We start from the raw sequence: 243793 nt of genomic DNA on the forward strand, positions 1-243793 counted from the left end.
GGAGTGTTTCCTTCCTCTCCAGAGTCCCTCTCGAGAAATTTTGCTTGGGTAAGTATGACGTGAGGTTTTGAGTTTTTGTTGTTGTTGTTGTTGTTTTGAGACTGAGTCTCACTCTGTCACCCAGGCTGGGTGTAGTGAAGCGATCTCAGCTCACTGCAACCTCCACCTCCCCGGTTCAAGCGATTCTCCTGCCTCAGCCTCCCGAGTAGCTGGGACTACGGGCGCCCACCACCAAGCCCGGCTAATTTTTGTATTTTTAGTAGAGACGGGGTTTCACAATATTGGCCAGGCTGGTCTTGAACTCCTGACCTCGTGATCCGCCCGCCTCGGCCTCCCAAAGTGCTAGGATTACAGGCATGAGCCACCGCGCCCGATCGGGTATCAATACTTTTAAGAAGGCTCTTGGGAAAGGCCTAGAATAAGCGGCAGCGGGGCCCATTCCTACTCGAACTCCACAATGTCCCGAAGGTATTAAAAGTTGAAGGGAGAGAGGAACGAAGCAGAGATCAGGGCCTCCCTCTCCTCCCGGCTACCTGCGTCTCGGACAGGCTGAGGGCGGTGGCCAGCTCCACTCGCTCTGGCGTGGACAGGTAGCGCTGGATCTCGAACCTCTTCTCCAAGCCCGAGAGCTGCGAGTCTGAGAAAACCGTGCGGGCTTTGCGGCGGCGGCAGTGCTTCCCCGGCAGCTCCGCGTGCTGGGGCTGCGGGAACAGCGCTGGGACGGGCATCCCTGCAGAGAGAAGAGCAACCAAGTGGGCAGAGCCGGGGTCGCTGGAGAGCAATTTCCGCTCGGCTCCCCACCCCTCCTCTAGTCCCCAGTGCCTCCCTCCGCCGCTCGCCTCTGCCAGTCTCTTGCTCGGCCCAAAGCCCCTCAAGCCTTTCAGAAATCCAGGACAGAGGGGGCAAAAAAGAAAAAAAAGGAAAGAAAGCCGCAAGAATAGAACTTGGAGATTTTTATCTGGAAAGCCATCTAGAAATACAAACAACAAACAGTAAATAAAACAGAAAAGAAAATCGGAAAAGAGATCCGGAGGCCGTTTAAAAATGTCTTCTTGGAGAGACTTCCGTAGTCTCTGAGTCTTCAGTTGCGCCTGGCGAAGTTTTTTTGCAAAAAACACTTCCTGTCCCCAATCCCCACTATATCCTCCCAGAAGCCTGATGACACTCAGTGCTGTTCAGGGGCTGGTAGATGCGTGGAATAATCTTGCCTCCAAACCTCAGTGAAAAACACCTTTCTGTTTCCCAAGCCACCCCCATATCCCTGCAGCCAAAGGGAGCCAAGCAAAACTGCCTTATCCAGAGAAGCCCCAGACGGGAACAGAGGAACATTTCCCACCTCTCGCGTCTCCTCGTCTGTTTCGGGGCCGGGCTGGGTACCTCACTATCTAATCTGGTCCTCTTTCTTTTTCTCATTCTTTCCCTCTGACTCCAAGCCCAGCGAAGCAGAAGAGTTGCGGCGCTTTTCCCTGGCCAAGTCCGCGGAACTTGTCTTTCCTGACCCTTCGCAGATTTGACTCTGTCTGAGACGCACCAAGCAGACAGAAGCTGCCACAAGCAACATCGGCCAATCCCAGGGAAAATAAACAAACATAATAACAAGTAGTGCTGGTACCGCGGGCTTTGGCCACTGCCGTATCGGCGGACCACCGGCACAGCCGAGAATAGACTGTCACAGGCTGGTGGTGAAGCCAGTGCACAGCTGTGGACGTGGAAGCAGGCTTTAACACTGCCTCTCCACCCAAGTGCCCCGGAGTCTGGGTTTACCACCTTACAAACACTTTTGGCTTTGTTCTGGATTCTAGCCCACAAACTGCCTCCTGTCTTACCCCCAGCCCCTGCACTGACCATGGTTGCTTCCACCTTGGAGGCATGAATCTGGGTTCAACGAATTATTCTATTCTGGCTGGATTGAAAACGCCAGAGAAAACACCATGGATGTGGCCTTTCCGAGGGAGACAGAAAAAAATCTGGGCATTTCCCCCACATCCTCCTGTCCCAAACAGACTTTGATAGTGCCTGCTTTTTGCCAGGCCAGAGAAATAAAAATACTTTAGCACCCAGCTCCAGCAATGCTGGCAGCTGGGGCAGAGGAGGGCATCCCAGACTAAGACTGTGAGTTAAATGCTAGATGTTGAGGGTGAGGAGGGTTAAAGAGCTGTATTTCCCTAGGCCCTTTTTTCCCCTCACCCTTTCTAATCCAGGCTAGCTCAAACCGTTCTCAGAGAATCCCAAACCTTCATTCACTTTTATGCTCCCAGCAGTATCTGCAAATGCTGTGTCTGAAAAAGAGAGCTGGTCTGGCCAGAGTTCTTCAAGCTTCTGTGCAGGAAAAGTTGTGTCTATGGGATGAGATGGTCAAGGGTCTCCCTCTGAGAGGGGAAAGGCAGAGAATCAGGATTGAGAGATAGACCAAAGTGGCCAGGAAGATCACGAGCAAAGAGACTGAGCACTGCCCACCAAGACTGTCAAGCCCAAAAGGCTGCCTTTTGACCAGGCACACATCCTCCACTATAAAGAGTGTGGAGGAATCACGAATCAACCCCGTGGGGCCAGCTTCGCAGGCCGTCAGCCATATCCCCAGCCTTCCACTGTCACTTAGAGAAGGAGGCCACCAAGCTAGGCAGAGCCTGTCTGGCCTTTCCATGGCTCCGTCATAGGCTTAGGGTCTGTGCTAGAAGGGCTGCTCTCTCACTACCCATACCTTGAGGCCTCTGTTACTTACCCGAGGTGGTGAGGAAATAAGGGTGGTGGTGGTCTCCCTTATGCAGAGGGTGATGGGCGTGAGGAGCCAAGAGGGTGGGTGTGGGCATGAGGGGGTAGCCATAGTCTAGCAGAGGCACCCGAGAGGCCAGAGAACTGGCGAAATGGTCTGGGGCCATCTCCCTCAGCGGCTTGGGCTTGTGCAGCAAGATGTCCTCGATGAAGAAGGATGTGGGCCTCTGAGAAGACGCCGGATGTAGAGGAGAGGTGAAGTTGAGATTCATCTTGAGCGGAGCACCTGCCACAGGGCAAGGGCCGGGACGAAGTGGACGACGCAGGCAGCGTCGCTGCAAGCCTGCTCGAAAGTCGTCAACCACCCTTAGAGGCTTGAATCTTCGCTGCTCTCTCCCGGGCCTTGGCTACCTCCGGCGCTGGAGAGGTAAGAAGACAAGCTCCTGGGTAGGTTGGGTCTGTGGATCGGAAAATTGGCAGCTTGGAGAGGGGAGCCGGGAGCCGGGAGAGCCAATGGCAAGGCTGCCAGAGGCAGAGGGGCGGGTGTGGGGGCTCGGGGCGGGGCGGGGAGCTGTCCGCGGTGCTGAATAACACCGGCCAAGCCTGGGAACAACAGAGCCCACAGGGTTCTTGTTCTTACCAGGTTTCTCGACCTCAATTTCTGCCCCTACACTGCAGGGGCTGCTTTGTTCCCAGTCGTTTTTTTAAAAGAAAGCTAAAAGGGAAAAGTCTCCGTGGTCCGGCAAACTCCTCTTTACAGAGAAGGCACTAAAAAGGCCCCAAATCAATAGGGATAAAGCACTTATTTAGGCATTTCGGCCTGGGTGTTAAGAGTTTCCATAATTTTGGTGGCAAAAGGAGAAGGGAGGAAGTGAGGAGAAAGGGCATCTGATACTTCAAATTGCTAGGTTCTACTTAAGTTTATGGCTGAGGGATTACTGGATTATTAAAGTAAAGAAAGAAAATGATGATGGTCATCAAAACAGTCTTTGCCTCAGTTATAGGCAGTGGGCAGGAGGAGGGTTATGTCTACATTAGTCAAGTTATTTGGTCTGTGTAAATATGTCCAGAGCCATCTCTTAGTGCCATCCTCCATGTCCCCTCAAATTTTCTTTACTTTCTCCTCATTTCACTCACACAGTTTGCTATTTCTGCTGTTACTTTTTTCATCCCTAGCCCCCCAAAATAATTGTACTAGGTTTTTGTTTCCCATTCCTTTTCCCAGCCTCTTTCCTTTCATTTCCATCCCTTCCATCTTTTGCTTTTTTTCTGTTTGTCTTTTTCTAATCTGTCACATTCATTTCCCTGGAGTCAATTTGCTAAAATTAGGGTGATCATCTACAACACAGCAGGGGTAATTTCAGCTCGCATCTCCGAAAATTGCTCTAATTATTGATGTTAAACTCAGGGAAATTAAAAGAAGCCACTTCCCTCCCATCTCCCCATTTTTAAGCTCTAATTTATTGAAATCTAGTCATCATCACAATTCCAATCACTACTGCTAATAGTAAAAGTGTTTTAATAGAGACTGAGTCCTCACAACCCATGCTATTAGATAATTAGAGGAGGTGTTAGAAAGCCAAGTGCTAATCCTAGGGCACATGGGTAGGATTTCATCTGACCTAGCAGGTAGAACAAACTAATTACCAAAATCAATTAGGCCCCAAACTACAGTGCACCAGGAAGTGGGAGCGTTCTATTACATAGGGATGAAGAGATTGAGAGGAAGGAGGAAGGGATGTTGGCAAGACTTTAAAATAAGATCTTGGCAAGTAGGTATCTAAATGAAATCAGAATGCTTTGACCTGAAGTCCAAAATGTGATTTAAAAAAAATCATAATAGTAGTAAGAACTGAAGAGACCTGAAACAGTGGCTCACATCTGTAGTCCTAGCACATCCGTAGTCCTAGCACTTTGAGAGGCCAAGGCGGGAGGAGTGCTTGAACCCAGGAGTTCGAAACCACCCTGGGCAATATAGTGAGGCCCCATCTCTATTAAAAAGAAAGGAAAAGAACTGAAGACCTGAAAGCAGGTGGCTGTGGAGAGGAAGACAATAGACTTTCCAGAGTCCTTCCCTACTACTAACTCTGGCCCATCCTCCTCAGGGCTGGAGAGAGACGGAGTAGACTGGTGAGGAGGAGCCGAGGCTGTCGGTCCACATAGGTCTGTATGTGGACCACGTCCACCCTCGCTTCCATTGTGAGCTTACAGCATCGGGAGAGTGGAAATCAAGCCGTTTTGTCTCCCCGCTCTACAGGCCAAGTGGCTGTCGAGGGCTGAACGAGTGTACAGTCAGAGTGTGGCCTGTGCCTGCGCGCTTCCTACACTCCAGCCCCACACAGAGCGCAGATTTGCCCCCAGCCTTGGGGGCGGGATTTCAGTTTCATTCTGGGGAAGGGACCACCTTCTGCCGCAGAAGTGATTATTGAATGTCCCTTTGAGAGCAGGGGCAGTAAAAACGTCTTCCAGTGACGGTTACCTTTGAGCCAAGGCACTACAAACCCTCCGTCAGAACTTACACACCTCTCAAGAGTGTTTGTGGGACTGGGGAGGGACGGGGTGGGGAGGCGGTGTAGACCGCCTCCTCCATCCTTATCCTCCCCTTGTTTCGTAAGCCTTGGACTCAGCGTCCTGCTTTCCCCCCAAAGCTAAGGCAGTCTCCCCAAGCACTGCTCTCAGGCGAAGAAGCCGGGGACGATGAGGGGCGGGGCGGCTCCTGGTGACCCCTTTTCTAGCCCGGCTCCCGGAGGGACCAGCCAGCCCGAAGCCGGTGCTGCTGCCGGAGAGGGACTCGGGGCCCAGCCGCCCCGCCTCTGCCGGGACCCCAGGAGGAATCTAAGCAAGGAGAGACGGCGGGAGGAAACAGACTCGCTTCAGGAAGGGGCAGGACCTCCAGGACCGAAGGCGTTTTCTTTTCCTTTCCCTTTCAGCGGCACTGAGAAACAAAGCTCTGTGGCTGAGAGGACACCGCGGGCGGCCAGGACAGGAGGAGGCCCCGGGCGCTGGGGGAGGGGGAATAGGGTCTGCGAAGTGAAGGGGTTTCTCAGGGCCGCCGCCTTCTCCTCCTTCTCCGGGGGTGCCCAAAGGAAGAGCCTCAGGGACTCGCCGCAGGCGGGCTGCGGGTTCTGGTGCCCGTGCACAGGGGCGGGCTGTGCGGGCGCGTCTGGTCCTCCAAAGGTTTCTGATCCTGTCTGGGCCCCGCAGTCCCTTAAAGCTGTGTCCCAAATCCTCCGGGAGATAGCGAGGCCTGGGAAGCCGTAAAGTTTCTCTGTGGTGTGGGGCTCCTGAGCAGAAACGCGTGGAGGATTGCCGGGGTTGCAGAAACTTTGGCTGGAGGCGGTGGCAAGCCCGCCTTACTTCCGCGGCGGGATTAGGGAGGCCCCTCTGAGATTCAATGTTCGTATTCAATCTGGTATCTTCTTGTGGCAGGAAACGCGCACCAAAGCCAGCGGCATCACCTTCCTGCCTCCTGGAACGCTAACTCCCACCCCACCCACCAGCCACAGGCCCCAGGGCTGCCCAGGAAGGGGGTACATTTTTAGGCATTTTTAGACAGCTTGTAAAGGTTGTCTGGGGCAGGAGACGGGCAGAGAAACAATTTTCTCTTTAAAAGCAGAGATGTTACATTGTCTGGTTTATCTATAAAGTCTACACCGGTGCTGTCCAATAAAAATCTAATGCAAGCCACGCCGGTAATTTTAAATTTTCTACTAGTCACATTTTTTAAAAAGCAGGAAGTCACATTTTAAAAGTAGGAGAAAACAGGTGAAATACTAAGGTGTTTTACTGAACCCCAGCATATCAAAAATATGATTTAACATGCAATCAATATAAATATTATTAATGATATTTTTGCATTCCTTTTTCATACTAAATCTTCTAAATCCAGTGTGTATTTTACACTTTCCATACATCTCAGATTAGTCATATTTCAGGTGCTTAATAGCCACATATGGCTGGTGGCTGCTGTGACCTTTAGTCAGTTGCCGTAGTCCCTGTTTTCCTCTCAAATGTCCATAGATACACGGGGAAAACGGAAATCAGTCGCTGAAGCCAGCCTAGCACACTCTCCAGGCTTGCCCTTCATCCATTCATTATATTAGATTATTCTAAGTATTCATTGAGCACCTACTATATGCCAGGCTCCTTGCCACACACCTTCCCAAGCTCTCCCTAAGTCTTAGGCGATTAAGTAAATGCACCTAAATTATATTTACTTTTGGTTCTTATTGACTAGAATCTGTCACCCAGGCCAGCAGCCTGTATCTCTCTGCAAAGCTGACACATAAAGCCCAGATCCTGCACAGTGCCCAGAGTAAAGAAATAAAGATCAAATGAAACCACCTCCCCAAAAGTACTGCTGTTTGTAGTTTCAGCTGAAGAATTATTAAAGAAAAAAAAAACATGCTTTTCAGAGAGCTAATAATTAAACAGTCCCTCTCTCTTTCATGTCAGCCTCAGCTAAAATGGTTATCTGAGCTGGGACTTAGTTTCCCGAAAAGATAACTCTATTGATGATCAAAGGAAGAGACTGGTTCCATTAGCTAAGTTGCCTATACCGTGGCCTTCAAAATAAAGGGAGAAATGTATTTTAGAAGTATCTGAGTAACACACTTTACTCATAACATTTTGTATTATATTGCTTGCTGTGCGTTGCAACTTACCTTCTATCTGAGTACTTTATTTTAAGCACTACCAAAGTGGATGACATGTCTACAAAAAGAAAGGGACTTGCCGGCTGCTTCTGACAAATGCATCTTCAAAAATAATGTGTTTGCAGTGGAAATGAAGGTGTGAACCCACATGAGAACAACATGCTTAAGGATGTGGTATTCAAATCACAGTGTTCTTAATATAAGGAGGACTAAATCCATCCAATTTGCTCCTTTAGGATGTGTCAGTCTATAGGGTCAAAAACTCATTTTATTTTTCTTGAAGTTCTCTATTCTGCCTTTGATAGCTCAATTCAAAACATGTTTCATGAAGTGATAACGAGAAAAGAAGTCCTTTGAAGTATGAGAAAATCTATGTTGTTTTTTTAATCCTCGAAAAGATATGTGGTGGAATAAGAATGCTCTTTCGTTAGTCTTTTGCTAGTATTCCACCAGTTTCTCCACTGGATCTCGAAAGAATAGCCAAATATATTACTGGGAAGAAAATCCAGTAAGGTAACAAATATGCCTTTTGAATATTCTTTTCTTCTATTCTATACCATTCAAATTCTATGAACAGATTTAAAATAAAGTTAGACACAATAAACTTCAAACAATTATACCAAATTAATATGCATATTTTGAAAATAAAAGGACATGAGAGCTATTACCATCATATGTTGAGAGTGTCTGGTGTTAGAGATTATAAGACCCTTTCAAATTGTGTCATGAGGTAAGAAGATGAGCTTCTAAACATTTCTCAAAAGGACTTGGTGTGTGGAGCGGAATATTAGGTATATTTTTGTTAAATATTTAGTAGTGCTAAATATTATGTATATTTTACTGTTTTGTTTGAAGATATTTTCATGAAGCCAATTGATTTTTATCTTCTAACTCACATTGATAATGCAGTCAAGTTATGAACAAAAAAATGGAAGGTACAAATATTGTCACTCTAAAGGGATCATAATGTATTTGTCTTACAATGACCAAATGATAAAAAACCTTAAAAGGAAACAGAGGCTGGGCACGGTAGCTCACACCTGTAATCCCAGCACTTTGGGAGGCCAAGGCAGGTGGACCACCAGATCTGGGGATCAGCCAACATAGTGAAACCTGATCTCTACTAAAAATACAAAAATAAGCTGGGCATGGTGGTGTGTCCCTGTAATCCCAGCTACTCAGGAAGCTGAGGCCGGGGAATTGCTGGAACCAGGGAGTTGGAAGCTGCAGCGAGCCGAGATGGCTCCATTGCACTCCAGCCTGGTGACAGAGCGAGACTCTGTCTCAAAAAAGAAAAAAAAAAAGGAAACAGAAGGAAAAAAATAATTTAAAAAAATTAAAATAGAAAAGAGCATTCCGTGTATAAAATAAAAGCTTAGAATAAAAGAAAACATTGATAAAATTAACTACATTAATTTTTTTAAAATTCTGTATGGCAAAAATTATTTTAAGCAAACTAAATAAGAGAATAAACTGGGAGAAAGTATTTGCAGTGCATTAAAAAACACAAGGGTAATTTGTTATATATAAAAAGTTTCTACAAATCAACAAGATAAAAACTGAAGGACATGATTTTAAATGGGCAAAGGATAAGAAGAAACAGTTCACAAAAAAGAAACTATAAGTGACTCTTTAATATTTGAAAAACTGCAAATAATAAAATGAACACAAATTTAACTTCACTGAGAAAACATCTTTCATCTATAGAATTAAAAAACCAAAAAATCTAATTACCCACTCTGTAAATCTGTGGAGAAAGAATAACTCTCACATATTGATTCAAAGAATATAAATTTGCACAACCTCTATGGAGAACAATTTGATAATGTTTATGAAAATTACAAATGCACATTTAAATTTAGGCAACATATATACTTTGCACATCACAGCTAAATTATACACATTCAAAAGAGGAGCTCTCAGATACATTAAGCAAAAAAAGCAGAATACAGAAAGGTAATATTTCTGAAGAGGGAGAAAATAATACACATTTGATTGTGTTTGCATACCTCTGGAAGGAAACATAAGAAACTCACAACATTAGTTATCTCTAGAGCCTAAAGTGCTGGACACTTGATGAGAAGGAAATTTCTTTCCCCTGTATACCCTTTTGAATACAAGTCATGTAAATGTAATATTTATTTGTAAATAAATAATATTAAATTTTTTAACATTGAAACACGATGGGAAAAAGAATGATTTTGCTTTGATATAAAAACATCCAAATCAAATTCACTAAATTTTAAAATTGACTTTAGCTTTTCTCCATAAGTTACTGAACCCAAATTGTACATAGTTCTGTTTGACATTTGCCTGTGAGGGACATCAAACTTTTATTTCTCAGTAAAGATTATGCAACTGTTTACCTTTTTTTTTTTTTTTTTTTTTTTTTTGAGACCGAGTCTGTCTCTGTTGCGCAGGCTGGAGTGTAGTGGCATGATGTCAGCTCACTGCAACCTCTGCCTCCCAGGTTCAAGCGGTTCTTATGTCTCAGCCTCCTGAGTAGCTGGGACTACAGGCATGTGCCACCACACCAACTAATTTTTGTATTTTTAGTAGAGATGGGGTTTCTTTATGTTGGCCAGGCTGGTCTCGAACTCCTGACCTCAGGTGATCCACCCACCTCAGGCTCCCAAAGTGCTGGGATTACAGGAGTGAGCCTACCTAAAGAAAAATCTTTAAAGAATGCTGCTCGGCACAGTGGCTCATGCCTGTAATCCCAGCACTTTGGGATGCTGAGGCAGGCAGATAATGAAGTGAGGAGTTTGAGACCATCCTGATCAACATGGTGAAATCCTGTCTGTACTAAAAATACAAAAATTAGCCGGATGTGGTGGTGCTTGCCTGTAATCCCAACTACTCAGGAGGCTGAGACAGGAGAATCGCTTGAAACAGGGAGGCAGAGGTTGCAGTGGGCCAAGATCGCACCACTGCCCTCCAGCCTGGGTGACAGAGCTAGACTCTGTCTCAAAAAAAAAAGAAAAAACAATGCTTTTCACTATTATGATGAGGCTTTTTAAATGAGGTAGAGTTCTTGCACTTATATTATACATCAAATATTTTGCTCTGCCTTCTTATTTGAGTATCATCAGTTTTCTATTTTTACAGATAAGGAAGTAGGGGAGTCACTTAGGTAGAGTTGTGAGCTTGAGATTACACAGTTTGTATGCCAAGATTTGAACTCAGGTTCATCTGACCTCAGAGTTCATATTTTGTTCATTCCACATATCATTTTTTAAAAAAATAAACAAATAAAGCAAGAACCGAGTTTGCTTATTTCTCCTCTTGAAAGCAACTTGAAACTACAGCTTTGGATTCAAGAGGCCAGTCTCCCAATTCTTATTCTTCTCATTGGATGGTTTTGTAAACTCATATCATGACTTGCACTAACTAGAACCTAAATACCAGAAAGGTTGTTTTTAAGTTTCACATTGAAATGTGTGTGTGTGTGGCTGTGTATGTGTGTATGTGTGTGTGTGTACATATATTTGGAATAGGTGTGTGCATGTATATGTGCATATATATATATATATATATATATAAAATATGTGTGTACATACATATACATACCAAAGTCAAAACCTCAAGACATCCTTTCTACTCACACAGATACACACATGTGTCTACTATCTATCTATCTAACTATCTATCTTTTACCATCTTTACATCAATGTGATGAGGGTGGTATATATTACCAGTGGTGAATAGAACCAAGTCTGGAGTCAGAGCTAAGTTAGAGATCTGGCTCCATCACCATGATATACTAGCTATCTGACCTTGAAAATGTTAACCTTTCTAAGCCCTGTTGTCCTCATTTATAAAATGAATATAATAACGTTTCTTATCTCTTAAGATAGTTTTGAGAAGTAATTGAGGTAACATATGTAAAGCATTTTGCTCAGCACCTGGTACACAGCCAATGCTCAAGAAGTAGCACTGCTGCTGTTGCTGCTGCTGCTGGTGCTGATAGTGGTGATGATGGTAGTAGTGGTGATGGTAGTGATGGTAGTGATGGTATGGTGATGGTGGTGGTGGTGGTGATGGTTTTGGCCATGATGGTGGTGGTGGTGATGGTAGTGATGGTATGGTGATGGTGATGGTGATGGTGATGGTGATGGTGGTGGTGATGGTGATGGTGATGGTGGTGGTGATGGTGGTGGTGGTGGTGATGGTTTTGGCCATGATGGTGGTGGTGGTGATGGTAGTGATGGTGATGGTGATGTTGGTGGTGGGGATTGTTTTGGCTGTGATGGTGGTAGTAGTGGTGGTGGTGGTGATGGTAGTGATGGTGGTGGTGGTGATGGTTTTGGCCGTGATGGTGGTTGTAGTGGTGGTGGTCGTGATGGTAGCCTGACTAATCAATAAAAAAAGCCAAATGATCAATACTGAAACTCTAGAGCTACCATGGACATGAATGATTAATGAATCTAACATAATGTTGCTATATATAATTCTTGAAAGAGTCACGGAAAGAGAAAAAGTACTGAGAAGGAGGTGATAAGCAATAAGGAGTGTTTCCTGTAGGAGTGAGGAATCTCTATTTAACTCTAGAAGATACCTTAAAGATGACTTTAAACATCTTCCTAGTCCGGGCAAGGTGGTGACTCAAACCTGTAATCCCAGCACTTTGGGTGGCTGAGGCCAAAAGTTCAAGACCAACCTGTCCAACATGGCAAAACCCCATCTCTACTAAAAATACACAAAAGCCAGGCATAGTGGTTTACACCTGTATTCCCAGCACGTTGAGAGGCCATTGTGAATGGATCCCCTGAGGTCACGAATTCGAGACCAGCCTGGCCAACATGATAAAACCCTCCTCTACTAAAAATACAAAAAAATTAGCCAGGCATGGTGATGCATGCCTGTAGTCCCCAGCTACTCAGGAGTCTGAGGCAGAAGAATCTCTTGATCTCTGGAAGTGGATGTTGCAGTGAGCTGAGATCACACCACTGCACTCCAGCTTAGGTGACAAAGTGAGACTCTGTCTCAAAAAAATAAAAATTAGCCAGGCATGGTGGTGGGCACCTGTAATCCCAGCTACTTGGGTAAGGCAAAAGAATTTCTTGAACCTGGGAGGCAGAGTCTGCAGTGAGCCGAGATTGTGTCATTGCACTCCAGCCTGGTGACTAATGAAACTCCATCTCAAAAAAAAAACAAAGAAAAACAAACAAACAAACAAAAAACATCTTCCTATAAGATGACTGCAATTTTTGTGTTTCTACTTTTCCTCTGCCAGAGGTAGAAAACATTAGGAAGTCTGTTTTCTTCTGGGTATGTGAGAGACAGGAAACTAATCGGGCAAAGACCATTTATTAAGTGTCAACCATACACTAAGCTCTCCACGAAGTGGTTTGGAGACATAAGGTGGAGAAGTACAGGGAACAAGGAAACACAGGAAAAGTAGAAGCCTTGCATTACCTCTGAATACACACACAACCCTAAATACACGCAGCCAGAAATGCAAAACAAAGAAATAAACAAACAAAGGGCTTCTCTGTGCATTTAACTCAATCAGTAAAATAATTCATCATTAAAGTGATACAGACTCAGTTGTCTTTGTAATTCAGGTAAGAAATAATAATGGGAGATGGTGAATCCAAGAGCTCTATGCTTTATGTACTCATATCTGCAAACGTTCATTGAACATGTACTTTTGTAAAAAAGTGAGTATGCATTTGGAGTTTTTTTCTCACGAGTGTATATTTTGCTTCCACATTTAGGTCAATGGTTTAATTTTATCTACTGTTTTAATATTTTCCAATACACAATATTGAACTCTCCAAAAATTGACACATAAATACATCTGTGATTGACTGTAGTAGTATTTGACGGTCTCAGGTAAAAGAATAATTTAGTGTTGGTTGCCAGATCTTTCTCCGTTGGCTTGAAAGTGAGCAGCTCCTTGGGATAGTGTGGCAATACCCTATGTTGCTATTGCTTTTTTAATACCATGTGGTTTCATGGAGTAAAGAAGAAACAATGGGCTGGCAAATTCAGGAAAAGCTCTTCAAAACTGAACTAAAATATGACTTCCATTTTGCATTCTGGAGTATTAACCTTTCAAAGCTCAATTTTTACTAGTTGCTTTCATGTGTCTTCTTCCTGCAAAGAACTTCCCTATCACCTTTCCTTCTGCGTAGATAACTTCCATCCAAATCTAGGTCCACCTTATTCCCTTCTTCCTTGGAAAATGACTCCCACCCACAGTACTTAATCATCATAGCATTAGCAAATGTACAACTCACTGGGTTTTTGGTGTAGGCTAAATACTGTATTGATATGTTTTCTCTTTTTATAACCATGTTCTGTTTTCCCAATTAGGATGTGTATTATTGTTTCTATGGGTAATAGATTCAAATAATTCAAAATTCAAAAGTTATAAAAAGTTATGAAGTGATATATCTTCCCCTTTCCCCCTCTTCCAGACCCAATTCAACTTCTGGAGACAACCATTGTTATCATTTTCTTGGCATCTTTCTGGAGATATTATAAGCATATTTTAAGCAGATCACGAGGGAGGCAGCTGTATGTGTGTAAGTGTATATTCCTCACGCATATGCACATTCTTTCTACCTCTTTTTACATAAAGGATAACATACTGCATAGTCTTTTGCACATTTTTTTCTTAACAACTTGTAAAAAATAGATGAATCATGATCTATTAACTAGTTCCCATTTGACAATAAGAAGATATTTAGAATGTTTCTAATATGTTGCTATTACAAACAATGCTGTAATAACTCATCATACACACAATTCATTTTGGAAATGGACAAGTATATCAGTAGGAATTCTTCGAAGATTAATTGCTGAATCAAATTTGTAATTTTGATAGACTTTGCCAAACTGTTCTCTACAGAGGTAATGTACATGTATATTCCTATCTGTGGCATATTAGAGTCCCAGATAATTCTCATGCAAATGATTTAAGAACACTCTTGTTTTTCTAGATCACTTAACACTTGTGAGCCTTAGTTATTATTTGCAAAATGGGAATGTCATCTACCTCAGAGGCCTATTGTGGGGACTATTTTGTGATGAAAATATGCAGAAAAGCTGTAAAAACTGTCCAACAAGATGAGAATGTTAATTATTATTAAGAATAATAGCTTCAGCTGGGCTCAGTGGCTCACGCCTGTAATCCTAGCACTTTGGGAGGCCAAGGCGGGCAGATCACTTGAGGTCAGGAGTTCAAGACCAGCCTGGCCGATGTTGTGAAACCCCGTCTCTAATAAAAATACAAAAATTAGCCAGGCATGGTGGCATACGCTTGTAATCCCAGCTACTTGGGAGGCTGAGGCAGGAGAATCGCTTGAACCCAGGAGGTAGAGGATACAGTGAGCCAAGGTCATGCCATTGCACTCCAATCTGGGTGACAGGAGCAAAACTCCATCTCAAAAAGAAAAAAAAAAGAATAATAGCTTCTAGCACTTACTCGCAATGGGCATTATATTAGGTGCTTTAATTACGTTCTCCTTAATCCACACTGCAAAGTAACCGTAGTTAGTTCAGTTTTGCATTTCAGAAAACTAAAGCTCAGAGAGGAGACTTACAAGGCTACATAGCTGGCAAGTGGCAGAAAAGATATTCAAATACAGGCTTGCACAGGTCCAGAGACTGGGCTCTTTCTACAGACCTACATTTTGACTAATAATTTATGTAAACTACTATTATTGCTTTAATTTTAATATATTTTTATTCATGTTATCTATCAAGTATAATGAGCAAGTAATGTCTTCATGCAGGATATGGAACTACAGCTGGACCATCAAGAACTGCTAGAATATGGGCAGGTGAAATGGAAGTTGATAAAACTGTTCCAGCTAAGAATAGCATACACAAGCGCTTAGAGGTGGGATAGAACATGGTGTATTTGTAGAATACTGAGATTGGATTAAGTAGAGTGGATACTTTGAAAAGTATTTGGAAGTGTGCTCAGGATCTTATTAATGAGTATTTTGAAAAATAGTTAGAAGACTATTCTTAATATTGAGGACAATAAAGTGGGGGTAGAGGCCAATGAAGGTTTTTTTCTTGGGTAGAGCTGTAGCCATGAATGATAGTTTTAGGAAATTTTATCTGAGTCTGTATGCATTAGGAATTAGAGGAAAGTCACTGGAAAATCCAGAAAGTAAATTGCTGGGGTTTCCAGATATAAGTCTATTCAACAATTCAGTCAACAACCAACCATTCATTCATTAATTCAACAAATATTTATTAGTCACTTTCTATGGATGTCAGCCATAGCAGTATTAGCTGAGAATATATAAATACAACATGGTCTCTGCTTTTAAGGCTTTTAAACCTCATGATAATGGCACGATCTTAAGTGCCATCAATCTCTTTGTTTCTCTTTTGCCATTCCCTTTGATTCTTTCTTCACTAGCCAGAGGGATCATTCAAAAACGAAAATCTGATTATATCAATCCAAGTTTAAAATCCTTTGGTAGTATGTTATGTACACTTTACAACAATAATTTGTGAAAGCCTTTAGCAGTTTCCCAGTGCTCTAAACTCTTTCACATGTCATTCTCTCGTATCTTTGAGTCTTATTTAGTATATGCTTCCCCCCTTCCAGGAATATTTACTGTTCTAGCTACCTCTCACTTAACACCGGCTTATTTTTACACAGTTTTCAGCTAAAACATCACTTCTAAAAAGGAAAAATAAAATCACTTTTTCCGGGAAGCCTTTCTTGAGGCCCCCAGGTCAGCTAGGTGCCATTCCTCTGTGCTACCACACACTTCTGATATCTTCATGCTTTTTTCACTGTACTGTAATTACCTCTTTAGACTGCAAACTCTATGTAAGGCGGACCAAGTGTATCTCAGGCATCTCGTGCAACATCTGGCACATGGCAAAGTTTCAATAAATACTGACTGAGTGAATGAGAGAATAAATAAATAAATGCACAGGTGAAATAGTCACTCAAATGATTCAGCCTAGAACATTTTACTTTGCTTGGGAAAGAAGCAAGTGTTTTCCATCATTTATAAAATGACATGAAGGCTAATCAATCTTTGGTCACCTTTCCAATTCAACATCAAATGGGGCAGAAATCCTAGGCGGCAATGGAGTTGGAATGGCTAGTTATCAGATAACAAGCTGTGGGGAGGGTGGTTGCTATGACAACTTTTAAGCTTATTAAACACCAAAAGGCTACAGTGCACAGGAAACACTCAGGTTCAAGTGGGTTGAAGATCTGCAGGATTCACCTCTCTGGTTTATACAGTTATTTGTGTTTTTTTGTTTTTTTTTAAAGAATCCTAGAAATGCCAAAGCTGGTAGCGTCTTGGAGACTTTTTCTTTTTGTTTTCCTTCGGGTACAAGTAGGTTCCAGAAAAGGCAAGGGATTTTTCCAAAGTCGCTCAGGAAATTAGGAACAAAGCTGAAGTTAGAAAACCCAAGTCTCCCCATATCCAGTGAAACGTTAGCATTTCTTGATTTCTAAACGTGCTGGACCCTTTCACAAATGTATCAACTGAAAGTAGGTTTGCAGGCCGGGTGTGGTGGCTCATGCCTGTAATCCTAGCACTTGGGGAGGCCAAGGTGGGCAGATCACTTGAGGTCAGGAGTTTGAGACCAGCATGGCCAATATGGTGAAACCCTGTCTCTACTGAAATACAAAAATTAGCTGGGCTTGGTGGCAGACTCCTGTAATCCCAGCTACTTGGGAGGCTGAGGCAGGAGAATCACTTGAATCCAGGAGGTAGAGGTTGCAGTGAGCTAAGATTACACCACTGAACTCCAGCCTAGGTGACAGAGTGACTCTATCTCCAAAAAAAAGAAAGAAAGAAAGTAGGTTTGCAGAGTTTCTCATTATGTTAGATTTTTAAATTTAGTCACTGAATACTTGCATTCATTCATTCACCCTTCAACCAGTGTTTACCGAATATTACTATATATCTTGCACTACCAGATGCTGCAGATAGAGAGCTCTCTAATGCAGGATCCCTGATTCTCATTTGATTTGGGCTGTGAAATGGAGGAAACTCAAGTTTTTCTTGGTGCCAAACGATCACCCTACAGATCACTTGTTGTTTATAAAAAATGAAGTATAACTTTCATATGGAGCAACCAGGCTGTCCCCACTTGAACCCAGTGATGGATGTTGGCATCACAAATGGTGAGACAACTAAACATTATCTGTGCTCCCTACTGTCATACTAACTGAAGTACTTGTAAAGTATTGGTACCAAAATGTTTACTCTGAATCCAGTCAGGTTAAGACCTAACTTCAAGTTACAGAAAAGAAAAAAGATAGAAGAGCAAGCTAAACTACACTGCATGGAAACTGTCAGACAAATCCAAAGGGTCTGACAGTCTATGGGGGCAATTCCCCACTTCCCTCAGTGAGGAAATGTCAATAGGAAAATTTTATTGTATTCATTTAATTAATATTTATTTATTTGAGACTAAGTCTCACTCTATTGTCCAGTCTAGAATGCAGTGGTGTGACATTGGCTCACCGCAACCTCCGCCTCCTAGGTTCAAGTGATTCTTCTGCCTCAGACTCCCTGGAATTATAGGAATGTGCCACCACTCCCATATAGCTGGGATTACAGAGTGTGCCATCTACCGGCCTCAGTCTCCCAGAGTGTTGACAGGTATGAGCCACCGTGCCCAGCCTAGGAAAATTTTAAAAAACTAAGTGGGCCAGGAGATCCAAAATTATGAAGCGGGCAGATCACCTGAGGTCAGGAGTTTGAGACCAGCCTGACCAACATGGAGAAACCCCGTCTCCACTAAAAACACAAAATTATCTGGGCATGGTGGTGCATACCTGTAATTCCAGCTACTCAGGAGTCTGAGGCAGGAGAATCATTTGAACCCGGGAGGCAGAGGTTGCAGTGAGCTGGTATCGTTCCATTGCACTCCAGCCTGGGCAACAAGAACAAAACTCCATCTCAAAGAAAAAATTAAGTGATGACTAAAGACTTAGACAAATTAAACACTGTTCGTGGTCCTTGATTGGATCCTGTTTTGAACAGACCAACAATAAAAGATGCTTTTGAGAAATGGGTAAATTTGAATATGGACTGGGTATTAAATGGTGTTCAGGAATCATTGTTAATTTTGTTAGATGTGATAGTAACATTGTGGTTATCTAGAGGAAATGTCCAAAAATGTAGGTGTGGCAGGGTGCAGTGGCTCATGCCTGTAATCATCGCACTTTAGGTGGCCAAGGTGGGAAAATCACTTGAGCTCAGGAGTTCGAGAACAGTATGGGTAACACAGGGAGACCTTGTCTCTACGAAACATTAAACAAATTAGCCAGGCATGGTAGCAGACGCCTGTAGTCCCAGCTACTCAGGAGGCTAAGGTGGGAGGATTGCTTCAGCCCAAAATGTTGAGGCTGTAGTGAGTGAAGATCATACTCACTGCACTCCAGCCTTCACTTTGTCTCAAAACTAAATAAATGAATTAATAAATTAATTAAAAAGAGGTGCATTTTTAAGTAATTAAGGTGAAAGCTCTTGAAATCAGAATTTACTGTAAGTAAACCTCAGTGGGGAAAAGATAAATATGACAAAAGGTTAATAATAACAATCCAATTTTGGTGATAGATAGGTGGGGGTTCCTTGTACTATTTTCTTTGTTTTTCTATTTGTTGGAAATTCCCAACCATGCAAATTAAAAGAAAAAGGGGGAGTGAAAATACCACTCAACCTAAAAAGAAAGTTGAACAATGATGGCAAAAGTGAGTGTAAAATCAGCATCCTGCGTCCAGAAAGTAACACAGACCAAAAGCTTTCTAGAAGTCTAGAGAAAAAAAGATCTCTTGGCCTGAGGTGCGCAAAGAACAGTTTATGGAAAAGGTGACACTCAGATGAATAGAATGGCAATGTGCATTGGCAGAGCCAGGTGCTGGTAACTATAGAATCATCAAGACAGTTGCCAATTTAAAAACTTACTCCCTGGCCAGGCATGGTGGCTCATGCCTGTAATCCCAGCACTTTGGGAGGCCGAGGCAGGTGGATCACCTGAGGTCAGGAGTTCAAGACCAGCCTGGCCAACATAGTGAAACCCCATCTCTATTAAAAATACAAAAAAATAGCCAGGTATGGTGGCGCATGATGCTACTCAGGAGGCTGAGGCAGGAGGATCACTTGAACCTGGGAGGTGGAGGTTGCAATAAGCCGAGATCACACCACTGCACTCCAGCCTAGGCGATAGAGTGAGACTCCATCTCAAAACAAAACAAAACAAAAACTCCCCTCCCACTGTGGGCTGCAGGAGGGAACCAGGCAAATCTAACCCTCAGAGATACCAGGCCTCATTGCTTAATTTGATATTAAGTCCACTTGCTATTGGTCTGTGGGTGAACCCTGAGCCTGACCTCCTGCTGTGCACCACCATAAGCTCTCTGCCAAATAAAGCAAAGCTAATTACAAACACAAAGGGATGCTCATTTGCAAAGAAATGACCTCCAGCTACTTGTTGCACCAGTCAGAGGCCAGCTCAGTCCAACCCAATTAGCACTTTCCCAAGAGATTCCTTTGACCCTGCTCCCACCACCACAGCAAGCTGTAGTTCCAGCTCCAGCAAAACTACCCAGAAGCCTTTGAAAGGCAGTCTCAAGCGCAATGTTGACCATTTTACCTAACCTTACCCCTTACGAACAAATTCAGTGAGTCTACATCCAACAAAACAACAGCCAAATGGATGAGGTTGCCATTTATAAGCTCTGACTAATGCAGCTCCTGATTTCCCTTCCAAATTAAATGCCTTTCGCTTAGTACATTTTCAAGAGACGTTACTCGTCTGCTCGATTAATGAGTTTGCTGTGAAAGCGTACTTTGGAAGCTATTTGAAACAAAAGCACCTTAACGTGACTGAGGCTTTGCTTCCCGTTCTCTTTCCATCTCAGCCTCTCTTCCTCCCTCTCCCTCCCCAGGGCAAATGCATCACTGATGTAAGGGTGGGGAAGCTGGAGTCGCCACGGGTTCTCTTCTGTGTCACTACACTACATTAGGAATAAAACCTTCCACTTAAACACTTAAATGAAAACATCAAGAAACTAATTTACTATTTGCAATCACATGACTTAAAACGAAGCTGCCTTAATTTCCTTCCCATTTTGCTTCAAATTCAATGTGAGCGCACCCTAGATTGGTCTATGAAAAGGCTGTCTTCGAATCACAACACTTAAGGCCTCTTTCATTTTCTTTTTGATTAAATAATTGAAATTCCTGTCAGGGCCTGCACTTTACTGACGCACAGATTTGCTGTGTGAGGATAAAGACCACTTTTTGTTTGCTGCCTGGGTCTTAAAAGCCAGCGGGCTTTACTTCATTGAGGGCCTGATCAAAATGGACCCATGCTATTCACCCATTTTGCAGAAATTTCCTGCATCCATTAAGTGATTGTTTGAAGACAAATCACAAAAAGCATATCCTCTCATTTAGCCGTCCTTGTTTACCCAGAGGCTCCTGCCTGCTGAAAGGGGCCCAGTGACTCCAATGCCAACTTCATCCATTAGGCAAACAAAACTGAAGACTCACATGTACATACACAAAATACACAAATAATGGAAAGAATTACCGTAGCAAGTCACAGAAAATTTGATTTGCTTCAACCAAAAACCTGAGGACAACCCGAGCCCATCCCATGACGGGCCATGGGAAGAGAAGTCCAGGTAGATGTCATGATCCTGTATCCCCATGGGCCTCTAAGCTCCTGGCCATCAAGGTAAGTGGATCTTAAAGGAAACACGGAGAGGTCTTCACTTCGATGAGAGGCTGAACTCTCCCTTCTCCAGCCCCATCATGGGATAAGGAGTGGTTGAATTGGGTAGCTGCAGGTATTTATGTGGCTCTGCCCTTTGACACTGGTCTCTAACACCTGTACGGTCTTAGAATGCGTGTCTGTGTTTGAATGCAAATCACGTGTTCTCCTTAATGAAGCTTATCATCAGACACTCCAGAATATATCTCCCAACTCTTCGGAGCTGTGTGCCCTTGGGCATATTCTCTGTGGCCTCTCAGAGCCTCTGTCTCATCTGTAAAACGGGGTCATAAATAAATAGCCCCTGCCATTTCACAGGATGGCTGGGAGCTTTGAATGAGACAATGTGTGGAAAGCGGTTAGGGCAACATCTGGCCCACGGTAAGTGCTTAATGAAAATTAGGCAATACTGCTGCTATGCGCTCATGTGTCTTTACGTGCGCATCTCCATGTGGACCACGTTCACATTCCCTCAAGTAGTGCACTTACAGAGGATGATCTTGGCCACATTCTCCCCATTGGAAAACAAAAACCTGCCTGCTACAGGAGAGCCTATATTGTATATAACACATGTGTGCATACACATGATAATATTCTAGCAAAAAAGGGGCTTAAAAGGTATCTGGCCCAACCTCTACCCAAAGTGGGCCTCCCATCAAAGACATGTAAGGCGGTTTAATGTCTTCCTCACAGGACGCCTCAGTTTACTTCCGTGTAACCTCTACTGTGATTTCTTATTCAGATCTCTGAACTCATGAAAGAAAGTTCACTGCCACAGAAAAGACTTTCCAATATTAAGAAAATAAAACAGTTGGGTGTAGTGGCTCACACCTGTAATCCCAGCACTATGGGAGGCCAAGGTAGGTGGATCACAAGGTCAGGAGTTCGAGATCAGCCTGGCCAACGTGGTGAAACCCCATCTCTACTACAAATACAAAAATTAGGCAGGTGTGGTGGCTCACACCAGGAGGCTGAGGCAGGAGAATGGCTTGAACCCAGGACGCAAAGGTTGCATTGAGCTGAGATCACACCACTGCATTCCAGTCTGGGCAACAGAGTAAGACTCTGTCTCAAAAAAGCAAAACAAACAAACGAACAAACAAAAGTATGATATGTTTGGATCTGTGTCCCTGCACAAATCTCATGTCAAAGTGTAATCCCTAATGTTGTAGGTGGGTCCCAGTGGGAGGTAGATTTCTCATGGACAGTTTAGCACCATCCCCCTTGGTACTGGCATTGCAATAGTGAGTTCTCCTGAGATCTGGTCACTTAAAAGTAGGTAGCACCTCCTCCCTCCATAACCTTGCTCCTGCTCCTGACATGTAAGACACCTGCTCCCCGTTTGCCTTCCGCCACGACTGGAAGCTTCCTGTGGCCTTCTAGAAGCAGAAACCGCTATGCCTCCTGTGCAGCCTGCAGAACTATGAGCCATTAAACCTCATTTCTTTGTAAATTACCCAGTCTCAGGTATTTCTTTATAGCAATGTAAGAACAGGCTAACACAGAGTTCATGCCTTCAGTGCCAAACAGAAAAATGTTGGCATCAGCCACTGTTTTTATTATCACTTCTTCTTTGTAGTAGCAATAGCGATTGAGGTAGAATTCCATCATGAATGAAGAAAATGGAATTCATTATCAAGGTCAGATTTGCGAATGTACTACAGCCAGCCACAGGAGGTGAGTTAGGAAGGTCATGTTTAAGAGCTGGCATTTAGATGAAAGAGCCAGACTCTGGAAGAAGGAAGAGGAGAACTCCCTAATGGCAGTCACCAGCAATGATGAAAACACACCCCTGCTTGCAGGCCAAGGGAGAGACATGATGTCTTTTTTTTTTTTTTAATTTAAGATGGAGTCTTGCTCTGTCACCCAGGCTGGAGTGCAATGGCTCCATCTCAGCTCACTGCAACATCTGCCTCCCAGGGTCAAGCAATTCTCCCACCTCAGCTGCCCGAGTATGAGACAAGGATCCTGGCCTTCTCATTTCTACATTCAGGATCTTGGTGGCCGGGAGAGCTAATAGAACATTCTTCTAGCCTTGACTTTCAACTCCTACCGGAGCTGCTCCTGCCTTGCTCTGACCTCTTTTTTTTTTTTTTTTTTAAAGGCAGAGTCTTGCTCTGTCACCCAGGCTGGAGTGCAGTGGTGCAATCTCAGCTCACTGCAACCTCCCACTCCCAGGTTCAAGCGATTCTCCTGCCTCAGCCTCCCATGTAGCTGGGATTACAGGCACCCACTTCTACACCTGGCTAATTTTTGTATTTTTATTAGAGATGGGGTTTTTTTTTGGCCAGGCAGGTCTCGAATTGCTGACTTCAGGTGATCCGTCCACCTTGGCCTCCCAAAGTGCTGGGATTACAGGCATGAGCCACCGTGTCCTGATGCTCTTACCTCTTTCTTGAGCTCTTTCTCTGGTATAATCTATCAGTATTTGAACATTTTATTTTCATTTCTAAGCCTGCTGGACAGCCAGGAAGGAAGAGATATTAGCCATGCAAACTTGTTACCCTGAACTATCAGGGACACATACTTTGGGCAAAATAGGAAGGATGATTTTGAAGAGTTGGAACTCAAATAATTTAGGGGGAAATCCAAGCAAGGTGGCTCTTGCAAGGCCACGGAGAATATACTTCTGGTATTTACTACCCTGAACAGACGTGACTCTGAGTTGTCCAATGAACAGATCCATGGATAGAAGCAGAAGAGCTGGTTTTGGTCCTCAAGACATTGCTGCCTTCCCAGGTGACCTCCTGCAGCTCAGTTTCTCTCTGTGTGAAATCAACTTAGCCTCCGAGGCCTGCTACAATGATTGGCAGATCAAAGAGTGTTTGGGAACATGTCCAGGATTACCAGCAAGGTGGAGAAAAAGCAGGCAAAGCAAGGTGATTTAGAAAATGCCACTTTACCTGTTGAACCAAAGAGCCAGAAGTTGAACTCCCAGAAATCCGACTCAGATTAACCCATGGTGCACAGTAAATATTACAATTCATTTCTCATGTAAGCCATGAACTCTTGTCCCTAGGAGAATTCAGATTGCATCTAGATTTTGTTCTGATTTCCTTCCATCTGTGAGAACTTCATTGTTCTGTCCCTGGAAATGAGCTAGATACAGAGTTCCCAAATGCTGGTCTATGGGACCAATGCTGACACATGACAAGGTTTTATTCATTAAAGAAGAACAATAAGGACACTGTAAAGAATCTTTGAGAGTTGAATTCATTTCATTTATTCTTTTATTCTGAAATGATATCATTGGAATGTAAGCTCCAAGAGGGGAAGGACGTTGATGATATTCTTGTTCTCTGTTTTCCAATTCCCAGGAGAATACCTGTATATAAGAAGCACTCAATCAATATTTGTTGAATAAATGAAGGAAAATTTATTTTCTTTCTATATTCTTGGGGTTAAAATATCCTTTCTTTAATGAAACAGTATTGATAGTAAGTGGTAGGAGGTTTTGAAAACATTTTTTTCTATGGAAAAATAAAAGTATATAGTTATTTTTGAAAGGTTATTGATCTTTAATGTCTAAGTTTGAGAGTTTCTAGACCAGATGATCCATTAAGGACCATTTCATCTTATGATCCATCAGACATAGAGTGGGACACATTCAAAGCCCTTTAGTTAAATGACAGCAGGCCACATGTGGCCTCCCAGCACTTTGGGAAGCTGAGGCAGACAGATCACTTGCAGTCAGGAGTTTGGGACCAGCCTGGGCAACATGGAGAAACCCTGTCTCTACTGAAAATACAAAAATTAGCTGGGCATGCTGGTGCACACCTGTAGTTACAGCTATTTGGGAGGCTGAGGCAGGAGAATCACTTGAACCCAGGAGGCGAAGGTAGGAGGGAGCTGAGATCTGGCCACTGTGCTCAGTCCAGGCAACAGAGTGAAGCTGTCTCAAAAAAAAAAAAAAAAAATGTTTCCCCTCTGAGGTCTTAGAAGCAGAAAGCTGAGTTAAGATATTGGAAAACACATATTAGCCATGTAACCTTGGGCAAGTCATGAAAGCCTATTTTTCTTCTGTAAGATGGGAATAATGCTACCTCAAACTATTACAGGGGTTTCAAATAAGACAGCAATATATGAAAGCACGTGAGGTCTGGAAGACAGTGTATGATACAGATCCTTTTTTTTTCCTTTCTTGACCATCAAACTTACACCGTTTATATTTTTCCAGCACTGTGAATGAAGGGCTTTGTAAGTTGTCCCCATGGCCTGGCTGCCTGATGATTTTCTCAACCTTCTCCAGAAAAGACTGCCCTCTTTATAGGCTGGTAATTGGATCCAAAAATCCCATTAAAGACAAAAGAGCAAAATTTGCTTTTAAATTACCAACATGAGGGGAAACTGGAGCAAATCCTAACACAATGAGTTGAGAAAATTAAGTGTCTTTGTTTTAAAAAAGCTAAATATATTTCATTTAAAAGATTGTTCTTTATTATATGTCTTTGGTATTAAAGCTTTTTATTCTGCTACTAAATAATACTGATGGTAGATGATAATTGTTGCTTTTTTTTTCTTCAGACAGAGTCTCGCTCTCTTGCCCAGGCTGGAGTGCAGTGGTGTGGTCTTGGTTCACTGCAACCTCCATCTCCTGGGTTCAAGTGATTCTCCTGCCTCAGCCTTCCGAGTAGCTGGGATTACAGATGCCTGCCACCACGCCTGGCTACATTTTTGTATTTATATTAGAGACGGGGTTTCACTATGTTGGCCAGGCTGGTCTTGAACTCCTGACCTCGTGATCTGCCCACCTTGGCCTCCCAAAGTGCTGGGATTACAGGCATGAGCCACTGCGCCTGGCCTTCATTTTTTTAGAGGCAAGGCCTCACTCTGTTGCCCAGGCTGGAGTGCAGAGGCACGATCATGGCTAAGTTCAGCCTCCCACTCCTGGACTCAGGTAATCCTCTTGCCTCAGTCTCCAAGTAGTTGGGACCACAGGTACATACCACCACACCTCACTAACATGTATATGTGTGTGTATGTGTGTGTGTGTGTGTGTACGTATGTATCTATTTATTTTTTGTAAAGACAATTGTCCAGGCTGATGATGGTTTTGTTTTTTTTTTTTTCTTTTTTGAGACGGAGTCTTACTCTGTTACCCAGGCTGGAGTGAAGTGTTGCATTCTTAGCTCACTGCAAGCTCTGCCTCCCAGGTTCAAGTGATCCTCCTGTCTCCGCCTCCCAAGTAGCTGGGATTACAAGCATGCATCACCACATCCGGCTAATTTTTGTATTTTTAGTAGAAATGGGGTTTTCTCCATGTTGGCCAGGCTGGTCTTGAACTCCTGACTTCAAGTGATCTGCCTGCCTCAGCCTCCCAAAGTGCTGGGATTATAGGCATGAGCCACCATGCCCAGCCAATTGTTTATTTTTAAAGTCTGAAATTAATAAAATTTAAGGTTTCCACAAAAAACCCTGAAACCTACACTACTGTTTGGAATTGACTCAAGACAACTTGATTATATAGAAATACTGTATTCTTTTTTCTTTCTCAAAATTTTTTTTAATCTTTGGATTCTTTTTGATAGCTATTGGTAACCTACAAGAGTGAAGACAGAAAAGGAATGAACTCCTCCATAAGTTCATTGTCCGGTTGTGTATTTACAGGGAAAGAGGCACAGCCTAAAGTCAGCCACACACATAGACATTAGCAATTAGTTCTGCGAGCTCAGTGAAGTTGAAGCTCTGTCCTTTGCCAGGGTTTCTAGACCTTGGCACTATTGACATTTTGGAATGGACCATTTTTGTTGCTGTGAGGCCTGTCATGTGCATTGTGGGATGTTTAGCAGTATCTCCAGCTTCTACCCACTACATACTCACACACATACATGCTTATAATTGTGACAACCAAAAATATCTCCGGACCATTGCAAAAGCCCCCCAGGAAGGGTTGGTGGGGAGAGCAAAATTGTCCCCAGTTGAGAACTGCTAACTTGCAAGTATCTTGCAAGCAAGGTTCACTGGCAGTGACTTCAGATCCTTTCTTATTTAGAGCCAGCCAACCAAATCCTGTATAAACTTCCTAAAACATGACCAGGCCAAATTCTAGGTCTAGGGCACTATTCTGAAGGGTTAGGCCGCTAGGCATGCTGACAGCAAATTCCCTGTTCATTCATGAGTGCCTTGTCAATGTTTGTAACCAATCCATATATCTTGAACACCACTCATTTCCCCGGTAAAAAAAAATCCTTTCTAACACCAATTGTGCACATTAACAAGACTCTGGTATTAATAGGAAATAAAGATTATTGAAGTGCCTGGTAGTAGCCACTTCAAGGGTATGGACTTTTGATTAGAGACACTCAAATGCTGACTAACCCATCCTGAAGTGTGAGAGATATACCACACTGTTCATACAAAAGTAATTTTAAATAAAGGCACTATAGTAGCTTAAAATAGCAGCTAATTAGATATCCCAAATCTTTATGCTCTTATTATTATTATAGAGTTGCTATTGATCCATGAAATCCAAGCAGCTGAAAACCATTACCCTGGCCGGGTGCGGTAGCTCACACCTATAATCTCAGCACTTTAGGAGGCCGAGGTGGGTCAATCCCTTGAGGTCAGGAGTTTGAGACCAGCCTGGCCAACATGGCAAAACCCCATCTCTGCTAAAGATACAAAAAGTAGCCTGGCATGGTGGCATGCCTGTAATCCCAGATACTCAGGAGGCTGAGTCAAGAGAATTGCTTGAACCTGGGAGGCAGAGGTTGCAGTGAGCCGAGATCGTCCCACTGCACTCCAGTCTGGGTGACAGAGCAATACTCTGTCCCAAAAACAGACAAACAAAAACAAAAAACAAAAACCATTGCTCTGCATCGAAATGGTTATTTGTGAAAGGCTGTTCAGGTAGGAATGAGTCTCTCCAAAGGAACCCTTGCGCTCAGACTGATCCTGCATGTGATTTGTAGCCAAATTTTAATGAAAACCAAGGTCCCTAGCCACTTTTCCCAACTGACAGTGAGGCTGGTTTAGAACAGAAGTCAACCTGGAGTCCATCTTGAGGGTGAATTGCATGATTGCCAACCAGAGTTTGTTTCTCAGTGAGTTTGTGTGTATAAGAATGCACAAGTTGCAATTAATTCCCAGCGAAGTCACTCCTCAAGTTAATTAGAAATGCAAAGTGTGAGTCTAAATGTTATGAGATTATAAAATGGCTTAATAATGGGAACAATGAGATTGAATCATATGCATTCTGGCCATGTAAATATTTCATAACAGTGCCAATCTGATTTCATTTGCCTAATCATGCCATTGATATGCAGCCGCCAGCCTGCAAATAGAAAGGCTGAATTGCAGCAGATCACCCTTCTAATGTCATAATTATTAATATTGGAGGGAAATGGAGCTCCTACACTCCGACGGAAGCTGCTAGGCCTTTTGAATTGAGATGGGGATGGCACTACTGGGGAAAGAGGAGGAAGGTGATACACCAGTCCCAACATCCCCATTCTGCTTGTTGGCCAGAAGTATTTAGGTAATTAGGCAGCTCAACAAATTAAAGCGATGAGAATACTGCAGAGAAGAGTTGCAGGGCATCAATTCCCCAGTCCTCAATCAAAATCATAATGAAACACACAGACACACACCGATACAGACACACACACACACACACACACACACACACTCTGAAAAAAAGAAAAAGAAGAGATGTTTTGTGGCAATGAAGGATTCTGTGCCTAAGGGCTCAGCTCGTTGCTGGATGGTGTTGTGGGGCCAAGTAGGGCAGCAGCTTCTTGCTTCTGACTCCTGTTTGCTCAGCATGTTTCATAGAGTATTTCATGTACAGATCCCTTTTATTTGCATAGAATGTGACTTTTCCATTGACACTTGAGAACTGTTTTCCTTTCCTTTCCAATAGTACCACTTTGAAACATTTCTTCTCTCCTTAACTCATTTCCACACGTGTGTCTTGCCTCTCTACTCTGGGCATATAGGGAATACTCTCTATAACCTCCCTGCATTTAGTATAATGTCATAAATTCGGTGACTTGACTGATTCCACTGGCAGTAGCACCAACTCCTCTAGGTAGCACCGTGAGGGAAAGGCTGGCCCTGAACTTGGCTGTGTCAGCTTGGGCAAGTCACCTAACCCCTCGGAGTCCCACTTTTTCCATTTGTAAATGGGGATTATAATGCCTATCTCACAGTTATGCTGTGGAGGGTTTTTTTTAATGTGACCTCACTATTGATTGAGTTACATGTTGCCTTGTTTCAAAAGAGGATCTGGAGCAACAAGACAGCAATGTAATAAAATGTTAAATATGATGCAAATGTTTAAAATGCACATTTTATTTCTTTTTTTTTTTTTCTTGAGACTGAGCCTTGCTCTGTCACCAGGCTGGAGTGCAATGGCACTATCTTGGCTCACTGCAACCTCTGCCTCCAGGTTCAAGTGATTCTCCTGCCTCAGCCTCCCAAGTAGCTGAGATTACAGGCGCCTGCCACCACACTCAGCTAATTTTTTTATTTTTCATAGAGACAGGGTTTCACTTTCACCATGTTGGCCAGGCTGGTCTCGAATTTCTCACCTCAAGTGATCCGCCTGCCTGGGCCTCCCAAAGTGCTGAGATTACAGGCATGAGCCACTGCACCCGGCCCAAAGTGCACATCTTCAACCATGAGTTTCTGTGCTTCCTTTTGCTCCAGTCTTTGCCTAGCAAAGGGGTTATCACCTGGAAACAAACACTAGTAGAGTTTCCCTTTAAAGAATAATCTTGGGCCAGGCACGGTGGCTCATGCCTATAATCCCAGCACTTTGGGAGATGGAGGCGGGTGGATCATGAGGCCAGGAGTTCGAGACCGGCCTGACCAACATGGTGAAAGGAGAATCGCTTGAACCTGGGAGGCAAAGTTTGCAGAGAGCCAAGATCGTGCCACTGCACTCCAGCCTGAGTGAAAGAGGGAAACTCTGCGTCAAAAAAAAAAAAAAAAAAATTAACCAGGTATGATAGTGGGTGCCTGTAGCCCCAGCTCTTCAGGAGACTGAGGTGGGAGGAGATGGCCTAAGCCCAGGGAGGCTGAGGCTGCAGCGAGCTGTGATCACCCCACTGAATTGCAGCCTGGGCGACAGGCTGGAATTGCCCCCGCCGCAAAAAAAATAATCTTTATCTCCAGAACTTCTTGTCTATAAAATTGATCATTATTGGACAGGATTATATTTTATTTAAGCAGCACATTTCTGTATGCTTTAAAGAAATTGGCCCAGTAACTTCTCTAAACTTTGTATCCTTATTTGTAAACTAGGGATTAATGTGAAGATTAAGATAACATTTATAAAACATTTAGTATACTATCCGACTCACAGAAAGCTGTCTCTAGGTTGTTTATTAGTAGTTCTATTATTTCTTTAAATTTATTTTATTAGTATTATTAACATATTATATAGTAGGCTGAGCATGGTGGCTCATGCATATAGTCCCAGCACTTTGGTAGGCCGAGGTGGTAGGATTGCTTAAGTCCAGGAGTTCAAGACCAGCTGGAGCAACACAGTGAGACCTCATCTCTACAAAAAAAAAAATTTAATTAATTAAAATGTAAAAAATATATATTCCATAGTAAACAATACTATTATATCATTACTAATATGTATATACTATTATTATTATTATTACTATTTTTGAGACAGAGTTTCGCTCTTGTTACCCAGGCTGGAGTGCAATGGCGTGATCTCAGCTCACTGCAACCTCTGCCTCCTGGGTTCAGGCAATTCTCCTGCCTCAGCCTCCTGAGCAGCTGGGATTACAGGCATGCACCACCATGCCCAGCTAATTTTTTGTATTTTTAGTAGAGACGGGGTTTCACCATGTTGACCAGGATGGTCTCGATCTCTTGACCTCATGATCCACCCACCTCAGCCTCCCAAAGTGCTGGGATGACAGGCGTGAGCCACCGCGCCCTGCTATGTATATGTTATTATTAATTACAAAATGAGAAATGGAGATATAAAGGTAAATTCCAGAAAACTCAGAAAGTTAGAGATATTGCCACAAATAGAACTGTTGATTAGCTCCTTGCTGTCACATTATACACAGAATTATAGACTGTTATTATATGTCCACAGCATCCAGAACTGTGAAATGTGTACTGTAGAAATAATAATTGTTGACACTTTTACGTTACCAAATATGCACAAGGCACTATTCTAAGCACTTTAGAGATAACTCATTTAATTCCTATAACAGCTTTAATGAAGTGGGTTCTATCATCATTCCCATATTGCAGATGAAGAAACTGAGGCAGAGGAAGGCATATAACCTGTCCAAAGCTAGAGAGCCAATAAACAGCAAAACTGGAATCAAAATCATATTGTCTGTCTCCGGAGTCTGTCCATGCCCTTACAGTGTGACTGCTACTTCCTACTGTCAAGAAATGCACAAGAGGCCAGGTGTGGTGGTTCACACTTGTAATCTCAGCACTTTGGGAGGCCAAGACAGGTGGATCAATTGAGGCCAGGAGTTCAAGACCAGCCTGGCCATTATAGGGAAGCCCCATCTCTACTAAAAATACAAAAATTAGCAGGGTGTAGTAGTGTGTGCCTGTGGTCCCAGCTACTCGGAAGGCTGAAGTGGGAGGATCACCTGAGCCCAGGAGGCAGAGGTTGCAGTGAGCCACGATATCATACCACTGCACTCCAGCCTGGGTGACAGAGTGAGAACCTGTTTTTTCTTTTTTTTTTTTTTTTTTAAAAAAAAAAAGGTATAAAAGGAAAAGGAAAAAATTTACAGGAAAAAAGAAATTCTGGGTCCACTGCCATTGCTCTTCTGCCTTGTAGTGATGAAGCCAGAGGGGTCTTGCCTGGTCAGCACAGTATTATCCAACATTCTGAAAACTTTTAGGGAAAACATATATGCCATAGGTTAAGGCAGACTAAACCACTCACTGCTGGATTATACCTCCATCATTTGTTTGTTTTACCTGCCTGGCACCCCCTCCGAGGACATTGGAATGGACAACCCTAAGCTCTAAGAAATGGAATCTGACATTTGGATTTGAACCCAAGCAGTTTCACTCCAGCGATGGAGGGTGTCAGCCTTCGCCAGTGGGGTTAGAATGAGAAGAAGCTGTCACTTGAGAGAAAAATTTCATCTTTGTCTTCATTGAAGGTGAACTCCAAGGCTGCAGAGATTGGCAGAGGCCACAGCAGGAGAAGCCTGAGTGCTTTCCTTGGGTGTTTGGACTTTGGGTTTCAGACAGTTTGCCCCTAAAGGCAGACATTAACTAGCCTTAACTTATCTCGATATTTACAAGTATTTCCCCATTAGGTCACAGCTCCCTGAAGTCTGCTTCTCTTTCCTCTGCAGCAGGGGAACACTCCCTCCCTGATGCACATCATGGCTTTCCCCCAAATAACTAGATCACAAAGAAAGAAGCTTGCTGGTTTCTCAGCAGGAGTTTTTTTTTTGTTTTTTCTCTGCAGCAGCAGCTGAACTTGAGTCTTTGTTTCAATGTTGCAACTGATAATTTAGCTCCTTAAATATAGCCAATGGGCTGGCTTAGGAGATGAGCGGTTATGAGCCTGGGAAAGGCATGTCAAGGCCCAAATCTTGATTTCCCTTTCTCTTTTTTAATTAATTAATTAATTTTTTTTGAGACAGAGTGGCCTCTTGTGGCCCAGGCTGGAGTGCGGTGTGTAATCTCAGCTCACTGCAACCTCCACGTCCCAGGTTCAAGCAATTCTCCTGCCTCAGCTTGCCAAGTAGCTGGGATTACAGGCATGTGCCACCACGACCGGCTAATTTTTTATATTTAGTATAGATGGAGTTTCAATGTGTTGGTCAGGCTGGTCTCAAACTCCTGACCTCAGGTGATCCACCCGTCTCAGCCTCCCAAAGTGCTGGGATTACAGGCGTGAGCCACCGCCCTGGCCTTGGTTTCTCTTTCTATCTAGTTGTGTCACCTTAGGCAAGTCCTTACCCTCTTAGTGCATCTATTTTTCCTCATTTTTTTATTTTTTAGTATCTTTATTTTTAAATGTTTTCCCTCATTTTTAAATGGGAACTAACAGGAGAGTTGTGATAATTCTGTTAATCCCTATATAGCATTTACTATAGTGCCTGGTACATATTATAATAAGTATTCAAGAAGGATTCATTTGTATCGCTTTTCATTACGCGTAAATCAACCGCTCAGTGTCTAGGCAGTTCCTCCATCATTGACCTCTGATCCCTTTGGCCAGTCACCCTCTCTCTCTTCCTCTGGGCTGGAGACAAAGGAAGACAGAGCCCCCTCCTGCCCTCCCTCCTTTTCTCTTCTCTCTTGGGGCCACAATGAACAAATGATAACAGCACAGGTTTGACTCAATTAGGACAAAACCCCAAAGCAGATGATGCTTGTGTGCAGAAGACAGAGTAAAAGAATTGGCTCCAGAAGGCTTGGGACCTGCTTGTAGAGGATGCTAATTGGTTTCTTGCTGGTAATTTTTCACCCCTAAGTGAACAAGAAAGAGGGTATCTCAGAGGCTCATCTGCCTTGCAGGTTCATTGCAGGCAAATGAATATCTGTGTCCAGGGAGAGATGGAGATTGTCTTCTCCAAAGAGAACATAATCTCATTTGTCCCAAACAAAGATTTCATTCCTGGCAGTTCTGCAGAGGGGGAAGGGGATAAAGGTCACTTCCAAAATTGCATGGGAGCTCTGCCTCTTACACACTCTCAGTAAGTCCAAGGGTCGTGGAGCTTGGGTAGATTTAATCCTCATTTTCTCACTGAGCAGTCTGGGGAGAGGAATGGGGATGAAACGTTAACTGTGGAAACTGTGAAAAGAGCTCCGTTCTCAGTGGGAGGGAGAGGTTGAACAATGGAAGGGTAACTGTAAGAATGGCTCCCCTTTAGAACTCTTTCTGTCCCTTGTGGATGCATCTATTATTGCAGTGTCCTATATGCATCCAATTGTGTCCTTGAGGAGAAAGGCTTTATATAAAATTAGCAAACACAAATCGCTTACTACATGCCAGGCATTGTTCTCTTTGCTTTCCCTATATTAACTCATTTAATCCTTACAGCAACCTTGTAAGAGAGGTGTGTTATTATTCCCATTTCGTGGTTGATGAAATCAAAAGGCAGAGGTCACATGTAGATGGAGGTAGAAAGCCTGACAGAGTCCCACACCTCTGCTTGTCTATCTCAAACCCTAATGCAGTATGGGCTTAATGCATTTTATTGAACTAAGTGCGAAAAAAGTGACGATGCTGATGCTGTGAGCCTATAAAATACTATGTGCACCAAGAATACTTATTAAAGAAATGACTTACCAGAGGCTCTGCCACGAAGGTGACGTGTAAAGCAATCCTACAGCACAGCAAAAGCTGCCACCCACCGGGAGGTAACTCTAGGAATGGGGTGGTAACCATAGAGAGATGCTGCCTCTTGTACTTGTCACTGCAAATCTCTCGCTGAACTTTTAATTTGGCTCCATTACTTCGGGCACTTGACTTTCTTCTAACATCATGACCTCTTTTCCATTCTTCTTGTTATCACCTCTATTCAATGACTGGTTACTTCTTCCTCTCATGATGAATTAATGACCCTGGTCCCATCTCTCTGAACTGTAAGCCACCATATACATTGCTGCTAGATTAACCTTTCTGGCCAAGCACAGTGGCTCATGCCTGTAATCCCAACACTTTGGGAGGCCGAGGTAAGAGGATCATCTGAGGTTGGGAGTTTCCAGACCAGCCTGACCAACACGGAGAAACCCCATCTCTGCTAAAAATAAAAAATTAGCTGGGCATGGTGGCGCATGTCTATAATCCCAGCTACTTGGGAGGCTGAGGCAGGAGAATCACTGGAACCTGAGAGGCAGAGGTTGGGGTGAACCGAGATTGCGCCATTGCACTCCAGCCTGGGCCACAAGAGTGAAACTCCATCTCAGAAAAGAAAAAAAATCTTTCCAAAACACAATTCCATACAGTAAAGATCTTTCTATACAGTAAAGATTCTGCATCACCCACTGCCTTTCAGATTCAAAGTTCTTCGTCTCATTCCTCTGTCTCCCTCTGATCCGTGCACGCTGACCACTTCCTCCTCACAAGCACACTTTTGCACATTTACATCTTATCTCAGAGTGGTCAAACCCGATGTCCCTGGCTCTAGGTGTCTCTGGTGAAAGAGACTAAAAGGAGAAAGACAGACAGACCTAGCAGTCACACTTCTGCACTTCACTCAGAGTAGCAAGAACTCGGGCAAGTTATTCAATCTCTTCTAGTCTTAGCTTCCTCATCTGTAGAAGAATAATCCTATCTATCATGCAGAATTGTTAAGACTAAGATTAGAGATGATTTATTTGGTCAACAAGCATTTGTTGAGCACCTACTATGTGGCAGGTCTTGTCAGCCCTAGAGATGTTGAACAGACATGGAGCTGGCCTTCTAATGAAGGTGGAAGAGAGACATGAAACAAATAAGCAAGTATTTATAAAGTGCTCAGAGCATGTCGGACACATAGTTCTCTCAATAAACGATTTTTTTTTTCAGATATTGCAAAAGGCCTAATAATAGATGTATATTTATCTACCCAAGATAGTGCTGAACAGAAGTGTTTAGTGTCTTTGGATTCAACTGGAATACTCAGAAAGTTCCATGAAAGAAGAGGCAGTATTAGGCCAGGTGTGGTGGTTCACGCCTGTAATCCCACCACTTTGGGAGGCCGATGCAAGTGGATCACAAGGTCAGGAGTCGAAGACCAACCTGGCCAAGGTGGTGAAACCCCATTTCTACTAAAAATACAAAAAAATTAGCCAGGTGTGGTGGTGGGTGCCTGTAATCTCAGCTACTCGGGAGGCTGAGGCAGAAAATTGCTTGAACCCGGGAGGCGAAGGTTGCAGTGAACCGAGATCGCACCACGGCACTCCGGCCTGGGTGACAGAGCAAGACTCCATCTCAAAGAAAAAAGAAAAGAAAAGAGAAAGCAAGAGAAAAGAAAAGAAAGAAGAGATAGTATCTATCGATGTATTTTAGTTACTGGCACAGCACCATACAGACAGCAAGTACTAAATACTTGTTTGTTGAATAAATGTTGGCTAATGCATGACAATCAGGACCTTTAATCAACAGTTTTATTGCCTTTAATTATAAATAGGTAAATAGATTACTTAAGACATCTTGGTCGGGTATGGTGGCTCATACCTATAATCCCACCAGTTTGGGAGGCTGAGGCAGATGGATCACCTGAGGTCAAGAGTTTGAGACCAGCCTAACCAATGTGGTGAAACCCCGTCTCTACTAAAAATACAAAAATTAGCCGGGCGTCGTGGTGGGCAGCTTTAATCCCAGCTACTTGGGAGGCTGAGGCAGGAGAATCGCTTGAACCTGGGAGATACAGGTTGCAGTGAGCCGAGATCATGCCACTGCACTCCAGCCTCGGTGGCAGAGTGAGATTTGCCACAAAAGAAAAGAAAAGAAAAAGGTTCCAAACCCCATATGTCATTCACCACCTGATGGCTGGGGCCAAGAGTCTACATGGTTCACGTGTAGGTTTGGTTCAAGGCCTGCTCCCCTACTCACTAGCAGTGCAGTTTGAGGTAAGGCTCCTAAATTTAGATTCTATTTCCCATCTTTAAAATGCAGATGGTGGAGATAGTATACTCCTCTTAAGGACTTTGTGAGGATCAAATATGAGAATACATATAAACTGCTTAGGATAGTGCCTGCTACACAGTAAATGTCAATAAATATTAGAATTAATGGTATAGCCACCACAGCGTCATCCCGTTGCCAAAGGTTTTGTCCATTTGTTCACACCAAGGGAAAGATAACCTATTGATTATGGTCTGCCATTTACCCCACAGTGAGGATGAGTCTTCAATTCCACCCTATTAGAGGCAGGAACCTGAAAGCAAAGATGACTAAGACGTGATTCCTCTCTTCCAAGAACATTCGATCTGGTTCCTAATGGCTGATAATGGTACAAGAATTTGCAGTTTACAAAGCACTTTCTCATATACCATTCTGAGCATCTTCACAGCTCTGTAAGAAAAGATGTTATTGGCCCAGTTTGGAATTGAGGAAACGGGCTTGCTTAAGGTAAGTGCCTCACAAAGGTCACACAGCTAGTGAGTGGCAAGGTCAGGATCAGAACGTGTGTCCTGTTCACAAGGCCATTCCTGTGGGACCCACGAGAATGGATTTTGATAGGCGGGAGGGGACCAAGGGCCTGGGATTCCTGAGGGAGCTCAGAGAGTAGAAGAAGGAGAAAGCTGAGTGCAAGTAACCACTTCCTCCTCCTCTGTCCCACCAGCAGTGGAAGGCAAATGATGGTTATCAGCAAAATGTTGGGGGGCCGGGGGGGGGGGCGGGGAGAGCTCCCTGAGGAGAGGTCTTGTCTGCAGGAGTCTCCTTTGATTATTGGCCTCTCCCCAACCCCCCCACGCTGTTTCCCCACTGCCCCAGTTTTATCAAAGGGCAATTAAGCCCCCTTTTCTCAACTGTCTAAAGGAGGCTACATTTGTCACTCAGGTCTTTCATTTTCAGGTCTGCCTTCTTCTCCTTTTCTTTTTCTTTTTTTTTTGAGATAGAGTCTTGCTCTGTCTCCCAGGCTGGAGTGTGGTGGCCCGATCGATCTCAGCTCACTGCAACCTCCACCTCCCTGGTTCAAGCGATTCTCCTGTCTCAGCCTCCCAAGTAGCTGGGACTACAGGCACATGCCACCACACCTGGCTAACTTTTTGTATTTTTAGTAGAGACGGGGTTTCACTGTTGTTAGCTGGGATGGTCTCGATCTCCTGACCTCATGATCCACCTGCCTCTGCCTCTGCCTCCCAAAGTGCTGGGATTAGAGGCATGAGCCACCACACCTGGTCTTTTTTTTTTTTTTTTTTTTAAGCAATGAATGAGTCCTCCTCTAATTAGAGTTTTACAGTCACCTGTAATAAGGCCCAGTTAGTGCTTTAGAGTAGGATACTTTTAACCTATTTCACCTTGTAATTAGGGACATCCACCCAGGTGTACATGCCCAGGAAGCAGACACAGATAAAGGGAGAGGGTAGGGACTGGGTCAAAGGCACATATGGATATGTGTACACACAAGCACACACAAACACACAGGACTGCATGCTTGTTGGGTCCATGCGTGGGGATGTCTGTAAGTGCAGCAGATGCACTATTGCCCTTGTACAAATGCTGGAGCCATGTGGTTGTAAGGAGAGCATTTGGCTGTATGTTCAAGTATGCTTGGGAACAGAGGTGGGTGTGGAGGGAGTTCTAGCTGCATGTGAATGTGTTAGGGAGGGGAATAGGCAAGCTGAAAATACATGGCACATGGTTCCAAACTCAAAAGGTACAAAAAACTATACAGTGAAAAGAGCTCTCCCTCCTCCCCATCCCCAGTCATCCAAATCTCTTCTCTAAAGCAATTTTGGAATGGGTGCAGTTGCTCACCCCTGTAACCCAACACTTTGGGAGGCCGAGGTGGGCAGATCACGTAAGGTTAGGAGTTCAAGACCAGCCTGGCCAACACGGTGAAACCCTGTTTCTGCTAAAAATACAAAGCTTAGCCAGGCATGGTCGCACATGCCTGTAGTTCTAGCTACTTGGGAGGCTGAGGCAGGAGAGTCGCTTGAACCCCGGAGGCAGAGGTTGCAGTGAGCCGAGATTGCACCACTGTACTCCAGCCTGGGCAACAGAGGGAGACTCCATCTCAAAAAAAAAAAAAAACCGGCAATCTCAGGTAACAAGAAAAACAAAGGCAATCTTTATTACCAGAAATATTTGAAATACAGTTTTCCTAACAGAGTGATAGCCAACTGTATACCTTGTTCTAAACCTTGCTCTTTTCGTTTAAAAAGAGATCTGTTGTTGGCCGGGCGCGGTGGCTCATGCCTATAATCCCAGCACTTTGGTGGGTCATGAGGTCAAGAGATCGAGACCATCCTGGTTAACATGGTGAAACACCGTCTCTACTAAAAATACAAAAAATTAGCTGGGCATGGTGGCGTGCGCCTGTAATCCCAGCTACTCAGGAGGCTGAGGCAGGAGAATTGCTTGAACCCAGGAGGCGGAGGTTGCGGTGAGCTGAGATCGTGCCATTGTACTCCAGCCTGGGTAACAAGAGTGAAGCTCCATCTCCAAAATCAATCAATCAATCTGTTGTCTGTTATTAACAGGCTTGGTCCATGTTCCATGATCTGTCTATACAGAGCTTCTTTCTATCTTTTTAATGCCTATATCGTGTTTTGTGTTCGTATCACTGTTGCTTAATTTACAATACTCTTGTGAAGTAAAAATGTTTTTTCCCATTTTAGGAAAGATATTTTTCTCTCTCTCTCTCTTTTTTCTTTTTTTTTTTTTTTGAGACAGAGTCTCACTCTGTCACCCAGGCTGGAGTGCAGTGGTGCGATCTCAGCTCACTGAAACCTCTGCCTCCTGGGTTCAAGCGATTCTCCCGCCTCAGCCTCTTGAGTAGCTGTGATTACAGGCACGCGCCACCACACCTGCTTAATTTACCTGGCTAATTTTTGTTTCTTTTTTAAGTAGAGACAGGGTTTCACCATGTTAGCCAGGCTGGTCTTGAACTCCTGACCTCAGGTGATCCACCCACCTCGGCCTCCCAAAGTGTTGGGATACAGGCATGAGCCACTGCACCCAGTCTTCTCTCATTTTCATGCCAGGTAAACTTAAGCATGTTCAGAGCACCTCAGGCAAGTCTACACCCTGAGAACCCAGGCAGGAATTCCAGGAATTCCTCCTTAGAGCAGGAGGGAAAGACAGTTAGGTGAAGGAGCTGCCTTAGTGAGGATGGGGCTGCAGGTGTGGTTAGAATTCTGGGACACCAGACATCAGAGATGCCTGAAATTTCCTTGCTGGCTATAATGCCCTACAGTGGCCAATCAGTCTGTAAACACTTACTGAGCACTTATTAGTGATCTCTTGCTTCATAACAACTTACTCCAAACTTAGGGACCCACAAGGACAATAATCAGTTTTTATCTCTAATGACGTATGTGAGTCAGGAATTCCCAAGCAGCTTGGTTGGGTGTTTCTGGCTCAGATCTCAGGAAGTGGTGGTCAACATGTCAGCCAGTGCTGCAGTCATCTGAAGGCTTGACTGGGGACAGAAGATCCATGTTTTCAAGGTGGCTCACTCACATGGCTGGCAAGTTGATGCTGGCTTGCAGCTGGCGCCTCTGTTCCTCTCCCTGTACATCTCTCCACAGAGCTGCTTGAATGTCTGTATTTGTTTTGAAATTGCTACATAGAAAATTACCACAAACTTAATAGTTTAAAACAGCACCCATTTATTATGTTACAGTTCTGTAGGTCAAAAGTCCAGGCAGGCTCAACTGGTCTCTCTGCTTCCAAGGTCAAAATCAAGGTGTCAGCTCGTCTGGGTTCTTACTGGGAGGCTCTAGGGAAGTTTATGCTTCCAAACCCACTGGGGTTGTTGCCAGAATTGTTCCTTGCAGTTATATAGGACTGAGGTCTCCATTTACTGGCAAGCTGTTAGCTGAGGGCTGCTCTCAGCTTCCAGAGTCCACACTCAGGCTTAGGGGCTCCCTCTATTCTTAAATCAGCAACAGAGCATCAGGTCATTCTTGAGCTTCGAATCTCTCTGACTTCCTCTTCTGCCCTCAACTGAAGAAAACTCTCAGCTTTTAAAGGGCCCATAGAATTAGATTGGGCCCACTCAATCTTCCTATTGTAACATCAACTGATTAGTAAACTTAATTACATCTGCAAAATCTTTCTTGCCACGCAACATAAGATAGTGATTCAAGGCTGAGCATGGTGGCTTACACTTGTAATCCCATCACATTGGGAGGCCGAGGTGGGCAGATCACTTGAGGTCAGGAGTTGAAGATCAGCCTGGTCGAGATGGCAAAACTCCATCTTTATTAAAAATATAACAACAACAAAAAATTAGCTGGGCGTGGTGGCACATACCTATAGTCCCAGCTATTTGGGAGGCTGAGGTAGGGGAATCACTTGAACCTGGGAGGTGGAGGTTGCACTGAACCAATATCATGCCACTGCATTCTAGTCTGGGTGACAGAGAGAGACTCTGTCTCAAAAAAAAAAAAAAAAAAGTGATTGGAACATATTGGAGTGCAAAGATATAGGGGTCAGCAGAGTATGAGATTTCCAGTTGTTCTGCATCTTCACTAACACTTGTTATATCTTCTTTTCTAGTTCTTACTATTCTGCCTGGCCATTTAATACCATTAATTCAGCAAACAGGTATTGAGTCTTTACAACTTTGTACTAAGTGCCCAAAATCATGTAAACATGAATCAAGTAGGACGGGCGTCGTGGCTCACGCCTGTAATCCAAGCACTTTGGAGGTCAAGGCAGGCGGATCACCTGAGGTTGAGAGTACAAGACCAGCCTGACCAACATGGTGAAACCCCGTCTTTAAAAAAAAAAAAAAAGAAAGAGGGTCTTGCCGTGTCACCCAGGCTGTGGGGGCATTATCATGGCTCACTGCAGCCTCAACTTCCTAAACTAAGTGATCCTCTCTCCTCAGCCTCCTGAGTAGTTGAGTATAGGTGTGCACACCTTCATGTCCAGCTAATTAAAAAAAAACATGAAGCAAGTAGGTACTCAATAAATATTTGTAGAGCATGCATTTTGTAATTGTAGTTTAGTCAGTACAAGATCCTGTTGTACTAAACCCCTCTTCAGCCTCTTCATGAATTTATGGTCTCCGCTTGGCATCTGAGGGATTTGTGTTTGAGAGCATGGAGCTCAATCCATTTGTTTTACACATAAGAAAACTAAAGCTAAAAAAAAAAAAACTAAATAACTTAAGAAAGTACTGAGAGTCGGCGGTGGAGTTTCTACCTGAATTTCAGCCTCTTAATGTCCTGTCTGAACTTCTTTGGCAGAAGCCCATAGACCAAGGACCACAGTCACTCTTAGATAAACTCACTTTGGTTGTCAACCAACATGTGTTTGTTTTTCCTTGAGAGAAGTTTTAAAAAGGAAGATGGAAGGAGTTCAAGATTCTTAGGCAAAGAAGAGGACAGAGGCCGAAATGTGCTTCCTTTTCTTCATTTTGCTTGGATTTAAATGGCAGGAAATTTTTTTTTAAGACCGGGGTTCACCATGTTGGTCAGGCTGGTCTTGAACTCCCGACCTCAGGTGATCTGCCGGCCTTGGCCTCCAAAGTGCTTGGAATACAGGCGTGAGCCACCACGCCCGGCCAGGATATGTCTTAACTAAAATTAAAAGGTAACTAGAATATCTCTTCCCATCTCATGAATACGTTGCGTTCTAAAGTCAACTGAACCCAAGCTGCTGACTTTTAAAACAGGGCCACAGGAGACTCTGAAGTGCCACCTGGTGGCTATATTCAGCACAAGCGCAAAGGAAAAGGGATTGCGGTGGAGATGTTTGGTCCAGGTAGGGCTGATAGCATAGAAAACTCCCCAGTGACAAAAGTGGTATTAAAAGTAACAAGGTTTTATCTGACCTGCACCCAAAGCAATGGGAAGTTCAGTGGGGGTGGGTTAGATTGAAGCTGGGACTTTTAAAGCACTTGTGAGAATTTCTTCCCATAGGATCAAGGAAACAGGTGATACAGCAACAGATAAGGACATCCGGAGAAAGGGGTAAGGTAGGAAGAGATGAGGGTTCTAATCTTCCTACAGGCTCCAGAGTACTTAGCCTGGGATGTTTCTCCAACCTTCAAGGTGTCTGCAAGAGAGAGAGACAGTTCCACATAGACGGCGTTTTTCTATACATATATATATTTGAGACACAGTCTTACTCTTTCGCCCAGGCTGGAATGCAGTGGCTCGGTCTCGGCTCACTGCAACCTCCACCTCCCAAGTTCAAGCAATTCTCCTGCCTCAGCCTCCCAAGTAGCTGGGAGGCTAAATTGACTTTAGTAAATTTGTTTTTCACAGGCTATAAATTAGAAATTCTAAAACTGTTTTATATGTAGTGTTGAACAAATAAGTAAATATATTGTGAATAATAAGCACCAATTTTTTTGTTTTTGAGACAGAGGAGAGGGAGTCTTGCTCTGTCACCAGGCTGGAGTGCAGCGGTGCAATCTCAGCTCACTGCAACCTCCACTTCCCAGGTTCAAGTGATTCTCCTGCCTCAGCCTCTCCAGTACCTGGGATTACAGGCATGCACTTCCACACCCGGCTAATTTTTGTATTTTTTGTAGAGACAGGGTTTCTCCATGTTGGCCAGGATGGTCTCAATCTCCTGACCTCATAATCTGCACAACTTGGCCTCCCAGAGTGGTGGGATTATAGGCATGGACCACCGTACCCGGCAGCACCAAATTTTTTACTTTCTCCTTCAGAGAAAGGAATTAAACAAAAGAAGGGAAATAATAGAACGAACCCTAACTGCTGGAATGGAACTGAGATATCAATATAAAGTCATAGTTTTTTTTTTTCTTTAGACGGAGTCTCATTCTGTTGCCCAGGCTGGAGTGCAGTGGCCCAATCTCGGCTCACCACGACCTCCACCTCCCGAGTTCAAGCAATTCTCGTGCCTCAGCCTCCCAAGTAGTTAGGACTACAGGTGTGCGCTACCATGCCAGCCAAATTTTGTATTTTTAGTAGAGATGGGGTTTCAATATGTTGGCCAGGCTGGTCTTGAACTCCTGACCTTGTGATCCACCCACATCAGCCACCCAAAGTCATGGGATCACAGGTGTGAGCCACCGTACCCGGCACAGTCATAGCTGTTAACAGAGAGAGAAATAAAGATGTGTGTAAGTGTATACATACATGTATTTCCTCACCCTGCCCACTGAGTGAGGAAACAATGACACCCCAGTAGCAGTAAGCATCTAGTGCCCAGACCTTTCTAAATACTATTCTCCAGTAAAAAGAAACCCAGTTTGCTTAAAGAGATAGCTGATTACATGGCTGGGGTAGGGAAGAACAGAATGAACACAGGGCATCTTGTGGAGCTAGTATCTAAGGAAGTGCTCAAAAAATGATGGACACATATCGAAATGATACAAGCCAACTTGGTAGGGCTCCTAGATCTGGGACAATTTGAACAGCAAAAACTTTTAAAAGATAATAATAAATGCTATCTCACAGATTAAAACCAATATTCATGAGTCCATACTTATTTAAATAAAAATTGAATAAACAAATAAATGAGGAAGAAAGGAAAGTTCTTTCTTCCTCATTTATTTGTTTGAAAAGCACTCCAATTAATAAATGCAGAAGGAGTGATGCAAATAGCAAGTCACTAATTGCAAAGATCACAGTAAAAATTGCTTCAAGAAAGTATCAATAGATGCTAAAATTCATGGATGAAATTATTACCAGAAACATGATATTTATATAGTCTCTAAGTATTTTTCTATAAGATGCTTATTAATTACAGTGAGAAAAGATATAACTTCACAATGTAGAAACGTGGCATATATAGCCTTAACCAAATGATTAAAGTTCATTGTGTACCTCCTGATACAATGCACTGAGGAGGACATGGCATCCCTTATGTGGTATCCTTACCAAAAATGCATAACCTGAATTTGATGGCAAGGAACGCAGACATACCCAAATGGAGAAATATTCTACAAAATAACTGACAGTTGCTCTTCAAAGGTATCAAGGTTGGGGAAGATAAAGAAAAACTGAGACATTGTCCTGGCTTAAAACAGGCTTATAAATAAAGGCAGTCTGTAATCCTGATTTGGATCATGGATTATAAAAAGGACAGTATTGAAACAGATAACAATAAATAAATGAGATAGTAATAAATTAGGTAGTAATGTTAACTTCCCAATTTTATCCTTGTACTGTTGTTATATGTTAACATTTGGAGAAGTTAGGTAAAGAGGATATAAAAATTCTTTGCACTACTTTTTTTTTTTTAAGATGGGGTTTCACCATGTTGGCCAGGCTGGTCTCGAACTCCTGACCTCAAGTGATCCGCCCACCTTGGCCTCCCAAAGTGCTGGGATTACAGGCATGAGCCACCACTCTGGCCTGTATTATTTTTCTAAGTCTTACATAATTTACAATAAAAAGTTTTTTAAAACTGTGCAAGAATTCTGAATCATTCACTGTGTATAAGGCACTTTACCAGAATATAAGTTCTCAAGAAATATGTATCCTGGCCAGGCGTGGTAGCTCACACCTGTAATCCCAGCACTTTGGGAGACCAAGACAGGTAGATCACCTGAGGTCAGAAGTTTGAGACCAGCCTGACCAATGTGTTGAAACCCTGTCACTACTAAAAATGCAAAAATTAGCTGGGTGTGGTGGTGGGCACCTGTAATCCCAGCTACTTGGGAGGCTGAGGCAGGAGAATCACTTGAACCCAGGAGACAGAGGTTGCGGTGAGCCGAGATCATGGTATTTGACTCCAGCCTGGGTGACAGAGTGAGACTCCATCTTAAAAAAAAAAAAAAAGAAAAGAAATATGTATCCTGTACATTAGAGAACTTTTAACACAATATCAAGTTATTAATCAGAGCATTGTCCTTCTACAAGCTAAAAATCTAGTAACTTTCTTCTTGTATGTCTCACGTATCTCTATCTTAATTAATTGATTGATTTGTTCGTTCATTGATTTTTTTAAATTAAAAGACTATGGGCTAGGCCTCATGCTGGGAACACAATAACAAATAAGCCATACATAATTCCCATCTTCCATGAACTGAAAGTCACATGGAGATATAATTAAAAGTGCCATGACCTGTTAAGCAATTTCAGGCAGCAGAACATGGCAGTTAGCACAAATTCCAGAGCCATATTGTCTGGGTTCAAATCCGGGCTCCACCACCAGCTGTGTGACTTTGGGAAAGTTACTTAACCTCTCTATGCCTCAATTTTCTCATCTGTACAGTAAGAATAACAATAGTATCTACATCATATGGCTGTTGTGAAAGTAAGGAGTTAATTTTGTAAAGTTGCACTTAGAATGGTGCCTGGTGAATCAGGTGAGCTCAGGAGTTTGAGACCAGCCTGGACAACATGGTGAAACCATGTCTCTACGATAAAAGAAAAAAAAATTAGCCGGTCAGGGTGGTGTGTACTATGGTTCCAGCTACCTGGGAGGCTAAGGTTGGAAGACCAATTGAGCCTGAGAGGTCAAGGCTGCAGTGAGCCATGATAACACCACTGCACTCCAGACTGGGTGGCAGAGTAAGACTCTGTCTCAAAAAAAAAAAAAAAAAAAAAAAAAAAAAAAGGGCTGGGTGCAATGGCTCACGCCTGTAATCCCAGCACTTTGGGAGGCCAAGGCGGTGGATCACCTGAGGTTGGGAGTTTGAGACCAGCCTGACCAACATGGAGAAACCCTGTCTCTACTGAAAATACAAAATTAGCCAGGCGTGGTGGCACATACCTATAATCCTGGCTACTCGGGAGACTGAGGCAGGAGATTTGCTTGAGCTCGGAAAGCAGAGGTTGCAGTGAACCAAGATCGCGCCACTGCACTCCAGCCTTTGTGAGAGAGCGAGGCTCTGTCTTCAGGGAAAAAAAAAAAAAAAGTGCCTGGCACGAAGTAAGTCTAGAAAATGAATGAGTACACAACAGTTGGGCGGGGTGGAGGGGGAATCTACTGGGTGAAGAAAGGGAGTATTTAAGAAAAAATGTTCCAGAGGAAGTGGCATGTAAGCTGCGACCCAAAAGGCAGAATAATCAGGCTTTGCAAAGGCCCAGAACTGAGACAGGGCAAAGAAATTTGCAAAACTGAAAGAGTAAGTGGCCCAAGTGATGAGTGGTGAGAAATGACATTAGAGATAAGTAGGGACCAGATCATACACAGCCTTTTCAGTGGAGTGAAAGAGTCTAGACTTCATCTTAAAGGCTGTGGGAAGCCATGGTAAGATTGAGGCAGGAGGAGCATCTCAACTGGCCCTTTAGAAAGATTTCTAGGCCAGGTGCAGTGGCTCATGCCTGGCACCCCAGCACTTTGGGAGGTCAAGGCGGGTGGATGTCAGGAGTTCAAGACCAGCCTGGTCAACATGGCGAAACCCTGGCTCTACTAAAAATACAAAATTAGCCAGGTGTGGCAGCACACACCTGTAGTCCCAGCTACTCGGGAGAAGGAGAATCGCTTGTACCTGGGAGGCAGAGATTGCAGTGAGCTGAGATCGTGCCACTGCACTCCAGCCTGGGCGATGGAGGGAGACTCCCTCTCAAAAACTAAAAAAAAAAGAAAGATTTCTAAGGCAGCCAAGTGGGGATTTATAGAGGAGATTCATAGTGCCACTGAAGCCAGAAGAGGCAAAAGGCTTTTGTGGTGATCAAAGAGATGGCGATGTGCTGGACGAAGAGAAGGAGACAGTTCAGAAAGATCCTTAGAAGTTTGAAGCCTTTTGCTTTCCACGAAGATGTGAAAACTATGAGAAATTTTCCACAGCTTTATCGAGATGTTAGGCACGTACCATACAATTCGCCCTTTAAAGCATACAATTAGGCCGGGTGCGGTGGCTCACGCCTATAATCCCAGCACTTTGGGAGGCCGAGGTGGGTGGATCACGAGGTCAAGAGATTGAGACCATCCTGGTCAACAAGGTGAAACCCCCTCTCTACTAAAAATACAAAAATTAGCTGGGCATGGGGGCGCGTGCCTGTAATCCCAGCTACTCAGGAGGCTGCGGCAGGAGAATCGCTTGAACCCAGAAGGCGGAGGTTGCAGTGAGCCGAGATCGTGCCATTGCACTCCAGTCTGGGTAACAACAGCGAAACTCCATCTCAAAAAAATAAATAAATAAAGCATACATTGAATAGCTTTTAATATATCCACAGTTGAGCATCTATTGCCCCAATAGATTTTAGAACATTTTTGTCAACCAAAACAAAATCCTATAGCCATTAGTAGTCAGTCCATATTTCTCCCCAAACTTGCTCCCCCAAGCCCTAGGCAACCACCAGTCTACTTTCTATTTCTATAGATTTCCCTATAGACATTTCATATAAATAGAATCACACAATATTATATGATCTTTTGTGACTGGCTTCTTTGAGGTTCTTCTATGTTGCAGCATGTATCAGTACTTCATTCCTCTATGGCTGAATAATGTTCCATTGTATAGACACACCACATTTTATTCATCCATTCAATAGTTGATGGACATTCGGAGTGTTGATACTTTTTGGCTATTATGAAGAATACCGCTATGAACATTCATGTACACATTTTTGTATGTACATGAATGCTTTCATTTCTCTTGGTATATAGAGTGGAATTTCTAGGTCATGTGGTAACACTATGTTTAACTTTTTGAGGAATCACAAAGTGACTGCACTATTTTACATTCCTACCAGTGGTGTATAAGGGGTTCGAATTTTTAATATCTCTCCTAACACGTATTATTACTAGTGTTTTTTATTATGGCCATCCTGATTGGTGTGTAATGGTATTTCATTGTTGTTTTGGGTTGCAATTCCCTTATGGCCAATGAGGTTAACGTCTTTTCATATGCTTATTTTGGAGCTCCCCTCCCAGGTTCAAGCTATACTCCTGCCTCAGCCTCCTGAGTAGCTGGGATTACAGGCACACACCACCACACCTAGCTAGTTTTTCTATTTTTAGTAGAGACAGGGTTTCACCATGTTGGCCAGGCTGGTCTCAAACTCCTGACCCAGGTGATCCACTCACCCTGGCCTCCCAAAGTGCTGGGATTATAGGTGTGAGCCTCTGGGCCCAGTCTATGATGACTATTATGAAGGCCTGAAGTAGATAGAGCAACTGATAATTACTGTGCAGCTACTCTGTGTCAAGAGCTTTCATAAATGTCCTGTCATTTATTATCTTCAATCACCTGTGTCTACAGCACTTCCCTGATGAACCAGTTTAAATCAGTCAAAACGGAAATTATACTTCATTCTAAACGAATAACAAACCTCTTTCAAAGACTCACAAAACATTGTTTTCGTAACGTATTCTAGAGTTTTGCCAAGATCAATTTCAAGAATACTGGTCTGTACTTTCCAGAATTTGCTTCTCCCCTCTCATATGTACCTGTCTTTTATTTTCTGGCATTAATTTTTTTTTTTTTTGAGATGGAGTCTTCTCTCTGTCCCCCAGGCTGGAGTGCAATGGCAAGATCTCAACTCACTGCAACATCCACCTCCTGGGTTCAATCAATTCTCCTGCCTCAGCCTCCCAAGTAGCTGGGATTACAGGCACCTGCCACCATACCCAGCTAATTTTCATGTTTTTAGTAGCGATGGGGTTTCGCAGTGTTGGCCAGGCTGGTCTTGAACTCCTGACCTCAGGTGGTCTGCCCACCTCAGCCTCCCAAAGTGCTGGGATTACAGGCGTGAACCACCGCACCGACCATCTGGTACTAATTTTGCCCACAGTTTTTCAGCTAGAACTAATGCTATTCCCATGATCGAGTGAATTTGAGTTTACAGTTTCAGAAATACACACGACCTAGAATAAATGTCTCTGTGTCTTTCTTTCTGTATTTCCAGCTCTCTATTATTTCCTATAACATCAGCTCAGAGGACACAAATGTCACTTCATAGACAACTTTTACAGAGGCTCCTCAACCTCTCCTTCCTAACATTAAGCACAGCTCAAAACAAAACCAAGAGAAACTGGGCAAATTTTGTTACTGGGCAAATTTTATCCACTGCCCATTTTTCCATTTCCTGAGGCTCACTGGTATTTAAATATGGTCAACTCTGATTACCTTTAGGCATATGGGTGCAGGCCTAATTTTCTGAACTTGTTTTCAGCACAATAGGGCATTCTCATTTCAAACAAAAAACCCCATCATGCTTTCTTCACCTGCTCAAAGATGCAGCCTCACCATCCCCATCTCCCTAAAAGCTTTCTGCAGCCCACTAAAAATATCCAATGTTGACAGATGCAAGCTATCAATACAGAGACTCAAGATCCCAGGGTGAGAAGTGGCCAGAGGCGAAGTCTTGATGAACAGCTCAAATTGGCTCTTACTCCACAGGTGACACCTAGTTTATCTGGGTAATTGTAAAGGGCATTTTACAGCAAATCAATTAAATGAAAATCTTTTAAACCCTTTTTAAATGGGGGGAGGAAGGGGAGGGTGGAGAGGGCCAACCTTTGTAAGCTAACAGGTGATTTTAATTGGAACCAGCAGCGTTATATCATGTTTTTGACCCATTCGGTAAAGGCAGAAAAAGAAATCAATAAATTTCCATCAGCATTTGCCCTCCTGGAGTCGTATAAGTAGAATGGAGACACGAACCCCGGTTAATGGCTTCATCAAGCACCTCACTGATTCTCTAACAGAATTAAATAGGTTGCAGGTCTCTCCCCATTGTCCTCTGCATTGAGATTCAAAATGCCCCAGTCTGCTGGGTGCTCCTAGGTGACACATGAGGTACCATCCTCCGCATTACAAGCACAACTTACCACCCAGGCCCAACCATGACAGACCTCCTAAAGCAGTCCTTTCTCACAGACAGAAATCCACGCACTGACCGTTTATTAAAAGCAAAACACAGGAGCTCCAAGTTTTACTCCTGGAAATAGATCTATGGAGAATCCACAGGGCCTAACAGTTGGGCAGCTTGACTTCAATCACATATTAGTTGTGTAACCTTGGGTAAATGACTTAACCTTTCTAATCTGCCATTCCCTCATCTTTATACGGGGGAATAATGATGCCAATCCTCACTGGCTTGTTTTGAGATTAAATGTTGTTGTGTGTCAATATCCTTAAAGGTACATGCAAAGATTTGAATAGACAGTTTACAGCAGAAAAAAAAAATTAAAATGGCATCCAACACATGAGAAGATACACTACCTCCCTCATAATAAGAGCAATGCAAAATAAAACCACACTGAGATGCTACTTTTCATCCGTCACTGGCAAAAATCCCATGGCTTGAGAGTATATCCTATTGATAAAGAGATGGGAAAGCAGACACTTATTCATTGTTGAGGACTCAAAACAGGACCACCTGATTAGAATGCAATTTGTAAATATCTCAAAAAATTATATGTGCATTTACCCACTGAGCCAGAAATCTAGGAATCTATCCCAAGATACAGGAGCAAAAACTCAAAATTACTTATACACATGGTAAATCTCATAGTATAAGTTATCATACCTTATACCATAAGTTTATATCTTATATAAATCACGTGGTAGCATTATTTATAATTGCAAATGTATGGAAATAATTCAAATGTCTATTAACACCTAGTTGAATAAAGTATGGTTACATGGATGCAATAACATACTCTGGAGCAATCCTTTTGTAGTTCATGAGCATGATGATTGGGTGTTCATACGCTTGTGTGAAATGTGCCACCCTTGAACCTTGTCACGACATCGGCACATTACCCATCTGACCTGGAAAAAAAAAAACAACAAAACTCTGAAGCTATAAAAAGTAATGAGAGACTGGGGGAGGTGGCTCACCACCTGTAATCCAAGCACTTTGGGAGGCAGAGGTGGGCGAATCACAAGGTCAGGACTTCAAGACCAGCCTGTCCAACATGGTGAAACCCCATCTCTACTAAAAATACAAAAATTAACTGGGCATGATGGTGTGTACCTGTAATCCCAGCAACTCAGGAGGCTGAGGCAAAAGAATTGCTTGAACCAGGACCTGGGAGCCAGAGATTGCAGTAAGCCAAGATCATGCCGCTGTATTTTAGCCTGGGCTACAGAGCAAGGCTCAGTCTCAAAAAATAAAAAACATAATGAGATAGAGCTGTATATGCTGATGGAGAGTGGTATCCAGGATATATTAAGTGAAAAAAGGATGTGAAATATATATAGAGTGAGACAGAGAGAATGACACCATTTGTGTAAAAAACAGAAAACAAGTATAAATATGTATTTGCTTATATTCTCAAAAAAAAACACTGAAAAAAATTTAAAACTAATAAAAGTTGAGGAGGATAGGCAGGAACACAGAAGCAAAATTTCTTTCTTTTTTTTTTTTTTTTTGAGACAGAGTCTCACTCTTTCACACAGGCTGAAGTGCAGTGGCGCAATCTCAGCTCACTGCAACCTCTGCCTCCTGGGTTCAAGCAATTCTCATGCCTCAGCCTCCTGAGTAGCTGGAATTACAGGCACACGCCACCACACCCAGAAAATTTTTGTATTTTTAGTAGAGACGGGGTTTCACCATGTTGGCCAGGCTGATCTCAATCTCCTGACCTCATGATCCACCTGCCTCAGCCTCCCAAAGTACTGGAATTACAGGCGTGAGCCACCACACCTGGCCAAGATTTCTTTAAATATATTTTATACAAATTTGATTTTGGAAACATAGAAATGATTTCTATGTTCAAAAATTGTATTACATTTAAAAAATAATCCCTAAACATGAATGAAAAAAATTAACTACGAATGAATTAGATAGTAAACCCTCAGGGAAAATAATTATTTCAACTGACTTTAGATCACAGTAATAGAGAAATATATGCTAAACACAAATGGGGCAAGGTGTGGTGACTTGTGCCTGTATTCCCAGCCTTTTTTCAGGCTGAGGCAAGAGGATTACTCGCTTGAGGCCAGGAGTTCAAGACCAGCCTGGGCAACATAGCAAGACCACAGTCTCTACAAAATAATAATAATAATAAATTAGCCAGTCAGGGAGGCTGAAGTGGGAGGATCACTTGATCCCAAGAGTTTGAGGCTGCAGTAAACTGTGATTGCATCACTGCACTCCAGCGTGGCCTACAGAGTGAGATCCTGACACACACACACACACACACACACACACGTTAGACTTTGATAGTTTAATTGTAGTCATAATATTTGTTTCATTACTTTAAAACTATGTTATGGCTGGGTGCAGTGGCTCATGCCTATAATCCCAGCACTTTGGGAGGCCGAGGCAGGTGGATCACAAGGTCAAGAGATCGAGACCATTCTGGTCAACATGGTGAAACCCCGTCTCTACTAAACATACAACAAATTAGCAGAGCATGGTGGGGCATGCCTGTAGTCCCAGCTACTTGGGAGGCTGAGGCAGGAGAATTGCTTGAACCCAGGAGGCAGAGGTTGCAGTGAGCTGAGATCGTGCCATTGCACTCCAGCCTGGGTAACAAGAGTGAAACTCCGTCTCAAAAAAATAAAAATAAAAATAAAAAAACTGTTATATATTGAAGACTAATGCAGTAAGCAGTAATAACGTCAGGAACCAAGATTTTCAACGTAAGAATAAAGACATAAAGGATAAATTTTAAAATGTTAAGATCATGGCAAATAAAAAGAGATGATGTAGTAAATCTTAACTTTTGGTTTTTGTTTTTTTGGAAAGAGGCTCTCCACCTGGGAAGGGTGCCTGACCAAGAGGTCCAGAACACCCTGAGTTTCTTCCTTTGGCTTGGAGCTCTCTTAGACTGTGTTAGCTACAAGCAACAGAAATAGGCTCTCATTGACTTGAGGGAAAAAAATGACTTGTTAGAAAAATCAACTTGTTAGGAGCCTCACCGGAGAATCAAAGGAAGTGCCAAATCATCACCCCCGGGGGTGGGCCCTCCGAGCTATTTTAGTCATATATTGCAACATCAGAAAACAAACCACCACAGATCACCTGAGGTCAGGAGTTCAAGACCAGCCTGGCCAACATGGCGAAACCCCATCTATACTGAAAACACAAAAAATTAGTTGGGCATGGTGGCAGGCACCTGTAATCTCAGCTACTCACGAGGCTGAGGCAGGAGAATTGATTGAATCTGGGAGGAGCAAGTTGCAGTTAGCTGAGATTGTGCCATTGTACTCCAGCCTGGGCAACAAGAGTGAAACTCCATCTCAAAAAGAAAAGCCTTTTTGAGTCATAGTTTTTTTTTTTTTAATCATTATGTCAAAGAGCTATTAGCACTCCATGTTCATTGCAGCATTATTTCACAATAGTCAAGATATGAAATCAACCTAAGGCTTCATCAAGGAATGAATGAATAAAGAAAATGTGGTACGTATACACAATGGAGCACTATTCAGTCATTTAAAAATAGAAAACTCTGCCATTTGCAACAACATGAATAAACCTGGAGGACAATGAGCTAAGTGAGGCTGGATGCAGTGGCTCCTGTCTGTAATCCGAGCACTTGAGAGGCCAAGGTGGGCAAATTGCCTGAGCTCAGGGGTTCGAGACAGTGAAACCCCCGTCTCTGCTAAAATACAAAAAATTAGGTGGGTGTGGTGGCAGTTGCTTGTAGTCCCAGCTACCCGGGAGGCTGAGGCAGGAGAATTGCTTGAACCCGGGAGGCAGAGGTTGCAGTAAGCTGAGATCGCACCACTGCACTCCAGCCTGGGTGACAGAGCAAGACTCTGTCTCAAAATAATAATAATAATAATAATAATCTAAGTGAAATCAGTGCAGAAAAATGAAACCCTTATATTTTTATTTATGTATGGAGCCTAAAACAAACTCAGAGCAGACAATAGAATGGTGGTTGGAGGTGGGAGGAATGTGGAGATGTTGGTCAAAGGGTGCAAAGTTGCAATTAAACAGGAGGGATAAATAACTATTTAAGGTAATTGGTATGTTAATTATCTTGATTCAATCATTCCACACTGTATCCATAGATCATAATATCACTGTGTACTCCATAATTATAAAAGATTATAATTTGTCAAAATTAATTAATAATAATTAAAGAAATAACAAGCTCAGGTAGGATGCTTCTCCTTCCTTGCTTCTCTTTAATGCAGTTGAAAAATGCTGAAACTTTGGGGTTTGGGGAAGCTGGTAGTTAGCCAAAATCTCAAAGGGAACAAGAGTCCTAAATAAAGAAAAAGAAAATGTATAAAATAATTTCAATAGCAAGATTTCAGATGTGTGCTAGCTAGGCTGTGATGGCAGGCATGATGAAATTTTTTTTTTTTTTGAGACCAGTTCTCTCTTTGTTGCCCAGGCTGGAGTGTAGAGTGGCATGATCTGCACTGCAACCTCCGCCTCCCGGGCTCAACTGATTCTCCCGCCTCAGCTTCCTGAGAACCTGGGATTACAGGTGCCTGCCACCATGCCCAGCTAATTTTTGCATTTTTAACAGAGAAGGGGTTTCATCATGTTTGCCAGACTGCTCTCAAACTCCTGACTTCAGGTGATCCACCCACCTTAGCCTCCCAAAGCGCTGGGATTACAGGTGTGAGTCACCGCACCCGGCCAGTCCTCACCTCTTAATAATCCTCACCTCTAACACGCTGAGGGTAATTTTGTTCCTCTTGCAGATCCAAAAGCATATCAATAACTTGACACAATACACAAGTCTATAGAACATGGTCTGTTCTGGGAACTTCCCATTTACAAATTCCAATTGGGTAAATTCTGTCCAAGTGTGGGCTCACACCTGTAATCCCAGCACTCTGGGAGGCCGAGGCTGGCATATCACTTGAGATCAGGAGTTCAAGACCAGCCTGGGCAAGATGGCAAAACCCTATCTCTACTAAAAATACGAAAAAGTAGCCAGGCGTGGTGGTACATGCCTGTAATTCCAGCTGCTCAGGAGGCCGAGGCACGAGAATCACTTGAACCTGGGAGACGGAAGCTGCAATGAGCCGATATTGCCCCAGTGCACTCCAGCCTGGGCAACAGAGTGAGACTCTGTCTCGAAACTACAAACAAACATACAAATTCCAGTAGGGTGAGTTCTATATGGGGAGACAGTACTGCATGGTGCTTAATATTACGGATCGAAGGGTCAGACAGAATAGTCTCCTCATTGGTTAAATGGGAATACAATGTAGTCTACCTCATAGGATTATGGTGAGGAGTAAATGAAAGAAAGCATGTGGAGTATTTCATATAGTTGGCAAATAGGAGTGTTTTATAAATGCTTGTTATTAAAAAGAAACTAAGAATTTTTTTTTGCAGAAGTTCACCTTTGTACCCTCGGAATCTATTGTGTTGCCTAGCTCCTATTAGAGGTTCAATAAATGTTCACCAGGCCAGGCACGGTGGCTCACGCCGGTAATCCCAGCACTTTGGGAGGCCAACGTGGGCAGATCTCTTGAGGTCAGGAGTTTGAGACCAGCCTGGCTAACATGGTAAAACCCAATCTCTACTAAAAATACAAAATAAATAAATAAATAGCCAGGTGTGGTGGTGCACACCTGTAATCCCAGCTTTACTGTAGGCTGAGGCAGGAGAATCGCTTGAAACTGGGAGGCAGAGGTTGCAGTGAGTAGAGATAGTGCCACTGCACTCCAGCCTGGGTGACAGAGCGAGACTCTGTCTCAAAAAAAAAAAAAAAAAAGAAAGAAAGAAAGAAAATTCACCAAATGAATCACTGTATCCAGAGGTCAGGAAGCATAAGGACACCCAGGACACCCAGCAATGAAGTCATTTGCCCAAGGTCATGCCACATGACCACTTTGAAGCAGACCTTATAAATCTCTACAGTGTGGGTGCCCTGTAAGTCTCTTGTGTCCTAAGTATTTAGATTGTACCTGACTGAGCATAAGTCTTGGGGAGAAAGATTCAATCAAAGTTCCAAATCTGATTCTATTCCAGCCAGAGCTGAGTGAATGTCTGTCTCTCCTTTTCCTTGGGCCTGTCACAATCTCAACAAATAGGCTTTTAAATTAAGTAGTGATTTGGAATGTAAGTGAGTGCATTTAAGATGATAAGAGACGGAGAGATCCTAATAGCTGAAATATTTGTCATATCACAAGTAAACGGAGTGTTTCGGGGAGTCACTAATATAACTAATTTTTACCAAGTCCTCCTCTGCTCTGTGTGGGAATATGAGGTCAGTGCAGGTTGAGCCAGCCTGGAGTGAGCAGCTGCCGGGGGACTGAAGAGAATACTGATGGATGGCTGAGGCGCCCGGACAGTTCGCCTAAGGAAACCAGAGCCCACTTGTTCAAATTAAGCTATGGATGCCCAACAACCGGTGGCAGGTTGCCTTGAATGACAAGGTGGGAAAATGAATGCACAGCCCAGCCCGCCTCCCCAGGAGAGTGTAGCTGTGCTGCTGGTTTGGGCTTGGTCCTATGCTGGGGGATGTCTGAAAGGAAGCTGGAAGTCATCTAACGCAACTCCCTCCTCCTCACTCCCTGCCACCCCATTCTTGAATCTCCTCTGCAGCAAACCCAAATCACTTTAGTCAGACCTCTTCTTGGTGCCTCCCAGAGCCTGCGATCTCCCTCCCTCCTGGGCAGCCCACTTCCCTTGCAGCCAGGAGCACAAGGGAAGTTTGCAGTGAACTGACAGCTGTAGAGTATGTGAGTATTTGGCACTCACTGTCCAAAATGAATAGCACCCTCAGTTAGGCTTGGTGTCTGGAGTGTTTAGGCTTATAGCCAAAACCCAAGTTTCAGTCTTATTTATTTATTTATATTTGAGAAGGAGTCTCCCTCTGTCGCCCAGCCTGCAGTGCAGTGGTGCAATCTTGGCTCACTGCCGACCTCTACCTCGAGACCAAGTTCTAGTCTTGACCCTGCTACCAAATTTGCTGTGCTGCCTTCGGGTGGAAACAATACCTTGCTGAGACGCTTTCTTGGTTTATAAAAATGGGAACAACAGGCTGGGCGCACAGTGGCTCATACCTGTAATCCTAGCACTTTGGGAGGCCAAGGCAGGCAGATAATGAGGTCAAGAGATCGAGACCATCCTGGCCAACATGGTGAAACACCGTCTTTACTAAAAATGCAAAAATTAACTGGACATGGTGACGCACACCTGTAGTCCCAGCTACTCGGGAGTCTGGCGCAGAAAAATCACTTGAATCTGGGAGGTGGAGGTTGCAGTGAGCTGATATCTCGTCACTGCACTCCGACCTGGCAACCGAGCAAGACTCCATCTCAAAAAAAAAAAAAAAAAAAAATGGGAATGACATTTGCGCCATGGCTTTTCATAACGGCAAGTGTTGGTGGAAAGAGAGAAATGGTCATTTCACCTGAACCTTGCATTAATTTGTGGTCGCAAGTTTAGATTTTGACCTTATCTTAAAATAAATACACAATTCAGTCCAAGCACAGTGGCTTACACCTATAATCCCAGCACTTTGGGAGGCCAAGACAAGTTCAGGACCAGCCTGGCCAAACGTGGCGAAGCCCCATGTCTACTAAAAATGGAAAAAATTAGGCAGGCGAGGTGGCGACCTCTAATAATCCCAGTTACTCCAGAGGCTACAACATGTGAATCTTTTGAACCCAGGAGGCTGAGGTTGCAGTGAGCTGAGATTGTGCCATTGCACTCCAGCCTGTGTGACAGAGTTAGACTGTCTCAAACACACACACACACACACACACACACACACACACACACACACACAGCCAAAGAGAAATACTGATAAGATTAAAAGGAGATGTTCAGCTGAGAGCAGTGGCTCATGCCTGCAATCCCAGCACTTTGGGAGGCTGAGACCAGTGGCTTGATTGGGCCTGGGAGTTCCAGGCCAACCTACGCCACATGGCAAAACCCCATCTCAATTTAAAAAAAAAAGAGAGAGAGATGTTTGTCATTGGAAACGTATGAGTCATTTTTGGACCACCCCTTCTGCAGTACACACTAAAGGGATTTTTAAAATACATTTTTGTCTAGGGCTAGTAGATAGCATTACATTTTTTAGGTTGGCTGGTTGGTTTGTTTTAAGACAGGGTCTGACTCTGTTATCCAGGTTGGTGTGCAGTGGTGCAATCACAGCTCACTGTAGGCTTGACCTTGTGGGCTTAAGCCACCCTCTCGCCCCAGTCTCCTGAGTAGCTGGGATTACAGGCACATGCCACCACGTTTGGCTAATTTTGGAAATCTTTTGTAGAGATGGGCCCCCACTATGTTGTCCAGGCTACTCTTGAACTGCTGGGCTCAAGTGATTCTCCTGCCTGGGCCTCTTGAAATGCTGGGATTACAGGCAGGAGACACCACACTTGCCCAGCATTGCATTTGTTTACCTTTTTTTTGTTTTTGTAGAGATGGGATATGGTTTATTGCCCAGGCTGGTCCCAAACTCCTGACCCCTTTAAGCGATCCTCCTGCCTTTGCCTCCTAAAGTGCTGGGATTCCAGGCATGAGCCACCATAGCTGGCCGGCATTGCATTTTTCAAAAGCATTCACTTGGCTGGGTGCAATGGCTCATGCCTGTTATCTCAGCACTTTGGGAGGCCGAGGCGGGCAGAGCACCTGAGGTTGGGGGTTCAAGACCAGCCTCACCAACATGGAGAAACCCCATCTCTACTAAAAATACAAAAACTAAGCCAGGTGTGGTGGTGCATGCCTGTAATCCCAGTTATTTGGGAGGCTGAGGCAGGAGAATCGCTTGAACCTGGGAGGTAGAGTTTGCAGTGAGGCGCCATTGCACTCCAGCCTGGGCAACAAGAGTAAAACTTCATCTGGAAAAAAAAAAGAACAACAACCCCCCCCAGCCCCGGGCGCTGTGGCTCATGCCTGTAATCCTAGCACTTTGGGAGGCTGAGGTGGGTGAATCACCTGAGGTCAGGAGTTCAAGACCAGCCTGGCCATCATTGTGAAACCCCATATTAAAAAAAAAAAAAATTAAAAAACAAACAAAACGCTTTCACTCTTCAGAGAAATGTAAGAAAAAAAGAAAAAGAAATAAGTAAATAAAATAAAAGCATTCACTCGTTAAAGTTTTAAATGTATCACAATTTTTTATATTCTTGGTTTGACATTTCTTAATATCTTAACAGCCTAAAAAAAAAAAATGTAAATATTCCAGGTTTATCTCTAAGAGGTTCTGTCCTTGCCTCCATGTAAGAGTATTGTTGCAATCAACTAAGATAAGAAATGTAAAATCAGGCCAGGTGCGGTGGCTCACGCCTGCAATTCCAGCACTTTGGGAGGCCGAGGCAGGTGGATCACCTGATGTCAAATGTTCCAGACCAGGCTGGCCAACATGGTGAAACTGCATCTCTACTAAAAATACAAAAATTAGCCGGAAGTGATGATGTGCGCCTGTAGTCCCAGCTACTTGGGGAGGCTCAGGCAGGAGAATTGCTTGAACCTGGGAGGCAGAAGCTGCAGTGACCCAAGATTGAGCCAATGCACTCTAGCCTGGGCAACAGAGTGAGCCTCTGTCTCAAATATATATATATACACATACAGTTTATCATAAAAAGGTTCCATATATTTATAAGATATTTAGAATAGACAAATTCATAGAAACAAAAAGTAGCATGGTAATTGCCAGGGGCTTGGGGGTGGGGAAACTGAGAATGTATTTAGTGGGTATAGATTTACCATTCTGCAAGATGAAAAAGACTGAAGACGAGTTACACAATGATGTAAATATACTTAACACTACTGAACTGTACACTTACAAGTGATTGAGATGGTAAATTGTATGTTATGTGTGTTCTACCACAATTAAATTTTTTTAATCTTAAAATTTTTTAAAGTTGTCTGTAAATATTAGTTGCTGCTATTTGTTATTAACATTACTAACAGTAATTATACTGTCTTTCTTTTTCCCAAAGGTTGTATTGTGTACCCAGTATGTGTCAGGTGCTGTGTAGACTCGAGAGAGCTTTTTAACTTAGACGGTGAATAAACAGACTATGCTGGCCAGGCACAATGGCTCACACCTGTAACCACAGAACTTTGGGAGGCCAAGACGGGAGGATTGCTTAAGGCCAGAAGTTTGAGACCAGCCTAAACAATGTAATGAGACCATGTCTCTACAAAAATTAAAAACTTAGCCAAGTGTAGTGGCACACACCTGTAGTCCCAACTACTTGGGAGGCTGAAGCAAGAGGATTCTTTGAGCCTAGGAATTTGAGGCTACAGTGCACTATGATCAATGGCGCCACTGTACTTCTGCCTGGATGACAGAGCAAGCCCTTGTCTCTTAAAATAAAAAAAAAAGAAAAGAAAAGAAAAGAAGGTCGGGCACAGTGGCTCACACCTGTAATCCCAACACTTCAGGAGACCAAGGCAGGTGAATTGCTTGAGCCCAGGACTTTAAAACCAGCCTTGGCAACAGAGTGAAACCTGCCTCTACAAAAAATACAAAATTCAGCCTGGGTGTAGAAGCTCACACCCATAATCCCAGCACTTTGGGAGGCCGAGGTGGGTGGATCACCTGAGGTCAGGAGTTTGAGACTGGCCTGGCCAACATGGTGAAACCCCATCTCTACTAATAATACAAAAAAATTAGCCAGGAGTGGAGGTATCAGGAGACGGAGTCTCGCTCTGTCACCCAGGCTGGAGTACAATGGCGTGGTCACGGCTCACTGCAACCTCCGCCTCCTGGGTTCAAGTGATTCTCCTGCCTTAGCCTCCCAAGTAGCTGGGATTATAGGCACCTGCCACTACGTCTGGCTAATTTTTGTATTTTTAGTAGAGAGGAGGTTTCACCATGTTGGCCAGGCTGGTCTCGAACTCCTGCCCTCATGATGTGCCCACCTCGACCTCCCAAAATGCTGGGATTACAGGCATGAGCCACCGCACCTGGCCTAAAATCTTAAGTATAAGTCAAATCAGTTATTTTTGTGGAAATTCAGTTGATTTTTAAGAATTACGTAAAAAAGCAAAGATCTAGAAGAACTAAAGCAATCTTGAAAAAGCAAAACAGCTGGGTGCAGTGGCTCACACCTATAATCCCAGCACTTTCGGAGGCCAACACAGGCAGATTATTTGAAGTCAGGCCTGTAATCTCGGCACTTTGGGAGGCCGAGGCAGGCAGATTATTTAAGGTCAGTAGTTCAAGACTAGCCTGGCCAACATGGTGAAACCCTGTCTATACTAAAAATACAAAAATTAGCTGGGCATGGTGGCTGGTGCCTATAATCCCAGCTACTTGGGAGGCTGAGGCAGGAAAATTGCTTGAACCTGGGATACAGAGGTTGCAGTGAGCCAAGATTACACCACTGCACTCCACCTGGGTGACAGAGCAAGGCTCCATCTCAAAAACAAAAAAAATTCAAAGGTGGGGAACTCATTACCTGACTTTAAGACGTACTATAAAGCTTAATAATGAAACTTGATTAAACACAAATGTTACCAAATCTAACTGTTCTAGTTATTCATTATTATGTAACAAACTACCCTAAAATAATGGCTTAAAAGCAATAATGTGGCCAGGCAGAATGGCTCATGCCTGTAATCCCAGCACTGAAGAGGTGAAGGTGGGAGGATTGCTTAAGGCGAGAAGTTCAAGACTAGCCTAGGCAATATAGCAAGACCCAGTCTCTACAAAATACAAACTAACAAAAAAATTAGCCAGGAGTGGTGATGAATGTCTATAGCCCCAGCTACTTGGGAGGCTGAGGTCAGAGGATTGCTTGAGCCCAGGAGTTTGAGGCTTCAGTGAGCTATGATCACCACTGCACTCCAGCCCAGGCGACAGAGCGAGACTCTGTCTCAAACAAAACCCAATAACATGTATTTTGCTCATGAACCTGGGGGTTGACTGGGCTCAGCTGAACAGTTCTTACTTGGGTTCTCCCATGAAGATGCAGTCAGCTGGTGGCTGGGACTGGAGTCATCTCCAAGGCATCCTCACTCACATGTCTGGCTCCCAAGCCAGGACCCACTCAAGCAGCTGGGGGCTGGAACAGCTAAAGCCCCTCAGGCTATGTAACCTTTCCAAATAGAGGCCTCAAGAGTACCAGACGTCCTACAAGGCAGCTGAAGGAATAATGAACATTCAGAGAGCCAGGTGGAAATACCATGGCTTTAATAATCTAGACTTGGAAGTTACCCAGTGTCACTTTCTCCTCATTTTATCCATTAGAAGTCAGTGCCTGAGGCCAGCCCACATTCAAAGGGAGAGGAATTAGACTCTGTATGCTAAAAAAAAAAAAAAAAAAGGCCAGGTGTGGTGGCTGAAGCCTGTAATCCCAGCACTTTGGGAGGCCGAGGCGTGCGGATCACTTGAGGTCAGGCGTTCAAGACCAGCCTGGCCAACAAGGTGAAAACCTGTCTCTACTAAAAATGCAAAAGTGACCCGGGCGTGATAGCAGGTGCCTGTAATCCCAGCTACTCGGGAGGCTGAGGCAGGAGAATTGCTTGAACCTGGGAGGCAAAGGTTGCAGTGAGCCGAGATGGTGCCATTGTACTCCAGCCTGGGTGATAGAGCAAGACTCACTCTCAAAAAAAAAAGAAGGCCAGGTGCAGTGGCTTATGCCTGTAACCCCAGCACTTCGGCAGGCTGAGGCTGGTGGATCATCTGAGGTCAGGAGTTCAAGTCCAGCCTGGCAAAAACCATCTCTACTAAAAATACAAAACTTAAGACCAGGCATGGTGGCTCACAACTGTAATCCCAGCACTTTGGGAGGCTGAGGCAGGTGGATCATGAGGTCAGGAGTTTTAGATCAGCTTAGCCAACATGGTGAAGCCCCATCTCTACTAAAAATACAAAAATTAGCCAGGCATGGTGGTGCACACCTATAGTCTCAGCTAGTCAGGAGGCTGAGGCAGGAGAATCTCTTGAACCCAGAAGGTGGAGGTTGTAGTAATCTGAGACTGTGCCACTGCACTCCAGCCTGGGTGACTCCATCTCAAAAAAAAAAGCAGACATGTTTTTAAACCACCCTAGGAGCCAAAGAAGTGAAAAGCCTGAAATAAAAATAACTCTTGGCCTAAACGGAAGGTTGGTCCAAACAAGAAAGCACCTGGTAAAATGGTGAGAAATGCATCTGAGGCTCTTTCTGAGCCTTCTTAAGGCTCCAGGTGAGATGTATCCACAGTGGGAGGTGGGTGAGAAGGCAAGAAACCTGAGTGTGGGCTGGGACTTTTCCTCATATAAAGTCTGAGCCTTACTTCACGAATGAGATTGCAAAATCTCATGTACCGTTTTGCCTTCGCTTCTATACCTTTGGAATATGCTGTTCCCGTGGACAGGGCTGCTCTTCCTCTCTCTCATCTGGCCATCTCCTGCCCGTTCTTTAGGCTCAACTTAGGCATTTGCTCCTCCAGGAAGTCTCCCTCCATCCTCAAGCTTGGGTCAAGTGCTTCTTCCACTGGATTTCATAACTCCCTGTCCTCTGCTCTTTCTCAATGCTCATTGGTGTCTGTTTCATTGCTACATATTTACATGCTCATCCTTTTTCCTCTTACTAAAGTTTAAACTCCCTGGGGGCACAAAGCAGTGTTTCGTAGTTCTTTGAATCCACAGCGCCCTAGTAAAGGTGATGGATGATGTAGCAAGGGGATGGAATATTCCAGAGCTATGTCAGGACTCAAAGCCGCACAAGAAGCAGCTTCAAGATCTCTCCCTTTATCCCAAGGTCTCCTGTGTCACCTCCCTGCACAGGCAAACCAGAGCTGAGGAAAGCAGATCTGACACCGTGATTAGCAGTCCCTTAGTGGGAGTAGCCAACACTGCGGGCTGCTCCACCATGGTCTCCCCTCCAATTTCCCCATATCAGCCAGCTCCTCTTCCCAGTTCCTCTCTGGGAGTAGACTGACCTGCTTCCCACTAAAACCACAGACATAATAGGTGAAAAAAAAAAGGGGGCCAGGTGGAGTGGCTCACGCCTATAATCCCAGCACTTTGGGAGGCCAAGGCGGGTGGATCACCTGAGGTTGGGAGTTCAAGACCAGCCTGACCAACATGGAGAAACCCCATCTCTACTAAAAATGCAAAAAATTAGCCAGGCATGGTGGCACATGCCTGTAATCCCAGCTACCTGGGAGGCTGAGGCAGAAGAACTGCTTGAACCTGGGAGGTGGAGTTTGCGGTGAGCTGAGATTGCGCCATTGCACTCCAGCCTGGGCAACAAGAGCGAAACTCCATCTCAAAAAAAAAAAGATTTTCTTCCCTTGCTGTCTGAGGATAGGCCACCATCAAGAACAACATAGTAAGTATCCGCACTAGGAAGTTCATGACCAACCGACGACTTCAGAGGAAACTAATGGTCATTGATGTCCTTCACCCCAGGAAGGCAACAGTGCTTAAGACAGAAATTCGGGAAAAACTAACAAAAATGTACAAGGCCACACCGGATGTCATCGCTGTATTTGGATTCAGAACTCATGTTGGTGGTGGCAAGACAACTGGCTTTGGCATGATTGATGATTCCCTGGATTATGCAAAGAAAAAGGAACCCAAACACGGACTTGCAAGACGTGGCCTGTGTGAGAAGGGAAAGACCTCAAGAGAGCAACGAAGGGAATGCAGGAACAGAGTGAAGAAGTCGGGGACTGCAAAGGCCAATGTTGGCGCTGGCAAAAAAGGGAGCTGGAGATTGGATCACGTTGGAAAGAGTAAAGGTGCTGCAATGATGTTATCTGTGGCCATTGTGTATTTTTCACGAGAAGCTTAACAAACTTAAAACTTTCAAAAAAAGGGAGAAAAAAAATATCAGGGTCGAGAGTAGGACAATTGGTGGCAACAAGATGAACACAGATTAATGATGCGGACCTCGCCCTGGCCTCCCCAGCCTAAGCTGGGGAAGGTTCATAGTTGATACCCATTAAAGGGCTTAATGAAATAATTATAATTCACACCCCAGAGCATCCAAGAATCAATACTGGGGAACTTTGAGCCACTCTGGGGGTGGTACCCCACTGGCTGCACAGTTCAGCCCAGCAGGCAAAAGCTGATGGAAGTAAATGCAGTTGACACGGAAGTTGCATTAAAAGAGGGCAATAATAGATTAAAAGCTGCCGGGATCCTGGCGACTGGCTGTCGATATCCTTTATTCCCTATCTCGCCCCAATTCTGCCCCCTCTGTGCACTATTAGCCCAAATCGATGGGCTGTCAATTGACATCACTGGCTACAGCATTAATGCAAGCTCACAAAAGAAGCCGGACCCTAGATTATCACTTCTCTCGCTTCCAAATTACCACATAATGCAGACCGCGGGCAGCTTGTGACATGTTAACACTATACACGATTTGTTGGGATTGGACTAAACATTTCATAGCTAAAGATTTCATCAGAGACTTGATGACAGGAATAAACTGCTGCCCACGGGGAAATCACTGGAAATAATAGAATTAGGCATTGTTTGGGAATCCAGAGGGACGTTGGAGGGACAGGGAAGGATGTCAGGGAGCGGCCTGCTGTGGAAGCAGCTTCAGGGAAAGAGATGACAATTAAAAGGCCTTTTTGTTAGTCCCTCTAAAGAACAGGTATTTGGATCTTGTCTAGCGCTTACTTACTTTCTGTTTTTGTGGAAAAGCTGGGCAGGGAATTTCTCCTTGGTGATAACAGGCAATATGACTGCTCTGGGTCAAATTGGGTTCTTTCCTGCAGCCCACCCAATTATGTTGAAGTCCTAATCCCCAGAACCTCAGAATGTGACCTTCCATATTTGGAAATGGGGCCTCTTAGAGAGGTAATCAAGTTATAACGAGGTGCAGTAGGACATGTGTTTCTACAGAAAGGGAAAATTTGAGCCAGGCATGGTGGGTCATGCCTGTAATCCCAGCTCTTTGGGAGGCTGAGGCAGGCAGATCGCCTTGAGCTTAGGAGTTTGAGACCAGCCTGGGCAACACGAAGAAATCCAGTCTCCACCAAAAAACAAAAATTAAAAATTTAGCCAGGTGTGGTGGCTCATGCCTATAGTCCCAGCTACTCAGGGAGCTGAGGCTGGAGAATCGCTTGAGCCTGGGAAGCAGAGGTTGCAATCAGCCGAGACTGTGCCACTGCACTCCAGCCTGGGCAACAGAGTGAGACCCTAACTCAAAAAAAATGGGGGCTCACGAATCTGGACACAGAGACAGACAGGTACAGAGAGATGATGTGAAGAAAACAGGCGTGTGCCTGGAGTGATGCAAGAAACACCTGAAGCTACCAGAAGCTCATAGAGAGGCATGGGATAGTCCCCTCCCTTGTGCCTTTAGAGGAAGCATGGCCGACATCTAGCCGCCAGATTTCTGTTGTTTTAAGCTACACAGTTGTTGGTACTTTGCTGCAGCAGCCTTAGGAAACAATACTAATTATTATAATTTAATTAATAGTAGTAATAGCCCCCATTTATTGGGCACCTCTGAGAGTCTGGCACAGAGCTAAATGCTCTACATAAACTGGCTAATTTCATCCTTTTAATAAACTAGTGATTAAGTTTTATAACCTCCATTTCTCTTTTATCTTAATTTTTTTAAAGTACAATTTCCATTTTATTTTAGATGGAATAGTCTGTCTTCAGTCTTTAAGAACTCAGCGCCTTACATGGGCCTTGTTGGGGGTTGTGGGGCAGCACCCACAGGTCTAAATGTACCTTGCAGGCTTCACAAGATCGATTCCTGACTACTTTGCTGTGAATTTCACAACTCATACAGTAATGTAGCTTCACACAGCTTGGGAAGCACATAGGCATCTGAGATGCTTGTTTCAGAAATGTCCTTGACTGCTGCAGCTTCCACTATGTTTCGAATGAAGAATTTCTTAATGGCCTTGTCCTTGGGCACGCATTGGGTGAAGTTCTTGGAGCCAATAGACTGCACATGACTGCAGCCCTTCTTGGCATGACCATTGTTCCTTTTTTCTATTTTTTTTGAGACATAGTTTTGCTCTGTCGCCCAGGCTGCAGTGCAGTGGTGTAATCTCGGCTCACTGCAATCTCCGCTTCCCCAGTTCCAAAGATTCTCCTGCCTTAGCCTACTGAGTATCTGGGATTACAAGCCTGCCCCACTGAGCCTGGCTAATTTTTGTATTTTTAGTAGAGATGAGGTTTCACCGTGTTGGCCAGGCAGGTCTCAAACTTGTGACTTCGTGATCTGCCCACCTCAGCTTCCCAAAGTGCTGAGATTATAGGCATAAACCACCGTGCCCGGCCCTGTTCATTCTTTCCTTTGTCATCTTGGAAGCATGGACGAGAGAAAGAGTAATTTTTTTGTTAGATGGAGTCTTGCTCTGTCAGCCAGGCTGGAGTGCAGTGGCACGATATCCACTCACTGCAACCTCCACCTCCCAGTTCAGGTGATTCTCCTGCCTCAGCCTCCTGAGCAGCTGGGATTACAGGTGCCCACCATCACACCTGGTTACTTTTTGTATTTTTAGTAGAAACGAGGTTTCACCATGTTGGCCAGGCTGGTCTCAAACTCCTGGCCTCAAGTGACCCACCAGCCTTGGCCTCCCAAAGTGCAGGTATTACAGGCACGAGCCACCGTGCCTGGCCTGTAACCCCCATTTCATAGGTAAAGATATTGAGCTTCAGAAAGAATAATTTGCTTAAGGTCACATACCTTGTAAACTACTGAGCAGATGTCTGTTAGAAACATGAGAAATACTAAATCAACAAACAAGAAGTCTTCTGGTGAATATTTCCAATGTGTTTTCAAGGGGTTACATGCTTACAACCCACTTTCTTTCTTTTTTTTTTTTTTTAGACCGAGTCTTGCTCTGTTGCCCAGTCTGGAGTGCCGTGGCTCAATCTCAACTCACTGCAGCCTCCGCCTCAGTTCAAGTGATTCTCCTGCCTCAGCCTCCCGAGCAGCTGAGATTACAGCCATGTGCCACCACACCCAGCTAATTTTTGTATTTTTAGTAGAGGCAGGGTTTCACCATGCTGGCCAGGCTGGGCTTGAACTCCTGACCTCAGGTGATCTGCCTGCTTCAGCCTCCCAAAGTGCTGAGATTACAGGTGTGGGCCATCTCGCCTTACCACTACCCACCATTGTACTTTTCAGTACAATCTAATCTTTTCTCAGCTCCTAAGTGGACCTGTATCTACTTGGTTTGAGTGCCCACAATGTCTCAAATGAAAGTATAGAGATTTTGTTTTTAAATAAAAAATAGGCCAGCACGGTGGCTCATGCCTGTAATCCCAGCACTGTGGGAGGCCAATGGGGGTGAATCACTTGAGGCCAGGAGTTCGAGACTGGCCTGGCCAACATGGTGAAACCCTGTCACTACTAAAAATACAAAAATTTAGCCAGTGGTAGTATGTGCCTGTAATCCAGGCTACTCCTGAAGCTGAAGCCCACAATCCTGTGAACCCAGACAGTGGAGGTTGCAGTGAGCCGAGATGGCCCCACTGCACTCTAGCCTGGGCAACGGAGTGAGACTCTATCTCAGAAAAACAAAAACAAAAACAAAACAATTTGAGCCTGGCAGAATGGCTCTTGCAAAGAAGGGTGATGAGAAGGCCCATTCTGCCATCAGTGGAGGTGATCACTTAAGACTACACCATCAACACTTACAAGCACATCCATGAAGTAGGCTTCAAGAAGGGTGCCCCTTGGGCACTCAGAGAGATCAGGAAATTTGCCATGGGGATGGGGACTCCAGATGTGCACACTGATATCAGGCTTAACAACTGTCTGGGCCAAAGGCATAAAAAATGTCCCGTACTATATCTGCATCCATGTGGACACAAAACATGAGGATGAAGATTCACCAAAAAAAAAAAGCGCTGTCCCTACGTATCTGTTACCACTTTCAAAAACTTAGACGATCAATGTGAATGAGAGCTAAGTGCTGATTGTAAAATAAAATTATCAAACTACCAAAAAAACCCCACCAAACCCAGCACGGCCATGATTATTCCATTCCTTGAGAGTAGGAATCTTGTCTTATTATTTCTTTCTCCTTCTTTTTTGTGGAGTGGTGGGGAGTGGGCAGAGTCTCACTCTGTCACCCAAGATGGAATGCAGTGGCGCCATCTCAGCTCATTGCAACCTCCATCTTCTGGGTTCAAGCCATCCTCCTACCTCAGCCTCCCAAGCAGCTAGGACCATGGGCATATGCCACCTGGCCCAGCTAATTTTTATATTTTTAGTAGAGATGGGATTTTGCCATGTTGCCCAGGTTGTTCTTGAATTCCTGGCTTCAAGCAATTCACCCACCTCAGCCTTGAGCTGAACATTATTGCTCTTCCTTATCCAGGTTCCCAGTTACAATGGTAGGCCTTTGTCTTTGTCTCTGTCTCACTGTCTCTCTTCTCCTTGCAGGGGAAGCCAGCCTTACAGCCTCTCTTTTTTTCAGTTAATATTTTAAAAACTTTATTGAAATCATACAATTCACCCATCTAAAGTGCATTATTCAATATTTTTAGTTTACAGAATTGTGCAATCATCACCACAATCAATTTAGAACAACCTGATCACCCCAAAACAAACGTCCTACCGATTATCACTCTGCATTTCTCTCCAACTGTTTTCCCCCTCAGCCTCTGCAACCATCAATCTATGTTGTCTTAAAAGATTTCCTATTCTGCACATTTCATATCAATAGAATCATACAATATGTTTTTTTGGTGATTGGGTTCTTTCACTTACCATAATGTTTTTAAGGCTAATCTATGTTTTACCACGTATCAGTACTGAATTCCACTTTTTTTTTTTTTTTTTGAGACAGAGTCTCACTCTGTCACCCAGACGGGAGTACAGTGGCATGATCTCAACTAACTGCAATCTCCGTTTCCTGGATTCAAGTGGTTCTTGTGCCTCATCCTCCCGAGTAGCTAAGACTACAGGCATACACCACCACGCCCAGCTAATTTTTGTATTTTTAGTAGAGATGGGGTTTCACCATGTTGCCCAGGATGGTCTTGAACTCCTAAACTCAGGTGACCCACCCACCTCAGCCACCCAAAGTACTGGGATTATAGGTGTGAGCCACCTTACCCAGCCCCATCAGAGTGTTTTCCAAAATGGCTATACCACCAACAGTGCATGAGGGTCCCAATTTCTCTTTGTTCTTGTCAACTTGATTATGGACATCCTAATGTAGGAGAAATTCTATCCCTGTGATAAGTTGAATTTCACTAGTGGCTAATGTTGAGCATCTTTTCATGTACTGATTAGCTATTTATCTTTGTTGAAGAAGTGTCTATTCAGACATTTTGCCCATTAAAAAAAATGGGTTGTTGGCCAGGCTTGGTGGCTCACCTGTAATCCCAGCGCTTTGGGAGGCTGAGGTGGTCAGGATTTGAAGACCAGCCCGGCCAACATGGTGAAATCTTGCCTCTACTAAAGATACAAAAAATTAGGCACGGTGGCATGGACCTGTAATCCCAGCTACTCAGGAGGTTGAGGCAGGAGAATCACTTGAACCTGGAAGGTGGAGGTTGCAGTGAGCAGACATTGCACCATTGCACTCGGCCTGGGTGATTAGGTGAGACTTTGTCTCAAAATAAATAAATAAAGGATTGTCTTTATATTATTGAAATATGAGAGTTTTTAGTGTTTTCTGGATTACAGTCCCTTATCAGATATATGATTTGTAAACATTTTATCTAGTTCTATGGGTTTGCCTTTCACTTTCTTGATGCTGTCTTTATTTGACTTTATTTCACCAATGTGGCAAAATCCCATCTCTACACAAAAAAGTAGAAAATTAGTTGGGCGTGGTGGCATGCGCTTGTGGTTCCAGCTACTCAGGAGGCTGAGGTGGGAGCATCATTTGAGCCCAGGAGGCAGAGGCTGCAGTGAGCTGTGATCATGTCACTGTACCCCAGTCTGAATGACAGACCCTGTCTCCAAAAAAAAAAACTGGGCTGGCTGCACACTCTGAATAGTCTGTGCTGTGGCCCAGTGTTCCAGGACAGGCCCCATTGCTCCAGGCAGACCCTGCCTGACAGTCTTCTCATACTGCACACCAGCTACACTGTCTCTGCTCACCTCACTGACTCCACATAGTGCCCAGATCTAGGGGCAACATAAAGATACCAGATGGACCTTTACCACAGTCAAGATCTTGGCAGTTCTATTATTGCCAACTTTCATTTATCCAAAGCGGCTCCAGGTTTGATGATTTTCTCATCACATGCAACTTGAATGTCGGCTCCCCACTCTGCAAGGAACAGAGAGTAAGTCTGAGCTCATCCAGCACCCACCCTTCTACTCCTCCAAGAGAGATGATCATAACCAAGCCAAACTATTATAAAGCACAAAGGGAGCACATTTTACCCTCTCTCGGGTATCTGCTCCACCCACCCCTTTTTATTCATTCACTTGGCAAATATATGCTCCTTATGTGCCAGACACTGGGAACACCAGTATGCACACAGTGTTTCTCCATTCTTGGGTGAATTTAGTGTGATGAGTCTCAGCAGCAGTTCAGGGGGATGAGGGAAATAACATGGTGACTTAAACTAGCTAGTGTGGATCAGAAAAGGCTTTTTCTGATCTGAGCTTTTTCTTCACCTCACCCTCCAGATTCTAAATCAATCTGTATTCCCCTTCATTCCCCACCCCCCACCATTCCCCAAGTATACTGAGATCTCAACTCTAACCGTTAATCCCACCTAAGCAGGGCGCTTCCTCAGTTGAGAATGCTGTCTGGAAGGTAATTGTGGATATTTAGGGCTGACTTCCTTCATTATCTACTGTGCTTCCAGGTAGAAAGCACAACAAACAGCACAGGCCTAACAAAAATGTTACAGCAGCTTTCCCCAGTACTGATAGTTTTATAGCTACTGCCACCTAGTGGACAAAGATGACTTTACATCAGTACGTAGACCCACAAAATGGAAATTCTCCGCGTTTCCAATTTACATCCTACCTACCAACCACTTCCTCCCACCTTAACGGAATCCAAAAGGCCACCTTTGAAAGCCTAAGGCCTGGAATGTAAGTACTCGATATTGTCTGAACAAAATATTTTCCACAAGCATCATCATTTTTTAATATTATATGTACATAAATATTGTAGTAACATGGTTGAAGTTAACTTTATTGCTGTGGTTTTAGACAATTACTCTGAGCTGTAAAAGTATTAAGGGCTGGGTGTGATGGCTCATGCCTGTAATCTCAGCACATTGAGCTCAGGAGCTCAAGACCAGCTGGGGCAACACAGTGAAATCCCGTCCCTGCTAAAATACAGATTAGCCAGGTGCGGCAGCATGCAACTGTAGTCCCAGCTACTCAGGAGGCTGAGGCAGAATTGCTTGAGCCTGGGACGGGGCAGTGAGCCGAAATCACACCACTGCCCTCCAGCCTGGGTGACAGAGCAACACTCCATCTCCAAAAAAAAAAAAGTCTCTTCAAGTAGAGGCTGGGCACAGCAGTGGCTCATGCCTGTAATCGTAGAACTTTGGGAGGCCAAGGCTGGCAGATCACCCGGGTTCAGTTCAAAGACCAGCCTGACCGACATGGAGAAACCCCATTATCAACTAAAAACACAAAAATTAGCTGGGTGTGGTGACACGTGCCTGTAATCTCAGCGACTTGGGAGGCTGAGGCAGGAGAATCGCTTGAACCCAAGAGGTGGAGGTTGTTGAGATCCAGCCATTGCAATCCATCCTGGGCAACAAGAGCAAAATCTCCATCTCAGGAAAAAAAGAAAGTCAAAAATGGTCAAGTAGAAACTTGGAGAGCTATAGCAGTAAAATTACATTTTAGAATATAATAATTGCCAACTTCAGCATAAACCTGCATGTTAACTCCAAAACTGGACCTGTAGATTATTTGTTCCCTCTTCTCAAAGCAGCAGGGATGGAACAAGCCATCTAGGTCATGGAGTTTCCTCTTACAAACTAAAATATCTTTATCGTAACTCCTGCAAAAGCAAATTTTGCCACCTTGCAATTTGTGCATGTACAACCAGAACACCCAACCATCCCTTGATCAAATAAGGGAAGAGAAGCAAATGCCATTAACTATTAACTGAATGGGAAGTGGTAAATATTACTGTCCCTATGGTCACCTTCTTTCTCTAAGCCTTACTTAAACAGCTCATTAGGACCTTACAAAGTTTAAATATCTTTGCTGGCTTTTTAACTACTAGCCCACAGCAGAACCGTAAATACAAATAGGCCAGGTGCAGTAGCTCACACCTGTAATCTCAGCACTTTGGGATGCCAAGGTGGGCAGATCACCTGAGGGCCAGTGATCAGCCTGACCAACATGGAGAAATCCTGTCTCTAAATTAGCTGGGTGTGGTGGCACATGCCAGTAATCCCAGCTACCCAGGAGGCTGAGGGAGGAGAATCCCTTGAACCAGGAGATGGAGGTAGCCATGAGCTATTATACTCCAGCCTGTACAGCAAGAATGAAACTCCACCCAAAAAGTTTCTTGTAGCTTTGGAGAAAATATGGAAAAAATACATCAAATAGTGGTATAAATTTCCATGGTAACACCCAGCCATTAGTTGACCTTATATTTTTTGAGATGGGGCTTCTCCATGTTGGCCAGGCTGGTCTCCGAACTCCTGACCTCAGGTGAGATCTGCCCACCTCAGCCTCCCAAAGTGCTGGGATTATAGGCATGAGTCACTGTACCCAGTCTCATCAGTCGACCTTTAATAGTACCAAGGGGACTTTCATGATACGCTTCCTTCATGAAATTAGTTTGGCACATGCTGACTTTAGCTAGATCACTTAAATCTGTTACAATTAACTGTTGGGACTGCTAACCAGGTGGTAAGGTTAGCTCCACCAGGCCTTCTGAATTACCTTAACCCACAAATAGGAAATTCAAGCCCCAGAGCAGTGGCTCATACAAGGGATTGCCATTCACAAATACCTCTGCCAAGTAGCTTAACAATCACTGCCTGAGTGTTTGGTTCTGACATCCCAATTTTTTTTATTAGCACCCCTCTTTAGTGTCCACTGACCTTCAAATTCTTAATGATAACCTAGTATGACCCTCTAGGCAAATAAGCCTTTGCTGCTAAGCAGGCTTACACAGAATGGGTCGAGAAACATTAACAACCCGCCCGCCTGCCCCCCACCCAAAACTTTCTGCCTCTCCAGTGGCAGGCCTAAGGTTAGAGCCAGATCCAATTTTTCATGCTCTGCTTTCCCAAGCTGATACCATCTACAACACCGCAGCCCTCATAATTCAACCTTAAGTTGGGCGGGGGGAGGAAGTAACTAAGATTCACATAATCACCTACTAAGCCTATTTCTCTCACCAGCTGGTCTGAGAAGCTATTTAAAGAGCCAAGACAGTTGTATGGTGCCAATTTAAATAGTTTTATTTAAGACATTGCATTTTCCACTTACAATACAGTGTTTATAAAGTGCAATGTTAGTTCTTTCCTTCCCCTGTGCATATGTTCCATATTCAAGTATTGAGAATGCCCAGTAACTTACTATAGCAGCTCAACTTTTTAAAACTGCCACAGAATTTGCTACAAATTTAGGTCCTTCAATGCTTTATATGTGTGGAACAATGCTAAATCTATACTTGGGTTGGCTTAATCAACCTCTTCAATAGTGGGCCCTGAGGAAGCACCACCAGAGGGAGGAGCTCCACCACCAGGGAATCCTCCAGGCATTCCTCCTGGCATGCCTCCTGCACTCTGGTACAGCTTGGTGATGATGGGGTTGCAGACTTTCTCCAGCTCTTTTTGCTGATGTTCAAATTCTTCCTTCTCGGCAGTCTGAGGAAGAAAAAAAGGAAATTACTGTGAGTTCTTGTAATTTTAACCCTTTAATCCTGATGCAATCTGACACAAAAAGTCTGACACTCTTAGAAGAGAGGCCCACTAACACATTAAAACAGGGCCCTATTCCTTAACATCTTGGGTCACTCAGACATCCAAGGAAGGTAGTTGCCAACACCTTGAATTCTGGTGGAAACCGCGAATGTTTTGGACCATTCATCATTGTGACCCTATACCAAAATCCAGCTCAAAAGCTTGGTTTACCATCCCCTTCCCCACAATTTAGTTGAGAGAGAAAGAAAAAAAAAAAAAAAAAAAAAAAAAAAAAATCACAAACCTGATTCTTATCAAGCCAGTTGATAATTTCATTACACTTGTCCAGAATCTTCTGTTTATCCTCATCGTTAATCTTGCCTTGAAGTTTCTCATCTTCAACAGTTGCTTTCATGTTAAATGCATAGGATTCAAGTGAATTCTTAGATGACACTTTGTCCCTCTGCTTCTCGTCTTCAGCTTTGTACTTCTCAGCTTCCTGGACCATACGTTCAATGTCTTCCTTGCTCAAACGGCCTATTGAGAGAAATTAAGTCTTTCATGTTAAAGTCTTGAATGTTAACCTGTATGTGTATATGTATGTGTGTGTGTGTGTATATATATATACACACACATATATATATCGCCTGCAATGTAACCACCCCACTTCCTCTTAGCTAGATGCCCCGAAGGCACCAGAAACAACTGAAATACCATTGTGATCCCTGTCAAGAGCAGATGGCAGTGCCATGTGGCCCCCCTCTTACCCTTGTCATTAGTGATAGTAATCTTGTTCTCTTTTCCTGTACTCTTGTCCACAGCAGACACATTGAGAATGCCATTGGCATCAATGTCAAAAGTGACCTCAATCTGAGGAACACCTCGGGGTGCAGGAGGTATGCCTGTAAGTTCAAACTTGCCAAGCAGGTTGTTATCCTTGGTCATGGCACGCTCACCTTCATAAACCTTGGGAGGGAATAAAACAAATTACTACAATGGATTTCAGGTCTCTGTGCTAACGCTAGTTCTGCTAAGGAAGACTCGTCGCTCAGACATCCAAGGAAGGAACTGGCCAACATTAAGACTTTCTGGTGGAAACTACGAATGGTTTTGGAATCCATCATCATAGCGAGTTAGTCAAGACTTCATCCTATGTGGGATCAGTAGGCCAAGATAAGTATAGCAATATACCTGAATAAGCACACCAGGCTGGTTGTCGGAATAGGTAGTGAAGGTCTGTGTCTGCTTGGTGGGAATGGTAGTATTACGCTTGATGAGGACGGTCATGACTCCACCAGCAGTTTCAATGCCAAGGGAAAGAGGAGTGACATCCAAGAGCAGCAAATCTTGAACATTTTCAGACTTATCTCCAGACAGAATGGCGGCCTGGACAGCTAACAAAAAAAAAAGCTAATGTTAAAATGCTGAAATGTTAAAAGAAAACCCAGTGCACAGCTCCTGTTTTAGTAACATCACTCGCTCAGACATCCAAGGAAGGTGTGCCATCATTAGCCAAGCTTTTGGTGGAAACTACGAATGTTTTGTTTAACAATCACTCATCACAGCGAGTCATCTTGGGCCTGCCTGGTATCAGGGTTAATTTAAATACTATTGTTACCTGCACCATAAGCAACAGCTTCATCAGGGTTGATGCTCTTATTCAGTTCTTTTCCATTGAAAAAGTCTTGGAGAAGCTTCTGAATTTTGGGGATGCGAGTAGAACCACCAACCAGGACAATATCATGAATTTGAGACTTGTCTAGTTTGGCATCTCGAAGGGCCTTCTCTACGGGGTCCAGGGTTCCACGGAACAAGTCAGCATTCAATTCTTCAAATCGGGCACGGGTAATGGAGGTATAGAAGTCGATTCCCTCATATAGGGAATCGATCTCAATACTAGCCTGGGTGCTGGAAGAGAGAGTACGCTTAGCACGCTCACAAGCAGTACGGAGGCGTCTTACAGCTCTCTTGTTCTCACTTATGTCCTTCTTATGCTTGCGCTTGAACTCAGCAATGAAATGGTTGACCATTCGGTTATCAAAATCTTCTCCACCCAAGTGGGTGTCTCCGGCTGTAGACTTGACCTCAAAGATTCCATCCTCAATAGTGAGGATTGACACATCAAAAGTGCCACCTCCGAGATCAAAGATCAGCACGTTTCTCTCAGCTCCAACCTGCCATTAAAAACAATCGCCTTTAAATTTCTGATGGGTCAAATTAACCTTAAAATAATCTAACCGTGCACCACAAATGGTACTTACCTTTTTGTCTAAGCCATAAGCAATAGCAGCAGCAGTTGGCTCATTAATAATTCTAAGTACATTGAGACCAGCAATAGTTCCAGCATCTTTGGTAGCCTGACGCTGAGAGTCATTAAAGTAAGCGGGCACTGTGACCACAGCATTGGTAACAGTCTAGAATAAGGAACACAAAGACCACAGATGGGTAGCAGATTACACTTTCAGCAAATGGGATTTTATTAATGCTGGTGAAAAACATCTGGAGCACCCCCCCACAATGTAAATTAGTGTGGAATCGTCAAGATTCATCGGTTTCTACTGTTGACAGACACAAACCTCACCTTCCCAAGGTAGGCTTCTGCAATTTCCTTCATCTTTGTCAGAACCATAGAGGATACCTCCTCTGGATAGAAGCTTTTTGTCTCTCCCTTGTATTCTACTTGGACCTTGGGCCTGCCAGCATCATTCACCACCATAAAGGGCCAATGCTTCATATCAGACTGGACAACGGCATCATCAAATCTGCGTCCAATCAGACGTTTGGCATCTGCAAAAGGTATCAAATGATAACGCTTTGAATTTCATACCTCTTCTGATAAAAACCAAAATCCATGATTCAACTACCTAATTTCATAGACAGATGAATTCAACTACTATAGGTAGTAAACGTTCAAATTTTGACACTACGGTAACTAGACCTCAGTCTGAAAGGTTGATACCTTGTTTTATGAGACTTGAGAATAAGTATATTTTTCTTGAAACAATAAGCTCCCCAATTACATTTCATAAACTCGCCACTGAGACTTTCCGCTTTCCAGCCTTGTTAAATTTGTTCCGTAATCACCTAAAATTAGTAACTCACCAAAAACCGTGTTGGTGGGGTTCATTGCAACTTGATTCTTTGCGGCATCACCGATCAATCGTTCAGTGTCCGTAAAGGCGACATAGCTTGGAGTGGTTCGGTTTCCTTGATCATTGGCAATTATTTCTACTTTTCCGTGCTGGAAAACACCCACACAGGAGTAGGTGGTGCCAAGATCAATACCAACGGCAGGTCCCTTCGACATGGTTGCTAAAAAAGAAAAACCCGGCTTAAAAATTCAAAGTATTTGCCCTATCCCTTAAAGAACTCATAACCGGGCTAAAGATACGACCATTGCAAACGTTAATTTGTGCCCCATCACCTCTTCTCTAAGCACGCGGGAGGCTCAGAACTAGTGCTGCAGTCCAGGTTGCCTGCCAACCGCAACAGAGCATGTCCCTGAATGAAGGGCCCGTCTGCCTAGAGGGCCTGGGGCGTTGCTGAGCACGTGGTCGCAACCCTGAGCCAAGCCCTATCTGTTCCCCTCCCTTGCCAGGTGCCAGTGCCCCCCGGAGTCAACGGGCTTTTAAACTATTCGCGAATTCACTCCTATATTGGAGACACGACCAGAACGGCTTTGAAAAACCACGATGAGACTGGACTAACCAGGAAACCGGAGGAAAGCGCTGGCTCCACTTCCCTGCGCGCCGGATAAACCGATGCGGCAACCCTCCCCCGCCACGCGGTCGCACTGCATCGCCCAGCCTTCCCTGCGGACGCCGCAACTCACACCCTACATTTATGTCCTGCCGGCTGCACCGAGGACCGCTGTCACCTCACCGAGAACCAAGCCTTAACCCAGTGGAAAGGGCCACAGTCGACAGGGAGAGATTCTCAGAACCCTCCGAGCCGCAGCAAGTCCAACCGGCCTGAGTGCAAGCTCCCAGATCCACCACCCAACTTTTGAAGAAAGATTTTACCTGGCGTGTAGGCCTGGCCCCGAAAACGAAGAATACCACAGTAATCTCGAGAGCTGCAGGGGGAGTTCAGTGAGACCGGTTTCCGCCCGCCAGCCCGCCTCTTATACCCGGTCTCAGAACCTTCCAGAAGGGGCCCGCCCTTGATGCCTGCCATTACGGCTTCCCCGGCCAATAGACGCCCGGCTGCCTTCACAAGACCCAATCACAAGCCCAGCCCCACTCCTCGGGCCCCGCCCCGCCCCCCCGCACCCACCCCACCGCGCTCCGCCTCGCGATAACGCACTCACCGCAGCGTTCTGGAACTTTCAAGCTCGCCCCCGCTCTCCGGACGGCCCCGAGGAAAGGGAGGGTGGGGCGCAGAGAGCCCGCGCGCGGGAGTCCTCAGTTACCCCGGGCGGGGGAGGGGAGCGTCCGCCTCTACGCATGCGCCCCCAGCCAGCGCGGGCGGGAGGGGGCGGAAGGAGGAGGAGGAAAAGGGGTGGGCAAACTGGGAACCAACCAATGACAGCAGCACTTGCCGGGATCTCAGCCCGCGCAGAACAGGGGGAGGAATCGCGCGGGGCCTGAAGGGAGGGGTTCGGGCGCGGGAGCTGGGGAGGAGAAGACGGAAGTGGAACGAGGACAAAATGGCTGCGAAGGTTGTTGCTCCCCTCCCCCACCCATATCCTCATTTCTTCTTTCCCAGCCCCCACCTCCGTGTTCCAGACGGTCTTCTAAGAGCCCCCAGGTTTCTCTAACCCGTATCTCGCAGCGTGGCTTTGGGCAAGGGCTGACCCCGAGGGGCTGCGGCGAAGGTTCCGGCTTCAGGGTGCTGGTAGGACAGCTCGCTCAGGGGCACCCAGGATTGGGGTTGGAGGAAGCTGCTAGGCCGCCGCGGGGTGGGGCGCGTTAGTTCGGCAGCCCCCCCATCTCAGCACCCTCATTTCGCTACGGCAGCTGTTGGGAGGCAGACCCCGACGCACAGGTTTAAAAGGGCCCGGCTTCTCAGAACCCCCAGGGTGGGGTCCTGTCTGGTTCCTCCGCGGAAGAAAAGGCGAACCCGCTTTGAGCCCGGACCCCTGGGCCCCTTCCCACCTCGGCCGAGAACAGATTCCGTTTTTTGGCTCAGTCCTTCCCCCACCAGTTCAAGCTTCACATTTCTCCGTTGTTTATAAAATAAACAGACTTAGAAGGTGGCGCGTGTGTTCTCGGTTAGCTGAACCAGGCATGAGGAATCATAGGTTCCAGTAGCCGTGCGTCCTTGATTTGGACTTTCTGAGCGTTTGTATTTTCAGTATCATGAGGTAATACCTTTCCTGCTTTGACTTTCATCAAAAATTAAACTACAGAACATGCAGACGCCTTGAAAACGTGACTGAACTGGTGCACAAAACAATGGTGCCTAGAATTTTAAATTGTGCGATCTTGTGCATGGCCGAGGGCATTGGAGGCCTTGTCGTTCTAAGTGCCTGTCTCAGGTACCTTGAACACTCTGTGTCCTTTCAAACAAGCATGGTAGCTATTATTCCTGTTTAGTAGATAAGTAGGCACGGATGGGGAAAAGATTTTTTAAGGCTACGCTAAAAGAACTTTTAGTAGCAAGGCTGGAATTAGAAGGCCTCTAGACTGCGAAGAAGGCTGTCAGAAGAGCGAGGACACCTTGTCCTTGGCAAAGCCAGTAAAGACTAGAGACAGACTCAAACATGGGAAAAAATTTTTTTTTGGGGAGGAAAGTTGACTTAGAGTTCATGGAGATATATTCTTAGCTTCTCCCCAACTCCCAAGAATTTTATACAAGGCTTTTACTACATACAAAATGCTTTCATTTGTCATCTAATCATCAACACTGTCCTCTAAGGTGTGTATTATTCACCCCCATATTAGGAGAAATACGAGGCTCAGAGATGTCATTTGTGGGAAGATAAGCAGCTGGGAAAGCTAGAATCAAACCTAGCTTTTTTTTTGGTTCAAGATTTTTTTTTTTTAAATTATCTTTTTTGTTATGCAATACTGTAATTTCCTTCCTGGAGATAGATTCAATTCTAGAAAGAGGAAGATGTGTGCTGTGAGCTACTCTTTCAGTTTCCTTTGCTATCCGGAACCTTCCCTGCAGCTCCTCCCTCCCCGTCCCGCATCCCCTACGATAACTGCTGGAAACGGTATCCGAATCTTTGTTTTCACACCCCAGAGCCCAAGGTTTAACAGGCACATATTTTAAGCTACACCCTGTGCTGTATTTTGCATTTTTGTAATTATTTTAATCATTGAACTGGTGGAAAATAGAATTGGAGCTCACAACCACTTGTTTGGGTGATCCCATCCAATAGCAGTGATTAAACAAATAACCTCTGTTTCTAGTTATTCTCAAAACGTGTTCTGGGACTTGGGCTATGTCTTATTAAATGGAATGATTTAGAGTTTATATATTTAAAAGTCAGAATATGATGAAGGTCCTGTCTCCACCACTCTAAACGCACAGGGTTTCAAATGACACATTTAGTTAAGATGTAAAATTAAAGTTTAGGTGAATGAGAGTGCAGTGGAGTCTAGAGCTTAGGATTTCTGACTGGATAAAAGGATAATGATTCAACATTTTTGTGTGTCTACCACATGCCAACCCTACCTTATTTAATTCTCACCATAAATTTAAGTGGTAGCAACTATTATGATTGTCATTTTGTAAATGAGGAAACTAAGGCACTGACAGGTTAAAATATTATCTCCAGCCACAAAGACATATTGTGAAACTTGGAATTCATTCAAGATTGTCTACAATAAAACACCTGCTTTCTGCTCTCTGAAGTAACCAACAGTGGTGTAAAGGTAAACTCACAGTAAAATGAAGATTAGATTGTATACATTCTTGCTATATCATTATTGGTAATTATTGAAAGAAGAGTAGGTTGGGCATGGTGGCTCATGCCTAATCCAGCAGTTTGGGAAGCTGAGGCGGGCGGATCACCTGAGGTCAAGAGTTCCAGATCAGCCTGGCCAGCATGGTGAAACCCTGTCTACAAAAATTAGCTGGGCATGATGGCGGGTGCCTGTAATCCCAGCTACTTGGGAGGCTGAGGCAGGAGAATTGCCTGAACCTGGGAGGCAGAATTTGCAGTGAGCCAAGATGGCGCCATTGCACTCTAGCCTGGGCAACAAGACTTTGTCTCAAAAAAAAAAAAGAAAAAGAAATAAGAGTATTAGGGTGCTAAGGTGCTGTTTTTGTTTTGAGACGGAGTTTTGCTCTTGTCGCCCAGGCTGGAGTGCAGTGGCACAAACTTGGGTCACTGGAACCTCTGCCTTCTGGGTTCAAGCAATTTTCCTGTCTCAGCTCCCCCTCACCCCACCCAATTTTTGTATTTTAGTAGAGACGGGGTTTCACCAAGTTGGCCAGGCTGGTCTCGGACTCCGGGCCTCAGGTGATCCACTCACCTCGGCCTCACGAAGTGTTGGGATTACAGGCTTGAGCCACTGCACCTGGCCTTTTTTTTTTTTTTTTTTGGTTGGTTGTTTTTTATGTGGAGTCTTACTCTGTCATCCAGGCTGGAGTGCAGTGGTTGAATCTCTGCTCACTGCAGCCTCCACCTCCTGGGTTCAAGAGATTCTCCTGCCTCAGCCTCCCAAGAACATGGGAGTATTACAGGTCCGTGCTACCATGTTCAGCTAATTTTTGTATTTTTAGTAGAGATGGAGTTTCACCATGTTGATCAGGCTGATCTCGAACTCCTGGCCTCAAGTGATATGCCTGCCTCAGCCTCCCAAAGTTCTGGGATTATAGACATGAACCACCACGCCGGCCTCAGTTTATGAAGAAATTAAGTTTTCTGGTTTCAGTTGCTTCCGTTGAAAAGTCTCGACCAGCTTAGGCAATATAGTGAGACCCTCATCTCTAAAACAATGAGATGGGAGGATCGCTTGAGTTCAGGAGGTAGAGGCTGCAGTGAGCCATGATTGTGCCACTGTACTTTAGCCTGAGAGACAGAGTGAAACCCTGTCTCAAAAAACAAAAAAATGAAAAAGCTTAAGGTTTAGAATTGAATTTGATTATTTGTATTAGGATTATGTGGTGTAATGTTACTAAATATGCATCTTTTAAAAATTAGTAGTAAAGGATAGTAAATTTATGTTCCCTTGCTTCAAAACCTCAGATATTAAAATATATTAAAAGACTAAAAGATACAATATATGTATTCCCTGATGGCCCAAATACTTGAGTATATGTGCTGCATTGCATCAGGGAAATTTGAAACTGGAATGATGCAAGCTGTTATTAATATTTTGATTTCTAACTTCAGCTATGTATAAATTATTGCAACTTGAGAATAGCATACTTATCTTTTTTCTGCATTATGCTTTGCTTTCCTAACCAGATTATATACTTTAGAACAGTCTCAGGCCTATCGTAATATATTTTTGGTAGTAGAGCCTTTGCCATTGATGTTTTATTCAATGCTTTATGTAGGGCACCATGCTAAGCATTTGATGTATATTCTCTTACATGACCCTCACAACTATTTTAGGCAGATCATATTGTCCCCATTTTCAGATAAAGAAATTGAGGCTCAAATGGGTCTTGGTTAAGATTCCTAGCTGACCTTGAAGCTTTCAAAATCGTATTTTATTCCACAGCTTATGCTTCTAACACAGGCTAGATTGCTTTCTACTTTCAAACTCTTAAAGTCATATTGTTTAGCCCCTGCACTGTGAAGAGGAGATGCTCTATAAAATATGCTCTTGGCCAGGCACTGTAATCCCAGTACTTTGGGAGGCCACGGTTGGCAGATGGCTTGAGCCCAGGAGTTCAAGGCCAACCTGGGCAACATAAGGAGACCCCATCTCTACGAAAAAATATAAAAATTAGCTGGGCATGGTGGTGTGTGCCTGTAGTCCCAGGTACTCAGGAGGCTGAGGTGGGAGGATGCTTGAGTCTGAGAAGCTGAGGCTGCAGTGAGCTGTGATTGTGCCCCTGTGCTCCAGCCTGGGCAACAGAGTGAGAACCTGTCTCTTAAAAAAAAAGTGCTCCTAGGCCGGGTGTGGTGGCTCATGCCTGTAATCCAAGCACTTTGGAGGCCAAGGCGGGCGGATCACCTGAGGTAAGGAGTTCAAGAACAGCCTGACCAATGTGGTGAAACCCCGTCTTATTAAAAAAAAAAATAATAATAATAAAGGAAAAAAAGTGCTCTTTGTTAACGTTTTAAAGTTGAAATTTTTATCAGAGCAGCTTCATTTTTAAGAAATTTTTTTGAACCAAATTCTTTCTCACAAAGAGAGTAAAGGAAAAAAAGATTTTTTTTTTTTTGAATCAGAGATGGGGTCTTACTGTGTTGCCCAGGCTGGTCTTGAATTCCTGGACTCTAGAGATCCTGCTTTGGCCTCCCGAAGCTGGGCTTACAAGCAGGAGCCATTGTGCCTGGCCCTAATTTTTAAATTGTTTTACTAATTGAAATTTTTGTCAGAGCTGCTTGCAAGTAGCCAAACTCACTGTTTTCCTTTTTTATGGCTTAATTTTCCATCCAGGAGTGGTAACAAAAACAAGATATAAAAAATGATAGGCCAGGCGCCACTGTGCCTGTAATCTCAGCACTGTTATCTCAGCACTTTGGGAAGCTGAGGCGGGCGGATCACCTGAGGTTGAGAGTTCGAGACCAGCCTGACCACATGGAGAAACCCTGTCTCTACTAAAAATACAAAATTAGCCGGGCATGGTGGCACATGCCTGTAATCCCAGCTACTTGGGAGGCTGAGGCAGGAGAATTGTTTGAACCTGGGAGGCAGAGGTTTTGGTGAGCCAAGATTGCGCCATTGCACTCGAGCCTGGGCAACAAAAGTGAAACTTCGTCTTCAAAAAAAATGACAGAGGCCTCATGTGGCGGCTCACACCTGTAATCCCAGCATTTTGGGAGGCCAAGGTGGATGGATCACCTGAGGTTGGGAGTTCAAGACCAGCCTGGCCATCATGGAGAAACCATGTCTCTTAAAAAAAAAAATGACAGAGAGAGGCTGGGCTCAGAGGCTCACACCTGTAATCCCAGCCCTTTGGGAGGGGGAGGCTAAGGTGGGCTAATCACTTGAGGTCAGGAGTTTGAGACCAGTATGGCCAACGCAGTGAAAGCCCATCTTTACTAAAAATAAATTAGCTAGGTGTGGTGGCATGTGCCCGTGGTCCTAGCTACTTGGGAGGCTGAGGCAGGAGAATCACTTGAACCTGGGAGGTGGAGGTTGTGGTGAGCTGAGATGATGCTTCTGTACTCCAAACTGGGTGACAGAGGAAGACTCCATCTCAAAAAAAAAAAAGAGCAAATCATAAACATAATTACTTCTGAACATGGGGGTCCTTGAACTCTATAATTTTCTTCCTTTTTTTTTTTTTGAGATGGATTCTGGATCTGTTGCTCAGGCTGGAGTACAGTGGCGTCATCTCGGCTCACCGCAACCACAGCCTCCCGTGTTCAAGCGATTTGCCTGCCTCAGCTTCCTGAGTAGATGGAACTACAGGCATGTGCCACCACATCCGGGTAATTTTTATATTTTTGGTAGAGGTGGGGTTTCACCATGTTGGCCAGGCTGGTCTTGAACTCCTGATCTCCAGTGATCCGCTCTCCTCGACCTCCCAAAGTGCTGGGATTACAGGCGTGAGCCACCACACCCGGCCTACATTTTAAATAAATTGTTATGACTATATCATCTTTGAAGAATCAACTATACCTATTATTTCTAGTTTCAAGGCACCTTATCTTTTTGCCTCTCATGAGATTGAACAGATTTAATCTTGATGTGCTCAAGATACCCTGTGCTTAACATTAAACAAAAATTACATGATCTAAGCCCATTAACAAAGACAAATCAGGCAATAATAAAGTTGGGAATTGTATCCTATTTTGCAGAACAAGGGAAAACTAAAGGATTTAGACTTGTGTGAGTGAGCTAATTGTGTCCCAAGTATGGTGAAAAGCTTTAGGGCAAGGAAGAAAGCAAAGAGAACAGCCTATAGTTTAGGGTAAAGGTTTGAGGATTTCAGGAGGGAGGATGGTGATTAATTAGGATCTGTCAGTTCTGATAGAATAGACTAACAGTGACTGGGTTTAAATCCTGGCTCAACTACTGACTTAGCCTCTTTGAGCCTTACATTTCTCACTTGTAGAATGATAATGCATATATTTCCTTACAGGATTAATGTGAGTATGAAATTGAGACAAAGTGTATAATGTGCTTAGTGTGACTGGCACACAATAATGGCTCAGTAAGTGTTGATTATTACTGTTATTGCTGTTGATTTACAATGACCTCTGTGAAGTGTGTTTTTTTGTTTTGTTTTTGTTTTTTAGTAGAGACAAGGCTTCACCATGTTGGCCAGGCTAGTCTTGAACTTCTGACCTCAGATCCACCCGCCTTGGCCTCCCAAAGTGCTGGATTACAGGTGTAAGCCACCGCGCCCAGCCCTCTGTGAAGTTTTTCCGGATGTATTTGAATCTCTTAGTGTATACTTTTCAGATTTATTTGAACCCCTTAGTGTGTGCTTCTCTGTTGGCATTTCACCTAGGCACTTGCTCAGTAATTATTATTTTGTTAATTTTGATAGAGCCCTTAAGGATAGCAGCTCTCTTGGTATCCCCTGTGCAACTTATACCTAGCATCTTGACTTGTGAGAGAAAAAAATACTTGGTAAATTTGTGACTGAAATTGATAAACAGTAGATCATATTCAGTCTGAGTTCTTTTGTTCTTCTGTTGGCAGCAAGTTGATAAATTTCCAGTCCCGGTTACATGAGCTTCAACTTCTACAGTATCACTTTTACTGGTTTATTTTTTAATTGCTGATACAGATGCATCCATAATAAATATTTGGTTTTTGTGATGATCAAACACAGTCCCAATTACAAGGCAACTTAGAAGTTAGAAACAGAAATATAAACAGCTTAACACCAAAAGGAAGCAAAACTATATAGGTCTTTTTGCAACAGCAGTTCTGAAATTGTTTGTATACATTGTAACAACAAAGATACCAACTTCCTTATTTCACAAATTTAAGTTTGGCTTATATATTTTATTGACATGGTTACTCAACTTTCACATCATTCCATCTGCATCTTCCTCTCATAAACATTTTTCTTCTGCTTTTTAGTTGTTTTCTCCATTTTTTTGTTTCCTATTTCAAAATCAAATTTATTTTACTTGCAAAGTCAGTGAAATATGGTTTGGAACCAGTAGGGTCTCTGACTTAAGCCCAGAACCTGTCAAAGAGAAGTGCAGTATCATTGCTAAGAAGACTTGAAGAGCTTTTCTCTCAGAATCTTCAATTCCTTTGAATTTCTCAGCTCTTAGTATAATCTGTTTTATGTGTTTGTGGTAGACTTCCGTTATGGATAGATTTCCAAAATAATTTGAGTAGTCAACTGGTATTTTAGCATTCTGGTAACTAACATGTTTAAAAATCTAAGCCTTTTTTTCATGCAAAGGAGACTTATTCTTGTTTTCAAAAGCATAGGCAGGAAACCTTAGGTTCAAAGGTAGCGAATAATGATAAGAGCAAATTGCTAGTGATGATACAACTGTAGCCTCCATAGTGCATTTGTTTGGCTCAGGTACTCCAGAAATGAGAGTTCTCAGAATTACATAGCAGAAGTGATATGTTGCCTGGATACCATACTACCAGAGGAATAAAAATGTAGTCAGAGTAAGGGATTTTATATTTTACAATGAGACAGTGTTAGTATAAGAAGCATTCCAAATATGCTAGTCCTCTTAAACTCATAGCAGACATTTTTTAAGTTAATTTCTTACTTTTTTTTTTTTTTTTTAAGACGGAGTTTCGCTCGTTACCCTGGCTGGAGTGCAATGGCGCGATCTGGGCTCACCGCAACCTCCGCCTCCTGGGTTCAGGCAGTTCTCTTGCCTCAGCTTCCTGAGTAGCTGGGATTACAGGCATGCGCCACCATGCCCAGCACATTTTTTGTATTTTTAGTACAGATGGGGTTTCACCATGTTGACCAGGATGGTCTCGATCTCTTGACCTTGTTTGTGATCCACCCACCTCGGCCTCCCAAAGTGCTGGGATTACAGGCTTGAGCCACCGGGACCAGCCAAGTTAATTTCTTAATGTCTCCTATTTCTCACCTTTTTTAGAGGAAGGCAATACTCAGGTTAAAACTTTCACCCAAGAATAAACTCCTGTGGACATTACAAGAATTTTGTGTTTTTTTTTTCGCACTATGTGAAGACATGATTGTGAGAATTAAATATAGGAGTGAAAAACCAGAGAAATGGGACAAAATCCCAGATTAGCCTTTCCTCTTTAAGCATCAGCTTCCTGTTTTAGAAACATGCTTTCATCACCACATTCAGCATTTTTTTCTTTCCTCTAACCTGCTGTTATTTTAAAAAGTATTCTGAGCTGGGTGCATTGGCTCACACCTGTAATCCTAGCACTTTGGGAGGCCGAGGTGGGTGGGTCACCTGACAAGAGTTTGAGACCATGCTGGCCAACATAGTGAAACCCCATCTACTAAAAATATAAACATTAGCCGGGCATGGTGGTGTGCGCCTGTAATTCCAGCTACTAGGGAGGCTGAGGAAGGAGAATCACTTGAACCTGGGAGGTGGAGGTTGCAATGAGTTGAGATCTTGCCACTGCACTCCAGCCTGCATGATGAGAGTGAGACTCTATCTCAAAAAAAAAAAAAAAGAAAAGTGTCCTGGGCCAGGTGCAGTGGCTTATGCCCGTAATCCCAGCATTTTGGGAGCCTGAGGGTAGATGGTTCACTTGAGGTCAGGAGTTCGAGACCAGCCTGGCAAACATGGAGAAACCCTGTCTCTACCCAAACTACAAAAGTTAGCTGGGTGTGGTTGTGGGCATCTGTTATCCTAGCTACTTGGAAGGCCTAGGAATGAGAATTCTTGAACCTGGGAGACAGAGGCTGCAATGAGCTGAGATGATACCATCATACTTCAGCCTGGACGACAGAGCAAGACTCTGTCTCAAAAAAAAAAATTTTTTTTTTCTGCTCTCCCAGTGGTGATCAGTTGACATTTGTGCTAGGGTTCTTGAAGGGCTGATTCAGGTCCAACATTTGTGCTATAGGTATCAAGAGTAGTCAAAACTATTAAAAAGGCAAGTTATTATATTGGAGGCTACTGTTTTCTTTATTTCTCAAACATTCCATTCATCAGCTCTTAAGCAGCTATCCTAGTGAATTCTTTTTGCTAATTCTTTCCAAGATGCTGACAAACTGTTAGCAGGCACTAGCTCAACCCTCTCCTGCCACCCACTAATTATTCTCATCTCTTCACTAAATGTTAGTTCCCTTTTCTTTCACTCCAGAGCTAGACCTCTGGAGGCTGAGGCTGGGAAAGTACTGAATTTCTCTTATTTTTCACTTCATAGGAGGGAATGATTATGGCATATACTTGCAGTGCCATTAGAAGCATTGACAATCCCTGATCTTTTTTGATAATTTAAGGCTTAGAATCATCAGAAGTTCCAGGTTCACATCCTTCGAAAATGGACGAAATGGAGGAAATTCCAAGTGTAGTACAATACCGAGCTTCCTTTAATCCTTCATTGATATTGTTTCCTTTTTTTGAGATGGAGTCTCGCTCTGTCACCCAGGCTGGAGTGCAGTGGCACAATCTTGGCTTACTACAACCTCTGCCTACTGGGTTCAAGCAATTTTCCTAGAGGTGCCTGCCACCACGCCCGGCTACCTTCTTTGTCATACTAAGAGAAAACTGATCTAATCTTCCTTTCTAGTCCAGCCAGTCTTGTAATTCTGGTTTCACATGTTCTCCGAAAGGAGAGACTATAATGAGATGGTGGGTAATCTTTCAGCATTCCTAGATCCCTTTTTCTCTAGAAGAATTCTAAGGACGTTGATAAATGTTATGTAGTAAGTATTTTCTCCTTCCAGAGATATCCAACAGGAAAGTCCTTAGAGGCATCTGCTTTTGAGGGAAAATCCACAGTTCCTCCATTATATACTTCTTATGTTTGTCGGCAATCTTCATAACATCATGAAGATGGAAAGCTTTCCATAATCCTTTGTCACACTTTTTTTTTCCTTTCATAGTTATTTTGGGCTCAATACAAGTAGTGAGATTAGTGCAAAGTGGGAGAAACGCATTCACTCTTCTCCATCTCCCACTATTACAACTCCCCTTGAAATTAATATCCAAACATTATGACAAATAAACTTAAGTCAGAATAGAAGACACATATTTCCTTTTTTGTAGTTTCTTAGAAGTGGTTAGCTCAGTACACGGTGCAGACCGGTGTAATAAGGCTGTGGGTTTTGCTTGACTGTGAATGATTGCAGTAATCCAATAGGTTTGCAGAAATGCATAGAAAATTTACAAACAACATCCCATTTCCTCTTGAAAATGGCAAATCAAAGCAATGATACAAAATATCCCACATGAAAAGTTTTAGGTGTATTCACTTCACCTTTCCCCAACCTTCTCACCATAGGTCCTGGTCAACAAATAGATTTGGACTCCTGCTTTCCCTTATTTTGGTCTAAAGGCACAGTGAGATGCCTTTTTGGAGATGAATCAGCTTACATCCTTTTGCTTGTTTGGTGTCCTATAAGGAAAGTGCTCATTTGAATGTCTTCTGTGCAGTACTCAATGCTACTTAAATGACCTCTCATCTGGTTTGAGGGGGTTGTGTGGCTGGTGACTGAGCTCCAATGACTAGAAGAGTCCAAAGACCCTGACTCCTAGGAAAGTGTGGGAGTCAAGTCCATTCTAATTTAGACCGTTTGGAAGGCTCTACTCTGGCTGGGGATCATGCTGGGTGTGGTTTCTGCTTTGGTCAGAGTAGCATGGTGGACTTTCTTTGGTTCAGTACCTCTCACCTCTGGCCCTACTAGGCTGTATGCCTGGGTGGCCAGCCCTGGCTGGGGTGCCGCGTCAGTTGACAATGTCCGCTGGCTGCGTGAGGCACTATTTGCTGTGGAGCGAGTAGAGGAAGAACCAGAGTGTGAGCTCCGAGAGCCTGAGGAAGAGGAGCTGGGTTTCACAAGGCGGGCTTTTGGAGCTTCAGCATCTTCTCTGAAGAGAAAAAAACAGCAGAGATAAACTTTAATACTGGCAGGTCTGTGATTGCTTCCACTATGGTTGCTTCCTTTTGAGGTTTCCCAATACATTCCTCAAGCTGTAAACCTCAGATAATATCATCGGGAAGGCAACCATTTAGGGACATAGGTACTTTCTTGTTTCTTAAGACTTAATGCTTGGCTCATGCAAATGTATATTTTGTTAGCACACTGGTCACCTCTATTATACTGGGAGGATAGAATCTTATAATTGAAATGGTCTAGATAGCACTCCCCCTGATTTAGAGTTTGTCTGCATAAACCCTTTCATGACCCATAGGCTATGCCCATTCTTCATTGTATGCCTGTTATGAGTAGAAGTCAATCAGAAGTAATGTAAGTTGAACTGTTTTATGTACATACATGCTTTTTTTTTGTTTGTTTTGAGACAGAGTCTCGCTCTTCCGCCCAGGCTGGAGTGTAGTGGCGTGATCTCGGCTCACTTCAACAACCTCCGCCTCCTGGGTTCAAGAGATTCTCCTGCTTTGGAGAAGCTTGAACCCAGGAGGCGGAGGTTGCAGTGAGCCGAGATTGTGCCACTGCACTCCATCCTGGCGCCTGGCGACAGAACGAGACTCTGTCTTAAAGAAAAACAAAAAAACAAAAAAGATTCTCCTGCCTCAGCCTCCTGAGTAGCTGGGACTACAGGCATGCGCTACCATCCCTGGCTTTTTTTTCACTTTTATAGAGATGGAGTCTAACTGTGTTGACCAGGCAGCTTTCAAACTCCTGGCCTCAAGCAATCCTCCCACCTCAGCCTCCCAAAGTGCTAAGATAACAGGCATGTGCTACCACATCCTGCCTAAATTTAACTTTTAAGTGTTTACTGAAGATAAAATAGTTTCACAATAAAGTCCAGGTAGACTACACCCTCTGTCCTTAGGCTGGAACTTCCTATCTACCAGGATATTCCTTTTAACAGATTTATTATTAGGACAAAACTGGGAACATTTATGTTGACTGGTCACTATAGTGCTGGCCCTAAAACAGAGGCCCAGTAACAGTAGGGATTTGAGAGGCTTACCGAATTTCATTAGGTCTCTCTTCTTCCTCATATCTCTCTTTGTCTTTCCTTTGGATTAGCAGCCACACCAAGAGGACAATCAGCACGGCTCCAGCCACTATGCCTGTCACTGCTCCCACAACCATGCCGATGCTTTGTACATCTATTTTCTCAGAAGCAAAAAGCACAAGTAAAACCAAACATAAGCTAGGAAATACATGAACTCAAAAACATAAGTTTTGGACAGGATGTGTATTTCCAGGTCTTTATCTGTCTTCCTGAGCAGTAGTGCATTACCCTCTCCTTATTGTATGACTAACCCTCTTGCTATATTTGCAGTTCTAGTTTCTGAATCACAGACTTCACCAGCAAGTGGCCAGGTATTAGTGAATAAGTCTGGGTGGGTTCAGATGATAAAACTGGGCTGGGAGAGTAATCATATCATGTGTGAAGATTTGTTAGCCTTAATAGGATAACATTTGGGCATTCCTCTGGCTCTGCTGACTTTCCTGTTTTAACAGCTCCCTTCTCCCAAATTAAAAAAAAAAAAAATTTGGCCAGGCACAGTGCCTTATGCTTGTAATCCTAACACGTTGGGAGGCTGACGTAGGTGGATCACTTGAGGTCTGGAGTTCAAGACCAGCCTGGCTGACATGGGGAACCTCATCCCTAATAAAAACACAAAAATTATCCGGACATGGTGGCGCATGCCTGTAATCCCAGCTACTTGGGAGGCTGAGGCATGAGAATTGCTTGAACCTAGGAGGCAGAGGTTGTAGTGAGCTGAGATCACGCCACTTCATTCCAGCCTGGGTGACGGAGCAAGACTGTCTCCAAAAAAAAAAATTTCATTTGAGTAGAATGAAAATTGATTTTTAAAAAAGGAATATAACCTATAATTTTAGACTCTGTGGAATTTGACAGTGGATCCTAGAAATTTAGAAGTTAGGTAAATACGATTTACAGTTTAGTAATACATGCTCTTTCATATACCAAATATTTAAGTGCCTACCCTGAGACAGGCACAGTTGTACGCACTGTTGAAGATAGGCAAGTTTTCTGCTTTTGTTGAGTTTACATTCCAGAAGAGAAAAACATAAACAAGTAAAGGTAATTTCAGATAATGGATAAATTCTATGAAGGCAAAATTGGAGGAGTGAATTTTAGAGGGGTAATGGAGGGATACCACTTAAATTTGCGTGATCAAGACTTTGAGGAGGTGACATTTCAGTTGAGGCATACATGATATAAAGGATGATCTTGTGATTATCTAGCAACAGAGCATTCCAGGCAGAAGGAATAGCAAGTGTAATTAATGTGAGTGTGTCTGGAGCATAGTGAGCAAGGGAGAGTAGAGGGAGATGAGTTCACAGAGATGGAAAGGGACCAGCCCACATAGGCCATGGCAAGGATTTTAATGTGAGAGCAATAAAAGAGTAACAATCCAAATTATATCTGAGACAGTGTACCATGCTGCTCTTGGGAAAACAACTTGTGGAGGGGTAGGAAAGAAAGCAGGCACCCTGCTTAGGAAGCTTATAATAGTGCAGGCTAGAGATGATGATGGATTAGGCTAGGATGAAAGTAATGTATATAGAAACAAGTACATGGATATTGCCTATATTTTGGAAGTATAATCAACAGAATTTGCTATTCTTTTTTTTTTTTTTTTGGAGACAGTTTCCCTCTTGTCGTTCAGGCTAGAGTGCAATGGCATGGTCTCAGCTTACTGCAACCTTCGCCTCCTGGGTCTCAGCTTCCTGAGCAGCTGGGATTATAGGCATGTGCCACTGCCCCTGACTAATTATTCTATTTTTAGTAGAGACTGGGTTTCACAATGTTGACCAGGTTTCTCAAACTCCTGACCTCAGGTGATTGATCCACCCACCCTCCTAGGCCTCCCAAAGTGCTGGGATTTCAGGCGTGAGCCGCTGCACCCAGCTTATTTATTCTTATAAAAAGGAAATGATACAAAATTTTGTTATTTAATGAAATTGGACTTTGGATAGTTAAGGTCTCAAAGGACTGGAGTTATTTTACCTGAGTAATTTCAGTTAGAGAATGCTGTTTCCCCCACTGCATCAGCTCCAGCACACATAATTTAGATGAATTGTCTATTAATAGAAATTTAGGTTGCTTTCAGTTTTTCACAGTTGAAAATAATATATCATGCTGGGCACGGTGGCTGCCGCCTGTAATCCCAGCACTTTGGGAGGCTGAGGCGGGTGGATCATGAGTTCAGGAGATCAAGACCATCCTGGCTAACATGGTGAAATCCCCTCTGTACTAAAAATACAAAAATTAGCCAGGCGTGGTGGCATGTGCCTGTAGTTCCAGCTACTTGGGAGGCTGAGGCAGGAGAATCGCTTGAACCTGGGAGGCAGAGGTTGTAGTGAGCTTGAGATCACGCCACTGCATTCCAGCCTGGGCGACAGAGTGAGATTCCATCTCAAAGAAAAAAAAAAAAAAAAACAAAAAAACAAAATAGAAGAAAAGAATATATTTTCAGGTGCTGTGGCTCATGCCTATAATTCCAACACTTTGGGAGACTGAGGTGGGTTGATCACTTGAGGCTAGGAGTTTGAGACCAGCCTGGCCAACATGGAGAGACCCTGTCTCTACTAAAAATACAAAAATTAGCTGTGTGTGGTGTGCGGGTTTGTAATCCCAACTCTCAGAAGGCTGAGGCAGGGGAAGTGCTTGAACCCAGGAGGCAGAGATTGCAGTGAGCCAAGATAGCACCATTGCACTCCAGCCTGGGCAACAAGAGCAAAACTCTGTCACAATCTCAAAAAAAGAAAAAGAAAAATTAGTAATATATCATTATTTTTCATATCTATTTGGACCCTTGGGGCATGTCTCTAAAATATAAATTCATAGAAATGTTGCAGGATAAAATGGAATGTACTTTTGCATCTGGAATTAAACGAATGACTAATTGTATAGTTATACAGTGAAATACTTAAAACAATGAAAATTGACATACTATAGCTATAAGCAACAATAATGATGAATCTCAGAAATACAATATGGAATGAAAGAAACCAGACATAATGGGATTATTCCGTTTTGAGACAGGAAAAGTAATCCGTAAAGTTAGAAACCTGGATTATGGAGAGGTAGCAAGAGAAACAGATTTTTTTTTTTTTTTTTTTTTTTGAGCCAGAGTCTCGCTCTGTTGCCCAGGCTGGAGTACAGTGGCACAGTCTTGGCTCACTGCAACTGCCGCATCCCAGGTTCAAATGATTCTCCTGCCTCAGCCTCCCACGTAGCTAGGATTACAGGCACACCCCATCATGCCCGGCTAAGTTTTGTATTTTTAGTAGAGCTAGGGTTTCACCATGTTGGCCAGGCTAGTCTCAAACTCCTGACCTCAGGTGATCTGCCCAGCTCAGCCTCCCAGAGTGCTGGGGTTATAGGCATGAGCCACTGTGCCTGGCCAGAAACAGGTTCTTAATCATGATACTGGTTACATAGGTATCTTCACTTTTGAAAATCTATCAAGTTGTACATTTGACCCTTCTTCTTTTTTTTTTTTTTTTTGTTTTATTCTTTTTTTTTTTTTAAATTCTAGGGAGCTACTCCTAGTATCTTGCTAGACTTTTTTTTTTTTGAAAGAAAAAAAAGGAGAGGAAGAAAGAGGAAGAAAAAGAGGGAGAGAGAACAGGAATATTGCTTTATTCTAAAAATGGGTATTAATAATGGCCAATCAATATTTTGTGTATTTAAAGTGGAAAATGTATATTTTGTGTATTTAAAGTGGAGAGCTCTATAAATATTAAGTTTACTTGTTCTGGATCTGTGTTCAAGTCCTGGATATCTTTATTAATTTTCTGTCTCATTGAGTCTAAATCTCTTTATGGGTCGTACGTATCTGGGTGTTAGGATCGTTAGCTCTTATTGTTGCATTGATCCTTTTAACACTATATCTTTGTTGCTTTGAAATCCATTCCATCAAATGCGAGAATGGCGACTCCTGCTTTTTGTTTATATATTTATTTTTGCTCTCCATTTGGTTGGCAAATCCCTCTCCAACCCTCTGTCTTGAGTCTTCGTGTATCCTTGGATATGAAATGGGTCTAGATGCAGCATACCATTAGGTTTTGGCTGTATCCTTCAATTGGGGGATTTAGTCGATTTAAATTTAGGGTTACTGCCATTTGATGTTAACTGGTTATTTTATCCATTCGTTGATGTAAATTCTTCTTTATGTTGATGCTCTTTACTTTTTGGTATATTTTTAGAAAGGCTCATACTGGTTGTTCCTCTCTATGTGTAATGCTTCTTTCAGAAGTTCTTGTAAAGCAGGCCTGGTGGTAATAAAATCTCTGAGTACTTGCTTGTTCATAAAAGACTTTATTTTTCCTTCAATTGTGAAGCTTAGTTTGGCAGGATATGAAATTCTGGGCTGAAAGTTCTGTTCTTTAAGTATGTTGAATATTGGCCCCCACTCTCTTCTGGCTTGGAGGGTTTCTGCTGAGAGATCTGCTGTAAGTCTAATAGGCTTCCCTTTGTGGGTAACCTGACCTTTCTCTCTGGTTGCCCTTAGTATTTTCTCCTTTGTTTCAACCCTGGTGAATCTAACGATTATGTGCCTTGGAGTTGCTCTTCTTGAGGAATATCTTTGTGGTGTTCTCTGTATTACCTGGGGTTGAATAGTGTCCTGCTTTGCTAGATTCGGAAAGTTTTCCTGGATAATATCCTGAAGAATATCTTCCAGCTTGGATTCGTTTTCTCCATCACATTCAGGTATACCTATCAAACGTAGATTGGGTCTTTTCACATAGTCCCATATTTCTTGGAGACTTTGCTCATTCCTTTTTATCCTTTTTTCTTTATTGTCTTCTCGTTTTATTTCATTAAGTAGGTCTTCAACCTCTGATATCCTTTCTTCTGCTTGATCCATTCTGCTATTCAAACTTGTGCATATTTCACTAAGTTTTCATGTTGTATTTTTCAACTCCGTTAGTTCATTTATATTCCTCTCTATATTTTCTATTCTTTTCAGCATTTTGTCAAACCTTTTTTCAAAGTTCTTAGTTTCTTTACATTGGGTTAGAACAAGTTCTTTTAACTCCAGGAAGTTTCTTATCATCCACCTTCTGAAGCCTACTTCAGATAATGGAACACAGTCCTTTTCCATCAGGGCTTGTTCCATTGCTGATGAGGAACTGCAATCCCCTGTAGAGGGAGAGGGGTTCTGATTTTCGGTATTCTCGGCCTTTTTAGGCTGGTTTTTTCCCTTTATTATAAATTTATCCATCTGTCATCTTTACAATTACTGCCTTTCTAATTAGGTTTCTGAGTGGACGCCCAGTTTATTGATTCCCAGTGCTGGGATTCAAGCAACCCACTGCGCTGGCCAAAACAGCAGCGATAAGACTGATGGTGCTCTTCTGCCCAGGAATCTCCAGTCTGGCTTCCTTCTTGAGTCCTTAACAAGCGGCTCTGCCTTCCCGGAGCTCCAAACACCAGTCAGTAGGGGAACCAGCCCCGTTTACTGTGCATGAAGAGCTGCCGCGCTGAGGCGCCAGCAAAACCGCTGCACCGGTCACAAGAGTCGCGCTGGCGACCCGTGGGGCTCCTCCACTGGAAATCTTCTGGTCCGTGAGCGACGAAAATTCGTCTGAAAATGTGGCGTCCTCTTGTTCTCTGCGCTTTCACTGGGAGCTACAATTCCGAACTGTTAGCGATCAGCCATCTTGGATCTCTCTCTCTTTTTTTTTTTTTTTTGAGAAGGAGTTTCTCTCTTGTTACCCAGGCTGGAGTGCAATGGCGTGATCTCAGCTCACTGCAACATCCGCCTCCTGGGTTCAGGCAATTCTGTCTCAGCCTCCTGAGTAGCTGGGATTATACGCACACGCCACCGTGCCCAGCTAATTTTTTTTTTTTTATTTTTAGTAGAGACGGGGTTTCACCATGTTGACCAGGATGGTCTATGGTCTCTTGACTTCGTGATCCACCCGCCTCGGCCTCCCAAAGTGCTGGGATTACAGGCGTGAGCCACCGCGCCCAGCCTTTTTTTTTTTTTTTAATTTTTTTGAAAAATTCCTGACATTACAGAACTAAACTGAAATGTATTAATATTCCACTCTTACATTTCCATGACAAACAGAAAAATTCATGAGCCAAAAAAAAAACAAAACAAAAACCAGGGAGAAGCTTATAAAACTAAATATGGATCTCAGCATCAACAGCTGAACAGAGAAAGGAATTAAAATGCTTTAATTAAAAAATCACGAGTGGATGATAAAGTGTGTTGAAACTGAAAATTTACAAACTATTTAAAACCTGGAATTGCTGACTGTTCAGAAACTACACAGATGGATCATGGGTGGTGGTGAAGAGCAGAAAGGGATTATGGATGAATCTGAATCTGCATTGTTCTAGCTGCTCCCCATGCCACCTGTCTCTGAGGAAAGCCTGACATTGATTAGATATTGAGCCAGGCTAATGCTGGCAGCAGATCCAGTGATGGTAACCTGCCTATCAGTAGATCCTTCCACTGGGTTCGCAGTTTTGATCTGCGTCCCAGACATCTGATGGATCTCATTGATTTTGGTGCCCTGATGCCCGATTCTGCAGCCAATCAAATCGTTTGGAATGGTGAGTTCATGAGAAGTAGTCTGAGCAGATGCATCCAAACCTGCCCAATAGCCTTTCAACTCTGGAGAGCTGGATTCAATGCCACTGAATCTCGTGTTGCCATGCGTCATGGGAAAATGAGACTGTTGCATTGCCAACTGGTGCAGCTTGGTCAAATCTGGCTGTGGAATGGCATACTGTCCTTGAATGGTATAGGCCTCTAGAGGTGGTCCCTCCAGGTCAGGGTTGAGGCACATGGACGGGGTGGTGTGGGGAAAGCTCACACTGTCGCTGCCTGTGCTGTACCTGTCCTGACCACCTGCAAAGATGACCGGAGAGCTGGACGGCTTGGGCCGGTGCGGGATGGTCACGCCCTTCGAGGGGGGACCTCCAACATGACCACGCAGATCTGTTTGACACACTCGATGGATTGCAGAATGCCAGCAATAGTGATGGCCCGCTCAGTTGAGTTGGGTAACATATCCCCTGCCACCTGGACCTGAGCCCCTGTACTCTCTCGTATTTCTTTGATCTTGCAACCACCTTTTCCAATGAGAGAGCCACACTGACTAGCAGGAACCACCAGCCTCAGGGTGACCGGGGGTCTATTGGCAGCTGTGCTATTGGTCATAGAGCTGCTTATGTCCTCTTCCTGTTTGTCAATGATCATAGCAAAGGCTTTCAAGATGGCATTAGTTGGTCCAGCCAAAGTGATAATTCTCTCAGGACAATTCTTTTCTGAGATGTTGTTAGGTGCACCACTCTCTCTGTGCATCTTCTTAACTGATTCTCCTTTCCAATGATACTGCCAACTTCCTTTCCATGCATAAGTAGCAGGATGGTGAGAGTGACATTTAATCCACCTTCAATCACACCGGTGTCCATGTCGAGCAGTGTTCTGTGGAGCTGGACTCTGGGGAGTGGTCAAGTCTTTGGTCACTGGTGTGGGGTGAAAGCCAAAAACTGCAGGCGGGAGGTGACTGAGGGGAAAAGGGGAGCGGGGGTGGGAAGGGGAAGGGTGGGAGGCCAGGGGTGGAACAATAGGGGCGGGCGGGAAGGCGAGGGGTGCCCCGCGGGTGGGCGGAGGAGGAAGGGGGAAAGAGACCCCGGGGTGGGTGGAGGGCGGGCGGGAGAGGGCGCAGGCTGCGGCTGCTCCGGCAGCTGCCTCTGCTGGTCTGGGAGGGGGACGGGGCGGAGCAGCCTGCTTTCAACCCCATGCACCCTTTGACCCCAGAAGCGCTAACCGCCCCCCCTTTCTTTTTTTTTTTTTGCCACAGCCAGAAAAATTTATAGAAACATAGATACATTAAGCTTTAAAACAATCAACTCTCAAACAAAAGAGGAAAGAGCCTTTGATCCCGGAGTCCACATGGAATGAATTTTATACGTGTCTGAAAGTCACATAAGGAGCACTTAAAAACCACCCGAAATGGAAATCCGACAGCCCCCCTGCCTGTGAGGGCTCCCATGCCTGCCAGCGTGAGGACACGGCTGACCCCCACTGGACACTCACATGCCGGGAGCCACCATAGCTCAGGGTGACTGGCAGCGCCCAGCTCAGTGACCGAGACAGATGTCTGTTCACACCTGGCGGGGTGTGGGGGATCCAGCTCCAAATCTGATGACGTGAAGGGAACTTGGGAGGGGTCTGAGCAACGTCCAAAGGGATTTTGGCAACACAGAAGATGCAATGTCTACGAATTCCGCCAGATGCTTCCAAAAACACTGACAATTCAAGGTGCACTTGCCCCAAGGGTGGGTGGCCTTCAGTCCGCGTGGGGTGTCCGCGTGGCCTCCTCATAGGACTCCCCGAACTCATTGACTCTGCGTTTGTCCATAGGATAAGGCCACCGCTGGTACAGGTAGACCAGAAACATCATGTTGTCCCGGAAGCAGGCCAGCTGGTAAGACGTGGGCATGGTGATGATGAAGGCAAACATGTCATCACTGAAGGTGTTGAAAGCTTTGTAGGTTAAGGCCTTCCATGGCAGATGTGCCACCGACTTCAACTTGTAGTTCACAAAGAGCTGGGGCAGCATGGAGAGGAAACCAAAGGCATAGACCCCTGCAGAAAGACAGCCCGCACTCACAGGCGTGGAGGGCCGGGCGTTGACAAAACTGTTGATTAACTAGGAGTACCAGCTTATACTTGATGTTCAGGAGTGAATACACAGCACCCCCGATGCAGAGAGGGTACAGCAGGTAGGACAAGTATTTCATGGCCTGAGTATCGTACTCCTTGGTTTTCCTCTCAGACTCACTGTAAGTGGCAAACTGAAACTCGGGCCTCAGGCCTCTTCAAACAACAGTCATCTTCAATGCCCTTTTCACTTTACACAGCTCGATGGTGGCTCTGTTGCCGGCCGGCACCAGCACCAGCTGGCTCGTCTGCTCATCCAGCAGGAACAGGAAAATGACCACGGTGCTGAAGCAGCGTCAGAGCACTGCGTTGGTGGACATGCCAATCATGCTCTTCTTTTTCTTCCAGAAATTGATGTCATTTTTAAAGGCCAGGAAATCAAAGAGAAGATGCAATGCTGCGACAAAGAAGGTCAGCGCCAGGAAGTACAAATTGGTATCTACAATAATTTATTTCACTTCACTGGCATCTTTCTCTGAAAACCCGAACTGCTGCAGGCAGTATATGGAGTCCTGCATGTGGATCCAGAAGTGCAGTCGCCCCAGCGAGACCTTATCGTAGGACACCGTGAGAGGCAGCTCGGTGGTGGAGCGGTTTATGACCATCAGGTCCTTGACGTGGTTGCAGAGCTGGTTGATAAATAGGATGGGGAGGTAATGCACGGTCTTCCCGAGCTGGATCATCTTCATGTACCGATGCACGTCAGCAGGCAGGGAGGACCCGTCGAAGACGAAGTTGTCTGCCATCAGCTTCAGTGCTAGCCGTGGTCTCCAGTGGGACACCAGTTCATCCAGGGTACTCGCTGGCTTCTTTTTATTTTATTTTATTTATTATTATTATTATTTTGTACCACTCCTAGTGGAATAAAGTGATTCTTTTTTTTTTTTTTTTTTCCAGAGGAATGTATTGAGTAGAGGTGAGGAACTAGAAGGTTGAAAAGTAAAAAAAGGAGAGAAGGAGAGGAAGAAAGAGGAAGAAAAAGAGGGAGAGAGAACAGGAATATTGCTTCATTCTAAATATGGGTATTAATAATGGCCGATCAATATTTTGTGTATTTAAAATGGAGAACTCTATAAATATTTTATTCAGTTTACTTGTTCTGGATCTGAGTTGAAGTCCTGGATATCCTTATTAATTTTCTGTCTCGTTGAGTCTAAATCTCATTATGGGTCTTAAGTATCTGGGTGTTAAGATCTGTTATTGTTGCATTGATCCTTTTACCACTGTATCTTTGTTGCTTTGGAAATCTATTTTATCAAATGTAAGAATTGCAACTCTTGCTTTTTGTTTGTTTATTTTTGCTCTCCATTTGGTTGGTAAAATTTTCTCCAACCCTTTGAGTCTTTGTGTATCTTTGGATATACCGTTAGGTTTTGGCTGTATCTTTTGATTGGGGGATTTAGTCGATTTAAATTTAGGGTTACTGCCATTTGATGTTAACTGGCTATTTTATCCATTTGTTGATGTAAATTCTTCTTTATGTTGATGCTCTTTACTTTTTGGTATATTTTTAGAAAGGCTCATACTGGTTGTTCCTTTCTATATATAATGCTTCTTTCAGAAGTTCTTGTAAAGCAGGCCTGGTGGTAATAAAATCTCTGAGTACTTGCTTGTTCATAAAAGATTTTATTTTTCCTTCAATTGTGAAGCTTAGTTTGGCAGGATATGAGATTCTAGGCTGAAAGTTCTGTTCTTTAAGTATGTTGAATATTGGCCCCCACTCTCTTCTGGCTTGGAGGGTTTCTGCTGAGAGATCTGCTATAAGTCTAATAGGCTTCCCTTTATGGGTAACCTGGCCTTTCTCTCTAGCTGCCCTTAGTATTTTCTCCTTCGTTTTGATCCTGGTGAATCTAACGATTATGTGCCTTGGGGTTGCTCTTCTTGAGGAATATCTTTGTGGTGTTCTTTCTCTGTATTACCTGGGGTTGAATAGTGTCCTGCTTTGCTAGATTGGGAAAATTTTCCTGGATAATATCCTGAAAAGTATTTTCCAGCTTGGATTCATTCTCTCCATCACATTCAGGTACACCAATCAAACGTAGATTGGGTCTTTTCACATAGTCCCATATTTCTTGGAGACTTTGCTCATTCCTTTTCATTCTTTTTTCTCTATTCTTGTCTTGTCGTTTTATTTCATTAAGTAGGTCTTCAACCTCTGATATCCTTTCTTCTGCTTGATCCATTCTGCTATTTAAACTTGTGCATATTTCACTAAGTTTTCATGTTGTATTTTTCAACTCCATTAGTTCATTTATATTCCTCTCTATATTTTCTATTCTTTTCAGCATTTTGTCAAACCTTTTTTCAAAGTTCTTAGTTTCTTTACATTGGGTTAAAACAAGTTCTTTTAATTCCAGGAAGTTTCTTATCCACCTTCTGAAGCCTACTTCAGATAATGGAACACAGTCCTTTTCCATCAGGGCTTGTTCCATTGCTGATGAGGAACTGCAATCCCCTGTAGAGGGAGAGGGGTTCTGATCTTGGGTATGCCTGGCCTTCTTAGGCTGGTTTTTTCCCTTTATTATAAATTTATCCATCTGTCATCTTTACAATTACTGCCTTTCTAATTAGGTTTCTGAGTCGATGTCCAATTTATTGATTCCCAGTGCTGGGATTCAAGCAACCCACTGCGCTGGCCAAAATAGCAGCGATAAGACTGATGGTGCTCTTCTGCCCAGGAATCTCCAGTCTGGCTTCCTTCTTGAGTCTGCAACAAGCGGCTCTGCCTTCCTGGAGCTCTAAACACCAGTCAGTAAGGGAACCAGTCCTGCTTACTCTGCATGAAGAGCTGCCGCACCAAGGAGCTGGCAAAACCGCTGCGCCGGCCACAAGAGTCACGCTGGCGACCTGTGGGGCTCCTCCACTAGAAATCTGCTGGTCCGTGAGCGACGAAAATTCGTCTGAAAGTGTGGCGTCCTCTCGTTCTCTGAGCTTTCACTGGGAGCTACAATCCTGAGCTGTTAGTGATCAGCCATCTTGGATCAGGCTCGCTGGCTTCTTCTCCACCTTGATCTGCTGTGCATCAGATTCCCCAGTGAGCAGGTTGATTTCTTTCAGCTTGGGGACCATGTAGGTGGTCAGAGGAATGACGAGGTGCACCTGCTTCCCATCGTGCCATGGCAGGATCCCAGCGTGATGGAGGAAGATGTAGGCATACAGCGTCCCGTTATTTCTTGTTTTCTTTGGTACAGAAACATTAACTGTCCTCTCAAATTTGGACTCCACATCGAAGTCTTCCACATTCAAGACCAGGTCGATGTTGTTCTCGGCACCCAGGTGGGACCGCGTTGTGGTGTACATGCTCAGCTGCAGCTTGTGCCGCCGCGCCAGGTAGGACTGGATGCAGTTGGCGTTGCCGGAGCACGGGCGGGTGTAGACGATGCCGTACAAGACCCAGCAGGCGTGCACCACGGAGACCACGAACACGCCCACCACCAGCTTGGTGAAGGAGCTGTGGCCGCTCCACATGGCCGCCCCGGGCCTACCGGCCTCTTGGCTTCCAGCCCCGGCCAGCCGCCCCCCCGTGCCCAGCCTGCTGCTCCTGCCGCTGCCGCTCACAGGACAGCCGCTGTGTGCCGCTAACTGCCGGCCACCCAGCATACTCCGGCCCCGCTCCGACCTGGCGCCTCGGGATTCACCGGCCTTGTTTGTATATGCCTTACTTTAAAGTATTTACCCCTCAGAAATCTATAGATAAAGCTAATTGTGCTACCAACTTAGTCAAAATGTAAAAGCATCTGTTTCCCCATAACCTTTCTAAAATGGTTTCTACAGTTTTTATGTTTGCTATACTGATAGCTTAAAATAAAAAGGGTGTTTTTATTTCCTCAACCTAAAGGGGAATAAAGGATTTTGGGGCATCTCTTTATTTATGTTTATTGACCATTTTTTATTTCTTTTCCTGAGAACTGCCTGTTATGTTTTTAAGAAAAAGTATCTTGGCTGGGCATGGAGGCTCATGCCTGTAATCCAAGCACTTTGGAGGTTAAGGCGGGCGGATCACCTGAGATTGGGAGTTCAAGACCAGCCTGACCAACATGGTGAAACCGCGTCTTATAAAAAAAAAAAAAAAAAGAAAGAAAAAGTATCTTCTGAAATACCACAGGGAAACAACAACAACGAAAGTATCTGATAACTTGGAAATAGACAAAAGAAGTACAGAGCTTGGCAATTTACAACTCTGAAAGGGCAACTTGTAGACCTCTGTCTAGTAGAGATGAAAATAATTGCTCTACCAGTTAAATGGATGACCCCAGGAATTATAGTCTGTGACTTTATAGCTCAATGTCTAATCCAGTAATCTGTTAATAATAATAGCTAACGTTACTGAACACCTACCATGTGTCAAACCGTTCCTAGGCTTGACTGGTGTTGGGTGATCTGCCTCTGAGATGGCTCATTCACATGTCTGTTGGCTGGAGGCCTTAGTTCCTCACTACATGGGCCTCTATATAAGGCTCTTAAAACAGATGGCTTCCCATAAAGTGAGTGATGTAAGAGAGTGGATCTGAGTGATCTGAGATCTAAGAAAGAGAGCTGCAGTGCTTTTGCAGATGCAACGTACCATCCCTTCTGCTGTATTATATTCATCAGAAGTGAGTCACTAAGTTTAGATCATACTGAAAGAGAGGAGACTGAAGGTGTACCTCTTTTTTTTAATTTTCTTGAGATGGAATTTTGCTCTTGTTGCCCAGACTAGAGTGCTGTGGTGCAATCTCAGCTCACTGCAACCTCCGCCTCCCAGGTTCAAGTGATTCTCCTGCCTCAGCCTCCCAAGTAGCTGGGATTATAGGGATGTGCCACCACACCCAGCCAATTTTCTATTTTTAGTAGCGACGGGGTTTCACCATGTTGGTCAGGCTGGACTCAAACGCCTGACCTTAAGTGATCTACCTGCCTCAGCCTCTGAAAGTGTTAGGATTATAGGTGTGAGCCACTGCGCCTGACTGAAGGTGTACCTCTTGAAGGGAGAAGTAGCAAATAATTATGTGGACATATTTTTAAAACCACCAGAGTGCAAAGTCTAATAAGCAAAGTGTATAAATACGTAATAACTCTTTCAAATAAGTGAGAAAACAGCTGAACCAAAATGGGCACACAATGTTGAAGTATAACTTTGAAAAAAGTAAAATACTGACTCTGACAAAGGTTTTATTTAATTAATTAATAAAAGGGCACTTGGCATAGTGGCTCATGCCTGTAATCCCAGCACCTTGGGAAGCCGAGGTAGGTGGATCACCTTAGGTCAGGTGTTCAAGACCAGCCTGGTCAACAGGTGAAACTCCGTCTCTACTAAAAATACAAAAATTAGCTAGGCGTAGTGGTGCATACTTGTAATCCCAGCTATTCAGGAGGCGGAGGCAGGAGAATTGCTTGAACCTGGGAGGCAGAGGTTGCAGTGAGCTGAGATTATGCCATTGCACTCCAGCCTGGGTGACAGAGTAAGACTCTGTCTCAAGAATAAGTAAAAATAAGGGGGCTAGGAAAATGTTAAAAGTGGTTCAAAGAGCGTTTAAGAAATCAGAGACAATTTAACAAATGAACATCTATGAAAGATGAACATCTGGATCCAGCCTCCTTTTGTCTTTTAACTTGGTTTATCCTATTTTTTTTCATGACTCAATCTCTAGATTATAAGCCTGGTATACTATTTATTGCACCAAATAAATATTAACACTTCAAGCATGGCTGGCAGATGTAGGATTTGGTTCAAAATTCTAAAGTTAGTAAATTGAGGAGAAATAAAAATAGCTAATGTTATTGAACACACACTGTTCCTAGGCAGTTGTAAGTAAATGTGTTCATTTACCAACTTTTCAGAAAAACGAAGAGGCCAGGTGCCATTGCTCAAGCCTTTAATCCCAGCACTCTGGGAGGCAGAGGACAGATTGCCTAAGTTCAGGAGTTCGAGACGATCCTGGCCAACATGGTGAAACCCTTTCTCTGCAAAAATACAGAAATTAGCCAGGTGTGGTAGCATGTGCCTGTAATCCCAGCTACTTGGGAGGCTGACACAGGAGAATCGCTTGGAGCTGGGAGGCAGAGGCTGCCGTGAGCCAAGATTGCGCCACTGCACTCCAGCCTAGGTGACAGAACAAGACCCTGTCTCCAAAAAAAAAAAAAAAGAAAAAGGAAAAACTCTGAGACAATTAACTATTACTCTTTATAGATTGGGAAACATGCCTCAGGCAGTACAGAGTTAGAGGTAGCTGTGATTGCAATCCAGGCAGTTATCTGACTCCACAGCTAATGCTCTTAGTCACCTGCTACTTATTGCTCATCTGTACTTGAAGCAAATCTATCTAATTCTTGATTATAACACGTGTGTGTGCACATGCACAAGCGCATATGTAGCCACAAACACTCTGGAGGGGAGAAATCTCATCTACTTGCCTAGAATGGTAGGTGGCATATAACTAGCTTGGTGGTTTTGTTTGTTTTTGTTTTTGGGAATGGTGTTTATTCAGTACTCTCCTGGATATAGTAAATATCTTTAGGGGGGCTGGCTAATTCACACATTTGTAAATACAGAGTCAGTTTTTTTTTTTTTTTTTTTTTTAGAGATAGTCTTGCTCTGTTGCCCAGGCTGGAGTGCAGTGGTGCAATCTCAGCTCACTGCAACCTCCCAGGTTCAGTCGATTCTTCTGGCTCAGCCTCCTGAGTAGCTGAGATTACAGGCACCCACCACCACACCTGGGTTATTTTTGTATTTTAGTAGAAACAGGGTTTCACCACGTTGGCCAGGCTGGTCTTAAACTCCTGACATCAAGTGATCAGCCCACCTTGGCCTCCTAAAAGTGCTGAGATTATAGGCATGAGCCACTGTGCCCAGCCAGTCAGTTGTTGAGTGGTCCTTGAAACTAAATTTATTTTGGTGATAGCCATATCCTTTTAGAAGTAAAGATTTTGACCTTAATCTTACTCTTACTCATGATTAGAATGTCTTACATTGATCCAGAATGCAAAAACAAAAAAATGAAACAAAAACTCCTTTGGATGCTTACACTGTACAGTTACTCGTACCACACAGCTCTCCTTCCCAGCTTCATTGCCTGCTGTGCACTGGTAGAGTCCGGAGGAGGACATGGTAAGATTCTGCAGCAGAACTCGCCCAGGGTTGTTGTAGTCTGCACAAGCAGAAAGAATGACTGTAAATTCCTTTAGTGATGGTATGTATATTTATTGTTGATTGTATCACTGACTCGAGATTCTCATACTATTTGATAAGGATGAAATGATGGAAAATGTACCCTTTGGGAACATGAGAGGAAAGGTAAACATTCTTTTAAGTTGTAGCACATCCTCCAAAGTTGCAAAAGATTCTGAACATTTAAGGGATACTAAACATATTTAGATAACAGTGGATTTATGTAATACATTTTTTCTAATCTCTTACGACTTTTACATGTCATTTGAGGAAAGAAAAGATGGATTTTCTGTCCTAGTTAATGGATTTTAAAAATGGAAGTTCAGTAGGTTCAGCAGGGTATTTCAGGTCACATAGTGAGTTGCTGACAAAGCCGATTTAGAACTTGTGGATAGAGCACTATCTTGGCTCCGTGGATTGGTGAGAAGATGACTTACCAATCCTAGATTTGGGAGGCAGACGTTCGTCCTCTCCCTCCTTCTCCCGGATTCGCTGCCAGTAATACACAATGGGCTCTGTGCCAGAGGATGACTCACACTGCAAAGTCAGGTCACTTCCTTCTGTCAGCTCTCCTTCCATCTCACACTTGGGCTTGGATGGTCTCACTGGCAACAACAACAACAAGCAAAAGCGTAATGATTCAAAGATCCCCAAACACCAGATTCAATAGAAAAACTATGTCCTATTGAGGTGTTTCTCCAGCCATCCGTTTTGGTCATCTTTTGAGTGGGGATTAACGTAGTCTTGCTTTACATTACCCCCAGGAAAACATCCACCTCCATACCCTAAGCACACATACCCCCAGTTCCAGCTGCTACCAGTCATGCTGTTGTAATTTTTGGGGGCTGCCTCAGAAACTCCCTCATTACTTCTCAAAGAAGACACACTATTATTGGACATTTTAGCAAAGTTGAGCATGGTTTTACTGATACTGAAACGTGTATTAATTTGGAAGCAAAGAGCTTAGCTCTTGCTGTCAAAAAACAATTGAATTTGAAATCTGAGAGATTTAAATATAAAGATCCCACTTAAATATTAGAGAACATTTACATTTTGTAATGGACAACTATGGAAAATTGCTCATATTTTCATTTTTTATTATGGCTTGAATACAGAATACAGATTTTTTTTTTTTTCTTTTTTGAGATAGAGCCTCGCTCTGTCACCTAGGCTGCAACCTCCACCTCCCAGGTTCAAGCGATTCTCCTGCTTCAGCCTCCTGAGTTGCTGGGATTACAGGTGCGCACCACCATGCCCTGCTAATTTTTGTGTTTTTAGTAGAGACGGGGTTGGTCAGGCTGGTCTCGAACTCCTGATCATGCCTGGCTAATCTTTGTATTTTTAGTAGAGACCATGTTGATCAGGCTGGTCTTGAACTCCTGACCTCATGATCTGCCTGCCTTGGCCTCCCAAAGTGCTGGGATTACAGATGTGAGCCACTGTGCCTGGCCAAGATACTACTTTCTTCCCAGGGAACTGGATAAGGTGACCTCTGAATGTATAATCCAAAGTACTGAATGTGAAGTTTTGTGTTACCATGATGCATATGGCTATCACTCGTAGATACCTCAGAAATAAGCTGTAGACATTCACCTTGGCATCCTATCTTACCTAAGACTTTTAAGATGACATGGCTCCACACGTAGCGCCCTGAATTCTTAACCTTGCAAGTGTACCGACCCTCATCACTGGGCTTCAGAGGTTCAATCTGCAAGGAGGCGTCTCCTGCCAGGAAATTGGAAGCAAAGGCTACTCGGCCTTTCTGTTCCTCAGTCAAGTTATTGTAGACGTGATGACTGGAGTAAGTGATCACCTGTGGGATAGACCGAGGCAGAGTCAAGCAGTGTAACTCTCAGCCTGCCTTTCCTGATGGTGTCAAGAAGAGGAAAGGGAGTACTCCCAGTAGCACAAAGTGGTCAAGCCTGGGGCTAAGAGTCCAAGAGACCTCTGTTCTGAATAAAAAGTACAGTACATTTTGCCTAGGCCTTGTTTCTCCTTCCAAAAATAGTAACAATTTATTTTGTGTAGGATTTAGTTATAAAGTATTAATTATTAAATGGGCAGAATCAGTCCATCTTATAGGTAAGGAATTTTGAGTTACATACTAAAGGTCACATAGCTAAGTCAAGAAAAGGAGGAAAATGTCCAAGTGTAGAACTACACATATATTAAGAATAGACTCGCGAGAGGAAAATAAACCTCAGGACCCCCAGATCACTAAGCCAAAGAGAAAGTCAAGCTTGGAACTGGGTCCGGCAAACCTGCCTTTCATTCTATTCTTGAATAAGATAGCTACAAAGATAGAAAAGCTACAGTCGTCCCTCATAATTTGCCCACAAGGAAATTGCTTGTGAATAAAGGACAGACAGAACTCAAAGTTACCCCTCTGCACTCGTGAGATAAATGCATATCTGATTTCTTCCTTTGCCTATTTCACTAAGCTGGACTAAGGCATACATGATTTATTCCTCTAAATTGGGTATCCAGTGAAAGCCTAATTAGAATCTCGAAAGAATGCAACCATTTATATCTTATCTACCTAAGACCTAGAAGCCCCTCCCTGATTCAGGTTTTCCCACCTTTCTAGACCAAGCCAATATATTGATTGATGTCTCATATCTCCTTGAAATGTAGAAAACTAAACTGTGCCCTGACCACCTTGGGGACATGCCCTCAGGGTCTCCTGAGGCTGTGTCACAATACATCCTTAACCTTGGCAAAATACACTGTCTAAATTGATTGAGACCGGTTTCAGATACTTTTGGTTTGTAGATTGATTGTGAAAGGGCACACAATAAATGGTTATCAGTAGTTGACTCCAAGGAGAATAGAGAGAATGGAAGATAAAGATGGGGAGGAGACTCATCTTTCTCCTGCATACTCTTTTTTTTCCTTGAGACAGAGTCTTGCTCTGTCACCTAGGCTGGAGTGCAATGGTGTGATCTTGGTTCTCTGCAACCTCCACTTGCCTGGTTCAAGCTGTTCTCCTGCCTCAGCCTCTGAGTAGTTGGGATTACAGGCACCTGTACACCACACCTGGCTAATTTTTTGTATTTTTAGTAGAGACAGGGTTTCGCCATGTTGGCCAGTCTGGTCCCAAACTTCTGGGATTACAGGTGTGAGCCACAGCACCTGGCAAACCTCTTCCTTGCTTCAAGTAATTTATAATCCAGTGATATTAACAGGAAAGACATATAAACAGAAAAAAAAATGATTTATTTGAAATAATATCAAGGAAGTGTACCAGAAAAGTTGGTGGCATTTGAGCTAGGCTTTGAGAGGCAAGGAGAAAAGGCCTGGAGGGAGCATTTCAGATACACAGAAGGGCACTAAAAAAGGCATGCAAGCATATGGGCATCTCCCAGGCACATTTCAGCTGCAGCTGTTCCAAATTGTTTCCCTCTACTTAAGCCCTCAACCCTGCCCTCAATCACGTGATGCTCTAAAGCTCCTCAGATCCTTTCCTGAGAAGGTTCAAAGCCATCCAATGAAATGTCCATCAGCTCTTTTCATTTATCAAAACCCTTCAATATAATCATTCACTTTTAACACCTTTCTGAGAAAAATACATTTTCTTCTTTGCATATTCTTTTTATTCAGCAAATGTTAGCTTGTGTCAGTACCATGCCTATTGCTTTGAAAATAGGCAGGAAGGATACTTTCTACACTGGTCTTGGAGGTCTTAGGGGAGGAAATGGGAGAGTAACAGGGAAGAGGATATAAAATACTCTACTGTGATATTAAATAATATACTTAAAACATTTTCATTCAATATTACCCTTTCATTTCAAACACTAAACTCTACCAACCACTTCTTTTTTTGAAACATTCTCACTCTGTCTCCATGGCTGGAGTTTAGTGGCATGATCTTGGCTCACTTCAACCCTCACCTCCTGGATTCAAGGGATTCTCTGGCTTCAGCCCCTTGAGTAACTGGGATTACAGTCCTGCACCACTACATCCGGCTAATTTTTGTATTTTTAGTAGGGATGGGGTTTCACCAGGTTGCGCAGACTGGTCGTAACTCCTGACTTCAAGTGATCGGTCAAAGTGTTGGGATTACGGGCTTGAGCCACTGTGTCCATCCCATATTTCTATTCCTAGCACATTTTTGAGCTCCAGTTTTATATTTCCAGCTGCCCAGCTGTATGTTATTGTTCTCTTTAATGTATTCTACGTACTGCAACTGCTGTCAGGTAATTTTTTTTTTTTTGTAGAGGCAAGGTTTCAATCTGTTGCCTAGGCTGCAGTGCTGTGGCACCATCATAGCTCACTGTAGCCTCAACCTCCTGGGCTCAAAGGATTCTCCCGCCACAGCCTTCCACATAGCTGGGACTATAGGCGTGACCCACCATGCCTGGCCCCAAGTTAATTTTAATGTAAAATTCGCATGAGCTCTTTTCCAGCTCAAAAACCTTTAATGGCTCCCCACCACCTCTGAATGATGACCAGACAGCCTGGGGTCCTCAAAATAGCCTCTACGTTATCTTCTCAATCTCATTCCTTATTTAGTCCACTTCACATACCTGGTGAAATAAGACTACATTATTTCACTTTCTTTAATATGAGCTATGCTTTACTTGTGCTCCTGTGCCATGGCTCACTGCATTTTCCTACTGAGAAACCCCCCCCCCCACTTTTTTTTGTGTGATGGAGTCTCACTTTCTTTTTTTCTTTTTGGAGCCAGAGTCTCGCTCTGTCACCAGGCTGGAATGCAGTGGCGCGATCTCGGCTAACTGCCACCGCTGCCTCCCGGGTTTAAGCAGTTTTCCTGCCTTGGCTTCCTGAGTAGCTGGGACTACAGGCGTCTGCCACCATGCCCAGCTAGTTTTTTGTTTTTTTAGTAGAGATGGGGGTTTCACCATGTTGGCCAGGATGGTCTTAATCTCTTGACCTCCTGATCTGCCTGCCTCGGCCTCCAAGAGTACTGGGATTACAGACGTGAGCCACTGCACCTGGCCGATGAAATCTCACTTTGTCACCCAGGCTGGAGTGTGCAATGGTGTGGTCTTGGCTCACTGCAGCCTCCGTTTACCTGGTTCAAGTGATTCTCCCGCCTCGGCCTCCAAGTACCTGGGATTACAGGTATGTACCCCCACACTTGTCTAATTTTTGTATTTTTAGTAGAGATGGGATTTTACTATGTTGGCCAGGCTGTTCTCAAACTTCTGACCTTGTGATCTGCCGGCCTTGGCTTCCTAAAGTACTGGAATCACAGACCTGGCCAATTTTTTTGTTTTAGTTTTTATTTATTTATTTTGAGACGGAGTTTCGCTCTTGTTACCCAGGCTGGAGTGCAATGGCGCAATCTCGGCTCACCGCAACCTCTGCCTCCTGGGTTCAGGCAATTCTCCTGCCTTAGCCTCCTCAGTAGCTGGAATTACAGGCATGCGCCACCATGCCCAGCTAATTTTTTGTATTTTTAGTAGAGACGGGGTTTCACCATATTGGCCAGGATGGTCTCGACCTCCTGACCTTGTGATCCACCCTCTTTGGCCTCCCAAAGTGCTGGGATTACAGGTGTGAGCCACCATGCCTGGCTAATTTTTTTATTTTTAATAGATATGGGGTCCCCTTCTGTTGCCCAGGCTGGTAGGATAACTTTTTTAAAGAAAAGGCAAAACTGTGACTCTCATATAGATAGAAAATAAATGTCAAGTATTTTATTTCACTTAATGATAGAACCAGTAAGTTGTTATAACCAGTTTAAATGAAAACTAGGACTGAAAGAGATTTACATTCTCCTTAGGACAAAATTCATTCACATCTTTATGAACAAGATTGATTTGCCTTGCTGTGGATCAGATACATGGGCATCTCCATCAGCCATCCATAAGTAAATTTCTATTTCCATGGAAATTAATATATGAGAAAAATGAGACCCTAATTCATTTTCAGAAAACTTGAACTCTAAACCTTTTCGACTCTAAAAAGTGAGGACCCTTGCCCAAGATGAATTTCAGAGCTCACACTGAAGCCCAGGATTTCTGAAGGTAAATCCCTATCCTTGCTCCCTTCCCCATAGCATGCAGCTTTCCTCCCTCCCCTCTCCATGACATTCAGCTTCTATTGAAAATAATGCAGCTGGGCAAGGTGGCTCAAGCCTGTAACCCCAGCACTTTGGGAGGCTGAGGCGGGTGGATCAACTGAGGTCCAGAGTTCAAGACCAGCCTGGCCAACATTGCAAAACCCCCTCTCTACTAGAAAATACAAAAATTAGTCAGGCGTGGTAGCAGACACCTGTAATCCTAGCTATTCGGGAGGATGAGGGAGGGAGAATTGCTTGAACCCGAGAGACAGAGGTTGCACCGAGCTGAGATCCTGCTACCGTGCTCCAGCCTGGGTAACAGAGCAAGACTATCTTTAAAAAAAAAAATAAATAAATAAAAATCCATCAACACAATGCAATGCATTCAGTCAAGATTTTTGTCTTTATTTAACAAATGTGCATGGCACGTACTTTTTGCTGGATACTCTTCTTAGTATTTTATTAACTCCTTGCACTAAATTATTAACTCCTTGCAACAAATTATTAACTCCTTGCACTAAAAAAGTGAGCATAGTGCAGTTACAGTTTAAAACAAGATTAAAAAAATAATAATAGGCCGGGCGCGGTGGTTTACGCCTATAATCCCAGCACTTTGGGAGGCTGAGGCGGGTGGATCACGAGGTCAAGTGATCGAGACCATCCTGGTCAACAAGGTGAAACCCCGTCTCTACTAAAAATAAAAAATTAGCTGGGCATGGTGGTGCACGCCTGTAGTCCCAGCTACTCGGGAGGCTAAGGCAGGAGAATTGCTTGAACCCAGAAGGCAGAGGTTGCGGTGAGCCAAGATCATGCCATTGCACTCCAGTCGGGGTAACAACAGCGAAACTCCGTCTCAAAAAAAAAAAAAAAAATAATAATAATAATAAAACAAGATTAAGGTGGGGTGCAGTGGCTCACACCTATAATCCAGGACTTTTGGAGGCTGAGATGTGCAGATTGCTTGAGCTCAGGAGTTTGAGACCAGCCTTGGCAACATGGCAAAACCCTGGTGTAAAAAAATACAAAAGTTAGCCTGGAATGATGGTAGGTGCCTGTAGTCTCAACTTCTCAAGAGGCTGATGTTGGAAGGATTGCTTGAGCATGGGAGGTGAGGTTGCAGTGAGATTGTACCACTGCACTGCACTCCAGCTTGAGCAACAGAGAGAGATCCAGTCTCAAATAATAGAAAAAAAAGGTTAAGGTGGGGAGTTTCCAATAAAATACTTAGGTTTCAGACCATTCTTTTATTCAATAAATATTTGTTGAGTGCCTCTAGGAGGTAAGTACACATACCTTAAATTGAAACTAGGGCAGCTGCAGTGTAATCTTGCTAGCATGGGGATAGTTCTTCTGGCACCTGTTGTAATCATGGTAAACATCACTAATTAATAACTGTACATTTCCACTGGGGGCTGTGCATTCCAGGGAGGAGTTTTTAGGGCCAGGGAGACGTTTCTATGATTTTTTTTTTTGAGAGGGAATCTCACCCAGGCTGGAATGCAGTGGCACGATCTTTGCTCACTGGAACCTCCGCCTCCTGAGTTGCTGGGACTACAGGCATGTGCCACCATGCCTGGCTGATTTTTGTATCTTTAGTAGAGATGGGCTTTCACCATGTTGGCCAGACTGGTCTCAAACTCCTCACGTCAGGTGATCCATCCATCTCGGCCTCCCAAACTGTTGAAATTACAGGTGTGAGTCACCTCGCCTGGCCCCTACCGGCACCACTTCTAAGTAATTGCTTAGTCACACCTTGTTTTTTCCTCTCAGTCAGTTAAGACCTATGAACTCTGACACAGAAAAAAATGCACATATTATTTTGCAGATAATTCCATGGGGTTCCTAGCAATCAAGGGAAAGCTCTCTGCTTTAGATATAAACGGGGAAGAGCTAGGATCACAGCCCTTCTCCTGGATGTGGTACTTGTTTGTTTTAAATGCTTGTGGGGGCCAGAAGGGGTACTTTGGGAGACCGAGGTTGGTGGTTTGCTTGAGCCTAGGAGGTTGAGGCTATACTGGGCCAAGACTGTGCCACTGCACTCCAGCCTGGGTGATAGAGTGAGACCCTCTCTCAAACAATAAAGTAAAACAAAATTTTAAAAAATGTATCAATCAGTATGGGCCTGAGGAGGGGGGGAAAAATGTGGCCGGGCGTGGTGGCTCATGCATATAATCCAAGCACTTTGGAGGCCAAGGCGGGCGGATCACCTGAGGCTGGGAGTTCAAGACCAGCCTGACCAACATGGCGAAACCCTGTCTTTAAAAAAAAAAAAATATATGACTGGGCGCAGTGGCTCATGCCTGTAATCCTAGCACTTTGGGAGGCCCAGGTTGGTGGATCACTTGAGGTCAGGAGTTCGAGACCAGCCTGGCCAACATGGCGAAACCCCATCTCTACTAAAAAATACAAAAATTAGACAGGTAGCTGGTCGAAGTGCCTCATACCTGTAATCCCAGCACTTTGGGAGGCAGGCAGATCATCTGAGGTCAGGAGTTCAAGACCAACCTCACCAACATGGAGACACTTTGTCTCTACTAAAAATACAAAAATTAGTTGGGCGTGGGGGCCCATAATTGTAATTCTCAGGCAGGAGAATTGCTTAAATTTGGGAGGTGGAGGTTGCGGTGAGCCGATCATGCCATTGTACTCCAGCCTGGGCAACAAGAGCGAAACTCCATTTCGGAAAAAAAAAGAAAAAGGAAAAGAAGACAGGGTGTGATGGTGTGCACCTAAAAACCCAGCAACTGAGGAGGCTGAGGCAGGAGAATCGATTGAACCCGGGAGGCGGAGGTTGCAGTGAGTGGAGATTATGCCACTTCACTCCAGCCTGGGCAACAGAAAGACTTCGTCTCAAAAAATAAAAACAAAAAAGTGAAATAAATAAATACGTGTGGGGTGTTGTTGGCCCCACATCCTGTTACACTCCATAGGAAGGGTAGATTTCTTGGCAGGTGGAAGAGCTACCTTAGTAATGCAAAACTGCTGGAAGATTTGGAAAAGAAGGAATTGCATTAGAAACAGGAAAACACGGGAAGCTCTAGAGTTTGTCTGCACTCAAAGACTGAAAGTAAGGGGCTGACACCTGGAGATAAGGCAGGTAAGCTTGGAACACTTCATAGGTGCTCAGTTAATGTTTCTGTTTCTTATTTCTCCAAATTTCCCCAGATGCATAATCACCTACAATGAAGTCAGTTTGTGCTTTCTAGGAGAATTGAAAGAGGCAAAACCTAGAAGACAGTAAAGTGCTTAGGATGTTTTGGGGTTTGTGGACTTTGGGAGGTGGGTGACCTTTTTGGCCTGAGGGCTTTGGAATTTCTTTCTTGTTTATTTATTTTTGAGATGGAGTTTTACTCTTGTTGCCCAGGCTGGAGTGCAGTGGCGTAATCTCCACCCATTGCAATGTCCGCCTCCCGGGTTCAAGTGATTCTCCTGCCTCAGATTCCCAAGTAGCTGGAATTACAGGCATGCACTGCCACGCCTGCTGATTTTGTATTTTTAGTAGAGACGGGTTTTCACCATGTTGGTTAGGCTGGTCTCGAACTCCTGACCTCTGGTGATCCACCTGCCTCAGCTTCCTAAAGTGTTGGGAATACAGGCGTGAGCCATAGCGCCTAACCACTTGTTTATTTTAGCATTTGGGCTAGCATCTGGAGATGCCTTTGTCTTGAAAGGTATATTTGAATTTGGAGAATCTTAGTAGCTTGTGGTCCAGAATAGAACCGGGCTGCTTTGGACTACTAGAACAACAGTACAGCAAGCACTTTCAAACTGTTTGAACAGACTCACATTAAGAAATACACTTTTTAAGGCCGGGAACAGTGGTTCAAGCCTGTAATCTCAGCACTTTGGGAGGCCGAGGTGGGTGGATCACCTGAGGTCAAGAGTTTGAAACCAGCCTGACCAACATGGAGAAACTCTGTCTTTACTAAAAATAGAAAAAATTAGTCTGGTGTGGTGGCACATGCCTGTAATCCCAGCTACTCAGGAGGCTGATTCAGGAGAATCACTTGAACTCGGCAAGTGGAGGTTGCTGTGAGCTGAGATTGCACCACTGTACTCCCACCTGGGTGAAAGAGCAAGACTCGTCTCAAAAAAAGAAAAAGACAAAAAACAAAAAGGCTGGGTATGGTGGCTCAACCCTTTAATCCCAGCACTTTATGGGCAGATCACCTGAGGTTAGGAGTTCAAGACCAGGCTGGCCAAAATGGATAAACCCTGTCTCTACTGAAAATACAAAAATTAGCAGGTCGTGATGGTGTGTGTCTGTAATCCCAGCTACTCGGGAGGCTCAGGCATAAGAACCTGAGCTGGCCGGGTGTGGTGGCTCACGCCTGTAATCCAAGCACTTTGAAGGCCAAGGCGGGCTTATCACCTGTAATCCAATGCTTGGATTACAGGCGTGAGCCACTATGCCTGGCTGTAAGGTTTTAAAATTTGTTCGGCTCAGTACCCAAAGGATACAGAATATTCTGTTCCTGGAAAGAGCTGGGTCTGGTTGCATTTTCTCAAGGCTGAATAACAAGAAGGAGATAAACTAGGAAAGAAGGGAATTTATTGTTGTAACTGGATACAGGGAGAAGGTCAGAGATAATTCCACCAGACCAACTCAAAAGTGTTACAATTTTCTTAGTGCTTATATAGGTTGGGATTATGTGCTTATGTGCAGTATAGCATTTGCCTAAGTCTATAAGTAACTAATTTTGTTTCAACTGGAAGGTCAGAGGCCAAAAAGAAAAATGCTTGCTAAGTCTAATTAAGCTGTGAGGGTCCCAGTACCTTCAAGGCCTGTCTACTGTGGTACTGGAGTGATTCTTTCCTCCCTTTCTTCCCTCCTTCCCTCCCTCCCTCCCTCCCTTCCATCGTCTCTCTCTTTCTTCTTTTCTTGAGACAGAGTCTCATTCTGTCATCCAGGAGTGCAGTGGCATGATCTCGGCTCACTGCAACCTTTGCCTCCTGGGTTCAAGAAATTCTCCTGCCTCAGCCTCCGGAGTAGCTGGGACTATAGGCACATACCACCACACCCAACTAATTTTTGTATTTTTAGTAGAGATAGGGTTTTGCCATGTTAGTCAGGCTGGTCTCGAACCCCCGACCTTAAGCGATCTGCCCACTTCAGCCTCCCAAAGTGTTGGAATTACAGGCATGAACCACCATCCCAGCTGAAGGATTATTTCTGTCTTATCTCATTTACAGCTTGGTCCAAAGAGCTGCCTTAGACTTTCCGATAAATCTATTCAAACAGCTGCCTCTGTTACCTTGACTTGTCTCAGATTTCGTCGACTCAAGAAGGGTCCTGGCATCAGGAATGTGAGACTGTCTCCATTATTTTGACTTGCTCCAGGATAGGGAGAAGCCTAGGCAAGGCTCCTACTGACCCTACGTTTCATCTCTAGCTTTGATGTCTGGGCACCAATTTCCCTAGGTTTGATTAATTATTTGCTCTGTGTTAAGGCAGCACTGTGGAAATTTGTCTGTTACTGGAGCTATGCAGGCCTGTCTGTGACTGTCACACAGTCCTGTCTGTTTGGCTATTAGGGAGAAATGGCCTGCCACAATTCCACACATTTGTATAGCAAAATTTCCCTGGCTGAAAATCTGTTTCCCATCACCGTTGCACACTGCTGAAGGCCTGACCTTCTGAATGTTACACTATGCAGTGCAGTCTGGAGCATACCTCATCTTTGACCTCTAACCTCACATCTCTGCATCTCATTGTCCCCAAACCTGATGTTTCTTGATTCTGAATACTGTCTTCTGATAGATCTCAGCTTCAATGATGGAGTTCTTTTCCTTCTGAAATGCCTTTTTCTCTTCTATTTTTGCCTCAACACCACCTATACAAAGGTCTCAAGATCAAGCTCAAGGACCACTTTCTGTATGTAGCCTTCTTGGCTCCCCAGTTAGAATGGTGACTTCCTGCTTCAGGCTTTGGTGTTTGAGGCATACCTCTACCACAGTGCTTATTAGTACATTCAAGTAGATCTGACTACATCTGATTTTCCTCACTTTCCCAAAAATCCTGTCTATACAACACACACAAAGACACACACACACGAACGAAGACACATTTTTAAGAGACGGATCACACTGTATTGCCCAGGCTGAGACTGTCTCAGTATTTAATGAAGAAAGAAGGGATTACATATAGGTAAGCATCTGACATCTTTGGAAAGGAGAAATTATACAATTGCAAGATAGTCTTTTTTTTTGAGACTCTGTCATCCAGACTGGAGTGCAGTGGCGTGATCTCAGCTCACTATGACCTCCCTCTCGCAGGTTCAAGCAATTTTCCTGCCTCAGTCTCCCAAGTAACTGGGACTACAGGCACCCACCACCACACCTGGCTAATTTTTTTGTATTTTTAGTAGAGACAGGGTTTCACCATGTTGACCAGGCTGGTTTCAAACTCTTGACCTCAAGTGATCCACCCACCTTGGCCTCCTAAAGTGCTAGAATTATAGGTGTGAGCCATGGCACCTGGCCTATTTTGTTTTTAATTTTAAGAAATGGGCCAGGCGCGGTGGGTCACGCCTATAATCCCAGCACTTTGGGAGTCCGAGGCGGGTGGATCACGAGGTCAAGAGATCGAGACCATCCTGGTCAACAAGGTGAAACTCCGTCCCTACTAAAAATACAAAAATTAGCTGGGCATGGTGGTGCCCGCCTGTAGTCCCAGCTGAGGCAGGAGAATTGCTTGAATCCAGAAGGCGGAGGTTGCAGTGAGCCGAGATCGTGCCATTGCACTCCAGTCTGGGTAACAACAGCGAAACTCTGTCTCAAAAAAAAAAAAAAAAAAAAAGAAATGTAGTGCTGAGACTAAGCAGTTAATTAGGGTATGATGGGAGAAAAATGAACATCAGTTTAATCCTTTTGCAAACAAAGAAAAAAATTCAAAATAGAAATTTCAGTGGTTTGCAGCTGTTTATATTATGGCATTCCTAGTGGACCTGGGACAATTTGTTAGGACTTGTATAGAAGAGATGGAGCAGCTCAACTTTCTGGTAGTCATTTTGCTGTGCCATCACCTGCAGAGCCATCGTTAAACTGCTTTGAATGGAGATGGATGCAGATATCTCTTGATGTTTTAGATCAGGATTTTCCCACCATTTGGTGTTTTCTCAGAGAAGCCTACATAGCACATATTACACTTTCAAATTATTTATGAAGGTAATACAGCTAGTGGTTCACAGACCAGGCATTGAGGTCAGGGCGCCTAATTTGTTTTTTGTTCATTTGTTTTGAGACTTGTCTCCCTCAGTCACCTGAGCTGGAGTGCAGTGGTACCATCTCTGCTAACTGCAGCCTTGACTTCCCATGCTCCAGCCATTCTCCCACCTTAGCCTCATAAGTGGCTAAGATGATAGGCCTGAGCCACCATGGCCAGCTCATTTTTATATTTTAGTAGAGACAGGGTTTCACCATGTTGCCCAGGCTGGTCTTGAATTCCTGAGCTCAAGTGGACCTCCGGACTCCACTGGGCCTGGTGCAGCCCAGGGTGCCTAATTTGAAAATGCAAATTAGGTGAACTAAGGCAATTTGTTCACTATGTTTGTGTGTGTATGCACATATGGGCATACCTCAGCTCCTTATTTGTAAAATGGGCCATTAATCCTGGTCATGAGTATTACATTAACACATTTTAAAAATTGTTTTAGAGATGGGGGTTCTCACTATGTTGCTCAGGCCATCTGGAACTCCTGGCCTCAAGAGATCCTCCCACTTCAGCCTCCCGAGTAGCTGGGACTACAGGCACAAGTTACTGCAACTGGCACATATTAAATTAAATTAAATAATATGTGCTAAACAGATTTGTACCTGGCCTATCACTAATACTTACTGCTTCCTTTGTTCCTGCCTTTCTTCTTACCCCTCCCCTCCTTTTTTTTTTTTTTTTAATATTTAATTACTTTATTTAAGAGATAGGGTCTCACTGTGTCACCCAGGTTGGTCTCAGATCCCTGGGTTCAAGCACTCCACCCACCTCAGCCTCCTGGGTAGCTGAGATTACAGACACTAGCCAGTGTGCCAGGATCTTTGTAAAAAATTATTGAATGTCTTTTCGCTCTAACCTCTAAGAAGGAAAGGACTATGAAGTCTTCATTATTGTATCCTGGTGCCTAGCATGGCAGACAGTAAGTGCTAAATAAATTTGTATAACTTAAATGATTAAATAAATGGACATCCTTGCTTCACAGTATCAACTAAAGATAAGTTGGGAATTGTGACTGCTTAAAGCCATATCAGTGGCTTTTTGAAATCAATAATTAACATCCTAACCCTAACCCTTATATTCACTTGGCTATATAACCAAGCAACTCTTTTTTTTTTTTTTTTTGAGACGGAGTTTCGCTCTTGTTACCCAGGCTGGAGTGCAATGGCGCGATCACGGCTCACCGCAACCTCTGCCTCCTGGATTCAAGCAATTCTCCTGCCTCAGCCTCCTGAGTAGCTGGGATTACAGGCATGTGCCACCATGCCCAGCTAATTTTTTGTATTTTTAGTAGAGACAGGGTTTCACCATGTTGACCAGGATGGTCTTGATCTCTTGACCTCGTGATCCACCCGCCTCGGCCTCCCAAAGTGCTGGGATTACAGGCTTGAGCCACCGCGCCCGGCCCCCTTTTTTTTTTTTTTTTTTTTTTTTTTAATATAAAGATGGGGTTTCACCATGATGGCCAGGCTTGTCTTGTACTCCTGACCTCAGGTGATTCACCCGCCTTGGCCTCCCAAAGTGCTAGGATTACAGACAGGCACGAGCCACCATGCCTGGCCCATTTTTTCTTTAATTCAAATGAAAATACTTGGGTGAAAGTTGAATGTGTGAATTTTTTTTTTTTTTTAAGATGGGGTTTCACCATATTGGTCAGGCTGGTCTCAAACTCCTGACCTCAGGTGATCCACCCGCCTTGGCCTCCCAAAGTGCTGGGATTACAGGCGTGAGCCACCGTCTCTGGCCAGATGTGTGAAATTGATTTAAAAAAATTTTTTTTATTTTTATTTTTTAAAAGGGGGAGGTTGTTGCTTTGAGGGGAGTTACACTTTTTTTTTTGTTTGTTTTTTGGTTTTTTTCCTTTTTGTGGAGAAAAGAGTCTTGCTATATTGCCCAGGCAGGTCTCAAACTCCAGAGCTCAAGCTGTCTTCCCACTTCTGCCTCCTTAAGAGCTGGGATTACAGGTGTGAGCCACACCACCTTGCATGAAATTGTTAATGAGAAAATTATCCAGTGAAACTTGTTTATTTATTTATTTTTGAGACTGAGTCTTGCTCTGTTGCCCAGGCTGGAGTGCAATGGCTTAATCTTGGCTCACTGCAACCTCTGACTCCTGGGTTGAAGCTGTTCTCCTGCCTTGGCCTCCCAAGTAGCTGAGATTACAGGTGCTGGCCACCATGCCCAGCTATTTTTTTGTATTTTTAGTAGAGACAGGGTCTCACCATGTTGCCCAGGCTGGTCTTGAACTCCTAACCTCAAGTAATCCACCCACCTTGGCCTCTCAAAGTGCTGGGATTACAGGCATGAGCCACCTCACCTAGCCAAAACTTGCTAAAGATAGTAAGACAGGCTGTATTCAAGGTGGGGGAGGGGGAGACGGACATGGTAATAGGTATGAAGACCACTGTGAGACAGAGATTGGGCTTGATTCTGATTCCAGCAAGGACAAGGGGAGTTTACAAAAACCAAGGAGCAGGGTGGGGGTCATGAAATTACTAAGAGGGACCATCAGGGCTGAGGGGGTTTCTGGCTGAACCTGCTTGATAGGATTATTATTGTAGGCAGGACAGGATGATAAGATACCAAGGGTGGAGGATTTTCTCTAAGCTGACTTAGCAGCATTCTTGCTCAAAATGTATTCTTTGAGGGCAGAAAAAAAAGCTGAAGATCAGGTCTAATCAGAAAGACCTAAGGAACCTGCCTCAAGTGCAATAAAAGAAGAGAATCTATCAGTAATTCTTGGATTTTTATTTCAGGAACATGGGCTCATAATCACTTCATTCAGAACTGAGAGTATCAAATCTAGGATTGACCAAGAAACTGTTAAAATAAACATACTCAGAGGCTGGGCGCAGTGGCTCATGCCTGTAATCCCAGCACTTTGGGAGGCTGAGGAGGGCAGATCACCTGAGGTCAGGAGTTCCGAGGCTAGCCTGCCCAACATGGTGAAACCCTGTCTCTACTAAAAATACAAAAATTAGCCAGGTGTGATGGTGCACACCCGTGATCCCAGCTACTTGGGAGGGTGAGGCATGAGAATTGCTTGAACCCAGGAGGTGGAGGTTGCAGTGATCTGAGATGGCGCCGCGGCACTCCAGCCTGGGTGACAAAGTGAGACTTCATCTCAAAAAAAAACAACAGCCGGGCGCGGTGGCTCAAGCCTGTAATCCCAGCACTTTGGGAGGCCGAGGCGGGTGGATCATGTGGTCAAGAGATCGAGACCATCCTGGTCAACATGGTGAAACCCTGTCTCTACTAAAAAAAATACAAAAAATTAGCTGGGCATGGTGGCACGTGCCTGTAATCCCGGCTACTCAGGAGGCTGAGGCAGGAGAATTGCCTGAACCCAGGAGGCGGAGGTTGCGGTGAGCCGTGATGGCGCCATTGCACTCCAGCCTGGGTAACAAGAGCGAAACTCCATCTCAAAAACGACAACAACAACAAAAATTAGCTGGGCATGGTGGTGCACGTCTGTAATCTCAGCTACTCAGGAGGCTGAGGCAGGAAAATCACTTGAACTTGGGAGGTGGAGCTTGCTGACATCACACTATTGGATTCCAGCCTGGACAACAGAGTGAGACTCTGTCTCAAAAAATAAAATAAAATAAAATAAAAATAAATATACTCAGGTTAAGGTGACCTCGCTCTACAGAGAACAGATAGTATCTTAGGATGTTGCTGTATGAGAACAAAATGACAAGCAATATCAATATCATGAGGTGACGCAGACAGCTATTTAAGCAAGTGAAACTAATAGCAATACTGAAATCCGTTTTCAGTGAAAACCTTAGCTCCTCCCAGCATAAACCATGTTATAAAATTAGTGGTATACATAGAGAAGAGCAAAGGACGACTTTTTTCTTTGTTTTGCTTTTTTTTTGTTTGCTTATTTTTGAGATGAAGTTTTGCCCTGTCACCCAGGCTGGAGTGCAATGGCGCAATCTTGGCTCGCTGCAAACTTCGCCTCCTGGGTTCAAAAATTTTCCTGCCTCAGCCTCCTTAGTAGCTGGGATCACAGGCACCTGCCACCACGCCTAGCTAATTTTTGTATTTTTAGCAGAAACGGGGTTTCACCATGTTGGCCAGGCTGGTCTCAAACTCCTTACCTTGTGATCGGCCCTCCTTGTCCTCCCAAAGTGCTGGGATTACAGGTGCCAGCCACCTCGCCCTGCCTGTTTTTGTTTTTTTTAGAGACAGGGTCTGGCTCTATTGACCAGGGTGAAGTACAGTGGTGTGATCTCAGCTCACTGCAGCCTTGACCTCCTGGGCTCAAGCCATCCTACTGCGCTCAAGCTGCCCTCCTGCTTCAGCCTCCCAAGAAACTGGGACTGTGAGCATGTGTCATCACATCTGGCTAATTAAAAATTTTTTTTTATACAGATAGAGTCTCACTTTGTTGCCCAGGCTGGTCTTGAACTCCTGGGTTCAAGCAATTCACCTGCCTCAGGTTCCCAAAGTATTGGGATTACAGGTGTAAGCCACCGCACCTGGCCTGACAACTTCTTATTTATTTATTTAGAGATAGGGATGTTGCCCAGGCTGAAGTGCAGTAGCTATTCATAGGTGTGATCATAGCTCACTTCAGCCTTGTACTTCTGGGCTCAAATGATCCTCCTATCTCAGTCTCCTGAGTGGCTGAGACTACAGGTATGTGCCACCTCATCTGGCTAATTTTTTTCTTTTTTTTGAGATGGAGTCTTGCTCTGTCAACCTGTCAACCAGGCTACAGTGCAGTGGCATCATCTCAGCTCACTGCAACCTCCGCCTCCTGGGTTTAAGTGATTCTCCTGCCTCAGTCTCCAAATAGCTGGGATTATAGGCATGGGCCACCAAACCAAGCTATTTTTAGTAGAGATGGGGTTTCACCATGTTGGCCAGGCTGGTCTCGAACTCCTAACCTCAGGTTATCCGCCTGCCCTGGCCTTCCGAAGTGCTGGGATTACAGGCATGAGCCACCACGCCTGACCATACAGATTATTTTTTAATCATTAAATTTTTTTTTTTCTTTTTTTTAAAAAAATATTTATTTATTTATTTATTTAAAGATGGGGTTTCACCATGTTGGCCAGGATGGTCTTGATCTCCTGACCTCATGATCTGCCTGCCTCGGCCTCCCAAAGTGCTGGGATTACAGGCATGAGCCACTGCACCTGGCCTAATGATTAAACTTATAACAAAAAGAGAATTCAGTGAGTAAAGGGGATGAGAATAGTTATGCTAGAAAACCTGTACTGGGCTGGTCAGAATGGCTCACACCTGTATTCCCAGCACTTTAGGAGGCCAAGGCGGGAGAATCACCTGAGGTAGGGAGTTAGAGACCAGCCTGAGCAACATGGAGAAACCCTGACTAACTTGGAGAAACTCCGTCTCTACTAAAAATACAAAATCAGCTGGGCTTGGTGGTGCATAACTGTAATCCCAGCTACTCAGGAGGCCGAGGCAGAAGAATCACTTGAACCCAGGAGGTGGAGGTCGTGATGAGCCAACATCGTGCCATTGCATTCCAGCTTGGGCAACAAAAGGGAAACTCTGTCTCAAAAACAAAACAAAACAAAACAAAAAACCTGGTAAGGGAGGCTACTGTGGCTGAATGCAAACAAGGCAGAGGATAATAACAGTAGGTTCCCAAGTGCTCATTCTCTCCTTCTCTCACAGCGGCCACCCAGCAGATCCTCAGGAGGCCAAGCACTACAAATTCTGTTCACATTGCTGGAAGCACAGGGATTGTCATGGTCCAACCCAACTGGAGCACTGAAGACACAGGGCCAGCTCCTTTAGTTTTCCACCCTAGAACCAATATCATTATCTTTCCACCAATTAGATATGTGTGAAACATTTTCCTTCATGTCCTGTACTTGTTTCTCTGCATCATACATTGTTTGTCATATCACATAATCTTATTACTTGGAAGTCATGACTTTGTGAAGGCTGAAGCATAGACAGGGGTCATAAATATTTACGAGGAAGAACAGAAGCAGCCCTCCCAGAGTGGGCTTCGGGTTGGCCCACAAGCCTAGGGAATAAAGCTACTGCATCCTAGTCTGCATTTTTTTTCCTCCTCATCATTGGCTATTTAGTCTCCTTCTTAGGCAAAGACACTAACAGTGCATATTCCCTCCCTCCACAAATACCAGATGGTTTTCTAATAGTCCTGGCTCGCCCAAAGAACACCAAGTCTCTTATTTTCACAACCCAAGTATTCTTTTTGGAAACTAAGTCTTACTTTGTTGCCCAGGCTGAAGTATAGTGGTATGATCGCTGCTCATTGCAACCTCTGCCCGCCAGGTTCAAGGATTCTCCTGCCTCAGCCTCAAGAGTAGCTTGGATTGCATGTTACCACATCTGGCTAATTTTTTTGTATTTTTAGTAGAGATGGGTTTTCACCATGTTGGCCAGGCTGGTTTCAGACTCCTGACCTCAAGTGATTCACCCACCTCAGCCTCCCAAAGTGCTGGAATTACAGGTGTGAGCCACTATGCCTGGCCCCGAATACTTTTTTCTTTCTTTCTTTTTTTGTTGAGAGAGAGTCTCATTCTATCACCCAGGCTGGACTGCAGTGGCACGATCGTGGCTCACTACAACTTCTGCCTCCCGGGTTCAAGTGATTCCCCTGCCTCAGACTCCAGAGTAGCTGGGATTGCAGGCACCTGCAGCTAATTTTTGTGTTTTTAGTAGAGATGGGGTTTCACCAGGTTGGCCAGGCTGGTCTCGATCTCGTGACCTCAGGTCATCTACCCGCCTTGGCCTCTCAAAGTGCTGGGATTACAGGCGTGAGCCACCATGCCCAGCAATGCTCTTTCTTCTTTATGATTTTTTATCTAAAGTATTTCAAGTATAAGCCAGATGAAAAAGGAATTCTAGCTCTTTGAGAGCCAACCTGAAAGACTGGAAGACTGAAGAAAGGCCAATGCAGGGGGACAAGAAGGAGGAGGGACTCCAGCCAGGTGTCTACTTACCGCTTTTTGGTTCCCTTCATTATCAGTGAGCAACCATTCAATATCCAGAGTGTCTTTTTCTGGAAGCCCCAGTTGATGGTGACAGGGCAAAGTGACCTTTTCCTCTGCCACTCTCTTGATCTCGGTGTGAGTCCCCAAGGTTCCAACATAGTAGGAAACTGGAAGAAGAAAATCTTTAATGAGTAACGCAGAGACTAGATGGCAATATGTGGGGAGCAAATATGACAAAGAATTATGGGATGTTCCTGTGGGCAAGGGCATGTCAAGGTGTTGGAAGAGTCCTGAACCAGGAGTACTAGAAGTCCTGCTCTCACACTGGCTCCTCCGTTAACTGAATTCATCATGTCTACTTTAACCACCCCAGATTACCTCCTAATAGTGCCTGTCTTTCTTACCTTATTTGGTCTTTATGAACAATGAAATTGCTCATGTCAACTTTTTTTTTTGTGATGGAGTCACACTCTGTCACCCAGGCTGGAGTGCAGTGGTGTGATCTCAGCTCACTGCAACCTCCGCCTCCCAGGTTCAAGTGATTCTCCTGCCTCAGCATCTTGAGATGCTGGGATTACAGGCATGTGCCGCCATGCCCAGGTAATTCTTTTTTGTATTTTTAGTAGAGACAGGGTTTCACAATGTTGGTCAGGCTGGTCTTGAACTCCTTACCTCGTGATCTGCCCACCTCAGCCTCCCAAAGTGCTGGGATTAAAGGTGTGAGCCACCGCACCCGCCTGTTTTTTTTGTTTTTGTTTTTTTTTTTTGAGAGATTGGGTGTCTCTCTGTTGCCCAGGTTGGAGTGCAGTGGTGCAGTCATAGCTCATTGCACCCTTAACCTCGCCAGTTCTAGTGACCCTCCCACCTCAGCCTCCAGAGAAGCTAAGACTACAGCCACATGCCACTATGCTGGCTAATTTTTTGTAGAGACAGGGTCTTGCTCTGTTATTATGCCAGGTTCCAAGTTACTTCTGGGCTCAAGTGATCCTGCAACCTTGGCTTCACAAAGTGCTAGAATTGCAGGCATGAGCCACCATGCCTGGTCACGACTGCTTTTTGATCTTTCTGTCTTCTCTTAGCAGAGGCTTCCAAGAAAATGATACTCATGGAAACTACACTGTTGTCCAGAAACTCATGTTCTTCTTCTTCTTCTTCTTCTTTTTTTTTTTTTGTGACAGAGTCTCACACTGTCTCCCAGACTGGAGTTCAACAGCGCAATCTTGGCTTACCATAACCTCTGCCTCCCGGATTCATGTGATTCTCCTGCCTCAGACTCCCTGGTAGCTGGGATTATGGGTGCACACCACCACACCCAGCTATGTTTGTTTGTTTAGTGGTTTTTTTTTGTATTTTTAGTAGAGATGCGGGTTTCACTATGTTGACCAGACTGGTCTGAACTCCAGATCTTGTGATCTGCCCACCTCGGCCTCCCAAAGTGCTGGGATTACAGGTGTGAGCCACCTTGCCCGGCCTTTTTTTTTTTTTTTGAGACCGAGTTTCACTCTGTCACCCAGGCTGGAGTCCAGTGGTGTGATCTTGGCTCACTGCAAACTGCGCTCCCCAGGTTCAAGCAATTCTCCTGCCTTAGCTCCCAAGTAGCTGGGATTATAGGCACCTGCCACCATACCCAGCTAATTTTTTTGTATTTTTAGTAGAGACAGGGTATCACCATATTGGCTAGGCTGGTCTTGAACTCCTGACTTCAGGTGATCCACCCACTTCAGCCCCCCAAACTGCTGGGATTACAGGTGTGAGCCACCACTCCCAACAATGTAATCTCTTGGTTAAGAAAGAGATAGTTTAATTCAAGGAGATGTGAAGTAAATAAAATAAAGTAAAAAAAAAAAAAAGAACAAAGTTTAGGAGCTGTGTGTCAAATGAACAGGAAAAGGGAAATATTGAGACATACATTTGTGAAAACAATGTTAATTTTTTCCAGGTAAGAGATTTTGCCTTAGGATAGTGGTGAAGATAGTAAAAAACAAATGATGGATTTGTGAGGTCATGTGATAGTCAAAACCACAGAACATAGCAACTGACTGGATCTTAGAGGAGAAAGAAAAAGGATTCAAAAGCGAAGATTGGACCGGGTACTGTGGCTCAGGCCTGTAGTCCCAGCACTTTGGGAGGCTGAGGAGGGCAGATTACTTGAGATCAGGAGTTAGTATTAGCCTGGCCAACCATGGTTGACATGGTGAAACCCCACCTCTACTAAAAATACAAAACTTAGCCAGCGATGTGGGTAGGCACCTGTAATCCCAGCCACTCAGGAGGCTGAGGCTGGAGAACGGCTTGAACCCAGGAGGGGGAGGTTGCAGTGAGCTGAGATTGCACCATTGCACTCCAACCTGGGTGACAGAGCGAGACTCCCTCTCAAAACAAAAAAAAAGAAAGATCATTTTCAAGCTTGCATGACTGGTAGGATGGTGACTGCAGTAGCAGTGATGGGGAAGCCAGGAGTACTATGTGTTTTATTTGGGGGTGAGTTAGGGAGGGTGGCACTGAGTCTGGATTCAAGTCTGTTGCAAGGTAGCCAGATCTGTCCAACAGGCAGCCCCGTGTTCTTTCCCCAACAACAGCACCTTCCTTTCCACTGCTGATGTTCACACAGCTCTCCAAATAGTGTCCACCCTCAGTTGTTGCGTTAGAGGAAGTCACAGCCCTGCTTTGCTTTATTTCTTCATTTTTCATTTGTCTTGTGCCTCTAAATGAAGCTCTTGGAAATACTTCTGTTCCATCCGGTATGCCTGCACTGAACTGTTTCAGGTCCCTGAATTTCTCTGCTCATTCCACAAGAACAGTTTTCTTCCTTCCACTGAGACAGGAAGGCAGGGGTTGGCATCCTCCCCATACAGGCTTCAATACCAGGTCACAGGCTGGGTTCCAGGTTGCTCCTTAGGGCGTCCCTAGAGACAGGTTATCCTACCCGAGCTCTCTATAAGTGCAGAAATACCTTGGGGAACAAGTGGTCTCTTAGAGAGAGTTCTTGACTCCCTTAGAGACACACATTCTTTTTTTTTTTTGAGATGGAGTTTCGTCTTGTTACCCAGGCTGGAGTGCAATGGCGCGATCTCGGCTCACCGCAACCTCCGCCTCCTGGGTTCAGGCAATTTTCTTGCCTCAGCCTCCTGCGTAGCTGGGATTACAGGCACGCGCCACCATGCCCAGCTAATTTTTTGTATTTTTAGTAGAGACGGGGTTTCACCATGTTGACCAGGATGGTCTCTATCTCTTGACCTCGTGATCCACCCGCCTCGGCCTCCCAAAGTGCTGAGATTAAAGGCGTGAGCCACCATGCCCGCCTCCTCGTTCCCAATTTTATGTGGCTTTCGTGATGTCTGGTTTTCCCATTAGCCGGTAAGTGCCTTGAGATCAAGTACCATTCATTGCTGACTTCCGTAGTACTCAGCCCAGGGTTTCACACTGCAGGTGTTCAATTAATATTTGTTGAATTTATTTGAGTGTAACCCACATGTTCATTTTTACCAATGAGCAAACTAAGATGCAGGGGTAAAAGAGACAGCCCAAGGTCCTAATCTCATTTAGTGGCAGAAATAACCCATATAATAACCCATCCTCCCAGAATCACTATACTTATTATTATTATTTTTTTTTTTGAGACGGAGTTTCACTCTTGTTACCCAGACTGGAGTGCAATGGCGTGATCTCGGCTCACCGCAACCTCCACCTCCTGGGTTCAAGCAATTCTCCTGCCTCAGCCTCCCGAGTAGCTGGGACTACAGGCACGCACCACCATGCCCAGCTAATTTTTGTATTTTTAGTAGAGACGGGGTATTATTATTATTATTTTTTATTTTTTAAGGCGGGGTTTCACCATGTTGGTCAGGCTGGTCTTGAACTCCCGACCTCAGGTGATCCGCCCGCCTTGGCCTCCAAAGTGCTTGGATTACAGGCGTGAGCCATCACGCCTGGCCGCCAGAATCACTATAAAGCAGCTTTAGAACAGCTGGGAAATTCACTGGTTTGCACTGTAGTAAGCTAAGCTTAGTAAGAAGCAGCTTTGTAAGAAGGGGCTCTGGTTTTTACCCCTGTTTGCTTTCCATTGGACACAAAAATGCTTAAATGAAACCAGTGCCCTACACTCCAGGCAGAGCTAGAGAACCCAGCACCAATTTAGTGCATACAATAGATACTTACATAGTCAATAACCAATGCCAAGAACCAGCTACGAAAGTTGCCAGTTTAAGCCACTAGAGGGAATCAAAGGCTCAGATTTGGTTGATGTCCCAAAAGGATCGGAACACTGTGGTGGGTGGTGTGCTTTGACAGTCAGCCAAGTTCTATTTATACCTTATCCAGAATTAAATACAGCAGTGCCAGAGAAGCCCCTCAGTGAATACAAATGGCTTTATCAAGGCAGGAGCCACAGATCGGAGCACATGCACTTCTAGGCTTCCTTCAACTGAGATTTCTACAGATTTCTAAGGTTCTTCTTTTTTGTCCCCCCCCCCTTCTTTTTTTACATTGCCCAAAGGATCTTCTGTCCATTTTTTTTTTCCTTTTTTTGACAGAGTCTCACTCTGTCACCCAGGCTGGAGTACAGTTGTGCAATCTCGGCTCACTGCGACCTCTGCCTCCCAGGTTCAAGTGATTCTCATGCCTCAGCCTCCCAAGTAGCTGGGATTACAGGTGTGTGCCACCACGACCAGCTAATTTTTTTATTTTTAGTAGAGACAGGGTTTCACTGTGTTGACCAGGCTGGTTTCAAACTCCTGACCTCAGGTGATCAGCCCACCTCCGCCTCCCAAAGTGCTGGGGTTATAGGCCTGAGCCACCATGCCTGGCTAATTTGTTGTATCTTCAGTAGAGACAGGGTTTCACCATATTGACCAGGCTGGTCTAGAACTCTTAACCTCATAATCCGTCCGCCTCAGCCTCCCAAAGTCCTAGGATTACAGATGTAAACCACCGCACCTGGCCTCTGTCTTTTTTTTTTTTTTCTCTGTCTTTAACTCCAAGGCTTAGCAGTGCTCATGGGGGCTGCTGAGCTTGTGTCTGCCATCTGGTGGGTGAGAGGGAAGGGGCAGTCCAACCACTCTATAGCTAGCCTTGAATCGTGTGGGGATTGGAAGATTCATCTTTGTTAGAAAAGAGCTTAAAGATCATCGGTTTAACTTATGAGAAAATTGCAGCCCAGAGAATTGAGATGTCAAGTCACAAAACTAATTAGTGGCAGAACTGCAAGTAAGGGAATAGTCTCTGCTAGTATCTTGTTGCAGCATTTACCTATGGGAAGAACTGCTGAACAGTGGCAGTGGTAAGGAGTGCCTCCTTAGGCATAGGCAGAAGCCTTCACTGAAGCCGCAAGCTCTTCCAAAGTGGGAGCCTTTGCATGCACCTCAGGCACTTAACAAAGGACCACTGGGAGCTTGAGAGAATTACCCTCTGAGCCTTAGTGTTTTCTTCTGCAAAATGGGAATTAAGACACTGAGGAAAGCAGCTAGCACAGTGAAAGCACATAGGAATCTCCCGCTAAAATGTTCGTTGCCTTCCTCTGTTCATCTCTGCTAGGAGGGACTTTTTCTCAGATGACTGCTGCCTATGCTTAGTTAAGACTAAAGTTTTACTCTCTAAAAGGTATTTACATTTTCTTAAAGATTCTCCTGAACCTTTGAGACCTTCAAAGAGATGGGCAGGAGTAACTATTTTTTTTTCTTGAGGCAGGCTTGCTCTGTCACCGAGGCTGGAGAGCAGTGGTGCAATCTTGGCTCACTGCAGCCTCTGCCTCCTGGGTTCAAGCGATTATGGTGCTTCAGCCACCCAAGTGGCTGGGATTACAGGCCTGCACCATCACACCTGGCTAATTTTTGTATTTTTAGTAGAGACAGGGTTTCACCATGTTGGCCAGGCTGGTCTTGAACTCCTGACCTCAAGTGATCTACCTGCCTCAGCCTCCCAAAGTGTTGGGATTACAGACATGAGCCACTGCACCCAGCCTAGATCAGACCCTTTTTGTCCAAACATACTTCTTTTTTTTTTGAGATGGAGTTTCGCTCTTGTTACCCAGGCTGGAGTGCAATGGCGTGATCTTGGCTCACTGCAACCTCCGCCTCCTGGGTTCAGGCAATTCTCCTGCCTCAGCCTCCTGAGTAGCTGGGATTACAAGCACGCGCCACCATGCCCAGCTAATTTTTTGTATGTTTAGTAGAGACGGAGTTTCACCATGTTGACCAGGATGGTCTTGATCTCTTGACCTCATGATCCACTCGCCTCAGCCTCCCAAAGTGCTGGGATTACAGGCTTGAGCCACCACGCCCGGCCTTGTCCAAACATACTTCTACATGGCTGTCCCTACTTTGTCAAACCTCAGCATAAAAATGGACAATTTCCCCTGTAACTCTGGGTCTTCATTCTGAAGGCTCCCACATAACCCAAGCTTGTCCAATCTGCAACCTGTGGGGCACATGTGGCCCAGGACAGCTTTGGATATGGCCCAAAACAAATTAATAAACTTTCTTAAAACATTATGAGTTTTTTTTTTTTTTTTTTGAGACAGAGTCACACTCTGTCATCTTTGCTGAAGCGTAGTGGCACCAACTTGGCTCACTGCAACCTCCACCTCCTGGGTTCAAGCGATTCTCCTGCCTCAGCCTCCTGAGTAGCTGGGACTACAGGGTCATGTCACTACACTCGGTAATTTTCGTATTTTTAGTAAAGACAGGGTTTCACCATGTTGGCCAGGCTTGTCTTGAACTCATGATCTTAGGCAATCCTCCCCCTTGGCCTCCCAAAGTGCTGGGATTATAGGCGTGAGCCACCATGATTGGCCATTATGATATTTTTACTGTGATTTTACGTTACTTTATTTTTTAGCTCATCAGCTATTATTAGTGTTAGTATATTTTATGTGTGGCCCAAGATAACTCTTCTTCCATTGCGGCCCAGGGAAGCAAAAAGATCGGACACCCCCGAACAGGTTAATACATTTGTATGCGTTTTCTCCTATTAATCTGCCTCTTCTCAGTACTTCCCAATGAAACTTCCGCAGGCAAACAGAAAGTTTCCCCTTGACCCCAGCTACATATATAATTCTGTAGGAGGGGTGTGTGTGTGTGTGTGTGTGTGTGTGTGTGTGTGTGCCTGCCTTCCAGATTGTTTATGGAACACTATATGCAATTCAAGAGACAGCATGATGCAATAGAAGGAGCATGAGCTTTGGCATCAGAGATGCCTGGACTTAAGCAGTGGCTGTAAGACCAGTGAATTCCCTGACTGCTCTGAGCTGTTTACTTTTCTGTAAAAGGAAAATAAAAACATCAACTTTGGAAGTTATTGTAAGCATTATATATGATGTATGAAAGTGTCTAGTACTGACACATGGTATGTAGTAGGCACTCAGCAAATGACAACTACTATTAATAATTGTACTCATTGCATTTTTTTTTTTTTTTGAGAGAGACTCACTTGCTCTGTCGGCCAGGCTGGAGTGCAGTGGCATAATCATAACTCACTGCAGCCTCAACTTCCTGGGCTCAAGTGAACCTTCCACCTCAGCCTCCCAAGTAGCTGGGACTATAGGCTGTCACCACCATGCCTGGCTAATTAAATTTTTTATTTTTATTTTTTATTTAGATGGATTCTCACTCTGTCACGCAGGCTGGAATGCAGTGGCGTGATCTCGGCTCACTGCAACTTCCACCTCAGGGGTTCAAGCGATTCTCTTGCCTCAGCCTCCTGAGTAGCTGGTATTACAGGCGCACGACGTCATGCCTGGCTAATTTTTGTATTTTTAGTAGGAATGGGCTTTTGCCTTGTTGGCCAGGCTGGTCTTGAACTCCTGACCTCAGGCGAACCTCCCACCTCAGCCTACCAAAGTGCTGAAATTACAGGCATGAACCACCGAGCCCAACCTAAAAAAAATTTGTTTTGTTTTTTTGGACAGAGTCTCCCTCTGTTGCCCAGGCTGGAGTGCAGTGGTGCACTCTCGGTTCACTGCAACCTCCTCCGCCTTCCAGGTTCAGGCAACTCTCCTGCCTCAGCCTCCAGAGTAGCTGGGACCACAGGTGGACACCACCATGCCCAGGTAATTTTTGCATTTTTAGTGGAGATAGAGTTTCACCATGTTGGCTAGGCTGGTCTCGAACTCCTGACCTCATGATCCGCCCACCTCAGGTTCCCAAAGTTCTGGGATTACAGGCATGAACCACCATGCCTGGCCCAAAATTTCTTTTGTAGAGACAGGGTTTCACCGTGTTGCTCAGGCTCCTGAGCTCAAGAGGTCCTCCCGCCTCAGCATCTGAAAGTGCTGGGATTACAGGCATGAGCCACCACCTTACTGTATTTTGAAAGACAGGGAAAACCAGAAAACATACCACGTGGGCAAACGAGGCTTGTGAAAAGTTTGGAAGTCATTGTGCTTTTGATGACTGTTAGCATTTGGCTATATTTGCTGGCTTTTGCATTCTCTCTCCTCTCTCTTTTTTTTTTGTTGTTGCACCCACTGAAATCAAGTTGTGGATGGCAAGACACTAAGTGTAAATGTTTCTGTGCGCATCTCCTAAAAATAAGCATGTTATCTCTCACAGCCATATGATATTAGCACACCCAAGAAAACCGATAATATTGTAGAGAAGGTCATTCCTGACGAGTGATTAAGGAAGACGGCAGTGAGTTAGGACGGAGGTGGCTCTGGAGAGACAGACATGTTTTCACTGCTCAGAGGGAGGGAAAAGCCTCTGAGGGAGCACCTGGAAGCTAACGGCACCACCTGACCTCTCCCGTCAGCTTCCCCTAGTCTCCCTTGTCATGAACTAGCGCAGTTCCTCTGCCATTTGCTTTCTGAATCCCACACCCAGCCCAAACCCAGGATCTCTCTAGTCTGCTCCTTTTATGAGAGTCTTCAGAAGAGGAAGACCGTATGTATTATGAGCTCCTAAATGCCTGACGTTTTACTTTTACTGCCTTTTCAAATACAAACATATATTTGGTATTTAAACAGTTTAAAGCCTAAAGCCAAAGGAATGAAGCTTGCAAGTTATCAGTGGAATTTCAGGCATCTGGGAATCAATACCGTGCCTAGTTATTTCCTCCCACCCCTCCAAAGGGGATCTTTGTTCCTAGAATCCTTGAAATTAGAGGGGTGGATACCAGGACCCAAGTGGCAGCCTGAGCTTTGGGCTTCAGTCAGGGGGCCAGATATTGAGCTTCTGTCTCCTTTCCAGCCTGTGGGTTGGTTTTGGGGGAGGAGAAGGATGGGGAAAGGATGGAGAAGGAGGGAGAAAGGAAGGGAAGAGGAAGGGAGGTGGGGGATGGAAGAAGGGAAAAGGAGGAGAGTGGGAGGGAAGAAGAGGAGGAAAAGGGAGAACCTGGCATTGATGGAAGATATTTGGAGAAGTTTTCAGATTAAACATAAGCTGATTAAAATTGGTTGACTTGGCTAGGGGCGGTGGCTCAAGCCTGTAATCTCAGTCCTTTGGGAGGCTGAGGTGGACAGATCTGAGGTCCGGAGTTGGAGACCAGCCTGACTAGCATGGAGAAACCCCATCTCTACTAAAAATACAAAATTAGCCAGGCATGGTGGTGCATGCCTGTAATCCCAGCTGCTTGGAAGGCTGTGGCAGGAGAATCACTTGAACCTGGGAAGCGGGGGTTGCCATAAGCCGCCATTGTACTCCAGCCTGGGAAACAAGAGCAAAACTCCGTCTCAAAAAAAAAAAAAAAAAAAAGGTTAACTTGCCTCCCTTCCTCTCTGTGAAAAAACCGTCTCAATAGGAACTTTGCTTGTGTTTATTCATATTAAGAAACTGCATTGAGCTCTTTACCTATCAGGCGGGTTGGTGCTAAGAATACAAAGGTGATGACAGTCTCTCCCACTCCCTCAAATCCTTCTAAAGCAGATCATTGATACCTTATATTAATTTAACAATGAACAATTAAGTGATTCAACTGCCACAATCTCCTGTGAACCCATGACTAAAATGTTATCATTTGTTATCAATGTGAGCACAAGAGAGCCAATGCTATCAACTGTCTTTTAGAGAAGAGAAAGCTGAGGCTGACCACACAGCCGAGGCCACACTGCTGATAGCTCACCTCTAGTTTTTATTATTTTTTCTTCCCCACACCAAAGATGACTGTCTTTACCTTGAAACTGGCAGGTTGGAAACAGACCATGTTTGTAAATGTGAACGGCACAGAGCTAGGTAGCAGAGCTAATCTGGTTGGACATACCTGAGGTATATAATTATCTTGCTGTCTAGGATCCTGAGCCAAAGCAAGAAAACATTTAATGGAGGTAAATGTACTTTTTTTTAAAATTCTTAAAAAAAGTTTCTTTTGAGATGGAGTCTTGTGCTGTCTCCCATGCTGGAGTGCAGTGGCGTGATCTCAGCTCACTGCAACATCCGCCTCCTGGGTTCAAGAAGTTCTCTGCCTCAGCCTCCCGAGTAGCTGGGATCACAGATGCACGACTCCACGCCCAGCTAATTTTTGTGTTTTCAGTAGAGATAGGGTGTCACCATGTTGGTCAGGCTGGTCTCGAACACCTGACCTCAGGTGATCTGCTCACCTCAGCCTCCCAAAGTGCTGGGATTACAGGCCTGAGCCACTGCGCCTGGCCATAGTTTTGTTCCATTATTAACATGACTTTTCAAGATTGTTGAAGGGCTCTTTCAAAGAACTGAAAGGAGCTGGCCCATGCAACTATACTTTCTTTCCTTTCTCTTACTATTTTAATCCACAAGGGGGCAGAATTTACTTATGGCGGATTCGCCAGACCTCACCTTTAAGGTGGTTATTGTTAGTAACAAGGATTATAATGGACAAAGAATTGCAGACTACTTTGGATTTAAGCTTGCTCCTATTTATGGTTATGTGCTAAATTTCCAACCACGTGCATTTAATGTTCAAGGGTCCATGGAAAAAATGAAAACCTTAGCAAATGTGTTAGGCATTTGAGAGGAACTTTTCCCAGGAAATAGAAACATACACTATTTTGATAACTTAAGATTAATGTTTTAACTTATTCCAACTGAAACAGATGTTTACTTTGTTTGTCTAAGACCAAAAAATACTCATTTTATTTATTTATTTAAAGATGGGGTTTCACCATGTTGGCCAGGCTGATCTTGAACTCTGGGCCTCAAGTGATCCCCCTGCCTCGGAAAAAACTTATTTTTATTGGAAAATTTGTTACGAAACAAATCAGTTTATCAGATGCGGTCAACTATGGCATTTAGATAGTTAATAAGAAAAGGCAACAAGGGAAGGAACAAGTCTGCCCCAATGGTTTCAGGGAGACTAAGGAATTGGCAAAATAACTCTATTTTTTTTTTTAGAGATGGGGTCTTGCTATGTTGCCCAGGCTGGAGTGCAGTGCCTTTCACAGGTGCGATCCCACTACTGATCAGCACGGGAGTTTTGACCTGCTCTGTTTCTGATCTGGGCCGTTTCACCCCTCCTTAGGCAACCTGGTGGTCCCCCCTTCCTGGGAGGTCACCGTATTGATGCCGAACTTAGTGTGGACACCTGATCAGCATAGCACACTACAGCCCAGAATTTCTGGGCTCAAGCGATCCTCCCACCTCAGCCTCCCGAGTAGCTGGGACTACAGGCACGTGCTACCGCGCCCGGCAAAAGAACTCTTAAGGCCCTTTCAATCTTGAAGTTTAGTCTTTGTTCTAGGCCAGTAACTTACAGAATCCTGGAATGCTCTGACTATATATAATGCAGAATCTCAAGCTTGGGCAGGACCACAGAAGGTCATCTAGGTCACTATCTTGCCTTCAAGCCAATTTCTTTCTTTCTTTCTTTTTTGAGATGGGGTTTCGCTCTTGTTGCCCAGGCTGGAGTGCAGTGGTGTGGTATCAGCTCACTGTAACCTCTGCCTTCTGGGTTCAAGTGATTTTCCTGCCTCAGCCTCCTGAGTAGCTGGGATTACAGACACCCACCACCACCATGCCTGGCTAATTTTGTGCTTTTAATAGAGATGGGATTTTGCACGACTTGTTCGTAGTTACTGAAGTGCCTTTAAAAAAAAAACGGGGCCGGGAGCGGTGGCTCAAGCCTGTAATCCCAGCACTTTGGGAGGCTGAGGTGGGTGGATCATAAGGTCAAGAGATCGAGACCATCCTGGTCAACATGGTGAAACCCCGTCTCTACTAAAAAATACAAAAAATTAGCTGGGCATGGTGGCACGTGCCTGTAATCCCAGCTACTCAGGAGGCTGAGGCAGGAGAATTGCCTGAACCCAGGAGGTGGAGGTTGCGGTGAGCCGAGATCATGCCGTTGCACTCCAGCCTGGGTAACAAGAGCGAAACTCCGTCTCAAAAAAAAAAAAAAAACGGAAAAAAGAAAGAGATGGGGTTTTGCTATGTTGATCAGGCTGGTCTCAAACTCCTGACCTCAGGTGATTCAGCTGCCTTGGCCTCTCAAAGTGCTGGGATTACAGGCTTGAGCCGCAGTACTCTGCCATCTGTAGGCCAATTTTATGTTCAAAATTAGTTAGCTGAAATGTATCAAGTTAGTTCTATTCTCTTATTGCCACTGGGAGTCTGAAATCATAGCAAAACAATTCCAAGATCTTGACAGGTCTGTAGTATCCAATTTTTAGTTATTGTATATCATAACATATTCAGGGATACTGATTGCTACGACATTTCCTTAAACAAACACCCCTTATGCTTCCAGTTTTGTGTGCCACAAATTAGCAGGTACATTGCCAAAATAGTTGACACCCAGAGGTGAGTAACCTGGAGTGCATATTTGTTCAATAAATGTGAGCAGCACCTGTTACCGTCCTAGGTGCCACCAAGGATACAGAGATTAATGACGTTGCCTTTTGTCTGTCAAGAGATCACAATCAAACAGAGAAACAAAACAGGCACCCATTTTAAGACAGTGTACAATCATCAGTATTGCATAATATTCGAACTGTTTTAGGAATTTAGAGGAGGAAGATCACTAAAGTTATCAGGGGTGGCTTCATAGTAAAATAAATATTTATTCCAGGCCTTGGAGAGTAGGTTAGAATTTTAGCAGCTATCCGTGGCAGGCGATGACATTCCAGACTGAATGGCAGCCTTAGTGATTAGCAAACCAGAAGCGAAGCTGACCTCCACGTTTGGCAGATTGGAACATCACTGTACCCTTTGTCCTGATGGGTTCTCAAAGTCTGGTGGTGGGAAGGAGGATGATCAGTAACATAATGTACTTAGCATGGAAACTGTGCCGCTATTCTACAGCCTGGGGCTTGACTATCTGGGAGTAATGTTTTGTGTTGATTTCTCCAGTAATAATTGTCAGGGTAAGGATAACAGTTGGGTCCACAAAGATCACGCCACCATTCAGAAATGTAGCAGCTACCTCTCCAAATTCTGTCCTTGGTGATATGCTTGTGTATGTTCCAGGCGTGCATTCAAGTCTACACATACAGAAACACACATACACACACCTTTTTGGAGAGCCTGGCAAGAGTGCCTGTGCCAATACACAGATCAGGCAAGAATGTGTGCCTTTGATTCCAAGACTCTCAGAGAGTTGGATCCCACGCTAGCCCATTTCATTGACATATCTATTTATAGTTGCCGTCTCATTCCAAATGCGAAGTCACTTTCTAAATCTAAATCTTTTATTACCTTCGCCAGAGAGATTGGAACAGAGGTGGGGGGGATTAAAAATAGACCCAGACTTACTATGAAAAGTAAAATAATCAATTGTGAGGGATCCATGGCCATGAAGAATTGAGATCATGTTGATAATTAAAATCCACGGGAAGCCTCAATTCAGCCTTTAGTCTTATCCTGCCCCTTCCACTGTCCTATCAAAGCTAATAACAAAGAGAAGATGACTGGTTTGAACTTCATCCCTGCTCCTCTCATTCACTTTCCCTAAGGAGGGACAGAAGAGCCGTGAAACAAAGAATTGAGGGAGCTGCATTTCCTCCCGCCCTCCCTCCCTCCCTCCCTCCCTCCCTTCCTTCCTTCCTTTTTTTTTTGAGATGGGAGTCCTCACTGTGTTGCCCAGGGTAGTCTTGAACTCCTGAGCTTAAGCAAGTCTTCCTCCTTGGCCTTCCAAGGGGCAAGGATTAGCAGGCGTGAGACACCACTCCCAGCCCTGCATTTTCTGCTCACAGGAAAATCACCTCCTACATGATAAAAATCAGATAGTACATTGGCATCCTACAAATTATTGGCATCCTATAATTTTTAAGCCCCACAAATGAAACACTTCTTAATCATAGTAATTTTTGAGCACTTATTATGTGCAAAGCATTGCTACTTAATTTACATTCATTTCCATTTCTTCATCTTCTCAATAATCTTGTGAAGTAAGCACTATTATCTTCATTCTACAGGCAGAAACTGAAATGCAGAAAGATTAACTTGTCCAAGATCACACAGATCACGAGGAAATGAGCCACTATTCTAATCCAGCCATTTTAACTCCAAGACCTATACCCTGAACAGTACATGAGACTGCTACCCAGTATAGATAGCTAACAAAATTTTTTTTGCTCTGATGTCCCCTCAAAGCTTTCATCAACATGTTTTCTACTCTTTGTCATATACAAATATATATTGAGACAGAGTCTTGCTCTGCTGCCCAGGCTGAACTGCAGTGAGTGGCGTGATCATAGCTTACTGCAGCCTCAAGCTCCTAGGCTCAAGCAATCCTCTTGCCTCAGCCCCCTGAGCATCTGGAACTACAAGTGGGCACCAACATGCCTGGAATTAAAAAAAATTTTATTTTTGGTAGAGACAACGTCTTGCTGTGTTGCCCAGGCTCGTCTCCAGCTCCTGGGCTCTAGTAATCCTCCTGCCTGGGCTCTCAAAGTGCTGGGATTACAGCTGTGAGACACTGCACCTGGCCTAGAAATGTTTTCAATTTTTCTTTACCTAGACTACCATTTTTTACATATATATGAACTCACAGTCTTCTTTATGCTTATTTGGAATAGATTAAATATTATGATTAAACAATGGCATTTTACAGTGGGCTTTCAGAACTACATATGATGAATGTAATGCTGATCAAAAGTAAGTAGACACATTCTACAGGATCCCATTCTATATGATTCCAAGGTACAGACACAGAAAAAAATCTGTGCTGTGAGAAGTCTAGATAGTAGTTACTCCTGGAGTAAGCAGTAGCGAATAGAAGGGAACATGGTGGATGGGGGGTGTTCCAAGGTGCAAGTTCTATTTCTTGATTTGGGTGATTGTTACTTGGGTGTGACCATTTCATGAAATCCATTGAGCTCTACATTTATGATGGTGCATTCTTCCGTATGTGTATTATACTTTATATTATCTATTGCTGCATACCAAACTGTCCCAAAACTTAGCAGCTTGAAACAATAAACATATTATCTCATAGTTTCTGTGGGTCAGGAATCTGAGAATGGCTTAGCTGGGTGGCTCTGACTCAGGGTCTCTCATGAGATACAAACTGTTGGATGGGGTTGTAGTCTCATCTGAAGGCTTGCATGAGGTAAGGGAGATTTACTTCAAGCTTGCTCATGGTTACTACCAGGTTTCAATCCTCACCACATGGACCTCTCCACAGGCCTGCCTTACCACATGGCAGCTGGCTTTCCCCAGGGTAAGTGATGGAAAAAAGAGCACAAGATGAGATGTCTCAGAGGAGACGTCTAATCTCTGCTGCCATATTCTATTTGTTATAAGCAATTCAATAATTCCAGCCCACACTCAAGGAGAGGGGAATATTGAGAGGCAGGAATCATTAGGTACAATCTTTTTTTAGGTGCAATCTTAGAGGCTGCCTACCACACACTTAAGGCCATAAAGCCTTAATGGCCTGGCACAGTGGCTCACTGGCGCACACCTATAATCCCAGCACTTCGGGAGGCCAAGGTGGGGAGCAGATCACCTGAGGTCAGGAGTTTGAGACTAGCCTGGCCAACATGTTGAAACCCTGGCTCTACTGAAAATACAAAAAATTAGCCAGGCATGGTGGCAGGTGCCTGTAATCCCAGCTACTTGAGAGACTGAGGCAGGAGAATCACTTGAACCTGGAAGGTGGAGGTTACATTGAGCTGAGATCCCACCACTGCACTCCAGCCTGGGAAACAAGAGTAAAACTCCATCTCAAAAAGAAAAAAAATAAAATAAAATAAAATAATAAAGCCTTAAAAATTATCCACATATGTTCTCTGCAAAAATTATCCATATATGTCCATCTCACAATGACAATCATTGCCTTCTTATAGAATTAAAAATGCTTTCACAGTTCACTAGTTCTTTGGTAACCACAACATCACGTAAGAGTAGGTTATGACATGAATTCTTCTTTGTTTTATAGAAATGTAATAAGCTTGACACGAACACTTTTATATTTGCATAGCACTTTTCAGATTTCACAATTGTTTTTCATACCTATTTTGAGTTTTATTAGGCAGCATAAGTGAGAACTGTAGTTTAGTGTTATTTTATCTGTCTCAGCCTCCCAAGTAGCTGGGATTACAGGTGAGAACCACCACACCCTGCTAATTCTTTTTTTTTTTTTTTTTTTTGTATTTTTAGTAGATACAAGGCCTCACCATGATGGCCAGGCTGGTCTCAAAACCCCTGACCTCAGGTGAACTCCTGCCCCCTTGGCCTTCCAAAGTGCTAGGGTTACTAGAGATGAGCCACCATGCCCAGCCAAGACTGCAATAAACTTTAATCTGCTTCTTACATCAAATGTGTGAGCAGAACTATGATTAAACTTAGCTTGTGCTTGACAAAGGAAATCTAGGAGCTTCATTTTCTCCCAGAGACAGATCAGGGCAATTAGAAATCTGGGCCTCGATCTATATGCAACTTAATGATGGTATGCAGATAAATGGGCTAAACCAGACTTCCGCTTCTCACATTAAGGAGGCAAGAATAGACCTGGCATTGCCATTTGGCTCCTATACCCAGTTTATATCCCAGCCGAAAACGTCATGTCTCAGCAAGGGAGGATTTGTAATGCCAAGTCATTTCCCCTAACTTTTCTTTCTTCCCGTCCCTCATTCACACCCAAATGACTCAAATGGCTGCCTCACCCTCATGTATTCATTTATTCACTCATGTATTCACTCAAATGACCTAACTATGAGTGCTGAGTTTGTCCTGCCAGGAGATTGTCTTCCAGGTGATCTTAGCATTTACTTTCTTTCTTTTTTTTTTTTTTTGAGACGGAGTTTCACTCTTGTTGTCCAGGCTGGAGTATAATGTGCAATCTCGGCTCGTTGGAACCTCCGCCTCTTGGGTTCAACCAATTCTCCTGCCTCAGCCTCCTGAGTAGGTGGGATTACAGGCATGCACCACCTCACTGGTCTAATTTTGTATTTTTTTTGTTACTTTTTTTTTTTAAAAGACGGGTTTTCACCATATTGGTCAGGCTGGTCTCGAACTCCTGACCTCAGGTGATCTGCCTACCTCAACCTCCCAAAGTGCTGGGATTATAGGCGTAAGCCACTGCACCTGGCCTTAATTTTGTATTTTTAGTAGAGATGGGGTTAGGCAGGCTGGTCTCAAACTCCTGATCTTAGGTGATCGTCCGCCTTGGCTTCCTGAAGTGCTGGGATTACAGGCGTGAGCCACTGCACATAGCCGATCTTTGCATTTTCATCAGAGCAGCAAACCAGTTCTAGCTGACCACCTTTCTTGTAGACTTGGTGTGCTTCATGGTTACGCGGGGTAATGAAGAACAATAAATCACCCGAGTACTTTAGTATCTAAGATGGGTGATTCACAAATCTAATTAATTATTAGCATCCCTTAAACAGCCTTAAACATTTTTTTGAATAATGTAATGTAAGTACATGATAAACACTGAAACAGAACAAAATAGTATACAGTGAAAAGTAAGTCTCTCTCACACATGTGGCCCTCAGTTTCCCTCCTACCAGTTCATATGCATTTTATGTCTCACATTATTTTGTTTTATTTTGAGACCAAGTCTGGCTTTGTCACCCAGGCTGGAGTGCAATGGCACGATCTCTGCTCACAGCAACCTCCGCCACCTGGATTCAAGTGCTTCTCCTGTCTTAGCCTCCCAAGTAGCTGGGATTGTAGGTGCGTACCACCATGTCCAGCTAATTTTTTGTATTTTTGTAGAAACGGGGTTTTACCATATTAGCCAGGCTGGTCTCAAACTCCTGACCTCAGGTGTTCCACCCGCCTCTGCCTCCCAAAGTGCTGGAATTACCAATATGCCTTTTAATCTAAAGACTCATTTAAGTGTCAGGAAATGTTGTACTATTTAAAAATAATTCTGCTGCATGCAGTGACTCATGCTTCTAATCCCAGTGCTTTGGGAGACCAAGGCACAAGGATTGCTCAAGCCCAGGAGATTGAGACCAACCTGGACAGTGTAGTGAGACCCCATCTCTACAAAAATAAAAAAGCAATAATAAATAAAAATAAAAATAATCGATGTCATTTTCTCTTCTTTTTCATATATCCATCTTTCAGGTATTGGACATCCTGAACTGATCATCTATGTTTTTAAAATCTGTTCTCTCATGTAGTTTGATTGAGTTGTTCCAAGAGTTTGTCAACGAATCTCTTAGATGGCATTATAAGGTAGTTGTTAAAATCAGCAATTCAAATATCGGAAAAATTCTTTTCTAGTTCTATAAGCTTGGGCAAGTTCTTTATCCTCTCTGTCTTAGTTTTCTTATCTATAAAATGGAGGAAATAATTGTACTCAATGATTCGATAATTAAATGAGGATTAAAGCATGTTATGAGAAATAAGTTAGTTTTAATACATGTCTGAAACACAGTAAATGTTCAATAAATATTGCTATTATTGTTATTATTATCCTAGTCTTGTTTGATGGATACAATGTCTTCCACTATGTCTCTCAGGAAACTAATCATAGGGTTCCTTGCATAGTCTTTGTTTCTATTTGCTTTTCTCCAACTTTTCTCAAACGTCTCATGTTATATTGAGAGATACTAAAAAGCTGTTTGGAAATGCTGTGAATGAGCAGGATGTGTACAGTGGGCTTCTTTGTAGGCTGTTTAATGTGGGATTCCCAATGTCAGGGTCTGTAGGCCTTTTCTCTGAAGCTGTTGAATTACTCCAGAGAAAAATTCTTCTTTTTTTTTTATAAAGATGGGGTTTCACCATGTTGGTCAGGCGGTTCTTGAACTCCCAACCTCAGGTGATCCGACTGCCTTGGCCTCCAAAGTGCTTGGATTACAGGCGTGATCCAACATGCCCGGCCTTATTCTTCTTCTTCTTCTTTTTTTTTTTTTTTTAAGATGAAGTCTAGTTCTGTTGCCCAGGTTGGAGTGCAGTGATGCAATCTCGGCTCACTACCACCTCTGCCTCCTGGGTTGAAGCTCCTGCCTCAGCTTCCTGAGTAGCTGGAATTACAGGCTCATGCCACCACTGCAGGCTAATTTTTGTATTTTTAGCAGAGATGGGGTTTCACTATGTTGACCAGGCTGATCTTGAACTCCTAACCTCATGTGATCCGCCTGCGTCAGCCTCCCAAAGTGCAGGGATTACAGGTGTGGGCCACCTCGCCTGGCCTGAGAAATTTAAAAATCACACGTCTGTCAGAGGGAGGTGGGTAATGGCTGCCAGTGTTCTCTGAGCTGGGTGGGTTTAGTGGGTCAGGAGTGTCCCATGAAGGATGTAAATAGAACAGCCTCAGAGAAGAAGCCTGCAGACACTTTATTTATAATTTGGCTCTTCTCCTGTTCTTTGGCTGTGCCTGATGTTTCTGAGTGTGGTTCTCTCAAACGTCTCTTTTCCCAGGATGGAAGAGGAATCAGGACATCTCTTTGGAGGGTGCAGAAGGAGAAACTTAGATATTTAATTATTCCTTTTTTAAAAAAAAAAACAAAATTCTCACCTGATCCCCAGCTTTAAGTCCTGTGCCATCGGTGGCTCAGGTCTGTAATCCCAGCACTTTGGGAGGCCAAGGTGAGCAGATAACCTGAGGTTGGGAGTTCGAGACCAGCCTGACCAACATGGAGAAACCCCTGTCTCTACTAAAAATAAAAAAAAGTTAGCCAGGCACGGTGGCGAATGCCTGTAATCCCAGCTACTTGGAGGCAGGAGAGTTGCTTGAATCCGGGAGGCCGAAGTTGCCATGAGCTGAGATCGTACGACTGCACTCCAGCCAGAGCAACTAGAGTAAAACTCCATCTAAAAAAAAAAAAAAGTCTCGTGCCATAGCTTGCCCTTTGGCTGTATCTATATAGATGCTAGTCCTTGAGCCTTTTACAAAACTGGCTTACTGGGGTTTCAGCCATGCTGTTTTGGTAAGTCACTTACCTCTCCTCCACCTGCTTTCATCAGCCAAACATCAGTTGACATTTCTCTTTCATCTTCATTTCCTCCCCCATTTTTTGCCTCCTGAGTAGCTGGTACGGACTGTAGACACATGCCATTGTGCCTGGCTAATTTTTGTATTTTTTGTAGAGATGGGGTTTTGCCATGTTGTCCAGGCTAGTCTTGAACTTCTGGACTCAAGCAATCTGCCTGCCTAGGGCCTCCCAAAGTGCTGGGATTGGGAACCGCTCTGTCTGGCCCTTTACTTTCATTTTAGTGAGTTTTGGGGAGGAGACAGAGAAAAATACCTGTGTTCAATATACCACATTACCTAAAATATCAGTAAATGATTTAAGGGGTAGGTACTGTCTTCTATATTATAGACATTTTCTCTGCTCCATTTTTGTTTTTAAAATTTTTTAGAGATAGGGTCTTGCTATTGCCCAGGCTGGTCTCAAACTCCTGGGTTCAAGAGACCCTCCCACGCTTTCCTAGTAACTGGGATTACAGGCGTGAGCCACTGTGCCAGGTGCTTTGCTCCATTTTTGAGAACAAAATATTTAATTTGATCTGTGGCTTTTTATCTTCTCACTTCCCCTGTTAAACAGATAGAGTCCTTCACACCTATAATCTCAGCACTTTGGGAGGCCAAGGCAGGTGGATCATGAGGTCAATAACTCGAGACCATCCTGGTCAACATGGTGAAACCCTGTCTCTACTAAAAATACAAAAATTGGGCCGGGCACGGTGGCTAAAGTGTCAATTTTGTGCTAATAGTATTTGCTACTTTTTGCACATGCCTTACAACTACACTGGATGCTACATGAGGACTGGAGTCAGGAATTGTGTATGGATCGTGTCTATTACCATATGTTCCACAAAATCCCTGTACAATGCTATACATAATACATGGTCACATCGCGGGTTCCCTGATTCATACAGGAACTAGCAGTCAAGAAAATCTGCCTGTGTGTACGCTGCACTTCCTCATGGGACACCAATTTCTCATGTACAAAAATTTTGGCCAGGAGCAGTAGCTCATGCCTGTAATCCCAGCACTTTGGGAGGCTAAGGTGGGCAGATCACTTGAGGCCAGCAGTTCGAGACCAGCCTAGCCAACAAGGTAAAACAATGACTCTACCAAAAATATAAACATTAGCCAGCGTGGTGGCACATGCCTGTAATCTCAGCTACTTGGGAGGCTGAGGCACGAGAATGGCCTGAACTCGGGAAGTGGAGGCTGCAGTGAGCCAAGATCATGCCACTGCACTCCAACCTGGGTGACATGAGCGAGACTGTCTCAAAAAAGAAAAGAAAAAGAAATCAGCTGGCGCGGTGGCTCACGCCTATAATCCCAGCACTTTGGGAGGCCGAGGTGGGTGGATCACGAGGTCAAGAGATCAAGACCATCCTGGTCAACAAGGTGAAACCCCGTCTCTGCTAAAAATACAAAAATTAGCTGGGCATGGTGGTGCGCGCCTGTAGTCCCAGCTACTCGGGAGGCTGAGACAGGAGAATTGCTTGAACCCAGAAGGCGGAGGTTGCGGTGAGCCGAGATCGTGCCATTGCACTCCAGTCTGGGTAACAAGAGTGAAACTCCGTCTCAAAAAAAGAAAGAAAGAAAGAAATCTTCAAATCTCTGCTAGAATTCTGCAGAGTTCATGCGCCCGGAAGGGTCACAGCTGGAGGCCAACGTAATATGCCCAGAAAAGCGGATTCCTGGACTAGAAACCAGAGTGGCTTTTAAAGACCACAGAGAAAACGAAAGATTTAAACAAATATTTTTTCTAAGTAGGCCTCAGTGTCTGGTAGGGTTTCCAAGTTGCAAACACAGCAAAGGGGATGAGGGTGCAGGAATGAGCTCTTTTGGGAAGAACAGGGCTTCGTTTATGTTGGGCATGATGGCTTCATCCTGAGCATTTCTGTAATAAGCATTTCTTTAATTTGTTCCGAAAGCCTTGATTCACTTCCCTTAGTTTGAACCAAAATAGCTTAAATACAACATGCCTGGTGAGTAGAAAGAAAGGAAGAAGAGAAGGAGGGAAGCGAGGGAGGAGGAGAGGGGGAAAGTAAGAAAAATACAAGACATGAAAACAAAATCCCACACACATTTTCTCTTTGGGATTCATAGGTCAAAAAAAATGAGTGGAAATTTCCTCATTCCTGATGAAACTGGCTTTCACATTTCTCTGCTACCTTTTTCCCAGATAAGGTTCTCTGGATAAGAGAGAACCTATTGGGAAATCGAAGCTTTGTCTCCTTTTCTGTCATGCTGAGCAGACGGTGTTGCCACAGAAAAGCTTTCCAGTAGGAGTGTGACCACCGTGTCTCCAACATGAGCTTTCTGAGTACATGGACAAGCTGTTCTGTTTCCTGGAGGACTGTCCTATCCTTCCCAGGGTTAGAGACCCAGTATCACAGGCAGGATCGCAGTTAACAGACACAACCTTGCAATGATGACTGTTTTTTTTGTTGTTTTTGAGACAGAGTTTCGCTCTTGTTACCCAGGCTGCAGTGCAATGGTGTGATCTCGGCTCACCGCAACCTCCACCTCCTGGGTTCAAGCAATTCTCTTGCTTCAGCCTCCTGAGTAGCTGGGACTACAGGCGTGTGCCACCATGCCCAGCTAATTTTTGTATTTTTTTTTTTTTTTTTTGAGACGGAGTTTTGCCCTTATTACCCAGGCTGGAATGCAATGACCTGATCTCGGCTCACCGCAACCTCTGCCTCCTGGATTCAGGCAATTTTCCTGCCTCAGCCTCCTGAGTAGCTGGGATTACAGGCACGCACCACCATGCCCAGCTAATTTTTTGTATTTTTAATAGAGATGGGGTTTCACCATGTTGACCAGTATGGTCTTGATCTCTTGACCTCGTGATCCACCTGCCTCGGCCTCCCAAAGTGCTGGGATTACAGGCGTGTAATCCCCTAATGCTCTGTAGCTCAGAGGAGATGGCAACCCAGAAATGATGAAAATCAGTGCAGGAAATGGGACATGAGTGACAAATGGAGGGAAAATGCAAACGAGAAAGGCAGGAATGAGTTCTGCATGTTTGGCTGGGAGTGAACTCATCACTCAGGGCTAGATTGCTCAGGAAAGAGAAAAGGAGCATCGAGGAGAGAGCAATTCATTTGAGGGGAGACTTAGGAGGAGGAAACTTCTAGGTAAATATTATTGGAATTGGCCTGTAGAGAACAGCCCTGTTATATCCTATTATATTTTTTTGGTTTTTATATTTAGTTTAACAACAAGTGTCTGCTTTTATCTATCTTTTTTGTTTTTTTGAGACGGAGTCTTGCTCTGTTGCCTGGGCTGGAGTGCAGTGGTGCAATCTCAGCTCACTGAACTTTCTGCCTCCTGGATTCAAGTGGTTCTCCTGCCTCAGCTTCCCAAGTAACTGGGGTTACAGGCATGCGCCACCAGGCCCGGCTAATTTTTTTGTATTTTCAGTAGAGACAGGCTTTGGCATTTTGGCAAGACTGGTCTCAAACTCCTGACATCGAGTGATCCGCCTGCTTTGGCCTCCCAAAGTGCTGGGATTACAGGTGTGAGCCACATGGCCTAGTCCACTCTCTTTGCTTTCTGCTCTCTCTTCCCACAGCAGGAGCACTGAGAAAGCACCCATGGACAGTGTGCTGGGCTGGGGTATAACAAAGACTCCTTCCTAGCCACATCCACCACGTGCTGCTCATGCTGCTTATTGCCTCGCCTTCCCTGCTTAGAAAATCTTTTCCTCTTTCAAGGGGCCAGGCTGAATATATTGCTTTGCCTGAATATCATGAATTTCTTTTTTATCCATTTTCCTATAATACTCTGTAGACACTTATATAATAGATCTTACATTTTGTCATGTCTATGTCTTTTCTTTTACTGGATGTTAAACTCTCCAGGCAGGGCCATTCTTTTCAATTCTTTGTATTTACACAATGCTTGTCACCGAATAGGCCCCCAGTGGATGAAAGCCGAATTGATTAATTTTTCAGAGGGACATGCAAACTCTCTGGGAAGTTCATCTGAAAACATTAAGTAATGTATTCATTAATTTATCCATGTCTCAATCAATTATTTACCAGCTCTATTTTTTTGGTAGGGACGGCAGTCTCACTGTGTTGCCCAGGCTGGTCTCGAACTCCTAGGCTCAAGCAATCCTCCAGCCTCAGTGTTCTAGTGTGCGGTGATTAAAGGTGTGAGCCACTGCGCCTGGTCAGCCAGCTTTCTACTCTTTAGCTAAGTTTATGAAGACAATAATAAGAAAACAGAACTAGTCTCTTCCCTCATGAAACTTAAAATTGTATAAAGAAGACTCAATAACAAGAGAGAAATAATTGCAAGTATTTAGTTATATTAAATGTGATACGTTAAATATAACTAAGTGTATAAATGTGATAAATACTATAAAGGAAAAGGATGGGAAACTATGAACATATAATTCCATCTTTAAATACTTTAATTTCTTTTTTTTTTCTTTCTTTTTTTGAGACAGAGTCTTGCTCTGTCATCCAGGCTGGAGTGCAGTGGCGTGATCTTGGCTCACTGGAACCTCTGCCTCCTGGATTCAAGCGATTCTCCTGCCTCAGCCTCCTAAGTAGCTGGGATTACAAGTGTGTACCATCATGCCTGGGTAATTTTTGTATTTTTAGTAGAGATAGGGTTTCACCATGTTGGCCAGACTGGTCTCGAACTTCTGACCTCTAGTGATCCACCCGCTTTGGCCTCCCAAAGTGTTGGGATTACAGGCGTGAGCCAACACGCCCTTTCTACCTCTTTTTGTAATGACTTATTTCCCATATCAGTAAATAAGACTTGTTGTATGGAGGGAGGGAGGACTAAAAGGGGAAGTTTCTTTTACATTTAAAACCCAGAACAAAATCTTTCAGAGAGGAGAAATGATAGTGATTCTAACCAAACTCTTTGAGAAAATAGAAAAGGAGCACTTCTTAATATATTTTATGAGCATTACTCTGATCCCAACAACCAGACGAAGATATCATATACACACAAAAGAAAATCATAGACCATTATCACTCATGAACTTAGATGCAGTCATCCTTCAAAAAAATCAAATCAAGTAATAGATATAAAGAATAATGCAAAAAAAAATAAAAATAAAAAAGAATAATGCAGCTGGGCACGGTAATCTACACAGTAATTACAGCTCACGCCTGTAATCCCAGCGTTTTGGGAGGCTGTGGTGGGTGGATCACCTGAGGTCAGGAGTTCAAGACCAGCCTGGCCAACATGGCAAAACCCCATCTCTACTAAAAATCCAAAAAGTTAGCTGGGCGTGGTGGCACATGCCTGTAATCCCAGTTACTCCAGAGGCTGAGGCAGGAGAATCGCTTGAACCAGGGAGGTGGAGGTTGCAGTGAGTGGAGATCATGCCACTATACTCCAGCCTGGCAACAGAGCAAGACTCTGTCTCAAAAAACAAACAAACAGACAGAAAGGAGTAATGCATCAGACCAAGTAGTTTTTATCCTCAGAATCTAAGATTGGTTTAACAATAAAAAAATCAATTAATTATTGTAATTCCCCATATTTATAGAATAAAGGAGAAAAGCAGTATCATTTCAGCAGATTAAGAATGAAGAAAAAGACTAACAAATTCAATACCCATTCATGATTTAAAAAAGCAATAAAAAAAAAACAAAACTCAGTCAACTAGGAAGAAAGGGGACTTCTCTGAAAAAGCAAAAACAAAGTATGATTGATTACAAGGCTGACATGGTGGCTCAGGCCTGTAATCCCAGCACTTCGAGAAGCTGAGGTGGGAGGATCACTTGAGCCCAAGAGTTTGAGACCAGCCTGAGCAACATAGCAAGATCTTGCCTCTATCAAAAATAAAAAAGTAGCTGGATGTGGTGGCACATGCCTGTAGTCTCAGCTACTTGGGAGGCTGATGTGAGATTTTCCCTTGAGCCTAGGAAGTAGAGGCTGCAGCGAGCTATGATCATGTCACCGCATTCTTTTATTTATTTAATTTATTTTTTTAAAGATGGGGTTTCACCATGTTGGTCAGGCTGTTCTTGAACTCCCGACCTCAGGTGATCTGCTCGCCTTGGCCTCCAAAGTGTTTGGATTACAGGCGTGAGCCACCACGCCCGGCCCATGTCACTGCATTCTAGCAACAGAATGAGACCCTGTCTCAAAAAAAAAAAAAAAAAAAAAAAAAAAGAGAAGAAAAAGACTACAAGTTGGCTGGGTACGGCGGTTTACATCTGTAATCCCAATACTTTGGGAGGCCGAAGCGGGTGGATCGTGAGGTCAGGAGATTGAGACCATCCTGACCAACATGGTGAAACTCCATCTACTAAAAATACCAAAAAAAAAAAAAAAAAAATTAGCCAGGTGTGGTGGTGGGTGCCTGTGGTTCCAGCTACTCGGGAGGCTGAGGCACAAGATTTGCTTGAACCTCGGAGGCAGAGGTTGCAGTGAGCCAAGATTGCGCCACTGCACACCAGCCTTGGTGACTGAGTGAGACTCCATCTCGAAAAACAAAAACAAAAACAAACAAAAAACTACAAGTTAAAAAGTGAAAAATAATTGAAAGTTTAATTATCAATATATATCAAACAACTAATTTGACCTTTTATTCAAATTGAATAGTAAAATGTATAGCGGTGGGAAGAATCTTATGAAACTTTTATACTAGTAGCTACCAATATTTCGCACTTGCTAAGAGCTCTATGAACGTTATCTTATTTAATCCTTATACAATCCCACAGAATAGGTACGATTTTTATTCCCATTTTACAGATGATGAAACTGAAGCTTAGGGAAGTCATATAAATTTCCCGCAGAAATACACCCAATAATTAGCAAGGCCAGTATTGGAATTGAAGATCTGTCTGCTTTACAATGTGTGTTTCTAAATATTGTTCAGGGCTGGGAGCAGTGGCTCATCCAATCATCCTTCAAAAAAGTCAAATCAAGAAATAGATACAAAGAATAATGCAGCTGCGCACGGTGGCTCACGCCTGTAACACCAGCACTTTGGGAGGCCAAGGTGGGCGTATCACCTGAGGTCAGGAGTTTGAGATCAGCCTGGCCAACATGGTGAATCCCCATCTCTACTAAAAATACAAAAAATTAGCGGGACGTGGTAGCGGGTACCTGTAATCCCAGCTACTCGGGAGACTGAGGCAGGAAAATCGCTTGAATCCCGGAGGTGGAGGTTGCAGTGAGCTAAGATCGAGCCATTGCACTGCAGCCTGGGCAACAAGAGTCAAACTCCATCTCAAAACAAAAAACAAAAAACAAAAAAAGAAACCTGTCAGTACCACTTCTCATTTGACCACTTTACCTTATACATTAGGTAGCTAAGTGACAAGCCACACTGATGCACGTTAATGGCAAAGCTGGGACTAGAACCCAGGTCTTCTGACTTTTCACACCCTGTTGTTTTCAGAAATGCTGTTACTTTCACATCTAATCCACCCCTTCCTTTTTATGACAACACACATTTTTTTTTTTCCTCCTTGGAAGCTCCAGACCTGGAATACTAGAGAAATAAATATAACTTACAGAGCCAGGGATCAAATTTTGTCTCCTACTCCGTTTAGCATTCAAAACCACTAAGCCACGGAGAAGACTGCCCACACTCAGAAAAGAGCATGTTAAAGCAGGACTGAGTGGAATTCTCTCTCGTAGAATGCAGATGGTGAGAAAAATATTGAAGGGAAAGGGAGGTAAAGAAAATTAGTGTTGGGGCTGGAGAACAGTGTATGGTATTCATCTTTCAGAAATTTGAAACTCTGGGAATTGTACAGGGGAGTCCGAGGGATGTAACTGCCTGGGAGGCCTCAAACTCGCCCTTTTGTGGATGAAGATCACGTCCCATCATTGTCACTCACAGCCACTGTGGTTTGATAGAGCTCCCTGGGAGGTGCTGGGAAGTGGTCCCAGGGCCATCAACACATAGGAGCTTTACCCTGCTTTCTGGGCAGGGTTTGGCAAAATTAAAAAGGAAGAAAAATTATTTATCGTCCACCCAGTGCGAATTAAGAAAAATGGTATGATCTGGATTTTAAGCAAGTCAGGAGGGAGTAGAAAAATTTTATCACCTTTTCCTTTGGCACAAGCTGATGGCCCCTAAGTGATGTCCTCACCCAGATGGACAGAAGCCCACTTTCCCTGGCAGGCACGCTTTGGGAGTTGCATCATTCCTGCTTCCTGCATATGCCAGGGAATGGACAGCAGGCATTCTGGGAGGGTAAGGGTTGAGCTGTGGAAAAGTATTGGGGAAAAAATGTAGTTCAGGAGTCAGAAAATAGTTCACAAATCTAAAACTCCATTCAGAGTTGCTTCTAAACACCATCATAGCACACATGTATATAATATTCACACGCAGCATGAAAAGTGGTAAGTTTTTTGTTTTCCTTCCCCAAATGGAATTCCTTTTCTTTCTTTCTTTTGAGATGGAGTGTCACTCTGTCGCCCAGGTTGGAGTGCTGTGGCATGATCTTGGCTTACTACAACCTCCGCCTCCCGGGTTCAAACTATTCTTCTGCCTTAGCCTCCTAAGTGGCTGAGATTACAGGCATGCACCAGCATGCCTGGCTAATTTTTGCATTTTTAGTAGAGATAGGGTCTCACTGTGTTGGCCAGGCTGGTCTTGAACTCCTGACCTCAAGTGATCCACCCACCTTGGCCTCCCATAGTGCTGGGATTACAGGTGTGAGCCACCATACCTGTCTGGATTTCAAAAATAATACCTGTCATTCCAAAATAGTACTTAGGTGATAATTTTTCTTTCTCCTCAAATCGTTTGAGGCAAAACGATTGTCTAGTGTTAGATCTTTTTCTCATCCCTCAAATATAATGAGCCTAGAAATTTCTCTTGGTCCATCAGTTCCATTGAGAAATATTTCCTGGTAGCCACAAAGATTAGAAAAAAATATAGAAAGACTATTTGGAAACAAATATTTTGACTGTTGGAGGGAATTTCTAACTCCTCTTTCTTTAATTTTATATATTTAAGATTAGAAGCAAAAACAAAAACAAAACAAAACAAAAGATTAGAAGCAAAGCAAAACAAACAAATGAACAATAATCAAAAATCAGGAAGTCCAAACCCAACCTTTTCCAAACTCTTAAATACTAGGTTTCAAAACACAGTGTGGAGGATGGTTACTTGAGTAGGTTTGGGTCACATTGGAGTCCAGACTCTGCCCTTAACTTAATTTCTTTCCCTTTCTTTCTTTCCTTTCCCTCCCTCCCTCCCTCCCTCCCTCCCTCTCTCTCTCTCTCTCTCTCTTTCTTTTTCTTTTCTTTCTCTTTCTTTCTTTTTTTTTTTTTGAGACGGAGTTTTGCTCTTGTTACCCAGGCTGGAGTGCAATGGCGCGATCTCGGCTCACCGCAACCTCCGCCTCCTGGGTTCAGGCAATTCTCCTGCCTCAGCCTCCTGAGTAGCTGGGATTACAGGCACGCGCCACCGTGCCCAGCTAATTTTTGTATTTTTAGTAGAGATGGGGTTTCACCATATTGACTAGGATGGTCTTGATTTCTTGACCTCGTGATCCACCCACCTCAGCCTCCCAAAGTGCTGGGATTCCAGGCTTGAGCCACCGCAACTGGCCTCGCTTTCTTTCTTTCTTTTTTTTTTGAAATGGAGTTTTGCTCTTGTTGCCCAGGCTGGAATGCAATGGTGCAATCTTGGCTCACTGCAACCTCCATCTCCTGGGTTCGAGCAATTTTCCTGCCTCAGCCTCTAAAGTATCTGGGGTTACAGGCACCCACCCACCCAACTAATTTTTGTATTTTTAGTAGAAACGGGGTTTCACCATGTTGGTCAGGCTGGGTTCAAACTCCTGACCTCAGGTAATCCACCCTCCTTGGCTTCCCAAAGTGCTGGGATTACAGGCCTGAGCCACTGCTCCCGGACAAAATCCTTAATTTTTCTGAACCTAGTTTTCTCATCTATAAAATGAGCATTATAATAGTACCTTTTCACATGGCTGTCATAGGATTAAATACAATCTTGTTTAAAGCATGTACAAAATCTACCTTAGCTATTATAGTAAAGAGTACAAAAGTGAAAGGAAAGTAATAATCTTTGCAGGGGGATGGGGGGCATAAGGAGCAGAACTGAACCAAGTGCTGAGGCAGAATCTCTGCTCCACAAATAGTTTTTTTTTTTTTTTTTTTAAAAGCAAATTGCAGAACGATATGATTCCTATCTTCCTGCAGGCTGATTTAGTTGCATGCTGGGGCACATGGCTGGTGAGTGGGCAGCGGCCCTATTAAGGACCAAAAAAGGAATGATTACTATGGGGAACTGTCATGTATGGAAAGCTATTCAGAAGGTCCACATGGAGAGGGCTATTTCCTAGACCACAGTATCCCCAGTGTTCTCTATTTTTCTGTGCTCTGAGGTTATAACTTTTCCCTTTATTTTTGTCTCTCTCATTTTATTTTACATTTTATTTTACTTTATTTTTGAGACAGAGTCTTGCTCTGTCCCCCAGGCTGGAGTGCAGTGGTGCAGTCTTGGCCCACTGCAACCTCCACCTCCCAGGTTTAAGCTCTTCTCCTGCCTCAGCCTCCTGAGTAGCTGGGATTACAGGTGCATGCCACCAAGCCCAGCTTATTTTTGTATTTTTAGTAGAGATGAAGTTTCACCATGTTGGCCAGGCTGGTCTTGAACTCCTGACCTCAAGCGATCCACCCACCTTGGCCTTCCAAAGTGTTAGGATTACAGGTGTAGCCACTGCATCTTGCCCTGTTTTTTAATTTTAATTTTATTTCATATATTTTTTGAGACAGGGTCTCACTCTGTGCCTAGGCTGGAGAGCAATGGTGCCATCTCAGCTCACTGCAACCTCTGCCTCCCAGGCTCAAGCGATTCTCCCACCTCAGCCTGGCAAGTAGGCATGCACCACCATACCCAGCTAATTTTTCTATTTTTTGGTAGAGGCAGGGTTTCACCATGTTGGCCAGGGTGGTCTCAAACCACTGACCTCAAGCTATCTGCCCGCCTTGGCCTCCCAAAGGCTGGGATTACAGGGGTGTGCCACCATGCCTGGAACTCTGAGATTATAACTGCCTGCCAAGGAATTCTAGAGTTGTCGGGATGACCTGGAGATCTGTTCAGGGAAAGACGGGAAGTTTATAATGATGTCGGTGTAGAATCTGCAGGCTCTAGTGACTGGAAATGAGGCTGGAAAAGGTTAATGGAGCAAAATCACAGACTCCTTGACCTGGCTGTAGTCAGGCTCCTCTGGGTCCTCCTTCTGTCTAGGCTCAACCTGGGGCTCTGTCTGGGCCCACTTACTTCAGTTTTATCAAGAATCCCTCTGAATGAGTTTAGTGAAATCCCCCTCTCTCGTCTGACCACTGTCAACATCTTCTTACCCTGGCTTCCTTTCAGCAGAAACCTTGTTAAGTCAGTTTAGTGAAGAGTTACCCTACTTGCTAGTGATTTTCCATCCACTGATTCCCCTGCCGTATTCCTTGGCTATAAATTTCCACTTTTCCTTATTATTCCTGAATTTGAGCCCCATGTCTCGCCCATACTACAAAACCCCATTGTTGTTGTAGCCACTACCATGATGGGGTTCAGAACATCCTACCCCAAAATATGCCACCTTGGCATATTGAATATTTTAAGCTGAAGAAATTTGAGAAACAGCAGGTGCAGGAAGGACTGTCTGACCTTCCCCCACAAGAAGGTCCTAAGCCCCTGAATGTGAGAGGCATCCTCCCTATGCCCAGAGGAAGGAGCATCCTTGTCTCTGAAGACAGGAACACCGAGAGGAATCTGAGTGGGCAGGCCTTGCTGTTTCCTCCAGCTTATTACCCTTAGATCATACCCCTTTCCCATGATTTTTCACTCTTCATCAAACCTAATAAAAACATGTCTAACCATTTTTATGGGGCTTCATTTCCATATGAAGGCTCTCATGTCACATAAAACTTACATTAAATAAATTTGTAGGCAGTGGCTCATGCCTATAATCCCAGCACTTTGGCAGGCCAAGGTGGGCAGATCACTTGAGGCCAGGAGTTTGAGACCAGCCTAGCCAACATGGTGAAAACCCATCTCTACTAAAAATACAAAAATTGGCCGGGCATGGTGGCACACACCTGTAATCCCAGCTACCTGGGAGGCTGAGGCATGAGAATGCTGGAACCTGAGAGGAGGTTACAGTAAGCTGTGATCATGCCACTGCACTCCAGCCTGGGCGACAGAGTAAGACTCAAAAAAAAAAAAATTGTATGCTTCTCTCTTATTAATCTGTCTTTTGTTACAGAGCCCCAGCAAAAGACCAAGAAGAGTAGAAGGAAAACATTTTTTTCTCTCCTATACTCCCCTGAATAGTGTATTTCTCACCATCTTTAGCAAGTATTATTGTTAATTTTTTCTTTCACAGTAGCATAATAAGGAGATTAAAATTTGTCCTCAGTGCTTAGGCAAAGAGGAGCCATCGAGTTTTTTATGCAAGGGCATTTTATGCTGAAATTTGTACTGTAGGCCAGATACAGTGGCCCATACTTGTAATCCCAGCACCTTGGGAGGCTGAGGCAGGTGGGGGGACACCACGTGAGGTCAGGAGTTTGAGACCAGCCTGACCAACATGGTGAAACCTCATTTCTACTAAAAATACAAAAAAGTAGCCCGACGTGGTGGTGCAGGTCTGTAGTCCCAGTTATTCAGGAGGCTTGAACCTGGGAGGCAGAGGTTGCAGTGAGCTGAGATTGTGCCACTGCACTCCAGCCTGGGCAACAGAGTGAGACTCTGTCTCAAAAAAACAAAAAAAGAAAAATTGCGCTCTAGCATGTGAGCTGGTCAGTGTGCCAGCCACTGTCACTGTCAGGAAAGCACTTGGCTTCATGGATCCCAGCTGTCATAAATCCAAGAGCAGCAATAAATAAATTAATGATTTTGATTCTGTGAATTGTTTTTTCCTTATTCACCTCAAGAACAACAAAATACCTGAGAAAATTGTCACATATCTTTGCAGTGTTTGTGCTGTTCTCAAAAGTTAAAAAAAAAGGGTGGGGGGACGGGACCCTGATTGACAGAGCCTATATACCGTGTATATATGTATATATTATCAAAGCTAAGGACTGATAATGTCCCAAGAGGGAACAGTGAAGAACAAAGTCCTGATTGAGGTGTCTCACAGATATTCCAGGAGTCCAGGCTAGGAACCGGGTTGAGTAAGGTAAGATAATTGCCTGTAGGTTTGCATTTCCCATGTAATACTTCGTTTTTTTTTCTTTGTCCACAATGAGAACATTTTATTTTATTTTATTATTTTTGGAGACAGACTCTTACTCTGTCACCAGGCGCCAGGCTGGAGTGCAGTGGTACAACTTCAGCTCACTGCAACCTCCGCCTCCCAGGTTCAAGCAATTCTCCTGCCTCAGCCTCTAAATCTTCACCTGCTGTTTCTCAAATCTAAATCTAAACAGAAAATTAGCTCGGCTAATTTTCTGTGTTTTTACTAGAGACAGAGTTTGATTGTGTTAGCCAGGATGGTGTCGATCTCCTGACCTCATGATCCACCCACCTCGGCGTACCAAAGTGCTGGGACTACAGGCTGCGCCACCATGCCCAGCTAATTTTTGTATTTTTAGTAGAGACGGGGTTTCACCATGTTGGTCAGGATGGTCTCCATCTCTTGACCTCGTGATCCACCTGCCTCAGCCTCCCAAAGTCCTGGGATTACAGGCCTGAGCCATGGCGCCCGGCTGAATAACGTTTTATTTAAATAAAAAGAATAATATTTCACTAGGCAATAAATCCAACATATTTCTTTTCTCTCCACAGCTACATCCAATGGTGATATTTTATAGGCTAATTTCTTTTTTTCTTGTTGTTGAGACAAAGTCTCGCTCTATGTCACCCAGGCTGAAGTGCAGTGGCGTGATCTTGGCTCACTGTAACCTCTGCCTCCTGGGTGCAAGCGATTCTCCTGCCTCAGCATCCTGAGTAGCTGGGACTACAGGTGCGTGCCACCATGCTCGGCTAATTTTCTGTGTTTTTACTAGAGACAGAGTTTGATTGTGTTAGCCAGGATGGTGTCGATCTCCTGACCTCATGATCCACCCACCTCGGCGTACCAAAGTGCTGGGATTACAGGCGTGAGCCACCATGCCCGGCCTTTTTAGGCTAATTTCTAAACAGATGCAAATTTTTACAAAGTGATGAAAGCCATGTTTTGCTCAGGAATACTATTGTTCACACACCATATAGGTTGTTTTATAGCAGATACTAAGTTTGCCAAGCTTCAGATGGCAAAAAGCTAAGTTGTGAATTCAGTATTTTCCAGCTAGTTTCTCCTTGCCCTAGTGACTCTGGCAGCATGTACTCTTGAGACACCTCTTATTGCTCCCACTTCCTTTCTCATAGTTGAATCCACTGTGGGAGAACATTCATGTCCTTAAGGTGCAAGTCCGAGCAAAAAGCCTCCCGCAAATCCACTGAATATCACAATAAATTGCTTGATACGTTCTGTTGCTTCTTCAATTAAATTGTTGAATTCAGGTGCTGTTTCGTTCACCTGTTTCTTAATGTGTCTTTTTGCTTTGTTTGAATCTTTTTCAACTCTCTTCCAGCCAATCTGCAGGTAGCCACTAGGACTAGCAATCTGAAGGAGAACAAAGCCACCACCTACTGCAGTTGCTGCGAGTTTTCGAACTTTTTGGAACAACAATCCTGCACACCGGCCAGTAACACCATCCATTCAATCTGGGTAGCTATCGAGCATTTTTTCTACCATAGGTCTCAAACTGTGGCCAAACACTAGATTCCACCACTGGTGTCTTCCTGCATACTCAGTTAAATCCTGTGCTTCATAAGCGTCATCACTTTCAGATTCTTGAGGAGGGGGTTTCTGGGTTGCCCTAATACTGCCGGCAGCCAGTTCTGGGGTCATCTCCCCCACCCTGCCCTTCTCTCCCTGGCACTTTAAGGGCTGCTGTAGGACAGATGGAAGTCTGTGGTCTCTCCAGTGTAATATTTCATGGGTGGAACCTAGTTGTTACTTTTAAGTAATACTTTTTATTTTAATTTCTAAATTAATTAATTATTTTTTGAGATGGAGTCTTATTCTGTCGCCCAGGCTGGCATGCAGTAGCATGATCTCCGCCTCCCAGGTTCAAGCGATCTCCTGCTTCAGCCTCCTGAGTAGCTGGGATTACAGGCACACACCACCCCGCCTGGCTGGTTTTTGTAGTTTTAGTAGAGATGAGATTTTACTATGTTGGCCAGGCTGGTCTTTAACTCCTCAGCTCGTGGGATCCGCCCACCTCAGCCTTCCAAGGCACCCCTCCACTTTGAACTTTCTGAAAGTATAACTTTAACTAGTAACTTACCATAAATGGAATCTTACTTATGGGGCTGGTTAATGGCATTTGGTTTTAGATGTGACAGGCTGCCAACATAGGCAAACAAGGTTTGTCCTCATTCCAAACTGGGTATGTAAACCTCCCATGTCCAGTTTCCTGAGCCCTATATGTTTCCATTCCACCTTTCTCCTCTAGGACCCCAAATTAACCTTCCACAATGGAAGGCTGACTTTTCCTTGCAGACCTTTCTTAAAGCTTAAAAGTAGTATCAAATTCAGAAGGAGGAAGGGGGAGATGCGGAAGAGGCTGGTGGAGCCGGCAGGGTCCCAGAGGAGAGATGGCCATCTCCTAAGAATAAACAGTTTCACCAGAGGCCGAGCCTGGACCATCTGCTCGCTGTTTGCTTTGGACGGCGCTGGCCAAGAGGTCTCAGGGTTAGGCTCTCCCCAGAGATGAGAGCTCCCCGGAGCAGGCTGCACGCTGCCTGCAGCTTGTCGCCTGGGGCTGCCCTGAGATTTCCGGAATTTTACAGAAAAGGGAAGCCTGAGCCTAAAACTTCTCTCAGAGGCGGCCACCCTGGCTGGGCCCAGCTCCTCCCAAACTAAGAACTCGGTTGGGCTCTCCGAAGCTGCTGGCTTCTGAGTGGCGGAAGGCGCCAGGCTCCGTGATTGAAACCACATGGGCTGGAGGTTTCAAGAGCGGCGACCCAGATGCCAGGGGACTGACTGCCGCTGCTTTTTACGTCTCCTTTGTCTTTGGGGTTTCCAAAGTCAGATCCTCTGACAGCCCTAGATCACCAGTATCCCAGCAGAAAGAGTAGTAATTTTATTTTATTTTTTAAAAGTTGATGAAAGAGCATTTCTCTCCTCCCTCCCCTAAACCGTAAAATGACCAGAAATCCCCAGGGCCTGGGATTGCCTCCTGCTTGCTAAGCAGGAGCAGGAGCTCTGTCCCAGGCTCCTCCAGCTCTGCCCCTGATTTCCTCGGATGAGACCGAAAGGAGGGATGAAGTTTATTTGTGAGGCGTGAGGCAAATTCCTTAAACTAGTGTAAGATACACATGAACTCTTCTTAAATTTAAAACTTTAAAAAGTTGCAGGACTAAGACATAAATACATTCTCATTATAAAACACATGAAACACTGAAAGGCCTTCCTTGACCTATTCCCATCATGCCTCCTCCCTTCCCCCAAGTAATTCCTGTTAAGAATTTTATGAAGATCCTTCTAGATCTTTCTCTAGTGCTTATGTGTACGTGTGTGTACATAGAGAAATACGAAACTTTATTTTATATTTAGCAATGACAGGATTTACTGTATGTATTGTTTGCAATTTATTGCACTTTTCTGGAGGTTTTAAAAATCTTTTCCTGCTGGTTGCAAGATCTACTTTCTAATGGCAGCTTATCCGCTATTTTGACCCAGAGTCCAAACCTACTAACATCCTCCCAGTTCCCACCTCCTGCCCGCCCCACCACCTTTTCCTACGGCATGGAGCTAAGAATAGTTCTAACATTTAAAAAAATTTATTGATGTATTTACTTGACATGAAGTCTCATTCTGTCACCCAGACTGGAGTGTAATGGCACGATCTCGGCTCCTCCACCTCCTGGGTTCAAGCAACCTCCGCCTGCAACCTCCGCCTCCTGGGCTCAATCAAGCAATTCTCCTGTCTCAGCCTCCTGAATAGCTGGATTACAGGCGTGCACCACCATGCCTGGCTAATTTGTTATATTTTTAGTAGAGACCGGGTTTCACCCTATCGGCCAGGCTTGGTCTCAAACTCCTGACCCCAGGTGATCCACCTGCCACGGCTTCCCAAAGTTCTTCTATTAAACAGGCATGAGCCACTGTGTCCAGACTCTTCTAACATTTTTAAATGGTTGAAAAAAATTAAAAGAAAAGAGACTGTTTTCTGACATATCCATTGTATAAAATTTAAATTCTGTGTCTCTAAATAAGTTCTACTGGAACACAGCTACACTGATTCATTTATGTATGGTGTATGGTGCTTTCACACCACAGCAGCAGTGTTGCGTTCTTGTGACTGACATCGTCTGGTCCTTTGCAGAAAATCTTTACAAACCTCTGACCTACAGAATAGTTTCTCAATAGGAAAAAAGGTTCCTATTGGGTTGAAAACTATTCTGTAGCTCAGAGGTTTGTACAAGAAATGTTCAAAAGTTTATTGGGCTATTAGATGTTAAAAATATAACAGAAGAAATAGGACGGGCCAGTGAGTTAGGGGCCTGGGTTCTGCAGCTGGTTCTGCTGTTTAGAAACCTGTATGGCCTTGAGCAATCAATTCTGTCTCTTTAGGCTCAGTTTCCACAGCAGCAATACGAAGGAATTGGGTTTGATCTCTAAGCTTTGGTGGGAACATTTAAAGATTCTAAAATAGATGGTAGAGAAGTACATAATAGATGCTGTCTGTCCCATGGCGATAAAAGGGTATTGGACTGGCTGTCCTCCAATTTATGTGAATGTGAATAGGTGGGCCATTAAGATTCAGAATAGGCATTGACTCCATGGTCAGAATATTACGGTTTGTTGTGTAGACATCTGAAGTACAGGAATAGCTGCTAGAATGAGAATGGAGAATACAAGGGCCAGTACGCCTCCTAGTTTGTTAGGGGTGGATTGTAAGATTGCGTAAGCAAACAGAAAGTACCACTCTGGCTTACTGTGGTGTAGGTGTTGAGGGGGGTTGGCTCTGGGTCGCTCAGAAGGTCAGGTGAAATAGTACTAGGATTATTAGGAGGGAAAAACTAAACCTAAAATATCTTTGATTGTATAGTAGGGATGGAAGATAAATTTGTCAGGGTCTGATGAAATCCCTGAAGGGTTATTAGATCCCGTTTCACGTAGGGATAAAAGGTAAACAGGAGGCCGGGCGCAGTGGCTCACGCATGTAATCCCAGCACTTTGGGAGGTCGAGGAGGGCGGATCACGAGATCAGGAGATCGAGACCATCCTGGCTAACATGGTGAAACCGTGTCTCTTCTAAAAATACAAAGAAAAAAAAATTAGCTAGGTGTGGTGGCATGCACCTGTAGTCCCAGCTACCTGGGAGGTTGAAGCAGGAGAATCGCTCGAACCCGGGAAGTGGAGGTTGCAGTGAGCTGAGATCACACCACTGCACTCCAGCCTGGGTGACAGAGTGAGACCCCGTCTCAAAGAAAAAAAAAAATGGTGAACAGGAATAAAAGGTGAAATGCAAAAGGGATTCTTACATTTGTTGCTGCTGGTGATCAGTAAGTCAGAAGATAAGTTATCGTTAGTTGGTGGAGGGAATCCTCCCCTCTACCCCCCGACTCTCACAGTGCCACACACAACCTTTGCCCAAAGCTTTCCTCTCTTCCTCTCTGCCAACTCTAGGCCAGGGCTCCTCAACCTCAGCACTACTGACCTTTCTGGCTGTAAAGGACGTAATTCCTTGCTGCAGGGGCATTCTGCGCATTGTGAAATGTATATAGTACCATCCACTCTACAGTGGCCTCTACTCCCTACATGCTGGTTGCACCTACCCATAGCCCCTGATAAGGCTTAGATGTTTTGTCATCCCCAAATCTCATGTTGAAATATGACCTCCAGTGCTGGAGGTGGGCCTAGTGGGAGGTGTTTGGGTGATGGGGTGGATCCCTCATGAATGTCTTGCTGCCCTCCCTGTGGTAGTGCGTGCTTGATCATCTGTTAATTAATGTGAGAGTGGGTTGTTTAAAGGAGCCTGGCATCCTCCACCTCTTGCTCCCTCTCTTGTCATGTGATATGCGGGCTCTCCCTCTGCCTTCTTTTAAGATTCTAAAATGGATGTAGAGAAGTATATAATAGATGCCGTCTGTCTGATGGCAAGCTTTCCGAGGCCCTCGTTAGAAGCAGATGCCCAACTCTACGCTTCATGTACAGCCTGCAGAGCCGTGAGCCAATAAACCTCTTTTCTTTCCAGTCTCAGGTATTCCTGTATAGCAATGCAAAATAGACTAACACAACCCTTCCTCCTTCCTCCGGTTGTGACAATCAAAAATGTTTTCAGATATTGCCAAATGTTTCCTGGGAAACAACATTGCCCCCACCTGAGAACCACTGCTCTAAACCTCGGTCTCTTTCTAAGCCCAAATCAAATTACCTGATTCTAGTTCACAATGGGCTCTTCTCTCTGTGAATTGCTAAGGTGTTTACTGTTATATAGTAACTTTTTACTTCACCGTATAAACTTAATTAATTCATTATTTTTAATGATGTTTATGAAATGGCTTATACTGTCTTGTATTCATCACTTGCAGTGTACATATCTCAGCCCCCAAAACATAGTGATTTTCTTTTTTTTTTTTTGAGATGGAGTCTTACTCTTGTTGCCCAGACTGGAGTGCAATGGCACAATCTCGGCTCACTGCAACCTCTGCCTGTTGGGTTCAAGCGATTCTCCTGCCTCAGCCTTCCAAAGTGCTGGGATTACAGGTGTAAATCACTGCCCCTGGCTGATCTAGCCAAAATTCTTCAAATTTGACCTTGATCCTACATGTTGGGAGTGGGGTAGCAGAGGCATTAGGAGATCCATTTGTCCAGGTATTGCTTTCAGATATACCACCAGAGGCTTGCCGTTGAAATGGAAGTTGTTGAAGCTGTTGAAATGTGAGCCTAAGATCAGGGGGGTTTCTACAGTGCCTGGCAGAGAAGGTGGGAAACCTATAGTAGGTGGCTTTGATCTTACCATCCTATAGTCAAGCCCTAAGCGGGAGAAGGGGCACTTAGGAGTTACAGTGCAACATCTCCTAGGAAAAGTTGTGGAGAAGGTTCTTGTCTGCATGGAATCTCTTAAAACAGGCAGTCCTATTCCTAGACGGGAGCCCATGATTTCTTCTTGTCAGGCCAAAGTCCCATGTCTCATCTCTGATGTTCCTGCCTAGGTCCAGGGAGGGGCACTTCAAGAAGGCAATGGAAGCTCCTGACAACTTATTCACTGGGCCTAACCCCTCACCTATGTGGGGATACTGCAGAGTTCTGGGTGAGCTTATTTCCAGCCCCCACCCCCAATTATTTAGCCAGCTGCCTGAGGGCAGGAGCCACGTTTCACTGTCACTCTGTGTTCCATGGGACACTGGCCATGGAATCAGCACCCATGGACCTTAGTCATGAATTTTTCCCCTACAAGCTGAGTGACTGTTGCCAATCATTGTCCCTGACCCTCACTCCCTCGCTGCTTACCTATGTTATTTATTAGGATAATACCACTGTGGTGAACATACCCTAAGGTGGCTCCCATGATCCCCAACTCCTGATGTTTGTGCCTTTGGGTAATCACAGGCCCTTGAGGATGGGTAGACCTGTGACTTGCTTTCAACCAACAGAATATGGCCAAGATGATGGGCTGTCAATTCCATGATTATGTTAAATTGTCTAAAACAACCTTGCAGCAGACTGGAAGTAGATGTACTGCCAACCTTGAAGAAGTTAGCTATCATGTGAACCACCTATGGAGAGAGAACCACCCACGAGACAGGGACCTAAGGGTGGCCTCTGATCAATATCCAGCAGAGGACTGACCCTCTGTTCTACAACCAAAAAGAACTCAACACTGCTAACATTCATGTGGGTGTGGAAGCACATCCTTCCGCAGCTGAGCCTCCAGATGAGAACCCAGGCTTTGCTAACACCTTGATACAGTCTTGTGAGATTGAGATTCTTTTTTGTTTTTGAGACAGAGTCTCACTCTGTTGTCCAGGCTGGAGTGCAGTGGTGTGATCTCAGCTCACTGCAACCCCTACCTCCCAGGTCCAAGTGTTCCTCCTGCCTCAGCCTCCTGAGTAGCTGGGAATACAGGCACCTGCCACCGTGCCTGGCTAATTTTTGTATTTTCAGTAAAGACCAGGTTTCACCATGTTGGCCAGGCTGGTCTCAAACTCCTGGCCTCAAGTGATTCATCTGTCTCAGCCTCCCAAAGTGCTAGGATTACAGGCATGAGCCACTGCACCCAGCAGCCTTGTGAGAGTCTAAGCAGAGGATCCTGCTAAACCATAGCTGGACTCCTAACCCACAGAGATGATGAAATAATAAGCGTGTGGTGTTTTAAGCTGCTAAATTTGTAGCCATCTGTTACATGGTAATAGGTAGTTGATACACCCACTTCTTTGGTTTGTGTTGAGGGCTTTGTAATCTGCAATACATTGTAGATGCATAGGACATTACTGGATCCAATATCTAACATAGTTCCGCCATACTGTACTCTCAATAAATATTTGGCCGGGCACGGTGGCTCACGCCTGTAATCCCAGCACTTTGGGAGGCCGAGGCGGGTGGGTCACGAGGTCAAGAGATGGAGACCATCCTGGTCAACATGGTGAAACCCCGTCTCTACTAAAGATACAAAAAATTAGCTGGGCATGGTGGCGTGTGCCTGTAATCCCAGCTACTCAGGAGGCTGAGGCAGGAGAATTGCCTGAACCCTGGAGGCAGAGGTTGCGGTGAGCCAAGATAGGGCCATTGCACTCCAGCCTGGGTAACGAGCGAAACTCCGCCTCAAAAATAAATAAATAAATAAATATTTGGGGATAATGATGATTTTTGGTAAACTGAGGTTAAATGGACATGAAGATGAGAATTGTGACAGAAAAGAAGTCATATAAAGCAGTAGACAGTTTTTTTGAAGTGCGGGGGATATCCTCTGCCTTGCAGATTTACGGGCTGATTGCATATGGACCTCAGGTACCAGCCGGTGGATCCCTTTCGACCCCATTCCTCGGATTGTATGGGTTTTGTCCTCATTTCACTGGCTGATTGTGTGTCAGGGGCCTGACTTTCCTGCTGTCCCGGCTTCTCAGACTTAAAGGCTCTAGTGCTGTATCAGCCACTTCATGGGGCAATGGAGCAACTGAAATGTGGCTAACTAGAATTGAAATGCACAGTAAATGTCAAACACCCACCAGATTTCAAAGACTCAGCACACTCAAAAGAGTGTAGAAGTCTTGTTAATAATTTTTACATTGATTACACTTTGAAAGAATATTTTGTATATTTAGGGTTCAAGGAAAATGTATGAAAGTTAATTTCCCCTGTTTCTCTTTGCTCTTTTGGACACAACTACTAAAAATTTTACATAACATGGGGGCTCGCGTTCTGTTTATTTCTATATTCTCTACTGGACTGCATTGCTGTAGAGTGCTAGTAAAGGGTCACCTTTGTGCTCTGATCTGTTTTCCTGCCAACCTCTGTGACTCACCGGTTGAGAACTACTGCCCAAGTTCTAGTTCTGGATCCCCAGAAACTGAAGTAAGAGGACACTCCTTTTACTTGCACGTCCCTGACTGTGTCAGTGTGTGCTCCATGAGTGGGTGGGTTTGGCTCTGTGACTGTTTTTTTTTGGGACGGGGAGTCTTGCCCTGTTGTGCAAGCTGGAGTGCAGTGGCAGGATCTGGGCTCACTGCAACCTCCACCTACCGGGTTCAAGCTATTCTCCTGCCTCAGCCTCCTGAGTAGCTGGGACTACAGGCGCCTGCCACCATGCTTGGCTAATACCTGGCTAATTTTTGTATTTTTAGTAGAGACGGGGTTTCACCATGTTGGCCAGGCAGGTCTCGAACTCCTGATTTCAGGTGATCTGCCTGCCTCGGCCTCCCAAAGTGCTGGGATTTCAGGTGTGAGTCACTGGGCCCGGCCTTGCTGCTGGTTTTAATGTGCTGACTGAGCTGTGCTTCTCACCCTGTAAGGCAGAATAGTCTTGCACTTCCTTGCCTTAGTGAGCTTGATGAGTGCACTAGGAAATCAGATGGTGTCCTAGTGCCATCTGCCACTTTTCATATCCCCTCCTGCTCTTCAGCTCCCACCTATAGCCCTTCCTGCAAGGAAAGGTCCATTACACCAGCAGGTGGGGTCTGGGCCTCTGCAGGTAACTCCCAGCTGCTCATTAAGGCTGCCTGGAGGCTCAGGGTAGGGCAGGGCCAGCTGTGTGCATCATGACTGCTCAGAAGAGAGGCTTTTGGGCACGCCTACCAGCATCATTTCCTCTCAGTTATAATAGTGATGCTGAAAATTGTGTCAGATTAGCCATTCAAAAAGGTTTAAGGATCTGGGGCTGTGCCTCTTGTATCGCTTAGCGGATTGAATGGGGCTACTTCCTTCTTACTGAGAACCAGCGAGTCATGTTTGATCCCTCTCTCTTCCTTTGCTTTACATGCAGCCAGCCCTGGTTCTATATATTGAAGCTTTTGAATACCTTTGACTCTGACCTTTCTCTATCCCTGTTATCCTGCTTAATGCAAACTCTCACATCTTTGTGTAAAATGGACTATTTGCCTTCAGTTTTATATTTTCCAGTGCATTCACTATGTTTTCTAAAATGTCATCTTTTTTTTTCAAGTTCAACTTCAAATTTAGTGTGGGAGAAAGACCCTTGGAAATACGACTTTGCTTGGCAGTCCAACCTCATCCCATGTAGCTGTTCCATTGCCATGCTCTGTTCTAGCCTCACTGAGCTGCCTCTGTTCTACACATGAACCACCACACAATTATCTTTGCATTCACTATTTTCTCTACCTGGAGCAACCTGTCCTACTCTTTTATCCTGCCTGTGGCCCCCAAGGTCTACCTTTCACTGGCCCCATGAGACTCAGAGGTCACATCCTCCGAGCCTTTCTTTTTTATAAAATTAAAAAATAGTTTTTTCTTTACAGATGGGGTCTCACTGTATTGCCCAGACTGGTCTTGAACTGTTGTGCTCAATTGATCCTCCTGCTTCAGCCTCCCGAAGTGCTAGGATTACAGGTGTGAGCCACTGTGCCCAGCAGTGAGCCTTTCTTGACTGCCCTTTCTCTGGATTCCATAGCAGGCCTGCAACCTAGCATGATGTATTGTGATGTCTCTCTCACTAGACCGTCAGTGCCTGGAGGGTCAGGACCATGTCCTTGGCTGCATCGGCAGCATCTTGTGCAGTGCTGGATACAGAGTAGGCACTCAAGAAAACAGTTGTTGAGGAACTGATCGGAGGTAATGAAACTTTCCTTAGTGGTTAAAGACACTGACTTTTTTTTTTGAGATAGGGTCTTGTTCTGTTGCCCAGGCTGGATCAGTGGTGTGATCATGGCTCACTGCAGCCTGGAATTGCTGGCCTCAAGAGATCCTCCCACCTTGGTCTTCCGAAGTACTGGAATTATAAGCATGAGCCACTGTGCATGGCTTAGACTTTGGAGCCAGACTGTGTAAATTCACATCTCAGTTCTGCAGCTTACCTAGATGCAAGTTACTTGATCTTTCCATTCCTAAACATCCCCATCTATAAAACAGGGCTACTAATAGTACACAACCTCATGAGTTGGTGGTGACAATTACGTAAGTTAATATGTGTAGGGCACATAGAATAGTTCCTGGCTGTTTTAAGTGCTATGTAAGTGTAGCTGTTATGTTTAGGGCCACAGGGCTTCTAAGTGGCTTTCAAAGCTGGCATTTAGTTTAGGTCTTTCTGACCTCAAAGCTTATGCTGTTTACACTATGCCCTGCTATCATAGATTTGTCTGAACTATGCACAAGGGCATCTGGATGGAATCTGAAGAGACGGGGAGAAGAGTATCAGTCGTCTGCAGTTCTGACAGCATAAAGCTTAGCATGCAAGGATGTACCTGCCTATGACAAGAGAATGAGGACAAAATACAACCCTATGAATAGAAATAGCCTAAATTTACATGTCCACAAAATAAGCTGGTTCCTGTTCTACTTTTCCACATACTAGTCACAGATCATTTCCTGACTTGGATTAGCAGATAGGAAGGGTATTGGATGCCTAAGGTTGTTTCCCTGGACATTGGGAATCTTTACCTCCAGACTTCAGACCTTCTAAGAGATGAACAGATTCTCCCTTAAAGAACTTCAGGTCTGAATGCCAAACCCCCAAACTTCTACCCTCATCTCCTAGAAGCCCCATCTGTACCTGCCCGACATTTACAGTGGGAAGCTAGTCAATTGCACGCATGACCCAGGTTCTAGTCATTACTAAGAAATATATATTAGCAAGACTTCTTCAACAACTTACTGCCTCTGTTATATTTCTTTTTTCAAATTCATTCCTCCCTCCCTCCCTCCCTCCCTTCCTTCCTTCCTTCCTTCCTTTCTTCCTTCCTTCCTTTCCTTCCTCCCTCCCTCCCTTCTTTCTTTCTTTCTCTTCCTTCTTTCCTTCCTTCCTTTTTTCTTTCTTTCCTTCCTTCCTTCTTTCTTCTTTCTTTCTTTCTTTTTTCTGTCTTTCTTCTTTCTTTCTTTTTTCTTTTCTTTTCTTTTCTTTCTTTCTGATGGAGTCTTTCTCTGTTGCCCAGGCTGAATCTCTGCTCACTGCAACCTCTGCCTCCCGGGTTCAAATAATTATCCTGCCTCCCAGTAGCTGGGACTACATGCATGTGCCACCACGCCCAGCTAATTTTGTATTTTTACTAGAGACAGGGTTTCTCCATGTTGGTCAGACTGGTCTTGAACTCCTGACCTTGTAATCAGCCTGCCTCGGCCTCCCAAAGTGCTGGGATTATGGGCATGAGCCACCGCGCCCGGCCACCTCGGTTATAGTTCATAAAGATTGAGATTGAGTGTGTGCCTAATGTCTTAGCTTCTTCTAGAAACATCAGGCTCTTTTAGAAGGGCACACTGAATGCTACTTCCACCCTGTCATGGCTACATCCTTACAGAGAGTTCACTCATTGCTTTCCAAGACAGGAATTAGAATTTGTTTTCTGTTTAGTCAAACCGTGGGCTCAAACGAAGAAAGATGGGCTGGGATGTGGTGAGGAGTGGGTAAAATATCAAAGGCCTTGAATTTTCAGGAAGCAGGTATCTAAATTAGACCACCAGAGGAGATGCCTGGAAAGTACAAGCCACATGTTCGTCTGCAGAGCCCACTGAGCCACGATAAGAAAGTGTTTACAGAGTCTAGGAAGAGGTAGGAAAGAATTCTTCCCTAGAGCCTTCAGAGGAAACACCACTCTGCTGTTCCTTGATTTCAGACTTCTGGCCTCCAGCACTGTGACAGAATATATTTCTGTTGTCTGAGGCCACCCAGGTTGCGGTGATTTATTGCAGCAGCCTTGGGAAACTGGTACATTTTTATATCTGAAAGTCCAGAGGTTTCTGGTTTTAGGCATGGCTAGATGCAGGTGTTTATACTTACCATGTCATCGGATATATAGTAGTCACCATCTCCGGGTTCTGTTTATCTTGGAGTTTATTTCATTTCAGGTTAGCTCTTCCGAGGGGAGCAAAATGGCCCCAGAATATAAACTCCAGGCTTACCTTTGATCAGTTTAATTGTAAAAAGCCTGGGTTTGGTCAATCTTGAGTCCTGTGTCCATTGCTGAACTAGTTCCTGCCACCATAAGCATGGAGTGCTGTAACTGGTGAGGCCTCAGACCTTTGTGTATCCCTGGAACTTGGAATAAGTGGGGGAAATGGGAGAGGAGAGGTTCCTAAAGGGAAAAGAGGTCCTCAAAAAAAATTTTTTTTTTTTTTAAGGCAGAGTCTCACTCTATTGTCCAGGCTAGAGTGCAGTGACACAATGTGAGCTCACTGCAACCTCCGCTTCCCAGGTTCAAATGATTCTCCTGCCTCCTAAGTAGCTGGGATTACAGGTGCTTGCTACCACACCTGGCTAATTTTTGTATTTTTGGTAGAGACAGGCTTTCACCATGTTGGCCAGGCTGGTCTTCAATTCCTGACCTCAGGTGATCCTCCCGTCTCAGCCTCCCAAAGTGCTGGGATTACAGGCATGAACCACTGGGCCTGGCCTCTCGAAGATTTCTCAGAAGGAAACCCGAAGGGAGGAGAAAGTAGGAGAGATGTTATTATCAGAAGTAGTTGGAAAAAATGCTACACAGAGAACATACACACACAGACACACACACACACACACACACACACACACCCCGGGATTAGATCACAGAGGGCTGTGAGTGACAAGGGAGCTAGAAAGTCTTGAGAACAACAGACTAAGAAGTGAGAATTTTAGTTACTGGGAGTTCCAAGGATGGTCTTCCATAATCAGAAAGATGTGGGGGTTTGATACAGGGGCAGGTTAAATGAGGAAGATGAAAGAAAGAAAGAAGAAAGAAAGAGGAAAGAAAGGGAAAGAAAGGAAAGAGGAAAGAAAGAAGGAAAGAAAAAGAAAGGTGTGGGGAGAAGGTGGCTTGGTGATAGATTACCTTCCCACCCTCTCACAAATTCTGGAAGTCATAACTTCTTTCTTTTCGCAGCAGCAGCGCTACCCAGGTGGGTCCTAGTTGGAAGGTCAACTTTCAGTAGTAAATAATGGCTCCAGGAGGCTATCATAGCAACCCTGACAGGGGGTAGAAAGGGTCTAAATGGGGAAAGTCTTAACGATGAAACCCTTAACTTCATCATTACCAATTCTATGAATGGAACAAAAACTTACGTGTACCCTATAAATATTTAGAATATTTTATATCAATTAGAAAGAAAGGACCTGGAAGAAAAAGAATGTGATGTTTAGCTTCTCAAAGCCTTCATACTTTTCCTGCATGCATAAGAACGGGATTTGCTCAGTGTAGAAAGGGCATGAGCCAGGCCAGGTGCAGTGGCTCACACCTGTAATCCCAGCAATTTGGGAAGCCAAGGTGGGCAGATCACCTGAGGTCAGGAGTTTGAGACCAGCCTGACCAACATGATGAAATGCCATTTCTACAAAAATTACAAAAATTTGCTGGTATGGTTGCAGGTACCTATAATCCAAGCTACTCAGGAGGTTGAGGTGAGAGAATCGCTTGAACCTGGGAGGCAGAGGTTGCGGTGAACCGAGATCCCACCTTTGCACTCCAGCCTGGGCAACAAGAGCAAAACTCTGTCTCCAAAAACAAAAACGAAAACAAACAAACAAAAAAAACCAGACTGTCTGTTACCTGACTTTGTAGCTCTCACAATACTTAACTTATTCAAACAAACTGATAAGGAGTCCCTGATGGCAGTTCTATACGGGGTGTTGGGGTGGGGATAAAAGAACAGTAGGTCAAGTGACTCCAGGCCACCTGGACTTCTTGATAGACACGTTATGAAGAGTACCAAGTCAGCCTAGGGTTTTGGGGTCTTTCCATCTTTTCTTCCTTTTCTTTTCTTTTTTTTTTTTTGAGACAGAGGCTCACTTCGTCACCCAGGCTGGAGTGCAGTTGTGTGATCTCGGCTCACTGCAACCTCTGCTTCCCGGGTTCAAGCGATTATTCTGCCTCAACCTCCCAAGTAGCTGGAATTACAGGAGAGCACCACCGCTCCTGGCGCATTAGAGACAGGGTTTCCCCAAGTTGGTCAGGCTGATCTTGAACTCCTGGCCTCAAGTGATCCGCCCACCTCAGCCTCCCAAAGTGCTGGGATTGCAGGCGTGAACCACACTGCAGCTGGCCTGGGTCTTTCCATCTTATCTCACTACTTTTCTGATACTGCCAGACTTTTTTCATTCAACAGGTGTTTTGGTGGCTCCTGGTTTTTTTGCTTTGGTTTTTTTTTTTTTTTTTTTTTAATGCCAAATTGCAGGGTCTTTATTGCTGGTGGCCACGGAGGACTCATGTCTCTCCAACCCGTGGCCCTGAAAGGAGGGTGTCAAGACCTTTTATACCCGTAAAACCACCTCAGGAGTGAGGGTAAGGGGCAGGGGTCGGAGTGAGGGCCTTCAGACGTTCTGAGGGCTAGTGGATTCTGTAAATCACCTCCTGGGCGGAGATGAGGGTGAGGGGCTCCGGACTCTCTGAGGGCCAGGGGACTTTTTGACATTCTGATTGTTACTTAAGTGGTTCACAAAAGTCAAGTTTACACATTGTCTGGGTAGGGTGGAAATTACGCATTGTTAGCATTTGTTTACATGTTGTCTGGGTAGGGTGGAAATTACAGTCCTTAATGACTTATTCACATTTGGGTTATAGAAAGCAGTTTCAACAGAAAGCCGAGGTATGGTTGAGGTATCCAGTTTTATGGGGCTTTTACCATGTCACTTTCCCCCCTTGTTTTATTTACAGGAATTAAATCATTGATTCCTCCAGCAGGTTAGTATTGTTTGTTGGCTCCTGTTATGTGCCGAGCAGTGACGTGGGAATGGCAGTAGGAAAGACGACTGAAAGCTTACGGGAAAGGACATCTGGAGCGTTACTGGAGCAGGACCATAGAGAGGGAACCATTGGTTTCTGCCTAGAAACCTATTCTGTAGAACAAGTTATTTCAGTCATCTTTGCCATTTCCCTGGCAGTTCCCTATGATAAAGTCCACATGTGGAAAAGGCTGTCACCTGAAGTGACCTGGTATTCAATCCTGGCTTTAAGTTTCTGGGTCTTAGAGAGATGTCTTTCAGGATGCATTTACCTGATGGCTCATGGAGCTGTCCTGGGGATACCTGTAGAGCCACTGGCACTTGTCCTTAAGGTCTTAGGCTCTGCTATTTATGCTCACTCATTCACCTGCCCATTCATTCATTCATTCCAAAGGTTTTCATTGAGCTTCTAACTACAGAAGCATTTTGCTGGGTATTAGGTATACAAAAATGAATATAATGCTGTACTGCCACTTTTCCAGTGGAGGAACTCATACTCTAGTGGGGAGATAATATATGAATATGTGATTACAGGGTACCTGTGAAAGATGTGGGAACAGAGCTGCACCTTCTTCCTGTTCCTGCTTAGCAAAGGCAGGGAAGAATCTGACCAATGAATTCATGCTGAGATATGAGTTCTGATAGGAACCAAATGCATTACCCTTCCAGGGGCCTTTTTGCTTATTTCATCGCATGTTCGTTTTTAGCATGTTTGTTAACCAAGCCAACATCTTATGTCTGTTGAAATGTCTCTAGTTCTAGTACCAGTCCCCTAATCTGGCTTTATCACTTCACTCCTGTTCTAATTTTGAATAGCTCCATGCCTCCTTCCTCTTCCCTCTCTAGAGCATTCTTCACAAGCCTGTCAGATGAATTTGCCTATAGCACAGTTCTGATTGCAACCCTTGAATCTGCTGGTAAGCAATTTAAACTCTCTCCCCCTCAATTTCCTATAATAATCATTATAGAATGATTCAAATGATGCCCTGATGATTTCACTGAGTATTTGCAGTGATGAAACTGAGATCGTTTATGAAAAATCTTAATAATTATAAGGAGCTATACACATATATTATTACTGTTATGTTCACTGCCCAGTTAAAAAGTCTACGAGCCCAGCCCTCCACCCTCTAGTTTCAGCTCACTTTCTCACGTTCTCAAGCTCTTTTCTTCTCCCTTTCCTTTTTTTTTTTTGGAGACAGAGTCTTGCACTGATGCAGTGGCACAATCTTGGCTCATTGCAAACTCTGCCTCTGGGTTAAAGCAATTCTTGTGCCTCAGCCTCCCAAATAGTTGGGACTACAGGTGTGTGCCATGATACCCAGCTAATATTTTTGTATTTTAGTAGATACAGGGTTTCACCATGTTTCCCAGACAGGTCTCAAACTCCTGATTTCAGGCAATCCACCCACCTCTGCCTCTCAAACTGTTAGGATTACAGGCATGAGCCACCACGCCCGGCCTCTTCTCCTCTTTTATAAAATGAATGCTCCAACCTTATAAGACTGATCTGTTAGCTGGGTGTGGTGGCTCACGCCTGTAATCCCAGTACTTTGGGAGGCCAAGGTGGGCGGATCACTTGAGGTCAGGAGTTCAAGACCAGCCTGGTCAACATGGTGAAACCTCGTCTTTCGTAAAAATACAAAAATTAGCCGGGTGTGGTGGTGCGCACCTGTAATTCCAGTTACTCAGGAGCCTGAGGCAGGAGAATCACTTGAACCCGGGAGGCAGAGTTTTCAGTGAGCCGAGATCGTGCCACTGCACTCCAGCTTGGGCAACAAAGTGAGACTCCATCTCAATCAATCAATCAATCAATAAATAAATAAATGCCAAGGAGAGAGGCCTTAGAGAAAATCAGTCCTACCAACTCCTTGATCTCAGACTTCCAGCTTCCAGAATTGTGAGAAAATATATTTCTCTTGTTTCAACCGCCCAGCCTATGGTACTTTGTTTTGGCTCCCCCAGGGAGCAAATACACCCCTCAAGGGCAGTATTGCCTTTTGATTTGCTCCAAGCTCAATTTAGGTCAATGTTTGCCTTTTTCCTTTCCTCCACATTGCCCCCTGTATCTTTTCCTATTTATATCATATATGTCCCAAACATACTCAGTACAGTCTGGTGAAGGACCTTGAGCACAGAAGGTGTGTCGGAAATATCAGGAGGGAGAGAAGGATGTGGGTTAAAGTGGTTCAGCCACTGATGGATACAAATTGCCCTCAAAGGAAGCTCGTTGAGGACGTTTATTCTTTTTTCTAAAGGTTTCTTTAGGAAACAGCATCTCTTGCCATGGAACACATCTGGCTGAGTGAGTACAGAGCAGTGACATTAAATGTAATTGACATTACAGCAATCTCTGGACCACTGCTGATGGAGCTCCTGAGGTTTCAGGGCCCGTGTTGCAGCGATGCTGACATTCAAGCTTGCCAGTCATCTGGAACACTGAACTCCTCTCCTCTCCCCCAGGCACAGAACAGCTTCCAGGGTTTGAGCAAATACAAGTTTCAGATATTTTCTCTCCAAGGTGGGGTGCTCAATGGAAAACTTTTACCTAATCTTCTTCTCTGAATTTTGTTTTCTCTTTTGCTAGCTTTTCTTCTTTGCGTCCTATTGCCATGACCATTTTTGTCCCTAAAGATTTACCTTTCCCGCCTAAAATTTTGGCCCAAGTATGGAAAAGACAAGATCCTCTTTCCTTGTCCCCCTTAATAAAGCTGAGGTAGGCTGTAGCATTCAAAAGGAACTCTACTACAAAGTAAAGGGAGGTACTCCCCCAAACACACACACATAAAGAGCATACAAATTTTGTGAAGTATTGGTTTTTAAACAACTGGCCCTCTTAACTTACTCATAGGCACTAATTATCTCCATTGCATGGCTGGAGGGATTCCCTTTTAATGCCTTTTAATTTTTTAAATTTAAATTTAAATTTTTTTCTGAGACAGGGTCTCATTTTGTCCCCCAGGCTGGAGTGCAGCGGCACCATCTCAGCTCACTCCAGCCTCGACCTCCTGGGTTCATGTGATCCTCCCACCTCAGCCTTCTGAGTAACTGGGACTACAGGTGCGTCCCACCATGCCTGGCTAATTTTAATATTTTTTGTAGAGATGGGTTTCACCATGTTGACCAGGCTGGTTTAGAACTCTTGAGCTCAAGCGATCCACCCGCCTCAGCCTCCCAAAGTGCTAGGATTATAGGCATGAGCCACTGCTCCTGGTCTCCCTTTTAATTCTTGGGCTTCTCTTGCTTTGCTTCTTTTTTGTTCCCCTTTATAGAAGGCATTAAGATTAGATATCTCTCATAATGATGACCTTCTAGCCAAAACATGAGGTTGATGGCCCACACCAGAATGAGTATGGAGCCCTCATGCTTTTCAATTCTTGCTCTCCATGGCAAGATGGAGGTAAGATGGAGAGATGGCCAAACTGTGCCCTCTCTCACTCCCTCCTTCATGCATGTAGGCTCAAGGATGACTTCCTTGCACCCTACCCTGACTTGACTCTCACTCATCAATGAGAAGCTGGTTTCTCTTTGTGCCTGGATTATGGACCAGAAAACTTGAACCTGTGAAACGTACCCCCTATTCTATAGCTCTGACTAAATAGCTGCAGAACCTATAGGCACATTGGCTGGGGGGACAGCTCGCATGAAAGCCACCTAAGCAATAGCCTGTCCTGTGCTGTTTACGAGCCACATTTAGGGGTGCAGAGGGCTTGCCCTTTTGTGCTAGCCATGCAAGTAGGGCCTTGAAAAAGTAGATATTTTATTCTAGAGTTTGAGACTGTTAGACTAGAAGGGATTTAAATCTCTTATGTCAGATATCATGACATGAGGGATATCACGACATGTCATGTCATGTCAAATAAATAAGGTGACCACTTAAGATCAGGGAATGATCACTGATTTGGAGTCAGGAGGTCCAGGATTGAGCCCTAGTTTTATCAGCAACTAATCTGAATGACCTTGGATAAATCTGCCTCACTTTTCTGGGCCCCTAAAATAATAGCTTCTTTGCTTTTCACCGAAATGATTATAATTCATTGTGAAAGCACTGATTTTCACTCACTGATCAGATGTTCTGATGGGCAGTTATATAATGATTTTGATGAATATAATGGGAAATGAAATACATAGTTACGGTAATTTGTTTGGTGGTCAAAACTGTTTCAAAATATGGGGCTCATTGGGAGGAAAGTAGTAGAGCTTTGGTGGTTAAAAAGTTAGGAACTAATAGAATAGATGAAACAGAAATCACTGTTTTTTGAGACAGGGTCTCACTCTGTTGCCAGGTTGTAATGCAGTGGTGCGACCTCAGCTCACTGCAGCCTTGATCTTCTGGGCTCAAGTGATCCTCCTGCTTTAGCCTCCTGAGAAGCTGGGACTACAGGCATGTGCCACCATGCCCAGCTAACATTAAATTTTTTTTGTAGAGATATGGTTTTACTATGTTCACCAGGTTGGTCTCAAACTTCTGGCCTGAAGGGATCCTCCTGCCTCAGCCTCTCTAAGTACTGAGATTATGGGCATGAGCCACCATGCTCAGCCTCAGAAGATCTTTCTAACTCTGACATTCTAGAATTCTTGACTTGCATTACCATTACCCAAGGGACGTGCTGAAGCCTGGGCAAGTGCCACAAGGTGGTGAGAGACTAGGGAATGCAGGGGAGGGAAAGAGTGTTTACCGGATGACTGCTATTTGTGACAGAGCAAATTCATTCTCTCATTTGATACTTACACTCATCCTATGAGGAATGTATCATTATTTTAATGATCGAGAAACAGGCTCAGAGGGGTTAGTTTTGCATAGCTTACAAGTAGAATTTTACTTTAGTTCCAAGTCTACTGGTTTTCGAAACATGTATTCTTTTTCTGATACCATAACGTCTTTTCATCTAGAGATGTGGAAGCCAGCCTCCAAGATGGTCCCCAGGGACTCTTGCCTCCTGGTATTCCTGTCCTCGTATAGTCCCTATATTGAATAAGACTGAGCTTTTTAACCAGTAGGATTTTGCAGAAATGATAGTGTGTGACTTTCGAGGCTTGGCCATAAAGTGCATTTTGGCTTCTCCTTCGCTCTCTTGAATTGCTCTCTGTGGGAAGCCAGGTAGCATGGCATGAGAATGACAAAGCAGCCCATGGAGAGGCCCACATGGGGAGGAGCCAAGGCTTTCTGCCAACAACCAACACCTGTAAATATACTATCTTAAGAACTGTGATAGAATGAGTGTTTATGTCCCCTTGCAAATTCATATGGGTTGAAGTTCTGACCCTCAATGTGGCTATATTTGGAGATGGAGGTGCTAAGAAAGTAATTAAGGTTAAATAAGGTCATATGGGTGGGGCCCTGATCCAATAGGATTAGTGTCCTTATGAGAAGAGACACCAGAGAGCTTGTTCTCTCTCTCTCCACTCACACTTAAGCACTGAGGAATGGCCGCATGAGGATGCAACAAGAAGGCAACCATCTACAAGCCAGGAAGACAAGCCCTTTCCTGACACTGAATTTGTTGGCACTTTGATCATGAATTTTAACTCCAGTAAATAAATGTCTGTTATTTAAGTCACCCAGCCTGTGTCTTTTTTTTTTTTTTTTTTTTTCTGAGATGGAGTCTTGCTCTGTCACCCAGGCTGGAGTGCAGCAGCCCGATCTTGGTTCACTGCAACCTCCACCTCTGGGGTTTAAGCAATTCTTCTGTCTCAGCCTCCCAAGAAGCTGGGATCACAGGTGTGTACCACCATGCCCAGCTAATTTTTGTACGTTTAGTAGAGATGGGTTTCACCATGTTGGTCAGGCTGGTCTCAAACTCCTGACTTTGTGATCCTCCTGCCTTGACCTCCCAAAGTGCTGGGATTACAGGTGTGAGCCACTGTGCCTGGCCTGCCTGTGTCGTTTTATGACAGCCTGAACTTACAGGCTAAAACAGAAGCAGATCCTTTAGCCCGAACCAAGTCTTCAGAGGACTGTAGCCCACCTTGGCTGCAAACTCAGGCATGATCTTGAGCCAGGAACATGTAGCTAAGCTGCTTCTGAATTCCTGATTCATAGAAATTGTGAAATAATAAATGTTGTTTTACTCCAGTAAGTGGTGGTGGTGGGGATTTTTTATATAGCAATAGATAACTGATGGAAGAACTGAGGGAGAGGGTCATTTGTCCCTGTTGTAAAGCCTGCTGTCATTTTGTACAACTGGAAGAAGGAAGTGTCATTTGTGAGTCTTTACCTTTTATCTGTGGGCTGGAGATGCTTTCTTCTTTCAGCTATACAAAATGGTGGAGAAATGTGAGGGAGAGATGCCCAGCTTTGCTCCATCACACAGATAAAAATCCCACAAATGTGCTTCCTTCTTCCCAGAAAGCTTTGCTAAGCTTCCCAAGCAGCAGTGCACATGGCTGCAGGCAAAACCTCCGTGGATATCAATCACTGCTTGGACACTCTTTCTAGGACGTGGCCTTTTACTTTGCTAAACAATTATTTTGGTTAGGATTTCTATTCAGTGGCTGAGGCTTGTGACCAAAATAACATTTAACAGCGTTAGGAACAGAAACACTGAGGGATGCATTTACTCCCAGGAAACAGGAATCCCAGAGGTTAAAAGCCTAGGACCAATTTATCAATTGCATTCCAAAACAAAACTCGGAGACACTTGGATAGGTGACCATTACAGAGTAGCCACAGCAGGGTGGAGTATTCCCAGTAGTCTTAGGAAATCATCAGATCTAACCTTCAGTCATCCCAGTCCAGGAGAATACTTGAGTGTTAGAGCCAGAATATCTTAGAAGTCACCCAGGACAATCTCTTTATATCATGAATAAAGAAAAAATGAGGGCCAGGTGCAGTAGCTCACACCTGTAATTTTAACACTTTGGGAGGCTAAGGTGGATGGATTACCTGAGGTCAGGAGTTCAAAACCCGCCTGGCGAGCATGGCGAAACCTGTCTCTACTAAAAATACAAAAATTAGGCCAGGCACACACCTGTAATGCCAGCACTTTGGGAGGCCAAGGTGGGCAGATTACCTGAGGTCAGGAGTTCAAAACCAGCCTGACCAACGTGGTAAAACCCCATCTCTACTAAAAATACAAAATTAGCCAGTCATGATAGTGCATGCCTGTAATCCAGCTACTCAGGAGGCTGAGGCAGAAGAACAGCTTGAACCTGGGAGGCAGAGGTTGCAGTGAGTCGAGATGGAGCCATTGCATTCCAGCCTGGGCAACAAGAGCAAAGCTCTGTCTCAAGCTGCACCCCCGCCCCGCCCCAAGAAAACCCAAAATTGCCAGGCGTTTGTGGTAGGTGCCTATAATCTCAGCTACCTGGGAGGCTGAGGCAGGAGAATCACTTGAACTAGGGGTAGGGGTGGAGGTTGCAGTGAGCCGAGATTGTGCTACTTTATTCTAGCCGGGGCTAAAGAGGAGTGAAACTTCGTCTCAAAAGAAAAGAAAAAAGAAAAGAAAGAAACAGTGAAGGCCCAGAGTGGTCACTGGCCTGGGTTCACAGCATGTAAGTGATGGAGCAGGTCCCGAATGCTGGTCTCTGGATATTAAGTGCAAGTGCTTCCATTGCCCTTCTGCACTGGGGAGAGAGTGGTGGGCCATTTTCTTCTAGGTAATATTTTGGAACCAACCCAGTACCACCCCATTGTCCTCCCCAGAGCCATGATTTTTCTTTCTACATGATTCTTTCCTGCTTCTTCCAACCCATTTTCTTCTGCCTGTTTTGGCCTCCCAGGCTTTCACAAAGATTACTCAATCCACCTGAAAAATACTCTACTGCTTCACTCAAACTCTGACACCCAGCAAGCCTTTGTCAGGGCAGGAAACTGGTGTAATGCAGAGTGCCCAGCTGCAGGGTCAGGTTGGGGCTCTAATACCGGCCACTGGTCTGCACTGGGATCTTAGGCAAGTCACGTACTGCCTCTCAGCCTCCAAGTGCCCTTCCAATTATAGTCTGCCATCCCATCAATCAGTGAAAGCAATCCTTTTTAATGAGTTACCCAGCTAACTCAGTGCCCCTAGATAATAGAATGCTGCAATCTTAATAAAATGCTTCTAAGACGGTTCAACGGCTAGAACAGTGGTGGAGAATCCAGGATCAGCAGAAGGTTTGAGTGTCAACCTCCTCCAATTCTAGAAGTCAGTCTTGAGGACCCCAGGGACCATGCTTCTCTGGCCTGATGCCTTTGCAGCCCTGGGTTGACCTGCTCTCCTCTCTGGGCCTCATTGCCTCCTCTTTTATTTTGTTTTTTTGAGACAGAATCTTGCTCTGTCACCCAGGCTGGAGTGCAGTGGCTCAATCTCGGCTCACTGCAACCTTTGCCTCCCTGGTTCAAGCGATACTCCTGCCTTAGCCTCTGAGTAGCTGGAACTACAGGCTGCGCCACCACACCCAGCTAATTTTTGTATTTTTAGTAGATACGGGGTTTCACCATGTTGGCCAGGATGCTCTTGATCTCTTGACCTCGTGATCCGCCTGCCTCGGCCTCCCAAAGTGCTGGGATTACAAGCGTGAGCCACCACACCTAGCCTGCCTCCCCCTGCTCATTGTTTTCTCGCGTGTCATGCTGTCGAGTGTATTATTTTATTTTTGCAGCAGATCATAAAACCAGGAGGCTATTAGATTACTTACAGCCTCTAAATCAGGGCTAGTTCAGCTGTTGTCCTTATCTTGTGCTGGGTTAAACATGGGGGCTGTGGAACTAGACAGACCTGGGTTCAAAAATGAACTTGAGCAAGTTTCTTCACCCTTCTGAGCTACTGGTTGTTTTCATTTACAAAGGGTGGTGCTGGTGATACACAGAGGGCAAGGTAGTGGTTACTAAGATTGAATGAGATAATCACATTGAGGGCTTTGATGAGGTATAGCACAGAGAGAGTGTGCAGTGAGTATTAGCTATGACCGTTGCTATTCCATGTCAAATGCATTGAACCCCTTTCTACGTGCCAGGAATTATGCTAGGCACTGGGGAGTCAAATACAAGATCTCCCTTAAGAAGTTCATGAAGTAGTTGCTATGCAGGCTTAGTTCTAAGACATTTGGAAAATGTGGGAAAGGCCAAAGATCTGTCAAAGCATAAAAGAAATCATTGTGCTTAAGTTTGGATGTGTGTATGTTATTTAAAAAATACTTAAAACAGTGTTTGGAAAGCCCAGCGAAAACCAGTATCTCCCGGAAATGGTTTAACAGTTACTTGCAGTGAGAAGGTACATACCAGCTTCCAGAATGTGCTCAGAGTAGATGATGGAATTAGCCCACGTGGGAGCCTGCAGGCCACAAAGATGGAGCTACACTTGGCCCAGCGATGGGGCAAGCCTGCACGTGACAGAAAGGAGGAGGGAGACACAGGCAGGGTGGGTGAGGAGGCTACAGTGTGTCTTCTCAGGTCTCCTGTGGGCTGGCAGCCTGGGGTACCCTCCAGGCAGCGACTGAGCGTGGGCAACATCTGAATGAGAACATGAGAACCTGTCACTTGCTGGTTGGAGTCAAGGAATGCATGAAATTGGTGTGCTGCGTCAGTTTTAATTTATATTAGCCTTCCTGTTTCAAACGTGGCATAATTATTTCACACTTAACAGAATAAGGGAGGGGCAACCGATATGTACAAGGCAGTGAGGTGGCGGGAGGCCCAGGGGACACACAGGAAGGGCGGCTTTCCGAGGATGGCTGTGATGCTTGAGTCTGCATGGATGAGTAGGCGTTTTCCATAATTCTCTGGCAATGCTCTCAGCCAATTAATAATTGTTGCTTTAAAGAAAAATTTTCAATTTCTAGCCAAAAGGAAGAAAAATGAGGAATTTATCAATTTTTTTTTACATCTACCAAGTTGTTGTTTTTTTTTAAGACCTTCTGCCTGATGATAATGATAATTTTATTTTTGTAACAAGCTATTAAATGTTTGAAGAACCACAAAGCAGACCTTGGTGGTAAGAATTTATTTCAATAATCCCTGCTAGGCACGGTGGCTCAGCCTGGAATCCCAGCACTTTGGGAGGCCAAGGCAGGAGGATCACCAAAGGTCAGGAGTTTGAGACCAGCCTGGCTAACATGGTGTAACCCCATCTCTACTAAAATACAAAAATTAGCTGATCCTGGTGGCATGTGCCTGTATTCCCAGCTACTCGAGAGGCTGAGGCAGGAGAATCACTTGAACTCAGGAGGAGGTGAAGGTTGCAGTAAGCCAAGATTGCACCACTGCACTCCAGCCTGGGTGACAGAGCAAGACTCTGTCTCGAAAGAAAGAGAAAGAGAGAGAGAGAAAGAGAGAAAGAGAGAGAGAGGAGGAAGGAAGGAAAGAAAGAAAGAAGAATTCATTTTAATAATCCAATTATACTCTGGACTTTTTCCTGAGAAGGTAAATAGATACTGACATTTTCAGAAGAACAATGCTTAGAAGCATGTTTTGCTACATGTCGTCACTGTACTTTTTAATGATTTCCTAAATGCTGGCTCAAATGGACGCAGTTAATTTCAAGGGAAAATCAGAGAGTGCAGCAGACCTGCAGTGCGAAACTTGGGAAAGGAGCTGAATTATGCAGCATTATTTGGATTGGTTCAAGCTAGAGACAAGCCTCTGACTGACTTATTTCCTCAGATGCATAATGGCTTGGTCCTACTTCCATTCTCTTCCTTTTGAAGGCTCTTCCTCTATACACATCTCAGGCATGAATTCTTCAAAGAAGGTGACGAGAAACTTGCCTTCCTATTTATTCATTGAAACAGGCAGCATTAGGTTTCCTTGGCTTTCCTTTGACAGTAGCACTGGAAAAGGGCAGGAAAGGCAGTTACTTGTCCAAAGGTAGGTACTAGGTGTGTACTGGATGCCTACTAGGGGCCCAGCCCTGAACTTGGCCCTGGGCTCTGCCCAATGAGATTTGTAAGAGCAGTGCTTTAAGGCTTGGTTTCTAATCATAAGTTACTTATAATCTATTTGAGAGGCTAGAACGAAGATAGATGGAGCAAATAATTTAAACTGTTAAATATTTGTCAAGCCCTCACCATGCACTAAACTAGTCATGCTCAGCCTGCATTTGAGAAGCACTGATTTTTTTCTTTAAATGCAGAATGGGGTCAGCCTGTAATCCCAGCACTTTGGGAGGCCAAGGTGGGTGGATTGCTTGAGCCCAGAAGTTCAAGACTAGCAACATGGTGAAACCCCATCTCTTAAAAAATAAAAAAAAAAAATACAAAGAATTAGTTAAGCATAGTGGCATGCACCTGCAGTACAAGCTACTTGGGAGGGTGAGATGGGAGAATTTCTTGAGCTCGGGAGACAGAGGTTGCGGTGAGCCAAGATTGCACCACAGCATTCCAGCCTGGGCAACAGAGCAAGATTCTGTCTCAAAAAATATAAACAAACAAACAAACAAAAGTACCTACAGAATGACTGGGCCTCACCCCTCAGAACAGCAGTTCTCCAAGAGTAATTTTTGGACCAGCATCACCATCGTCTGGTCACGTATTACACCTGCAGTTTCTTGTACCCAAACTCCCTGGGGGTAGATTACAGCAATCTGTCTTCACAAGCCCTGCAGGTGCTAACGATGCACTGGCCTTCAAGTTGGAGAACCACTTGATTCAGTAGGCCTCATGTGCAATGTGAGGCTTTGAGCTCCGGAACACCTGAAAAGCTGTGCAGAGAACTTTGATGTACAGCCAGGATGAGAACCGCTGGCTACAGGAGAGACGCAGAGATGCAGAGAACATGGCCCCAACACGAAGAAGGTCACAGGTTAGTGGATGAAGTTAAACCAAACACCGCTGAGTGCTGCAGAACAGCTCAGTCTAAGGGGAAGTTCCTGGAGGAGATAGAGCCCATTTTAGAGTTGAGCAGGATTCTAAAGAGCTGCAGGAAGATCTCTCAGAGGGGCAGATGAGCAGAAGGGCCTGAGGCAGGAAAAAGTGGGAAGAGCAGACAGCGACTCAGCCTTGAAGAAAGCATCCATTTATCATTTAGCAAACATTTCCTGAGCGTCTACTCTTCAGCTGATTATTTATGATTTATAGAGCACCAGTTTCCAAAAAAGATTTGAGGTGGTTTATAGTGTTAAAACACATTCAAAACAGGAACATGAATAATGCAAATAGAACAGGGATCCATTAAAAGGAATTGGGAAGCTGGGCACAGTGGCTCATGCCTGTAATCCCAGCACTTTGGGAGGCCGAGGTGGGTGGATCACTCAAGGTCAGGAGTTTGAGACCAGCCTGACCAACATGGTGAAACCCCGTCTCTACTGAAAATACAAAAGTTAGCTGAACGTTGTGGTGCATGCCTGTAATCCCAGCTACTTGGGAGGCTGAGGCAGGGGAATCACTTGAACCTGGGAGGTGGAGGTTGCAGTGAGCAGAGATCGCGACATTGCACTCTATCCTGGGTGAGACTCCACCCCAAAAACAAAACAAAACAAACACAAAAACTCTGAGATGAATTAATTGAGGGCTTACTGGGAACGAGACACTGTGAGAGGTGCTATGGGGTTTACTGAGAGAGAAAGAGCTTCGAGTCCACAAGGGAAGATAAAAGTATACATGGCCAGCTGTGGTGGCTCATGTCTGTAATCCCAGCACTTTGGGAGGCCAAAGTGGGCAGGTCGCTTGAGCTCAGGAGTTTGAGACCAGCCTGGCCAGCATGACAAAACTCTGTCTCTAAAAAAATACAAAAAAATGTAGCTAGGCGTGGTGGCAAGTACCTGTAGTCCCAGCTACTTGGGGAGCTGAGGCAGGAGGATCTTGAACCCGGGAGGCTCAAAAGCTGCCTGTGAGTTGAGATTGCACCACTTCACTCCAGCCTGGGTGAGAGTGAGACCCTGCCTCAAAAAAAAAAAAAAAAAAAAAAAAAAAAAGAAAATAAAACTGAAAAACAAAAAGTGGGCATATCTAATCATATTTAGGCAAAGAGCATGGCAGATTCAAGGCAGGAGAGATCATTCCCAGCTGTGCATACCTGTGCCTGAAAGAAGGGAGCACCAGTTTCCAAAAAAGATTTGAAGGGAGAGGGCTTGGGGGGCTGAAGGAAGGAGAGATTAGGGCTATAGGAAGCAGGAAGAAGAATCAGGGGAAGGAAGTGTGTCCACAAATTCCCTAAGAAAAGAGGCAATGGAGTTTAAAAAAATAGGATAAATTAGTGGGAATCCAGAGAGTTCCCATAGAAAATGCCACGGCTTCCAGGTGTGGTGGCTCATGCCTATAATTCCAACAGTTTGGGAGGCTGAGGCCGGTGGATCACCTGAGGTCAGGAGTTCGAGACCAGCCTTACCAACATGAGAAAGCCTATCTCTACTCAAAATACAAAATTAGCCGTACTTGGTGGCACATGCCTGTAATCCCAACTACTCAGGAGGCTGAGGCAGGAGAATCTCTTGAACCCGGGAGGCGGAGGTTGCAGTGAGCCGAGATCATGCCATTGCACTTCAGCCTCGGCAACAAGAGTGAAACTCTGCCTCAAAAAAAAAAAGGAGAAACAAGAAAATGCCACGGTTGGATCTTAAAGGGTCTTCACTTCAGTTGGAGAAATTTGTGTCCAGTTTGCTATTCAGTGAGGAGAGACTGAAGGTGTTTCAGCAGGGAAGTAACATGGGGAAGTCATACTTTGGGAAGATTAATTTAGCAGACAAATGTAGTATGGAGTAGAAAGGCAGGCTGCAGGTAGGGAGACCACTTTGGAGGCTGAAGCCTGGTCTAGACTCCAGAGGAGAAGTAAGCATGGCCTGAGTTGGCGATGGCAGGAGCGAGAGAAAGGAAGAGAGTTGAAAGAGACACTATGGAGCTGTAATCTATGACTTGCTACTCAAAGCATGATCTGGGGACAAGTGACAGCAGCAGGACCTGGGAGCTTGTTAGAAAAGTAGAACCTAGGCCAGGTGTGGTGGCTCATGTCTGTAATCCCAGGACTTTGGGAGGCCGAGACGGATGGATCACGAGGTCAGGAGTTTGAGACCAGACTGGCCAAGATGATGAAAGCCTGTTTCTACCAAAAATACAAAAATTAGCTGGGTGCAGTGGTGGGTGCCTGTAATCCCAGCTACTTGGGAGGCTGAGACAGGAGAATTGCTTGACTTTGGGAAGCGGAGGTTGCAGTGAGCTGAGATCATGCCACTGCACTCTCACCTGGGCAACAGAGCAAGAGTCCATCTTAAAAAAAAAAAAAAGTAGAACCTAGAGCCCCACCCAGATCCCTACAGAATCTGCATTTTGCCAAGAGCCTTCAGTAAAAGGAGAGAAGCGTGGGCCACTAGGATCTGGCAACTAAGTATAGGGAGCAGGAAAGGGAGAAGGTCCTAAGGTAATGTCAGATCTTTCAAGGATTGGATCATAGGGGTTAGAGGTACAGTCAGAACTCATTTGCGTGGAGGCCGAGAGGACTAGACTAATGACCAGCTTATGGGCTCCGAGGCCAACAGCTAGAGGGAGATGTTGGGAGCCAGAGTGTCTCTGCCTAAGTTTTGAATCTTTCCTGCAAATCATTGTACAGTGGAGCCCCTTAATCAAGTCATCTATAGATTCTCTCTGTAAAATGGAACAATGACAATATTGCCCACATTTTGTTTTATTTAAAAAATCCAAATTAATTGACCAACTGTTTATTTTCCAATAATAACAATGATTGTGATATTAATGACAACATGGTCCACCATTTATTTATTAGTGTTTGCTCTGTTCCAGGGCAAGTGCTAAATAATTCGCTTCTATGAAAATCAGTAGTAAGTGCCTACCAAAAATTGTCCTTATCTGTTTACCCCCCTTTATCTCATATAATTGACCGATTTCTTTGCCTGTCTACCTTAGTAGACTTCCCTTGGTTTTCCTGGTACCTAAAATAGGGCTTCACAATTAGTAGGAACTCATTTTAAAAAAATTTTTATTTTGTTTTTTGAGAGGAAGTCTGGCTCTGCCACTGAAGCTGGAGTGCAGTGGTGCCATCTCAGCTCACTGCAACCTCCGCCTCCCAGCTTCAAGTGATTCTCCCACCTCAACCTCCCCAGTTGCTGGGATTACAGGTGTGCACTACCATGCCTGGCTACTTTTTGTATTTTTAGTGGAGACGGGGTTTCTCCATGTTGGCCAGGCTGGTCTCGAACTCCTGACCTCTGTTGATCCACCCGTCTCGGCCTTCCAAAGTGCTGGGATTACAGGCATGAGCCACTGTGCCTGGCCTGATTTTTTTTTTTTTTTTTAATGAATGAAAAACCAATCAAGTGAGAGTAGCTAAATACATAGCACTTTAAATACATACTACTTTGGCGCATAGCATTGCACTTGTTTATGCATCTATCTTGTGGGAAAAGATAAGCTTATCCATTTTCCTCTTCCCAGTCTGAACCTAGCATCAGCGTCGATAAAATAAGTGCTCAAAAACTCGAGATGCATAAATGAGTTGGTAGTTTGCACTAACAGGTTTTAAAAACATGATAATAAACTCCTAGAATTAGTAAAAGTGACCTTAGAATCCTTGGAATTGAAACTAACCAAATAATGTTATAACATAATCAAGCATATTTTAATATGTCCAAGAAATAAAGCATGTCGTAACAGAAGGGTCATGATCTCTACAAAAGAGCTGTAAAAATGTGATTTTGATAGTATCATTCCACATCGTGCATGGGACCGGCTATACTTCTGATAAAAATAGACACCTCTTCAGACCATAGACAACTTCTCCAGTATCTACCAGCCTAATGGAAGGATCCTCATATCCACCAGAGCATCTTCTGATCCGTCAGCTGCCCCCTGATGACAAGGCACCCCCCCAGGAGGGAGTGTTCCAAACAAGTAGCTAACCCTGGCATAAACGGGCTGCAAACAGCCTGAAAGTAGGACGAAGTTTGAATTGCTAAAACCTTGAGCAATTTACTTGACCTATTACAACTTTAGTTTCTTCCTCTGTAAGATAAGAATGAAACTAATAATTGTGACATGAAAACAACAAAATAATGTATATGAAGGTCCATGATCCAGTATCTGGTACCTACTGCATAATATTAATACTCTAGCCCTGTTCCTGGCCATCCCTTCCCCCCAGGCCCAGATGCTCCTCTCACAGTTAGCAAGGACATTATTATTTTTCTGCATTCTGGCAGGTGCACGCAGGCCCCTGGTGTCCATGGCGACCATCTTAAAGTACTGATTCCCTGTGGCCTTTGTAGTTAACAAGCTTTCCGCTTTTTAGCAGCATTATTTTCCATTTCCTGGCTTGCTAGAAATTCACCCAGCCAGCTTCTAAAGCAGTGTTCTTTATACCCAGCCCAATGACTGTGGGGACCTTTCCTAAACTCTTCCTTAATCTTTCATCAGCCTAGGAACTAAGAGAGTTTACCAAGGACAGGTGAGACTTAGTGCCCTCTCCCCAGGAAGATACCATGAGAAGCAAGGTGATGTAGAGAGGCCGGACTTGCCACAGCCAGCAACCAGATTGGACTGTTAACATTGTCAAGCCATATTTCATTTTCCCAAGTTCTGTTAAGGTTTCGCTACTTCCAGTATGCTTCAAACAGTCTTAAAGTTCAAGAGAAAAATTTAAAATTCAATGGGCATAAGATCTGAATTCTCTACTACAAAGCCATATGGACTCATCCTACATCAAAATGCCACTAAAAACTCATGATTTGCAGCCACAATCCTTCCATTCATTCCGCCTTCCAACCTCCTTTCTGTATCTCACTGCTTCTTACCTGGAAGACCTGAAGGGGGAGCAGTCGAGCCCAAGTTCTGGGAGACCAGTAGAGTTTGGATGTAGGGAGGTTTCTAGTAGTTACTGTGGGCATCCCTACATCCAGGTGCCTCTTCTCCAACTTTATCTCTTTTGCCAAGCCCCAGGGCTACATCCTCTTCAGAGGGATTGACTATAAATGGTCATGGGGGAAGCAGCCAGAATGCCAAGAGCCGCAAGCCTGACAGAGCTTGTGTATCAGCCTGACAGCTTCAATAGCCCAGAGTCTGCTCTGTGGAATCCCAAACAGCCTTGTATCTTCCTCCCCAACCACAGACCGTCTGCTTGCCTCCTGGGCCTTGTTTAAACAAGATGAGAGCAGGCTGTGTTTGGACTAGAAGGCCAGTGACCCTTCCCCAGTGTGGGAGAACAGATCTGCAAGACATGGTGCAGCCTGGATGTGACTTGCTCTCTTGCTTTTGGGTCTTCCTGATTTTCAGAAACTGGGGGCCACAAGAGTTCCACCATCTCAGAAGTCTGCTTCCAGTAGGAGGTAATAGTTCAGGTTCTGTTGCACAGGAGGGTGGCTATGGTTGACAATAGTGTATTGTATATTTCAAAATAGCTAGAAGAGAGGATTTTGAATGCTCTCACCACAAAGAAATGGTACATGTTTGGGGTGATTGAAAATACTTATCACCCTGATTTGATCATTACATATCATATACATGCATTGAAACATCTCATTGCACCCCCTAAATATGTACAATTATTATGTGTCAATTAAAAACAAAATAAAACTTAGAAATCTGCTGCTAAAGATGAGAGATGTCCTTGGCTAATATGGACTGCTGTGTTCTGAGTGTAGTAATCAATCATGACAGTTAATGTTGCTACATATCAGACATGGCACTAGGTACTTCGGGGTAATGAGCACATAGAGTGTTTAGCACAGTGCTTGGCACATAGTAGGTACTTGATGAGTGACAGCGATTACTATCAATAATCTTATGGATTACCCTATGAAGAGGTATTATTATTATCATCCTTTGTTTTGGGAAGTTAAGAAAATGCATTCAGAGAAGTTCAACTTGTTCAAGGTTTTGAAACCTTGACGCCATCCGGTTAGAAAGACGGTTGTCTTTTTAGAGAAACCGGGCCAGTTTGGCTGCAGAGATAGTGCTGCAGCCTCGGTTCCATGCTACCTCTTATGCTACTGGCAAAGCAATGGCCCTGGATTATAGCCCCAGCTCTGAATATGTCACCTCCTCACTTTGAGCTTGTGGTAGGAGTTGGAATTAATGACTTCAAAGGACTCTTCCAATCTAACCTGCTGTGACTTCAAGTTGAAGATCTCAAGGAAAGCAGAAGCTCTTCCCTAGTTGGGAATGTGTCTCCTTCTCTGTCCAGGGCAAAGCTCGTGTGGGCGAGGGAGGACTGTTGAATTCCTGAGAAGCAAATTGAGAGAGTACAGTCTCTCTTATCAGGCCCAGGAAGGAAAGACAGACAGACAAACAGACAGACAGACAGACAGACAGACAGACAGACAGACAGGCTATTTAGCATAAATGATGTTTCCAGAAGCTGAAAGCTTGCTCTTAAACTGACGTAGGGATGCCAGCCTGCCGTGGTCGACAAAGGAAGTGGGGCTGGAGAAATTCCATTCTAAGAATCTGAGCTGAAAAATGATCAGGGGTTGAACATCTGCCACCATCATTTCCTCTTTCCACTTTTATTCACTGCCTGCGCCACCCCAGGTCCTCTAAGTGGCACATATGCTTTTCTCACGAAGCAGGTTGCAGAGGGAGGGCCATGTGTCTGGCCAGGGCAGGGCTAGGGCTGCAGCATCACACCCTGCAGCTGGGGCCACGGCCTCCAGCTTCGGCCAGACAGCATCTAGGGCAGCTACCCCCACTGGCTCTTCCCATCTACATGTGGATTCCCCTGTCTGTTTTTTGTGGCTTTTCTCTGAAAATTCTTTGTTCCTTCCAGGTTTGGAAATAACTGGGATAGTTGGGCAGGTTAGTTGGGAATGAGACAGGGCTATTCTTGGGGAATGAGGAAACGTTTCTTGGGGATGCTTTTTCCCTGCCACTCAACTGCCTTGCAGTGTCCCCTGGGAGCAGGGTAGGACTGCGTCAGCTAACCCCAATAGTCAGAACCCTCCCAAACCCATTCTTTGCTTGTCAAAAGTCACTTCCTCCAAGAAGTCCTCTGCAATCAGATCCAGCAGCCCCTCTTACTTGTTCTGCCTCATCTCTGTGGGATTTACAAGGTTCACGTGCTGCTGATTATGTGAGGGGGAAGCTGCATCTCAGGTTTATACTTTTTGTTCTTCCTTCTCTATTTTGTATATTGCATTAGATTGGGAGTCCTTTAAGAACAAAATGTTCTGGGTCTCATTCCCCACAACCATCTTGCACCTGCCCTCCCTAGGTTATGCAGCATCTCCTCTGGGCTTCACATAGAATATGCTACATCCAAGCATTTGCTCAGGATTGGGGCATAAGAGAGGGTAGTGGGGAAACCCTGCTCTTCAGAGACCCGTGAACATGAAACACCACCATATGAAAGGGAGAGACAGTACAAAGCTCTGGTCCCCCAAAGGACCAAGTGTCTACTTTTGTGCTCTGAAAATGAGGTGTCGGGTCCCAGCTGGGGAATCCCTGGAGGCAACTTAGGTTCCCCAAAGCAGCTGGGCTCCAAAGGTCCAGGAGGAGGTGCAGAGGAAGAGATTTTGCTTTGGCTTATGAGGTCCTCTGGGACTCCCAGAGGAATCCACAGGCCTCATATATATTTATATGAACTTAAGATGCTAATGAGTGTTGAGGAGCCAAGAGCCCTGCTGGGTTTGCAAGTAACTGGGCCTACTCCTAACACAGTTTTCTTTGTCTGCAAGGCTTTAGGTTCAGATTGCAGATCTGGGTTTGGGAGTGCAGCTGACATAGAAACCTGCCCAGGCCTATGGCAGAATCACAGTGGGCTCCGGGAAAAAGCATCCACCCTGTTTTCTTGGACAATACACTGAAGCCTAGATCTGACTGAGGTCATCTTGTCCATCTTCCAGTCTCCAAGAAGGACAGTGTTCAAACCCTCTTAGATAGGGAGGCTTTGACTCCACTGCTAAGGCATCCCTCTTACCCCAATTTTTCATCTATTGCAATGATAGTATCAATAAAAAGAGTCAAACTCTGCAAAATATTTGAAAACATATATTCTGAGCCCAATAAGAGTGACCATGGCCCATGACACAGCCCTCAGGAGACCCTGAGAACACGTGCTCAAGTTGGTAGGGGCACAGCTTGGTCTTACCATTTTAGATACATTTAAGATGTACATTGGATTGGTCCAGAAAAGCGGGACAACTTGAAGCAGGGGAAGTGAGTGTTGAGGGGTTTGGGGGCTGCCTCCAAGTTATAGGTAGATTTAAATTTTTTCTGATTGGCAATTGGTTGAGAGTCTATCTAAAGAACTGGAATCAATAGAAGTGTCTGAGTTGGGGCCGGGCATGGTGGCTCACGCCTATAATCCTAGCACTTTGGGAGGCCGAGGCGGGTGGATCACGAGGTCAAGAGATCGAGACCATCCTGGTCAACAAGGTGAAACCCCGTCTCTACTAAAAATACAAAAATTAGCTGGGCATGGTGGTGCGCACCTGTAGTCCCAGCTACTAGGGAGGCTGAGGCAGGAGAATTTCTTGAACCCAGGAGGCGGAGGTTGCAGTGAGCCGAGATTGTGCCATTGCACTCCAGTCTGGGTAACAACAGTGAAACTCCGTCTCAAAGAAAAAAAAAAGTGTCTGAGTTAAGCTAAGGAGTTGAGACCAAGGTTCTTATTATGCAGATAAAGTCTCCAGGTACAGCTTCTGAGAGCTGTAAATTTCTGAGCTGAGATTGTAAATTTCTTATCAGACTTTAAAAGGTGCCAGGCTCTTAGTGGATTCTCTCTTGGATCAGGAAAAAGGTCTGGAAAAGGGAAAGGAGATTCTCTACGGAATGTAGACTTTTAACCCCAAGAGATGACTTTGTAGGGCAATTACAAGATATGGCAAGGAAATATATTTGAGATTAAAATATTTTTATTTCCTTCCTTATTTGTTATGTGATGTGCCAGAGACAGATTGGAAAGCAGGCTACGTTATACAGGGTTAAATAAAATCCCTGTGGTGAGACTTTGTGGTTTGCAGAGTAAACTCCCCAGGCCCCTTAGGTAGTAATTTGGGCAAGAGAAGAAAAAGGTTAGAGTTTAGTCCTTAATAACAACCTGTGGAAGTTCTTCCTTCTGGCTAACTTAAGTGTTGTGCTGCACATGAAGCCTGCTTTTTCTTGCTGCTGTGAGGCATGAAGATCAGACTCTTTGCTGCCATTAATATTCCCTGCTGTCTCCTTGGTCCCAGCTTAATAACCTGTTTCTTTATCTGTTCATCATGGGGCGAGGACTTTGTGCCAGACCCTGGGCATCCCAAGACGAATGAGTCTCAGACTTCATCCTCACGATCATGTGGTCTTATGTGGAGAGACATTTGAATACATATATCACAACAGATTATGATATTTGTTAAAACCAGGATATGAGCGAAGTCTCTGGGCATCACAGCAAAAAGCAACCAGTTCTGCTTAGGACTGATGGGCAAAGTTTCCCAGAGGGTCTAACCTGTGAGCTTGGCCTTAAATGCCAAGTAAGCATTTCCCAGGTAGGAAAAATGGGGAAAGGGTGTTGTTCTAAGTAGAGGAAGGAACATGCATAAAGACCAGAAGATCTAAATGGGTCTGGCCTGTGTGGGGAACAGCAAGTCATGCCAGGGAGTCTAAAGGTTTTCCTGGTTTAAAGACACCAAGTAGACAAAGTCTGCATTAAGGTAAGGGCTAGCTGGTCCCTTAGAGTACACAGAAGATAATTCTGGAGACAGCAGGTGGGGCTGGAAAGTGGGTGGGACTGGAGGGGGGATGGTAATTGGGAGACTGTTCCCTGTTTTTTTCTTTTTCTTTCTTTTCTTTTTGAGTCAGGGTTTTTCTCTGTCACCCAGGCTGGAGTGCAGTGGCATGATCTTGGCTCACTGCAACTTCCACCTCTTGGGTTCAAGCAATTTCCCTGCCTCAACCTTCCAAGTATCTGGGATTACAGGCAGGTGTCACCACGCCCAGCTAATTTTTGTTTTCTAGTAGAGACAGGGTTTTACCAAGTTGGCCAGGCTAGTCTCGAACTCTTGAACTCAAAGGATCCACCCGCCTTGGCCTCCCAAAGTGCTGGGATTACAGGCATGAGCCACTGTACCTGGTCTGTTGGGAGACTGTTGTACTAATTCAAGAAAGAGAGAAAGCCATTTAAGGACAAGTGGCACTTAGACATTTAGACGTTTAAAGTAATACTTTAAAAATAAAAGTCATACATACTTGTTATACAAAACTTGGATAATAAGGACAAAAATAATGAAAAAAGTAACACTCATCTGTGACAGCTCTGAACTTTCAGTGCAGATCTTTTTTCAGGTTTTTCTAAGCATTTATACATATTCACTGTAGAGATTTACTATATTGTATATACAATTCTGTACTCTTTTTTTAACTCAGCATTATACCATGAACATTTATCCAAGTCATAAAATTTCTTTGTCATCTGTTTTACGAGCAGTGTTATATTTGATTATATAGATTCATGAATCATAATTTACTTAGCCCTTTCTTATTTATTTATTTATTTGAGACGGAGTTTCACTCCTGTTGCCCAGAGGGAGTTTCCCTCTTATTATCGTGCCAGGTGAGATATCGGCTCACCGCAATGTCCACCTCCTGGGTTCAAGCGATTCTCCTGTCTCAGCCTCCTGAGTAGCTAGGATTACAGGCATCCGCCACACCTGGCTAATTTTGTATTTTTTTACTAGAGATGGGGTTTCTCCATGTTGGTCAGACTGGTCTCGAACTCCTGACCTCAGGTGATCCGCTCACCTTGGCCTCCCAAAGTGCTGGGATTACAGGTGTGAGCCACCACACCCATCCAGCCCTTTCTTATTCTGAGAAGTTTAGTTTGTGACAGTGTTTATGCTGCAATAAACTTTGTTTATTTATTTATTTTTTAGACAGGGTCTCTCAGTCATCTAGGCTGCAGTGCAATGGCATCATTTCGGATCACTATAGGCTCAACCTCTTGAGCTCAGGTGATCCTCTCAGGTAGCTGGGACTATAGGCATGAGTCATCATTCCTGGCTAATTTTTTTTTTTTTTTTTTGTAGAGACAGAGTTCTGACATGTTGCCCAGACTGGTTTCGGACTCCTGTGCTCAAGCGATCCACCTGCCTTGGCTTCCCAAAGTACTGGGTTTATAGGTGTGAGCCACCACGCCCAGCCAATAAGCATTTTTGTACATTGTATTTGATTACGTCCTTAGCATATATTTCTAACAATGGAATTACCGACCTAAGGCTATGAATGGCTTTAAAATTCCTGAAGCTGACTTTTAAATGTTTTTTAAAGAGGTTCATGCTGTTTGCACCCTACTAATAATGTCTGAGCACTCCTGGAGGGATATTTCTATAAGGGCTGTAGTATTTCACTCATTATCATTTTGCATGACACCCTTTCAGGATGTCACACCTTGCACCCTTAGATACAAACCCAGAGCTTCACTCTCAAGGTTAACATCTTCTTTTCCTAGACCTCCCCAGAATAATTATCAGTAAAAGCAGATACGGTTTGCTTTAACCTCTTAGAAAGAGCTCAGTTCTGGGAAAGGATGGTAGGTAGGATCCCCTGTTGGGAACAAGCCAGTGCCAGCTGCAGTGCTGGTGTGACAGCATGTGCAATTGCCCGTGATACGAGGCTGCTTTTCTATGGCTGGAGCCAGCACATAGCATGGGCTTTCTTGGAGAGTCCCTGTTCTATCCTGTTATTCCAAAAGTATTCTCATGCCAGTCGGACCATAAAGCAGTTTCTATTTGTAAAGCAGAGTCTTACATGAATGTATTCATGGACACATGTAGATGTGGGCTGACATTCATTTTTATACATGCCAGATGGAAGTCTGCATGCAATAACCACAAGGGGATGATTGCATAGTGCCTGGCTCATTACAAAACATTTTAATGCGTATGATCTCATCTTGAGAGTTGGGGTGATTAAGGAAAAGAGCACAGGCTTGGCAATAAGGTATAAAATATACCAGTTTGTGACTTTGGCCAGGTTTCTTAACCTCTACGAGCCTCATACTCTTCCTCTGTAAGATGGGAGTTAGTGTCCCTGTTTTGCAGATGAGGAGACTGAAACTCAGGGATAAGTGACTTGCCTAAGATCAAAGAGCTGATAAATAACAGCACTGTCCAGGATGCCCCACTCCTCCGCCACATCAAAAAAATTCCAGGCCTGGGCTGGGTGCTGTGGATCACACCTGTAATCTCAACAATTTGGGATGTCACGGTGGGCGGATAGTTTGAGCTCAGGAGTTCGAGACCAGCCTGGGCAACATGGTGAAATCTCATCTCTACAAAAAAATCCAAAAAATTAGCCGGGGGTGGTGGTGCATGCCTGTAGCCCCAGCTACTTGGGAGGCTGAGGTGGGAGGACCACCTGAGTCTGGGAAGTCGAGGCAGCAGTGAACTGTGGATCTTGCCACTGTACTCCAGCGTGGGCAACAGGGTGGGACCCTGTTTCAAAAAACGTTTTTTTTAATAAAAAATAAAAATTCCAGGCCTTGAAATGGAAACGTCTATGAACCTTAAGCTTTCCACCTTACACAGAGGCCAAGACATTGTCCTTCAGAGCAAGCTCTTCCTATACATAATTATATGCTCCTTCTACTACACTGTGCTACCTCACATATCCCTCCACATCCAGTTCTTTGGGACAGAAAATAGTTTAAAAGTTTTCTGTTGCATACTATGTGTAATAGGAAATTCCGATTGCTTCCTTCCTTCCTATTCAGGAAAGCAAGATGGTTAATGGGAAGGGATGACATAGGCAAAGATCATCTGGACTAAGCCACATCCTGTCCTGAATCCAGCTTCTCTTCCATCTGTATGCTAAAGCGCTATCTCCCAAAATATAATATTTCACATCTAGGCCTGACATTGGGTCTCCTTGAACTGTTTTGTTAAGCATTGAAAAAATAAATAAAAAGCCTCCCACTTGCTGCCTCCTTCCTCCTTTGGAAGATGTGTCTGGTCTCTGGGGAGACTTTTGCTATAGTTGACCTTACTGGTCTATCCATCTTCTAAAGGCCCTTCTGTCTAGAGGTAGCAACCTAAGGTCCTTTATATTCTTTTTAAGGCCCCATGAATTTTCTTTAATCTAGAAATTAGGAAGCACTTAGAATTTTTTAAATGGTTATCTAAGGGTTATTTAATTCATAACCCTATTACTCAACTCAGCATTCTTTCCCTGGGTTTAAGCCATCTGGTGTGTGCTCATTGTGAAACATACTAGTGGAATGTTAATGCCTGTACTTTGGAAGTACAGGCAAGGAACGACAGGAAAGGAGCTCACTATTGCAAAAGCGGTAGCTTTTCCTTTGTTTTTTTAGAGACAAGATCTCATTCCACCACTCTTGCTGGACTATGGTGGTGCAATCGTGGTTTGCTACAGCCTCAAACTCCTGAGATCAAGTGATTCTCCTGCCCCAGTCTCTCCAGTAGCTGAGACTGCAGGCCTGCACCACCATGCCTGGCTTATTAAAAAAGTTTTTTCTAAGAGATAGGGTGTATTAGTCAGCTTTCACAATGTTATAAAGAACTTCCATATGACTGGATAATTTATAAAGAAAGGTTTAATTGACAGTTCTGCATGGCTGGAAAGGCCTCAGGAAACTCACAATCATGGTGGAAGGGGAAGCAGACACCTTCACAAGCCAGCAAGAGAGAGAAGAGCAAAGGAAGAACTTCTAAACACTTATAAAACCATTAGAGCTAATAAGAACTCACTCGCTATTATAAGAACAGCATGAGGGAAACTACCCTGTGATCCAATCATCTTCCACCATCAACATGTGGGGATAACATGTCCCTCTCTTGACAGGTGGGGATTACAAATAAAGATGAGATTTGGGTGAGGACACAGAGCCAAACAATATCATGAGGTCTCACTATATCACCCAGGCTGGTGGGCTCAAGAGATCCTCCCTCCTCAGCCTCCTGAATAATTGGGACTACAGGTGTGAGTCACAACGCTCAGCTTGCTTTTCCTTTATCTTTTATGCAAAAATACAGTTTGAAGTATTTTAGCTTTGGCTCAATTATTATTTATTTGGGGCACTGCATTGGTTGACAAAGGCTACAGGCTTGTGGGCCTCAGTGTCAACTGGAAGCGGAACTCAGTGGGTTCCATAGATTGAAGAAAACTTGAGAGGAAGGTATTTGTCATCTAGATCCTGAATAGAAGAGCTCAGTCTGAAAGATCACATCCTGGCCTTTGCATCAGGTGGAAACTTGAAGATTCATAGAAGTTTTGACTCCTGCAGCTGTGAGTTACCTCAAGAAATCTTATTTTACTTAGTTACCAAGTGCCAGTGATTCCCTAGCACTACGCTATAAACTCATGCCACTGGTCCCTGACATTTTCATTGCTGCACAGGAGAGTAAGAAAAAATGTAGATGATATAATCTGCATGTGTGTAAAATGAGATATTATTAAAATACTTAGAATAGTGCCTAGTATACATTTAGCACTCACTAAGTGTTAGCTATTGGAGACAGAGAGCTGTCTGTGAATGCTTGCCAAATGCCTTTTTGCTTTTGTTTTTGAAATTTGGCTTCTTCTTAGGAATAATTTTAACAGCAGGATGGCAGTTTGTATTTTTGTTTAAAAGTACAGTCAATAATATTTTAAAAGTGAGCCCTTGATTTTGTGCCCAAATTTATTTTTACAATTCCACTAGTTCCTGAAATAAAAAGATTTGAGAAACACTAATCTAGGCATGTCTATATTTGAAATCACATTTTGTCTGATTTATAAAGATTCCTCTTTGAGTGACCTAAGGGAGCTTAACCATTTGGGCCTTTCCGCATTTGTTCAAAGAATGATTATCTCTGGAAGGGGAAACGATAGGCTGGTGGCCCACAGGCACTGCTACTCCATAGATTTCCTTTGAAGGTTGAGACTGAGCCAATGAAACCCTAGTTGCTGAGATTCCACCCCCATGCTGGTAACTATTCCCTCCCACTTTGAGTGCCTCTTTTCTTCTGGCTCCTAAACACCTGCTGGGACTGTCGAATATGGGAGCTATATCTCCCCAGAGAAGCAGCCTTATCAGTGACAACCTGTCAAGTAGAGCCTTACCTTTGCTGAGAGTAAATGGTGCATTTTGTGAGGGCGACAGTGGATGCATCTCCCTGGCTCTGTTTATACTACACACAGGGAATCACCTTTCTGGGTGTCATATACTAATACTTCATATGTGGCATGTGGTGTGAGAGATACCAGGGTAGTGCTATGCTCAGCTCTAAGTCCTGCCCTGAGGTTTAGGACAAAGTGGATCATTCATTTGTCCATTCAACAAGTATCCACTGGGTGCCACATGTTAGATGCTGCAGAGGATGCAAAGAAGAATCAGATCAGGCTGGGCGTGGTGGCTCATGCCTGTAATCCCAGCATTTTGGGAGGCCAAGGCGGGCAGATCACTTCAGGTCAGGAGTTTGAGACTAGCCTAATCAACATGGTGAAACCCCGTCTCTACTAAAAATACAAAATTATCTGGGTGTGGTGGTACTTGCCTGTAGTCCCAGCTACTTGGAAGGCTGAGGCAGGAAAATTGCTTGAACCCGAGAGGCAGAGGTTGCAGTGAGCCAAAATCATGCCACTGCATTCCAGCCTGGGTGGTAGAGCAAGACTCCATCTCTCAAAAAAGAAAAAAAATCAGATCAGCACCATGCCTTCAGAGATCTTATGATCTAGAAAGTGAAAGAAGATGTGTGTGAATATCGCATTTTGAAGGGTAGCAGGTGATTGTTGCCATACCAGAAAGTTCATGGGAGTTTAGAGTAGACAGAGATTACTTTGATGGAGGGGAATATAGACAGTCTTAGGGTAAAGATGGTACTTGGGCCATTTAGAGGCAGTCCTAGAGCAGGCTTCTGTCTTAATTCAGAGCCCTTCCCTCAAAATCCTCAGTACTTTGGAATATTTTTGTTCCTTTGATGCAGTGTGTATTTGAGAGGTGGGGTCTTGGGAAGCAAAAGTGAGGGAACAGGAAACAGATAGGAGTGTGAGAAATGGACATTGGCCCTGTGTCTCCTGGCTCCTGAGCATCTTCTTGGACGCTCTGGCGGGTCACTCCATCCTTGCTGAATCAGGACTTTCAGCTGGAGGACAAACACCCTTGGGTTACGTTTACTTCATCTTTCAGCTCCAAGAACGTAATGGTAAATTTATTATTGAGCTCACATGAGGGGTTCATGGGAATCTGGAAAAGCCAAACAGGGTTGTAAATGTGGATTCTGGGCCTCAAGATCAAAACAGATCATCAAACTACAAAGCAGTATGGAAATCTAGAAGCAAAGGGAGGATGACAGGTCCTCTACAGTCTGGACTATAGCTGAGCCTTGGGCCTAAACCTTCTCAAGGCTGGCCAGGTATCAGAGGTGGGTTTTCATCCTCCTTCCTAAGTCCTTCTACTGTCACTTCCATGATGATTGGAACCTCAAAACTCGTTGCTAGAGATGCCACCCTGTTTTTCTTTTTGAGACAGTCTCACTCTGTTGCCCAGGCTGGAGTGCAGTGGTGTGATCTCATCTCACTGCAACCTGTGCTTCCCAGGTTCAAGCAATTCTCCTGCTTCAGCCTCCTGAGTAGCTGGAATTACAGGCATGTGCCACCATGCCCAGCTAATTTTTGTAGTTTTAGTAGAGATGAAATTTTGCCTACTTGGCCAGGCTGGTTTCGAACTCCTGACCTCAAGTGATCCACCCACCTTGGCCTCCCAAAGTGCTGGGATTATAGGCGTGAGCCACTGTGCCTGGCCTTTAGATGCCATTTTTGGGGGATTTATGACACATGTTTAAAACATCTTGATTGTGGTTATATTTCATGGGTGTATATAAAACTCAACCAACTATATAGTTTAAATATGTGCAGTTCATTGTATTTTAATTATATTCCAATAAATCTTGTTTTTATTTATTTTTATTTACTTATTTTATTTATTTTTTAACATGGAGTCTCACTCTGTTGCCCAGGCTGGAGTGCAGTGGCATGATCTTGGCTCACTGCAACTTCCGCCTCCCAGGTTCAAATGATACTCCTGCCTCAGCCTCCTGAGTAGCTGGGATTGCAGGCAGTCGCCTCCATGCCCGGCTATTTTTTTTTTGTATTTTTAGTAGAGACGAGGTGTCATCATGTTGACCAGGCTGGTCTCGAACTCCTGACCTCAGGTGATCCACCCACCTTGGCCTCCTAAAGTGTTGGGATTGCAGGCATGAGCCACCGCGCCTGGCCCAAATCTTGTTTTTAAAAAGTGTACTTAGAATTGTTTTTAAAAAGTGTCAGTGACCCCCAGAGAGCAATGGGCTCCATAGCTCAGGCCCTACTCCCCTGCCTAGATTAAACTCCCCCGAAGAGCCCCCTTTCGTGCTAAGTCATTCTGTAGGAGAGGTCAAGTGTGCCAACACAAGAAAGATGGTTCAAATGGGAGAATATCCAAGTGCGCATCATTTCTCACTTGAATTTCCATTGGCTTCATTCCAGTTCTTCACTCTAGCATTTTTCTCATTTTCACAAAGAGACCCAAGCTGAATCCTAGCTTTTCGACAGTCACTAATTGAGTGCCATTGGACAAATTGCTTCTCTTGAGTTTCAGCAGTTTGCTCATCTATAAAATGGAGTTATTTGATGGTTCTTATGGAGATTAACGGAGTCTACATATTCAGTGCCTGGGACATAACACGACCTCGATTCATGATGGTTCGCATTCTTGTGACAACTAGAAAGGAAGGTTAAAGGGGTAGGAGTGTTTCATGTGTAAAAAAGAAGAGCAGGATTGGAGATGTTAGTACTCTGTCTATTCAATGGGATTTTTGAGTAGCAGGAGGGTGTGTGGCCGGCCCTGGTGTCTTAGAAAGGACATGGACTCTGAAGCTTACAGGCCCTTTATCTTTGGACAAGTTATTTAAACCCTCTGAGCCTCAGTTTATGTATTGGTAGAATGAGGATTGGTGCCATGTACTTCAGGGTGTGATTGTATAACAGGAGGTGTCACATATATGAAACTGGCTAGCACAGTGCCTGTTGCAGATAAATAAAAACAAATTATTTAGGGATGGTGTCTTCCTATGTTTCTCAGGCTGATCTCCAACTCTTGGTCTCAAGCCATCTTCCTACCTCTGTCTCCCAAAATGCTGGGATTAGCAAACATGAGCCACTACACGCAGCCTGATAAATGTTTTAAAAATATCACTTTATAAATGGAGGACCCTGTACTTGTAAGGCAGTTATGGCCACTACTAATCTTTGTTGCCTTGGTTGGTGGCAGATGCCTGGAAGGGAAACTCCAGTTCAGAGTAGAGAGTCCTTTCTCATGGAAGGAGCTGCCTGAGAGTGGAAAGAGCTTTGCAAGTAATGAGCTTCCTGTTGTTTGCTCAAATGGAGGATGCATGATAATCTTTCAGAAATGGATTTCTATTGGGTGGAAGGTGGGACAGAGAGATTGTAAAAGTTTCCAACAGGTCTAACTCTAATCTCCTGTGTCAGAAAGAAAGGAACAGGGAAGGCTGGGGAAGGGTGGAGGCTGCAAAAATTTGCTGATACTGATTACAACAAATACTGTAATGGTAAATCCTAGAGCCGCTAGAGGGGTCTTGTTCATGAGGCAGAGAGAGTGGAGATTTACCTCAGTGTTTGCTCTAGGAGGGGGTTTGGAAATTCTGGGGAAACCACCTTTGTCTCTCGAAACAAGAACTGTTGTGCCCTGCAATGGGAAGGCCTAGTGGCAACCAAGTACCAGTGATCCGCAAGGGGCAGAGGCCAGTGTCCTGGGCCCCCTCACAGTCCAGAACTGTGAGGAATAAATTTATGTTGTTTATAAGTCACCCAGTCTATAGTAATTTGTAAAGCTGCCTGAGCAGACAAAGACAGAAATGCATAGGATTACCAATTCAAGATGTAAGTATGCCTTAAAATCCGTGGGCCTGCTGAGGGTTCAAAGAGCTTTGGGCTGGGAGCCAGGCCCCTTGGCTGGAGTCCCAACTCTGCCGCTAACTAGCTTTATAGTTTAAGGAAAGCCACCCTAACTTCGCTGAGCCTCTGTTTCTCTCCTTTCCTCCCTCCCTTTCTTCCTGAGAGGCTTCTTCCATGGACCAGCAACACTAGCTAGGAACTTATTGGAAATTCAGAATCCTAGGTCCTACCCTAGACTTAAGTCAGAACTTGCATCTTTAATGATGGTAAATTCTAAAACTTTGAGAAGCACGGGCTTAGATGGCTTGAATAACATTAATCTGTGGCACCAGCTCTAAAGTCAGACTGCCTAGGTTCAAATTTAGTCTTCATTGCTTACTAGCTGTGTAACCTTCAGTGAATATGTGAGCATCTCTTTATCAGGTACTCTTCTAAGCACTAAGAATGCAGAAGTAAAGGAAGTAAATGATATACACAAAGCTATTGCAGAGGCTATTGCAGAGACAGGCAGTAAATGAGTACATGGCACATTCGGTCTAATGTGTGTGTTTCCCACAAGGCTCATATGTTGAAATCCTAACCCTCAAGATGCTGGAATTTGGAGGTGTGGCCTGAGCAGAGCCTTAGAAAAGAAGCCCCACAGAGCTCCCTTACTCCTTCCACAATGTGGTTGTCTGTCTATGAATGAGGAAGCAGGCCCTCACCAGACACCAAATCTGTGTACCTTGCTCTTGGACTTCCCAACCTCCAGAACTGTGAGGAATAAATTTCTGGTGTTTATAATTCGCCCAGCCTATAGTAATTTGTAAAGCCGCCTGAGCATACAAAGACAGAAATGCATAGGATTAAAATAAAGAGAGTGATAAGTGCTAGGGAGAAAATATAATAAGGCAAAGTGACAGCAGAGGGCCTGGTAACTGGGGCAGGGGTGAGAGAGGCTTTCAGGAAAGCGCTCACTGACGTGGAGTTTGTACTGAAACCTGAAAGGCAAGCAGCCAGCCTTGTAGCCATCTGGGGAAAGAGCATTCCTGGGGCAGGGAAAAACAAGTGAAAAGACTCAGATAGAAACTACTTTGGCATCTTCAAGGGCAGAGGCTTGGGAAGTCAGACTGTGTGGGAAGCTGGATGCATGGGAGAAGGTCTCTATTCTTAGTGATGGGAAAACCCTGGGGGCAGAGCCAGCAGCAGCAGGGAGACTAGGAGCCCGGGGTGTGTGTAGGTGAGAGGGTCTCTGCCTCCAACCTCAGAGTCAAGATCATCAGCTCACGCTGCCTGCAGGGGAAAGAACAATGCTCAGTCCAGTCTACAGCTCCCCACAGTGGAATACCACAGAGCTTGACCTCTGCAGCAGAGAGGGAGCCTATACCTTCTCCCTTCCAGTCTCTCCTCAGTGAAAACTGAGACCCAGAAGGTGAGTTGCTCAGTCACTTCCCAACACCACCACACAGCCTGAGGAGGTCCCCCAATTGGCTTATAAACTATGAATGTGTATTTCCATTCAATTTCACAACTGTCTCCACCCTGCCCCCATGCGTCTGTTCCTCTTCTCTCTTCCTGGGTCCCAAGCTCTCTGCAGCTCCTGCCCTGGCTCACCCCAACGCAATGCCCTCAAGCGATTGCTTTCACCTTATGGTAGGTATTCTTGCTCCACTGTGAGCTGAAGTTATCTTCTTCCAGCTTCCTTACTATGTGTTCCCAAAACTTTGGTTTCACTTATTATTTGTATCAAACATTTTGGCAATGAATTCCATTCTGTCTGACTTTGTTCCCAGTTTTTCTCTCCTCTGTCAATCTGGTCTCCGACCAGGCTCTCGGGTCATGTATGGCACTATCTCCACTCACGGCACCAGGCAAGGGAGTTGCCCTGTAAGTGAAATCTGTGTTTTCTTCTAAGATCCACCCCCAACCCAGCACTTTGAGATCCCAGGGAAAACAGCACACACAGAAGAAATTGTTATAAAACCCATTTATAAAAATTGGGGTTTCACCCTGTTGGCCAGGCTGGTCAAACCTAGGTCAGAAACATTTCACCCCATTCTGAGAAAAGTGACAGTTTGATTTCCTGTTGTCTGGGTGGGATTAATGTCACAGCAGAAATCAGCTTTGTCTGAAACAGCTTCAACTGAACGGATGAACACATTCATCTCCAGTCCTGCCTGTCATTCTCTCCCCTGGCTGCCCTTATTTTGGGCTCCCTAATGGGCATGTGACTTGGAATAGAGAGAAAGTTGAAGAAACTCACAAATGTGGGTTATGCTTCTTTTAGTTCAAGGCTGCTCTGCAATCCTGGAAATACAAATGTCTTTTCCTACCTTGCTTCATGCCTGTTATTTTAACATCTGACAGTCTGGTTTTAGAGCAAAAACATTAACAGAAGATGACACTCAGCACCCATTTAAAAGACTTCAACAATGGCTTTGACCCAGGATGACACACAGCACAAATTTCAAAGATTGAACAACTGCTTTGACCCAGGTTTGCTTTGAGACACGCAGAGGCCCTAGAGAAGTTGTGGAAGCATCCTATGAAGAGCTGGCCAACCTGGAACACAGATTCCATTACTGCAGTTTCCATCCAAGCGAGGTTATCACCACAGGGTAGGACAGGCTGGGTAACCAGGAATAACTCGGTTGCAAATCTGGGTTAGATTCTTGCAGCAGGGAAGGGACCTACAAATTCTTTCTTCTGATCTCTCCTTGGGCAGGGTGAAAACTGAGACCTAGATTCAGAGCCAGGCATCAAACAGGAAAACATGTAGTCTTAGAATACCTCTTTGGTGACCTAATTATTTCTGCAATTATAACTATTGAGGGTCTACTCTTCACCAAGCATGGTTCCTATTATATGCTTTACCCTCTGGGCGTTGATTTCCCTTCTCTGAATCCTTAGGCCCAAGAGCACATGCTGCCACTGTCCTCACACACAGTCTGGTTTGTTTGCTGTCCTCTGTGACACTCCAGCTCGTCCTTGGCAAAAGGGTGTAGGCCAGTGAATCCAGAAAACTCCAAAGGCTTCATAAGAACATCATCATTTCAAAGACAGAAGAAAGAATAACTGCAAGATCACTCAATGCCCACGCGCCCTCACGCAGCACCCAGGCACCCTCCAGCCTTTCATTCCACTTGGGCTGAATGTGGACCCTTAACTCCTTTCTTCCTCAGTTTATAAACGTAAGTTTTTTGTGTCAATGTGTATCACCTGAGGTATACAGCAAAGCCATAACATATAAGACGCAAGCTTAGAAAAGGATGTCACCTCTCCTAGGTCAGACGATTCAGGTATGAATCTTCATTTCCATAATTTATGTCAAATGTGTCTTAGTACTTGCTCTTCCAAAACGTTTTTTCCCTTCCATGGGGATCTTGCTAAATGTGCATTCTGGTTCAGGGGATCTGGGTGAGGCCTGAGATTGTTGCATTTTCAACAAGCTCCCTAGGGAACCTACTGCTGCTAGTCTGAGGGTCATTCTTTTTTTTTTTCTTTTTTTTTTTGAGACGGAGTCTTACTCTGTTACCCAGGTTGGAGTGTAGTAGCAGGATCTCAGCTCACTGGAACCTGAGTAGCTGGAATTACAGGCACCTGCCATTATGCCTGGCTAATTTTTGTATTTTTTTGGGGTTTCACCATACTGGCCAGACTGGTCTTGAACTCCTGACCTCAAGTGAGTCACCTACCTAGGCCTCCCAAAGTGCTGGGATTACAGGTGCGAGCCACTGCATCTGGCCTGAGGGTCACTTTTAGAGTAGCAAGATACTCTACTACTAGGGTGACCAACTAAATGGCTTTGTTGGGACTGTCCCAGTTTTAGCACCGAGAATCCTGCATTTCATATCCTGAGAAACCTGCAGGACATGGGCAAACAGGATGGTTGGTCATCATATGCATGAAACAAATTTCAAGCCTCCCAGAGGAGACAGCATCACCTGGCAACCATCTTTCAGGGAAAGCTCACTGAATGCCCCCCCTCTCAATGCGCTGGGGTGGAGACAAGACACAGAAGCCGTAAGGCAGCACGGAGCCCTGCTGAACTCGGTGGGGTGCGGCTGCCACTCATAATGGGGGTCCTGGTCATGTGGGCCAGTAGGATGAGTAATGATTCAGGAGCCAGAAGACCTGGCTTCTAGTTTTGATTTGACTAACTAGCTGTGGTGACACCAGAAAAATTTCTTAACCTCTCTGATCCTCATCTGCAAAATGAAGGCTGACATCTGCCTCACAATGTTGTCTTGAAGATTAAATGTGCTAACATATAGATAGGCACTCAGCCTCAAAATCATATTTTTATTAATTAATTAATTACTTTTTTTGAGATAGGGTCTCGCTCTGTCACCCAGGCTGGAGTGCAGTGGTGTGATATTGGCTCACTGCAACCTCTGCCTCCCAGGTTCAAGCGATTCTCCTGCCTCAGCCTCCTGAGTAGCTGTGATTACAGGCATGAGCCACCACACTCAGCTAATTTTTTTATTTTTAGAAGAGACGAGGTTTCGCCATGTTGGCCAGGCTAGTCCCAAACTTCTGACCTCAGGGGATCCGCCCACCTTGGCCTCCCAAAATGCTAGAATTACAGGCATGAGCCACCACACCCGGCCAAAATCATATTTTAAAAGTCCCACCAAAACTTTCCGTGTTCACTTGTGTTTCTTCTGCACATGCTGTCTTGGTGATACCGAGGCAAGGTTAGTGGTGAGCAGGATGAACCTGCTGAGGTGGAAGCAAAAGAGGAAAGGAGAGGAAGAGGGCCTTAAACTCCATGCACCATGGCTGAGGTGGAAGCAAAAGAGGAAAGGAGAGGAAGAGGGCCTTAAACTCCATGCACCATGGAAGGAGCTCCTGAATTGGCTAAGAGCCCATTCATGACTCTTGCCATTCTCCCCAGAGGACTGAAAAGGGCCAGAAGAGTCAGTCAGCATTGCTGGAAAAAGGGCTTTGACTATGAATAAGGCTCAAGTTCAAAATAAAGCTGAAAGGGTCGGTGTGGTGGCTCACGCCTATAATCCCAGCGCTTTGGGAGGTCAAGGCGGGTGGATCACGAGGTCAGGAGTTCAAGACCAGCCCGCCAACATAGCGAAACCCTGTCTCTACTAAAAATACAAAAAATTAGCTGGGCATGGTAACACGTGCCTGTAATCCCAGCTACTCAAGAGACTGAGGCAGGAGAATTGCCTGAATCCAGGAGGCAGAGGTTGCGGTGAGCCGAGATCGCGCCATTGCACTCCAGCCTGGGTAACGAGCGAAACTCCGTCTCAAAAAATAAAAAAAATAAAAATAAAGCTGAAACGAGAGGCCACATGTCCTGAAAATTACTAAGTGAAAAGTGAATCCCTTCCCCTGGAAGGGGATTTTACATGCATTCGCTTGTGCATTCATACATGTGTTTGTTCCCTCATTCATTCATTTTGCAAGAATCTAACATGTGCCAGCTGCTCGCTGGGCTTGGTATTCCTGACAACACAACACTGTTCCCTGCTCACAGTCACCAGGAAAGACAGAGAACCGCAAACTGTACTATAAGATGCCACAAGCTATTCTAAAGGTGTGGACAAGGTGCTCTGGGAGGTCAGAGGGGTGACTACACTGACTGTCTGGAGAGTGAAGGAAGCCTCTGTAGATGAGGCAGTGGATGGGAAGGAGCTTGGTCAGGCCAGAAGTGGTGAAGAGGTAGCTGTAATTACAGGGGATGGAATTACAGCATGGAGGTCTTCAAGAGCAGGGTAGGGGACCAGGGGACAAAGCACCACCATTAGCTTAGGCCAAGGAGAGCAAAGACTTTCAGGAGTGGGTCTCTCGAAAAGGTTGTGGGGTGAGAATTTGGGTGAGTGGGGGAGGGAGAAAGGAAAAGGGGCAATGCAGGAAGGAAAGATGAGCTTGACAAGTTCACGTTGGTCTTGGTTCTCTGCCTGTCTTCTTAAGAGCAGGCCAATTTGGCACAGAGGGAGAGAGAGAGCGAGTGAGGGAGCAGGAGGAAGGTCAGGCTGAGGCAGCAGCAGGTGGGGACGGTCACTTGCATTCCTCAGGGCTTGGGAAGCTGCAGGGCTCCGGGAACAGGGTGTGAAAGGCAGTGGAGCAGAGAAGGAGGCTCGGAGAGGTGGCCTCGTTTCCGGCCTCCCCTCCTTGGGGGTGGAGCAGAGGAAAGGCGGAGCTGGCTGCCCTTCGCTATTGGTTGGAGTAGAGTGGGGTAGAGCTCCCCCAGGGGAAGGCAGATGGGGACCAGCCTTCCGCTGATAACCCAGACTTCACCTGCCTGGCCCAGGACTTCATTCTGAGTGGGAGTTCTAGGCTCACAGGAATCTGGGACATCAGTTTAGCCCTCTTTAATGAGGAGAAAAATTGTACTTTGCTGTTCAGGTCAGTGGGAAGAAAAACAACAACAGATTTTTCTTCTCACCTTGAGGTTTTCCTTTCCTCCTATTTTAAAAGGAAACGTAATTCAACACATCTGGGATTTGGGGGTGGGGCTCTTTGGAGTCTAATTTTGGTCGGGACAAATGACTGCCTGGAGATTGGGGGATGAGGAACTTGCAGCTCCTTGTTAGGCCAAAGCCCCACAGGCCAGGCCTCCCAGGGGCCTCCCGTCTGTCTGTATGTCACTGTACCTATGTGACCTGACTGCCTCATCAAGCCTGCTTCCCAGATCAGTACTGAAGAGGGCAAACTTTGCTCATGTGTGCTGTTTTGCTCTACTCAAGCTGTACAGCCTAGGATGGAATACCTTACCTTTTATGTCTCACTTTTGTATCCTGTAATACAGGGACAATAATACCAATCTCACAGGTTGTTGTAAGGATATAAGAAATTACTTGTCTGGAAGTCCCTAGCACAATGCCTAGTCCATACTACTTGCTCAATTAAACATTGCTTAACACTGAAAGCAGAAATGAACCAATCACTTATGGTCCCAGGCTGGGGCAGCCTAAATTGGCAAAGGCACTCGGGGGCATGGAGTCAAGAGGTTAGAGCCCAGGAAAAGAAGACTCACAGCTGTGATATGCCAAGCAGCATAGAAGGGCACCTCTTGCCTAGGGCTGAATAACACAAAAAGTTGCTCTCCCAGACCAGCTGTGGAGAGTAGGGGCACAGATAATCTGTGAGACTCTTTTTCTTTTTCTCTTTGAGATGGAGTCTTGCTCTGTCATCCAGGCTGGAATGCAGTGGTCCAATCTCAACTCACTGCTGCAAACTCCGTCTCCCGGGTTCAAACAATTCTCCTGCCTCAGCCTTCCAAGTAGCTGGGATTTCAGGTGTGTGCCAATACACCCAGCTAATTTTTATGTTTTTAGTAGAGATGGGGTTTCGCCATGTTGGCCAGGCTGGTCTTGAACTCCTGATTCCAGTGATCTACCCACCTCGGCCTCCCAAAGTGCTGGGATTACAGGAGTGAACCACGGAGCCTGGCCGGAGTCTGTGAGCCTTTTGTGGACCTGGAGCAGGGCAATATTCCCCAAAGGACACTAGGGGCTTGCCTGTAGGGTGAGGAACCACCATGGCTGAAACCCCGAATGCTGGTGCTGATGGCCTAGTGGCCGCTGACTTCAAGCAGACCCTCCAAATCTCTCCCAGAAAGGAAACTCATGATAATAACAACAGACATTCATTTACTATTTATTACATACCAAGTAGAGTGTTAAAACTCTTATGCATCACCTCATGTAATCTTCACACACGTACAAAAAAAAAAACAAAAACAACAACCAAAAAACCCTGTGACATTGTTACTAGATGCAATGGCTGATGAGAAAACTAAGGTTAGGGAGGTGAAGTAACTTGCCCAAGGTCACACAATTTTGAAGTAGCCATGCCTGGCTTCCAGTAGCGTCTGGGGACCCCGGGGGCTGATTCTTATAGCGGTTACTCCACGGCTGGGCCACGTGGAAGCCGTGTGTGCCTTCCCTGCTGTTCCCTTGAAGAGTGATTGGAAATAATTGGAACTGTCATTGGAAGTAATGAGAAGTGACAGAGGTTGGGTTAGAAGGCTTATTGCTCCGAGTCTGAACGATCCCCAAAAACCCAAGCCTAAATTTAAACAATGAAGTCACAAAGCAATTTCCCTCTCAGGGATTTCATTTTTTCTCTTTTCTTCCCCACCAAGAAAAGAAGTATAACTATATCGGGGCTGAGTCTCTGTTTAGTGCAGTGGCTTTCTCCTGGAGCAGAAAATTTCTCTTTGGCTTGATCCTATTCACTTTCCACGTGGGGTAATACCATACAAACCTGGGGTGAATAGATGGCCATTCTTAATTAAGAGATCCAAATTCACGGATGCATTTCTTTTTCTTTCCTTTTTTAAGAAAATACCTCATGAGGATGAGGACCTAGAGGTAGCTGTGTGGCTGGCAGGTTGTGGTGAAGAATGATACCATAACCTTCAATAGGCAAGGACACTGGAAGTCTCAATCTCTCCAGGAAGCTCCTGGCTGGATGCCAAGGATGCACTGATTAATCCTATTCTTTTCTGATGCTGATGGGTGATCCATCATCCCACCGGCTGCTTATTTTGTGCGATCTCAATAATGAGCAAGTGCTCTGAGGGGCAGAGGAATAGCAGACACAGTCTCTGAAGACCTGCATGATGAGAAATACACAGCAGACAGCACACGATGAAGCGGCTTCCTCTTTGGGACTCAGAATCCTTGGTACTTTCCTCCAAAATAGCATCCTCATATATCTGACATTCCTTGTTTGTGAATACATGTCTCCCACTGAGCTGTGTTCTTAGAAGGTAGAAAGGGAGCCTTTTGTATTATCGGGGTCTCAGAGCCCAGCTAGGGGCCTGAACTCTAGCAGGCACACCCTCTCTGTAATTGTTTTGTGTGAGACAGCGTGTGCCTGAAGTAGGAAATGTTACCGCTTGGATGTGAGCCCTAAAGAAGATCTTAAAAGGGAGATCAGTGAGCTGCTCCCACCATCCGTGAAATAGAATGTGCTCAGAAGCTGCTCTGTAAACACCAGGAGGTCAGCTTAGCTCAGCCTTTTCATCCTCTACAGTCTCTGTGCCTTCCTCTTCCTCCTCTTCCTCCTCCTTCTCTCCTTTCTTCTCCTCTGCCACCATTCGTGACCTGAACTTTCCACATCCCCCTTGCTGCCTCTCTTTACAAAAACCTCCCGTATTCCACATCCACAGAGGGACTGTTCTGAAGATAGTTGCCCATTTTCTCTACTCAGTATGGGCACAAAGGAAACAGCTTTCTCCCCTGCCTGCTCTTGAAACAAAGCAGCATTCAGTCTTATCACCGCCAGGCTTTGGCTGAGGCTTCACACACAGTGACCCAAATGACTGCTGCTAACAAAATAAAGGTTTCATTTCGGCATTCTTCCCCATTTTGGTCTGTATGGCGCCAAAGGCAATAAACTTTTCTTTTTCCAGAATCCAGACATTTAGAAAACTCAGATAACCAGTACTTGAAGGGGAGGAAGGTATGATTTGCATTTTTTTCTTTAGGAAACAATTAAGTCAGAACTGCTGAAGACAAGACTTTAAGTCGAAAAAGCAACAGATGAGGTGAGTCATACCCAATCCATAAACCACACTGTCCACAGTCTCAGGATAGTGCTAACAAGGGAGGCTCATGTATCTGACCCCAAAGCATCTGACCTCTTGGGTACTAGAAAATCTTCTTATTAGAAGGAACACTAGTAATCCATGTACACTGTATGTAGAAGCAGTTCTGAGTTATGAACAATAGTCATTCAAACACTTTCTTAACCATTGGAATGGAGTGTGGGAAGGGGAAGGGTAATAAGTGTCCTGCAGAACTTTCCACTTTGGGGTTTAAAGATGCATCTCTGCTTCAGCCTGATCCACTCTTCTTAGTAACACAGGGCCTTGATTTCAGAATAACCGTGTGTCTCCTGGTAAGTGGAAAACACATGGTTTTTGGAACCCAAAGTCCTGGGTTGGAGTCCTAGCTCAGCTGTTTACTAACAGGGTATTCTAGAGAAGCTCACTTTATTTCTCTGAGCCTCCATTTATGTATCTGTAAAATGGAGCAATCATGATACTTACTCTCAAAGAGTGATTTGAGGATGAGATAAGGTAGTTAATGTACTTTGTAAACTGCCAAACCTTCTACAAATGTTAGAGATTATACTGTCATAATATTCCTGCCCATATAATCCCCTCTCAGAGTACTACAAGTGGACTAGTAATATACAATTTATGTTTCAAAATCCAACCACAAGTTCAAATCCAGGCAAGGAATCCATTAAACTGTACATTTACTAGCTGTGCTTTATATGCACATTATGCCTTAATTTTAAAAGTGGAAGAAAATGGCCAGGTGTGGTGGCTCACATCTGAAATCCCAGCACTTTGGGAGGCCGAGGTAGGCAGACCACTTGAGATCAGGAGTATGAGATCAGCCTGGCCAACATGGTAGAACCTCATCCCTACTAAAAATACAAACAATTAGCTGGGCTCGGTGGCGGGTGCCTGTAATCCCAGCTACTCAGGGAGTTGAGGCAGGAGAAGCGCTTGAACCTGGGAGGTGGAGGTTGTAGTGAGCTGAGATCATGCCCCTGCACTCCAGCCTAGATGACAGAGCAAGACTCTGTCTCAAAAATAACAATTAAAAAAAAAAAAAGATGGGCATGGTGGCTCATGCTGGTAATCCCAACAGTTTGGGAGGCTGAGGCGGGCAGATCATCTGAGGTTGGGAGTTCAAGACCAGTCTGACCAACATGGAGAAACCCCATCTCTATTAAAAATACAAAATTAGCTGGGCTTGGTGGAGCATGCCTGTAATCCTAGCCATTTGGGAGGCTGAGGTAAGAGAACAGCTTGAACCTGGGAGGCGCAGGTTGCGGTGAGCCAAGATCGTGCCATTGCACGTCAGCCTGGGCAACAAGAGAAAAACTCTGCCTCAAAACAAAACAAAACAAAACAAAACAAAAGCAGCTTATGCTTACAAATAGTTTTACACTGTAGCTCCTCTGCACTAGTCTATCTTGAGTGTCCATGCTTGGGGTTGTTCTGTAGGTAACATTGGTTAGGATAAGGTCATTTTGGTGAGTATTTCAGTTACTGAACTTCCTGGGTGGGGGGATTGGGCCATCACCTTGAACCTGAATGGTGCTCCCTGGCTAACAGTGCCACAGGGCAGTTCCAGGATGGAGGTTACTACTGTTCTCTTCCAATCAGTTCGTTGGCCCCTCTGGTTTATCATCATGTGCTACCAATTGCCGTGAGTGAATAGTGCCTGAAACAATCAGATAAGCATGGTGACACCCATCTGTTCCTGATCACAAGCACATCTGGACCAGCCAGAAAATTCTCAGAATTCAAAATACTCAGAGAATGTTAGCGGTGTAAGGAAACTTAGAGATAACCTTAATCTCATGTTTTCATTTTACACAGGAGGAAACTAAGACTCAGAGTGGTATGATTATCCTAGGATCACCCAGAAAAATGATTAAGGAGCTAAAGCTATTGATTTCCAGTTCCTTGTACACATACACCCACATCTTTGGGACTGTGGGTATTAATTCCTTTTTCCTGAATGCACCAGACATCCTGACACTGCAGATTTCCCAGGACTTCCAATGATGATGACTAAATTGAAATGTTATGACGCCGACCTGATTTTTCAGGCAATTTCTCATATAATAAAAACCAATGCCAATTATTCAGCATTTAGCTCACTAAACTGAAGCATCACAAGATCAGCTGTGATCTTGAAGCTTAAGTACATGCACTGAAAAGGAAGGAGAGACGTTTTTCTATTTCAAAAGTGTGTAACGGGACAGATCATGGAATTAGGGTTCCAGTCTTGGCCCTTCTCTAGCTGTATAACCTTAGCCAAGCCTCTCTGAACTTTGGTTTTTTCTTCATCCTAAAAGAAGAGTTAGGTTTAGATCAAAGATCAACTTAGGTTCCAAGGAAAGGCATCAGGAGGTCTCAATGAAGTCTTAAATATTATTGGCAAATTTGATATATACATGTCTTTTCCTAAGAAGTGGTTTTGTGATTTTCATCAGATAAAGGAGCTGGGACTAAAAATTTTAAGAACTATTGATTCAGACAGTCTCTTAGTTTTCCTTCAGTTCTGGCAATCTTTGACCTTACCTTTAAAAAATATCCATCATCATTAGATACATTCATGAAACAATACTCATGTGTACCCTGCCCAGATGAGCACAAGACAAAAATAGGATGTGACTAGACATAAGCCTCCAGGGAATATATCATTTGATGATCATCACCATTAATGTGAGAAGATGAGGGTAGGACATGGAATCCTACTGAGACCTGTCATTATCTCACAGACCAATGGACTATGCATTCATGCCTTCTTCAAACTCACTTTCTGAGAAACCAAGCTCCTTTCCCTTCCTGGCAGGAGTTTCAATGAACAAGACTATTTTTAATCTGGTACTAGCACACACAATGTAACAAAATAAATTTATATGACAAATATATTATCTGGTCCCTATTCCTGTAATGTTCTTTGTAGAATTTTTAAAAAATAGGACTGATCCTTGCATTAATAGACAAGGAAGCTCGAAGCAGGCTGAATTAGAACTTGGCTTCTCACTACTGGGTTATCCCACAGTCAAAGGGTAGTGATGTTCCAAATTTTTCACCTCTCTTGACCTTAAACATTTCAAATGTTTCAAAAATCCAATTCTCTCTTAACAAGTAGTTCACAAGTGTTTATGCAAGGTACTGAAGCTAGTTCACAGGTGAATGAGTCACTGTCCCTGTCTTCATGGAGCTTCCATTCTAATGGGGTGTTAGATAAGCATTTGGAACATCATAATATAAAGTAGCATAAGAGGAAGGCTATTGGGACTCAAAGTTCCAATAGACTACTAAAAAAAAAGTATATTCAGCTGGTAAACCACGGAGAGGTGTATGGAGGAAGTGGCATCTGAGGTGAGACTTGGGGAGTGAACATGATTTGGATCTGAAGGAAGAGGAAAGAAGGAGGCATTTTTGGTGGAGGGGTTATCATAAACAAAAGCATAGAATTAGAAAGAAGCATGGGACATGTTTTGGGAGCAGGAAGTAATTCAGGTTTCCTGCTGAGTATCTGGAGGTGAGGAGAAGAAGAGCTGTAAATGACATTTGGTAAAAATCTTTGATGTCAGAATGAAGTGTTTGTACTCAATACTAAAAGCAAGGAAACTACTAAAGGTTTTCGGAGGAAGAGAGAAAAACCACAGAATTATAGAAATCTTGAATTTAACATTCCCCACCCTTACGCCTATTGTACAGACAAGGGAGTCAGAACAAGAACCTAAGAACCTGGAGAGCTTGGCAGGCTCCTAAGTCCTAGCTTGGTGTATTCTACCGGTGGCCTCACAAGGTTTCTAGAGTAGCAGCGTGCAGGATGGAGGAGAGAGGACAGGCAAAACAGGAGTGTGGCAGCTACTGGAGTCACCCAGGAGAGAAGCTAAGGTGGCACAATGAGGACCGGAACGTTAAGGGAGTGGGCAGGGTAGTGGGTCAAAAGAGGGGCTGAACCGCAGAGCCCCTTCTCTCTTCTCCATGGAGCTCAGAGCACTGCTCGTTCATTCACATCAGAGGGGTGGGTTATTTGACCTCACTCATTGGCAGGTCCAGGAAGCACGGAGTCAAGTGGCCCACAGTTGAGATGATGAGCACTCTCCACCCTCCCAGCCCCTCTTCACTACTGTACAAGCTTTAGAAATCTTAGAAGAAGAAAAAGAGAGGCCAAAAGTCATGTCAGCCATGATCAGAAACAGCCCTGGAACTGCCCCTTTAAAGGATCAGTATGATGGTTTCAGAATTCAGACAACTTTGTGTGTTGTGTTTTCTTTCTGTCTTTTCTGAAGAGTGTCGAAGCATATCATGGCTCCAAACCACTTCTCAAATAAAGACAGGAGCTCACAAAGTGTTAATTTTTCTTCCCTTTCCCAGACCTCTCCTACAGGTCCCGCTGAGCTCTTACATTCCTTGAAGAGGATGGTGAGATCAAAGAGCCAGGCACACGTGGTAGAGGGTAAGCACTTCGAGAATGTCTGCAGCCACAGGAGGCCACAATGCGCTTTAGCAAGCTCTCTCTTGAGCCAGGTAGCCTGCGCCCAAATTCCATCTCTGCTGATTATGAGTGTGTGGCCTTGAGCAAGTTACTTGGCCTTTTTACACCTTAATTTCTTCATCTGTAAAATGAGGGTAGCCAACAGGGATGGTTGGGCAGCCAATAGGCCTGATGTGAAGAACAAATGAGCTACCAAGATAACACATATGAAGTGTTAAGTACAGCAAGGCCTATTAGCTGTTTTTAATAAGGCAGCTCAGAAATTTCATTCTACTAAATATCTGGTAATTGGTAGCTTAGTGGTAGAGGCCAGTAAAGGGGACAAAGGTGCCATCCAGCTGCACCAGATGTGCACAGAACAGTATTACAATAGTCGGTTAATATCTAAAAGAGTTTAGCAAATAACCCCTCCCCACCTGCCCTACTTGAGCAATAGTTTGGCTTAGTCCACCTCCTTCATTCCTCTAACTTGAGCGATTATCAGCCTGAGGCTGGCCTAGATGGCATGCATATAGTCTAGTTGGTTTGTAAGGTTTCAAAAAAGAAAACTCTAGCCACGTGTTTCAGGGTTTGGTGGTTCTTGTAGACACCAGCCTCTTTCAAACCCTTGGTGTTGTAGTATAGAAGGGACTTAGGAACCATCTAGTATTCCCGTTTCAGAGCTAAACAAGTGGAAGCCCTGGATGAGGAGTAAGTTGCCTGAGGTCACCCAGGTAGTCGGTTCAAAACCAGGACTAGTTCTCCCGTGCCCTGGTGTTCAGAGTAGTGCTTGCTCTTGATCACACCTGGCTGGCTTGTTGATTTTCTGATCTCCAGCTAACTGTTGGGCCTGCCTCCAGTGCATCCCACACTTCAGGGTGCACAGGATGACTGGCCTTTGGCTCTTCCTATCTGCCTTCCCTGCCCTGGCTCCTCAGACATTCCCGATGCCTCCAGTGTGCTCCTGCCACCCACATCCTGATGTTCTCTCCTGCAAACCTGCCTCTGCCTAAGGGCTTCTGAGGCCCCAAGAGTCCTGCCTGGGGGGCCCCAGGAAGAGACGCTCAGGAGGACTCTTCCCTTTGCCCTGGAGTCTGTTTCAGGAAAAAGTGATGTTTGCTCTATTTCCCTCTTCTGGCTCCTCTGCTCCGTTTTTTCCAAGTCTTCTTCACTCTCTGTGCTTGGTCACCCCCAACTTTGCCCTTCTGCTTTACATTCCTGTTCTGCTCTCTTTCTGTCTCCTTCCCAGCCCTTCCCCTTTCCTCTTTTCTTTCCTTCCCTGTGTCACTGGCATCTTCCCGGTGCTCCTTGGGCCCCGCCCTTTTTCCCTCTCCCCTTTCCTCTCCAACCCTGCCTGCCCCCAGCTCCGCTAACCCTTTAACACATCTGTTTCCAATCTGAGCCTCGGAGGCGCCTGTTTGAAACAACAAAAAACCCCCATCCTCAGGAACCTGGCACAAAAATTCCTGGATAAACCTTCCCTCCACCCATTCTCCACTTTTCCCTGATACACCAGAAACTAAACACCGCCCGAAAGAGGACCCTGCACATCAAACCGTTCACAGCCAAACTCGACCAGGAAACCCCCCAGCCCCCAAGCCTGCTCCCGGGCCCAGATGTGCGAGACAATCTAGATGGCCGACTGGGCGGTCCTGGGTTACCAGATGTGCTCCTCCGTGGCCAGGAGGCAGGGACGGAAAAGCAGGCTCACTCCGGGGGCTGCGGGGACAACCGTTCAGAATCAGCGTCTTCCCCGGACGCAGCGCTGCGTTTGCCCACGGCCATCCGAACTCCCGCCCTCCCAGAGGCACTCACCTAGCAAGAGGAGGCGGAGGAGGGACATCCCGATCCCGGGACGCGGGCGCTTCCCCGCTCAGCAGCTGCCTGGCTCCTGGGCGGCCGGGCGCCTCCGACGGACCTCGGGCGAGCTGGGCGCGGCGCCTAGGGGTGCGCGCGGGGTGGCTGCAGCCATGTGCCAAGGGGGACCCGGCCCCGCGCCTTGCGCCCCGAGCCCCGCGTCCCCGGGGAGCACAGGGGCTCCCGGAGCTTGCCCCACCAGCTCGCGCGCAGACGGGAGCCGGGACCAGGGTCGGAGGGGTGGGGAAAGGCGAGGCAGAAAGACGCTACCGCTTCGTGGAACACTTTTCCCTGTTTGGAAAGGAAAAGGAGTGAAGAAGGGGGGGGGGGAATTCAGCTGGAACCACATGGTTGCCTCCTACCGCAGCCCCTCCCTCTCTCCCTTGCTGCTCCCTCCCTCCCTCTCTCCCTCCCGCTCAGCGTTTGGGGTTAGCGGTGGGGGCCGGTGAAGGAGAAGCGTGAGCTGGCGGGGCGGGAGGGCCGGGGAGGCTTGGGGCAGTGCAGGGGCGGGTGGGTGGAGAGGCGCCCGGCGTAGGATTGATTCTCTGTAAGAGGCATCGGTGACACCTCGGCTGAGAGCCCGTGGACGAGGCCTTGTCAGTTCCTCTCTGCTCTCACTCTGTCCTTCTCTCCACTTCTCTCTGGCTTCTTTTTCACCCTCCTTTCTCTCTGCTTCCTTGTCTCTCGCCAATCTGGCATATCTTTCTTTCATCTCTTCCTCTCCACGTCTCCTTATTTGCATTCTTCTTGCCTCTCCCTCTCTCCTCCGGCCCTCTCCCTTCTGTGCTCTGCCCTCTTCTCGCCTCTCCTCTCCCTCCCTGTCTGGTTCTGTCGGTGTGAAGCCACCAGAATGAGCAGGCCGACGTGCGGGGCGCGGAGGTGGGCAGCGAAGGTAGCCGGCGCCTGGCGGGCCAGGGCTCTCCCCACCGACTGCCTGCTTTGGCACTCTGCGACCACCCTTGGCCTGGCTTTCCTGGGACACTTCGCGTTCGCTCGCTTTCTGCTGTCGGTATTTGCAGCAGCGCGCTCTCAGATCCGGACAGAGTTAAGCTAGTCAGCACCCAGGGGACTGGGGACCCACAGCGCGGTGGAAGGCGGTCTATTGAGAAGCTTTGTAGCAAAGTGCTCTGCACGTGGCCCTTCCAAAACGTGCACCACCTCCTTTCAGAAAGAACAGAAGGCAGGAGTATCCCCCTGGTGCCAGGGCTTGGGTTCGCGGGCTCCAGTAACCCGGCCCAGAAGGCTCCTGGAGGCAGGAGGCTGGTGGCTCGACGGGGGCGGAGGGTGGGTTCCGGGGAGACCAACCCCGGGGTCACCAACCCCGGGGTCGGCCCCTGGGAGTCTGTCCTTCACTACCTTGCTGCTCAGCAGTAGCGGGGGGCGGCGAGAATAGGAAAGTACAGTGAGGGTGGCGCTCAGATCTCAGCTGCCTGGACCTTAAGCCCTGCCCTTGTGCCCCAGGCCTCCCAGAAACTCTGGTCCCAGTCTCTGAATGTCCCTGGAGGGCTTCTCCCTCAGCAGCCCATAAGGACGCAATCGCTCACCTTCGGCCCAAGTTGGAAGAGGGGGACCGGGCTCTTGAGAAGGAAGATTGCGCGGGGGGAGGGCGCGCTGCTGAGTCACACATTTGCCTCGTTTTCCCAACCCTCTTTTCAGGACTCTTAGTCCTCTCTAACGATCTAGTCCTGCCCAGATGTAAGGAAAATCCGTCCCATTTCGCAGACGAGGAAAGCAAAGGCCTCACTCAAAGACGTCTCACTCAAAGAGGGTCACTCAAAGGATTCGCAAAAGCTGGAGCTTTGCTTTAGAGGAATTGCAGCGTTTCTCCACTCACTCCCTCACCCCTTCAATACCTACGTGTTAGGCATCCACTCTGTGCCAGGTGCTTTTTTAGGTGTGAGGACACAAAGCAAGTAGAACTTGGAAACTGACACTTTAAAAAATAGGAGTATGTCATGGACACCAACTATGGACCCAGAATCATATTATTGACCTTTTAATATGATTCTTCTTATACTGGGAGAGTCATTGGAAAGAAGCACCACCCCTTAGCATAAACAGGAAGACAAGGAAACTATAACTTAGCGAGGCCTAAATCTCTTGCCCCAGATGAAAAACTATTAAAATGCTTGGTCGGGCGCGGTGGCTCACACCTATAATTCCAGCACTTCGGGAGGCTGAGGCGGCTGGATCACGAGGTCAAGAAATCGAGACCATCCTGGTCAACGAGGTGAAACCCTGTCTCTACTAAAAATACAAAAATTAGCTGGGCATGGTGGCGTGTGCCTGTAATCCCAGCTACTTGGGAGGGTGAGGCAGGAGAATTGCTTGAACCCAGAAGGTGGAGGTTGCGGTGAGCCGCAATCGTACCATTGCAATCCAGTCTGGTAACAACAGCGAAACTCCGTCTCAAAAACAAACCAACAAAATGCTTCTATTCCAATATTAATATTCTAATATTTAAAAATATTATTTTTATATTGACAAGTGTTTAAAAGGTCTCTTTGACTCCTAAGTAACTTTATTTTCCATTTTAAACTAATTGTCTAATAAGGGAAATAGGTACATTCACAACTATAATTTGTATATGTCGAAAAAACAGTAATTTTTTTTTTTGAGACAGGGCCAGGTTCACTGCAACCTCTGCCTCCTGGCTCAAGTGATCCTCCCACCTCAGCCTTCCAAGTAGCTGAGACTACAGGTTCGCACCACCATGCCTGGCTAATATTTGTATTTTTTGTAGAGACGGGGTTTTGCTATGTTGCCCAGGCTAGTCTCAAACTCCTGGGCTCAAGCAATTCACCTGACTCGGCCTCCCAAAGTGCTGGGATTACAGGTGTGAGCCACCGTGCCCAGCCCAAAACACTAATTCTTAAAGGTTGGAGAAGGTGGCAGAAAAACTACATAGAGAAGGGAATGTTTTCGTTGTTTCTGCTTTACAGTTTTTTTTTTTAATTGACATTTCAGGCTTACGAAAAAGTTGCAAAATAGCACAAAAATTCTTCACCCAGATTCCTCCTTTTATTTCTCTCCAGAGGCAGTGTTTTTGCAGAAGTTTTTAAAGCCCCACCTCCACCCCTCCATTGCTGGTGGCCTTTCTCAAGAACCTGGTAATGCCAGTGCTGTTTATTGCTTGAGGACTGGTGTGCACATGAAGACAGATGTGTGTGGGTGTAGGCAGATATGTGTTTCAACCCACATTGCTCAAGCCGAAGGTAACAGGAGCCTTCAGCTCCAGGTCATTAGTCACCAACACAGGAAATGATTAAACCAGGCTAAGATTGGGTCGCAAACACTCAATTTTCCCAGGCCCAAGTCTTACAGCCAGTGGGTATTTGGCACATAGTTTTGAGAAGATTTGTGTGTCCCTTGAAGGTGCCCATCTCTAAATCTGCAACCTCTTTTCTATTGTCATGGGTCATGGCAGGAAGAGCAGAGACAGTGCTTCTGGGATGGTTGGTAAGTCACAACCCATCTTTACTAGCGCTGGGACCCACTCTGGGCTGGGTGCCTCGGAGGATCCCAAGAGTGTGTTACCATCCTTACCCTGAATGGACCTCTCAACTGAAAGGGAGAAAAAAACATCAACATGAGAAATGTTTCAACAACAATTCAAGCAAGTTATATAGTTAGACGCCAGAGTAAATTATCCTGACAATGAAGTAACAGTGGGAACTCCAAGAAAGGAAGGAGCACCTTAGGCTGGGGTGATTGCGGAGAGCAACGACGGAACCAGCCCTTGGGGGATGAACAGAATTTCATTAGGAGAGAGGAGCTGGGGAGGGCCTTGGGTGGGGGCATTCCTGGACAAAGACGTGGAGTTAGGAGTAGCTTTCACATATTGAGGGGGCACTGAACGAAATGAAACGCTTGAAAGGAAAATTGTTGTTGAAGCAAAATGCCCTGGGGGCAAAATCATGACAAGTTCGGACTGTGAGGCAAAAGATTCTAGAACTTGTTCTGCAGCTTCTCCTCCAGGCTCTTTAAAAAAAATTAAGAAAAAGTATCTTGATGAGAACCATATTTTAGGAAGTGGAAACTGGCAGCTTCTGCCCAAAGGTGACCCCAAGGGTTGGCCAGGGGGGAGAACTTTCACGACTTTATATCTATCAAGCTGCCTTTGTCTCAGTATTTTGTAGAGTGATATACATACACAGCTTCAAGACACTTCCTTTGTCCTTTCCAATTTCTGGAGAGCCAAGGAGTACCACCCTAAACCTCCCCTTTGCAGGAATTCTGGAGCCACCACAGGGAGTGTGTGATGCATTGGAAAAGACACCTGAAGGACAAGAACTGTTTAGAACCCACTGCACTAAACAGGCAGATACGATGAGGGTAATGTAGAAGACATTTGGAAGAAAGATTAGATAGGGTTAAGCACATCACAAATCATTGTGGGTGAAAGGAGTGGAAGAGAAAAGAGGCACCAAATATGAGTGTAAACGACTAAAAACATTGTTATATATGCCAAGATTGGCAGCAACCACTAATTTACCTCCTGGTATATTCCAGAGATCATAAGCATGATTAATAGGTATCACATTACAATGAGGAAACTAAGGTTGAGCAAGATTAAATACATTGCATATCATCCCATGGTTGTAAATGATTGAGGCAGTATGTAAAGTCAGCAGCTTCAAACCTTTTACACCTCACTGTCTTTTGATAGCACTACTGACACACTAGGGAAGTTGGGTAAGTTAACTTGTCAGGAATGGAAAGATAAATTACCCAATTAGTTGGAGACATGGTAACTGAAGAGATGATAAATCATCATCCATCCATCCATCCCTCCATCCTTCTTTCTATTCTTTGTTTGTTTTTGAGATGGAGTCTTACACTGTCACCTGGGCTGGAGTGCAATGGCGTAATCTTGGCTCACTGCAACCTCCACCTCCCAGGTTCAAGCGATTCTCCTGCCTTAGCCTCCTGAGTACATGTGATTATAGGCACAAGCCACCATGCCGGCTACTTTTTGCATTTTTAGTACAGACGGGGTTTCACTATGTTGGTCAAGCTGGTTTCGAACTCCTGACCTTGTGATCCCCCTGCCTCAGCCTCCCGAAGTGCTGGGATTACAGGCGTGAGCCACTGCACCCTGCCCATCTTTCTATTTTTTCTTTCAATCAATAATTTCACAAATCTTTGTTAAACACCTACTATACACCAAGAACTGGAAAATCAATGGGGAAGAACAGAAAAGTTGTCCTTACCCTGCAGAAGCTTCTGGTGAGTTAAGTGAGATGAACAACCAACAAGCAATTACATGGCGTGAGAAATGCTCTGCTCGGGAAAGGGCAGAGTGCTATGGAGATTATAGCAGGACCTTACACCTAGTGTAGGAGATGCCAGAAAGACATCCTGTCCCGTGAACTGCGGGGGAGAGAAGTGCAGTGGGAAGAGGGAGACCTGTGTTCTTCTCTCATCTCATACCTGGAAACCATGGACCTTGTCTTTTTTTTTTTTTTTTTTTGAGAGGGAGATTTGCTTTGTTGCCCAGGCTGGAGTGCAGTGGCACAATCTCAGCTCACTGCAACCTCCAACTCCCGGGTTCGAGCAATTCTTGTGCCTCAGCCTCCTCCTCCTGAGTAGCTGGGATTTACAGGCACCCACCACCATGCCCGGCTGATTTTTGTATTTTACTAGAGATGGACTTTCACCATGTTGCCCAGGCTGGCCTTGAACTCGTGAGCTCAGGCAATCCACCTGTTTCAGCCTCCCAAAGTGCTAGGATTACAGGCATGAGCCACCGTGCCTGGCTGCGGACCATGTCTTTTAATCTTTTTGAGGTCCAGCATCCACCTAGGACCCATCCTCACAGATGACAATACAAGCTCATGGGGACACTCAGGAGAAGGCAGCTGATGGAAAGGGTTCTGCCTGAAGAGGCAGAAAGTCTGGGCTTCCAGCAGCTCTGAATAGGTCCCTTGACTTCACTGAGCCTTTCTTTCTTCTGAGCCCAACACTGGTAGGAGGAAGAAATGGAATTATAATATGATGGAGGCGCCTGCTGCAGTGTCTCGCACATACGAGGCTCAGTAAATATTTGTTCCAACTAAAACTAAAGTTGAGTTCATAGGATTCCATTCCCTGCAGTAAAAGAGCCAATTTCTGTCTCATTTCCTATTTTCTATTAAAGCAAGGTTATCTTTATATATTCTTTCCTGTCCTGCAAGGATGCTTCTTGGCTTGGCTGTTCCTTGTGTTATTTCTCTTATGGCTGGACAGTAAGAGGCCCCAGCTGGCTTTCAGGGTCTTGACTGGACAACTTCTTTTTTAAGCTGTGACTTAGAACCCTGTGTGCTAATAGAGTAAAAGAGGGTAAGGCACACATTGTGTAGTGACAGTCCCAAGCACTGATCTTTGTGGTCAGCTGAGGAGGCAGGGACCTTGTCAGGCTGATGTTTCCTGTAGGACATTTGATGAAGAAAAGGTCTCAGCCTCCATCTGCCTACCCAGCACTCAGTATGCATAAACCCATCGCTCCAGCCCAGCAGGCTTTCCAGGAGGTCACTGGAAGAGTCAAGAGCCAAGACAAAAAGCAGAGAAGGTGTCTGTAGCTGCTGCGGAGCCTGAGGCTTTATAGTAGGACGCTGCTCTGTGTACCAGCTTTATGCCTGGCATCAGCTAGTTTTGGGCTTTTCTAGCTTCTCCCACATCCTACTTTTAATTCCTGCTAAAGTAACACCAGCAGAGGTGGTTCTGGAGGAAGACAGGCTGATTTTGAATTCTGGCCGCTCTCCTGACGGTGCTTAATTTAGGTATATTTCTTAACCTCAGCCTACGTTATTTCATCTGTAAGATTTCTCATGTGGTTGTTGAGAAGATAACAGGAGACCGTGTAAAGAAAGCACTTCATACAGGGCAGGCACATTGCTGCTCAGCGAGTGAGGCCTTTCTCTCCTACCCCTTAATTAATACAACAGAATATGCCAAGACTCCAGGATACCTTGTAACTGGATCTTCAGGGGCCCTTTCACCTCTCAGAGAAAGGGGACGATAGCATCTCCTTCCTTTAGGTGGGGAATTGAAGTCTAGTGACTGCCTTAGAAACGCACAACAAAAGGAGTAGTAAGAAGTGTTTTCATGCTCTCTCTCCCTCACATCATCGGTCCCCAACTCTGGGTTGAGATCAAAGCAGGCTTTTCTTTAGCTGATGATACTCAGAATTACCCACCCAGACAAGCTGCCTTCATAAGGGAGCCAAATGGGACAGGAGTAAGAACAGGCAATACATTTCAGATGGTCAGATTTGTGGGGATATCAGAGACATCCCATCTAACCTCCATGTTTTACAGAGAAGTACACAAGTGCAGAGAGGAACAGCAACGTGGCTGGGGCCACACAGCTAGCTGGTAGCACAGACTTTATAAGAACTCCAGCCTGACTCTTTGTTCAGTGCTCTAGCCACTTATGCTGACCTGCTGTGATCCTGAGCAACCTCTCCCCAAAGGGAGAAGCCATCAGGTAGGTGACCAGAAGCATGCCTGGTTTCATTCTCCAGCCAGACACCTTGGTGATTTTTCTGAAAATCCAGCAGCATGTTCCCCTTTGTTGACATGTAAGCACATGGCAGAGAATACAGACCACCAAACCATAGACAGGAATATTTATATCTTCCCAGCTGGACAAGGGCAGCTAGCTATCCTCAGCTAGCACCAGTGCTCATGTACTTTTCATTCATTCAGCCTAAAAAATGTGTCTCCAGCCTGTAAGTCTGCATTTGTTCCACCTCTGTGCAGCTGCTGTGTCCACTATCAAGCTGGGCAGGGCCTTAGAGTTCCTTTTGGTCTAACTTCCTCACTTTGTATACTGAGGCCCAGCCAGGAGATGTGCTGTCTCTGGGTCAAACTCAAGTTAGAGACAGAGTCAATTTGGAAACCAGGTTGCTTAGCAACAGCCCAATCTCCATCTAGAGTGTGGAAGATGATCACACAGAGTGACCCTGCCTCTTCCTAAAAGGCCAGGAATGAGAATAGAAAACTCATGGTGTTTGCTGGCAGAAACAGGTGGGACAGGGCCCAGGGAAGAGCTGGGCTTTTTTTTCTTTTTCTTCTAGTATTGGATGAGGCTCAGTAGAAGCCATAAAATAAAACTAAGAAGAATCTATGTGAGGCCTGATTATGCCACTGGTGTCCTGCCTGCGGGGAACTCATTTATTTTGTGGCTGAGATGCTGGGAGCCATCAGCAGCTGCTTGCAGCTGCTCAGTGACAAGACTGATGTCAGAGATGGCCAGACTAAGGAGATGGGAGGGGAGAAGAAGCATCCCCCGCCTTCCCACCCATCAACGCACACAGATGTGTGACATCCACTCAGAACAGTTTTGCAGCCTCTTGCATTGCCGTGCATCTTCCCAGATGACACTGTCCCTAGGAGGTGGAGTGGGGGATACACCAGCCATGGCCTGAAACCAGTGTCCAAGAGGTAGTGGAGGGTGCTGGACAGAGCATGAGGGGCTACGTCAGGAGACCAGGATGGAGCCTCTCCTGCACTGTCACCTACCGAGTCAGCTTGAATAAATGATGAACTTCTCTGCATCTCAGTTATGTATCTGGAGAAAATAGGGAAGCTAGTGGTTTGTCAGCTCAGGTTCTTTATGGATGTGAGGTAAGCATGATAAAGGAGCATAGATTGCAGGAACTGGCAGGACCTGACTTAAGTCAGCCATGCGTCTCTGTACCCTGTGTTTCTCAGTGTTGTAGAGAATCAATTCATTTCAAACTTGTGTGGACCCCCATGACAGACTCAGCAGACAGAGATGGAACAGGAGCTGAGCCCAAGACTCGTGGTGGGGCCTCTCCCCTGACTTCCCAGAGGATGTGCCCAGCACAAAGACAGATCCCAAACACACTTTTTACTGGCTCACCCAGCCCTGTTCCTAATACCCTCTCTTGCCTACCTCAACCATAGCAGCTAAAAGGTCAAACATTTGCTTTCCAGGCCTCCTTTGCCCCCAGGGAAGGCCATGTGACACAATTCTAGCCAATGAGTCTGATCAATGGATAAGAGAAGTCTGCTAGGGAGCTTAGGGGAAACATTTGCTTTGTACTTCTTGCAAACCAGAACTGGATTTATCCCTAAAGGGCTCATTTTCTTAGGATGTATAATGCACTCTTCAATAACCACAAATCTAAGACAAAACACAGCCATTGCTGTGAGAAAGGCACAGGTGAAGAGCTATTGAATTTAAAGGATAACTATTTATTCCTGTGTAGTGATCAGGGACTGCTTCACAGAGGAGGGGGCATTTGAGGTTGATAGGAGTTGAATACCCAAGGCTGAGATTCGGACATGGTTCCTAGTCCCAAGCGCAGATGCCCTGAGTTCCTTCACTCTTCCAAACTACATTGTGGGGAGTCTGATGACTTTTGCCAGGTGACGCAATGATAACTCTGGAGATGATCAGATATCATCCCGCCTCGTAATCACAGAGCACCATATTCTGAAGTCCTTTAAAGATACAGTCTAACTCATACTTTTGAAGTGAGCAGAGATGGATAAAGATAAAGTCACTTTACAGACACTAAGGAACTTCCGAAAGTTCCAGAATTGTTTGGGAAGAGAAACTGCCATGTAATCCTTCCTGGAACACTCCCTCTTCTTCACCCACGTAGACTCACACACCTACCCTCCAGATGTGGTGGGAGATGCCTTTATGTAACATGAATCTGTATAATGAATTCTTGCTCATATTGAATTCCTATGAGTAGGATCTGTACTTTGAGTTGATTATCCCTAAAAGCAAGTCATGGATAAGTTCAAGTTATTTGAGTGCTTTCTCTGGTGAGCAGTTGAGTGCTTGGGTGAGATCTGTGGCTGGGCTTGGGGCTGGTGTGTCAAATAGAAGACCAACGTAGTGAAACACCATCTCTACTAAAAATACAAAAATTAGCAGGGCTTGGTGCGTGCCTGTAATCCCAGCTACTGGGGAAGCTGAGGCAGGAGAATCGCTTGAACCTGGGAGGTGGACGTTGCAGTGAGCTGAGATTGTGCCACTGCACGCCAGCCTGGGTGACAGAGCAAGACTCCATCTTGAAAAAAAGTTAAAAAAAACAATGATTAAAGTGGTAAATTTTACATCTTGTGTATTTTGCCACAAAATATTATCTACGGCACCACTTTATTTTAGAAAGTCTTGTTTCTAAACTGTCCATCTCAGATGTGATCTCTTTTATATTTTTGGAGATTATCATAATAGAAGTAAAAGAGCAAGATCTACAGTAGGAAAACCCAGATTCAAATCTCAGTTCTGTTGCTTGTTGGCTGTTTGATCTTATTCTTACTGAACTTCATTTTCCTTGTCTTTGGTCAAGTATTATGATACATATTTTTACTTCTTCACCCGGCAGAGGTGCAGATCCAATTAGATAATTTATGTGAATGTGCTTAGCAAACCGTGGAACACTAAACAAATATAAAAAATGTTTTGAGAAGATAATGAGGTTCTCTCTGGGACCTATTGTAATATTTTCCAGCTTTTCTTGCCAACGAGTTCCTTCTATCACACCTAAATTTCATCTAACACAGCTTCAGCCAGCTTGGAAATAGCCTTTCTGTTGGGACATTTCCAAATCCCACGTTTAGAGGTTCTTCCATCTGGCAGGTGTCACAGAAGACAACGGGAACCGTGAGCAGAACCATTTTGCATTTGGAACTGCAAACTTTTTGGGCCAAGGACAGACTTCTTCTCCAGGTCCGGTTTGGCTTGCAAATTCCTGGCTGTCATAGCAACCCGAAAAGCAAAGGAAGACTACTCAGTGTCATCTTTGACTGCAGCCTGGGATCGGAATGCTCTCAGGTTGGCCCAGTAAACAGCGTTCACTCTGTGTCTCTCCCTCTGGGCCCAGAGATGAGTGAGGCAGGGAACTCACCAGGCTCAAGTCATCTGGGCCCACAGCTTCTCACCTAGTGCCACTCGGCTCCCCTCTGTTGCTCTGTCTCCCAGTGGCTGTGCTAGAAGTAACATGGGGAGGCAATTTCCAGAAGAGACCTACTGGGAGATGGATTCAGTTCCACAGTGGAAGCAAATGCCTGCCTCCCACATGAAGATGCGTGAAGATGACTTGGGAAGGGGGAGCCGACAGCATTTCCATGGCAACCTCAAGCATCCCTGTTAAGTCATCACTGTGCTCTTCTGACCTATTCAAACCCTGGCAACCAGGGCTGTTTATCTCTAGGGATTCAGTTCAAAATCTAAAAATGTGAAAGACCTAAACTGAAATTAATAAGTACCTCAATTGCTAAGAAGTAGGTCTACAAAGACCTGTGATGTCACGTTCATTAATCGTTACATCGATTGTTAAAATTTTTATGCATTTGACAACAATTTACAGGCAAGTTTTTTCTCATTGCAAGAATTCCTGATTATGCACAGGAATTCGCCAATGAAATCACTATTGGGCCAAATTTTAAAAAGTAAAATTATAAAAAATATTGTAGTATTTTTATAGTTAATAATGGGATTGGGTGTATTTTAATATGCTTAATATGATGTGTGGGGCCTCAAAATGTCCATGCTTATTTCTTATATTTGTTTTTCCCTCCCTCCCATCTCTTCCCTCCCACCCTCCTTCCTTCCCTCCCTCCCGCCTTCCCTCCCTCCCTTCCTCCTTCTTGCTTTCTTCTTTCCTTCTTCCTCTTTCCTTCCCTCCCCTAATTTCTCAATCTCTCTCTCTCTCTGCTTTCTGCCTTCCTACTGAGGTGCACAGTGTCACTGCCGTCTGGGGTGGAAACAGTATGAAATAGACAAGCAGCTCTGTGGACTCAGATGGCTGTGTTCTTTCTGTGGGAACTTGGGTACAGTATGACCTTGCTGGTCCTCAGCTTCCTTCTGCACTTGTAAAATGAGGTAATAACAGTTGCTTCCAAGAGTTCTTGTGAAAATTACATTAGTAAATGCTGGCTATTCTTGTTATTATTACTAGTAATCATGATAGCAACCCACTTTTCAGTAGCGATCACACACAGACATTCCCATGTCCTCTTGCCACTGGAATGTTCCTATTCTAAGATGGGCAGGAACCATGTCTATTTTTCTAGTTCTTTTTGTGCACAGGTGAGTGGAGTATCCTGCGTAAAGTCTACTTTGTTAACCGTATTTGGTTACGATGTTGCTTTTCCCCAGGGGTCATATTGAAATTACTGTGGAGGCTTCAATGAATTCTCAAGCGCTTCTGCTGTGTCAGGTATTATCTCTTGAGGTGCTGGATCATACAAGGGACCCAGGGGCTCTCAGAGGAGGATCCAGGGCAGCTGAGGGGGCCACTGTGGGCCCAGAGCAGCAGCTAAACTTCCCAACCAGAAGGGAAATATTCCGATATTTAATAATAAGCATGGCTGTGACAGTTGCCAATCAACTTTCCTCTCTTGAGTATGATCTATTATTAATTTCTTCATGCTGTGCATGGTGATTCATACCTGTAATCCCTGCAGTTTGGGTGGCTGAAGTGGGAGGATCACTTGGGCTCAGGAGTTTGTAACTAGCCTGGACAACATAGTGAGACCCAGTCTCTACAAAAACCAAAATTAACTATGCATGGTGGCGTGCACTTATAGTCCCTGCTACTCATGAGCCTGAAGTGGTAGGAGGATCGTTTGAGCCCTGGAGAACAAGGCTCCAGTGAGCCGAGATCTTACCCCTGCACTCCAGCCTGGATGACTGAGTGAGACAATAAAAAACACAAAAACAAAAATCCAGTGTCTTCATTTATTCAATTTGTCAACACTCACAGCTTTTAAGCTGCTTCCTTGGTGCAAAACATTAGGCACAGTACAGGATGTAAAGAAGAGTAAAGAACCATACCTGGCTGGGCATGGGGGTTCATACCTATAATCCCAGCTCTCTCTTTTGGGATTTAGGAGACAAGGTGAGTGGATCACTTAAGGCCAGAAGTTCGAGACCAACCTGGCCACCCATGACAAAACTCCTCTACAAAAAATTAGCCAGGTGTGGTGGTGCATGCCTGTAATCTCAGCTACTTGGGAGGCTGAGGCACAAGAATTGCTGGAACCCTGAAGGCAGAGGCTGCAGTGAGTTGAGATCATGCACTGCACTCCAGCCTGGGTGACAGAGTGAGGCTCTATTTTTAAAAAAAAAAAATAAGGGAAAAAATAAGGAAAACATACAAAAATCAGGAAAAATAAGGAAACATACCCAAATGACACTATGGTCTGGTAAGGGAGCTATGCATATAATCAATAAAGTCAGTAAGAACAGTGTGGGAGAACTGTCAGAAGACAAACACACTCATCTTGGGATCCAGGAGCATGAAGCTGCATCTGGCAGGAGTGATCATGAAACACTTCATGGAGAAGATGACATTGAAATTGGAGCAATGAAGGATAGGTACAATTTCTGCTCAGAAGTAAGAAGGGGATGAAAGCCCGGTAGACAAAGAAGCGACTAAGAGTTTTTGACGTGGGGAGCAACACAGTCAAAGGAAGATGAATTGTATTTATCTGTGAACATCTAAAGGAAAGGAATGGGATTGGAAGTGGTGGAAGAAGGGTAGAGGGGAGAACGGGAGAAAGGTGAGGGAGGAATGGGAGATGGAAGGTTTACCTGTAAGGCTTTCCGCATTTTAGGTGAGAGGTAAAGAGGCCATGTACCAAGAAGAGAGAGATGACAAATGTAAATTTTTGAATAGAGAGTAAAGAGATTTTTTGATTGATTAGAGAGGGGTATGGGGGATGGTGGAGTATAGAGGGAAGTCAACCATGACTTTGATTTCAAGCCAGGATGACAAGAAGAATTATGGTTCTGGCCAGGCACAGTAAACTAAGTGCTTCCTCCTACCCGTCCGCAACGATCCAATTCTCTTCTCAAAGGCAATCCTGGCTGGCTGCGGTGGCTCATGCCTATAATCTCAGCACTTTGGGAGGCCGAGGCAGGTGGATCACTTGAGGTCAGGAGTTCGAGACCAGCCTGGCCATAGTGGGTGTCTAAGGTGGAACAGCAGTTTGAACCAAGCTTTTAGAGTGGAGATATTCTTCGAGGTCAGACTGGCTGAGCACCCTGAGACTGAGTACTGGGCTGCTGAAGAGGTGGCCACACCTGGCAATGTGGCAGTCACAAGGGGAGTCTCCAATGACACATTCTTTCTCCCCACCCCAAGTTGGCTTCATCATATATCTGGGGTAGGACCTGGAACATCTGTTTGTAAAGTTTGTCTTCTCCTTCTCATCTTAGTCATTCATCTAGCAGGGAAGAATGGCTTTTGTCTGCTTAGAAATGGTCCTGGCTACTGACTGCAAGGCTGATCCTATAGGTGAGAACCTAGTGTTCCTGGTTTTCTTCCTTTACTTTTTCTGCAGTGGGGGAACAGAGAACTGTGTAGGATGCTGGGCCCCAGTCTGGCAGGAGTTGGGCCGAGAGGTAAAGGCAAGAGCCGCTGCCACAGAGCTTTCTGTGGAGAGGTGATGGTGAAGCTCTCTGGTTGTGGGCAAAGGACAGAGCAGAACAAAAGGAAGCTGGGCATGAGCCCTGGGCATCCTGCTGTGTGACAATTCTCTCACACTGCCTCTGTTTTCAGATTAAAAAAAATCTCTCATGGATAATTTTAAACCTAAAATGAAGTAAAAAGAATAGTGAAACCCCTAGGTTTCAACTCCTCACTTTGACAATTATCCACACCATGCTGATCAGTTTCATCTGCTCCATCTTTATCCAGAACCCTCTCCTCAACCTCCATCATTTTGAAGCAAATAAGGAAAAAAATATCAGACCGGCTATTCTGAGCTCCTATTTTACAGTCCAGCAGCCCCTTTGTTGGCAATAAAAATAAGCTCTGAGGATGGGAAGAAGGAATCAAGGAAGATTACCTTTAATTCCAATTTTATTTATTTATTATTACTATTTTTAAACTTAGAGATGGGGGTTTCTCTATGTTGCCCAGAATGGCCTTAAACTCCTAGACTCAAGTAATCCTCCCGCCTCAGCAGTAGAAAATTTTGGGGGATTTCAGGCGTGAGCCACTATGGCCAGTCTAATTCCTCTTTTAAACACAAAGGAGCAATCATTTATTTCGCCCATTAAAATTGTCTCTGAGCAACATACGCAGACTCTAACAAAGGGCAAGGCAAAAGCAGCTCATCCCTGGATCAGTTAAAAATAAAAGGGCTGCAATTTGTGCTTCCTGGAGTACATTCTGCATCCAGCAGCCTGATCCTAATGATAAACAAATAATACTCTACTCGTGGGGGGTAAAGCTCTGGAGAGCAGAAATATGTGCACGGTTCAAGGGGCTCAGTTCAGTAAGCAGGAGCTATCGTCAGAGCTGGGAGGCTTGGAGCCTGGGTGGTCTGCGAGTCACAGATTGTGGAGGCTGCTCTGGCTCTGCAACCGCCTTCTCATGGAAATCCCTGTGTTCTGAGTCTGCAGCTCCCCTTCCTCTTGCTCTACCCACTTTGCTCCACTTCTACACCCAGTTGTGGAGCAGAAAACCAAGAAGGAGGGTGAAGGAATTTTGGAAAAACTCAAGTAGTTGTAAATATCCTTAAGCCAGTCAAGAAGAGGTCAGACTGAAGGCACTTGGGTGGCAGTATGTGCAATGGGAAACGGCTGCGGAGGAGTCTGGATGTGATCATCGCCGGGAGTGGAATCTCTGCCCTAAGCATGTCTTCTTTGGGTTTCCATCCAAGGACTCCTAGTCCCTAAAGTGCCAAGAGGGCCTCAAACAAGTGTGGACTCTTTTGTGCCTTTGTCATCGAGGTGTCATGAGCAATGTCATAGAAAGGTGCTAATAGCACAGTGCTTTTCAGACAGGGATATTTCAGCCTCTTGGATTAGGGGAACCACGGAATAATTATGAAACATCTTGATGGGATTCAACTTTACCAAAGAATTTTTTTTCAGGGGGGATTGCTATTTTCAGTATTTTTTATTTTTTTGAGACGGAGTCTCACTCTATCATCCAGGCTGGAGTACAGTGGCGCGATCTCGCCACTGGGAGAGAGGGAGAATCGCTTGAAAACGGGAAGTGGAGGTTGCAGTGAGCCGAGATCGCACCACCACACTCTGGCCTGGGTGACAGAGCGAGACTCTGTCTCAAAAAAAAAAAAAGAAAAAGAATACCCAGGCTGGGATGCCACAGCTACATGCTGATACAAAGCATTCGTCCAGGTTTGTATAAAACCTATTGCACAAAAACTGTCAAATCCCTGTCATTAAAACCCTGTCAAGTGTATGGGGCAAGATTATTCATAATCCTCATCTACCAGCCAAGTGATGGAGCATTGCAGAGGGTAAGTAACTTGTCCAAAGCCACACAACCAGGAAGTGGTTCTTTTGACTCTGTAAAGAAAAATTATCCAAAATTTGGAAATAAAGGAGGTTATTTTTCCTCATTTGGTTCAAAATGATGGAGGTTGAAGAGGGGGTTCCAGATAAAGATAGGGCAGATGCTGATTGGGAGCCACACCTCAGCCTCCTGAGTAGCTGGGATTACAGGCGCCTGCCACCATGCCCAGCTAATTTTGTATTTTTAGTAGAGACGGGGTTTCACCATGTTTGCCAGGCTAGTCTCAAACTCCTGACCCGAAGTGATCCACCTACCTCAGCCTCCCAAAGTGCTGGGATTACAGAGTGACTGCATGTCCTCTCACTGTCACACTGGAGCACTGTTTAAAAACTCTTCTAAATATTATTTAGTTTTAGGCTGGGCACAATGGCTCACACCTGTATTCCCAGAACTTTGGAAGGCCAAGGCAAGCAGATCACCTGAGGTTGGGAGTTTGAGACCAGCCTGACCAACATAGAGAAACCTTGTCTCTACTAAATTAGCTGGACGTGGTGGCGCATGCCTGTAATCTCAGCTGCCTGGGAGGCTGAGGCAGGAGAATCGCGTAAACCTGGGAGGCAGAGGTTGTGGTGAGCTGAGATTGCACCACTGCATTCCAGCCTGGGCAGCAAGAGCAAAACTCTGTCTCAAAAAAAAAAAAAATTATTTGGTTCTGTGGGGTCAGCTTCCTGGGCATGCAACTTGTGCCATAATTTTTGCTTTTATTTTTTTGAGATAGAATTTTGCTCCTGTCTTCCAGGCTGGAGTGCAGTGGCACCATCTCGGCTCACTGCAACCTCCGCCTCCCAGGTTCAAGTGATTCTCCTGCCTCAGACTCCCAGGTAGCTAGGGAGGCGACTGCTACCACGCCCGGCTAATTTCGGTATTTTTAGTAGAGATGGTGTTTTACCACGTTTGCCAGGCTAGTCTCAAACTCCTGACCTCTAGTGATCCACCTGCCTTAGCCTCCCAAAGTACTGACAGACATGAGCCACTGTGCCCGGCCTAAATTCTTCATAATTTTAAACAAAGGCCTCTGAATTTTTATTTGCACTGGGCCCAGCAGATTGTGCAGCTGATTTTGTCTCTAGGATCATAAATATCCCAAATGACCTTGTTATTTGCAATTAAGGGCTGTGCTCTGTGAAGTTGGCAGTTAACTTGTAGATATGGATCCGGTAGGGAGGCAAATGGTTTCTGTCCATTAGCAAGAGTAATCTATACGTTTATTGCCCTGTGGAGCATTAACTAGATTTGTCCCTGACTTTAAAAACTTCCTGTGGTGCGCCTTTCCCTACGGGCTACATAAACCCCACTTCCTCAATTGCTTTTGGCGTCAGCTTTCCCATCTTGCTGATTCTCTTTATGGATTAATAAATTAAATGAAATCTTTGACAAGTGCTCATTTTATTCTGGAAGAGAATCGTGTTTTTAACTCCTTTTTGGAAATGATGGCTTGAAAGCTTTGTATTCCAGGCTCCTTCCATCATATTATGCTACTGAAGTCACACTTTCCTCTTCCATCTGCTGATCGGGAGCCCACGCTGAGTCTGTTTGTGCATTGATGTTGATGCATTTTAGGCACAACTATCAATTTTGCTTGTCTTGTCACTCTTGGTATCCTGTACATTCTTTAAAAATTGCATTTATTGATTTTTAAACAGTAGATAATACATCCACATGGTTCAAATTCAAAAAGTTCAAAAATATATGGTGAAGGTTTTGCTCCCACTATCCTGGCATACAGTTTCCTTCTCCAAAGATAATTGGTATGACTTCTACCATTATAGTTTACATATGCCTTCAAACATGTGTATATATTCTTTTAGTCTTTTCTAAAAATAGTGGAACGAATATTCATATCATTGTTCTGCAACTTCCTCCTTTCACTTAACAATATATCCTGGAGATTATTTAATTTTAGTGCATAAAGAACAAAAAACTCAAAAAGAAACCTACCTCATTATTTCATGGTTATATGCTATCCCACTGGATAAGTTTACCACAATTTAACTATTATTTTATTTATGTGTGTATATGATCCAGATGCCTCAAAGTGGATCTTATTAAAAGATATTTAGTTGTTCACTATTTGATATAATGAGCAATGATGCATTGAATAATTGTGTACATATATTATTTTGTGTGTATACACACACACACACACACACACACACACACAGATACACACAGATACACACAGATAGATACTTATATACATGAGATAAATTCCCCGAAATGAAATTGGTTGGTCAAAGAACATACACATTTATAATTTTTGATGCTCTTGAGAAATTACTCTCCAGCAAGGTTGTATCAATTTATTTCCACTTTTCAGTAATGTTCGAGAGCCCTTGTCAACACCACAACAGAAAGTATTTTGACATTTTTTTTTTTTTTTGTGAGATGGAGTTTTGCTCTTGTTGCCCAGGCTGGAGTGCAATGGTGTGATCTCTGCTCACTGCAACCTCTGCCTCCTGCATTCAAGCGATTCTCCTGCCTCAGCCTCCCGAGTAGCTGTGATTACAGGCATGAACCACCATGACTGACTAATTTTGTATTTTCAGTAGGGACAGGGTTTCTCCATGTTGGTCAGGCTGGTCTTGAACTCCTGACTTCAGGTGATCCGCCCACCTTGGCCTCCCAATGTGCTGGGATTACAGGCGTGAGCCACCGTGCCCAGCCATATTTTGACATTTTTGAACTTCGAGCTGGGAGAGAATATCTCATAGTTTTTACTTGCATTTCTTTAGTTAATAATGAGATGAAGCTTTAAAAATATATTTGAGAATAATTTTCTGGGAACTATCTGCTGCCAGTTTTTCTATTGGCTCATTAGTCTGTGATATAAGTTGTAAATATTGTCTTCCCCTAGATTATCTTCTTTAAAAAATAAAAAACTTTGTTTATGGTGGTTTTACTATGTGGACTTGTGTTTGATGGTGTCGAATTTGTCAATATTTCTTTCTATGGCTTCTAGTTTTCTGTCATAGTTAGAAAGGTTTTCCCCAACTGGCATTATAAAAGAATCCTCCCAGGTTTCTTTTGGTAAGTTTATGGTCCCATGTTTCACATATAAAT

The 243793-nt window shown here is 44.5% G+C and overlaps 3 protein-coding genes, 2 long non-coding RNA genes, 3 other non-coding genes and 4 pseudogenes across 10 annotated transcripts in view; 4 read left to right on the top strand and 8 right to left on the bottom strand.

Moving 5' to 3' along the window:
• The window catches only part of BSX (brain specific homeobox), a 4355-nt gene extending 1183 nt beyond the window's left edge, over positions 1-3172 (bottom strand). Inside the window, exons 1-2 of the mRNA XM_002754521.4 lie at positions 2723-3172; positions 534-730 (exon numbers count right to left, since the gene is read on the bottom strand). Coding sequence (XP_002754567.3) covers positions 534-730; positions 2723-2984 — 459 coding nt within the window. The 5' untranslated portion in view covers positions 2985-3172. The remainder of the gene's footprint in view (positions 1-533; positions 731-2722) is intronic.
• Positions 3173-20978: 17806 nt separating this feature from the next.
• Positions 20979-65155, top strand: LOC103796081 (small ribosomal subunit protein eS24 pseudogene; annotated as a pseudogene).
• LOC118146028 (small nucleolar RNA U13) lies at positions 51214-51317 on the top strand. The gene has a single exon (XR_004731497.3). It is a non-coding gene; the product is annotated as a small nucleolar RNA U13 (small nucleolar RNA).
• A 9525-nt stretch (positions 65156-74680) lies between the features above and the next one.
• Positions 74681-79582, bottom strand: HSPA8 (heat shock protein family A (Hsp70) member 8). Of its 2 annotated transcripts, none has more exons than XM_035264913.3 (9): positions 79457-79582; positions 78250-78459; positions 77729-77934; positions 77409-77561; positions 76766-77321; positions 76339-76541; positions 75915-76113; positions 75452-75684; positions 74681-75111 (listed from the first exon to the last, which is right to left on the bottom strand). In XM_035264913.3, exons 2-9 carry the CDS (start codon positions 78452-78454, stop codon positions 74926-74928), a joined length of 1941 nt encoding a protein of 646 aa, XP_035120804.1. In that variant the 5' UTR covers positions 78455-78459; positions 79457-79582; the 3' UTR covers positions 74681-74925. The 2 variants fall into 2 exon arrangements, with proteins under 2 accessions (XP_035120804.1, XP_035120803.3); XM_035264912.3 differs by lacking the exon at positions 79457-79582 and adding an exon at positions 79170-79245.
• Positions 76192-76279, bottom strand: LOC118145878 (small nucleolar RNA SNORD14). Its single transcript, XR_004731365.1, has one exon. It is a non-coding gene; the product is annotated as a small nucleolar RNA SNORD14 (small nucleolar RNA).
• LOC118145879 (small nucleolar RNA SNORD14) lies at positions 76624-76715 on the bottom strand. Its single transcript, XR_004731366.2, has one exon. It is a non-coding gene; the product is annotated as a small nucleolar RNA SNORD14 (small nucleolar RNA).
• Positions 79583-79741: 159 nt separating the features above from the next.
• On the top strand, positions 79742-104826 carry LOC108593746 (uncharacterized). 2 transcript variants are annotated; one of them, XR_013523116.1, is made up of 3 exons: positions 79742-79807; positions 100096-101753; positions 101856-104826. It is a non-coding gene; the product is annotated as an uncharacterized LOC108593746 (long non-coding RNA). The 2 variants fall into 2 exon arrangements; XR_013523117.1 differs by having other exon boundaries at positions 103530-104826.
• Positions 79873-85640, top strand: LOC144578053 (uncharacterized). Its single transcript, XR_013523118.1, has 2 exons — positions 79873-79983; positions 85516-85640. It is a non-coding gene; the product is annotated as an uncharacterized LOC144578053 (long non-coding RNA).
• CLMP (CXADR like cell adhesion molecule) lies at positions 89336-224746 on the bottom strand. Its single transcript, XM_003734128.7, has 7 exons — positions 224392-224746; positions 128300-128457; positions 109717-109918; positions 108543-108710; positions 107963-108085; positions 92255-92396; positions 89336-91186 (listed from the first exon to the last, which is right to left on the bottom strand). The coding sequence occupies exons 1-7, from the start codon at positions 224417-224419 to the stop codon at positions 90886-90888; spliced, it is 1122 nt and encodes a 373-aa protein (XP_003734176.1). The 5' UTR covers positions 224420-224746; the 3' UTR covers positions 89336-90885.
• On the bottom strand, positions 98432-99820 carry LOC100391375 (poly(rC)-binding protein 2 pseudogene; annotated as a pseudogene).
• LOC103796061 (lipid scramblase CLPTM1L-like) lies at positions 100480-104601 on the bottom strand (annotated as a pseudogene).
• Positions 162785-163554, bottom strand: LOC144578052 (FUN14 domain-containing protein 1 pseudogene; annotated as a pseudogene).
• Positions 224747-243793: the final 19047 nt, after the last annotated feature.

The sequence above is a fragment of the Callithrix jacchus genome, chromosome 10 (assembly GCF_049354715.1).
Source record: "Callithrix jacchus isolate 240 chromosome 10, calJac240_pri, whole genome shotgun sequence".
In the NCBI taxonomy this organism is placed as follows: domain Eukaryota; kingdom Metazoa; phylum Chordata; class Mammalia; order Primates; family Cebidae; genus Callithrix; species Callithrix jacchus.

What these genes read in the sequence shown, in the direction of transcription:
- HSPA8 (XM_035264913.3), bottom strand. Translation starts at nt 78,454, where the DNA reads ATGTCGAAGGGACCTGCCGTTGGTATTGATCTTGGCACCACCTACTCC. An exon ending in CCCCACCAACACGGTTTTTG is followed by an intron (nt 77,935 to 78,249) that starts GTGAGTTACTAA and finishes TACCTTTTGCAG; the next exon opens with ATGCCAAACGTCTGATTGGA. An exon ending in TACTATCACTAATGACAAGG is followed by an intron (nt 75,685 to 75,914) that starts GTAAGAGGGGGG and finishes TTCTCTCAATAG; the next exon opens with GCCGTTTGAGCAAGGAAGAC.
- CLMP (XM_003734128.7), bottom strand. Translation starts at nt 224,419, where the DNA reads ATGTCCCTCCTCCGCCTCCTCTTGCTAG. An exon ending in GCCTCCCAAATCTAGGATTG is followed by an intron (nt 108,086 to 108,542) that starts GTAAGTCATCTT and finishes CTGCTTGTGCAG; the next exon opens with ACTACAACAACCCTGGGCGA. An exon ending in GAGAGACCTAATGAAATTCG is followed by an intron (nt 91,187 to 92,254) that starts GTAAGCCTCTCA and finishes TTTTCTCTTCAG; the next exon opens with AGAAGATGCTGAAGCTCCAA.